Consider the following 288,358-nt stretch of genomic DNA (forward strand, 5'->3'; position numbering starts at 1 on the left):
AAGGAAGACAAACTCTTAACCAACAATTTTTTGTGACTCTGCTGGGGAACTTTTTCAGAATCTTTGGTTTACATCTTTCTCAATATCAAAAGATAAAATATTGTGCCTATTCCTTGCTATCTAAGTTTCTTTAGTAAGTTTGTTTGTGGCTTTATTGGAATAAATTTTGATTTCATCCTTCTTGGAATTCACATTCATCAAATCATGCCTATTAGCCTATGAGAAAAAATGGTATTCCCTCATTAAGGTCAAATTTAGTATTTCAGCCCAACCTTGGCTTCCAAGATGACAAGAAGATATAATAAATCAATTGAATATACTTTCTTGGAGAAATAAAAAGTCCCTTGATGAGTATAGAAGAGTCAACTTTGCATTAGAAAGAGAGGAAGCCAATGTCAAGTATTGGGAAGATGTGTTGCAGCAAAGAAGATTAAGACAAACACACCCATTGTGAATATAATCAGTTCACCATGGATCCTATGTATACCATAAGTGTTCATGGTAAAGGGAAAATTGACCCAGTATTTGAAGAACTAAAAAAAACTAACTTCCCAACATTAGAAGATCCTTTGAGAAGAGGGAGAGCCTACTCGCAAGATCCAGCATTTCAAGGTATCCGTGGAGCTCTTTTTCTACCACCTTGTCCCATCTCCCAAAGATGCAATCATTCCTCTTCCCCTCTTGTATTTCACACTCAAATCCTATCATTGCGTAATTCTCTCACCTTACACTGAGTCATAGCCCCAATTTCCATCACCTTCTAACTAGTACTAGTAATTCTTCCTCCATCAATGGCTATGCCCTGAGGTAATTCTATTGGTCCCTTACAACTTGCTACTAACAATGACTTACCAAGCACTTCTTGAAATAACTTCCCCATATTCAATGACGATGGGAAATTGTCTGTTGATGATTACATCACTGCTTTCTTTGCAGCATGTAGCATTGTTTGTCCTCAACATGAAGATATAGCCATAAGAATGTACATAGAGACTCTAGTTAAAAAGGTAGTTGATTGGTTCCAACATCTTTCAGTGGGATGTATTACAACCTGGGATGACATGTGAAATTGATTTGAGGAACTTTATAAGAATACAAAAGATGAACATACTTTGCTATCTCAACTCACTCAAATTAAGAAGGAACCTAGTTTCCCTATGAGAGATTTCATTGCGAGGTTCGACAAGTTGGTCAACCAAATTACTATTGCAAGTTGGCCAACTATAGATAATAAGAAGACGCTCTTCATTAGTTTGGTGCCTCCAAATATTAGCTTTCAAATCAAAAGAGAACATGTGGCTAATCTCCAAGCTTCTTAGACTTTGGCGATAGAATTAGAAGATGATTTGATAGTAGTCATAAAAATGGAAGAGAGAGCTTCAAAGTGGAACTTCAACAAATTCTACTACTACTAGAACCAATAATACAAAAACAATGCTGCAAAAGTTATCAAATGAGATGATTTTTCATGAAAAGGAAAATGGGTAAGGCAATTCCTTCATTCCAACAACCTTTCCAAGACGTATCCAGAGGGCAACATGAAGGGAAACCCCTACACTTAACACCTTCTCAATAAAATATTTCCATAGAGGCAACTCCTATGAAGAAAAACATGTGCATATTCCACTTAAGAGAAGATCGCAATGGTGACTCTTGCCTAAAAATGAACTGATACAAGAAGCTCAACACAAGTAATGAGTTAACAATGAAATATCCTAAAAGTGAAGATGATTCTACTCCACCTGGTGAGTCTAGAACCATTTTTTGGAGTATGAATCAGATTTAGAGATAGGAGGTGATTATTTCAACACCTTGGATGGTGTGAAAATGATTGTAGTGATAAGAAGTCAAAGGGATGAAAATCTGACAAGCTTAGTTCCTGTCCAGAACAATGCTCCTATTGCTTCACCAGCCATGGCCAACACATCTACCCCCTCTACTTGGAGGAGAGTACAATAAAAAATGGAACAAAGGGGTAAGTCTCACCCCTCATTTGATATCATCCAATATTGCAAAGATACTTGTATTGAAGTTTCTCCCCTAACTTGAAACTCACCCTGTTGAATTGCAAAAACTAGTAAGTTATTGCAAAGGTGAAACAAGTGCTAAAACTCATCTTAATGTCAATATTATCATTAGCAATGAGAAACCTCATTTCAGTGATTGTCCCCCTACTGATGTAGATCCATTTATACCCATGCTATTTAAAGAAGAAGAGTCTTTAGTCCTAGCTACCTCTCTTGGCCAGAAACCTAATCCATTCTATCTATCCTTATATGTAAATGGTCAAACTTTGAGTAATTGTATAATTGACTCAAGAGCCTCAGGTAATGTCATGCCTTCTATTGTTACTCATGCCTTAGGCTTACCTTTAACTAAGACTTTGGGCATTGTTACTCCATGGATGAAAAAGAAGTTCCCCTATTAGGTCAAGTGAAGGATACCCAAGTGGCCCTAGTCACATAGCCAACAAAGAGAATGAAATTAATCATCCTTGTGGATGACATCCCTTATAGTTATGGTATGCTATTAAGTAGGAGCTTTTGATAGGATATGGGAGGGGAAATTAAACTAGATTGGTATCATGCTATTATCCCTGTTGGTAATAAAAAGATCAAGCTAGAACCTAAGGAGAAAGATAAATTTATTGTGATGAAATATAATAATCCCAAAGCCCAAATCTTGTATCAATAAATGGAGTTTGGGAACTACATGATATTTTCTGACTTCAAAATTTTAGAGGAAGAATCAAAACTTCTTGATGATCAAAGGGTTTGGACCTTAGATTTTGATGGTAGTTGTGCAACTGTCAGATCTAGCGTAGGTGTGATGCTCATTGCCCGTGAGGGAGATTTAACACAACTTGTCTATAAGTTATAGTACAAAAACACAAATAATACTCTTATTAATGCTTCTGGTAAGATTGTTTATACATTTATTAGCATCAACATTTTGGATCATCCTCATGATATGTTTTTTCTTAGCTCTCTCATCCTAATGATGGATCATGCAGTATGATCCACAATGTTGATGCTAATAAACGTATGCACAATCTTACCAAAAGCATTAATAAGAATATCATGGATTGTGGAAATCTGTTACAATTAAAAAATAATACTACAAAGTATGAAGCATTACTACTAGGCATTACTGCTGCAAAAAAAGAGGTGTGAAAATCCTAAAAGCCCTAGGGGATGCATAACTCATAGTGAAGCAAGTCCAAGGTTAGTATACTATGAAGAACACAAGACTTAAAAACTATAGGAAAATTTTTTGGGATGAAATTGAAGACCTAGATGCCCTTTCCATACAAGATGTTCCAAGGAAGCAAAATGCAAGGCCATATATGTTAGCTACCTCCTCTACTCTTCTATTGCCACATCCAAAATTCAAAGATAATCAATATAAGATAGAAGTCCTCTTTATACATATCTGATAATACTAAATCATGGAAAGATTTCACCAATGATAGGAAGATCTAATGTTTCTTAGAAGGAGTTGAGCCTTTCACTAACCAATTCTTTGAAGGAAGTGAAAGCGCCTACCAAGAGTTCTCCCCAGATAGCAAGAAAGATCTAGAGCTTGGTGCTGAATAAATCAAAAGTAACAAAATTCTTAGACACCTAATCTCTCTAAAAAAAAATTTTAATATACATGATGCATATATTAGAAGAGAAAGAGGTGGGAAAGGTGGAAAATATGGAGATTTTGAGGAAATGAACATAGGTACTGAATTTAAGCCCAAAATAATTAATATTGGTAGTAATTGCTCAGATGAAGAAAGGACTAGGGCTAAAGGTTTTCTTTCTAAATACCAATACATCTCTACTTGAGATATGAGGATCTGAAAACCTTCAAAAATGATGAATTTAAACATAAGATTTCTCTTAAGCTTGAAGAAGACCTTTTCAAACAAAAGAAATACAACTACAACCCAATGATATCAAACACCATCTTCAAAGAAATCCATAAGATGTTAGAAGCAAGGATCATCTCTCCTATACACCATTCAATGTGGATAGCTATCATTGTCCCTATCCAAAAAAAGAGTGGGGTGATCAAACTTTGTGTTGATTTTAGAAACTTGAATAGGGCTTCTCTTAAGGACAATTATGCTCTCCCTAACATGGATCATCTACTATAGATAGTGGCAGGATCTGAGATGATGTCTATGTTGGATGGTTTCTCAAGATTCAATCAATTTGAAGTAGATCCAGATGACCAATTGAAGACAATGTTCACCACCCTTTGGGGAACTTTTTCCTATAATAGAATGCCTTTTGGGACAATCAACATTGGAGCTACCTTTTAGAGAACCATGAATTCATTCTTTGTAGATCTCAAGGATAAGATTATTGTCATATATTTAGATGATTTAATAATCTTCTCCAAGAAAAGAGAAATTTATTTGAAGGACCTGGAGAAAGTGCTAATGAGATGTAGGGAACATGGAATCTCCCTAAACTCTAAGAAATCTATCTATTTGTACAAAGGGAAAATTGCTCAGTCATATAGTGTCTCAAGAAGGAATCAAAATTAATCCTGAGAATGTCAAAGCTATTCGACAGTTAAATTTACCAACAAATAAATCTAGAATTAAATCCTTCTTTGGACAAGTACATTTCTTGAGATGTTTTGCTCTTGATTTCCCTGAAATTACCAAGTGCATAATCGACAAGATGAAGGGAAATCAAATATTGAAGTGGAATGACTTTAGTAGGAAGGATTTTTATGAAGTAAAAATTTCCATAGCCAAGGATCTTTTCCTAGTTCATCTAGATTATACCAAAGATTTTATTCTATAATATTATGTATCAACCCATACATTATCAGCCATACCCATACAAGAAAATAGGGAGGGTATTCAAGCACCTATTGCTTTTGTGAGCACCCCTCTCAAGGAGCATGAACTAAGGATCTCTTAGATGGAAAAACATGCATATGTTGTAGTAAGAGCACTCAAGAATTTTAGGTTCTATGTTTTATATTTGCATTCTGTTTTGCATGTTCTTGACCCAACAATCAAAAGCATCTTGACTCAGCAAGAGATAGGTTGCAATACTAGAGGAGCCTCGATAGCCAAGGTCCAAGAATATGACATTGAATTAAAACCAACAAACCTAATATGAGGAAATCGCTTGTGCTAAATAATTGTAGAAAATTAGGAGCCAAGTAAAGAAGAAGAAATCCAAAGGGTATTAATAGTAAGTCTCCAAGACCCTTGGTTTTCAAACATTGCTTACTTCCTTACTTATGTAGATGTCCAAATGGATTGACATACAAGAAGAAAAGAGATCTTAGGAATAAGTCAAGAAATTATGTCATTTACAATGATCAATTGTATAAGAGGGTGATTGATGGATCCTTTCTGAGGTGTGTGGATAAGCCTCACCAAGAAAGGTTGCTCCAAGCATTTCATAGTGAAGCTTGTGGTGGGAATTTTTCTTCTATAGTAACAACTTATAAAATTTTGAGGTAGTGCTATTATTGGCATGGTATGTTCAAAGATGCTTATAAGTGGGTAGCCTAGTGTGACAAAAGTAAGATGTTTTCTAGAAAACCTTAGCTGGTTGCCTTACCACTAAAGCCAGTAGTAATAGAAGGCCCCTTTTAGCAGTGGGTAATTGACTTCATTGGTCTAATTAATCCCTCCTCCTCTGCTAGTCATCTATACATTATAACTACTACAGACTACTTCACTAAGTGGGTGGAAGCAAAGCCTACCAAGAGAACCCCCTCTAAAGTCATCTTTGAATTTATCAAGGAAAGAATTCTTGTGAGATTTGGTATCCATTAAATATTTTCATGGATAACATTATGTAATTTTCTTCAATAGAGATTGTGGAATTCTATTATGATAACAACATCCATCTGAGTCATTCTTTAGACTACTTTCCCCAAGGGAATGGTTAGGTAGAGTCAAACAATAAAAAACTTAAACAACACTATGAAAAAATTGGTCTTTGAGAATCAAAAGGATTGGTACAAGAAGTTACATGAACCTCTTTGGGAAGATAGGGTGACACCTAAAAAAGCTATCAACATCTCCCCATTTGAGCCAGTATATGGAGTTGAAGCTAGTATTTCCCTACCATTAGAGCTATCCATTTGCAAGTTGTAACAAGTAATTAAGAACCCAATATTTTAGGATAGTTTGGAAAAGTGAATTTCCATGAGAAATTAGTTGATCATATTGTAGAACATCAAAAGTGTGTGAAGAGATCCTTTGACAAGAAAGAAAGGCTGAGAAAATTCATGAAAGATGATCTGGTCCTACTATGGGATAAGAGACATGAACCCAAAGGTGTGCATCATAAATTTGATGCTCTTTGGAAATGTCCCTTCAAATTTGTGTAGGTGAATCAGAATAACTCTTTCATCCTGGCCTATCCTACTGAAGAGATTATGCCATTGTCCTACAATGGCCAGGACTTGAAGCTATATTAGATCCACAATTGAGAGTAGGAAACACCTGTTGTTAGAGCTTAGTCTAGGTAGGTTTTCCTTTCTGTTGTGTACCTTGTCTTATTTCCCACTTCCTTAGCCTAGTTTTCCTTTCTGTCATGTGCTTAGCTTAGTGATTGTCAATTTAAGTTTTTCATTCTAACTGTGTGAAACTAGATATACTAGGTCCCTTCTTAGGAATTTGCAATGCCTAAGTCCCCAATCAAAGCCAATTATTACTAGAATTTTAGTATATCCCTTTTGAGCTTCTAGTTTGATGGTACTCATTGCAATTATATTCAATGGTTTATCTAGACAACCTCTAGATGGTTCTCTTCTCATCAAGATTCCTAAGGCTCTCACTTCATATCTTTTTTGGGTTTCCCTTTCTCCACATCCCCTTATACCTCCATTCGGGATTCTTGTCTTCCCACTACATTAAGGTCTTCAATGATCTATTTATGGATGGGATTTTTCTTTAGCATCTTCTGTTAGGATTAAACCATGGATAGAAAATAATAATTACATGCAAATATAACCAGTAACAAAAAATAATAGATCACATAGAAAAGAACACAAGGCACCAAGATTTAACATGGTTCACCAAATCCCCTGGGCTACGTCCACCAAACAGCAAGTCTGATCTTATTACAATCTAGTGATTACAACCTGATTACAATCTATAATCCCTTACAGCTCAATACCGCTACAAGAACCAATTTTGCATCACAACTTAATGAAAATACCTAACCCTAAACCATTTTATACAAGTCTTTTATGTCATTTTAGGGTTACAACATGTCAACCATATGTTGGCTATAATTTTAGCCATGGCCCAAATTTTTTTTTACAGTATTTTCTTGATCAGTCACCACAATCTAACATCATCCCGATGAGAAGAGAGCTTTACTTGTTTTTGTGATTCTATTCCTACCTCAGAAGTCATGTTTCTTTCAAATCCTAAACCATCTAACTAGCTAACCACCTTTGGTGAACTTCATCGAGTAGAATTCCAAAGAAAAAAATTATGATAGCATCTATAGATATACACCCATTTTTTTTATAGTGAAAAGACCAAGAGGAGCAAAGTCATAGAGCTTAGAAACTTTAAAATCAAAATTTTGAAGCTAGAATTCATTTCTGTGTAGAGAGACAGAGCTTTATATTTTTAGCTAACTGTCCATTGGAAACAAACTTGTTCTATTATGTTCCTAAAGCTAAGAAAATCTATGTTCCATTCAAGAAATTTCATGTATTAAGTAGACCCAAGTGTGGTGTTGTAGGGAAGTTCATCTAGGCCCTTTATGTGATCATTGAGATGATGAATCCACAATCAACATTTCATTTCAAGGATATATAAGGCAAGCGAGAAAATTAAGGGAAAATGCTTCCAAATGTTTCTCTCTTTGGAAAATTAAGGTCTCAATGGTCCCTTTCCATTTTTTGGAAATGTCCAAGGCTTCTTTTTCAAAAAATGGGAAAAGTAAGAATTATGCAAAAACAACATAAAATCATTCTATGTAAATGCCAAAAATATGCTTTCAAAGAAGTCAATCATAAAGGTGCATACCTGATGTAAAAGAAATCAAGTGCTCAAATGATCAATGCAAAGAATCCATTTGGTGACTTCCCCAAGTTAGGTTGTGAAATTAAGAAAAGAAGCCTTGTGTAGAAAACAAAGAAACAAAGTTCCCAAGGTACCGAAGGAGTATTGTTAGTGTTGCAATCTTGAATCAAAGAAGAAGCCAAGCTTGTAGAAAGGTAGGATTTTGCTTTCTCCTCTGCATATGAAGAATTTTCATGTGAAGTCATGATCTAGATTCTAAAGTAAATAGGGGAGTTCACATTAAACTCAAAATTAGTTGAATTAGTAAAGTGGATAATCTTGCTTATATATGAGCTTTAAGTAAAGTTGGAAATGATTGAAAAGATCATGAATGAAGAATGATGGAACTAGTAAAGAATGTTTTCAATCATTGTTTTGTCATTGATGTCAAACTTGCTACTTGCAGGAATGAAAATTGCTTAAGTGATCCAAATACTATCAATTTGTTGATTGACAAGGAGGAGGCAATCAATAAGGTGTAACTAGGGCACCTAGAGAAAGGTTGAAGTTATGATGTTGTAATGAAGTATAAGGATCAGCCAAGTCATTGATGAAATAGTGTATTGGTGACATATTCTAAGAGGATGGACACACTGAGACACATCAAAGATGTAAGGTTTAACTAAGTCATTTGTAAAGCCTAACTAACTTCATTTGAGAGAGCCAAGCAAGCTAGTTAGAGCCTAGCAAATTCTTAGTTGAAGCTGAGCAAGTTCAACTTCAGTGTGTGTTGAGCAATCCTTCAGGTGCCAAGTAAAACGATAATTGTTCAAGTTCCAAGTAACTCAGGAAAAGACTTTAGGTGTTGAGCATTAGAGAAAGGTAATGGATGCTGAGAAAATTTCTTCAGGTGTTGAGGATTTGTAAACCAATGATACCGAGTTGCTGCATTATTTGTTAAGTCAAAAGATTCCCCAGATTAGTAACGATAAGTTTGTTACATTGAATTTTGTGAATTAGTTGAATGATAAGGATGATGAGTAGATGTCACAAAAAATTATGGAAACCATGCAAACCAATTCAAAGTGAATGTTGATGGATTTATCATGAAGTTTCTAGAAGAAACAATTTGGAGGGAAAACAATATCATTTTCTCAAGATTAAATCAAATTGATGAGCGGGAATATTTGAGTAGGAAATGAAGAACATAAATTATTTATAAGGAGTTACAAGTCAAAGATCAAGTGTATGTGTGAGAAGGAGTTGGTCATAAGAGTGGTCATGTGAAGAAGCCAAGAGAAGGCTAGTGTGAAGTGTCAAGAAGAGGACACAGTGAGGAGTAAGCATAAAGCATCAAGACTCTGAGTTGATCAAGTGACCATAGAGTGCATTAGCATAATGAGTGGAAGAACTCAAGGAGATAGATCTTGAAGGGTGAACAAGCTATCAGCACTACAAGGGAGAAAAGCCAAGCAAAGAAAAGAATTGAAGAGTGATCTGAAATCTGCAAGGTTAAAGTTGCAATCTTTATTAGGTCAAAACCTTTCTAATACTCTCTTACCATTCTATTAGACATTGAAATCCTACATTGCTAGGTTAGCTTAACAGCTAGGTGGATAAGCCTCAGGAAAAGGATAGAAGATCCCCAGGAGAAGGAGAAGAGATCCTCAAGAGAAGGATAAGAGATCCTCAGGAGAAGGATAAGAGATCTTTAGAGAGGGATAAAAGATTCTTTTGAGAAGGTGATTGTAAATCCCATGGACTTGGGTGATCCTAACAACTCTATGTAAATCCCTTAATAGGGTGGCATTCTAAGTTGAATGTTCTTAAGTCCTCTAACAGGGCACACTCCTAAGAAGGTGTAGAAATCCTTTAACAGGGTCACATTTAACAGTGTGTAAAGCCTCTAATAGGGAAAACCATCAGAAGTGGTTGAAATCAATTGTGCAATTATTTTTTGGGTGTCATCCCCACCCCAGTTTTACCTTCTTATTCCTGGAGGGTTTCTATGTCACCAAAATCCTTTGTGTTATGGTGTGATGCATGTTTACTTTTCATAATTTTTTAATGTTTAATTGCATACATGATAAGAAAGTAAAAAGGATAGTACTTCTGATTCACTCTCATTTTATTAGAAAATTTGGATTGGACATTATTGGACCTTGAATAACTAATTCACCCCCCCCCCCCCCTCTCAATTATTCTAAAGAATTCTAATAATGACTTCAAGTGAATAATGTGATTATTGGATTTATGAATCCTCATATGAGTCAAAGTGGAAACTTTTAAATAGTTGTTAACTATCAAATTTATTACAAATCCTACCATTACATTTTTTGGTTGCAATTACATCATTCGTGTGGCACCAACATTTGTATTTTTGCATCTATATGGTTGGGTTTTGTCTAAGCATAATTCTCCATTGTCTTAATGCCTATTTATTGAGAATTTTATCCCCTTTATGAAATTGTAAGTTAATGGAAATTAGAGAAATAGAGTATGATCATCTAATTGGTTCGAAAATAAATCTGGGAGCTTCTCAAATACCTCATTCAAGTTTTACAATTTAGGCAATTTGCATAGAAGGCTCAACTCTCATCCAATTCACCCAATAAACCAAAAGTTGAAGGAAAATGGATTAGTTGAAGTTGTTAGATTCCCCATGATCGTGCAAGCACCAGAACTAGTAAAGGAATATCTTAAAAGGTACAATTTGGAGACAAAAAATATTGCTACCTAATTAGTCCATTTTGCTACCTAATATTGACTTCTTATCCTCTATGTTGATGTTCAACAAAAAGAAGTATCTAAGAAGAGAAGACATGCAAAGAACTTGGTTCTAGACACCTCATTCCAAAAAGATTAAAATGTCAAAGACTCTTTTTGGAACCAATTTTTAAAAAGAGATTGTGGACAAATTGACATTATTGCTGAGATTAAAAGGAAGGGAGGAAATCTTAGATTTCATTGAACACCACTTCTTCTTGGTGCATGCCACATGTGCCGATGGACTACAGATATATTGGGTTGAGATATATGTAAAGAGCTCACCTCTTGGATACATTGGACCAAGGCATTCAAACAATTGTATAGGTCTTCATACCTAATATATGCCTTAGCCACACATCACCTCTGGTCAAGTCTTCCCAGTGTCAAAGACTATGATGAAAATATGAAGTTGTATGAGTTTTATCCCTGAGCAAAGGTTTTCACCTAAAACTATTTTGACAATAGGTTAGTTTAGATGCACTCTTATCCAATTTTTTACCTTCTCCTACCTGACAATTGGCGCATTTGATCATTTTCCCAAAAGGCTTCCTAGGTATCCTGAGGACAAGGTTTTTCTTATTGACTTATGTTGACAAATATTGGAAGTGAACACCTTGTATTCCAATGTCAAGAAGATAGCCAAGATTTCCTTCCCAATAGTGGTTGGACCTTAGTCATGTGCTTCTAGATTTGATGCCCAAAATCTAGTCATGTTTGAGAGAAAGATTAAACTAGTTGATAATGAGGTGATAAGGCCTCTATATGACCCAATGAACTTTGTGAGAGATCATCTAAAGCTTGGGTATGCTCATAAACATGTTCCAGATATTACAAACTACTGGGCCAGATGCTATGATGAATACCAAACCAGGGAGACATATTGATCCAGCCTAACAATTGATGAAATTAAAATGTATAATGACATTGTTAATGTTTATGATCTTTAATATGATGGCTCCTACATGTATCACTTTTCCTATGAGAAAATGAAGAAGGCTCCAATTGTGTCAACTCTACCTAAAAGTCATGTTGTCGATAAAATGGAGGTCTTAATGCATGAGATCATCAAAAGTATAGATAACTTGGTGGAATGGACCAAAGCAAGAAAAAAAAGAATGGGAAGTACAGGCTCTGCCAGAGGAGTAGCTTCTAGAACTACCCAATTAACTATAGCTACATCCATGACTGTTGCTAGCTCAAAATCAACAAGTACAAAGAAAAGAATTAGGACAAGTTAGTGGCCAAGCCTTCCTCCCCTGTGTAATTCATCAACCTCGATGGTGACAAAAATCCCCTTGACGGTCAAAAACAAGATGCATCTTAGCAGGGTGACACTCTAGCCCTCTTAGCTACTAAGGTAACTACTTTCCCCACTACTACTCAAAGAAAGGCCACACCCTTAGTGGAAAGGAAGCTCTTTGATCCTACAACCCTGGAGTTCGCAATCAATTTCCTTTCAACTGAGTTATGGTTAGAAGAGACCATTGATCGAAAGAAGAGGTGTAAGGAAGTTGCCCCTTCAAAGTACCTCACCATGCAAGAAAATTTGTCTCAGCCACAATCAAGGAAGAAAAAATAGTAGAAGACTATAGCAGCATTGGCCACTAATTCTTCTACTGGTCATATAAAAAGAGGGTAAGTTTCATGAGCTGACTACTGATGATTTCCATATTAGAACTATTGACCTTGGTATTCTTGTACACGATTCCATGGTCAACATATGCAAATTAACAAATGAGAAGATTGAAGATAGACTAGAAGAGTTAAGGGAAAAGAAAGAGGTACTGAAGGCCTCAAATAAGGAACAGATGGATTATATTAGAGCTATAGTTGGAAGTACCTCTACAAGTACATTTGACCCCAATGTAGAGGAGAATAAAAATCTACTAGTGAAGCTACAACATAAGAGGCAATTTGGTCAAGTTGGCCATGTATGGATTGATCAAATGAAGGTCCAAGGTCCCCCTCTCATTGAGAACCTTGGAAACCTATTGTTAGACACTAACAAATTGAGAGAAGTAGTATCTAGTCATCAAACTATAATACACAAGGAATTAGAGAATTTGACAAAGCAATTGGCCTTGTTGCAAGAGGTAATTGATATGAAAACTAATGTCAACATAACCCATGGGATTCTCAAAATAAAACAAGAACCATTGCTTCATTGGAAGAAATTATTGGAATTCATGATTGAGAGCCTATTAATATTTTCAAATAAGCTAAAGGATTTAAATGAGTTAGTGCCAAAATTCATGGGAAAGATATTTGAATATATAAAGGTGTTACATATTGAATCATATGTCACTAGTAATGGTAATTAGTTCACATTGAGTAGATGAAAGCCAAATTCCTAGCATTTTTGGGGGAAGCCACCAATCCATTCAACTTCCAGATGTTGAAGATCTAGGAGCTTTCAGCAGTAGAGTCCATTCTAAAGCATACATCAGAAAAGCTCTAATCAAAGATCACCATAGTTGAGGAGTTGATAGAGATGCATGATTTTTGGATGATTTGAGATGATAACATTATCATCCCAAGCATTGAAAAATTGAATGGTGTAGTTAAAGAAGCAAGAGCATATAGAGCCAAGTCTATGAATCCAAAGAAAAAGTGATGCTCCAACACTCTCTTCGACAAGTGTCACCTCTTCTCTTTCATAAAATCTAATATTGTAGCCATTTTTGGCATTCTCCTCATAGGGTAAACTTTGTAACAGATTATGACTTAGTCAAATCCTAATTTTAGTTTCCATCTATTTAGAGATTCTTTCTGATAAAATCATCAGATGTAACTAGCCATCTCGAAGAGGCCTATAAAGGTGACTTTTTGAGAAGTTAACAAGATCAGAAAAAAAAATTTGTGGGAAAACCCTTGTAGCTGGGACAACTGTGTGAGACTCTAAGTCTATATTGTATTTTTTGTGTTCATTAGTTTATGTATGGTACTTGGGATGAAATACATTGTAAATGAAAACTCAAAGATTGTAATAAACTTGGTTTTGTTTCTTTCATTTTAGTAGATTGTAAGATTTACTTTATTCACTACAATGTTATCTTTTTCCCCTATTCTATACACGTTAGGTCATATGCATTTCTATATGAGAATTTTAGGATATTATTAATGAAAGAAACTAAGTAGGAAGGAATTTGGTTATTATTAAATCTTAGTTACTTGAGCGATCTAGGCATTGTCAAGTTAATCATTCTTTCTCCTCTCATGCAGTGGTAGATGGTCTTGCATTGTTACAATCTCATATTCAAAGGTAGAATAGATTGCATTTTAGGTGTTAGATTGGATCAACTGTGACTCATATTCATTCATAGCTATGGAAGTTGAGAGTCAAAGGCTAAAAACACCTAGATTGTTTGAAGTGTTAGGAAATCTAGTCATACCTCTTATGCTCTCTGGTTAAGAGTATACCCCAAAATCTAAATCAAATTCATTACAAATATTTTCATTATAAGGGAGTTGTACCTTTCAATTCAAGGGTCCTTGATAGATCACTACACTAACCCATTATATCATTAACTTCTTTTTTTTCCATCAATATTGGGCACATTAAGAGTCAAGGTACAAACCATGAATCTAAAGAAGATAAATTGTTAACCAATTAAAATGAAAGATCATAGCCACTTAGGGTCTTTCTATCAAATCAAAATTTCATTCCACACTCCCTATATTTTTGCTATAATTCATATCAAAACAATTTCATCCTTTCTAATGGTAGTAGCTATAGTGATTCTTGACATTGGACTCGCAACTTGGAGCCTCAAATCAAGATTTATATTGCATCATAGTTCTTTTAGGTTGTATATGGAATGTTCATGATATCCATATTGAATACTATCTCTATCTATTATTGTTCCAATTATATGAGCCCTGCAATTGTTAATGTGATTTATATGTATGCTTTCTTGAAATCCTCTACCAGTCGATGAAAAATAATCATGATTAAGCATTTCAATTTCATGATTTGATCGGCCTTGGATTGAGCCATAACTTTTTTTAAGCATTAGTTTAACATAGGAAAAATAAAATGAGTTCTAGGTACTAGAATAAAGAGGATAATCTCTACAATTTGTATTCCCTCATATAGAGAAATTTAAATTCATATGTGTCTAAGACTGGGAGAGGTATTCAAATAAAGTGGAGAATCTCTACAATTTCTACACCCTCATATAGAGACATTTAAATTCATATGCAGTTATGACTAGGAGATGTACCTCCCAATAGTGTAACATTGAATAAGCTTGAAAAAAATGAATCACTCTAACATTCACATGTAAAATCCCTCTTAAGGGTGAGGGACTTCTCAATAAATAACCTGCAAGCACCATGAAGGATGGATGATTATAGAAATGATCATCAAGGACAACCAAGCAAGGCTTAGATGAAGGGTGTCATCCATGAGATATAGATTGTGGGAACACCTTGAAAATTAGTGGATTGTGTCAGTAATAAAATTAAACAAAATAAAAGTAAATTAAAGTATAAAACTATAAACCAAGTCATCTCATGGTGGGTAGTTTGAGTAATGGCTTGTTTGTTAAGTCAAGAAATGGGTGATCAAGTAAAAAATTTCCATGTAAAATCAATGGCAAGGGTAGGTGTAGTGGAAAATGATGTTTTGGTGATCACTGGAGGTTAGGATAACTACCAATTAGATGGATAGACTGACAAGAGAAATTCCATAGTCTAACTAATTATGCAGTTGACACTCTAACATCAGGATGCTCAAGTGGTAGGATAAGATGGTATTCCCATGTCTTATCCTATGTCTACATTCTTAGCCTTATATGATTTGGTCTTAATGAGTATTTGCATTTACTTTCTTGTTTCATTTCAAGATTAGCTAGATATGTACACACACACACACACACATATACATACATACAATTAAATTTACTCATTTCAATTATATGAAGTGATAGTTAAATGTTTTAGTTAGTTAATGATCTCTCTCTTTCATAAATTTGATTTGATTATTGTAATTAAACAAAGGAAGTAAATCTTCATCTTAAGGAATTTCACAAAAATCACTTAATTTGTTATAAATATTAATTCCATGCATGTGAATAGGTAGATAGCTTATTTTTGAATATTAAAATATAGGGAAACTAAGGGGTAGAAACAATGGTTGCTACAGTGTTAAAACTTTAAATTTACCAATTCCTAATTTGAATTGGTTGAGTATTTATGCATCTTGAATGGCAAGGGAGGGAGTGTAAGTTTCCCCTTGAGAGAGCTTATGATAGAGGTCAAAAATTCTTTATAGGGATGAGCATGTGCAAGATGCTCTTGTAGCTCATGTTTTCTCCTCTTCAATTCCTAGGCTTTCTCAATCCTTACTTCATCATTGAAATTGACATGATAAGCTTCACTATCCACATTAGTAGGCCCCTTATCAACATGTTAAATATTATAATTGGCCTATGTGATAGCATTTTTACTTGTGCTTCCAATGAGATCTACTATCTCTAGGATATGGTGCCCTGTGTTAGTGTTTGCAATAATGCTAGACATTCTTTTCTCCCTTTATGGCTTCTTTGAGCTTTGAAAAAGAAAGACAATGATGTCCAATTCATCATTACTCATGGTGGCTTTCTTTCTTTTCTTTTCTACTTCTTGAGTTAACCAAATAGGGAAAAAAATATTGGCTTTGGTACAACCAACCCCTGATGAAGATGGAAGGGTTACAAGAGTAATAGGCACAAGAGAGGAAGGGATCTCCATTATAGATGCAATGGTGGTATCTTTGTATACTCCATTAGGGTCATCGTCACCTTTTTTCTATTTTGAAGGGTTCACTTCTTCATCCAGTTTATAACCACTCTTAATATCATCCATGGTTTGATCGAGTTTCTTTCAATCTTCCCCACTTTGGGTATTCTCTTTAGTGTGTTCAATAGTTCTATTTTTATTAATCATCTTAGGGTATCAGGGGTCTCACCTTAGGTAGAGGGACCATTAGATATTTCTTCACCAACATGTGCAATTTTTTTCCTTCATTTTCCTTCTAGCCAATCTATGGTTCTTTTAATTAGAGGGGTTGTTCGTACTTATAGATCAAAGGCCTCTAGTATTTTCCAATATATTTGGGAATGCCCTTATCCTTTAGATTATAAAATTTAGGATCAATAAAATTATATTCTTCCTATGCTCTAACACAATTTAGATTGACCCCAAAGGACTGAATTTGATTAAGAGTGATCCAAGTAAAATTCCTTTAAACATTTCCACTTCATCAATGCAATCTACCCAAAAGTCCTCCAATGTAGGTTTGCGGATACAACTTTTGGCACTATACAAGTTCATCCTAGAAAAACCCTTACCAATGATAGCTTTCCAAAATTTTCTCAATGCCTTTAGTAGCCACAACATGTTCTACAGAAATAAAATGATATAAGAATAGGGAAGGTGAAACCTATTGATTGATGTAAGTGTAAACATGATAACAAGATACTAAAGGGGGGGGGGGGGGTGAATCAAAATATTAAGCACTTCTACTTTTCAACAATTCATTCAATCATTCACTAGTTGTCTTATGCATGCAAAACTTGTGAGACTAAACTTGTTGTAACATATTAATCTAATCTATCAGATGCATGAAATAAACACATAACACAATATTTGTTACCCAGAAACCCTCCAAAGTGAAGGTAAAATTGGGGTGGGGATGACACCCAAAAATCTCCATTACTGCAGTAATAAAGTTAACCTATTAGGGTTACAATGTTTGATCATAATATATGATCTACCCTATGAGGGGTATTCCCTATTAAAAGTGTTTGAGACTTCTAGGTCTCACCTTGTTAGAGGATTTAACACTTACAATAAAGTAAGGACCTTGTGAGGAACACTTTGTTAAGAGATTTACCCTAATTCATGTTGATTAAAACTAATTCAGTACCTGACTCTTGGTATATTATGTAAGCTAATTTTGAGTCTTCTCTTTGTAAACTGATCCTCTCTTCTAATGTGATAAAACTTTTCTTCCCCTTCACTATATTGATTAGGTCACTTTCTCTTCTAAGAGACAACATAACACTTTTGTTTAACTTTTGATCTAATGTTGGTCCTTCACTTCACCATTCACATATTACTCCTTGTCTATTACACTATTTGCATCACTTTTCATCACCACACACAATCTAGATTAAAATCTTCTCTATTTAAAGAGTTTTGTAAATATTTTTCTAGATACTTCTATATTTTTCCTCTTCATCTAAATCATTGATCACAAAATAGAGGGATCTATGACCCATGTCATAAACACGCAAAAATATTTGTAACAACCTCTACAAATATTAAATGTTCCTTCCATGCTAGCTTGAAAATGATTTACCTCAAAGTGTGTATCATTCATGACTTTTATGTAAACTCTACATTGCTTGACATACACTATTTTTTGATACTTGACATTGCTGATGCTCAGTCTATATTGTGCTTGAAACTTACTATGTAACTTGACACTTATATCCTTGAATTGATTGGTAGGTGTTGAGCTTGGTTTATATAGAATATACTTGGTGACCACACACTTACTCGACTCCTATAGAGGTCAGTACATATATACTTATGTACATGACTAGACCTATATAGAGTAGCTCAGTCACAATGATGACCATCTAACTCTGCCTGATAAATGACTAAGTGTTTAACACTAATAGACAACAATAGTTAGAGATACCAACAATCTCCCCCTTTGACATTAGTGGTAAAATACACTTTGTCATAATTACATCATTACAAATACAATATGATATGAGTAGTCCCCCTAAGTCTTATGACTTCAAAACTATGACTCATATCGAATGAATAATGAATAAACAATGTATAAATGAATATATATCCACACACTCTAAATAGTCTAATATCACAATGTCATATCCTATTTGTCTTCTGAAAAAAAAAAATTTATTTCCCATTTCTTTGTCAATTCCTACTTAATTTATTTATGAAAACAAATTCCCCCTTGTTTTTTAACACTTATGTCATGACTGTTGGGGTTGAATGGGTGGAAGAAAACCATATTTATCAATGAATGTCTAATGAACTTGGATGATCATGGAAAATGCATCATCCCATGTGGTTCTTTCTACCTTGAAAATGTGATTTTGCAACTGTAATCATGTAGCTAAGTCAATTAAGCTATCAACAACTGAAAGATTGTGATATTCTTTGATAAGATCCTGGGATGATTGCATCTCCCTTTGCATCACCTCCAAATAAGGCATCAACATTTCTTGAATAGAGATCAATTTAGATCTCACATTGCCAACAACTATTTGAAGCTTGGCCAACGTGCCTTGAGAATTCAATAAGTTATTGTAGTGGTCAATATTGGATGTTGCTGACTACAAAATAATATTGCTAGATTTCTTCATCTCAGCTTGAATCTATTGCATTTCTGCCTAAATATAATTTGTAAATCTTGGCACATCTGACAAAATTTTGTACAAATGATGTACTCATTGTATAAGTTATGTCATAATATATACACACTCTTATAACTAAACTTTTTGCTCTGCAATTGTTATGGAAACTTTATCGACAACCCTATTCTCAAATATTCTTGTTGACCAATCCATTAATTTCTCATTAGATTACATATTACCATCATTTACTTTTTCACCAATTTTTACAAGCTAGGTATTATTTGGGGCTCCATCATCAAAATTTTGAATATCAAAAGCATCAACACAAATATTTTTAACATCATATATTACCTACTTTTGTTTGTGCTCTCTTCTTAGCTCTTCTTGCCTTTTCTCTTTTGCCAAAATTTCTTGTAACAAAATTGTTTGCTCCAATGTAAGATTTTCCAAATCTAATTGTAACATTTCAATTACTTCATCCATACTAACTTCAATATCCAGTGAGGTGTCTTTTATTGCTTTACCTCTACTCGATGAAGGAGTGTTGCTACTCCACACTTCTTTGAAAATTGGTGAGGGGGTTTCACCACTCAGTCATGTCGGTGCATTAGTGCTTGAGACAAAAATGGTTGCACTCAATTCAAGTCTACTCACCTCTTTATTTACCTCAATGTGAGGTGTTGATATAATTTGACTATCTACATTTTTTTCCTTCATCTTTTTTTTTGCCTCTTTAACTATGAGCCTTGATTTTTTGGCCACTAAAGTGTCAGGGGTGTCGACATATACTAGTGACATGTTGCCTTGCCAACTCAGCACACCTAAACTTCTCTATTGTTGTGATCATCTTTGATGGTCATAGTCTTAGTTTCTTCTTTGTATCTACTCCCTTGGTGGATAAATCAAAAATTATTTTCCAAAGAAAGTCATCTTGTTGTGCTACAACTTCCATTTTATTCTATAAAATGAAAAACATTCTATAATTAGGAATGAATCAGTTCTTATACTTCACCAAAAATGTTTCTTGTTGATCATTGCATAGATCAGACATAATTCTAACTATAGTGTTAGTTCTTATATTTTTCTCTTCTTCTTCGTCCTACTACCATCTTCTTTCAAGTCTAGCATATAATTTTTTGGGTATTTTCTTCTCAATTTAACTTGGAGCTAACTTATGATTTGCAATCATATCTACCATAGCCTCCTCAATTTTGGTTTTGTTAGTATTATCCAATGTATCATATTTAACAAATCTAAAACTAGAATATCTTGAAGATCTTCTAAGATATGCACATACCTCATCAATAGACTTTTTTTTCCCTTTAAGTGGTCCTTTGACTGATCTTCTTCTATTTGGTTTAGATGCAATGGGCTCAGTAGTCTCTACTACTCTTTGTTTTGTGATATGCTTAGTACTAGTAGCTACCTTGGTCCTTGGCTTAGTCGGTGGTGAAGGAGAGAGGGGTGTCATCACTGGCTTCTTTTTAGTTTTTTTAGCCTTCTTTCTAGGTGGAGTGACAAAAATTAGGGCTTTACCCTTGTCTCCTCCTTCTTCCTCTTCCTCATCATCACTGTCCTTTTCTTCATCCTCTCCAAGACCTTCTGTAACTTGCAATGGTTCCTTGCCCTTGCCTAAGGTGCCTAGTTTTTCTTGTAGGCCTTCAATCATTATTTTCCTTTTCTTCTCCTTAGAAACTATCTTAATATTCATAGTTATTATGGCCTTAGCTTCCTCATATTTTCCAAAGGATTCATCCTTAGTGTCTATTTCTTCTTTCAATAGTGTAACAACATTTGCATCCACTAAGTAACTATCAATTTCATAATCAAAACCTTATAACCAAGCCTTCCTCAGCTTTACTACCTATTAAAATGTGCTATCTATATCTATAATAAAATATATATCATTGTAATACCTTGTTACTAATTCTTCATGTGTTCTCATCCTCATCTTCATTCTTTGCTTGAATTCCTCAAAGTAAGTATCCATGACATTCTCAAAATTTTCTCCTAATTGAGTAATTTATTCTCTTATTCATCTTGTCACTGGCTTTTTTTTTCCCAAAAAATATCACCAATACCAAGAAAATATTTTTGGATATAAAAGAAAATACATATAATTAGGTATCCAAACTTACACATTGAGTTCTTTACTTTTTTGATAGATGACAGATTTTTTGCTAATTGTAGTTTTTGAAGCTCAGCAAGGTTATATTCATGATCATTCATTACTATCTTCATGCATGATCCACTTCCATACACAACACATTGTTCCATCTACTTGACTAGTAAAATTTGTGAGTTATAACCCTCATAGAAAATTTGATTAGTGGATTAGAAATGTTTGTAATGGACAACCTCCTCCATTCCACTCAACACCTATGTTTGCCTCAATTTCCTTTCCACTTAGGCATCACATGGTTTCCTTCTTATCTATGATTGGATAGCATGTAACTTTGTGAATAATTTTCTTCATATCTCTATAGGTCCATTCTATAACCAAAACTTCATGTCATGAAACTTGCTTAAAATAATTTTGATCCATTCAATCTTGAAATCCCTTAGAAACTCTATGGCACGAGTTGTTGGAATATATAGTCCACCAATATAATTTGGGGGGCGGGGGGGTGGGTTGAATCAGTTATCAAACTAATATCACAATTATCAACCTTATTAAACTTTGACCATATGAGCAATATAATTAGAAACCCCAACAAGATACTCATACACAATAACACCAAATATGTTACCTATGGAAACCCTTGATTAGAGAGAAAACCTTGGTGGGTATGGTACCCACAAGATGATGTACTAATATCAATATTCTTTGCTAGAGGATGGACCCTATTAGGAGTATATGAATACATTTAGTACATATGAGTCCCTATTAGGAGACTTTGAATCCCTATTAGGAGATTCCAACCCTGTTAGGAGTTGTGAAAGACAACTAAACCCACTATCCAAATAACTTCAAGGGAAAGACCAATGAACCCATTGTCCAAATGGTCTCTATATTATTCCTTGTAGAATAATAGAAATGAAATGTACTTCCTTCCTCTTCCTTTTTCCTTTCAATCAAACCTTTTCTCCTTCTACTCTTGTAACAAAATCACAAATCTCACATCCAATAATCTCTTGGATTGCTTACATGCATTCTTCAAACACTCTACTCCTTTTCATACTCTATACTTGATACAACAACCACAAAACACTACAAACATGGAAAAAATCTTTTCTTTATACCATATCTTCCAAATTATTCCTTGAGTTAGCCTTGTGGCTTTTCCAATTAATTATAATAAGATAATTAATTAATTACAATTATAATAGCACTATTAGCTCATAGTCTATAAAAAAACTTCACACGTGCCATACTAGGGCTTGTATAGTCACTAATGTCACCAACAAACTATCCCCACTGCCTAATTGGACATCTTCTCACTGCATCTAAGATGTAAGATAGCGAACAAACATCAGGAACTGCTTTCTTAATACTTTGTCTCTGAACTGCTCTCTATAAATTAGGTATAAGATTTGTGTGTCTTTGACTTAGATTCTACGCACTAAACCACATCATTAGGACACTATGCCAAGCATGTCCATAATAACTACGCATCACCAAACAATGAAACCATTTTCTAAATGACTAATATCTCTATCTGCTACTCAACTAGTCTTTACAGAAACCATACTATGTTGACATCAATGACAAACACTATCATGAAATAAGATGAGAGGAGAACCTTGACTCAATGGGCTAAAGAAGTGGCACAATGAAGAAGGAAGTTTTGGCACGATAAACATCTAAAGAAGACAAAATTTCAATAGGGACAATTGGTGCTCAAATATAATGGAAAAAAATAAGATAAGGCTACGAAAATTTAGGGTGCATTGATTTGGACCCTACAAAGTCATGGAAGTAAAGGAGATTGGGGCATTAAGGTTTTCCACTTTAGATAATAAACCTCTAAAGGATCTTGTTAATGGATCAAAGTTGAAGCCTTATAAGAATAGAAGGGAGTCCTTGCCTATAAACTTCTTAGAAATGCAAGATGGGAAAGGTAAAGAAAAAGAAATAAGAAAAGAAAATCAAGCAATATAGAAGAAAAAGATGAAAAAGAAATAGGAAGGAAAAATAAATCCAATATTCTCCCTAATAATCCCTCTTTATATGGGTAAAAGAGGAAGTTGAAAACTCATAAGTGTATAAATAGGCACGAGGAAAGGACCAACATATGAGTTTGTGTCATACAAACTATTCATCCACCAATGTACCAAAAATTTCTTATTGAGCTTACCATCTATGCCTATATAAAAGCCCCCTTTGTCATTGTACAAGCCACCTCTAATTCTATATAGGCATATACATGGGTATGAGCTCCTTCATTGTTGTCATCTAAGTAGATCATTGTACAAATGATTCTAGTCATAATTGTTGTACGAATCACTCTTTCCATACAAAAAGTTTCACTCTCTTCCATATGAGCACCAACAATTCCCTTGTGTAAGAACTCTCCTCTATACAAGAACCAAATTAATGAATCCTTCATACAAGCACTCTCCTCTGTACACATTTCTATCATATGATAAATTGTAGGTCCTTTCATACTAGTAGTATGCAAATCTAGAAGTTGGGTACGAAGTGGTAAAGGGGAGATTAGACATATACGTACCAAGGAAAAGGAGGTATATGTACAAGAATATATGTTTGAGGTATTCAAGAAGTGATACATTGGATAGGTGGGATTCAGAAACTGTCTAGGAAATAGTTGGAGCATGCAACCACTTCAAGTAGCTTGGGTATTGGTGCATTATCACAAAATAGTAAATATAAGCAATGGGAATCTGAGCAAAGGAAAAATTATCAATTCAAAGAGGAAAGACTCAATTTTGTAGGCAAATAAGGTGGTGGGGAAGATGACAAGTAATAAAGGAAAAAATGCAGACAAGATTAATGAGGCTAATACCACCTTAAAAGTGTAATGGAAATCCAATGCTATGCTTTGTGGGAGAACACAAAAGACAATCACCCTCTGAAATAGGTACTTCATAAGAGGTGGATAAAATAATTTTAATGCCCATTTTTTATTTAAAAAATTTTGAGCTCATTTTGCAAGACATGGTGGCTAGCTATGATAAAAGAGCCCATAAATCTATAGTTCAATATTTCTAGAAAATAGTAACAATTTACTACTTGGCTAAGGAGATAAACAAGGTTTGTAGAATCCTCAACCTAGGATAGGAGTCGATAAAAACCATAATGATAATGGAAGAGAAGAAAAAGTGGCTAAGATTAATATGCAAGAATAGTCTTATGAAGAAGGAGTGGGAAGGAATTTTGAAGAATAGTAGAGGCTTCAAGAAATTTTTCATAGTCAACAAAGAGTGGCAATGCATTGTGGACTTGGTTAAGAGTAAGATTATAGTCAGGAGTCACACCTTAGATATTTCCCTATGGATGTTATATGTGGTTGATGGATTTAATAGGTGACAGGTGTATAACTAGGCATAGTTTCTCTCAAATTGGCTGCAAGAATTTATGGAATTGAAACACAAGGCATTCTACATGCTACACCATGCAATAGCATTTTTTTGGAAGCATCTCATAGTTAGGTGGATGCTAAGAATATAGGGGCATTGGTCCTAGAAAATAGGGTAGAACTCTACAAGCTAGAAATGACATAGTGGGTTCATATGAATACCTTCAGAGTTAGGTCAGGTGGAAGAGAAACATGATAGAAGAAACTAAAATAGGCAGCCACATAAGTACTATAGGAAGCATATATTGATTCTATTGAGAGTTCAATTTAGGAGAATATTGGAGAAGGCAATTCTAAAGAGGATGAGAGCAACATAGAGACATCCTCCTTAGACTCTCAAGGGGAAAAAATCTATCTAAGTCACCTAAAGGGAACACTACGGGATGCCACTTTCCCACCACCAACAAGAGGACCATTACCACATGGAGCACCAGAGTACATACAGATTCATCAAACAGAAATAGAAAGTATGACAGGAGAAGCTAGAGTACAATGTATGGTTGGAAATGTTAACACAATACCTAGTACATTGAAGGGATGCAACATGAGTATGGACAATGTCCATACTAGGCCTAGTACAAAGGAAGGAGGGAATATAGGTACCATGGAGGAAAATGAAGAGACTTAGAATATAGAGGGGAAAGAAGGTCACCAACAACAGAGCACCCAATGGGGGTGAAATAACTTTCTCCACGAAAAATGGAAAATTTGGTGCCTACAACTCAACAACCTTGTATTAAGGTTATAGATCTTAGGTGTGAGAAAAATTGTGGGGACAAGATTAGATTGCATACAACATAGGGTATAGAAGTAGCACACCCTATCACTTTGGTGGTATAGCCTACAAAAAAATTGGACACTTAGAAGGTGAAGCAGGTGGAAGAAACTAGGGTTGGGGAGGACATGTCGATCGAGGACATAGTACTAGAAGAGGAAAATAAATTTCTTGAGAATTAAGGGATGATATCTACACCTTCACCTAATATTCTAGAGGAAGGGGATGTAGACCCAATAGAAATACAAAGTAAGAGAGTGAGACCATCCAAGACATTCTCCTTTGCAAAAAAAGATGAAAATTTTCTAAGGGAGTTACAAGCTATGGAACAGTCGACCAAGGAGGCAATGAAGAAAGCTAGAAATCATAATATGTAGGTTATAGTTAGCATAGCTAAATCCTTGGTAACATTTATGCACAAAGGTTTCTATAAATATTGGGAGTTGCTTTAGCTAAGCGGGTGTAAGTAGGAGAAAATAGTTGCAGAGTGGACAAAATGATACACTATAACTCTAGTTTAGGAGAAACCACCTCTCATACAGACACCTGTAGACATGGAAGTGGCATTTAGAAGGATATATTTATAACAATAGAACAAGAAATTAGCATGCAAAGAACATTAACCAAACTAAAAAAATTCACAAACCAAGAACATGCTCACATATAAGATTAGACAAAAGAAGGTGTAAGAGAGTGCAAACCAAGAGGAAGATCACTCCAAAAGCCTCCCCGATCGTGTAGATGCATCCTTGGATAGAGATGTGTGCTCAATGATGTTTCTCAAGCTTCAATGGATGAGAGATATATGAGTGTAAGTGTGGATGGATTTTTCCATTATAATGATATTTTGGTAGTTTTTAAGCTCTCAAAATAAAATGATAACTTTAGCATGGAAGTGGATGATATTTGTGAAGGGAGATAGTTTCATTTATAGGCTAAGGGGTAGAGGGATGGAGGGTCAAGATTTTTTGATGGGAAAAAGGTGAGGGAGGGTTAGAATGCATTGAAAGGGGAGCACGTGGATTATGCTTGTTTAGAGCCAATAGGGGAATGACACTTGTCACAAGGAGGATGAGTGTGAGGGGATGGGATAATGGTTGGTCAAAGGGAGTAATGAGGGAGGAAGAGTATGGAAGAGGGATGTAAGAGGCATTTAATGGCATGTAAGAGGCATTAATGGCATGTAAGAGCCATAAATTCTCTTGGATAGGGATGGAAGAGGGTAAGGGAGACTTGATGACTTTGGCTTGGATTAGCAAGTCTTAACCATTGCTTAAAGTTGTGCACATGTTTAGGAGGGGGATTAGACTTAGTTTAGAAAGGGGGTTAGGGGGCAAGTGGCTTAGCTTTGATGGGATGCGTTAGTTAGGTGGCTAAGTGAAGTTAGTATGGGTGAATGGGTTGGATTAGGGGTAAAGGTAGGGTTCAGGGATGTTTTATGGGTTAGGAATGAATTATTAAATGATTTATTTAATAAAATAGGGGATGTGGGATTAAATTAAATAGGTTTGAGGATTTATTTACTTTAATAGAGGAATAGGGTTTTAATCAATACATTGATTTTGGGTTATCATTTGATTTTATCAATTGGGCTATAGGCAATTAAATAAATAAATAAACTAAGAGATGATGATTAATTAATTAAATAATAAATATTTAATTAGTGATGTCCTAGGAGATGACTAAATGTGATTACCTATTTGTGTAATCATATTTAGGTGCCTACATTTTGCCCCTCTTTGACATAGTGTTGGAACAACACTATTTCAAAGAAGTTAAAATATAAACGATGTGAAGAAGACTTTTTAAAGCAACATGGTTTCCCTAGTTTGAGTAGAAGAGGAGAGAATGGATTGTGTGATGCCCTCTCAAGAAGGTGGCAGGGAGAGAAGGCGAGGCTTGACAGCTTCTTGAAAAGTACAAGAATTTAAAGCGAGAAGGAGGTCTAAGAGTGGCTAAGAGAGGTGGTTTAAGGAAGCTCATACTCTCACTATAGGAGAATGATATAAAGGAAAACCTTGTGCACAAGGATAATCAATGGTTAAGAACACTAGTTATAGGGGGAGGGGGGTGATTGGCTTTGTACATTGGACCCAGGGAAGTAATTTGGAAGATGGGAGGTTTTAGAGATTATAATTCCAGGTTTTATGATTGGTGATGACTAAGATTATGATTGATGCAGGAGCCATGATTATGATTGATACTAGATTGGATACTATGGGATTGATGCAGGAGATATGATTATGATATAGATAAAACTGTTGGATCATGATTGTAGGACTGATTGGATAGGATGCTTGGATAGGTTGGGATGTTTTGATAGGATGGGATCCTTGGATAGTATGGGATGCTTTGATAGGATGGAATTCTTGGATAGGATGGGATGTTTTGATAGAATGGGAGTTTGAAGTAATCCATTGAAGCTTGAGTATGGGAGTGTTCCAAAGGGTAGCACAACCATGTAGTTGAGTAGTTATTTTGATATAGGAATATTGGGGATATGCCAAGGTTACTAAGAACATCAAGGCCTTTGTACCAATATTACATAGGACTGACTTAAAACAAACACATAAGGATTTCTCAAGCATCACACATGAATCCCAGAGGAATTAGAGTGGAAATGATACTGGGTAACCCACAAGAAAATGATATTTCCCAACTACATCATGTGGTCATGAATGAAAACATGTTCGTAATATGCAGGGGTGATATCCAACTCACTCACAAGTAGAAAAAGATCTTGGTCAAAAACCATGCTTTCAAGTTGCCCCACTCAAGGCACACGATGATATAAAAGACATGGCAATCATGACAAGGGAACAACTAAATTACTTGTAAATGACCTACATAAATAAAAATACATAAAAAGAACCAATATTAGAAGAAAGAATAAATCCATGATAAAGTAACCTTTTCCAAAGAGATCAAGATAACTGGATAGTGACAAGCCAATGTTAAGGACGAAAAAGGATGTAACCTGTAAGGACCTAGTGAGAGTATGTTTGGCATGAGGACAAAATTGGAAATTGTACCTATCTATAGACAATGGACTAGTGACATTGGGTTTCACTATAAGGCTCAAAAAAATACAAGAATGACTATACATTGAATGGATGACTCAAGAACTTATGATAGACTACAATTCTGAGTGTGTGTATGATGGGGAAAAGCTCAAGATATGAAGCTAGTATCAATGCATTATGTTTATTGTTACATGGGTATGATACAAAAAGTTTGTTATTGTTACAAAGGTATGGTATATAGAATATTATTATTGTTACAAGGATATGATACATAGAATATTGTTGTTGTTACAAGGATGTGATAGGACCTAGTACAGAGGATAAAATACACCTGATATGATACATGTAGTAGTATACAAGAATGGAATACACCTGATATGATACATGTGGTAGGGTACAAGGATGGGATAGATATGATAACCATGGTAGAATATATGATCTAGGTAGGCTTTCCAAGCTAATGGATGTTGAAAAGAAATGTTTGGAGTGCGAGGATGGAACCCTTGGAACACCTTGAAAAATGGGAAGATGGGTGATGAGGTGTGAAGGGGGGATGGGGGAGATGTAGGTCATTGATATATAATGAAAAGGATAAGCACACCTACACCTGATTGCTATGTTTTCACTAGGGTACCTATCCAAGGCACTTGAATTGCCATGTTTTCACCATTGGATGCTTCTTTTTCTTTACTATTTTTTTTCATTTATTTTCTCTTCCATTTTCTTGTTTTGAGGGAGCAGGATATATACTAGGTATTTTTAGGCATAGAATTTCTTGAGGTGAATGATGTTGGTAGGATCATTTAGGACCTCACCTTCAAGTGTGGATAGCTGATATGCCCCTAAACCAAAAGATGTTGTGACATGTAAGGACCAAGCCATGTGGGCTCGAACTTGCCTTTCTTTTATTGATTATCTTGGACCTTCATTTTTTCTTTGAGGACCATGTCTCCTTCTTGAAATTGGCAATGATGGACCTTCCTGTTGAAGTTGCGCTTGAGGTGATTCTGGTAGACCATGAGGTGGTCATAGGCCTTTTTCCTTTTCTCATCAAGTAAATCTAGTTGGGTAAGTCTAGCCACTCAATAATCCTCGTCTGATATTTGGCCTTGCAAAGAAATGTACAAGGATGGGAGTTCAACCTCAATAGGCAATAGTGCTTCAACATCATAAACCAGGGAGTTTGGGGTTGTGCTTATGGATGTATGGGAATGAGGTGCAGTAGGCCCATAGGGTGGGATTGATTTTCAAATGCCAATCATAGTCAAAATCATTGACAACTTTCTTTAGGATTTTGAGTAGGGTTTTATTAGTTGCCTCTACCTGACCGTTACCTTATGGGAAGTATGGGCTAGAAAAATGGTGATGGATATTAAGGGAAGTGCACAATTCCTCCATAGTGAAATTTTCAAAATTGCCTCCATGGTCAGTAAAAATGGTAGTCAGGATACCAAAGTGGCATATGATATGATAGAGAATAAACTTGGATACTTGAACTCCTGTGGTAGTGACAAGGGAGACTGGTTCTACTCATTTTTTGAAATAATTGGTGGTGATGATTATCCACTTTTGTCCTTCTAAAGAGAAAGGTTTTATAACACCATCAAGGTCAAACCCCCAACATGAAAATGGCCATGGAGGCACGATAGGTTGTAGATCTTGTGTTGGGGCTCAGATTAGGTTAGCATGTTGTTGATAGGTTAGACACCTTTTTACAAAGTTGCATGCATCATGCTCTAGAGTAGGCCAATACTATCCATCTCAAAGGATTTTCTTAGGTAAAACTATTATGCTTGTGTGAGCACCACAAAGTCTAGAGTGTACCTCTTTGAGGGCCACTACAGCCTCATTTTGGTCTAAACATTAAGAGAGAGTATCATGATAGCCATGACGATATAGGGTTTGAGCTATGATAGTATAATGAGATACTCTACAAATAAGATTCTGGTTTTGGGTTCATGTGAGATGGGAAGATATGATCTCATTTTGTAGGTAAGCATGAATTTTATGGTACCATGGGGATTGGGAACCAACCAAGATGCATAACCGTGTTGATTCATCATTCTTGTCTACAACCTTGTGTAGTTTCTCAACTAAGAAATCATACTATGCAACCTCCCGAGGGATCTCCAAAAGTGAACCAATAGTGGTCATGGCATTTATTGCCTTGTTTTGCAATCGAGGTATCTATATGAATTGAATCTGATTAAAATGTTTCCTCAATTGGTCAACCAACTCCTTATAAGGTTGCATCTTATCATCTTTGGTCTGATATTCACCCAAAACCTTCTTGATAATAAGTTGTGAATCTCCAAAGACTTGTAGCTTGGTGATGTTCCACTCAACTATTATTTTGAGTCTTGTAATAAGGGCCTCATTCTTTGAGATGTTGTTGGTACACTAGAACTATAGTTTAAAAAATTTAGGAATGTAATTTCCCTGAGGTGTGACCAAGAGTATGTCAGCACTGGAGCTATGGGATGTGTAAGATCCATCAAAGTATTATTTCTAGGATGGTTGTTCTTCCATTAAGTAGAGTTGTTCATTTGGGAATTCCATAATAAGAGGGTGATCTGCAACCAAAGGTACATTTGCCAAGTAATTTGCTATAACTTGGTCTTTGATAGGCTTTCTGTCAACATATTGGATGTCAAATTTTTTGAGAAGCATGACCCATTTAGCCAGATGCCCTATTAGCACTATATGTGACAACATATACTTTAAAGGATTAATTTTGGATATTAGTTGAATAGTGTGGCTTAACATATAATGATGCAACTACTAAGTGGAAAATACCAAAATTAAGCAAGCCTTTTCCATAGGTGCACAATTAAGCTTATATCCAACTAGAGTATGACTGATGTAGTAAATAGCCCTTTCCTTTCCTATATCATCAAGTTGTGCAAGAAGAGCACCTAGTGTTGTTGGGGTAGTTGTGATGTATAATATGAGTGAGCGTCCTGCAACCAAAGGAACCAATATAGGTGGGTTAGCCAAGTACTGCTTGATTAGTTCAAAGTTGCATTGGACAATGGGATCACACCTAAAATTTTGATCCTTTTTGAGTAAATGTGTGACCAGTTGGCACTTATTAGCGAGCTGGGAGATGAATCATTTGATTGATTGTAGTTTCCCCTAAAGAGATTGAAGCTATTTGAGTGTTCTAGGAGAAGCCATATCCATGATGGCCTTAACCTTTTTAGGATCAATATTAATACCATGTTGTAATACAATGAATCCCAAGAGCTTTCCCGAGGTAACACTGAGTAAATACTTCTTAGGGTTGAGCATGAGACAATATTTAGCTAATCAATCAAACACTTCCTTGAGATGAGATAAATGATCAAGGGAACTAAGAGATTTGACTAGAATATCATCTACATAATCCTCTAGAGTCTTATGGATTAGGTCATCGAAGATGACTGTAATGGCATGCTGATATGTTGCCTCGACATTCTTTAGCCTGAATGGCATCATGTTATAACAAAATGTCCCCCAAGGGGTGGAAAATATTATTTTATGCTAGTCTACCTTTGCTATCTGAATCTAATTGTATATAGATAAATAATCCATGAGTGATAAGAGCTCATGGCCCACAGTGAGATCAACAATCATATCTATGTTTGGTAATGGGAAATCATCCTTCGAGCAAGCCTTGTTGAGATCTCTAAAGTCTTTGCAAATCCTAATATCACTAGAAGGCTTTGTGATAGGTACCATGTTGGAGTGCCATTTGGAATAGTCTATCAATTGAATGATCTTTTCCTCTAGTAATTTTTTTAATTCTGCTTTCACTAGTAAAGAAAATTTGGGGTGCATCTTTCATAGCTTTTGCTTGAAAGGCTTAGCTTTTGGATCTAGGGCTAAATGATGTACTACTAGCTTGGGGTCCAACCCCAACATGTCTTGATAGGACCATGCAAAGTGACCAACATTTTCATGGAGGAATTTTATGAGAAGTTTTTCCTATTTAGGTGGTAGAGATGCCACAATGTATATGATCTTTGGTACTTTGTCAGATCGATATTGACTGTCGAGTCTCCTCTGTCAATATGGATGAAATGGAAAGCCTATGATCCTATGGGGGGAGGATGAAATATCCATCCTTGGGTTCCTCCAAGAGGTTTTCACCATCGGATGCATCCTTTATTTTCTTTTCATTTTTTGTGTCATCTAATGGTGCTCGAGAGGAGTTTTCACCAGAGGATGGTTTTCCTTTCCTTTTTTGCTTTTTTGTTCTATTTTCTAGTTCAATTTTGTGACTGGATATTTCCTCCTCCCCAAAGTAACCTATTGGATCTAGTTTGTAGACATATGCTGATGGTGGTGGCAACCATTTATGTGGTGTTTTTCCCCCTTGAATTAAAGGAGTGTGTGCTCTATAGAGAATTCGTCAACATGGACAACACTCGCTTGGTCCCAATCAATGAGTTCAGGGTGAGCGAGTGGTAGTTGTAGACACCTAAATTTGGTTACACAATTAGGTAATCATATTTAGTCATATCCTAGGGAATTATTGATTAAATATTTATTATTTAATCAATTAATCATCATCCCCTGGTTAATTAATTAATTTAATTAACTATAGTCCAATTGATAAAATCAAATGATAACCCAGAATCAATTTATCAATTAAATCCCTATTCCTCTACTAAATTAAATAAATCCTCAAATCTATTTTATTTAATCCCACATCCCCCTCTTTATTAAATAAACTATGTTAACCCTTGAAACATTCCTAAAACCCTACCTTTATCTCTAATCCAACTCATTCACCCATACTAACCTCACTTAGCCACCTAACTAACCCATCCTATCAAAGCTAAGCCACTTGCCCCCTAACCCGCCTTTCTAAACTAAGTCTAATCCCCTTCCTAAACATGTACATAACTTTAAGCAAGGGTTATGAATTGATAACCCAAACCAAAGTTAACAAGTCTCCCTTATCCTCTTCCATCCCTATCCAAGAGCATTAATGGCTCTTACATGCCATTAATTCCTCTTACATCCCTCTTTATGCCTCTTACATCCCTCTTACACACTCATCCTCCCTCATTACTCCCTTTGACCAACCATTATCCCATCCTTTCACACTTATCCTCCTTGTGACAAGTGTCACTCCCCTATTGGCTCTAAACAAGCACAATCCATGTGCTTCCCTTTCAAAGCATCTTAGCCCTCCCCCACCATTCTTTCATCTTTGCATCTTGACCCCCCATCTCTCTACCCCTTAGCCTATTAATAAAGCCCTTCCCTCTCATAATCAATTAATCCACTTTTATGAAAACTTATAATGCTATTCTGAGAGCCTAAAAACTACCAAAATACCATCATAATGTTGAAATCCATCCATACCTCCATTGTTGAAACCCTCACCCATATAAACACTTGATAGAAACCCCCCACCTATTGGAAGCTTGAGCACACCATGAGCATACATCCACTATCCAATAGGGACATAGCTTTTTCATTATAGGTTATGCTCAAGGAGCTTACCATTCTTGGTTTGCCTTCCTTTTGGTGATAATCTTGTCCTATCATAAGTGTTAATCTTTTTAGTATTATGAATTATTTTGTTAGTATTAGCATTCAATATGAAACTACTAGATTAGGTGATATAGTAGGTCTATGAGATTTAGGGATCATTGCTAGAGCATAGAATCTTTGAGGATAATTTCATCAAGGAAGATATTATCGTAGGCTTTACTGTCTACTTCCTTAGGGATGTTTTCAACCTCAACAAGACTATTTTGGATGTTTGTGAAGGCATGGCCTTCATTCGTGGTACCCCCAATTATAGGGATCCCATAGCCTAAGCCTTCCTTTTTCTTTTCTTTGTATGCTTCCATAGGTTGCTTAATGCCCAACTCTAGATGACCTAGACCACCTCCTTGATAATCCCATTTCTTAGTAGCAAGGTGATCTGACCATGGGTATTTTTTTTCAAGGTGGTTAGGAAGCTCTTTACTCTTCAAAGGTGGCTCTTTGTATATCCATGTATGAATGTGTAGAGTGGTTTCCTCACCATCGAGGATCCCCTTGGTAATAAATGTGGTTGAGCCCAATTGTCTAAGCTGAGGGTTTGTAGCTAGTTTTGGTCTCTAATATTTTGGGCACCCTTTAGTATGTGGATCAAGTGCTAAAGCACTGACATCAAAAGCATGTGTGAGACTGTACTCCCCACAACCTTGGTAGTTGATCTTAACCATGGAAAGTGTGGAAGCTAAAATAGTATCCAGATCATGGTAGGTGCCAGAGGAACTAACCATGGTGTGGCCAATCTTGATTCTAGGATAATGGTTGGTATATGAAGCTTCAACCATATTGCAATAAGCAAAGGGTTCAAGATCTACGTGGATGGTTACCTCAATACCATTATGTGAAAACTTGATGCACTGATGATATGTAGATGGAACGGCTTTCATGGCATGAATCCATGGTCGGCCAAGGAAGATTTTGTATTGAAGGTTAAGATCAACTACGTGACAAATTGTTTCTTGAGTGGCTAAGCTGACTCTAAGATCTAGCAAGATGGTTCCTTTAGTGGTGTGCTCCAAATTGTCATATGCTTTTATGGTAACGACCTCATTAAGAGTATCTACCTCATTGTATCGTACTTGTTTGATGAACTTTAAAGTGCATAGATTTAGGGCTGATCCATTATTTATCATGACTCATTTGACTACGAAGTCAGAAACCATGAGAGCAATGCGAAGTGGAAGTCTATGATCAAGTTCAACTGTTGGGATGTCAGAGGCTTTGAACAACAGAGCACATGATATGGAAAGGTGGCTAACCAAGTTGCAGAACTTAATGGCATTTATGTCAGTGGGGATGCATGACTCATGGAGAGTACTATCAAGGATCTCTTGATAAAGTGGGTTTGTTTGTAAGAGATCTAGAATAGAAATCTGCGTTGGTGTATTTCCAAGGTATTCCAAGATATTATATTGTGGTCCTAATGGAGATGATTTTGATGAAGGTGATCTTAATAGGGGTGGTCTTGATTGTGTAGATATAGATGGGCTAGCTATATTGAGTCAAGTTTGTCGAGTAGTAACTGCAAATTGGGCATCTGGGCCTTTGATATTTATAACATTGATAGAGGGCTCAACTTGTGAGATGCATCCAATAAGGTTTCCATAGTATAAGTATGTTGAGGTGTAGTTCTAAGACTTATCTCAATTATCTCCTTGTTTACTTTGAGAATTATTGGGTTTGTTGACAGGAGTGTTTGTAGGTGCTTTACTTGTGTTTGTGTTATGGGGAGGAAAAGCATTTTGGTATATCAATAATCCTACATTTGGTGAGGCTATTTCCCCCACTATGATATCTTTCTAATCAATAAGGTATTGGACATAGTCCTTGAGTTGCATGCATTTGAGGATGGTATTTCCTTTGACATGACAGAATTTGCAAAACTCATTATCCTTATACCAGGATGCCCTAGACTGATTTGGTTCCAAGGGTTGTATTTGTGAATGTCGAATAAAATTATCCTTTGCTAGTTTTTCACATATTCCATCAAGGGGCTCCCCCAACAGGGTGTATAAACGAGGTTGTCTTTGAACACATGGTTTAGGTCTAGCCAAAAGAGTGATAGCATTAATTTGATTTTGATGGCTAGGTATTTGGACACTGTGTTGATTATTCTGCATAGGAGGTTGCTAATAGATTGGTGGTTGTTGCTAGTAAGGTTGTTGTTGACAAAACATGGTGGGAATGTTAGTTGTTGTCCCAATGACATGAACATGTTGAGTGTCGGTGATGCCATGAGTAACTATGCTCTTATTTTTATTCTAATACTATGGTTTTTCATTGCTTAGACCTTAGTCCTAAGTACTTACCTTGTAAATTTTGATGACACCATCCTTAATAAGCCCTTGCTCAAGTCCCATCCATTTTTCTTTAATGTCTTTATATGTTTGTACATAGTTCATAACCATGTGATGGACAAGACTAGGATGTGCATTGCTAATGAAAATTTTGACAAGGTAACATTTGGGGATGGTATGAGATCCTAGTTGTGAGGGTTTTCTGATGTTGTAAGTATTCTACAAGGCTTTCTCCTCCCTTTTTCTTGGTATGCACTAGGTCCACTACAGATAAATCGATCTCAACTAGATGAGCATATTGAGCCACAAAGGCCTCAAAAATATTAGTAAAGGTCTTAATGGTACCTTAGGGTATACGAAAGAACCATTCAAGGGAAAGGCCCCCTAAGCTTTTTAGAAAATGTCACATAAGGAACACATCATTATAGGCCACTTCTTAGTAGTGCATATAGAATTCCTTCACATGTGTAACTAGGTCATTTTTCACTCTAAATTTATAAAACTTGGGGATCTCAAAATGTTTAGGAAAAGGTGTCATTATGATGGTTTTGTCAAAGGGATATGGACAATCATTCGTGAATTAGAAATTTTTTGTGTCTATCCCATCCTTGAGGGATTTGAGAGCACTTTTCATCTCTTCCCATTTAGAGTTTACAAGTAGGGAAATGGGTGTACCCAGTCCAAGTGCCCTTGGTGTAGGATATGTAGTAGATGTTGAAGGTTGATATGGGAAACCTTGACTACCATATGGTGGTGCCTGAAAAATAGGTTGCACTACTATTGGGATGGATGTTATGGATTGTTGGAATGTAATTTGGGCATATTGTTGCATCTGTTGGGTAGATTGTTGTTGGGGAACATAGGTATAAGGTTGTTTCCCTACTAGATAATTATGTGGGGATGCCTAAGCATAATATTGGTGTGATGATTATGGCTGAAAATATGGTAGTGTAGGAAATACCTGGACCATGCCTTGCCTAATATATGTGGGTTGTGCTCCTACTTGAGAAAGCAACTGAGAATTAACAAGTGCTAGGTAATTGATGTAAGGAAGAGTGTTCATAACTGGGTATTGCAATGGAGGAGTGGATTGGCTATTTCCTAAGGGTGGCATAGAAAAATAGTTGGTAATGGGTGGCAATGAATAGACTTGGGGAGGAAGGGATGAATGTGACTAAGGTATGGGCATGAATGCAGTGCTAAAGGGGAGACTAGTTGTAGGTCCTTGTGATGTACCAAAACTTCAAGGTCTTAAAGGAAATGAGGTCAAAGTACTCTGGCTAGTCAAAAATGGATTGATAGTGATGTTGGGGGGAATGGAAGATGAAGTATTTGACCCTAATGGAGGAATTCTTGTAGTGTACTGGGATGTAGGTTGGATGTTTATGGTACTAGTAAATGGATTGGATGTGTTTTGAGATGGAAGGGAAAATGTAGTGTTACCAAGTGAAAAAAAAGTGTATTGCGAAGCAAGGATATGGGTGGTGGAAGTAGATGTAATGATACATTTGTGGTTGGTTTGGATGTGGTATGAACTAGGGGTTGAGTGAGGATGGCTTGAGTATTTTGTGGAATGAAGGTAGTGACCTAGGTTGAGGGGATAATCAGGTCTGTTGGTTCTACTTGTGTTGGTTGGTACCTGTTGCTTGGTGAAAAGAAAGGACTATAAGGAATAGATGACCCCATGGATGGTGGTTTCCATCCAAATAGAGGACGTGTAGGATCTATAATGTCAGGACGAAATGGTCATCCACAATCAAAGGTGCCAACATTATCCCTTAAGAAGTTTACCATGATGGTCTCCCTATTTCTATCTATGATGGCATTAACAATGGTTGCGTGTCTAGGTTGGTTCATGAAAGCATCAATATCTATTGAAGAATTTGTTTGTTTGGGATTTTGTGGTGGTGGATCTGGTGGTGTCATGGAAACTATGGGGTATGGCTGAGCCCGAGCTGTGTTACTACTAAGACTAGGATCCATGTCCTTCTCTTTACATTTATTCTTATCGAAACATGTGGTAGGTGGCATGAAAAGATGATTTTCCTAAGGATGGAATGCACAAGGATGATGATAAGTGTATGTGAAGAGATGATTCATCTAGGTGTGACTAGAGTGGAGGGATATCCTAAGATGCAATGGAGGATGTGTGAAATTTTTTTTAGTGATATCTAGGAAGCCTAAATGATATGGTACTAAGTGAAGGATATTGTGTTTCCCTTAAGTGTGAGCTTGAGAATGTGATGGTGATATCAAACCCTAAGGTAGCCTTGTGATCTTTTGGAAGATAAATGGTGATCAAATGTGTAGCCCAACCTTTTTCTTAAGGTGATGTGGGAAATAAATGATAATTTATCCCAAAAAATGCTTAGTTTAAGGACAAATATGATGGTGAGATGGATGGAGGTTTCTTTTGGGAAATAAAGCTTAATGGTGTGATGCTAAATGTTTCTAAATGTGGACTAACTAATGAAGGATAATAGGGCTTAATGATACTTAATTTGGAGGATTCTTGAAAACTTAAGGTTGATGACAAAAGGGGAGGAGATGATTTTATTAAATGCTTAAATGGAATGATGGAACTATGTGAAATACTAAGCCTATGAGGAGATAAGTGCATAAGTGTGTGTCAAAAAAGGATCTAATTAGAGTAAGTAACACTAGAGTTATCAATAAGGCTATGGTTGACACCTCATCAGAGAGTTAGGTTTTGAATCTTGTAATCCCACTCAGTTTGTAGTGCAATGTTCACATCATCTATCTCAACTTGGTCTAGCTTGGTGATCCTTGGGTTGGGGGTATACTTCTTGTGTTCTGCTTCTATTTCCTTGTAAATTGGTATTTGTGGAACTTTAGCCTTTTTTTAATTTGGTCTTGGTTTGGCCTAACATGAGATAACTCTAGGAGATTTGCTCAAAATTGTGGGATTTTATAGGTAGTGACTATGCTAAGTATACCTTTTAACCTTGGGTTGAAAACATAAAATAGCTGAGGAGTAATTAGTTTTCAAGACAATAGTGTGTTTATGAAAAAGGGGCAAAGTGGTTTGGGTGTTTTCTTTAGGATGTAAGTAGCAAAGTGGGGCCAAACTAGGTTCAGGATTGTTGAAAATAAACTTGTTAACAATCCTTTTGAACAAGGGTAAGGATGACTTGTTTTTTATGGCAAAGGTTTTGTTCACATGGAAAGTTCTTGGTCAAGAAAGATAGATAACAAGGGTATTTTGAAAAAGAAAAATTTGGACCAAGGAGAAGAAAGTTTGGTTGCAACTAGATTTGGCTAATAGTTGTATTTGAGATAATAAGGATAGTTTTAAACAAGGTAAAGTTGAACCAACATGACTAAAGTTTTTGCAAATGGACTTGCTAACAACTATTTTTGAAGCAACAAGGATAGGATCTTTCCAATGCGATGGATTATGAGCAAGAAATTTCTCAGAGGACAAAGCAAATTTGAGAAAGACAAATAAATGATCTCTTTAGCAAAAGGATTTGATAGTAACCATAAAAAATTTGTACGTTTTTGCAAATATTTTTCACGAGCCTTTTGCACAATTAAGAAAATTCAAATACACTTTTTATCCCTAAGGTAAAATTTTGGTTGCAATATGCTATTCAATGATCCACAACTTGATGTCTCTTGATTCTAGTGAAATATGTCCCTCTAATCAAAAAGGTGATTTGATACAAGTGTCGATTGACAAATAATACACGTCAAAGAATCTTCAAGGAATGGAAAATAGAAGTTCCCCTTCTATAGGAACAATGGCCCTTGGAGATGAAACCCAAGTAGCCTTATGCCTCTACCAAAGGAGCACAATGGTGAGTAATCTTGGGGGATGTTGTTTCCCTTGCACTGCAAATAACATACCAAGGATAAAAAGGTAGCTATTAATTTGGTTTGTAATTAGGTCCATGGAGTCTCGCCAAATGGTTGTTACGTATGTGATCCACTTAAGGATCTATTCTAGACATGCTGAAATTATGAGAAAGTTTTCCCACCTTAAGCTACCCTCAGAAGCACATCGACCAAATTTGGGTGATAGAGCAAGAAAGTTTACCTTTCCCCTCATTTATATACTAACCAGATTATTTACCAATTTGAGTTTCTCACCAAAGGGGACATGCTTCCCAGAGGTGGATGAACTTGCTAGAAGCACTCCTAGGTTGTTGTGGATGATCTTGCTAATAACTTTTGGTACATGCGTTGTGTATTTAAATTGTTCTACTTTCTAAGAAATAGAAAAGTCAAAGATGTGCTAAAAGGTACAATCTTAATACACACAAGGCACTTTATTCATTCTATTTCTAAAGCTTTTAGATTCACTATTTTATCACTTGAAGACACATGTGATTAGCATTCAAAGGTTCTTTCCAACTTGACAACATCATCAGCAAAAGTAAATCAAGTCAACAAAAGTAAATCATGCATGAAAGTTTTAAAAAGGAGGGAATAAGAACATTTTCACTTTAGAGCATTCAAGATTGAATGAAGTTCATTTTAAGCACCAAAGTTAAAGTGTTTTGATTTGCAGTTTTCTTTAATATCCAAAATCAAATATTTATTGCATTCATTCTTTGTAACCTTTAACATTAAAGATTGTGTTGATCATGCATTCTAATGAAATATTTCAAATACCTTAAGGCATTCAAGGTTGTGTTAATCATGCATTCCAATGAAAGCATTATATTTTAGTCCATGGCATACAAGATTAATTTTAGCAACATGCATTCAAAGCCAAATTTTTAAACATTCAAGTTCGTTCTAAGAAAAACCTACCAAAAAAAATGGTTAGTTAGGTTTTCAAGATGCTCCAATCTGCAATGCTACAAGAAAAATCAAGTTGATTAATCATGCAAAAATCTCCAAAATGAAAGCTTAACTATGGGGGAAAAAATTGACTTTTTTATAGGCATAAAAATGCTTAGAAAAATCCCTATCCTACACAAATGAAAACTAACAGGTGTGGATGACAGAATAAGCAAATAAATGCATAATACTAAAATCACAAGCCACAAGTGTAGATGACAGAATGTCACAGATGAAAGAATGACATTTTAGAGATGATGGTTGAATAGCCCACAATGGAAACGATAGTTGACAAGTGCAAATGCCAAAACAATGAATATGATAGTTGAACAGGTGAAAATGCTAGAAATTGGGGACAACAAAACTCATAGACAAGATGCTAAAATTTGGAGATGACAATGAGGAGATGCCAAAATGTGGAGATGATAGTTTGTCTGTGTAGATGACACTACGAAAACAGAATGGATTGTCCATGGGTTTTTCTAGAATTTTTTTTTTTTCAATATTTGAGGATATGTTTTCTTCCCAAATGCATCCTTCAACCTACATAAACAACCAAAACACCTTGCAACACACTCAAACAAAAATGAGCATTAGATCATTAGTATGTAAGAAAAATGGATTGAAATAGATTGGAATGTATGAATGAATGACCCATAGTGGGGTCCCACCAGGCATGCCAAAATGAGAACAAAAAATTAGCATGCAAAGAACACTAACTAAACTAAAAATATTCACAAACCAAGAACATGCTCACATATAAGATTAGACAAAAGAAGGTGTAAGAGAGTGCAAACCAAGAGGAAGATCACTCCAAAAGCCTCCCTGATCATGTAGATGTGTCCTTGGATGGAGATGTGTGCTCAATCATGTTGCTCAAGCTTCAATGAATGAGATATATATGAGTGCAAGTGTGGATGGATTTTTTCATTATAATGATATTTTGGTAGTTTTTAGGCTCTCAAAATAACATGATAACTTTAGCATGGAAGTGGATGATATTTGTGAAGGGAGAGGGTTCCATTTATAGGCTAAGGGGTAGAGAGATGGAGGGTCAGGATGCTTTGATGAAAAAAAGGTGAGGGAGGGTTAGGATGCATTGAAAGGGGAGCAAATGTATTGTGCTTTTTTGGAGCAAATAGGGAGTGACACTTGTCACAAGGAGGATGAGTGTGAGGCGACGGGATAACAGTTGGTCCAAGGGAGTAATGAGGGATGAAGAGTGTGGAAGAGGGATGTAAGAGGCATTTAATGGCATGTAAGAGGCATTAATGGCATGTAAGAGCCATAAATGCTCTTGGATATGGATGGAAGAGGATATGGGAGACTTGTTGACTTTGGCTTGGGTTAGCAAGTCTTAACCATTTCTTAAAGTTGTGCACATGTTTAGGAGGGGGATTAGATTTAATTTAGAAAGGGGGTTAGGGGTCAAGTGGCTTAGCTATGATGGGATGGGTTAGTTAGGTGGCTAAGTGAGCTTAGTATGGGTGGATGAGTTGGATTAGGCGTAAAGGTAGGGTTTAGGGATGTTTTAGGGGTTGGGAATGATTTATTAAATGATTTATTTAATAAAATGGGGAATGTGGGATTAAAATTAAATAGGTTTGAGGATTTATTTAATTTAATAGAGGCATAGGGTTTTAATTGATAAGTTTATTTTGGGTTATCATTTGATTTTATCAATTGGATTATAGTTAATTAGATAGATTAATTAACTAGGGGATAACGATTCATTAATTAAATAATAAATATTTAATCTATGATGTCTTAGGAGATGACTAAATGCAATTACCTATTTGTGTAATCAAATTTAGGTGTCTACAAGAACTCCAACAAAGAAAAAACTTGGCAAGACGATTGGCTAAGGAGTGGGAGATTGAAAGAGTTTCTCTAGATGACAAGTTGAAGGTGGAAAAAGCTACCCTAGAGGAAGACTAGAAAATGGAAAACAATTCCTTGGAAGACAAAATCACAATAGAGGAGGCAAAAAATATGGATGCTTTGTGTGATCTATAGGGAGTTTGTGCCAAATAGAAGGTGGTTGAATGAGATCTTCAGTGACTTCATGGAGCCCTGAGTATAAGGATGTCTTCCCAACCCTCTTCTTGAAATATGGTCTCTCTCTTTTTTGTTGGGTAGTCATTTCAAAGAGTTTTTTTTTTGTTTTTTTGGGGGGGGTGGGGAAGTGTAGTACATAATAAAGTAAGTTTACTTATCATTAGTTAAGCTTTGTTGGGTTAGGTAGTTACGAAGCAAGGGGATGAATCTATTGGTTTTCCCAACCAACCGACCATTATATAAGAACTTTGAATTATGAATTATGTGCTCATGTTTTTGGTAATAATAAGAATAATATTCTCTCACCATTCTAGTATTTTGGTATAATTAATGAATTCTTTATTGATACAAGTATGTCTCTAGTTTATTATGTGAATCTATGTTATATTGTTCTATATTTTTGACTTGGCAACCATTCTACAAATGCTTGAGTACAAGTATGACCCTGTGTACCAACAAGATCTTATGGACACATAGCTTTGTCAAAACCCCCCACAAGTCTTTGTAGGTCCAAGTGAATACATCCTTGTAATCCACAATGATTTTAAATGTTGTCACCTTCAAATAGGGTTTCGTTCATCAGCTACAAGGATGTTGTTTGAGTTGGCTTCAAGTTTCAAAGTTCATAACCTTCATTGAAGGTTTCTCATACTTGATTGGTTTTTCTTTATCGAATTGAAATGTAGGATTTTCCATTATGCAAACCTCCCCTTCTCTATATTCTATGTACTCCATAGGGAATGAATTATTTCCCTCCCCTTCATTCACCTACACCATATTGTAGCGGAAAAATTCATAATTTTTATTTTCCCAATAGAAGAGTCATTTAATGAGTCCAAATCATCTTATAAAATTCCTTCTTTGTTTGGTTATTTGTCACCTACCTTAATCAACTTCTTCCTCGGCCTCAAAATCAAAGGAAGATGCAAGGTCCTCACTAACCATTATAAGCAAGTAGCTCTAGATCAAGTAGCAACATGAAAAGGAATGTGCAAGTTGTGCCCCCTGGAGTGCGAGTTGTAGGACAGATTGACACTAGGAAGATAAAGAAGATAGAATCGATGAAGATACAAATAACACCTACAATTTCATCAAAATATTATATCACATTTTAGGCCATACCTTTTGAGGGTTTGAATGGACAAGAGGGATGCAACTAGTGGTAGGAGAGGCCTAACAATGATATTTTCAAGGATAATTTGCAAAGGGCACAAGTGCATTGGACACTCCAAATGCTTATTTTTTGCATCAAATTTTTTGAATGTACTCTTGTAAGCCATGATTAAGGCCCTTTGAAAGACATTCCAAGACCATTATAGTTACCTACCTTAGGCATGATTTGGAGATTTCAATTACCACAAACAAATTTGCATGAGTATTTGTTATACTAGATAAGGGAAAGAAGATTGAGTTGAAGGATAAGAAAATGAAATGAGAAGTAAAGGAATTATGGATGAAAATCATGTGCAGGGTCCTCATACCGATAGAAATAGATTCTCTAGAAAAATCCTCCAAGGAAAGGGGTGTAAGAAATATTTCATTCAAGAGGGACATTGGTACATAGTGAAAATAACGCTTACTAGATTGAATCATGCCTTAGATGTAATTTTTCCATAGAGTGTTTTCATGAATGTATTGATGAAAGGTACAATTATTTATTAGGCCACTTTACTCTCAAATCAGATATTAATGATTTTGTAGCATAGGATATTTTACATGTTACACTATAGTATTAGATTATTTTGAGATGCCACAAGGAAACAAATTCTAGTAGACGGACTTGAGGTTACACCAAAACCCTTCACGCATGAATAACCTAGTGGAGGTAATCACCTTGACACCTACACCTATCTTATTTGTACCACCTCTCTTACTCATAATGGCACATGTGATACTTAGTAAAATGTTTATCCCTACTTTTGGTCATATTAGGGCACCAATAGACATGTCTCCATCAATAATTATGGCAAAGAGACATTTTGAAGTAGTTCAAAAAGTAATAACTCCTAAGGCAGTGATAGTGCTTCCTAAGGGAGAAAAAGTGGCAGAGTCTAAGACATCACCACACAAAGTCATCTCTAAGGAAGTAATGGTGATACTAGATTAGACACCAGAGATACATGGCAACAAGACACCATTTTGAGCCTCATATTCAGTTGAAGGTGGTGGGATTTGATGCAGTAGTGATGGTAGATGATACATTGTTAGTGGAGCCTGAAACAAAGGATCTCATGGTTGAAGTGATACCCAACTAAACACACTCATTTGATAGTATGAGTGTCTATTTAACCCAATTGTTTGACCTCACACTAGTCACAACTAGATCTACTATACTTTCACCTATAAGAGATGCACCTCCTGAGGTTGTGGAGTTAAATGACATAGGATGAGGAGATCCTATAGTAGTCATTGTACCTATTGTAATAGCTAATGGAGGAGAGTGTCATCTAGTTGAGATGGATAAGAGACTTCCTACCCTAGAGTCTTTTTTGGCCATGGTGGAGACCATCCAACCTTTAGTACTTAGTCCATAAGATCAATTGAGGATAGCCATAGAGCCATCAAGAGAATACTTGGCGAGGATGTGGAGGCGTACCTAGCTGATATGGTAGCCTAAGGCTTCCAAGTGGTGGTCTCTCACAAGCTTGGATTTTTTAGTACATCATTCAAGTGTCAGAGTATGTGTTGACATTTATACAAGTGGGGTATCCTATTGCATTCACCACTTGCTTTGAGGTGCGAAGGTAGCTAGCCATAGAGACTCCAAAGATATTATAGGATTGGATTATTGAGGATCTGCTAGTGGAGATCCACATAAAGACTCTTAGTCACAAGATAGTGCAAGTCTACAAAGACACCTACTATACTTTGATGTGGAGTGAGGAAGATTGGGTAGCAATTGAGCAAACTCAGGAGGAGATGGATACTTGATTAGTTGTTGTGGAGGGGGACTTGGATAGCAATCCACATGGGAGATAGAGAGAGAAGAGTTAATGGCTCAATTGAGGGTGGCTAAGAGGGAAAAGTGTCTATTACTAATCCAGTTGGTTTAAATGACAACAAAATCTAAGCTGAAGGAGACCAAGCTAGTATAGGTTTCCATGATGTTAAGACAATGTTGGAGACACAAATGTAGGGAAAATGAGACTTAAAGATGAGGACCTTCCAAGTCTAATTCTTGTAGGGGCATCACAATGAGCATCTTCAGGGATGCTTGCCCATCCCCCTTCTTAGTTTTTCTTCTCTAATGTATATATGGTAGAGAATTGTCTCCAAAAAAATTTAAGTCATCAGAAATGACTTTCATTTTTTAGGGCAATGATGTTGTATGTAGAGTTATATTATCCATCAAGACTAGTTAAACATATTATTAGGAAAGAATTACATATGTTGATAATAATCAAAGGACAACCCATTATGATGCAACAGTTGAGTCATAACCATTCAAGTAGTATATGTAAACTTTTCCATAAATGAGTAGATCATCTTTAGCATTGTATTTCCTTGGGATATCAATATAATTGAAGAGAATTAATGGATTATATACTTTTGGTTTCATGAAACATTATCAATTTATTTCTATGTTATACTTTCTTATTACTGTAGCATGTATCAAACTAGTTTAGTATAACCAGTAAACATTTGGTGTTGTTTCCTTAAAGATTCAGGTTTTTTTTGTAAAGATTCGGGTAGCATGTATCAAAAAAATATTGGTTTTTTTCCTAGCCTCATCTTTAACTCTATTTTTGAATATTCAGATTCTTGGTTCCATTCCTCTTTGCCTTCTTTCTTCTTTTCCCATTCTTCTCCACTATTTGAATTGTACTCCTTAGCTTTCATCTTTTACGTCATCTTTTTCAACCTCTCTTCCCACTTGTAGTCAATCCTCTTCTCAATTTATTCTATTACCCCTTCAAGGTTTTTAACCCCTTTAAGATTCATATTTCCCTATCAATCTAAAAACAAAACACTTTGGTATGGCTCTCAAACAAATTTGATGCAAGTAAAGGTGAACTAGGACAAGAAAAAATTCAAATTAATAAAGGTGAGTTCCCCAAGGCAATAGTCGATCCACAATATGGGTAAGGCCACAAGGAAAATATCTAATGCCCTTTGTCTCCAACCTACCTAACACCATAAACCCCTTTTTCCTACTCCCAGCTTCACAAATTCACCTAACTCCAACTTAACTCTTTACCTTCCCTTCAACCTTCATAAGCACCCACTAGGATCTTTCAACACCCATGGCTACAAGGTATCCAAGGAGAATTGAAAAGAAATTATACAATTCTACTAACATTTTTTCAACTATTCCCATGGTTGCAAGCGTAAACTCTAATACCCAAAACATGAACTACCACTTATGCCTAAAATAGACCTAATATAATTAAGCCTCAATTTATGGTTTTTGGATAGTAGCTCCAAATTTATCCTAAATAACATTGAACCTAATTTTATATTTGATCACCTATTTGGAAGGTCTTCCAAATTCCAAAATTTTAAGTTCACAAGTTTCTTCTAAGGCACAAAGCCCCAAATTTCTCAATAAATAAGGGTTTGAAGCTTAAACATCTAGGGCTTCCTCAAATTCAATATTATAATGAAAATAAAATTGAAATTAATGTGCATACACTTAGAGGACACTTAAAACAAACCTCCAAACATCAACCATACCATTCTATACTTCTTCAACCTCTAGCTGCTATGAGTTGTTATGTTTACCCACTTAGTCACATGCTTAGCCTAACATCAAAATGTCTACATTTTTCTAAGGTCTAGTGAGAGGCAAGGAAAATGGAAAATAAATTGTATAATATAATTTCCTAACCCTCTTTCTACAAAAAATCTTGAATTTTCAATAGTGGAATTAAGAGGAATAGGCCCTTCTTTATCAAACCCTAGTAGCACTAGGACAAGGCCAATAAACAAGATAATTTGATTAACTCTTTAATTTCAATCACCATCCTTAATAAACAAATGAAAAATAAGTGAACAATCATATGACACATTCTTGACACATTATAAAGATAAAACTTGAAGCAAGAATACTAAATGACAACAAAAACACACTTATTGGTTATCCCAGTCCACAAATTCCTCACCAAAACCAAGAATCAATTATTACAACTTTACAAAATGTCTTACATTTGACTTAAATCAATGTGGGAGATGACTCTCCAAATCCCCAAATTCCTCCACACAACCAAAATCCAATTTGACCCTTCAATAAAAAATACAAAAGTTATTGGATAAGAAATTCAACAAATGGAACAACAGAAACTTGTCCCTGGAAGAGAGAGTTCAAATATACCAGAAGATTCTTTCTTCCTACATAATATAATATTCCTCTGCATGGATGTTTAATCATAGTTGAATTAATTATTTTAAAATTTTGATAAGGTGTAAGGAAACTTGCAACAAAAATATAATTGTCTCCGCATAACCCATAATATATCTGAAATAAATATGTAATTGAAATCCATGTGCAAGATAATAAAAAACATACCCACAAAAATGTGACACAAGATATATCCTAGGAAACCCTCATTGAGGCAAAAACCTAGCCTCCAAAAGCATCCATCATCATGTATTATTAATAAAAAACACCATTGTAATACAACCATAGAAGCCTTCAAAGCCATAGCCACAACCAAGAAATCCATGTGAACAAGCATAAATCCACACATCCCATGTCGTGTTTTCAACCTTCACAAATGCTCCCTTGACTAACATATCAAGCCTTGTCTTGTTTGACTTTCTCTTTTGCATTTTTCTCTTCTCATACAACAACTACCCTTGTGGTTTCTTACATAGAAGCAAGTCCAACAAAACTACCAAGTGGTTTTTCATAAGCCATGTGCTAAAACCATGTGCTACCTAACCCATTGACCCCACATTTAATATTGGACATGTAATTATTTTCCCCAACATTAAATAATTACATCAAATATTATCACAATGTTACCATACAACTCATCAAGAATATCTTGTAAGAATCTCTTCATGTTGCATGTACATCTAGGTTCTCCTAGGTGCAACATTACATAATAAAATAAACTAATACAACATTATACAATGTGTGCAACACCCATAATCTCAACAATCTCCCACTTGTTGTATACATGGCATAGGGTCAATTCATAGACACATAAGCAAACAAGGAAATAATCCCTCCTACAACATCCACCATCATGGATCAAAGTACACCATGTGCTCCATCCTAGTACCCACAAAAATATCAAAGTACCTAGCATGTCAAATATGAATGATCCCACCGTCTATTATGCCACTACCACCAAACATACAAAGAAGTCATCCAATGAGAAAGAAACCCAACATGTCACATAAGAATCATAAAATATTGTACCAACTAAAATTTTCAAGCATAAATACCTGATCCAAAGGTAATCACATGTATATATAGTTTTCAAAATCCATAGGTGAATTAACACCCATAGCAAGTGACCCATCCAACTATCCATCCCTCAAAAGTTATACCAAGTGAATCTCACATAATCAACATATCCATTATGTAACTTGCAATTACAAGCCTCAAGAGAAATGCCTACCACATATATACCAAAAATCCCCCACTACAAAAGATAATGTCAAAACTATAACCAATCCACTCACAATATTTCATAGAAGTCAATCTATATAGTGTCAAGGACATCCACAATAATGTGCAAAATATGAACCAATAATATGCAATAAAAATTCGCATAACAACTCTCCAATGCTCTCCCAAGTTCTCCACAACCAACAAAGGAAAGAGATAAAGAAATAACCATACAATCTCTCACATGAAAGACATGAACACAAACTAGTGATCACAATATCTAACTAATCTCAAATCTAATGTAAGTGAAATTGAACATCCATGAAGATAACCAAGATGAAAGAGAAACCATGTAACTCATAACATGTATCATGTCCTTAATCAAAAAAAAATATTGATGTGTAAAGGGTTTTAGGCACCCTTCAAAATCCATTTTCCTTGATCAAAAACATGTATCATGTCCTTCTACACACATTTGGATGTAAATTGTGACAGCTAAGATATCCTCTATAAAACCCCAACCAAGAAGCCACAATAATGCCTAAACCATATCATGTTACCAATCGTGGATGTAAACCTCTCACAAGAAGATAAAACAAATAAACCATTCCTAATCCAAGGAATATGCCCAACATAAAGAATCTCCTAAACTCAACCAACATAAAAACATATGCACAAGGAGGTAACCAACGCTAAACCATCTCTCAAATGAAGCCTCCAAAATTAATTCATACACCATAGATCAAGATCCATATCCATGAAAGATAAGCATAAACATAATATACTTTAGAGAAACAATGGGCTATAGCTCTCAAGTAGTAAATCACCGAGTAGACCAAGAGTGGGGAATGAAAATTCTCATCAAGATATCAAAGTCTCCAACCAAGACTCATCTAAGAACAATCTCCTCTCATGTCCATATCAAGTGAATGCCTCTCGGATTTCCTTCTAAAACCATCAACTATCCCAACAAATACTTCTCTAATCCAAGAGAAATTAGCATCACCATTGTCTCTAAGTATCCATGCACACCTATAACTAATCAATCCATGAAAACTCCAAACACAACATAGAAATATCATGAAGTATCCAACAAATGATCAATGTGCTCAATACAAAGAAACTAAATCAAGATCTATGTCAAAGTTCCAACCATGGCCTCAAGAACATAAACATGACAAACATGATTTAAACCATCTCAACCAAAGAGACACTATTCTCCATATGATCATACCATAACAAATCAAAAATCTAAACATGCATCAAGAGTATACCATGACATAATAATGAAACCATCTTAATACCAAGGATAACATGTCAAATTAAAGCATAAACCACACCTTTACCAAGAACCCCATGAGTCCTCAAGATGCAACCATATCCATACACCATAAAGAACCATCTCCACACACCATGAAGAACCAAGTGCACCATGCAAATGTCAAAGATACTTCAAATGTAATAGGATCTAAGACAAACCTCCAACATTTGTAAACACTCAATAAATATATCAATGCCAACAAATCCCACTCAATTATAGTACCAAGTCACCCATGGAATCAAAAAATCCATGTCCTACATAAAAATCCTCTAGGTCTACACACACAACCAAAGTGGCAGTACCAAGTTAAACCAAGATCTCAAAACCAAGAAGATTCAAACCAAACCAGGAACCAATCTTGCACTACCACCTCATCACTATTACAAGCTCCCACTAAATCATGAATCCAAGATATCCATGAAAATATGATGAAAAACCATCATTTAACCATGAGAATCAATCAAGGCATCCAACCATCAAAGAACTCAAAGTGCACATCATGAGCTTCTTAATAGGGATAATTTTAAGAAACCCCCGTTTAGAAAAAAGTATAAAATTTTGGCAAATCGAACAATAGTTCACAGGAAAATAATCAATTTCTATTGCCAAATTTTTATTTTTAAGTATAATTTTTTTAAATTTTATTAGCGATTGTTTTTTAATCATATGAAAATTCTATAAAATCTTTGTGAATCTTTCATTATTGACAAAAATCATGGAAAAAAGTACACACACCTAGAAATAATGATTTTATCATTATTATTAGTATTATTATTTTATGACGCCTAATTAATTATCAAAATTTAAGCTTAAAGTTAGCCCACTTTTATCATTACAATTTCCTTCCAAATTATTGAATGGTGGTTTGGGGAAGCACCCCTATTATTTTAAACCATTGGATAATCCTAAATCAATGGCCAAAATCCTATTTCAAGCCAAACTTTTAAAATGATACCAAATTTTAAATAAAGTTTCCAAAGTGAAGGCACATGTCCCTAATCAAATCTATTTTGTGGCAAAGTGAGAAAAGATAAAATGTTTCATGAAATTTCTTCAGAATAGAGACATGTGTCAAATCTACATACTTAATTTATATTGTAACTTAAATTTTTACTAAATATTGGCGAATATGACCATCAATTAAGACAAATCTTGAAAATTGTATGCGAAAATATTTAATTTACTATGTAGAAAAATTAGATTCCATTAGTGAAGTCATCACTAAAATATAAATACTTATATATTATTATTGGCAATTAGCCTAAGCATGGGACCTAATGTTGGTAAAGTGTAGGCGGCATGGACACCCCAAAAGTACAAAAAGAAAAGCCAAATTTGGGGTCCCTAATGAGTGAGATTAGCCAATTGGTGAATATTAGCCACTAAAGTTATCCTTGCTTCTTAAAAAAAAACAAATAACCATGAACCTCAACCAAGAAGATATACCACCATAAATGAATCAGGATTCTAAACCAATGAGCACCAATGAAGTACTTGTATATCCAATAATGTCATGCCAAAATCTATGGCACCATGATCACATCCATGAACTAAGCATCTAAGTCTTAAAGTGTCCAACTTGCTTGTTAGGATTAAACCATGGACAAAAATAATAATTACATGCAAATATAAACAATATTAGAAAATAATAGATCACACTGAAAATAAACACAAGACACTAAGACTTAACCTAGTTCACCCAATCCCTGGGCTACGTCCACCAAACAACAAGTTCGATATTATTACAATTCAGTGATTACAATCTATAATCCTTTACAGTCAGTATTGCCACAAGAACCAATTTTAGCATCACAACAATGAAACAGTCCCTAACCCTAAGCCCTTTTATACAAGTATTTTTACCATTTTAGGGTTATAATTAATAATTACATATCGGTCTAAAATCTTGATAAAATAGGGCCCCAAAAAAAATTGATGTATAGTACTTTCCTAATTAGTCACCACAAACTAACAATCTCCCACTTGGGGACTAATCAGACTCCACACTAGACAACAATATCCCACTTGGAGACTGGTCTTGTAGCAATACCACTACCACATTGGAATCCCACTAGATCAAACCACCATGGACTTTGTTATTCTTTTATTCCTACTTGGTCTAGAAGACCAACCAAACCTGAAGAGGAATTCAACTTCTCCCTTGTCACTACCTTGGTAAACATATCTGTTGGATTATCATCTATATGTATCCTATCCAACTTTAATTGTTCATCATCCAAAACTGACCAAATGAAATGGTACCACAACTGTATGTTTTTGGTCTTTGAATGCAGAGTTGAATTATTCACAAGATGAATGGCACTCTAACTATCTATAAACAAATAATTATCATTTTGAAGGTATCCCAATTCTTTCAAGAAGAACTGAATCCATATTATCTCTTTTGTTGCCTCTATAGTAGCAACATAATCTACCTCTATAGTGGATAAAGCATTGACCTTCTGTAACCTAGAAACCCATCTCACGGTTGCCCCACCAATAGTAAAGACATAACCTATAGTACTCCTCTTGGTATCAATTCACCCTACCAAATCTAAGTTAACACAACCCTGTAAATCATTATAGAGCCCCCAAATTGTAAACACTTATTGGATGTTTCTCTCAAATATCTAAGAATCCAATTGACGACATTCCAATGCTTAATTCCTAAATGACTCATATACCTGCTAACGACTCCCACTGCATGTGCAATATCTGGCCTTGTACATACCATAGCATACATCAAGCTTCCTATAGCTGAAGCATAGGGTACCTTTGACATCTTCTCCTCCTCTTCATGTTTCTTGGGACACATCTCCTTAGTCAACTTCAAATGACTAGGTAAAGGTGTGCTGACAGCTTTAGCATTCTCCATAGAGAAACGTTGCAACACCTTCTCAACATGATTAGCCTAAGATAGCATCAATTTCCTATTCTCCCTATCTCTACAAATCTTCATACCAAGGATTTGTTTTTCTGCCCCCAAATCCTTCACAGTAAATGCATGTGCTAACTGGCATTTCATCCCCTTAATTTGATCCATGTTAGACACAACTACAAACATATCATCGACATATAAACACAAAATAATGTAGCTATCATCATCCAACCTCTTAAAGTAAACACAATGGTTGAAATGAAACCTACTATATCCATGCTCATGCATAAAACTGTCAAATTTTAGATACCATTACCGAGGTGCTTACTCCAAGCCATATAAACTTTTCTTCAATTTGCACACTAAGTTCTTAGTTTTGACCTCAAATTCCTATGGCTGAGCCATATATATCTCTTCATCCAAATCACCATGAAGGAAGGTTGTTTTAACATCAAGCTTCTCTAAATGCAAATCTTCAGTAGCCACAATACTTAAAACGGTACGGATAGAAGTCATCTTCACAATAGGAGAAAACATCTCATCAAAATCAATGCCCTTTTTCTATGCAAATCCTTTTACAACTAACTTGGCTGTAAATCTTTTCTTACTTGCATCTTCTTCTTTTAACCTATAAACCCACTTATTATGTAAAGCCCTTTTACCTTTAGGCAACTTGCATAAATCCCATGTCTTATTTTTTAGCAATGAGTCCATTTCATCTTTCATTACAAACTCCAACTGAATCTTAGTATCCACCTACACAATTTCATCATAACATTCAGGTTCACTAGCATCTATTAGTAAAATAGAATACAAAGAGGGAGAAAATATTTCTGGAAGCCTAATTTTTCTTGTTGATCATCTAACATTCACTGGTGTGTGTGGTAAATTTTGTTTTATTTGTTACCCATCATGAGGAATGGCTATAACATCATCTTTTGGAGTATCATCTAGCACTACATAATCATCTTCTTTTTTCCCATGTTGTTGCAACAGATCTTTGTACAACACTTTCTCACTGAATATGACATCCCTACTTCTAACAATTTTATGATTTTCAAAATCTCAAAGTCTATAACCAAATTCATTAATCTCATATCCAAAAAATGCACATTTCTTTGACTTAGCTTCCAGCTTGGTTCTATTTTCAGAATCTATGTGAGTAAATGCTTCACAACTGAAGGTTTTGAGAAAAGAATAACTTACCTTCTTACCAATTCATGCTTTCTTTGGAATACCACATCCCAAAGAAGTAGAGGGACCTCTATTAATAAAAAAATATAGCAGTATTGACAGCCTCTACCCACATGTGTAAGGGCAACCCAACATGCAACCTCATGCTCCTAGCACGCTCCATTATAGTCCTATTCATGTGTTCAACCACTCCATTTTCCTGTGGAGTCTGTGGAACAATTTTCTATTTATGAATACCATTAGTGGGTCAATAATATTCAAATTCATCACTGCAATACTCACCACCATTATCAGATTTGAGACATTTAAATATCCTATCAGTCTCATTTTCAACCAAGCATTTCCATTTCTTAAAAGTTTGAAATATATCAGATTTTTGTCTAAGGAAATAAACCCATATTTTTCTAGTTGCATCATCAATGAATGTAACATAATAATGAGAGCTACCAAGGAAAGATACTAAAGCCAGTCCAAATACATAGATATGCACAAGCTCTAATTTCTCCTTTTTATTTTCCTTTCTAGCCTTTACAAACCTCACTATCTTTTGTTTTCCATACACTCAACTTTCATAGAAATCCATATTAACACATTTCACACCTGGTAAAACTTTCTTTGAATGAATTATTTTCATATCTTTCTCACTTGTGTGCCCAAGTCTGTAGTGCCACAACACTGTATCAGAATCTATAGCAGTTATTTGTTCTCCCTGCTCAACTACAGTAACTATTGCTAAACATCCATTTTTCTTTGAAACAATTAAAATAGAAGGAACCAAATGACTTGTACAAAGATATAAGGTGCCTACTTTCACACCTTTTGCTACTACAAGGGAACCTTTTGAAACCTTCCAATTTTTATCATTAAAAGTAACTACACAACCCTCATCACCAAGTTGCCCTACTGAAATTAAATTCCTACTCAACCTTGGAACATGTCTTACCTCATGTAGTAGCCAATGATTCTCATTCTACAACTTAATCTTAACTTTTCCCTTTCCAACAATCTGACAAGGTTCATTATCGCACAAATAAATAAGTCCAAAATCTCCTTAGACATAATCAATGAAATAACCTCTATGAGGTGTAGTAAGAAATGAAGCACCAGAATCTAAAACCCCATGAATCATCAAAACTTTCTAAAGACAAAAGCAAAGCATCCTCTTCATATTTGTTACTTACCCATTTGCCTCCTTGTCTCCATCTGGTTTATCTCTTTCATTTTCCTTTCGAGTCCAACAATCTTTCTTTTTATGCTCTAATTTCCCACAGTAGTAGCAGTCGTTCGGTCCTCTCGATTGAGACCTCCTCCCCTTTGGCTTTCCCATGATTTTTGAAATTACTTCCTCTCTCAGTTGCTCTACCTCAACTTTGTGCATTCAAAGCACTTTCTGATGTAGATCCACTTGAAGTTTTTCTACGAGTTTCTTCACTCAAAATAACACCAATCACATCATCATATTTTAGGGTACTAGATCCAAGAATAGAATTACTCACAACCATTACCAAGCTATTCCATCTTTCAAGCAAAGAACACAAAATCAAGAGAGCCCAAATTTCTTCATCAAAATTGATACCCACAAAAGATAACTGACTAGTAATAGTATTAAACTCATTTAAATGATTTGCAATAGATCCACCTTCTGTCATTTTCATATTAAATAAACACTTCATGAGAAATTACCTTGTTTGAAGCAGAGGGCTTTTCATATAATTTTTTTAGGGTTTGCATCAACCCTTTTGTTGTCTTTGCTTTTGTAATATAAAATGCCACCGATGGTGCTAGGCATAATTGAATGCTTCCAAGTGCCTTTTTATCCAAAAGATCCCACTCATCATTTGACATAGATCCCTGATTCCTAGTTTTTCCTTCCAACAGCTTCCATAAATCCTTCTAATAAACATAGTCTTCCATTTGCATCTTCCATAACTGAAAGTTCTACCCATTAAACCTGTCAACCCTCAACTTACCCTCACTCGCCATCGCTTCCACTCAATTGTGAGACTCCCACTCAATCATGAAACTTTCCTGCCAAGGATAATTGAAAAATAACCTCGCTTTGATACCACTTGTTATGATTAAACCATAGATAGAAATAAAAATTACATGCAAATATAAAAAATATCAGAAAATAATAGATCACACTGAAAAAAATGCAAGACACCAAGATTTAGCGTGGTTCACCCAATCCCTGGGCTACGTCCACCAAACAGCAAGTCTAATATTATTATGATTTGGTGATTACAACCTGATTACAATCTATAATCCCTTACAACTCAATAGTATCACAAGAACCAATTTTTGCATCACAACAATAAAACAATCCCTAACCTTAAGCCCTTTTATACAAGTATTTTTACCATTTTAGGGTTATAATTAATAATTACATGTTGGCCCAAAATCTCGATAAAATAGGGCCCAAAAAAAATTTCATCCCCAAAGAATTTATGAAGTATGTACAGTACTTTCCTAATCAATCACCACAAACTAACAATCTCCCACTTGGGGACTAGTTAGACTCCACACTAGACAACACTACTAGCATAAAATAGTCAACCACAATCCTTCACCATGATTGTACCTAGTAACAACATCGCATCTCCTCTATATGAAGACCAATTAGAAAATAATGTAAGGGCATAGACAACCTGAATCCAAGCCACAAATCTGAATATGCGTCAATTATGAAAGATCAATGGGAAAAGATAACCCATATACAAGCCATAAATGGAACTTGTAAGTATAGACTGCTTATAATAGTGCACAACTTGTAGACCCAACAAGTCATCATACATATCCAAACCAAACACTAATAACAACATCGTCATGAGACCAATTTCAAATATAATATGAGTATATGATGACATCAAATCTCAGATCTCTAAAATATACAATTTCATAAACTCACAATGTTATTAGAGTCAATATACATCATTAACCATTCAGATCAATATATCACCAAGTAAACCATACCAAACCTGTACCAAATCTAAACCAATGTATAGAGCTCTTCAAGAGATTTATGTTGATTACTCAAAGTCAAAAATTTGACTCGGTATGCCCAAGTTATTCTCAAAACTATGCTTAAAATAAATAACATCTAAATTTCAAGCTCTTAAAACCTAACAAAATGTCAAAATGACATTATTAAACCTACACCAATTTGTAATGCTCTAAATTACCTTTCGAACAAATGTAAGAAGTCTAAAATCCAATTTCATGAGAGAAAGTTCGTTGTTTTACCAAAACTAACTTTTTACCATTTTCACTACAAAGTTTTTTTTGGGACAAGAATTTCAATGGGATTATATTTGATGACTGTCATGGGCTAAAACTAAAAAACTTGAATTTTCTCTTCACATGGCCAAACCAAAGCATATTATATATATAAATTTATGAAAAGGCCAACCTAGATCTAATGGTGAGGTATATTTTTGTCTAGGATGTCATTTCTGCAAGCTCCCCATAAAACCCTCATTTAATTAAAATACCTAAAAACCCTTTGATCAGCATCTTCACATGCCCAGAATCTACCAACATCTCATCATAACAGTAAACCCAAAACCCTCATATCTACAATAAATGACTTATGAAACCCATATATGTTGCCCCTTCTTTCCTCCTCTCATGCATTCCCATGGATTCAATCTAGGGTTTTAACAACAAAACCATAGCCCTGATACCATTTGTAAGAAATATTGCAACAAAAATATAACCATTTTCACATAATCTATGTAATAGATCTAAAATAAATATGCAATTGAAATCCACATGCAAGAGAATATACAACATACCCACAAAAATGTGACACTAGATATACTCTAGAAAACCCTCATTGAGGGAACAATCTAGCCTCCAAAATCATCCATCATCATGTATTGTTCAACAAAAAAATCATTGCAATGCAACCATGGAAGCCTTCAAGTCCATAGCCACTACCAAGAAATCCATGTGAAGAAGCATGAATCTACACATCTCATCCCATGCTTCCAACCTTCACAAATGTCTCCTTGGCTAACATGTCAAGCCTTGTCTTTCTTGACGTTCTTTTTTTCCTTTTTCTCTTCTCATACAAAAACTACCCTTGTTCTTTCATAGTAGCAAGTCCCATAAAACCACCAAGTGGTTTTACATAAATCATGTACTACCTAACCCATTGACCCCATGTTTAATATTGGACATTTAATAAATTTTCCCTGATATTAAATAATTACATCAAATATTATCACAATGTTCTTGGGTTCAGATTCTTGATTATGAGGGTATTCCTTTCAGATGTAAGAAATTTCATAAAACTAGCCATCTCAGTGCGCAATGCTCCTCTGACAAGGTTAGATCGAATAAATCACTTTCTTGGTTGTTTGGGGTTTCGGATGATCACTATAGAGTTCAGAAAGTATCCACGATGTTAGATGGTTTGGATAGCTCTTCTCATATTGATCTCACTTTGGCTAAAGATTTTGTTTCTTTTTTCAATGATTCAAATGCTATCCCTATGATGAATTTGAATCAGAATTTTGTCTTTGAATCGCTACCTACTGATGTCTCTAATGATAGGACTATTGTCCCTTTGATGGTTTTGGGTCATAATATTGATGTTAGTGGGGTTAGTGGGGATTGGTAGAAGGCTACTAGGAAAGTGGAGGATGTTTGGACATCAGTTAAAAGAAAAAAGAAAAATTTTCCAAACCTTCATTTGATATGTCTTTATGTTCTCAAAAGACTGGACCAAAATATAAATCTTGATGGTCTATGGCTTCTTGGGTTGTTTGCCCTCTTGTTGGGAACTTTGGTGTGTCCCTTTTTTTTGTCAGGTGGTTTTCCACAGTTGTCTTAAGATCCTCATTGATATATCTTTCTTTTCCTTTGTAAAAGGTTTTGAGTTCTTTCAAAACCTATTTTTACTTAATCAAAACTCGTCAAGTATATCCCATGGGAATCTCTCCATGTTGCATGTCTATCTAGGTGCTCCTATATGCAACCCTACATAATAAAATAAAATAATACAATATTATACAATGTGTGCAACACACATAATCTCAATATAAGGGACTTTCTATGGTCTAATGGAAAAGGTAACAAGAAGGCCCATGTTGTCAAATGGAAGTGGTGCACTTCTTATAGATTTTTGGGAGGCCTAGGAGTTGAAGACCTCATATTGCAAGTCATTTCCTTGGCAAATAGATGGATTTCAAAAGCCACAAAGGGTAACAAACCACGAAAAGTCTTAATAAAAAAAACATTGCTAGGGGGATCTTGATTAAGGCATCATTTTGAAAAGGTTTACAAATCATTGATCTCTTATCTGGTAAGTTTGTAGTTAAAGTAAGGAGATCTAGTATTTTAGAATAATCTAGAAGAGTTGGAAAATGGTCAAAATGCATGTTACCAATTATGACCCAATTGGCAAGGAGAACATGATTTGTGGGGAGAAATTGATATGGTGGAATCTTAGGTATGGGGAGAATCCCTTTGCTCTCATCCAAGGATGCTTAGCTAAAATATGTGTCAAAAAATATTTGAGAACATTCAAGGACATTTTGGAGAATGGTTGACCTATTGATTGGGAGGATATTTCTATTAGGTTTGATCTCCCTCTATCCTATGGTATGACTTATGTCATCCTTAAAGTTGCATGTGTACCCCTCCTTTTATCAAGGATGTATTCAATGGATGAGCATAGAATATCTTCCCTAGCTTGAAGTGATGTCACCATTTTTCTCAACACCAAAGCCAAGCTGATTTATAACTTGATTACTAATAACCATGATATCTATGAGTATTTTACTCTACTTGAAACCTCAATCTAAGCCATAAGGATTAATAAAGAATTATTGAGTACCTTGGGCATTGCCCTATTGAACCCAAAAAGCTCTATTTTGATCTGAAACTTCTTGCTACACAAGTTTCTCGTTGTCAAACTAAATGGGGATGTTAATATTTGTTCATGTTTTAGGAAACCCAAGACCATTGTCCACATATTTTTTGTCTATAATTTTTCCCAAGATGTCTGGAAAATATTTGGATTCCAATTAGATCATAATTTTAAAAACATTAATGTTATATTTGGAAAAATCTTGAGCACTAAGGGTAGTTGTAATTTCTTTTGGTCTACTTTATTAGCTGAAAGTTTATGACTTGTTTGGAAAAAATGGGAATGATAACTTATTTTCTAGTGTACCTCTAAAACTTACTGAGTCTGTAAGGAGACTTATATATCATAACATCTCATTGTAGGTCACTTTGGTGTTGAATATTGATGAAAAGAAATTTGTGAATTTCTTGAATGATAGGGTTTCTTAGATGTTGTAGAAAGAAGTAACATCTAGATACATCACAAAGAAAAATTCAGCAAAGCCACCTTCCTTTTAATAGCTTTGGGGAGAAGCAGAGAGAAGCTCCAAGAGATCCTAATGAGAGAAACCATGAACAGTGGACCTCTAGTGGTTGTAGTTCTAGTGGCACTTCTTCCTCCTAAGATGCTAGTTGTGTTTCATGTCAGTGCACAAGGTTGGGTAACTAGGATTTCTAGTGATAGATTCATTGTATAGATTTAATTTTATTTATAGATCAACATATATGTCTAAACTACTCATAATGATGCATCTTGTCATATTATAAAAACTAGTTAGGGGGAGTTGAAACAACTCTTGTTTTGGGTGTGATTTTTGAACTCTAAAAAGTTGCATAAGGATGTATAGTTTTGATATATTAAACTCAATAGAAAAATAAAGTATTATGAATCAACTATAGAAGAATCATTCTTAAAGTGAAATGAGCCAAGATCACTCTCCTACAATTATCGCTTCAATCTATCCCCGTGTCTAATTAGAATTTTCTTGTTCATGGAATCTATGCATACAAACACTTTTCATTTAAAGGTTGAAAAGGAGAATTCACCATTTTACCTTTTTAATCTTCATTTACACTTTTTTCAAAGAATTTTTAATCCTCAACTTTGTAATAAACTATTAATGTTTGAGTGCAAGTTAGTAATAAAAATTTAACTTTACATTTGATAATATTTTACTCATACAAAATATTTCATGAGTTATAGATTTTGGTTTAAGATAAAAAGTATAACAATGGTAAATAAACTTGGTAGTAGTTTTGCATTTTGGAAGAGGAACTATCTACACTCTAGGTCACGATTTTGGAAGAAGAAATTCCTAGAAGTGATTATTGAAGCCATGTGAATGGTTTTGGTACTATATAATGAATATCTCCATAACAAAAATATTTATATGTAGATACTTATGTGAATACTCACTCCAAATGAGATATAAAAATGTAGAATTGATAAAATACTTAGATGACCAAAGTTAAGGAAACTTCTTCAGGGACATGACATTTCATAAGCACCACCTTTATGGCATCACATATAAGTAAAAGCCTTAATAACTCATGGTTTTCCATATAAATGAAGCATTCATTCAAACATGTACATATGTACTCTACAACATAATCTTATTAAAATGAAAAATGAAAAATACTTGACAAAAGCCTTCAGTAAAAGGATTCATTATACCAATTGGAGTCGATTGATTTATTAATGTTAGCCAATTAAATAATGAACTAATCTTAGAGATATGTGAAACTAAGTTGAAAAAGTTTCATATTGTTACCTACATTTTGTGGTGACAAAATGCAGGACAACAAAATGGATTGTCAAAGCCACAAAGGATAAAGAGTCGTGGAAAGTTGTAATCAGGCACAAAATTTCTAGGGGTTGCCTAATTATGGCATCATTTTGGAAAGGCCTACACAGAAGTGATTTCTTATTTGGTAACTTTTTTGTTAGAGTAGGAGGATCTAGTGTTTTTATAGCAATCTGGAAAAGCTTGGAAATGGTTAGAATCCATGTTACCAATAATGACCCAATTGAAAAGGACAACATGATTTGTGGAGAGAGAGAGAGAGAGAGAGAGAGAGAGAGAGAGAGAGAGAGAGAGAGAGAGAGAGAGAGAGAGAGAGAGAGAGAGAGGAATCTTAGGCATTGGGAGAAGCCCCTTGCTCTCATCCAAGGATTCTCAACAAAAAAATGGGCTAGAAAAAGTTTATGAACATTCAAGGACATTTTGGAAATGGTTAACTTATCAGTTGGCAAGATCTTTTCAACAGGTTTGATCTCCCTCCATCCATAGGACTTATATCATCCTCAAAGTTTCTTGTGTACACCTCCTTTTACCAAGGATATATTAAGTGGATGAGCATAGAATATCTTCCATAGCTTGGAGTGATGGCATCCTCTCTCCCAACACCAAAGTGAAGTTGATTTATAACTTACTTATAAGCATCTTAACTCTATCTAGAACTTCAATCAAAGCCATGAGGATTGGAGGAGCATTCTTGAGGACCTTTCACATCACCCTATTGAACCCAAAAATCTCTCTTTTTTTTGGCACTTCTTGCTGCACAAGTCACCTATTGTCAAACTTGATGGGGATCTTAATATATGTTCCTTCTATAGAAAACTCGAGAACATTGTCCACATAATTTTTTATTGTACGTTTTTTCAAGAGGTCTAGGCCATGTTTGGATTCCAACCATATCATAATTTTAAAATCATTAATGGCATCTCTGACAAAATCTTGAGCACTAAGGGTAGTTGCAATTTCTTTTGGTCGGTTCTATCAATTGAAATTTTATGGCTTATTTTGGAGGGGAAAAATGAGTGATAACATATTTGTTGGCATACCTAGAAATTTTACTAAATATATAAGGACACTCATATATCATAAAATCTCATTGTAGCTCACTTTGGTGTTGAAGATTGATGAAAAGAAATTGTGGATATGTTGAATGATAGGGTTTCTTAGATGGTGAAGAAAGAAGTAACATTTAGATACATCAAAGAAAAAACTATGGCAGAGCCACCTTCCTTTAAATAGGCTTTGAGGACAACCAAAGAACAACTCCAAGAGATCCTAAGAAGAGAAACCATGAACAAAGGGCCTCCACTGGCAATCCTTCATCTTAAGATGGTCACTATATTTCATGTTAGCCCATACTAGGGTTTCTAATGATAGATTCATTGTATAGTTTTGATTATGTTTATTGATCAATATATGTATAAACTACTCGTGATATTGTAAAAACTATTTGGGGGGTTGTTGAAGCAACTCTTTTTTTGGGTGGATGATTTTTGGACTCTAAACAATTGCAGAAGGATGTACATTTTTTATATTATACTCAATAGAAAAATAAAATATTATGACCCAACCATAGATGAAATATTCTTAAAGTGATACTAGCCAAGAAAACCCTCCTACAATTATTGCTTCAATCCATCCTCATTTGTAATTAGAATTTTTGAGTTTATGGAATCTATGCATACAAACACACTTCATTTAATTGTTGAAATGGAGAATTTACCACTTTACCTTTTTAATTTTCATTTACAATTTTTCAATGAATGTTTTATGCTCAATTTTGTAATTAATTATTAATGGTTTAGTGCAAGTTAGTAATATACTTTTGACTTTACATTTAATAATATTTTATTCATATACAATTTTCCATGAGTTGTAGATCTTGGTTTAGGATAAAAAGAACATCAATGGTAAATAAACTTGGTAGCAAGTTTGATGTAGAGGAAAGGGTGATGAACCTTTTATGCAATATAGGTTATTCAATTTTGCTTGGAAACCCACACTTTTCTAAAATACTCAAATGGCTTTAATAGGCTTAATTCATCCAAGGTTACTCAAAGTGCAAACCTATGATAGTTTTGATGTATTTGGGATGTATAAAGATGGATCAAAGTGGTTTCAAGGTTTCTTGACCTATCTCCTTCTCAAAATGGCAAAAAGCCTCCAAACTAGCTTAATGAGGCTTAAAAATCTGCATTTTGCCCTTTTTGCCCCCTAACGCAAAACTTTTCCAAAGGATGGAACAAATAAATGGTATATTTGGATACCCGTTTGGCCCTAATACAACATACTACAAGATTATTATGGACTCTTTTGGACCATCTATGACTTTCCTCACTACGTGACCCCAAAATGCACTAAAATATAGTGATTTTAACAAAGCAACTACCACCTAAAAATATCTCCAAGTTCTTAAACCTTGGAGAGTATCAAAAAATGTTCCAAAACCTCTAAATATAAAAGGAATTAGACCCAAAACATGTAGAACACCAAAAGCCCCAATTTGGTTGTTTCAAACACTTATTTTGAGGGTTTCTCCAATCTCACTCTTCCAAACCTTTCCAAGATCAATTGGTGATTGATTCACCATTAAATCCACCATATAAAAATACTCCAATCATAAAAAGACCATGCTATTCAGCCCAAACTCCTATTGCTACACTTGTGCCATCATTTTCAATGGGAAAATACCCAACTACAGCCCTCTTATCACACTCTCAATCAATTTGCTACATGTATCAAGTTAGATTCATATGATACAAGGTTAGTATACATCATTCCATGGATTCTAGGCCTTTCAATCCATGGGATGGTTATTTGATCACCAAATAAGCTTCAAAACAAAGAAAGAAACTTAGAAAAGCCATACTAATATGCTGAACATGAAAGTACAATCATGTAAAATGACTCTCAAATGCTCTCAAACGTGTAACAAAGCCTAAAAATAACCTATTGACACCTTCCAAGATCGTTCTACATAAGATCTCCAATCAAAACAAGAAGTAACAATGCAAAACAATAGAATTGTTGATCCAAAACATGAATTTTGTTAACTATTTGGGCTATTCGTACGCTCTAGGCTTTCTTGTGTTGTTCTGCTCTCTTTGGTATTCAATAAAATCATTACCCCTCTTTTAGTATTAAAAAAACTTCCTCAACCTCTTCCAATCAGTTTTAGGGAGTAGTTAAGTGTTTAAACTATAAAAACTTTATTTCCCTCATAAATGATTATGAATCGTTATGCATTGAGAATTTAAACATTTTAACTATGAAAATGAATTAAAACTCATTAAATCTTCTCACTAAGGTGTTTCCAACACTTAGGAGACTTATTAAAACTTATTTAAAAACAACCTATCTCCTAAAACCTCCTAGACACATTGGGACACTAATGGTCCAAATTGCATTTATTTAATCCTTTCAAGGATATTAATTCATTCAAAGTCATTTCATGGTATTTAAACCATTATAGGAGCCAATACATCATATTTGATATGATTTGCATCATTTAGGATTCCTTTGATCTCCTTGAACCTATGATTGTCATTAAGCATCTTCCATTCCTTCATAGTCTTCATAGTTTGCTTGTTGTCCCCATGTGCTTGCTTGTCATTCCTAAGTGCCCTTGCACCAAAGTTTTGAGTTTCGAAAGAGGAACTATACACTTTCAATCATGATTCTGGAAGAAGAAATCCTAGAAGTGATTACTGAAAGCATGTGTCTTAGTACTATATAATGAATATCTCCATAACAACAACATTTCTATCTAGATACTTATGTGAATACTATCTAAATGAGATCTAAAAATGTAGAATTGATAAATACTCAAATGGACAAAGTTTAGGAAACTTCTTTGGGAACATGACATTTCGTAAGCACTACATTTATGGCATCACATATAAGTCAAAATCTTGATAACTTGTGTGGATTTCCATATAAATGAAGCATTCATTCAAACATGTACAATGTACTCTATAACATATATGTCATACTTTTGTGTCTCTTTATGGAATCATTTTAATACAAAGCTTGATAGTTAACCCTTTAAGTAATACAGGAAACAGAAAAACACACTTGATTTGACAATACAATGCTTACCCATTGTGATAATTATTAAAATAATCACAAGAAGCTTTCAAATGATTGACATATTTAGAATTATTTCTATAAGTATTCCTTAGTTGCTAAGTAATGTATATATGAGCATTGCAACCCCTATTGACTAGTTAGTATACTCACTTGAGACCAACTAAATGTCTAAACCAATGTCTTCTTTCTTCTTGGTGTATAGTTGTGGGAAAAATATACAACGAAGTAGAAAAATATTATAAGGGTTTCTATGTCAAATACACAGAAAGTAATATGTAGCCCATTACAAATGAAAAACTCTTAGATAGAGGAACATATTTTTCTTAATAGATAGATGTTTCGTTCATATCAAAAAAAAATTGAGCTCTATCTTTATTCATTTGTTCCTCTATTTCCTCAATCTCACTATTGAGAACTTATGTCTCTTACAATGGAATGCAATTTAACAAGTATCAATTTATTGTGATTAGATTTTATTGTGATTAAATACATTTTATATTATGTGGTACTTGATAAACACTTGCGACTCTATTAGAAAATAATCACTTTTTGTGAATCCATATAAAGCCCAAACTTTTAACCATAAAAGTAAAAGAAATAACCACTTATTATCCATTTGATTTGTAGTGATAGATTATAGACATGCTCCACTAAGAACCCTTCCTAATAGTTATTCAAATATAGTTAATTCATTTTGAAATGATATCTCAAATTAGCATGTTGATACACATTTTTTAAGATCTCTTTATAAAATTCTTGACTTCTCTATTGACCCAATGCTACTTTGAAGTCAAATGACCCAATGCTACTTTCAAAATTATAAGGCATTCTATATAATTATTATTGGCATAACCATTGCTTGTCTACCAAAACAAATATATCACTAAAGAAAGAAGCAAAACTGAGCTGAGGAAGGTATACATAGCTTGAAGATACACATCAGCCTGAACTTGAAATTGTATAAAAACATATTGTTCTGTTCATAATATATTGTGAATTTAATCAATATTGACTTCCAATATTTATCATTCAATCATGCAATCCGAGTGTTCTTTTAATTGAGAAAAGATATACTGAAATAACCCTCACTATAAAGGTCACTAAAAACCCAATACTGTACTGTGGCAATTAGTCAAATAGTTTGCAAACAAGCTCTGATACCACTGAAATAACCCTTATAGGTTATTACTTCCTCCAACACCAAAAATCTTTATACTTAGTGATTTGACATTTCGTCAAGCCAATGGTTTAAATTTAATAGTAATTGATATGGTAATTCTGACGGTAATTACTTGTTCCCTGTTACAATCTTTGTAATAAATGCATAACAATGTACTAGTTTACAAATAAGGGTAACAAGAACCTATGCAATACAAGCTGCATTTCTTATGACCCTTCAAGTTTTAAGAAAATGCAGGAAGTTCAACTTTTATGATAAATCAAGCCAAAATGATATATAAAACATGGTAACATATTGGATAACAGACCAGCCTTCGAGAAGAATGGTTCTAAATCAGTCACCTTGGTGTAGCAAGAAAATAACCCATACCTCCAAGTGCAGGGGCAACATAGAACCAGACAATTAAGGAATGCTGATGCCCCCGATTGATCGCAATAATTGTTTGGGTCCGTGCACAACCTCTCTAACTATGTGACAGAATTGGCCGGATCTGGTTTGAATTCTAAGTTGTCCCAGCTCGATGGCTATGCAATTGTCTTTTGCAAACAATGTCTGGTTATAAGATGTCAAATTTGCGGGATAGAACAATGAATCTCAGACCCCGTGTCTACCATATAGTTCCAGAGATTTAACATAATGCGTAGCTCACTGTTGAGAAAGAAACCAAACCTGCAACAATGCCCTGGATCGCCCGCCGGAATTGATGTCGTCTGTCTAGCCACTGAATTAATACAAATCACTATTATTTGCAATCCGCAGGATGGCACCCGCCTGAGGTCTGGGTCGAATATAGTGTAATCAAATTGTGCGGCTGTTTAATTCCCCCGACCTGATCGAAATCTTGTTTCTTATCCTGTGCAAAATAGAAGCCGCCAACAAGGTGTGAAACCCGCAGTCGAAGACCATGGACTTTGTATCGCTGAGACAGTGGTACAATTACTGACGGATTCCCTACTGCTGGAGCGGTAGCCTGGAGTCGCACAAGTCTTAGAGCCGATGTTGGAGGTTATTATACTCCCATCCTAAACTCACCTTCGATACATACACCCGCAACATCCAAATTCTTGCGATATTTACTGATCTTCAAACAATGACGGAAATGCATGAAAGAAAGATGCCTGGCTCGGGAGACGCAGATTTGCTTATTTGGGATTAGTTCGTTGTTTTGCAGTCACCTCTAGATTAAACCCGCTGACCGTCGAATTGAATGATATAGACCCTGCTTGGATTGGCTTGTAAAATATATAGAATGCTGAAGAAATCGCCTTACTCCTCTTGCCAACTGATCCTGTAAAATAATGACTCCAACTTTGCAAATAGCTCAATCTTCGAATCTTAATTCTCAGAATAATCCTCCAAAATTTTGGCCTTAAGCCACAGATTCTGCCCCTGATGAAATGACTGTAACGTCACCTCCAATCTGCAATAATTCAGATGATATTTCACACCCTCAAAATTGCATACCAATTGAGAGTTTTCGTTCTCAATGGCCGGTTGTGACAATTGTAGAAACCCTAGGTTCCACAATGCATCTGTGATTGAATCACAATCTGAAATCAAAAGAGAGATAAACAACTGCCTGATTCGAATGGAGCCCCAGGGTGCCTATTTATTCTTTTCTCTCCATCTTCTCCAGAGACTTCTAGAACATTTTTGATTTTATCTATTAAGTGACTTTATAAAATATTTAATAATTCAAGTCACTTTATTAAATTAATTAAATATAAAGTTATCTTTTAATATTTGTTTATTTGATAACTTTATAAATAATTAACTTAATATCACTTATATATTTAATTAAAATAATTAATTAGTCGTCCTCATAAAATATTCATTATTTTGGACAACCAAATTAATTTAATTAATTAAATCAGACTGCCTCCGAAAATGGGGACATGACAGCCCGCCCTTCCTGAAATTGCTTGTCCCCAAGCAATGGCTGAACCATAAACCAATCAGTCTGCCTAGATCCCAAATGTAAATCTGTGTATCATCCCAATCCTCACCATACTCCCATGGAGAAATCATCAATATCAACAGCTGAGAAACTGTACTCAATACCCAAACAATTGACAACTCTGATGAAATCATTTGAAGACCAACTGTAGATGTCGAAAGAAGAAACCATTCTGCGGAACTTAAGCCAACTGAAACATCAACTCTATCAAAACTCAAGTTTCTGTCTAATTGACACCTGCACCCAACTGCACTATGGATATGACAACAGCCATAGGTACCTGAGTTACTGCCAACAAATCCAATCTCTGATAAACTGTTTCGAGTGTGTCGATGTTGTAGGTTGTGTAACTTGCAACTACCAATTCTATTTTCAAAAGATGGTGCCAATCCATCCCATAATGGATGGTAAGGAACTGGAGCTGATCTACACCTGCGTGAAATCAAATCTTCTATCTTTAGGTCAAAAGAACAATGATGAGTGTGCCTCACCGTATAATGCTGGTAAGAATCCCCAAACTCTGCTACTGGCTCTCCATCACTGAACTAAGAATCAACAGATGGCTCCAATCTTTGACTCTGAGTAGCTATAGGCTGGATAGGACCCTGTGCACTCCGCTCAACAAGCCCCACCTCAAAATCCCTGTGAGGTAGCATAGTAGAAAGGATCACTATAATCTTCTCAACCAATCTGCAAATAACACTAGTATCTTGGATGAGAACACCTTCTGTCACTTCATGCGAATCCAGATGAACACGTGCACTATCCAGCAAATACTCCATGAATGGTTCAATGCAGTAAAAATTATACGAGGAAGCATCAACATACTCCCCTACACACCACAACTGATCCTCCTGTAAGGGTGGCATTCTCAACTGAACCACACTGGCATCTATCTGAGAAGAATCAATCTGGAGACTTGTCTCTACTGGTATCCCAAACTCATTAGGACCAGCTACTTCCAAATCCTGAACATGTGTATCAGTCCCAACAACCTGCTCCTCAGTAGCAACTGCAGGAGTGTACTCACCACCAACCACCCCAATAGACAAATGAATTGGGTCTAGGGCTGGTTTTGACCGCAAATGCTCCAACTCCACGGTCACCTCCTTTAACTGAAACTGTGACTTTCGTAGATCCCGCTGTGTGTCCTCTAAAGCCTCAGTAGTCGCTATGAGCTCCTGGGAAAGCTCACTCACCTCCTCTTCACGATCCAAGAGTGCCTCATAGGTTGTACTTCCCCACTCAACCAGGTGATCACGATCAGCTACCAATCGTAAGTAATCCTGCTTCAAAATTCGGACAGCTTCATGCAAGGCATGAATCTCTGCCAAAGAAAAGTAACCACCGTTGGACTCATCTGTCATAGAAGTACCCCAACTAGTAACGGCCAACAACTGATGAGCAGTATCAAAATGCTCACAAGCGATAGCAATGTCTCGCTCACTAACTTTCAACTGGCTAGACACATGATGGCACTGGCTAGACTGTCTTCTATAAACCCTCTCTGGCGCATTGTCTAAAGGAATATCTTCAAAGTTACTGGTCTATGGATTATTACCATCCATATTCTGCAAATCCACTCCAAAACTCATATCAACATCCAGAGTGTCAAAATTTGTAGTACTACTGTCTAACGCCTCTATACCCAAAGAAATTGTCAAGGAAGCTAAATCTTCAAAACTGTCCACTTCATCCTCTTGGATGTCATCATGGCCAATATGATCCTGGGACTCATTTGTACACACTGGCAAATATGAAAAATCTTCAACACCTTCTAGCAAGAATGGTCGTCTGGATATATAAACCAAGCCCAACATCGGTGTATAAAAACTAATACCAACATCGGGTAAGCTGCTGGCACAAGGAAAGACAACACCGTGCATTCTACTAATCAAGTCCGTGATAGCACTCAAACAATCACTGCTACCATAAAGTGCTAAAGATCTCCAGTCAATTGAATCCCAAATGTTGTTGAAACATTCTCGAGACCATATCCGTAAACAAGAAACAGCTGGTAACTCAAGCAAACTCCTTACCTGAGTAATGTGACCAATACCAACTATCTCCACATATCTGTCTAACATTGTCCTTGTACCCTGGTTGTGAATGCCAGATGAACTCGCAACGTTATCAGCGACCACATAAGTTCCGCCTACTGTAGAAAGTTGAGTGTCAGCCGAGCAAGATGAAACTAAGCCCAGCTCCATGCCATGCTCATTCGCATGTCTCTCCCAGTCCTGTAATGCCAATGGAGCATCCACCAAAGTTGCTTGAGTGTCCTCAAGCTCGCGAGTGAGCCTGTCAACTTCCTCCTTCCTCCTCAAGGCATCTGAATAATCTCTGACAAGTCTAAGAAGATGGTCATGATCTGATAGAAGATGTAAAAAACTCAACTTCATCGTTCCCATTCCTTCCCTAATCGCCTATAAGTCAACACAAGAGGACTTGGCCTGAACTCCCTTAAGTCTATCCTGTAACTGAATTATCCAAATGTGATCTTCTAACGTGTCCCGCATCTTGTCATGATGAGATAGTGAAGTCACAATACTCTCTTTGCTCACCTTCAGTTGGCTGGACAAATAATGTGAAGTACTGCCAGTCTCAACCTCATGTGATGAAGCATCTAACTAAGCCTGGTACTCTCTCTTAGCAAAATCATGAATACTCAATGTCTGCTCAACTCTACTAGGTATCTCACCATCAACATCTTTATCATCATCTGAACTCACTTCACTGTAATCATTGCCTGTCGGAACCAAACCACTCTGAGTACCTGAGACATCACCCTTGGGAAACCTGTATACAACTGTCTCAACTTGAGTATCAAGTTGACAGTTACTATCCAATGGTGCAATATCTTTTACCACTTGTGGCTGAACTGAAACCTCTGACTGGTTGTACACTTGTTTCTCGAACTCCTCCTTAAGGCTCTTAGTAACATCTCCCCTCAGTGTTTTGCGAGAAGATTTGCCAAATTGAAATCCAGTTGACTTAACCACCTTAGCTAGGTCGGACAGCCTATCATTTATACGGTGGTGCTTAACCAGCAGTTCAGACATGTTATGCCTTATTTTCCTGAGTTCATCCTGAATGTCTGAATAGCCCTCCTTTCCACAATTTTGACTCTGGATACTGTGTCTATCAAATGTCCAGGCTTGTGTCCTTGAAGATTTTGTGCTGTACCTATCCATCTTGGTTGAAATAGAGTGTTGATCACTCATGTAATTCGGTTCTCTCCCCACAGGATGGTAAGAAAACCGCTCTGATACCACTGAAATAACCCTCACTATAAAGGTCACTAAAAACCCAAATACTGTACTGTGGCAATTAGTCAAATAGTTTGCAAACAAGCTCTGATACCACTGAAATAACCCTCACTATAAAGGTCACTAAAAACCCAATACTGTACTGTGGCAATTAGTCAAATAGTTTGCAAACAAGCTCTGATACCACTGAAATAACCCTTATAGGTTATTACTTCCTCCAACACCAAAAATCTTTATACTTAGTGATTTGACATTTCGTCAAGCCAATGGTTTAAATTCAATAGTAATTGATATGGTAATTCTGACGGTAATTACTTGTTCCCTGTTACAATCTTTGTAATAAATGCATAACAATGTACAAGTTTACAAATAAGGGTAACAAGAACCTATGCAATACAAGCTGCATTTCTTATGACCCTTCAAGTTTTAAGAAAATGCAGGAAGTTCAGCTTTTATGATAAATCAAGCCAAAATGATATATAAAACATGGTAACATATTGGATAACAGACCAGCCTTCGAGAAGAATGGTTCTAAATCAGTCACCTTGGTGCAGCAAGAAAATAACCCATACCTCCAAGTGCAGGGGCAACGTAGAACCAGACAATTAAGGAATGTTGATGCCCCTGATTGATCGCAATAACTGTTTGGGTCCGTGCACAACCTCTCTATGTGACAGAACTGGCCGGATCTGGTTTGAATTCTAAGTTGTCCCAACTCAATGGCTATGCGATTGTCTTTTGTAAACAATGTCTGGTTATAAGATGTCAAATTTGCGAGAGAGAACAATGAATCTCAGACCCCGTGTCTACCATATAGTTCAAGAGATTTAACATAATGCGTAGCTCACTGTTGAGAAAGAAACCAAACCCGCAACAATGCCCTGGATCGCCCGCCGGAATTGATGTCGTCTGTCTAGCCACTGAATTAATACAAATCACTATTATTTGCAATCCGCAGGATGGCACCCGCCTGACGTCTGGGTCGAATATAGTGTAATCAAATTGTGCAGCTGTTTAATTCCCCCGACCTGATCGAAATCTTGTTTCTTATCCTGTGCAAACTAGAAGCCGCCAACAAGGTGTGAAACCCGCAGTCGAAGACCATGGACTTTGTATCGCTGAGACAGTGGTACAATTACTGACGGATTCCCTACTGCTGGAGCGATAGCCTGGAGTCGCACAAGTCTTAGAGCCGATGTTGGAGGTTATTATACTCCAGTCCTAAACTCACCTTCGATACATACACCCGCAACTTCCCAATTCCTGCGATATTTACTGATCTTCAAACAATGACGAAAATGCATGAAAGAAAGATGCCTGGCTCGGGAGACGCAAATTTGCTTATTTGGGATTAGTTTGTTGTTTTGCAGTCACCTCTAGATTAAACCCACTGACCGTCGAATTGAATGATATAGACCCTGCTTGGATTGGCTTGTAAAATATATAGAATGCTGAAGAAATCGCCTTACTCCTCTTGCCAACTGATCCTGTAAAATAATGACTCCAACTTTGCAAATAGCTCAATCTTCGAATCTTAATTCTCAGAATAATCCTCCAAAATTTTGGCCTTAAGCCACAGATTCTGCCCCTGATGAAATGACTGTAACGTCACCTCCAATCTGCAATAATTCAGATGATATTTCACACCCTCAAAATTGCGTACCAATTGAGAGTTTTCGTTCTCAATGGCCGGTTGTGACAATTGTAGAAACCCTAAGTTCCACAATGCATCTGTGATTGAATCACAATCTGAAATCAAAAGAGAGATAAACAACTGCTTGATTCGAATGGAGCCCCGGGGTGCCTATTTATTCTTTTCTCTCCATCTTCTCAAGAGACTTCTAGAACATTTTTGATTTTATCTATTAAGTGACTTTATAAAATATTTAATAATTCAAGTCACTTTATTAAATTAATTAAATATAAAGTTATCTTTTAATATTTGTTTATTTGATAACTTTATAAATAATTAACTTAATATCACTTATATATTTAATTAAAATAATTAATTAGCCGTCCTCATAAAATATTCATTATTTTGGACAACCAAATTAATTAAATTAATCAAATCAGACTGCCTTTGAAAATGGGGACATGACATATACATAATGTTATTTCCATTTTCTAACAATCAACATGTTGCAATTTTTTATGTAAATTTTTGTCACAAGCTCAATTTATTGTATTTGCTGTAAAAAATTAAAAAGAATGAACCACACAAAATTATTGAAATTTTTTTATTACAAATAATCAAAACATAAAAACCAGTAGCAAAATATCACTTATTTTATTATATAAAAGTCGTGTTAACATACTTATATATAAACTCTTATCAGCATAACACTCGAGTGCTGGTTGGCAACATCTATTATATCCAAAATCACATTGATCTCAGAATTGAAAACTTATAGCAGTCTCACATTGTCAATGAATGATTAACGGATGCTCAAGTTTTCTTCTCTCTGGTCACTATTTTATTGATCAATTGGCAATCATTATAACACCTGAATACTTTATTTCTAGTTTTCAGTTCAACAATTCATCCTCACATTCAGTTTCCTTCAGAATCTCTACCCTGCAAATCCACATTTTTAGTATTTCCACTTTTGAAAAGTGCAGTATTACAAGAAATTGTGTCTAAGACGTATTACACAATGAATAAACATTATAAAGCGTACACTGCCAATCCTGTCCATCACCATTCACATACATTACTGCCGATTTACAACATAGGAGTACAATAATATATACCTGGCATTAACATTTTTCTAACCCTTGCAAACCCAAAACATAATAGGTCACTCTCTATTCTAAATTAAAAAATGTGGGGGCAAGATTTCAGTACAAAATTGAGTTTCTAAAATGCTCATATTACAAAGTTTATTCTTCATTAATCTCTAAAATCCTCTGTTTTTCACAATGAAAAATGCCAATATGGCAAGAATGATACTGATAAGTAGGAAAAGAAGATTTCCATCTGCACAGAAAAAATGCAAATAATCAAATTCGTATTAAGAAAAAAGTCATGTCTTGCTTTATAGAAGGATTAATAATGTAAGCACGGCTGCTCCCAAATTATTGAATCAGTAAATACAAGGAAATTAATCTTTAAAAACAGAGGAAAAAACATCACCTTTTTTATTTTGTTCTATTCTAGTCACCCGTGCACTCGCACTCGCCGAGGCAGAAAGCAACAATCTAATATTCATTCCATCTAAGAACAGTTAATTGGACTCCAATAGATAAACTATTTGATGTGAGAAAATCGGTTGGACACCAATAAGTACAATTGTAAAAATGCTTTTCTAAAGAAATATAATAACAACTAGAGCAGAAAAAATCAGCTATAAACCTACGACATTCAATGATATAAGCTTTTAATGTTTTCTTTATGCATAATTTGCAATGTTATATCAAACTCATATTCATTCATTGGAAAGAAAAAGATTGAGAAATAACACACTTAAATGTGAAAGCTGTGCCTCTAAAATGTACCTTGAATCTTGTGAAAAATCAAATGATGTAAGAAAGCCTAAATGGGGTCTTTTAATTCTCTGATATATTCGCATTTTGCTCACTTCAATCACAGAAATGTCACCCTCGCAAGTTCCACTGTGAATTCAACAACCAATTGGAGTGAACCCTTGATTAAGATCCCAACCAGGAACCATAAAACAATAGAAATCCATATGCAATGTTATTGTCATTCATCTTAAATTACTATTTTCCTATGATCCTTCTACAGAATGCTCATAATGTCCACATTTAAGTTAAAAGGATTAAATAAATGATTTATTCTTAATATCTCCTAATTGCTAGAATAGCAATGCTGGCATTATTTTTGCACTTCCCGCCTTTTTATTGTTGCGAAGAATCAAAACTCAAGATGCATAGTGGCATAGGCAAACAGAAGGACCCCAATAACCAAAAATTGTATTGCACAACATAAATATTCGTTACCATACCAAAAGTTCATTAGAAATGACATGACCATATAATATAACATGAATATGCTTGAAGAGTAGCATTAACATCCAAAACAAGTTGTAGACGCAGAAATGCTAAGGCTACATCTCTGTGAAACTTAATCCCAAGGACTACTTGGGACAAAATAAGGCAGAAGCCCCTCCAACGAACCACTCGATGTTGTATAGCCAATTACATCAATAAATATGGTCCCCATGATGGATAGATGACCACGGAAGAACAAATTATGGTATCGAAATGTTGAAGGAGGTTGGAAAATTATATACTTGTGGCCATGGTTTTATGACATGCATGTCGTCATGTAGTACTACACTTGACAGCATAACTCAAGTTTAGATAGGACCAGCCTAATGAATATATTTTGTAATGGCTATATTTACTACAGATATTGATGAGATTGGTGTGAAGGTAAAAGTGGAGTCCTCCCACTATTACAAAGCATCTGAGCTGGGCACAGATTAGGAAGGTGGGAAGGTAAAGGTGGATAGGCCTTTCAAACAGCATTTTGGCTAGACCACATGGGTAGAGTGAATAGTCACAAATTGGAAGTAATGCTGGACCCAGCACTAGTAAATATGGAAGCAGAACCGTTTTTGACTCAGCCTGTGGTAGAGTTGGCTGCTGCTAAGTGAAGAACAAAAGAGAAGATGTGAGATTGGATAATGCAGGAAATGGAAGTAGAGGAAAATACACTTCCTAAAGGTCCTTTTATAGTTTTACCCATAGTTGGCATAATCGCCGAATAATCAGCAATTTGCCACTAATTGCCAAGGTTTTTACTCGGGTGAGTTTTTGGCAGATTTAATCGCAAAGTAAAAACTCGCCGTTTTTTTGCATTTAATTGTTGTTTAATCAGCGAGTTCTTGAAAATGACTCAGCCGCATTAGAAGACAGCAGGATAAAGGGAAAATATGACATCGTTTTGTTTGCCAGTTTATTTTATGCGTTGGGAGGCATTTATATATATCTAAACTCTGCTTGTTTCTTTTCTGTTCTCTTTAATTAACTCATTAAATGCATTTTCTCATTGAAATTTGCAAAAAAATGTATTTTTAATTAAATTTTAATGGTTATTTTAGGTTCCCAAGTTTTTTATAAAAATTGGCCAATTTTTTCTTGAATAAACGTTTAGGGCTTGCCGAGTTGTTGCCGAGTAAGAGTTTTCCAACTATGGTTTTACCCCTTCAATGGATTCAAAACTTCAGATCTTAGAAAAACAGATTTAGCTGTATACTGTCTTGGAGATCAACTTTTCTGCATCCAAGGTTAGTTTTTCTAGCTTGTCTAAATTTTCATCAATTGAATTTTTTTGGATTAGATTTTATGGGCTTCCTTTGGAATTGTGGATTGCATCCTCTTTCAAGAAAATGGCAATAGGAATTTTACAAGTAAACGGATATTGTCACACTAGATAAACTCAAATTGTTTTTGCAAGGATCAAGGTGGGAAAAGTCTTGGACTTGGACTCTTCCAAACAACTTTTAAATTAAAGTGAGTGATAGCAAGAGTTAGATCATGAAGCGGTGTCACTTAGATGCTCCAAATGTCACAAAGTAGGTCATAATTCTAAGTTCTGTGGTTGATGGAATAAAGATACTATGTGCAAGAACAATACAATATGTCAATCAAGGAACTTTCAAAACTTTCATCTTTTTGATAAATTAATTTGGGCAAAGGAAGCATTCTTGGTTCTTTCCTGAGGCTGCCTCTCCCATTAATTGGAAAAGCTTTCAGAATTCCCATAGAAAAGAAAGATTGATTAATTCAAGAGTGCCTCAAAGCCTTCAAAGGAAATGGAAGGTATGCAAGCTCATGGTAACTGTGTAACAAATGGAATTTCATACTGAAAACAAAGACAGTTTAATAAAGAATTCCCTATATTCATAGATAGACAACTAAAGTCCTTTTCATATGACATTAACTGTTTTTAACAATTAAGTGAAATAACCATAACCATATCAATGTTTATTTAGAAATAATCTAGTTTAACGATTAATTGAAGATAATTGTATCCATGATCATCTGAAATAACTAGATCAACAATTAACTGAACTCATAATCAATTGAAATAACTAATTTAACAATCAATTGAAAATAACTATATTATGATCAACTGCATTACCTAAATTAACGATCTACTGAAAATAACTATACTATCCTTTCTACATACAAGTAAAGTAAATGCTTATCAAGAAAAGAAGGAATGAAACATACAAGTATCATCTGGAGGATCTTTAGTTGGTTGTGCAAGCCTCGGCTTTGGTGAGAGGAGAAGCATTGACATAGGCTTAACCTCCCAACCTCGGACCATACTTATCCCTACACAATCTATTAAATTAAAAAGGCCCTCCCTACCTCAGGATCAAACTTGGGATGTTCTTAGTCTAGCCACCTAAACATCCTGGTGTTTAGAATATCCGCACAATTATGAAACGGACATGCTTGCATAATTGGTGCCTCTGATATCAAGTGATCATTAGATGGCAAACAGGCCTATAAACTACCTTGGTCAAGGATTTCTGATGGACTCAATGACCCGATCACCACCACTCGACTTGACAACAGGTTCATTACAGCGATGAGCATGAGCTATTAAGTATATTTCATTTAAGTTATTCATGTCTGATTTCTCTTCTGCTTTCTTGCAGATTTATTCCACCTCTTCACCATTCATGGCTACACAACTAGTGATTCCCAAGTCTTTTGGAAGATTATGAGCATTCTGCCCTTTACACCTCTTCACCATTTCATGGCTATACTATCGGTGAATCCCACGTGTTTGGAGAGTTATGAGCATTCTACTCTTGATCATTGATTATATCTTTTATAATGAATTGTGACAAAGATAAAACATGTTCTTAAGATCAGTTTGGGATGTAACAAACTGATTGATAATTTTCTCTATCAATAAAACTCTGATGGTGTCCTTCAAAAAAAATTATCAGAACAAATTAAGTCAAGTGGATAAATAATAGGCTAAGCAGCAACTCAAATAGGCAAGGCTTCACACCCCCAAGTGGAAGAGAAGAAAAGAGGTTAGGAAATCAGAAACTACTATATTAAGGGAAGAGTTGGAGATACTAGAGTTGGATGTCAATCAACCATGGAATATTTTCTTTCTTGGTGAAGAGATTGCAAGGGCCTCCTTTAGAAATGTGAAGGTTTTCCCATAAAATGTTGAGGGCAGCAATATCCCTAACAAAAGAAGGTGGTCTAGGAAATTTTTCAAAGGTATTCAGATCATTGATCAAGGACTCTACGAGTCTTAGCTGTGCAGAGTTGTTTTGGTTCTCCAAGTCTAAAGAGCCTAGGACCCAGACTCTCCGGGTCTGGCTAGACTTGCAGAGTCCAGGCCCCATGACTCTGCCACTGCCAGCATAAAAGAAAGAAAAAAATATTAATTGTTTTCAGTTGTCCAAAAGGTGCTTTTATTTGCCTCCCAACCCTAAAAGCTCATTTCTATTGTTTGCAAACACAAGGAGAGAAAAAGAGGCATTTGGGCAAAAAAAAATTGAGGCATTGAAGAGCAGACCAGACAATTGATTGAAGAGGAGATAGTGATTGCAGATTGTTTATCCAAGTTAGTCGCTCGTGTTCATGCATTTTGTGCAAGTTAACAGCTTGCACTCACACATTTGAACTTCTAATGCCGTGGATTTCATATTCCATGAATTTTGTAGACATTTGTGACAATTATATTTCTAATGTGTCATTTAATTTATTTCCTTCAGCCAAAGCCTAAAATTTGCATTTATAGTTATGTGATCAATGTAAACTTGTGTTCAAAGTAGCTTCTATTTGATGAACTTAGTGTGTCTTTAAGGTTAATTATTAAAGGAAGCATGAAACAAGTTTTAAATCTTTGAAAATCTTTGAATTTCTTGGATTTTTTAATTTTCCCTGTTTTGGCTGGGTCCGAGTTCAAGTCAAAAATCAGCTTGCTGAATCTAAGCTAAATCCAAGTCTTGTCACACTGATTTAGATATTATTACCATTCAATACAGTAAATGTGTGGAGGAGTATTTTTTAAGTTTATCAAGGAAGTATTGAAATAAATGGCAAGAGAGGCAATTGAAGCTAGAGATGCATCTGGAGGTCTATGGGTATTGTGAATCCCTAGTAGATCAGTAATTAAATTGCTCAATTCAGGGGAAATCAGACCTGTTTCTCTTGCCATGGCTATTTGGGAAAATAGCTGGGTTCTTTTCTTATGTTTATGGGTCAAATCGAATGATGAGTATGTAGTCGATATTTGCAACTGATAGTTTGTGCAAATTCAATCGCAAAATAGGATGATCAGCCATAGCATATGAGAAAGAATCTCTCCAACATTTAAGGGAAGGCTCCCCCTTCTAACTGTTTCTTGGATCAACTCAAAATACACAAGAAGTTGAGAGATTTTTGTAACAGGTGTTACCAAAATTGTTTCCTCGTAGCTTTTAGGAATGCATCCACTTACCCACAAAGTGAGTAATGGGCAAGACTAAATCTCTAAACTACACTTCTATCTAATAGTTGGAAATAGCAATACCGATAATCCAACACCAACTCAAAGGCTGATTGAAAGCATACCGGTTTGGCTCTAAGTCCTGTGTCTAATTTATAATAAAAACCACTACCATCGGGGCGCAAAGACTTTTAGATATAGATGATTTCCATTCTATAACTTATTTTTAGTTTTAATCAATTCTATAAGAAAAATCTGCACCATTGGGGCGGAAAGACTTTCAGAAGTAGGGAACTTCTTAACTATTTTTCGTGAAGTTGAGATGGTAATACAAGCTACAATCAAAGCTTCTAGTCCATGTATCACCACAATCGCTCTCAGTCAAAGCATCGGCTCTGATTGTTTCTTAACTCACTATGCTCTATGTTAGTGAACAAATTGTCCTCCAAAGAAATACATACAGACTAACCCCATAAAGCCCAAATAGGAAGACGAAATATGCACTAACAGTTGGGTCACTTCGCTATTAAAAAGCATAAGCGCCCTTTGAATTTATCTGGGTACAGCTCCCTGTGTATAATTTACAATGAATTCATAGAAATACAAATACGAATACTTTTAACTAGGAAGCACAAAAGGTAGACAAACATCCACTCGTAAACACAACGTAGATGTGAGGAAATTGATTAACTAAAAGAAAACAATAAGCAAATGATACAAAGCTCATTTACCCAATCATTATATTAAAGAAGAAATGCAAAAAGAAAGACGAATTGTTCTCTCCAAACACATGAATAACAAAGCCCAAAGTCTAAATAATAATTGTGGCAATAACTGTATGCATCAAAATTGCATTTAGAGACAATTAAGCTAACTCAAAGATTAACATTAACCAGAAAGCTAATACACAGACCCAAAGTTCTGGTATGCCAAAACTCTCTTCCTCTAAAAGCAATAGAACAAAAAAAATCTGCCCCTTGACACACACTAATCATTCATTCAAAAAATTATATATCCTCCTGTAGCACAAAATCCATAGAGAAATACAATCCCCCTCCTTTGCATTATAAATAGAACAAAATAGAGTAGAAAACTCCCCCTCTCGGAAGCCCAAAGTTTGCAGAAAAAGGCAATCTCTCCCCTGGCCAAAAAAATTGGAACCATCCATACACTTCTTGTTGTCTCCTTATACTTCTCTCCCATTCGTAACTTTCCATTCCCAGAAGATAATTGATTCTTCCTGTAACCAATTCTTGAAAATAACTCCTTCAATGCATAATTACCTCCCTCGAGTTCAACATTGGGGGCCTTATTATATTTGCAACAATATTTAGCCTTGATACCTTTGGGAATCTTTGATTTTGCAAACAACATACCTTGATCCCTTAGTTATCTCCATTCATCACGTCCCACCTACGATCATCATGGAAAAGCTAAATCTTTTCTAAATTAACGGTATTTGATGTCTATTTCACCCAATGGTAACTTTGGGCATGTTTTTGATTTTATAGGATTAAGCCATAATGGATTGCAAATTTGATAACACTTGTAGCCACATGTTACCTTATTAACAATTAGTCTAATCCTTGCAAAGGTAAATGACTGGAATGATCTCTCTCTGGATGATGTGGCTTCCATTTTCCTTTACATAATGATTAAGCTTCTTTGTGTTAATGGTCGATGGGAGTGTCTACTATGAGCAAGTACGAATCAGTTCAGCGTGATCCTGGGAGCACGACTTTCTCTATGATCCATCATATGCTTTACCTCTCTGTGTATCTTTTGAGTTCAGACATTTGGACGAGAAAATAACACAAAGTATGTTGTTGACATCCATGACAACTCCAGTGACCATGTCATCGTACCTGACTTTTCACTGCCACACATTCATTTAAATTTTAAGAGTTCTATCAAATACCCAGCATGACTTCAAATGAATCGATGTCATGGCCCCGTGGTTTGTTGACTTTGACAAAATCAAAACAGTGAGCTTGCCGCTCAATTGGCTTCCAAGGATACACAATCACCCTGAGACCTTGTTTGGTCTACCACCTCCAATTACCTCTTGATGTGCATGTTTATCATTCTTCTGTACCATATTCGGTACTTGGCATCTATTTCAATAAGCTGTGACCATATTGACATTTAGTAAAATGGTTCAAGAGCTTCCTTGATTCCTCCACAACAAGCATGGTGTGTCGTGCTACACTGAGATGGTTCCCTCAAATTGCTACGGGGCCACATAAGCTTGAATCTCCAAGCATAATTGCTTTCCCATTGAGTTTTGTTTTGAGCAAAGTCTTTATACTTGGCATTTAATAGATGGCTCATTCTTGTTAAGGGTTTTGCATCTTGCCTTCGCTCCTGTATGTCGGGTTTGATCAACAATTGTGCATCATAATAAAATGTGGCTTAAAACTCCCAAAACCACAATCCAGCGTGTAATGAATCACAAGCATTTTGTCAAACAGTCCACATTAATTCCATATGTTTCGACAAGAGTGGGCTATTGTTTTCGAACTAGCTCCTCAATATTATCAAGATGACCACAACACGGTTTTATAATGGATTCATAATTATGACTCCCATTACCTTGGTGTAGATGTGACCCTCCTATCGAACAACTAGCATACACGTCGAGAACATCATTGTTACCCACTACTCAAGCTAACATGTAGAAATATTATTAAACATGTTGCATGGATTCTCAATGACCTTGTTTGACAAATCATCACTTGGGACCAAACTACACCCACACTCCATCATGAAACATAACCGACGCAATCCATTGTGGTTGTCCTGGCATGATTACTGCATTTCCACGAAGGTTTATGCTTTACATCTCGGTATCAAGAATGAGCTTATTGCGGTCTAAGTCAATTTAGCTACATATCATTAATAGGATACCACCTGTGGTATCTCTTTGACAAAAATTCATGTTCTTCTCTGAAATAGTAACCATTGGAGTTTTAATTGTGACTCAAACAACAATATGAAACCGACCTTTGTTCAAACATTTAGATTGGGCCCATTTGTTAAACTATACTTGTTATGGTGATTATCCCAAATATAGTTGTCGAAAGCATCTCTGTATCTTACAAATTGTTATTTCAAGTATGTGTAAAGAATCATGAAGTCTTGTCCATTTAAAAGTGTTTGCCTATATTGTGTCGAGCCTTTTAAAATTTCTTTGAAATCATTTCTTGATCTCTTGAGGCTGAGCCTATAGATTGTTGAACTCTAAAGACCTTGTACATGTCTGATTGAGCTTGCGGCTTCAAATTGTAATCTCCATAATCTTGTGGTATGAAACTGAATTGGTGCCTCTAAATTCTAAATTTTGAACCATTGAACTTGAACTCAAACGGGAAACTAGAAGCTGAACTTCAATATTGACAACCAATGAACTTGCCAGATGAACCATTTCGAAATAAAGAAACAATTAACCTATTCCAATCATATCGAACCACTTTGAACTGTTTTGAACCTTAGTTCAAAGAGGTTCAAGACTCCACACTGAAAGTTTAATGACTGGGCCTATTGGGTACCAACACTATTATTTAAACATACAATAAAACATGAATAAAAGACAATAGACAAAAATTGCAGTCAAAGCTTCCAATTTGTGCTATCACAATTGCTTCCAGTCAAAACTTTGAATCCAATTGCTTCTTTTTTATTCACTTTTCTTCCAAATTGGCACTACACAATCAAAATTATGCTTGCACAGGTTTACCAGAGCTTCTTGCATACAATAAAAGATGATTTTTACCACTTTGACCTGGTAAAACGAGGTGAGTATAATTATTACATGTCATGAGAACATGCAATTACATCTTCTACAACTACAACAATATGAAGAAAAAGTTGGAATTGTTGAATCAATCATGTAGTTTGTCAACAAAAGCATTTGTACTTGGTAAGTGATACGTGGATGACTCTCAGATTGGAAGTCCCTGTATTTTGCGCTACTGCAGTCTCTCTGATGCATTGCCATTTATTCTTTGAAACCTCAATGTAATCAAGTTAAACCACATTCCCTAGTTGTGAATTCTTCTTTATCAAATTCGTACATTCAGGAGTTTCTGACACTTTAAAAAACCGTCTCAATGATGTCTAGATGTAATCCCTAAAAACCTTTCCCATCAACATCTTCAAATGATTCTAGTTCTTCCTTTTTTAACAAATCAAAGTGCTTTGGTGCATTCCCACACAAACTTGGGTTTTAGGCCAGCCGTTGGGGAAGTGGAGACCAAATGAATGCCAATTCTTTCAATTTGATGCATATCTTGTTGACTGGATGTCTTTGTTCTTTGAGGATTTTCTGACATATCTTGAAGAGTGTGCCACAACATGAAGATGAGAGCATCTTCCAATGAGATTGAATCCTTGTTAACTTTGGGATTTGAGGTACAATTACGGATCCATGAGAGGTGGGTGTTCGAAGTATGGATCATCTTTGATGGCTGGAAATGAACGGAACATGAATTTTTGGCAAAAATGGCCAAAATCAGGTTTAAGATGGTGGATTGCATGTGAGCAAAATGAGGCTTTTGCTTTGGCTGACCAAGAATGCAAGTTGGAAGCATATGGATATGTGAAAAATGAGAGTTTTGGCATTTTAAAATGTGAGTTTTCACCTATATTGGGTTCTCTAGATGTCATTGCATGTGGTAAAAACTCCTCATTTTACATAATGTAAAACATGCAATCAGGTTTGGACAATGAAATTACATGCATGGGAAAGTGGAAAATGGATGAAGAATGGGAGATGGAAACAAGGAAATGCACTTGCATTCTTGGATGTAAATCTTCAACTTTTCTCCAAAAACAAATTAAAAACAAGCACCAAACAAGAAAGAAAAACTTTTTAAAAAAACAACATACCTCTTTCTATTGACTCAAACATGACAAACTTCAAGATATCCCTTTTTACATGTAATTTCCATTTTTGGAGTTTGGAGGAGTTTTAACATTTTCAAATGAGAAGATTTCGCACTTATTTAAAGACATGGGCTGCATTTGATCGAATGAACAAAAGCGAGCCAAAAAATGCAATAATGTAGCAAAAAAAGTAAGAAAAACAAGCGAAGTTGATATCTTCTACTAACTTGGAGCTCAATAAGCCAAAATGGAGGAAAGAGAAGTTTAAATGAACAAGTCTTCTCCAAAATCAGACTCCTTAAGTGCAAATGCATGCAACAACTAAGAGCCTCTGAAAAGTTTAAACTTTCAATGCAAGACCAAGATGTTTGTTGCAATCTTCTTTCTTCCCACGTTTTTGGTGCAAATCGGATTTAGGAAGCCCAATAACATGGGAGTTTTGGCTTGCAATCTTCAAAATGTGGTCTCCAAACTCTCTCACATGCAAAATGTTTTTGCTTTTGCAAAATATGTGTATTTGGCCATTTTGATGCAAAAACGTCCCTTAGAAAATCATAAACTTGAGGCGATTTTGCTTGTTTTGCTAAAAAGTGTGGACTCCAAATGCATTTATATGCATTCCATAGTCAAAATGCCTCCTAGAAATGCAAACACATGGGCTGGTAATGATTATTTATGGGCGTTATTATGCAAAAACAGACTCTTACAGCCCAAAAACATGTAGCATTTTGCATACATTTGGGCACAAATGTGCTTGCTTGCTTTTGTGAGGCAAATGGCACTCTAGGACTGCAAAAGCATGTTATTTTTCTCTTAAACTTCGATGTTTTTTGTTGAAAGGCATAATTGCACCCTCATAGATGCAAACGCATGTGTTATTTTGCTTGCATTTGTGAGTATAAGTGAAAATCGCACTCTAGAGATGCTATTACATGTAATGCCTGGGCTGCATTTGGGAGAATATGCCATTAAAATGGCTTTTACATGTAAGTAATCGTCTGCAAGAGGCAAATCGCACTCTTGGATAGCATTTGCATGTAATGTTTTTGGCTGGAAATGCTCATTTACATGCAATCGAACTCTAGCAAAGGCAATGCATGTTTAAAATAACTTAGCAATAACATGTTTGGAGTCTTTTGGTGCAAATTGTGGTGCAATTGCATGTGACATTTTACATGTAAAAGGCACTTTTCATGTAAATCAGACTCTTGGAAGCCTTTTGCATATTTAAAATGACTTGCTTTTTCATTTGCTTGAGTCAAAACTTTCCCTTAATCGCACTCTTGGAGTGCATTTACATATGTTATTTTTGGCTTCAAGTGCACATCACACTCTCGAAGTGCATTTGCATGTGTTGAAAATAGACTTTGACTTTACATGCATTTGGGTCTGCAAGGCAAAATCACACTCTATGGATGCAATTGCATGAAACATATTTGACAAAAAAAAATATGTTATTGAGTTGAACAACTTAAAATTCCTATTTATCACGTCTAATTGATTATTGTGTAAAAATCACTTTAAACGGGTCAAAATAGAATATTTACACTAATAGTTTACATATTGTGTAAACATTTATTTAAAAGCAACTTTTTACTTAGATGTTTTAAATAAAACATTAAATTAGACTATATAATAAATCTCAACATTAAATTAGACTATATAGTACACTATAGTCACTTAAGTGAAAAATTAAAAAGCAACTCAATATGAAAATATAACATAAACTGCACTATAGTCACTTAAATCACTTAAGTGGTAAATCAAAAGTGATAAAGTAAATTTAAAACATAACATAAAGTCATTTCAAGTTATGCTTTTCAAAAAGTGAAACTCAACATTAGAATATAACATCCATATTTTAAATATGCGATTGTGCCTGGAATGTCTACTTTTTGGGCACTTAAATGGTCATATCTTTTGACTAATAAGTCTGATTAAGCCCTAAGATATAATGAATTGAAGGGAAAACCGAAAGCAAGAGATTGAATGAAACAAAAAATTTAAAGCAAACTAAACAAACAATCGAAAATGCATATAAGGACTTTGAAGGCTTCAAAAATCAAGCATATGCTGATAAAATGAAAAACGAAAAGGACTTGACGAAAGCCTTCAATAAAAAGATTCACTACACGATTTGGGAATAATTGGTTGATCAATGTTGGCCAATTAAATAGTGAATTATCTCAGAAAATTGTGAAACTTAGTTTAAAAAGTTTCATACTGTTACCTACATTTTGTGGTGACAAAATGCAAGACAACAATGAGGAAGTTTTAAGTATAAAAGGAAGTCAAACAATGAATCTATTCTATTGGTGATCAACCAGTTATCCTAGGAGGAGATTTTGGTACAATCCTATCCTCAAAAGATAAGTTGGGAGATATGAAGTGTATCTAAATCTCAAAGACTTTATTGATCTGATTCAAGAATCCAATTTATTTGATCTTAAACCCTAGCAAGTTGTATTTACTTGAAATAATACAAGGAAAGTCTTTCATAATATTGTAGAAAGGTTTGATGGCTCTTGATTTTGTTCTTCTTGGAATGAGTGGGATTCTTAATGTAGCTAGCTCAAATCATTATCGTATTTGGTTGGAGGTAGAGAAGTCTGGTGCAATAGTGAGTGCCTATTTTGGTTCCAACTTCATTGGTTAGAGCATCCTAAGTTGCATCAAATGATGTAGTGGTGGGAAGCTATTAGTGTTTCTCAAAAGTTAGCTATATTTAGCCTACATCAAAGTTAAAAGTCAAAAAGAAAATTGAGCATTTGAAATATTGAGATTTTAGCCTTTAAGAAATATTAATGAAGTGTTAAAGGTTAATGCTTATAAAATGCAATAGGAGGGATTGACAAGTGGGCTATTAGATTTGCAAAAGATGCTATTACATAGAAGCTTGTTGGCATCAAAAAGCTAGACACAAATGTATGTAGTTAGGTGATACAAATTCGAAGTATTTTCATGTGGTTTCTTATGCTCATAAACAAGGCAAAAAACTATTTCTCTAATTGAGGATGGTAATGGGGGCACTGCTATAGTACAAGGCTAATAAGGCAGAAAGTAGTGGAATAATATGAATATGTGAAAGGTAAATGGCTCCTTTCAATAATTTTACATCCCAATTTTTTACCTAGCTTGAAATATAGCCGTTGAGGTTCACATGAGGTCAGTTGGCAGTTTAATTTGATATAATCCCGCAAAATGGTATGATAGTTAGTCGTTATGATTTCAAGTGAAGATGACATGTTAGTTGATCGTTAATCACGAACTCATGGAATTGAGATGAAAGGTTAACTGTTATAATTATTTATGATTAAATAAATTATAGTTTAATTACGGAGAAATTCCTTGCAAGGAGCATGTCGAGGGGTTGAAAGCATTGTCAAAAAAGAATTAGGCAAGGCATCACCATCACTGGGCAGACGGGTAAAAGACCTAGCCAGAATACATCTACAGGACTTGCATGAGTTATTTAATAATTTAATTAAATAATTGGGTTAAAATTTATAAACATATCTCTAAGGATTTTAATATATCTTTCATCATAATATTTTAACTAATATTTATAAACGTTTGTATATGTATAAATGATTTGACACCATTATAATTTAATTAATAGAGTAATGTTGTTTGTACATATAAGATTTTAATAATGTTCGAATTTTAATAACATTTGAATTATTATTTTCGAGTTATATTCTTTTATGCTTTCCTTGTTTTTAATCGATTAAATAATTGGAAATTAGAATCCATTATAATCTTTTAACTTTATGTTATTGCTTTACGTCGAATTTATGATTGGAATTCGTATAGTTTCTTGTAACGGATGGAAGCCATAGAGTTGGGCTCTTATTATTTCTTAATTAAGTGGTGTTTCTTATTAGATTCTAATAATTAAAATAACTTTTTAAAAAAAAAAACCTTTTATCGTCTTTCCTTCTTTTTTTCCTTTAGCCGATTGATTAAAGATTGGAGTGATCTTTGTAACCGAAGGTAGCCGTAAGGTCTGGCCCAATCTATATTATGGACTTCCTTGGCTATCGGCATCCATCCTTCTTCTTCCTCTATCAAAATTCATTTCTCTTGGCAATCGAACCCTTGTTAGATATTCTCATAAATTGCACAGTGAACCCAAGTTCATTATTATCGATTTCCTCTTCCTTCTTTTCTGCAGGTCAAAGCCGGACAAAGTTACCCTCAGTCTTTAGGTGGTGGAGTCACGTAAGACTTCTGGTTTATTTATTTGCAATTCGAAATTGTTTTGTTTTTACATCGGTTCAGGTCGTATCCTTAAGGCGTGTGATGAAATGATACAGTTTATGCATAAGACAGTTGTTGTTTTCTATTTAAGTTGGACGTTTTCTCAGACAACAATTAATGTGTTAAGCATGTTGTCATCTTGTAAAGTCTATCATATTCCTTCTTAAGTTTTTCGTTTTCTCCCTGAAAGGTCTGCCGACTGTTATTATGTTGTTTAATGCACTGATTTACATTCAGGTTGAGTTCTTTTTATATCGAAATGTGTTAAAATATCTCAGAAATATTTAAGAAAGTTATCATCTTAGATTAAAACAAAAAAAAACAATTTCATCCTGATATGAATATATATATAGCTGAGAGAGAAATACTGAACCCAAAAACACCAAGGAAATGCTATGAAGTTTAGATTCTAAATTATTCCATTTTTACTCAATCTGGTGATGAATATGAAATCATGAAAAATCCAACGTAATGGAACTAGTTTAAACACAAACTGTAATATAGTGGATAGTAATAGATTTATAGTTATTGGAAATTGTTCTTATATTATAGATGAATCTTAATTCATTAGAGTGTATCAATTATGCATATAAGAGATTGAAGTGCAATGAAAGTTGTGGGCAACTATATTTAACTTAGGAAGTTATATATTCATTCATACCATAGTTTAAAAACTTGGTATCGGCAATATCTTGGCCAGCCCAAAATTTTGGAAAAACACGGAATCGGCAAAAACTCGATGAAAAAATTGGCAATAAATCGGCACTTTTATCAAACATTTGAAAATATACAAATTCTTAAAATATTCTTAGCAATTATTATAAATCTACTAAAGTCTAAAAGCTATTATCAATCTATTATAAATCTATTTAATTCTAATTATATATTATAATATAAATCTATTATTTAATAATTATCTATAAAATATATTGCTATTAGCCTACTACAAATTATCAGTTCTTAAAAATGAAAATAAAACAATATTAATGTAGATTTTAAATTTAAAATACAATAAACTTAAATTACTTTTGTCTTTAAAATTGTAAATACTTTAAATTTACTGTATTACTACTTACTATTTTAAATTTAAATAAATACATTAAATTTACTATATTTAAAATTAAATTTAAAAGTTTTAATATTACTATATTGTAAATTTTTATCTTTTATCAAAACAAATAAATAAAAATTTTAACAAAATTTATTGATGAAATTATATCCTGATTTACATAAAGTTATAATAAAATTTACATAAGATTTTACAAAAAACAATGAACATCAACATAGTCTGGAAAAAACGAGTCGTAACTAGAAGGCGAAGTGCAAAGATTCATCATTCGAGCACATTAAAAAGAATCAGTGACCAGAAACTTCACACGCTCACCAAAGGGGTTAGGGTTTTGACAACTCTGCACACTTATCAGGCGTTCTTTAAGGGAAAGGGTTTTCGTCTTGCCAATCTCACGCACTTTAGGGTTCATGGAACCGCTCTCCTCCAAAGCACAAATGACGCCTGCAATGGCAACATTGTAGGCCTGCTCTTCCATCGAATGAACACCACGAACAGACACCCTATATTCGCCGCCCTCTATCTCCATCCCTAAAGCGCGAATGGAAATTTTGAATGTAGATTTAACCCAAAAAAATCAACACTATTCAACGTTTTTTCACCCCAAAATCCATGGGTAATGGCAATTTTTTGACTAAAAATCGCTACGTTTTTTTGCAGATTTCGAGGCCGGTATTTATGGCGTTTATATCACCCACCTTGCTGTTTCGCGAAATATCACATTTTTTTGCGATTAATCGCCGGTATTTTAAACTATGATTCATACCATACAAAGATGAAAATATTATCATAAATCCAACACCATGGAATTCACCGGGCATTATGGTGAAGGGGTGGAATTAATTAAATAGACATTTAACTTGAGATCTTAATGAACACAATTATGTAATTACAGTTAGTGAAATGCCGGATGCATGTAAAACTAAGAGAATTGGTTATTCAGAGAATTTCGGATACTTGGGACTCACCCGGCTATGTAGCCAAGAAGATGGGTGATAAGGTGTAATATGAACCAGTATCAATTATGACTCTTCAATATTTATCATTTAATGTGAATTAATTAATAGCTCATGCATATTCTTGTTATGGTGATCTCCTGCTACCAAGTCGTATGGCGTGTTATATATCATGATGCCCAGTGGATGGAATAATGTCCCCTGTCAATTCCAGGTAAGGAGGGCCTTCCTCGTTAGAGATCGTGTGGGGATATATTGTGGTCCGAGGTTGGGTGGTAAAGCCCTTGACAATGTTTCACCTCTCTCAAGAGGTTGGATATGTGTCAGTCAGAGATAAGCCATGCATTCAATTGTTTATCGGAAATAGGTATTATCATTTTTTTTTATGAGGTAAGATTAAATTGAAGTATTTCATTGTTATCATCATTTTACTTTCATGTATATGAATATTGAATATAATTATTTCTCTAATCTTGAAAAACTATCACAGATAAGTAATCAGAAGGAAAAGAAATATGAAGCCCTAATTGATTGGGTGACAGCTGGAACCTTAAATGATAGAATGGTATTGAAAGCCCTACTTGAATCCGTTGTCGCGGAAGCCCTAATTTGAATCCGTAGTTGCAAAAGCCCTAAAATTAATCTGTGGTATTGGAATCCCTAAGTGAGATAGCGGTATCAGAAGCCCTAAATGAACCAAAGGTAAACAATGCCCTAATTGATACAGTGGTATGTGATGCCCTAATTTAGAATAATAGCAATATTTAATTTGATTTTAAGATAGCGGTTTTTTTAGATGATAGTTGTCATATGAAATTGTTGTAGTGTATTTGTGGACTAAGCCGGGTGGTTGCAGAAGCATCCCTAGTTTGATTCGAACTTAGTTTTCTGAGGTATGTGGTTTTCAATTTCTGTAGTAATTTCATTTGATGGTAATTCAAGTTTTAGTTAAGAAATTTTTGTATAACTATTTTTAACAGTAAATCTTATCTACCTTCCTATGAAATCGAAGTTATAACTGTATTCTATGCTTATGTTGAATGATAAATTAGACACGGATAACCGGATGTTACAAATAAGGGCAAGGTGTACAATGTGGTTTTCCGAATAAAGACAAGGTGCATTGTGTGATTTTTTGTTTGAAGTGGGTTAAAGTGTAGTGTGATTTTTGGTTTGAAGTGGGTTAAGGTGCATAGTGTGATTTTTGGTTTGAAGTGGGTTAGTACGCTTGGTCAAGATCGTCTCTTTGCTAGATTTGCTCAAGAATTCGGGGACTTATTGGGTCAAGATGTTATGGAACCTTTAAACAAATCCATCAAAATTGAAATGATTTAGAGAATTGATAACAAAGTAAAGGACTGAAACACTCCTAAAATAATAGATTACAAAAAACCTTTCCATAATGGAAATGATTGACAACTCAAACATAAAGAAACAAATAAAGTTTCTAAATACTGACATAACTGACCATTATACTAAATATAACTATAATTTTAATCTACCACACAAATGTAATAAGCCCTGTTGGCTCTCAAACAATTTGTGCTAAAGAATTGATTTCTTTTTTGTTTTTTGAGGTTTTGCAACTTTTGATAACAATATAGCAGCAAAATAGAAGATTTTGCAATAATAATTTCAACTCAAATATTTGGATATTACATAGAGAATATACAACTGAAATTTCCAGATTTTAATGTCAACTTAGATACTAAGTATTTTCACAAAATACCAACAACACAATTGATAAAATACCCCCTATTATCTAAACCAACAATACGTAGAAAAATTAGAAGCTACAATCCATGAACTTACAAGTAAAACATTCCTTGAAACCATTTGAAATGAAGACTATTGGCAGCAAAAGAACTCTTCAACAAAAAAATGCAGTTGCACATATGGAAGATGCTACTCCCAAAGTGTAGATAGAAAATAACACCCAATGACAAATATAAATGGGTGCTCAACCACTCCAAATAAACAAGCACACAATTTGATATAACAATTCTGGCGAATCCCTTCACAAATTCTAGAACAACCTCCGATAGTAAGAAAAATTAAACTTATCCTTAGCAACAGTTAATGCAGTAGGAGAAATGACAAATCATATACCTCGGCACAATTTGCCATGCAATCTCAGAATAATTCTTAGAATTGAATCTACAATATGTTAGTAGTAGATTCCAAACCCTTATACTTCACCAAGGGCACAAAGTTTTAGAACTTCAAAAGTGTCACAAAGACAACAAGAGAAAAATAAATATTCAATCAGATGCCTTTCCCATCAAATGGCCTCATATTTATAATCTCCAAATGGCACAAGTTTCCCAAATGGACTTCACTTAAGAAGCTTCCTCATCACAACATTAGAATATAATAAAGTGTCATTTTAATATAATTTAATAATTGCTTTTGGCTCTCAAAAATGACCTTTTCCACCATAACATAATATTTTGACATATTGTTTCTTGTACACATGATTTAAAAAATTTCGACCCAGTTCTGACAAGCTATCATACGGAGGTGATCAACATACAACAGCAACAAAAATAGAAACCTCAACATATTTAAATGAATAATAATAATAATTCACCCGTCTTGCAAAACCAATTGAAGAAGCATCAAAATCGAAATCTGACAACACCAGAGTGATCCAAGTGAAAAAGGGCGATGAATGAACCTGACGGGATAACTTACTATAAATAGATGCTCCCTTGAAGATTCTTAAAGCTCAAACTAAAAGCCCAAAATAAAAACTGAGAGCATCACTCAACTCCTCTAACTCAACTAAGGTCATCAAAACCAATAGGTTGACATACTATAAAGAGTAAGTCCCTCAAACGGAGCCAAAACACACCATAGGTTGTTGGAAAGCCTAGAACTCCACAACTAAGACCCTCAAATCCCACTATCAACTCACAAGGGTCGCAATTGTGAATTGACCAAGCCAACTACAAGAATCCACTAAAAATGGGAACATTACAGTCCTCCCTCCCTAAGATTGCTTGTCCCCAGGAGAAAAATGAACATCACAGTCCACCTGGATCCCAAGGGTAGAACTACATACTGTCCCTATTGTGTACAAGCAACTCCTATAGCATTAGCGCCCAAATAATTGATATCAATGACAGAATCACCTGGAAATTAACTGAAGGCATTGATGGCAGTAACAACTCATCAGAACTCAATCCAGCTGAAAAACCAACTCTGTCAACATTTAAGTCCCTATCAAACTGACACTCACACCCAACTACACTGTGAAGATGATAATGACCATAAGTACCTGAATCACTATCACCAATTCCAACCTCTAATAAATTATCCTGGGTGTGGAGATACCACAAGTGGTCTAACATGCAGCTATCGATCCCATCTGCCAAAGATGGTGCTAAATTGGAGCCAACCCACACTAACATGAAACCAAATCCTCTACCTATGGGTCAAAAGAGAGGTGATGAGCACTACGTCTAATGCTGATAAAAACTCCCAATCTTTGTCAAGGGCTCATCAATATCAAACTAGGAATCAAGACACAACTCCAATCTCTGACTCTGAACTACTGGTCAGGCAAGATCCTGGGTAACTCTCTCACCAAAGCCGACCACAAGATCCATGTGGGGAAGTATCAAAGACAAAGTTTCTACAATCTTTTCCACAAACCTCTGAATAGCAGGAGAGCTACGGATGCAAGTACCCTTAGACCCTCTGTATGAATCCTCCCACACGTTCGAGTTCTCCAAAAGATACTCCATGAAACACTTTGTGCAGCAGAAATTATATGTGGAAGCATCAACCTGCTACCCCACAACCAGCAGTTGATCCCTCTAAAAATGTGGCCCAACCAGAACCACACTGCAATCCTCAACTGATGCTCTCACCTCCTTCGTACCTACTGCACCCATATACTGGACGAATGTGTCGACCACATCATATCGTCCATCATCCACAATTGTAGAAGCAAACCCACTACCAACCACAATATGCAGTTGAACAAGATCTGGGGTTGGTGTCAGTTATACTTGCTCTAACTCCATGGTAACCTCATCCAACTGTGATTGTGACTCCAAAAAAGCCAACTAAGTACACTAAAGAGAGTCCAAAATCACCTCAAGCTCTTGGGTGAGCTCAGCCACCTCCTCCTCTTTCCCTAACAATGTTTCATTACAAGTGCTAGCTCACTCCAGTAGGTAATCTTTGTCAGTAACTAACCGAGTAACTATGCTTCAAGATCCTGACAGCCTCTTGAAGTGCATCAACATCTACTAGGGAAAGATTACTATCATCGTGCTCTTTTGACATAAGAGGACCCCAACCAGATGTAGCTAGCATCTAACAGATAGCATTATAATGCTCACGAGCAAAAGAAATGTCACTCTCACTCACCTTTAGCTGACTGGTCACATGATACCTTTGTAACCCCCGCCTCTTATGCAAGCCTCTTGTCTCACTAATTGCACTGTGATAGGAAATCAAATTAGGACTACTCACCACAAGATTGCTCACTACTTGTGTGCTACTGTCCTCGCACACATCTGCAATTGAGGTACAACTACTTGATACCTCAACTGACACCTCCTTTAAAGAAGCAGAAGTCCTCGTTGTATCACTCCTAGCTTGACTCTATTTCCTCAACGGAAAGTCCCTGAAAATCCTTATCCTAGGACCCATTCAAAACCTCCTCGAAATCATCATACCATAACTGGCAAAGGGTATCATGCCCAATGCAGCTCATAGCATCATCAAATGGATCATCAGATGTATCCATGCTATCTACATCCATATCTCCTAATAAAGTCTCAGCTGCCAACACCTAACTTTGCACACATGACTCAACACCAAGTTGTAAATCAATAATGCTAGAGCATAAGCCAACACCCATTGACTCCACTATAACACCCAAATCACCAACATCGCAGTTGGGTGACTCCATACATGCATCAATCCCATCTAAGGAAGCAGCTCCCTTTTGTATTGGAGCAACACTACAACAACTGACATATAAATCTCCAATAATAATCTCCTCACTGAGAGAACCTGAACTATTAGTGGTAACAAATGTATCAATTGTCTCTACACTAACTACAGCAACAACTCTAGGAGCCTCAACCTACTGAAGCTCAATGCCACTTCCTCCGATGCCACTGACACAACCACCTATCCCGGTGAGATAAGTCCATCATCAACACTACAGATAAGACTAGCATATTTTGTCCTAATATAGGTCCAACCACATCATGGATACCTGTCGAGAAAAACTCAAGCCTCCTTCATGCCTACTTTCTAAAGGCCAAGACCATATACCTCGCTGCCCTCTCAACCGTCTCTGGATTCAACAAGCCCTCAAGGCATTTATCTTCCTACTATCTTCTCACTACTCTGCTAGCTCCTTGAACTATTAGGCCTCCTGAATCTATTCATAGCTGGAAAAAGATAGTGTTGGTCACTCCCAAAACAACAACTGATTCAAAATAAAAATAACTTTCCTACAACACATGATGGCAGGAAACCGCTCTGATACCACTGTAATAGCCCAATCAATTATAGCTTAGACAGACTCCAATTTTCCTTACTAAAGAATGTTTGGCATTTCATTGAACACTTGGCAAGCAGCTCTGACTATTCTAGTTATGCAACAATGAATTGAAACTATAATGGAATTTGTAGCATATAATTCATATACCACTATGAAACAGATCTGAACTTGCACATTGTGATTTTTCACTTCACAATAATACCATAATTCTAGAATTGAATTTCAAACATCATGTAATTTTATTTACTTATATGCATTGAAATAAAGACAGATTATATTTGACTATTTTAGAACTTGTAGCTTGATTTGATAGCTCAAGGCTCCAGGCTGAAGATCGATTTCTCCCAAAAAGCCTAGAATGGTTGCTGCTGAACTTCTTTGACAGTCACAGTAGGCAAAATAGGGCATGTGTTGCCTTTAATTCTGATCGCACCTTCCAGAACATTAACGCAAGCCTCATGCAATGAAGTGCAGGTCCTCTATTTGCAATCGCAGCCCAACCGAAAATGAACACAGGTCTCCTAATCCAATTTGTAGACTTGTTTACTTGAACGCAGGACCCTGTTAGATTGTTGCAGCCTCCTTATGGTCTGATGCCACACTGAAATTCCAATCGCTAGACTTCAAACTAATAATGCAGGCCAGTATTATTAAATGCGGGCCCTGAAAACTCTAACACTGGCAGATATGACTGATCACAGAAATGTAAACTGCCCCAAATGCTAGTACTCCAGGTGTTTGCTGCCTTACACAAGCCAATTGATCTCTTCCAAGAGATTGTTTAATTGATTCCTCTTCAGTCAACTTCTTCAGAATCAATTGTAGACAACTCCAGCCTATGCAGTTTCTCAAGAATTCTCAGTACAGAACCCCTAATAGATAGCAAGAATATGATTTCAACTCCCCTCAATCTCTCAGCACAATTATATTCTCCAAAGCAACAGTGGTACAAAAATGGAGATAATACATCTAGAATAATTCTCAGTCTTAACCCTTATACTTCAGCAAGGGCAAAATTCAGAACCTCAGAAAAAGCCACAAAGGCAACAAAGCAAATAAATATTCAAGGGTATGTCTTTCCCATCAAATGGCCTCATATTTATAATCCCCAAATGGCACAAGTTTCCCAGATGAACTTCGCTTAAGAAGCTTCCTCATCACAACATTAGAATATAATAAAGTACCATTATAATATAAATTATTAATTGCTTTTGACTCCAAAAAATGAACTTTTCTGCCATAACATAATATTTTGACATAAAAGGCCACTGTTTCTTGTACCCACGTTTAAAACTTTTCGATCTGGTTTCAATGAGCTATGATGCTGAAGTTATCAACATACAACAACAAAAATAGCAACTTCAACATATTTAGATGAATAATAATAATTCACCCATCTTGCGAAAACAATTGAAGAAGCATCAAAATCGAAATCTAACACTAGAGTGATCCTAATGAAGAAAGACGATGAATGAGCCTAACGGGGGGGGGGGGGGGGTGACTTACTATAAATAGGCACTACCTCGAAGATTCTTGTAGCCCAAACCAGAAGCCCAAAATAAAAACTGAGAGCACCACTCAACTCCTCTAATTCAACTTAGCTCATCGGAACCAACACTTTGACTTACTATAAATAATAAGTCCCTCAAACAAAGCCAAAGTACACCACAGGCTGCTTGAAAGCCTAGAACCCCACAACTAAGACCCTCAAAATCCACTATTAGCTCACGAGGGTCGCAATGGTGAACCGACCAAGCCAACTGCAGAAACCTGCTAAAAATGGGGAGATTACAACAAAATATCAATGACGCCTCGTCAAGATTGTCTGTTTGCTAGCTTTGTTCAAGAACTTTGGAACTTATTAGGGAAGGATGTTATGAAACCTTTACATGAATTTGTCAAACATGAAATGATTTAGATAATCACTGTACAGTGAATGAGCAAAAGACTCTTTAATAAAAGATTACAAAAGAACTTCCCATAAAAGAAACGATTGACAATTCGAAAAGAAAACTATTTAGAAAGAAACAAAGAAAGTTTCTAAATACTGACTTAGAGACATTAATGATCATTAAATTAAATTATTGAATATTATTTTAATACCCTCCCTTAAATATTACTGCCACTTAAATAATATAATTCAGTAATCAAACTGTAAAGTTTTGTTCTGTGATGATATTTCAATTTTCAACATTTTCATTTCCTATCATCCACTTTCAGTTTTTCCCTTCTTATTCATATGCACTCTAATTACATTCTAAGCATCCTCCTAAATACACCAATGATGTTCTCTACAAATAAATAATAAATCAATACATAATTGTAGACTAAGCACTCACATATAGAATGTCAGCGCTAAATTTACTAGATTGTTCTCGGGTTGTTTGAGTACTTACATTGCAAGAAATTTTCCATCCAATGAAACACTGAAGGTGTTAATGGCATCCTTCTCAAATGTCCGAGCCCCAACCTTCCTCCAGGTATTCATTTCCCAATATGCAATAAGGCCTTTGCCACCTATAAAACAGATCTTTGGTATGAATATAAACAGCAGTAGGACAGATGCCTAAAAACAATATTTAGATAATATATAATATCTCCTAGGTCCCACCTTGGTTTACCGCAGTGAATAGCAATGGTTTTGCATCATCACGTGAAAACCTACTGAATGCAATCCTTTCACCCTGAGTAAACAAAGTGGGCAAGGCATTGAATTATGATAAACACAAGAAAATATTATGCCACAGTAATTCAGAGGAAAAAAGTCAAAATATCTGAACCATGTCCACTGGTAATGAGGCTGCTAGAGTCGAAGTTTTAAGGTTCCAAATTCTACAAGGCCCGCCATCTTCTGTGGATGCAAGAAAAGTGCCATCTGAGCTGTGGTGAAGCAAGAAATTTCACCAATCATTTCTAGGTGCATTATTTATATGTACGTAGACAAGGAAATCAAATCTGAAATCCCAATTGAAAATATATAATGTCCTTGTTTACAATAATTGCATAATGTCCTTGTTTACAATAATTGCATAATCTTTGAGAGGTCCTTTATACCTGAAGTCCAGATCCCTGATAGATCTATGAACCTCAGGTTGATCAAGCACAATATTTAAACTTGGCCACTCAAAAACCCTCAAGTGCCCATCATCCTGCAACACAAAATAAGTTTGTTATCACTCCAGGTACACTAAAAAATAGAGAAAAAATAATCATTCATCATTTAGAGAAATAGTTCAACAAACTTGGTGATTTACCTGCTGACTTGCAATAAGTTGTGAAACAGACCATAATGAGTTGCAGGCAAGTTTTCACCAAGTGATCTTTACAAATTACAAGTGCTTGCGGACCAATTCAACAAAATTAATAACCAGATTTTGACAGGTAAGTAATTCTTTGTTTTTATTTTCTGATTTCTGTTTCCATTTTTTTACTTCCACTCTAAGATCTTACTATTTCAATCTCTTTTTCATCAGTTCCTTTTTAAGAACTATTATTTACATCATACAGAGATAGGAATGGTGGTGTGAAATCTTCATGGCTTGTGGATAAAAGGCACCACATGCTTCAAATTTCACCTTGCATGGATCCCTGGGCAAGATAAGTGTGCAGAATTAACAGTAACATCAAATCTAATATTTATTTTAAAATACTTATTATTCCTCAGGTTCTAGCAAAATATGCACAAGCAAACAATGAAAAATGGTGGGATATATCTTGCCCACAATAGAGAGTGATATTAAAAGCAACGATAAACAATAGATACAGCATTAGGGATGGTCCACTGACCGCTTATTTTGAGCTAGGAAAAGATAACAAAATAGTGACAACTTGACAAATCAGCAATGACCAGTGGTGTACAAAGAAGAGCTAACTGTGGAAACACAAGGGAAGTCATAGAATTGATCTTTTGATGTGTAAATGCTCAATGACCTAATCAAGTTCTAATGATGTACAACTGCTTTGATCTCAAATCCAATGTCTGCAAGGCCATTTTTCTGAAACTGGGGATATGTGTAGACCACAGGGTTATCCTCCACAGGTCTGTAATTGTGAAAAGGGGAATGGACATGAGTGACTAGAAGAATCTAAACCTGACAGTTTTCAATGAAATGATTGAGAAGGAGTTGAACACTCACCATTACTCTATAAGTACAATATCAATGATTTCAAATGGATTTGTCAGGCATGCCTCAACAGTTGTAAGGCAAGTGCAGTGGCAAGCAAGACAAAAGCATTGAAGAAATTCTTTCAAGTACAAAGAAGAGAAACATCTCTATGAGACATCTAAAGAATTGTTATCTGTGAAGGGAATAAAGCAGCAATCTTTTCCCAGGGTATTTTTTCTGCCCACTGAAGAATCTAACATGTAACAGTGAGGATGTTGAAAATTCTTGCACTTTATTTTTATTCTTTTCCCATTATTTTCACTTCACATTCAGCACTTCTCCATTTAAAAACTCAATTATCAGTACTCCTCAACAAGATATCCCCCACCTTTTTAGCTTTGTCCCCTGTAGGAGACGTCTCCAGGACACGTAGATGCCTAGGAAACATCTCCTTCCTGTACCCTTGCTGTGCCAAATTTAGGAAAGTAGATTAGGGGATGACCAAGGATAGCCAGCTGTCCCCTAAAATATATAAGAAAGATTTCAGTGACATTTAAAAGAAAACTTTTAATCTTTCAATGCTTGTTTGGTTTGTGACAAGTCTACTGTGATTTATTTAAAAATATAAAAATAATGTTTTCCGTGAAGGAACTATGTGGATACAAGGTGTTGATTCGGACTTGGTAGCACAGAGTCCGGACTTTGTCCATCCACCCTACCCTATATTGCCACGGGGAACGTGCTCGGAGTGCTACCCCTAATCCCCACAATGAGTATTGCCCCTCAACCCCTTGGGGGTACTGAACTCCCATCATTTTGAAGATTGTAGCTGCGATAGAGATCTTTATCTCTGATTTTATGAAATAGAAATATGACCATTATAATTGTTATGGTCATCTTCAGCTAAAGAAGACATTTGCGATAATATTTGAGATGATATTATATAAAGAGACATGCCATGCATCATGCGTAGAGGCATACGCATGGAAATATAAAGAGTTTTATGTTTAAAATTATAGAGACATTCAATTGTGTAATGATGAGTCTCTATTCTTTATATCTATTGTGTCAAGTTAAAAAATTGTACTTGAACATTTCATGATCAATAAACTGATATTTTTCGTTGTCTAGCTGGGTTTTTCCCCTTCAAGTGGAAGGGTTTTACTAGGATAAATGTTTTGCATCTATTGTTCTTATTTCTGTTCTTGTTTATTGTTGTTTATTAATTATTGGGCAAAACAATAGCACATCAAACTCTTAAGTATAAACAAGTAATACTCTTATGATGATTCATGATCACAAAATCTACAAACATACATCCCCTATTGCAGATTCCTAAATCGTCACAATCAAAACCACAAATAAGGATTATCTTCTTTCATACATTGGACAACATTTTTTTTAAAGCATACATTAGGCACATGTGCATATGTTGCATACACGCTCAAGAATATTCTCATGCATATTCATATGCATAAGTAAGCACATGTTTGCACATACATGCCTAGTTTAAGTTTGTTAGAGTAATGAAGTATTTTCTTATTAATTAAATCATATTGATTTAATTATTAAGTCACTTATTATCTCTAGTTTACTTAAGCTAAACTTTGGGCATATAAAAATTAATTCTTTTATTAATTATTATCATGCAACCTAGGTTTTACCTATTAGGGTTTTGATCTCCTTTTATAAGGATTGATCTCTTTGTAATTTATTCATTCACTTTTGATTATAGAAATTTATTTTTGCTCATCGATAATGTCTCATCTGTGGATCTAGGAATTCCAACCTCCGTAGCTTTTGCTTCTCTCTTTCTGTGATAGGTGTTTGCATGCAGGTGATTCTTGGGAGCTATGGGGTTGAGCTTTCATCAACTTCAACATGGTATTAGAGCTCCAGATCTTCATGCCCCTGTTCTGTTTATGAGAGGTTTGGCTTGGCTTTCAGATTTGTGCCTTTTTTTCAAAGGGTTTCATTTTTCAAGGATTTTTGTATTGGATTTGGGGGGGTCACTGATTTTTTATGCACTTTGAGCCCAAATGGACATCACCATTGAGCTCCCAAAAACCCCTATTTTCATATAAAATTTGTCCAATTTGGACACAATTGGAGTTTGAGGGGAAAAAAATTGCTCCAAGATTGGGCACATTTTCCATCTTTTTTTTAGCACGCAAATCAAGATTTTTTTACTAAACATTTAGATCTTTAGACAAGCAAATTGAGATTTTAGTTTGCAAATCAAGTTTTGGAATGCAAATTGAGACACTTTGGCATGAAAACCGAGGCGTTTGGCACGTATCCCACTGCAGTAATTTTTATATTTTGCTTTTCCAGCTCTTTTTTGACCTACATGTTTTTTGGCTATAACTTGCTCATTCGGATTCTGTCTTTCACAAATGAGATATCGTTGGAAAGTTGATTCCAAGCATGTCATGATGGTGCAGTTTATTTGGACTTTTGATGTTATTTGGTTGCCAGTTTATTTAGTAAAATTCAGAGATTCTATCTTGCACTCTGAGAGACATATCTTGAACATCCAATCTTTGATCTGGGAAATTTTTATATCGTTGGAAAGGTCTTTCTGTACTCTTTCCATTGATGCTAGTTGTTTTTCCAGATTTTGCTCCAAGCATATTTTATTCAGTTTTTTGTTTTTTTGCATTTTGGTGGATATCTTGCTTGTTTCAGGTTCAGGGATCAATTTTGTTACTTCAAATGATTCATCATGGGTTGTACTATCCATTGTACCAACCTTATGTCTCTTTTGGTCTATTTAGACATCATTTGTATGCATTTTTTGCAAATGCACTGAGATAAAGTGTCACTCTATTGCATTTTGGGATCTTGCACATCTTTGTGTTTTGTTGTACTCGCACTACATTATAAAGTGCCTTGCGGGGTTTCATGTTGGCCATATTCACCATCTTCCTTTGTCAAGTGAGTGTTCCTTCCACGACATTAGCCTCATGATGTGTCAATGACAAGTGCCATTATAAGTGCTTGTACTTATTTTGCACCCTTGATGTTGCTAGTTCTTCTTTCTGCAGGAGATATTGCATTCAGTTTCAATGTTCATGTCTTACCTCTTAGCATTATAGGGGTGTTGTGTTGCTTTCTTGGTTCAATGGAGTGAGCTATGTATTTAGTAATTGATCCTATGTAATAGGCGATTGCAGTGGCTAGATACCTATGCATTTCGGTGAGATGGATCATTTACCATATAGGCATTTTTTCATTCCTATTTTTGGAGGCCATGAAGATACCTTTCATCTTCGATTGATCAACTCTTCAGACTTGCTCTTCTCTACCTAGTCATGTTCTATAGAGTGGAGGTTATTCAGATGAACAGCTTGGCAATGTTTGCAGCTTCATGCTTTAGTGGTGTTCTTCATGATCATCTTTTGTTCCTATCTTCTAAGACATTCCCTAGTTTGGAGGCTTCTCCAATCCTTCACTAGTTCTTTTTAGCATTATTTCCATCTCTTTTTGGAGTAGGTTTTTTCCCATGTGGTTTACTCTATTTCTCTTTTCAGAGATTTGGATGTGCTTGGGTACCTCATCAGGCCTTGTTGTCGGGACCCAAATTTACTTTCAGTATTAGTTTCTAGGTTTTTAGCTACTTCCTAAATTTATCTTAAGGGGAGGTGTTAAAGTAATAAAGTATTTTCTTATTAATTAAATCAATATGATTTAATTATTTACTTATTATCTCTAGTTTACTAAAGCTAAACTTTGGGCATAGAATAATTAATTCTTTTATTAATTATTATCATGCAACCTAGGTTTTACTTGTTAGGGTTTTGGTCTCCTTTTATAAGGATTGATCTCTTTCTAATTTATTCATTCACTTATGATTATAGAAATTTCTCTTTTTGCTCATCAAGAATGTCTCATCTGTGGATCTCGGAGTACTAGCCTCTATAGCTTTTGCTTCTCTCTTTCTGTGGCAGATGTTTGCATGCAGGGGATTCTTGGGAGTTGTGGGGTTGAGCTTTCATCAACCTCAACAAAGTTTACTTAGTTCAGATTAGTTCAGATTAGTTTGCCTCTAACTTCCATATAACTCTAATTTGTCTTTTTAGTTTGAACTAGCTTTTTTTCTGTTTATAGGGGTATTGCTTTCTATAAAAGCAATTAATTTATGCACTATATTGTACCTCTAATTCATTGTTGTGCAATCAATAAACAATTTCAAGGTTGTTGAAGAGTATATTATTTTTGCTTGATCTCTTTTGTGTGATAGTTGTACTTGAAGATGATGCTGGGCTCTTGTGGTTGTTTCATTAACTCATACATGGTATCAAAGCCTGATTCATTAAGCTCTTTCTTTTGTCCTTGAGAGATCCAACCTTAGGTGATTTTTTTGTGCACAATAAGTTGAATTGGACATCACCATCATGTTCATAATGGCCAAAAACATAAAGAGTGCTTAGCAATTTTTCAAATTATGAGAAGTTAAGGAAAAGAATCTTTTTAGTACTCGGGTTGTCTTGAGATCTGTGCCATATTTTCTAAAAAACTCAATCTAAATGTAGGTACAATGATTTTTATTACTGGTTTCTTTAAAAGTCCACAAAATCAATTTAAAAAATATTGTTTCTAGCCTTCATTTTTCCCCAAATTTTTTTAAAAAGGGACCCTATTAAGGTTGAAAATGTTAAATTTAAACCAGGAATATAAGCAGACAAAAAAAACAAAAAAAATTCAAAACACAAGAAACACAGATTTTTATCCTAGGAAAAACCTGTCTGAGGGTGAAAATCCAAGCCCACAATACGATAATGCCTTTGATTATATGATCAAAACAATGCTTCACAAGCTAAGTCAGATGAATGACTTCTTCACATAGTCTGTGATCAGAGAACAAGCATTTACAGAATAAGAATTGCTTCTAAAATATAATGATGACACTTGTGTGAATCATTCAGATCACATACAAAATCTACTACACGGTTATTACAGAAAAAGATATGAGAATCTCCAATTCACCAAGACTACATTGTATTCTCTGCCAAAAAATTCCTAAAGAATTACATAAAACATATATAAAACTACTCCCATAATAATGGCACTCCAAAATATCATCAACTACTAACATGCAAAGGTCACTGAAACTCACAGTACCAAGAACAGAATAGACTATATTATGAAACACCTCCACCTCTGAAAATCCAAAGTCCGCCTGAAATGATTGAAACGTCACCTCATTTAGAAGAAGATCATGCAGAAAGGCTAGAGTCAACATTTACAAACAAAAGCACACAACACCCACAATAGCATACACAAAACCATCACATGAACAGTTACTAATCTTTGTTAAGATAACTCCTTCGAATATCAAGTACGGCGGAAGAAAGCACATGAACACATAATGAAAGAGGCAACTTGAACCCAAGAAGTAATATATCATACCGACATGTAAATGCCAAGTCACCATGAGGAATAGCCAAGTCATCACACATTTGAGCGCTGACCAAATGGATAGGACATGAATAATCTTCAATAAAGGCAAAAGCCAACCACCATGCCCTTTATAGGAACCTGTCCCACTCGCACCTCATCTGCTACTCTGAATACCATAAAACAACAAATGGTAACATAATGATCTTTTACTTCTATGACAAATGAAACAAGCAAGCAACTCTCGATACAACACAAGCAGACACCTCCCCATATGAATCCGCAGATCGATAGCACACGCTTTAACCATGATTAGGAGGGAAGATAGAAAATGTTGCTTTTCGAGCTAGAGAGATAATATAAGACAACAATCTGTGAACTTCGAAACCAGATATAAAGAGGAGTCGTTACTCGGAGAGTATTGGTTATAGGATAAGAATGTCCCTACAACTACATAGAAAATAGAGGACAATAGAAACAACACCATACAAATTTATAAGAAGCTCAATTAGATCTATCTTGCAGCTATTAACTTCAACACTCCCGCTTAGCAAGAGAAAGATCTTCAATTTGCCATCTCGTGACAAGTGCACAAGGATGCAACCAAAATAATATCAACAAAAAATCTCATAATACATTTTCTCAATAAACAATGTTATCTCAGCATAACAACATTCCCCATAGCTACTCCTAGAGGGTGAATCATAAGAGCATAAAAAGAAAGTCATCGACCACACACAAGACTTCCACTATGGATACCCCCAAAGCATGGACCTACCATAGCTACTCCTAGAGGGTGAAACAAAGGACTTCACCTTGAACTTCTCTAGTAAGGAAGAACTCACTAACAAGATATTGCACTTGAACATCTCTCTCAGAGAAGAACTCACTAACGAGGGATTGCACCTCAAACTTCTATCGCAAAGAAGAAATCATTAACAAGGAATTGCACCTCGAACTTCTCGCACAAAGAACTTGTCAACAAGGGATTGAACCTCGAGCTTCTCTTGCAAAGAACTCCTTAACAAGGATTTGCATCTCGAGCACAAAGAACTCATTCGCAAGGGATTGCGCCTCGAACTTCTCTTGCAGAGAAGAACTTATTAATAAAGGATTTCACCTCAGACTTCTCTCGTAGAGAATAACTCATTAACAAGTCTTCATGATGATGTGGCTCTATCAACCTTTTAACCTCCTCGTCCAAGTCTGACTTCCTCTGAATTTTTATGTGCACAATAAGTTGAATTGGGCATCACCATCATGTTCAATGCGGCCAAAAACATAAAGATTGATTATCAATTTGCCAAATTACGAGAAGTTAAGAAAAAGAATCTTTTCAGTACTAGGGCTGTCCTCAGATTTGTGCCATGTTTTCTAAAAAAAATCAATCTACATGTAGGTATAATGATTTTTATTACTGGTTTCAAAAGAAACAAAAAAAACCAAAATCAATTAAAAATTTATTGTTTCTAGCCTTCATTTTTCCCAAAAAAACATTTAAAAAGGACCCTATTAAGGTTGAATATGTTAAATCTAAACTAGAAATATAAGCAAATAAAAAAAGACAAAATTCAAAACACAAGAAACACATTTTTATCCTAGGAAAAATCTCTATCTGAGGGTGAAAACCCAGCCCACAAAATGATAGTGCCTTTTATTATATGATCAAAACAATGCTTCACAAGCTGAATTAGAGGAATGACATCTTCTCATAGTCTATGATCACATAACAAACATTTACAAAATAAGAACTTCTAGAATGTAATGATGACACTAGCGTGAATCATTCATATCACATACAAAATCTACTACATGATGATTACAGAAAAAGATATGAGAATCTCCAATTCACCAAGACTAGATTGTATTCTCTACGCACGGTATTCTTTACCCAATTTTTTTTGAAGAATTACATAACACATTTAAAACTTTTCCCACAATAATGGCAACCTAAAATATCATCACCTACTCACATGCAATTGTCACTGAAACTCACAATACCAAGTGTTAAGTTTTATAAGATCATTTTCTGCAAATGTAATAACACTGCCATTGTGATCAATATATTCCAAATGTAGATTTGAAGTCTTATAAATATGAGAGAATACATATCTCATGAAGAGACATGCCTCTACAGTTAATCATCATTAGACAATAATAATATATTAACAATTTTATACATATATATTTGTCTAAATGATGATTTAGCATCAACAATGTATCTCATGATTGAATCAATCCGACTAAAGCTACAAACTCAACACTCCCTCTTAGCTAGGGTAGATTGTTATAGAACACATTATGCTCTCGAGCTGATGGAGATATATCAGATCAATACAATATTCTTGGAATGGCATATCAACATATATCCATCAACTTAGATGTTATCTTTCAATATAATCCGAAGTATGATTCAACAAAAATTATCAATCATATGATATTCATCATACTTATATTCTTTTGGTATATGCAGTGGCATCAAGTCCTTGATGCCTACCAAAAGAATATGTTATATCTTAAAAAGATGTGCGTTATCTGATCTCGAGCACTTCGGGACAACAACTAAATGTAGACTATCAAATAACATAACAACAAATATAGCACCATTAATGTCATGAATCGATGTTTGATACATGAGAGGAACTACCACAGTATATATTTTAATATATACAGCCCGACCAAGGCATGATTATAAAGTATCAAATAGCATGAGATATCAGTATGTGAAGTAAATCAAATATATGCATATATGTATGTATATATATTTACATATACATGTATATACATATACATACGCATATGTATGTTCCATATATTGATATCAGATCCAACCGAAGCTATTACTTTAACACTCTCTCTTAGCGAGGGAAGATATGATCAATTTCTTAATCTCAATAATCTCATATTTGAGTTTGCATCAAAAATGCATATGCCTTTAAAAATATATAGTATCTGAATTTTGACACATTTCGGTACACAAACCATAGTTGATCAAATAATCAGTCTTGATCTCATGATCTCCAGCTTATCATGATTTACTTATTGTCATGACTTCCAACAGAGTCTGGGACATCAAGTTAATGTTGTCTATCATGACAATAGATCAAGAATACAACACAACAGCCACAGTATCATAATTTTTGGCTCATTCTGGGACAGCAGTTTAATGTTGTTAATCATGATGCATTTTCTTAACATGATTACCGACACATTCCAAGACAACAACTTAATAAAGTCTATCATGATAATATGGTCAAGCTATTGCTAAAATTGTCACCTTATAATAGCGACTTCACACATATATCAAATGAAAGATTGTCACCTCCCATGACATAAATCACAACAGCATCATGTAGTAACTCACATGAGATCCACCATGAACCAAGTCAAGGGGTGGACCAACCATAGCTGCTCCTAAAGTGTGGAACAAGGGTTTTCTTCTAAAACTTCTCTTTCAAGGAATTTCACTTGAAACTTTTCTTGAGGCTCTCTTCGTCAAAGCATGCTTGTCAGACTCCCTCATAATCTGATATTAATCTTTCAATTTTCAAGTGACAATCACTACTTCCTCATGATGTATATAGGTGGAGGCCCATCAAAATCATATAGTCACACGCTTGTGTTTTCTAGATGCCCTCTTAATATCAATCTTGTGAGCTCCTACATTACCTTTGAAGAAGTTTTAGACTCCCTCTTAATGGAAGAACACTCACAATCTCAATCATCAAGAATATTCGCTTCTAGATGACTAATGAAGTCTAGATCACAACTTCTGTAGAGCTGCTGCCATAAGATTGAGTCTGCACAATATTGGATAAAGTACCAACCTTCTTTTTTTGCAAGAACATCCTCACAAATAAAGGAAACGATCAGGGCAAATAATTGTTATGGTAGGATTACAAATAGGAGAGAGACTATAACGAGTACATAAATGTAAAACATAAGAATACTTATTTGCACATGAGGATCCATAGACATTTGAGAAGGGAACATCTCCTTTCTAAACATGGTTCAAGTGGGAACGGAACATTGACTATTATTCCCCCCAACAATGTAAAGTTCCCACTCTTATATCCTCCTCTTTGAAAGAACATTGTTCACAAGAGACTAACTCAAAAAGGTCCACTTCCTCTGAATTAATATGATTAAAATCCTTTAAAGTTAGCTGAAGCTAATCCTCTAGTTGCTTCTTCTGACATGGAAGCATGCATGGTTCCAATCATGGAAGATGTCTTTCTTATTAGTTGAGTTTAGAATATAAATCCCTTCTCAGTGTGCTCCCTCTCATTGGTTGAGCCCTATTGTCTTGACGATTCTTTTTAATCCATGATGCTTCATCCCTTACATATTTTTAATTAAGTTCCTCTAATATTTTTAATTAAGTTCCTCTATGTGCACAAGGATCAATATCAACTTCAATGATTGCAATTGTATAAAATAACAAAAAAATCTCATATTTACAAGCTTGCAATTGTATATATTATTGTAACAATCATCAAGGCTCCTTCACAGTTTCCTCCAACAGTCATTTGGATATGGATTCAGATTTAATATTTGACATAAAACCCCATTTCTAATTCTCCATGGTCACATCAAAGGCTTATGTGCAGAGTGTAATCACTTCGCCCAATGCTTCTTACTCCAATTTCCATTGCATTTGAGATGTGGTAGACAAAGTGTGAGTCAGTGTCTTTAAAATTTTCAACACAAAGTGCAGTCCTAGTATCGCCATTTTTATACGAAAATTTCCAGTTCCATGTGGTTACTTTCCCATGAGCTAATCTAACTGCAATTTCATTCATGATGTGACAATCTGTTGTTGTGATGATTATTTTTCAAGATCCCAACAAACTCTCAACTTTGTATGCTTCATCAAATATAACGAACTCACAGTTATCAGCATACTTTGTTTTCATTCTTATCGAACATACTAAAACAACTGATTCTAGTATTGGTTTTTGTTTTCATTCTTATTGAACATACTAAAACAACTGATTCTCGTATTGGTTCAAGGCACCACAGATTGCAAATATTTGACTCATCATTATCCTTGGCTTGTGGCTTCACTCAAGCTTCCTGATTCTCTACACTATCGACATTCACATTGTCTTACAAATCTCTCCAACATTAACAAAGAAATGAACCACAGTCAACTAGTACCTCCAGTCATGGTGTGCAGCTCCTTATAGCTCCAAACACATTATACGATGTGTGCCCAATTTCTATTCTCTTCTGACTCTCAAACATACTATTCATGAACCGCACTTGGTCTACTATTGTCTCAGATTCGCGACCCCAACCCAACATTCTACCATGTTGGCATCTTCAATATCCTCCATCTTCGATGATAGTTAACTTCACAATCCCAATTCATGGCCTCCATCTACAAATTTTGAATGGCAAAGCCCCACCCCAATTTGCATTCTCTATCTTTGCACTCCACCACAAGGATCGTTTACAGCCCACTGTAGAGTTCCTTCACAGCCCAAGTTCTCCTCTCATAGTGCGGGCTCAACTTGGTAAGTTGGTTTGTAATCCCATCGATGGAGTATATGTACATACTGGAGTATATGTACATACTGAGCCCCTACTATCGAATTTTGGGATGTATTTAATATTGGCAAATAAACATATTACATTATGAATGATCTACCCAATGCCCACACCGAGAATGGGCTTATCCAAGACACAGAATATTCTGCAACTTAAGAAATCGACCCCAATCTTCTAGTTTAGGATTATTATCACCAATTCCATTTTAAAGCTTAAGGAAATAAATCAGTTATTAAGAATTGCTGTTTCATATACGAACTTCATCATCTTTTGATTCTTATGAGCTATCAAACCAATCAAGATATCACCTGGATACAGATCGAGATACTGGAAAACATAAACTTTCACTATTAATATTCTTCTCAAAAATACTTTTTGCAGTTACAGTTACACACGATCACTCTCTCTTCATACCCGATTGATACCCATCTATCAAGCTTCTTACATCCCACTTTTCTGGTTTAGTTTCACGGTGATTGTCTTGAGAGAGTTATTTCTTGCTTGGAGCGCTTCAAATCAATTTACAGCAATTGAGGGTAGTGTCTTGTTCACTGAATATGTTGCATAGTTTTGTATGGTTATCGTCACCAATATTGAAGGAAGTCTACATTTCTTCAAAGTTAAGTATTTCGTAACAATATCACCATTTCAATCCATGCGAGTACACATGATCAATCACATTTCCTCCATCCATATTGTTGAACACATCATTTCAGTAATTTGATAAGTCTGCAGATTATAATGTTTGTTGGATGTAATTTCCTTCTTTTCCTCTGCTCTATGTTATTCAGTTACTGTGACTCCCTAATCTATATCCACAGTCTTCCTTCTTGTCTTTTTCGATTCTCTAGATGTAACAAGTCTCAACCTTTGATTTTCTCTTATATATTTATTTCATTACATATGCAGTCTAGCTCTAATAGCATGTTGAGTTTTATAAGATCATTTTCTACAAATGCAATAACATTGCCATTGTATCAATATGTTCCAAATGCAGATTTGAAGACTTATAAATATGAGAGACATGTCTCTACACTTAATCATCATCAGACAATAATAATATATTAACAATAATATAAATATATATAATATAATATAATACATATATAATATAATATATATAGTAAATTATATATATAAGAATATTTGTCTAAATGATGATTTGCCATCAATAATGTATCTCATGATTGAATCAATCCGACTAAAGCTACAAACTCAATACCAAGAACATAATAGACTATCTTATGAAACAATTGCACCTCTAATAATCCAAAGTCCGCCTACGGTGATTAAAGCATTGCCTCATTTAGAAGAAGCTCATGCAGAAAGGCTAGAGTCAACAGTTACAAACAAAAAAACACAACACCCACAATAGCATACACAAAACCATCACATGAACGATCAATAATCTTCTTTAAAATAACTCCTACGAATATAAAAGATGGCGGAAGAGAGCATTCGAACACGTAATGAACGAGGTGACTTGAACCCACAAAGCAACATATCATACCGACGTGTAAATGCGAAGTAACTATGAGGAATAGCCAAGTCATCACAAGTTCGAGTGCTGACCAAATGGATAAGACATTTATAATCTTCAATAAAGACAAAAGGCGACAACCATACCCTTTATAGGAACATGTCCCACTCGCACCTCATCTGCTACTCCAAATACCATAAAACAACAAATGGTAACATAATGATCATTTAGTTTTATTAAGAATGAAACAGGCAAGCCACTCTCAATACAACACAAGAAGACAACTCCCCATATGAATTCGGGAACCAATAACCACAGGCTTTAAGCATGATTATGAGGGAAGATAGAAGATGTTGCTTTTCAAGCTAGAGAGATAATATAAGACATTACAAACTGTGAACTTCCAAACCAAATATAAAGAGGAGCCTTTACTTAGAGGGTATTGGTGACAGGATAGGAATGTCTCTACAACTCCATAGAAAATAGAGGACAATAGAAACAACACCAAACAAAAATCTGAGAAGCTCGATTAGACAAATTATTATATTAAGATCTATCTTGCAGCTATTAACTTCAACACTCCTTAGCAAGAAAAAGATCTTAATTTGCCATCTCACAATAGATTTTCGCAATAAACATTGTTATCTCAACATAACAACATTCACCATAGCTACTCCTAGAGGGTGAATCATAAGAGCATAATGAGAAAGTCATGGATCACACACATGACCCCTATTGTGGTTGCTCCTTGAGGGTGGAACAAGGGACTTCACATTGAACTTCTCTAGCAAGGAAGAGCTCATTAACAAGAGATTGCACCTCGAACATCTCTCATAGAGAAGAACTCATTAACAATGTTGTGCACCTTGAATTTCTATCGCAAAGAACTCATTGACATGGGATTGCACCTCGAACTTCTCATGTAGAGAAGAACTCATTAACAAGGGATTGAACATCGAACTACTCTCGTAGAGAATAACTCATTAACAAGGGATTGCACCTCGAATGCAAAGAACTCATTCACAAGGGATTGCGCCTCAAACTTCTCTTGCGAAGAACTCATTAAGAAGATATTTCACCTCAAACTTCTCTCATTAACAAGTCTTCATGATGATGTGGCTCTATCACCCTTCTAACCTCATTGTCCAAGTTAGATTCCCTTTGAATTTGATATCAACCTTCTAACCTCCCCATCCAAGGTCAAACGCCCTTTGAATCTGATATCAACCTTCTTATCTTGTTGTCTAGGGTTTCCTATGATGGATAGTTAAACTCTCTCAACAAGGGCAGCGTTTTCATTGCTTTGAAAGTCATATAAAAATAGAGTTGATTCCAATGAATGACCAAACAAGGAGCTTTAGCACTTACACTGCTACACAAACTTATTGATCTTTTGCAAAGGATTTGGCACCTTCCATATACCACTCAAGCTCCCTATGAATCTTGAAGTCCTTGCATCAACCTCCTGACCTCTATGATCAAAGATTGTTTGCAATGCTTGCTTTGGAGGAACTATATTCAACACACACCTCCAAAACTTCTGACATGCTAAAACCTAGGACTGTCCTCCTCAACCTCATCCTAGATCACTCTCACAGATCACTCTACGCTGAAAGTTTGCGGAGCTACCAAATCCAAATTGACTTTGCAATTCTCTTCATTGTTGTTGAAGAGGTTTACCATGGAATTTAGCAACTGGCCTTGCAATATAGCAACCCTCTTAGTTGACATAAAGACTTCTTCACAAAGCTCTCTTTTGATCCCTGCTGCCTAAGAGATTACAAAGAAGCTCCCTCAGAGTGTCATCTCCTCCTCTTAGAAGAAATTGTTCAAAAGACAGTCTGAGTCTTCATTCTTCAGCCTGCATAACTTCCATATAGGTCGCATCAGGTTCTACCTACCTTGAATGCAATCTCTCAATCTCTAATCATCCTTAAGCACATTTAATCTCAGATTGACAGCTAAATAAGCTCAGTGCACCTTGTTACAGGCTCAATAATCAAGAATAACCTTTAGAAGCAATGACTTGTGTCCTCTTTTGATACAAAACAAACTTCCAACCATGAAGGCTAAGAAGACACTTCTGGAAAATGAATGTTTAAATTACTGAGTTCAAATAATTCAGTCTCTAACTAATATCAGTCAGTCAAAATCTGAAATATCATTAATATGTCTGCTGCAGCAACCTGCAAAGATTCCAATCTTCTCATCACCATCCCATGGTAAGATTGATCATTCAGAAAAGTACACAGAGTGGATCTTTTATCATTTTAGTTACATGGCTGCCAGTTAAACCCAAATTAAGGAGCTGGCTTTGGTAAATCCCACACCTTCAACTTTTATGGTAATAAATGACAAGATCAAAACATACAACAATCTGGAATGCTTGTTCATTGCTATGTATTGATAGAAAATGCACATAAATATCACAGAGATGATACAACCAGAGGTATAAATTACCACATACACACTCCACTCGCTTTTGTTCTGTCCAGACTTCGTCCCAAGTGCATACAGATAGTGCTAGAGTTTTTCACAGACATGATAGGTGCGTACAGATCACTTCAGCTCAATCATGCTGCATGTTACGAATAAATTCCACCGAGAAGTGTTTCAGACAATTCCTAACCTTAGAAAGGACTCCCATTTCATTATATAAGTTCTATGCAGTCGAACTCATATTCACACTTGCATGTCATGTGATTGCAGCCACATGTCAATCAAATCATGCCCTTGCATTTCCCATAGTTTTGCCATTTGTGGTCCTGGGCAAGCTTGAAAAGCTATAAATCTTCTTCACTACATTCTTTTCAGACTCATGAATTCAAGCATCCACGATCACAGCAGCCCACTGATCAAAGATTTCTGATGGCAGGAAAAAAAATGACATTCTTGAGGTTTAAGGGCTCTTCCACAAGAGTCATAGGGGCAGTAAATGTTTTTCCCCCTCTAATGAAGCCTTGAATGCATATAACGGGTCATGCAGGAATGGCAAAAGCAATGCAAACAGTGCATGCCCTCAAACATTTCTGGGAAAGAATCCTCAAAGCTGATCCCACACAACTTCATTGGCACTGACTCTTGCCTTCTGTATGAACATTGTCAAGAGGCCACTTCTTTTTCTACTCTTCCCAATCAAAAAAATGTCATACTTGTCCAATTCAATAACTATTCACAGTTATGGATGCATTCTAGTTCTTGATCTTGCCTTAACTGGCTCTGATACCATGTTAAGTTTGAACCAGAAATATAAGTAGAGGACAAAAGACAAAAAATAAAAAATAAATAAAAAAGCACAAGAAACATAGATTTTTATCCAGGGAAAAACCTTTGCCTAAGGGTGAAAAAACCCAGCCCACAAAATAATAATGCCTTTGATCATATGATCAAAACAACGCTACACAAGCTAAGTCAGATGAATGACTTCTTCACATGCTGTGATCACATAATAGACATTTGCAGAATAAGAACTGCTTCTAGAATATAATAATGACACTTATGTGAATCATTCGAATAACATACAAAAACCACTACACGATGATTACAAAGACAGATATGACAATCTCTTAATCAATTCACCAAGACTAACATCGTATTCTCTCCACACTGTATTCTCTTCCCAGAAACTTCTCAAGAATTACATAACACTTATATAAAACTACTCCCACAATAATGGAACTCCAAGATATTATCAACTTCTCACATGCAGAGGTCACCAAAACTCACAGTATCAAGAACGTAATAGACTATCTTGTAAAACATTCCACCTTTAATAGTCCAAAGTCTGCCTGCGATGACTGGAATGTTACTTCCTTCAGAGGAAGCTAATGTAGAAAGGCTAGACTCAACAGTTACAGACAAACAAAAAAAGCAACCCTCACGATAGCATACATGGAACCATCACATGAATGGTTACCAATCTTTGTTAAAATAACTCCCGTGAATATCAAGGATGACAGAAGAGAGCACACAAACACATTATGAAAGAGGTGACTTGAACCAATAAAGTAGCATATCACACTGACATGTAAATGCCAAGTCACCATGAGGAATAGCCAAGTCAGTTACATGTTGCAGCGCTGACCAAATGAATAGGATATGAATAATCTTCAAAAAAGACAAAAGACAACACCCGTGCCCTTTATAGGAACATGTCCCACTCACATCTCATCTGCTACTCCAAATACCATAAAACAAGAAATGGTATCATAATGATATTTTACTTGTATGAAGAATGAAACAGGAAAGCAGCTCTCAATAGAACACAAGCAGGTAGCTCCCCATATGAATCCGCAAACTGATAACCACACCCTTAAACCATGATGATAAGGGAAGATAGAACTGCTCCTGCTCGAGCTAGAGACATAATATAAGACACTGCAAACTATGAACTTCTGAACTAGGTATAAAGAGGAGCCTTTACTCAGAGAGTATTGGTTTCAGGATAAGAATGTATCTGCAACTCCATAGAAAATAGATTCTGAGAGGCTCAATCAGAAAAACCCTGGTATTAAGCTCTATTGCAGCTATTAACTTCAACAGAAAAAGCAAAAAAAAAAATCCCTCTAATTTTAATTACAATAATTCCTTTTCTCCAAATATAGCTTTTTCCAAAAAGCCCAAATGCAAAAGTTTGAAAAATCCAAAACTAAAAATAAAAGCAATTAAAAATCCCGAAATTCAAATAATTGGAAGAGGACACTTTTTTTATTATCAAAAAAATAAATTTAAAACCACTTTAAAAGTGGGTAGCCGACCTCCCAATCACATGTTTGATGTATGTAACTTGCAAGCTTGGGGAAGTTTGTGTTTGCACTTATTTTGTTTTTTTGAGGGAATTCCCTTAAATTTAGGAGGGTTAACTTTATGGAAAACAAAATTGCATGCCTTTAACGCATCTCATGCCAAATACCAAAGTAACGAGAATCGGAATCGGATCGAAATCAGCAAGGCCGAATCGAATCGCGAATCGGTCATGAATCGAATTGCAAATCAGCCATGAATCGGCAAATCTTTTTTAATCCTTGAAATTTAGTGAGTAAATTTTTAATCGATAAACCCTTTATCGTTGATTCGATTCACTGCTTCATAAAAAATCATTTGGCTTGAATCGAATCACCAAATCACGTGAACCGCCGCAATTCTTGTTACTATGCCAAATACACATGCCCAGCACCTCTCCCATAATCTAGACCATAGTTCAAAAAATACAGAAATCACGATAGCTCATGAAACATTGGTGGCACCAAATATATCGCTGTAAAACTCGGGGCTGAGTTTAAGTAAAATAATGCAGCACTAAATACACGGATATAATGCATTAAAATGAAAATATCGCCAAAAAAATTGTTGAAAAGTTCAACATGCATTGGATCGATGCAAACATTTTAGGGTTTTTTCACTTTATTATCACCGCCACTTCTATCGCCAACCCCATTCTCATCTCCCAAGGACATTGTTTTGAATTCTCAGTTATGTTTGTAGCGACTAAAAGACGGATAAATTGATCACTTGTTCACTCGGTAATCTTCCTCCCCTGTTGCCCAACGATTAGCATTCTATGATTTGCATTCCTTGTATCTGGATTCAAAGACATTGCCGACATTGTAGATCGAAGACGTTGGGTTGGGGGCATTGACGGCTTCTGGAGTGAAAGACATTGTCAACACTACAGACTGGACAAAATCGACATTGAAGCCGAAGGTGAAGGTAAATGTACATTGTAAATATTAATATATATATATATATATAGTATTTTTGCATTTTTTCAAGTGTTGATAATATAAGTTATAGATTTGGTTTTTTAGGTTAAAATCTAATTAAAATTTTATTATTATTAATTATAAATACTAAATATTAAATATTAAAAACTGTAGTGTAAAATTGTAAACTGCTAAATTTAAAAAATTTAAACAGATGCAAGATAAAATATAAAATCTAAATTTAAATAATGATATTTATAAATATGTGGAAAAACAGTAAAATCACTAATCTGTCATTTATTAAAATTTAATACTGATATAGAATTATTAATAATTTAATACCTATTATATATCATTATTTTCATTTTTAAGAACTATAAAATTATAAATATATAACACCATTTGCCATTTTATTGTGTTTTAATTTTTGAGTTATTAAGAGATTTATAAAATAATAAAATTATATAAATTAATGCTTAATATATTTTAATAGATCTGTGATTTATCCCTACTAAATAGCCCTCATTCCCATTTTTTTTTTTAACCTCTGCATTTTGGGAATCGCATCTGATTTGTGCTTTCTAGTTTCATTATTTATGTGTGATTTATGCTTTCTAGATTCATACTATTTTAGAAATTGTTACAAATTATGTTTGATCTCAAACTTATCTAATATCTGATTTTTCATTCTTATACTTTTACAATGGACTTGTGAGTGTCACTGAAATAGGATGATTGGTGGTGGCAAATCAAAGGACCCTTTATGGAAACATGGTATCCCAAGAGCAAACAAAGGAAGTGTCCAATGTATCCATTGCCTTAAATGCATGACTTCAAGCATAAGCCGACTGAAATATCATCTTGCAAAGATTTCATGCAATGATATTACACCGTGTGTCAAGTGTCCAGAAGAGGCTATGAGAGAGGCGTTGACAAGTCTTCAAAAATATGCACAAAGTAAGGCAGCAAAAAAGAGGATATTCGAGGCCATGGCAGCACCAATGGGGACTTTTAGTTCTATAGGATCACAAACAAGTGGAAAAAAGTTCCTCTTCTATTGGCCCTCGGATACGAGGATCGGGAAGTGTGAGTGGGTCTTAAGCAAACTTTTGGGTTCCACGTAACACTCCTAGTGCTCAACTCGGCTTACTAGGTACTGAATGGAACAAACAGATGCATGAAAAGATAAAGGTGGTAATTACGAGATTTTGGAGTCACAATGATATTCCTTTCAATGCTTTGTGCGGTCCATATTGGGATCAAGTGGTAACTTCCATTTCTTTGTCTGGTAAGGGGTTCAAGCCCCCAACTCCCTATGAGGTGTGTGGGTCATTGTTAGATGGTGAGGTAAGAAACATTCATCAACTTGTCGAAGAGCAAAGAAAAGTTTGGGAATAGAAAGGTTGCACTATTATATCTGATGGGTGGACAGATGGCAAGAATTGGACACTCGTCAACTTTATAGTTGCCCCAGGGAGGTAGTTGGTATTTTTAAAATCAAGTGATGCCTCTGATCAAGTAAAAAATGCAAAAAAATTGTGTAACATGCTGGATGAGGTAGTAATAGAAGTGGGAGTGGCTAATGTCATCCAAATTGTGACTGATAGTACAGCTGCATATGTGGCATCCGGTAGACTTCTGATGGAGAGACTATTACAATAATAGATAAGTCATCTATTATAAGTTAATGGTTATCTATTGTAAATATTTAATTAGCTTTAGTTTGCTTTCATTTTTTGCTTTCTCTAGAATAGAATGTTTCTATTCTTTACAATTGTTTCCTAAGGAAACACCGTCTCATTCTTTTGTATAAATTGATCGTCTGGTCTCTATTAATAACAAGTAAGTATTTACCATTCACTTCCGTAATATGGTATTAGAGCTAATACTTAAAATCCGTAATAGAGACATCCCACATTGTTTTGGAGCCCTTGTGCTGCCCATTGTCTCCACTTGTTTCTTGAGGATCTAGGGAAACTGAGCTAGATGGAGAAGGTGGTTGAAAATGGAAAGAATATTGCGAAGTACATCTGCAATCATACATAGGTATTGAGTCTTATGAGAGAGCTCACTAGTGGTAAGGATCTTGTACAAACAAGGGTCACACGCTTTGCTACTCATTTTCTAAACTTGCAAAGCATATCTAAGACATTGGTAGACCTCAAGTGCATGTTTCTTGATAAGAAATGGTTAGAGAGTCCTTATGCCAAGAAGCCTGAAGCAGAGAAGATTGTGAGGATTGTGTTTGATGCTAGCTTTGAAAAGCTAATGGAGGAGACCCTCAAAGTAAGTTTTCAAATCTTAATTGATGATTTAGTATTTAATTTTGAAATATTTTCATTGGTTGATTTTGTATGTTTTATTATGTCCAGGTGTCAGAACCATTGGTGAAGGTTCTACAAATTGCGGATGGGAATAAAAACCCTGTGGGGTTTCTATATGAGGCCATGGATAGTGCAAAAGAGGCCATTCAGCACTTGTATAGGTCAAATGAGACCAAATATAGAACCATATAGAACATCATTGATTGTAGGTGGAACCGACAACACCACCAACACATGCATGCAACTGCCTACTTCTTGAACATCAAGTACTATTTCTCCAACACTTTTAAAACAGATGCAGAGGTTCAAATTGGCTTGGACACATGTATTTGAAGATTGGTTGTTGATACGGACCTCCGAGACCTCATACTTGATGAGTTGCAAAGCTACAAGAGGGAAGAGGGGTCATTGTTTTCTTCTCCTGATTGCAAACGTAGGAGATACACCTTTTAGACAAGTAAAAAAGAACATGTGTTTAGTTTTATCATACCATTTATTATGCTTGTGAAGTTTATTGGAAGTTTTACCACATTATAAATGGTTTTTTTAATCCTTGCAAATCTGTGGTGGGAAGATTATGTTGCCACAACACCTAATCTTCAACAGCTTGGCATCCGAATTTTATCACAACCTTGTAGTGCTTCTGGCTATGAGAGAAATTGGAGTACTTTTCAGAACATACACACAAGGAAATGTAATAGGTTGACTTAAAAGCGCTTGACTGACTTGGTTTATGTGAAGTACAACCTTCTCTTGCACGAGAAGAAAGTGAAAGGGCAAGCTTCATATGAAGCACTAGACTTGGATGACATTGATCCATATTCAGCTAATTGGATTGCTCCTCCTGATGGTGAGGATGTAGATGTAGATGTGGGTGAACCTTTACTAACAGATGAGCAGGTAGCTGAGTTTGAGATAGAGGTAGATAGCTAGGATGCGAATGTGGTAACACGTGAGGAGGAACATGAGCTTGGTCATCCATCAGAGGCTTCTGTGGAGCGTGAAGCACATACTAAGGCACCTGTTGAGGATGTTGTCACGGCAATACTTCAATGCCACTCACCCAACAGCAGCAATCTCTTTTGAGTTTTACTCTTAGACGCACTTTATGATTGCTACTTTTAGTTTTCATTGATATTGAAACTTGAACTTAATATGTATTCTAAAGTTGTAGTTTCATAGAGTTTGATTGCTATATGTATTGAACTTATTTATATTTTGATATTATACTTGTTTTTTGGTATATGATTCTAGTACTATGTTAATCTATTAAGTTTTAGTTGCTATGAATTACTATTTAACTCAAAACTTTGCTTGATATATGGTAGATATCTCAAATCGTTATATGTTCTACAAATTTGGTGTGTATGTATGCCATTTTAAAAATATTTTAAGAAATTGTATATTTTTAAATGTTCGATAAAAGTGTCGATTTATTGCCAAATTTTTCGCCGATTTTTTGTCAATTCCGATGTTTTCAAAAAATTGGGTCGACCGAGATATTGCCGATACCGAATTTTTTAACTATGATCCAAACCCATGCAGCTCTTATCTACTAAGTGTGCCTTGTCCTTGGCCAGCCCCAACATAATTTGAACTTGGTTTAACTTCAAAGAATATTTCCTTTCTAATGCTCGTCACAAACCATCTTTAATTTTAAGAGAAATTTTTAGGTGCGGGAAAGGTATTTTTTGGAGACGTGTATTCAGTAGCAGAGACAAAATTCCACTAGGAGTTGATTATCCCAGCTACCAAAATATTTTGGAAATATTCTCCTCACATCAAAATTTGATTAGTTCGCCCTCCAAGCCCATGCAATTGGTTTATTGCTCATAACTTTGTCTTACGGAATTGAAATCAGGCAAAAATATATATCATTGGAAAGTTGATTCTAATCTCTTTCAAATTTTGGTACTCGTCAAAATCTACACCAATTTCCTATACTAGGTTTGTTGGTGTAATTATATATTCACTAATTACACTTTACTTAAGCTTACTTAAGATAATGCATTACATGGTAGTTTGCATTGTAGAGATCTAGGAGTTTGCATCCTATTTTGAAATATGTTGGAGAATTTCACTTTAGGTGGTGATAGTTGTTATCTCTTTCCACTTTATGTGTGAGCTCCACCTTTAATGCTCTTATCAGATTATCATCCCCTCATTGTTGCACATGTTTGTACATACTCATTGTACAAAGGAGGATGATCCACCTTTAGTGAACACATGTTGCCACCTAGTGTGGGTGATAGGTTATCTCTTGCATATCTCATTATAGTTATCATGCATTGCCTATACATTCAAGCACATCTACATAGTACTCAATCCAATCAAATTATCATTTGACTATTGATCATTATTCAATCCAGTGAACTAAGGATTATATCATTTTGTGTCCCTTATTTGAGTTATTCATTGAGCTTCTAGATCTTGCCATATTCTTTCATTGCCTTGGGCAAATTCTTACAGGGTATGAGAGTCATAGGAGTGTTAATTGCATAGCCATTGGAAAGTTTTTTGCAGCAAAAGTTAGAGGCCTACAATTCAAATCTGGGCTACCAGCAACTTGTGTGAGCATCTAGAGCAAGATCTGACCTCACATTGCGTCCGGGGGGCCATTCTGACAAATTTGACTATAGATTTTCCTATATTAGGCAAAATTAAAATTTGAGGCAAACATTATTTGCAAATCAGGCTTGTAAAACAAGATCTACAACTTAGTAGTAGAATCTGAAATTTTTGAAAAATATATTTTTTATGGATCTATTAATTTTCTATAAGTTATTATTCTTAGTATTTTTTGTCAAATATTATTTTGGGGTCAAGCCCTTGTATATGTTTTGCTCTATCAAAGATTATAGGTTGTTAATTAAGTTGCTGATTCGGGTTCGGGGACAGATTCGGGTTCAAGGTTTGGGTTCCTGGATTCAACCAAAAAGAAATTTACCTATTTGGGTTCATGGGTGGGTTTGTGAGTGCGTGTCTGTGTGTGTGTGTCTGTATATATATGCATTATATATACAAAAGAAATATGCATAGTTGCAAAATAAAGTCATTTGAGAGTATAACTAATTGATGCTTGATCACTGATCAATGCCAAATGTCAACAATAAACATTAAATACTTGCTCATCAATCCATCTTCATGATTGTAAAAAAATCGTACATTGAATTACTAAATTTGTAAAATGAAATTGCAAAACATAGACTAGTTCATCAAATAATAAAGTTTGAAACATAATGATAGATGACAAGTTCTTAGTAGTTTATCAATGATCATACTATCAAATGCCCTTCAAGGGTCAAATGGATCATCAAAAATGAGGGATCAATGGCTTCATTGCCGGCTGCAACTATATCTAGATCCTCATCATTGGAACCCAAATTGGTTACACTAGTCCCAAATGTTGCTATATCATCATCCTCCTCAACATGAGAGATTAGATGAGTGAAATGTTTTTTATTAGGTTCCTTTTAGAGTTACGTCAAAAAAGCATCAACAAAAAAAACTCTTTAAAGTTGTTTTATTTCACATTTTGGACCCTACCGCCCTGGGTTCTCTAGGGTACGTCATGGGTTCGCTGTGGATTTGCTCCAGCAAGGACCCAAACGAAACCATAGTCCAAAATAAGGACCCTACCCAAACCTGCAGCAAACACAGACACAAATCTGGACCCGTGCGGACCTAGATCCGACTCCGAGCAGCAAGGGGCCAATCCGGCTTCTTAGGTTGTTAATGTTATTGAAGCTATGGTTGGACTCCTCTAGGTCGACATAGATATCATAGAGGTTGTGATAATAGAGTTATTGTGATATAGTAATTATATTGATAATTATCAATAATATATTAATTATATTTATTGTGATAATATAATTACATTATATTTATTCTTATAATATAATTATATTATATTTATTCTCATAATATAATTATGAGTTATATACTATGTTACCAAATTCTTCCTTGGCAAGCCCAACTTCTAGCCCCATTCTTGCAAAAGTCTGGTCCTTATCATATTCTTGCAATAGTCTATCAAAATTATGTTAAACGAACCTAACACAAATTTTGCAGTTTCTATGGAAAATTGCCAAATATGCAGCAGAACCCAATTTGAATTTACCAAAAATAGAAAGTTTTTACCTTGTTAAAGTTTTTTTTGGTCCATCTTAGTCAGTCCAATCCTCCAACCCTAAAATAGACCACAAACAAAGCTACAAAGAGAAAACATATGCTATTTGGACTAAAACACACACAGACAGATATGTGTGTGTGTGTGTGGTGGTGTAATTGGACGAATATCGAAATGCTATTTGCTTTACTATTAGCATAATGTGTTGATTTTCTCATACCGCTACAAATGTACTAGCTACTAAGCACTACCATAATGTTTTGGGTATGTGTGTTCCAAGTGTAGCATCCCCTTCTATTTATATGACAAATAAACCAAGAGGAGACAATGAAGGGACATGTATGTTCATTAATATAATTAATACAATAATAATCTAAATTATACTTTTATATATACATGAATCATAATTATTATACTGATTAATCTTACAAGTTTTTGCCCCACTTTTCGTCCTCTAACCGATTAGCAAAAGTGAATACTTGTGTTTAAATGAGAGGAGTGAATTCTTGGTTTTGTTTGAGTCTAGGTCTAAACCCTCTTAGGTTGGACGAGTCTCCATCAAATTTTCCCTTTTCTCCCTCTCCTCATTCCTAGCCAGGTGGTTTTTTTTTTCATTTTGTCAAGTGATCTTACGAGTAGGTTAGTGCCTAGTCCGATGAAGATTCATGTTACTCATTCAATGATCAATTACAAGTTATATCCATTTACGGCCTATCACTATTTGAAAAACTGATACTTGTAGAAATTTGGAAATCATCTTCTCCTCGACAAGTTTTCTACCCATGAGGACGATTTCCCACGAAAAGCACTAAATGATGCACATAGAAATCAAAATATGAAAATAACAAGGCATCCTGCGGTGAATCAATGTTTCATTTGCAATTATGACTTTGGAAAATGGTTCAAATTCGTCGTGGCTCTCATATTCATGCCCGACGGAAAACTCAGAACTGACTTCTCCTCGGCGGGTTTTCAACCCATGAAGTTGGTTTTCCGAAAAGCCAGTTTAAAATGAAAAGGAATGATAAGTGGCCCTCAAGAAGGTCTTCGCACCTCATTTAGACATTTCCAATTTCAAGAGGGGTGACTGTCTAAAGTTTGACTAAGAAAGGAAACATTGGCAGAGAAACAGAAACTGTCTTCTCCTCGGTGGGTTTTCAGCCCATGAGGATAGTTTCCTGAATTCCAAAGAAAATCAAGTTAACAATCAAATTAGGTTTGCAAGTCATGTTTAGAATATCTCAGAATGATAATAAAGCAAACCTAACCATTCGGGAAGAGACATAATGATCAGGATCTAACTTGGCGGACATTCTCCCACGGAGTACCCTAATGGTAACTTCCCAAAACTTAAAGGAAAACAGGAAAGTAAGTTATAGAGATATGGAAAGTTACCATTGAGCCCAACAGAATAGTGAAAAGACCCCCAGATGCTTGTTAAACCCTCGCATTTACTATTCAACGGGTATCTCCTTCAATTCATTCCTGTGTCACGAATTCTGAAGATCAACGGATGAATCGAGGCTCCCATATATATGGAAGCATAAACAATTGAACAAACTACCGCTCTTTCTTTGAACTACTATTCTGTTAATGTGCATAACTTTTGAAAAAGCCAATAATTGTTGCATTAGCCATTCCTTTCACTTTCTCAATTCAAATCTTGTTCTCAAAGTCATGGCAACCAGGTTCGCGGGTTTTGACGGATTGACTGGGATCAAATCCCAATTGCAAAATTTCACCGACACTTCTCTTCGCTTCTACGACATGGAAGATTTTCAAAAGACAGTGAAGTCTAAGCGAATTCACCCCATTACTGAGAAACTCCGATGATGTGGGTCGGTCGAGGCAGCTGGTTTTTCGATTGTAGGTCAGGCCCCAGAGTTAATCTACGAATGTATACATCATTACAACCCAGAGACAAGGCAAATTGTGCTACCTAATGACACAGTGTTGATTTCAATTGGCAGGCAAACTGTGGTGAATTGCCTTCGAGTCAAAACAGGAAGAATTCTCAAACTTGACCTTCGGAGGAGCCGTTTCCAAGTTCTCCACAAAGAAGATGATCTGGAAGAAAGAAACCATGCAGACACGGTTCCAGAAACCACGGAGTGCTAAGAGTAAGGTTCCTAAGACCTTCTTTGGGACTAACCTCAAACCATAGATTATTGATATTTTGGTTCTCCTACATAGTTTGAAAGGTGAGGTAGAAGCTTTGAATTTCGTTGAGCAATATTTCTTTTTAGTAAAAGTCATTTGCTCTAATACTCAATACATTGATTGGGCTCACAAGGTAAGCAAAATTCTGTCCAATGCTCTCCATGCAGCAAAATTTTATAATACATTCTATAAGTCCTCTTTCCTCATCTATATGTTGGACTCATTACAACCATGGCCAGGCCTCCCAAGAGTGGAGAATTTTCCTGATGATGTGAAATCTTATGAATTTAATCCATGCTTACAGTTGCAGAATAGCTATGCAGAGTATGTGAAAGTAAATGATGCATTCACTATGAGGATTTGCAGGGAACTACAGGGATGTCCAGAAAAGAGATTTAGTCCTAAAGCCATGGCAGCCATCAGCTAGTTTGGGAGTTATTTCATTCAATTCTCATCCTTTTCTTATTTGCGTCTTGCAGCCTTCGATGGTTTCCTCTTGAAGCTACCAAGATATCCCAGTGACATGCTCATACTGATCAAAATTGTGCGGCAGGCCATTCAAGTGAACATGTTGAGTGGGAGCTTGAAGAAGAAAGGGTACGAATTCCCCATGAAGGTGGGGGCTTTCAACTATGACACCCGCTCTAATGCCAAGAACATGTTGAAGGTGTTTGAGATGAAGTATAAGTTGGACATGTATGAAGTCCTGAGACCCATGTTCAATCCGAATGGGTATGTCAGAGATGTTCTACAAATAGGAAGTATAATTAAGCATATCACCATCATTGAGGATTACTAGGCCGACTGCAAGGATGAGTTTGAGAGTCGAGATTGAGCCTTCACCAAATTAATAGTTGATTAGGTTAAAATGTGCAAAGTCAACATTGATGTAGGAGTAGAGGATGATGGCCAAAACATGTATAGAAACACTTACTTGACCAAGCTCAGAGGCACTCCAATAAGCTCGGAACCTTATGACGACACCGGGGAAGAGCTAGATATAATGATGGCTCGAATCTACAAGAGGACCGAAAAATGAGTTGCATGGACCAAGCTCGAAGGAGTCGAAGCAAAGGCACATCTGCTCAAGCTTCCCCAAAAGTTGCAATAGCTTCCTCTTCCCAAGGTGGTACATCAGGTGCATCCTTATCTATTACCCAAGGGCCAACATAACCATCAGGTGGAGGTGATCAACCTCCCAACAAGAACATTCCTCTTGCCAGAACTTGTCAGGACAATTCTCTACCAGTAATCGGAACTCCAACAAAAGTCGAGAAGAAGGTGGAGGAATCAAAAGATGGTGCAGTCACAGTTGCTCTCTCACCCCATAGCAGTTCAATCCCATCTGTGAGTATTGCACTACTCCTACCAAGTAGTCCCCAAGTACAAGTGGTGGATCTTGGAGATGGTGGAAGCAGTGAGAGTGAGTCTACTAAGTCTGATGAAGCAACAAAGAAGACTACATAAGTAGAGAAAGGCCCTAAATCTTCAAAGCTTATTTCATAGGTCCCGAAGAATCCTTTCTCTTTAGCCATGAAAACACTAACCCTGGTCAAGAGAAAGATGTTTAGTATAAACACACTTGGGACTGCATCCAAGGTGATTGGCACATAATCATGGTTGTAGGACACCTTGGGTAGAAAAAGGAAGAGGAAAGAGGAGGGAGTTCCTAATAAAAAGACTTTATCTCTGGCTATCCGCTCTAGATCAACACTGAGTAAAGTCAAAAAGCAGTAAGACCTTGTCAATTCTTGGACAAGATCCTAACATAGGGCATCTAACGATGGAAATTGCCAAGCCCACTAAAGTGGGGAGAATCGAAGACATGTCTGCTGATGATTTTGCCCTACATTCTGTGGATCTCAAAGAAGTTAGACATGACACTAAGGTTGGCCTATGGAAGTCAACAAATGATGTGATAGAGGGACAACTTGAAAGCCTTAAGTTATCAAAAATCAAAATGAAGGCAGAGATTCATGAACTTACTGGCTTTATCAGGCGGTTAGTCACCCCATTGGCAAGCATCTCGAGAATGTCAATCACCAATGATCCTACTGCTATTGATGTTCAAGCTCTCATCTCCCAGCTACAAGAAGACAAGCATTTTAGGTAGATTGGCAAAGAGTGGAGCTCGAAACTCAAGTCAGAAGGACTTGCAATTATAGAGCAAATAGGCAATTGAGTACTAAGGCTTAAAACGGAGAAGGACAATATCTCAGCCAATCGAACCACCCTAGCAGCGGAGAAAGTTAAGAGTGAAGACTGTATTTCTTTACTGAAAATGATTATCCATATGAAGGCTAAGGAAGTTGCAGAAGTAAAGATTCTGCCTAGGGGAGATGAGCCTCTATTTGAATAGCTACAGAGCATGCAATTCAAATCCGAAATGATCTTGGCAGCAAAGGAAGGACTCAAGGAAACGGAAGCTAAAGTGAAAAAGGATCAAGACAGAGACTATGAACTCTTAAGAGGTCTGCATACGGATTCCCAAGCTAGTGGACATGGAAAGGGGATCATCGGAGTGGCCATCACGCAAAAAAACTTCTCCAATTATCTAGATGGCTTGATGGGGATATCTTCTGACCCCCGGAACAAAGTTTTCAAGCTCCAGAAACTTGGCGGGTGTGTACACGTAGCTATGGAGGAAATACAGGAGCGGTTGAATGTCATCAAAGATTTAGCTAGAGTGCATTCCAAGTGGCTCTTGAGATACACTAATGTCCATGTTTATAGACATGAGGAATTGATTCCAATCATTATCGCTGCCAAGGCCTATAAGGCAAAGTCAAAAAAAGGAAAGAAGGCGAAGTGATTCATATCCCGCCCTTTCGCATTTGATGTAATGATTAACTGACAAATTGGCTCCTTGTCATTTGTCAATTTGGAGGAGATGAACCGATTTGAGTCTCATTTTGTAACGGTCATCTCGAAATCCTATATGTACTAAATCAAAAGATTAATAAATGGTCGGCTAATTTTTTGTGTGAACTACTTGATGTTGCAAAGACAATTGAATGGTATTTTGTGTCAATCATTTTTTGTTTCATTCTTTCTATGTTAGTTTTATTTTTTCTCTTTTCGTCTGAATTGAATCAAGGAATGAACAAAGTTTTATTCCCCTGTTTCGAAATGGTAAACAAAAGATAATAGCATTGTTATTGTAAGTTCAAGAGAAACCCCTTTCCATGCTTTCTTTCAAGTGAGTCTTTTCCATCTCTAGAGTTATTTCTTGCTGATATCAGTTTAGTTGTAGATAGCATACATTGCTGAGTTGTTAAACTTTGTGGGTTCATAAGATGTGTAAATCCATAAACTTGACTAATACTAAAATTCAAACTCTTGCCTAAGTTAGTTCCTGTTTAGGCCTAACTTGGTTCGCCTTTCCTGTTCTCGGGTTAAGAACATACCCCATTTTAGAATTAGAAATAAACATGATTCATTGCAAATCACAAATACAATAGGAAGTTGTACCTAACAATTCAAAAGGAAGTTAGTCATTTAGTAACAACTTTCCATCTGTTGTAATCAAATGATGTTCACAAATTTGGGCATTTAAGAGTTAAATCGAAAGAACAATTTGTTTACCAGCACAAGTTTATCCTACTAAATCTACCAAAGATCAAGACCCCCACTTAGCTAGGGAGGATAAATACATGACCATATATTAACTCAATCTAATATAAGAATCTCTTTGATCAAAAGATGTTCAACATTTAATATCACAAGTATTGCTCTTCCAGAATATTGACATTCGATATTCACCAATTACTCAAATAAGGTTTGATATTACATCCGATATCATGACTATTGGTCTGCCAAAATATCAATGATATTCACCAAATACTCAAAAGAGGTTTGATATCACATCTGATATCAAGAGTATTGGCCTCCCAAAATATCAATGATATTCACCCAATATTTGAGTAATGGCCTTCCAGAATGTTGAGATGCAAGACATTCACCATATACTCAATTTGTTTGATCTCATAATACAAGTTATTGTAAGATCGTCACCTTACAATAACTTCTGCAAATGCAAGTGACATGATTTGAAAGTTGTCACTTCCTCATGATGTACACAAGGGGTAGGCCCATTAAATTCACAGTCATGAGGTATATTCATGAATCGCAGTCCTCTTGTCTGCTACAATTTATTGATCACTGAAGAATCCATCTCAACATGGTTTACTCCTGAATCAATATGATCAAGATTACCAAAGGTGGACTGAATCATATCTTCTATCTACTCCCTCTCTTTCAAGGTTAAAGAAAGAGTAAATCTTCCTTTTCTGATAAAGGAATGAAAAATCACACACAATATTATAGTAGATCAAATTATTTGTAGTGCTTGGGGGAGACAATCAGGTATTGTCTATGTTTGGGAGGGAAAATCATTGTCCATGGCTAAACGAGCATGAAAAACAACATGGTCTCAGAGTGGGTTATTTGCTGGGAATCATATACATACATACAACAAAGCAATGAAACATACAGCAGCAATTTGTATTATATAATTGCAGAGAATATTTAAGTTTCATTGTATATCAGAAATAAGCAGCTATGCAGTGATTAGTAATAGCAAGCAATGCCCGCATGTTTGCTAGAGCAGTGATAAGTTGATAACACATTAAGTTACAATAAAGAATGAATACGGGATTGATACAGCCTACAGATTGAAGACAGAGATTGGTTCCATATAATATGGACAACTGAGCATGAAATTACTATAATGAGCAGGAGTTGATTGACAAAGCAGCATAGAAAGAGACCTCATAAAAGGGCGGATCATATTAATGTCATGCTAATCAAATCAACTACATTTATTGGCATAGAAGTCCTAACATAAAAAGAAAACATATGATTATTTAAAATCTGACAGCATATGAATATATAATTTGGTTGGTTTATCCCTTGAAGACTTCCATTTCTGTTGAAGATTTTTGAAGAGACCATCTGATGGTTTATTCCTTGGAAAGCTACAATATTCTGTCAAAACTATAATATATAATTTGCTTAGTTTATCCCTTGAAGACTTCCACTTTTCTTGAAGATTTTCGCAGAGACTATCTGATGGTTTATTCCTTGGAAAGTTACAATATTCTCTCAAAACTATAGTGTATATATGAAAAATTAGTTTGGATATTGCTTGAGTATTATATTCTGAAGCTTCTCGTGAGTTTGAAGATAACTTGGAGAAAGCTATGGTAAAATAGTAGTGGCACTATAGATATTTGTGGAATTCTTAGGATCAAACATATATATCTTTGGACTTGCATTCCATTATGGAATAACGACAAGCATTCATACCATTATTGCAGTTACTTGAAATCATTGTTGAATATGAGAAAGGAAGTATTGCTGGATATTATTTGTGCCTTTGATATCAAGTGGAAGCTTCTTTCAAGGACAGTAACCATCATTAAAGGCAGTGATATAACAAAACAAACATGTTAAAAAAAAGTGATTAATAATGGAGAAGATAGTGACAGTTTGAAACAAAAGATTATCAAAGCTAATGACTTGCAGTATGACAGCGATGAAATGCCAATGTCTGATGCATTGATGACTATTGTACCTTGTAGCCACATTTGCTGGGAAGATATCTCCAGCTTGCATTGTCAAGATTGGCACCAATGACTGCAGTGGAGGACCACTGATGGAGATTGATCAAGAAGATAACTCTGCCATGAATCTCGTTGTCCTAGCTATAGGTCTGAGTTGTTATTCGCTCTACAAGCATGAAGCATGTGAATGGCATCGTTGTGAAATTGCGGTGTTGTTGATCCGCAAAAGACGATTATTCCAAGCACTGATGGACTGGAAAGGTTATTGTTTGCATAAGGCCTCAATTCTGTATGCATTTTCAATATATAGTGAAACTGATTTTCGTGTGACTAAACTGGCAATATGAGGAATTACAGATTGTGTGGTGTCTCTGGGACTAGGCGGTACAAAATAAAAAGACTCGGTCTTATCAGATAGAATCAGCAACACTGCACAACATTCTAGGGGACACAAGGTGCTACCATAGAAGGAAACTGAAGGCATCTCATATCATGCTACCTTGTTAAAGAGCCTTCTGAGAAAACTGGCCTCATCTGCTTATTTGAAAACAAAGAAGAAGATTACATCAGGAAGGATGTTGATGAGCATTTTTTCCAAAAAAGTGAGATAAGTATTCTAAGGTACAATCATTTTTTTATATTTTGTAGGTAGTCTCTTATCTATATTTATGTATGTACTATAAGAGTCATTTACCTTGTTATACTCTTGTTTGTTTCCTTAGTCATCAGGGCTGTTCTTGCTGGAAAGAAGAATGGTGCATTAGGAATGTTGTTGAGGCATTTATGCAGGTGATGGCGGCATTAGTAAATACAAGGCAAAGTCAAGACAAGAGGGATCTCCCAGCGAGAGGGAGTACACTGCAAGGGGATCTTTATTCTTATCTCAGGATGGTCATATTTTGTCTGGTGTAGGACTTGATCTTATGACATGAGGTTCAAACTAGTCTTGGATCCAACACTTACAGTCATATATGGATTGTGCCAGATGATAAGAGTCTCATGGAGCAAGACATTTTCCATGATTGAAGCCATGTGGGAAAGGTATGCTTCCTTGTCAAAGCAAGCAGCTAGAGGATCTGCTTCAGTTGGCATCCAAGAGTCTTGATCATATTGGTTCAGAGGGACTGGACCATGTCAATATGATTCTCTAGTGATCAGCAGCCAGAAGACTATGATTCATGAGATGGAGTTCCATGTATGTAGCTTGGAAAGCCTTTATGAAGACACCTAGGTCGTGATATTCCTGAATAAATGGATACTTGGTGAGCTTGGGATTCAGGAGTGATGCAGACTCCAACCCTATATTCAATGACAAAAAAAAGAATGTTGAGATCAAATGTCACTATATTAGAGATATGGTGCAAAAGAATGTTATTCAGTTGAAGCACATTGGCACTGATGAACAAAATGACCAATATCCTCACCAAGCCTCTTGCCAAAGTGCACTCTATGCATTTTTGGAACAAGCTTGGAGTGGTGGAGAATAAAGCCCTTGTGAGAGAGTCTCAGCAGCAATAATTCCTTGAGATGTACTCTAATGAATTCTTCTCTGTGAAGGAGAAGTTTGAGGTGCAATCACATGTTAATGCATTCTTTTCTAAGAAAGATCTTTGAGATGCAAGCCCTTGAAGCATTTTTCTCTGAGACGGAGAAATTTAAGGTCTTAGCCCTTCTAGCATTTTTCTTTGAGACAGAAAAATTTGAGGTGCTGGCCCTTGTAATGTGCTATTCTCTGTGAGAGAAGCTTGAGGTTAAATCTCTTTTTCCACCCTCTGGCAGTAGTCATGGTGGATCCACCCTCTAGGAGTAGTCCTCTAGGAGTAGTCATGGTAGATGTCATGAGAGAGAATCCATTACTTTGCACTTGTGTTTATTCACCCTTTGGGAGTCGCTATGGTGAACGCCATGATGTAATGGTGATATCACGTTAAATGATTCTGTGATGCGCACTTGTGCACTTGTTCTTTCCATCCTCTAGGAATAGCTATGGTGGATGTCATTCACCCTCTAGGAGAAGCCATGGTGAGCATCATGATTTGATGAGAGCATAACATTGAGTGATTCTATGAAGGGAATTTGTGCTCATTTGCATTTCTATTCATGGGAGTAGCCATGGTGGAGGCCATGTGAGAGACTTCGTAACTCAGCACTTGTGTTGATTCACCCTCTGGGGGTAACCATTATGAACGTCATGATGACATCACATTGAGTGATCCTATGATGAGCACTTGTCTTAATTTGCATTTTCATTCATGGAAGTAGCCATGGTGGACCGACTCTATAGGAGTAGCCATGGTCGATATTACTAGATAACCCAGATATCAAGGAGGATTCCTCCCTAGCTAAGAAGGGCTATTAATGTTATTATAGTTATGGTCAGATTCCTTCAAGCTAACTAAGATAACCTAAAGGTTGTGATAATAAAATTATTGTGATATAGTTACTATATTAAATAATATAACCATTGGAATAATTGATAATATAGTTATTATAATAATATTTATTGTGGTACTATAATTATATTATATTATTGTGATAATATATTTATATATTAATTATATGAGTTATATATTAATAAAATTATATTGGGTCATCATGGAAGAGTGGCAACCCTTGGTAAAGGGGCACCACAATTAGACATAAAGGAAGAGTAAATCTTCCTTTCCAGGAAATGAAAGGAAAAATAACACAATATTATAGCAGATCAAATCATTTGTACTGCTAGGGGGAGACAATGGGGTATTGTCTATGGTTGGAAGGGCAAACCATTGTCCTTGGTTAAACGAGTACAAAAACCAACATAACCAAACAATGTGTGAAATCTGTATATTGTTAAATCTAGGCACGAAGAGTATAACTACAAGGCATACACAAAGTGCCCATTGCCGACGAAGACACCTATGACCTTCACTATTAAAAACATATATGGTGTTGTTATTTATACAGCAAGGGAAAACTCATGATACCATGAATGGGGGACTAAAGTCCCAACATTCGTTGCCTCCCACCGCCGTGGGCCTTCTTTTCAACAATCTTCAAAACCTGTAGGCAATTTTTTTTCTTAGCGGTTCTTCACATATTCATGGCCCAATACTTGCAAATACAAAGATCCAACAACGACTCCAAAGATCCACTCCACCTAATAGTGAGTCACATATGATCCAAACATCATGAGTATTTTTGCACTGTAGAGCTTATCTGGGAATAATGGATCTTGTTCACCTGAAGCTTGGTAGTAATCGGTCAATGAACATCCAACGCAGGCTCTACAAGGTTTTATTTAGTGGCATGGCCACTATTGCTACCCTCCCATGCAATCCACTCTAGTTACTCGTCACAGATTCCAAACTCCGCAAACTTTTCTAAGAACGCAATCCCTTTCATTTTTCAAACCCATGGGAATTCCACTTTAAGCAGTGATCAAACATAGGAGTTTTGACATTTCTCAACAGTTATAGTGGGTCAAGCCCTTCAAATACTAGCCTACACAACCCATTTAATTAATTAGGTGTTTTTTTTTAATTATGAAGCAATTCAAATAGGTTCCTACCTGAGACCATTATAGTTGAACAATGCAAGTTTTGTCTAAGTCACAACAGCCTTTCTAGATCACTTCTCACTTACCATTGTCGAAAGGAGTGACGAAGCATTGCATATGCATTGTAGACTTCAGCGGTCACAACATCCAATTTACTGCACCATGCCTTGAGCTCTTCCCAACACGCCCTGACTATGGATATCAATACAGCCCTTCTTTATTACAAGCAAGCTCCCCACATGATTTCTATTGAATGTGACGTCATCTTTTGTAGAGCTCAGTGCATCCACTTTGACATGGCAAGGCAGCCTCAACTAATTGTGGAGGTTTTTTTTAAGTGGTAACTTCATTTTGGGAGTTTGGTGACTGGGCTCCAACACTTAACTTGTTGCATGCAGGTCAGAGCTCCCCTTAGCCATAGCAATCTTTGAATGCGGTCTTCACAAAAGACATTCAAACCTCAAGGTCCTTAGTCCTCCTCACAGACTAAACATGGTAGATTTTCTCTAGACAAAATCACATCTTCTTAACGTGTTCCACTATAACTGCAGTATCAAGTTGTAATGTCTCCACTATTAGGGTTAGTTTGGGACAATTAATACCTGCAAAATTATGGTTAGAATCACAACAATAAAAATACTAACTATATTATTCTATCCTCTAATTTAACCCCAATCTTAAGGACGTCTCCAGATCAAGCTTCCTAGCTTGATAACTACCTCACCGTCTTCCCGGGAGCACACCCCTTAAGATTCTTCTTGGACAAGACATCCTCTATCCAAGGCCAATTACATATGCATATGTTGACATCATCAGAATATTCTAGCACATGGAGATTATCCATTGATTCTCGGCCATAGTGGTCAGATGGAGATCTTAACATCTTACATACCTCATGCTTCGAGTCTCATTAATCTCTATGGTGTTAACTCCATGAGCTAACACAATACTATCCACAAGTATGATTCGTTAATATAAATAAATTCATAACATAATTAAACAAATATAATCCATAAGCATGCATTTCTTACCTTCTTTTCTTGGTCCATATGGCTCTATCCTTAGTCAGCCCTTCAATGAATTATTCCTTCTAGGTTATCTCAACTCTATATTTACTTTCTAAAATTCAACCTTTTCTAATTATAAGGAAAGCATAAAATATACTTTTTTTGTTTCTTCTTTTTCAAGAGACAACCTTTCATAATACAAATCCTTTGAAATGTCACAACACTTCATAGTTATAATCCTTTCGAAAAGTCACAACACTTCACAACTAAAATCCTTTGGAAAAGTCCCAATACTTTATAATCACAATATTTTTGAAGAGTCGCAACTATTCATAATTACGACCCTTTCAAAGGTTCACATCCTTTCAATATCATTGATACCTTTTTAGAAAGTCGCTTCCTTATTTTCTTCACATTACTTTCCTCTTCCATTTTTCCTTTTTGAACTCCTATATTCTCTTCTTTTTACCCCTCTCCAAAATAAACTCTCCTCCCTCTTATATCTTAATTTTAAGAAGTCATCTGTATTTGTTAAACATCTCGTAAATTTTCGTTAGATTTAGTTAATTTATATTATTCTATGTTATATTATTTATTTACTTACTTATTTGTGTTTATTATTATTTGTTATTAAATTCTATTTAGGAAGTTAACATACTTTCTACAATATTGTCTCTTGTATTTATTTTTATTTCTTTATTTACTCATTGAAATTTCATATTTTTCAATTATTTAAAATATCAAACTACATATTATTTAATTGATAATATAAATTAAATAATTATTATTTCCTATTTTTATATTTTAGTATTAGTTTTAATATAACTTTATTATCATTATTTATTTAATAACATTGTATAATCTAATTATTATTATTAAAATTCTATCTTTAAATGGGTATATGACAGTCCACCCTTCCTCAAATTGTTTGTCCTCGAGCAATTAGATAATTTCTTCTATTGAGTTGAAATATAAATTTCTTTTAGTCCAAATTCTTAGTTTGCTATCATGGATATGTTTGATTCCTTTCTAATAGTCATTAACTTTCTACATTAATCTTTCATATAAAATTATTTTTCTAGATCCTTTCTAACCCTACAGGATGGCATAATCATGCTCTAATACCACTGTAATGTCTCCACTATTAGGGTTAGTTTGGAAGAAGTAATACCTGTAAAATAATGGTTAGAATCATAGCAATAACAACACTAACTATATTATTCTATCCTCTAATGTAACCCCAATCTTAAGGACGTCTCCTAATCAGGCTTCCTAGCTTAATAGCAACCTCATCATCTTCCCAGGAGCACGCCCCTTAAGATTCTTCCTAGACGGGACATCCTCTATCCAAGGCCAATTACATATGCATATGTTGACATCATTAGAATATTCTGGCACATGGAGATTATCCATTGATTCTCGGCCATGATGATTAGATGGAGATCTTAACATCTCGCATGCCCCATGCTTCAAGTCTCATTAATCTATATGATGTTAACCCCATGAGCTAACACAATATTATCAACAAGTATGATTCATTAATATAAATAAATTCATAAGCATAATTAAACAAATATAATCCATAACCATACATTTCTTACCTTCTTCTTTTCTTGGTCCATGTGGCTCTATCCTTAGTGGGCCCTTCAATGAATTATTCCTTCTAAATTATCTCAACTCTATATTTACTTTCTAAAATTCTCCCTTTTATAATTATAAGGATAAAAAATACTTTTTTTGTTTCTTCTTTTCCAAGAGTCGCAACCTTTCATAATACAAATCCTTTGAAAAGTCACAACACTTCAGAGTTATAATCATTTCGAAAAGTCACAACACTTCATAACTAAAATCCTTTGAAAAACTCTGAATACTTTATAATCACAATATTTTTGAAGAGTCACAACTAGTCATAATTATGACCCTTTCAAAGATTCACATCCTTTCAATATCATTGATACCTTTTTAGAAAGTCACTTCCATATTTTCTTCATATTATCCAGTTTTTTCTTTTTGAACACCTATCTTCTCCTCTTCATTTTCCCCCTCTCTAAAATAAGCCCTCCTCCCTTTTATATCTTAATTTTAAGGAGTCATGAGTCATGTCTACTTGTTAAGCATCTCTTGACTTTTCATTAGATTTAGATAATTTATATTACTCTATGTTATATTATTTATTTACTTGCTTATTTGTGTTTATTATTATTTGTTATTATATTCTATTTAGAAAGTTAACATATTTTCTACAATATTGTCTCTTGTATTTAATTTTCTCTCTTTATTTACTCATTGAAATTTTGTTATTTTTTAATTATTCAAAATATCATACTAAATACTATTTAATTGATAATATAGATTAAATAATTATTATTTCCTCTTTTTATATTTTAATATTAATTTTAATATAACTAAAATACATTTCACCTCACATTTGCTCTCTCATACTTGCAAGTTTGAAGTGAAGTGCTTGGATTTGAAGGAGATCGATTGTGGAGCTGCAAATACCTTGGAAGAAGTGATTAAGGTATGCATTTCAACCACTTACTTTAGTTCTTTCATAGATTATTGATTTATTTCAAGTTTTTAAAAACTTATTAAAAAATTTCAAGTTTTAATATAGAAGCTTCTATTCCCAAGTAAAACTACATTTTTGGGGTCCTAGGGGTCAAGGAATTAACTTGTGTGAGGGTAGTGGGGAAGATAAGAAGGGATTATCAGTTGCACAAACAGAAGCTTTAGCAAAAGAGCAAAAACATGCAAATAGAGCACTTGCAAAAGGAAAACATAGTACTTCCAAACAAAACAATAAACCAACACCACCACCCAATCAAACAAGCACTAGAACACATCCTTTTTTCCCTATGCCATCTATGAATGATGAAGCTACAAACCAAAATTCCTTCACCTGTAAGAGGCCCATTTGATGAGCATTCCAAAATGAATTGAAAGATATTACTGATCATAAAGTTTGACATTGTTTATTTGCAAATGGTGTTCCGTTCAATTTAATGAGATCACCTTATCGGCAAGAGATGGTGCAAGCAATAAATGAAGCACCTTCTAGTTACAAAGCACCTAGTTATGAAAAGGTGTGCACCACCATATTACATGATGAGAGAAAAAATGTAGAGGCCAAACTGCAACCAAAAAGAGATTCTTAGGTTCAAATGGGTGTGTCTATTATTTTGGATGGATGGAAAGATTATAAAAGTCATCCATTGATCAATGTTATTGTTGTATGTGCCAAGGGGGCAATGTTCTTGAAAGCAATTGATTGTGAAGGGCACATCAAAAATACAGAATTTATTTCCCACATTATCATCCATGCCATAGAGTCAATGAGTATTAATAATGTTGTCCAAGTGGTCACAGACAATGCAAAAGTATGCAGGGCTACAAGGTTATTGGTAGAGTCTAAATATGATCATATCTTTTGGACACTGTGCACCGTCCACTCTCTCAATTTGCTGATCAAAGTGAAAATAAAGATGAAATTTGGTTAAAGGGTGTGCAATCATCTCTACCGATGCTATAAAAATAATCACTAAAGGTAGAACAACAATAACTTCGTCGGGGCTATAGACGGTTGGCTGGCAGCGGGGCTATATCAAGGTTTCTTTTGAAGTAAGGATATTATAATAAGCTAAGTTTGATGGATCGGAGAGATTATCAAGTTCTTGTCAAGCAGGGAATAAATCACTTGCACACACGTAAGTAACTTATGGTCGGGATGCTTGAGTTCAACTTGAGAGTTCTTTCCCTTGTTGAGTGCTCGTCCTTAAGTAGGTTTTCAGGTAAGCCATCCCGAGGTTTTGTTTCAAAGTTATTTTATTCTTGAAACGCTCAGGAACATTTCACCAGTGGAGTCACCAAATGTTGTGAAGTTCTCACACCATCGCCCCAAAACTTTGGGGACCCCCCTTTTTTCTTAATCACCTTGGCAAATTTTTGAGTTGTCCAAAAAAATTTGATTTGATTAAGTGATAGGACACCTTTAGAGGCAATGGGGAGAGGGCTAAGATTATTTTCACCCGATTTCAACTTGATTTTCCTGAACCACCAATTTCATCCTTAGGCCGGACAAAATTTCAAAGAGCAACATTTGGCAGGATAAATTTGTAAATTTTGTACTTAGACGATTTCTTTTGAAAATTTGGATATAATTGTGTAAATTTGAATAATTTTCAAAAAATGAAATTTTGTTAGATTTAGGTTTTTTGGAAAATCTTGAATTTCTTTGGGGAGAAAAAATTTTCTTTTGTGAAGATGAAATTAAATTGCAAAATCAATTTTAGGCTCTAGAAATGATTTTATTTTTGTCAAAAATTTAATTTGCTTGGCAAAATCGATTTGAGTTGAATTGCAAAAAATTGGCTTTAAATGGATTTAAAATTGCCTTGAAAATTTTTAAGCCTTTAATGAAATTAGTAATTTAATATTGAAAAAATGGCTTTTGGCTAGCCAGTATCCGATTTTAATGACATTAATTGCTAAATCATCATTAAATGGAAACATTTAGCACCTCCGAGGCATTATTTACTTTCTTTTTGCAATTTTGGTCTAATTGGCAATTTAAAAAAGTAAATTTCATCTTGGCAAAGTTAATTTCGGGCTAAACATTTAATTGGGGGCCAGTTTGGTGTTCTAATTAATTTAATTTTTGCTCCCAAGGTCCCAGTTGACCAGCTAAGGAGAGGCAAGGGGGGTATAAGAGGAAGCTCTTCCCCCTTATTTCTTCATTCCTCACTCCTCTTTGGTGCTTGGGCGATTTTGGCTAAGGGCAGATTTTCTCTTCTTTGAGTGATTTTTTTCAGCTAGGGCAAATTGATTGTTATTCAAGTCTGATTTTGTATTTGTTAGAGGGCTGCGATTTTTTTTCATGCCCTAGCTGATTTTTGAAGTCTGATTTTATATCTTCTAAGGGGCTACGATTTCTGCCCTAATTTGGGCAATTTTATTTGGAGGAAACACGTGATAAAGGTCTGATTTTGGGCAAATGGGGGACAATTCCGAGAGCACTAAATTCTAATTTTTCCAGCTGAGGCCTCAAGATTTGCAAGGGATTTGAAATTCTCAAGTCTAATCTTGAATTCCAAAAAAAGACCCGGCCATTGGTAAAGGTAACTTCAAATCATTTAGAGTTGAAAGGGGTCCTTAAGCTGATTTCTCTATTTCGTTCTTGTCTAGATATTGTTTCCCTTAGTTCTTCTTGCATTCATCATCCACCACTTCATCATCTCATCATAGGTTGAAGTTTGGAGATTGATAAATGTAGAATCCATGATAGGACATTTGAAGAGGCAAAAATAAGCTAGACCACCCTAGGTATTGGAGAAAGAGATATAAGTGTAATCCATCTTAAGGCAAAGGCGAGGTAGAAATAAGTGGTAGTCCCACCCCTAGGTTGAAGATTGGAGATTGATAATTGTAGTGATAGGATTTGGCGAAGCAGAAATAAGTGTAGAATCCATCGATAAAAAGAAGGTTGGAGATCGATAAAGGTAGTCCATATCACTTAGAACAAAGGGGCAGAAATAAGTATTTAGAATGATAGATGTTAGTGCAAATAAGAACCCGAAGGGCACAAACACTAAGAAAGACAAAGAGGATATGATGCCCAAAACAACGTTCTTCTTGAAAATGAGGCGAATAATCGATACCAATGTCGGTACAATAAATATAATACAGATAAAAGACAGACTGAAGGAAGGACAATCCCCCATGGCAAAGAAGATATACAGAAGTGGAATTGTACACGCAGCAGCTTTTCCTCCCATCTTGCCTTGTCCAGAATTGGTTATGGAGTGCGCATCCAAGTTTGATCTGATCAGTAAATCCATCATTTTTTATGAAGGGAAGAGGGTGTTGGCCAATATTGGCGGACAAGCGATCGAAGAAGCATTTAACATTCCCCAGTTCAAGAGCATGACAGTGGTGATGATGGATCAGGCAACCAAATCATTTCAAGATAACCACGAAACTTATTTCACACATCTAGAACAGGATTGGCTACATGAGGGAAAGAAAGGTGTAACTAGGTCATCAAAGCTTACAGTAGTGGACTTCAAATCAGAATATGGAGATCTCATTGTGGTCCTCAGCCGGATCATGGGCCTAGCTTAAGATATGCAATTCAAAAACTGGATGTACTTCTTTATTGATGAAATTGAAAAAGGGAAAAGAAGATTTGATTGGGCTAGGATCATAAGCAAGAACCTAGAGTTGCATCTTAGAATTGTATAAAACCAAAAGCAATTCTACATAGGATCCTATCTGTTTTACCTAATTGCTAGATTGTATAAAAGTGCGGGACTTAAGGCCTTAAAAGAGGTTGGCAATGGGTCGGGGCAATATTTGGTGCATGAATGCTATCCACAGCTTCACTTGTACAACAACAAGGATTACAAAATGTTATGTGACGCCTTTGCCATGAAAATAGTAAGGGTATTACAAGGGACACCTGCCAAGAGACTTTTATTGGAAGCAGAAGCAAAGATAAAGAAGTATGGGAATTGGTTCATCCAATTTGTGCAATTCACCTACATTAGAGTAGCCGGAAGCACAGTTTGTCCCAAGAGGCTTCCAAGATACCCACCTGACAAGGTAGTTTTGATGGAATTGGCTAGGCAATTTGAGCACTATGATAGAATAATGAGACTCGAAGGTAAGACAGGGATTACCTTCTCATTTGGAATTGGCAATGAGAGTTGCCCTAATCAAGTCGCCTTTGCAGTTGCGGAGAAGGAATCTGAATGGTATCACCTAGGATGGTACAGAGCAAGGCAAGGATTCGATCTTAATGGTCTTATCAAGGTATCTCACGGAAACGCATTTAAACATCTTCCCACTATAGAAGACTTTTTGGCCAATGCCAAGGATGACTTTCATGTGAGAAAGCTAGCTTTCTCAAGATTGTTGGTGAACATGATGAGAGATATCAAATGGAGAGGCCTGGATATTCCCGATCAACTGGAAGATGATGGAAATGCATTGAGAGAAAATTACGATACAGTAGAAGGAGCAGAGTTGAATCCAATAGATTGGGATGATCATCAGGATCCTTCCTTAGAAGCAATGACAAGGGCAGTTGATTTGCATACCAAGTCGTGGTACAATGAAAGATTAAGGAAGGTACAAAGTCAATGGTTTCCCCTCACTTATGAGAAGATGAAGCCAAAAAAAGGCCCAACAGAATCAGTCGGACAGAAGGGTGAAGGAAGTAGCCGGCAACAGGAAACAATTAGAAGCAAGAAAAGGGCTTTGTAGGTTGAGAAGAGCAAAGAACGTCTGGAACCTCCAGCCAAGAGACAGCGTACAGCTCCATCAAGAGAGAGCATAATTGAGGCTAGAAGCCAAGAGGTCAATTCAAGTGATAAAGGGGTCGCGATAGAGGTGAGCTCCGCTTCAGAATCAAGTGGTTACAGTGAAAGAAAAGAGTACTCTCCTCTCTCAGAAGACCAACAAGGAGATGACATGGCAATTACTAGTGGAGGAGAAGATGGGGTGATTGACATTGAGGCAATAAGTCAGGCACCCAAGGCCGTTGGTGATGCTTTGTTAGTCGAACCGAATCCAAATTTGGGGAGATGCACTGCACCACTATGGTTAAGGCAAATGCTTATGCCAAGAGGCAAGGTTGTAACTGCCCGAACAGCGGAAGACATCCAAGGATTAATAGAAAAGGGTGATAGCAAGAACCAGAAACAAATGACAAAAATGGTGGCAAAGGTAATTAGGAGCGACAATGATGGTCACCGAAAGGTTTAAATTGCTATAGCAATAGTCAACAAGGCAGTGGATGAGATTGCGGCCTAGGAATATGAGATAATGGAACACAACTTGGGAAGAAACACGGATGATATGGAATGTGAAGAGATCCAGGAGAGTATAGCTTCAATCAGAGAAAGGTTGAGGAAGGCAAATGAAAGGATCATAAAGTTGGAGGCCGAGAACAAATATTGGAGAGATTGCCAGTCTATCCAATAGTTGCACTAGGCAGCCCTTACTCCAGAAAACGGGAGCAACCTAGAAGAGATATCAGCTCCGCTACATAAAGTCAAGATTGGATCCATGATACAATCCAAGATGGGCGAAATTTCTTGCCTTCCTTCATCTCGACATTTCGTTCATTGGTGACTGTTAGAAACAAATTCAAAATATTTGAAGAAGAGTGGAAAGATTTCCTCCTAGTCAAGGATTTGGCTATTCCCAGGCTACAGGTGTTCTTCAAGCTTCCAAAGGCATATTTGGAGAGGGCCAAGTTGGTTGATGAGAGAGGATTGAGTACGGTTGAATCTTGGTTCGCCGCCTTGACTACCAGATTAAGAACACTTAAAGAGATATAGAAGGCAGTTGCACAGCACAGCCCAGACATCGACACTTCCATTTCAACCATGATGAGCGACGTTGGGGTGGCACTTGATTTTGAGGACATCAAAGAAGAGGACATTGATGAGACAAGACTTGGATCCAGATTGGATGAGTTAAGAAAGATTGCTATGAAGACAAAACATTTGGGCACCCTTTCCTCCCTCAATGCCTTTAGCGGATTTGCAAAAGAGTATGAGAAGGACCATGAGAAGACACTACAAGCAGAAAGCAGCGTGATGGAATCGACTGAGCTCAAAATAAAGCATACACCTTGTCCTCCCTATTAAATATAGTGGATCTCTGATAGATAAACAATTACAAAATAATGCTTGCAGATAAGTTTTAATTTGAATTATGCAGAATATAAGTACTTATCTCTAACTATGACTTGCAGCAAAATATTTGATTGTCTTCCTCCTTCAGCAGTAGTCAATGCATTGGATCGCTGTCTAACAAAATAGATGAAGATGATAACAGTAATATTTCACAATACTGATGTTTCTCTGCAGGTAATCGAATGCCTTATATTGATGCTTTTCCCTGCGACAGTGAGTAAATATATAGGCAATGGAAAGACATGTCTCCGAAGAGTCATGTCTCTACGTGGCCCAAGAGCCACGTAGGGACATGCCTCTTCGGAGGCATGTTAGTTAAGATAACTGCCAAAACAAATTCATAAGCCACCACTCGATAATAAATCAAGGCCCTAATAATGATCAACACTTGATATAGGCAAAGCACGAGGGTATGAAACCCGATACAAGCAAGACATTAAAGTCGTTGATAATATGAAGCCCGACCATTATAAGTTGGTCAATAATATGCTCTCTTCACTGTCAATAATTCTAATGCATGACAAAGGTGTAAGTATACGTATATGTATGCATCTGTTAATATGGATATATGTACGTATGCTTATATCTCTGTGGTGCATAGCAGACAGTGGTAACATAATTCTGATGCTTATATCTCTATGATGCATAGCAAACAGTAGTAACATAACTTCGATGCTTATATCTCTATGGTGCATAGCAAATCGTGGTAACATAAGAGATTCATGTTTTGCTTCTTCTGACGCTAAACATTAACACTCCCATGGAAGAAGTCAACGAAAGGCTAGCTAAGTTCATTGCCTTAGCTAAAAGAATGAAAGAAAAAGGGAGAGTTATATTAGAAGATCATTTGATGTAAGCCCAAGTGGCAATTTCTCTTTCTTCTAGGATAGGACAAGTGTCTAATTCTGATTGGCCACCATTATGGTGCCTTCTCATTGGCTACCACTTTTTCACTTTTTTCATTGGTCCATTGACGAGGTGGCATCTTCTCATTGCCTGATGGGGTGGCAACCCTAATTAGAGTTTCTAAGATTCAATCTGGATCGTCGGTTTTGCCTCTTTATCTCTACCGTCAATTGTACATTTTAGCCTCTATATAAGGCCATTTGCTCTCATTTGTAATGGTCGGAGAAAATTGTTGCAAAGATAATGCCAAAATTCACTATTTCTTTCTCATTGTTATTACTTGCATGGTGATTAAGGGCCTTTAGTATTATTGCATGGTTTCTACTTCCACTAGTTAGAATAAGATTTTCATTTTAAAGTTGCAAAAATAGATTTCATTTCAAGTTGCTAAGTAAGATTAAGAGTAGATGGATAGTTGCATGGTAGCATTAGAGGATGTTTCATAGGGATCAATAACTAGGCCACTAGCATTCTAGCGGCTTGTTGGGAAGCCTTATATGGTAAACTAGTTTATTTTCCTTTGAATCATTGCATCTATGGAGGTGGAGCCGCTGGTTAACTTTCATTAGATTCGATCCCCGTCCATTTGCTAATCTTTCCATTCATAGGAGTAGGAGTAGAATAGCGAGTAGTTGATTAGTCGAGGTTTTGAAGAAGAAGGTTAAGAAAGCATAAGCCATAAGAACATTCACCCTCCACCACCATCACTTTCTCCATCAACACCATCTAGCATTCACACCGAATCACCATCTCCATCATTCCACCAAAGTCCAAATTGTCCTCAAACATATAGCGTAAGGCCGCCTACGTGATTACCAACAAATCACATCGATACACTGAGTTAGTATCCACATGTGTAAGTAACATTGGAGTTATTCTCATGTCTTCATGAGTATTAACTTTTCAAGAGAGGAATTGAGGACTTGATATTCCATATCATGTGTTTAATTGCTAATATGTAATGTGGTACAAAAACTAACATCAACAAGTAGTAAAGACATGGTGGTAGCATCCTTGTTGCAGTATGACAGTACCCATGAGTTGATTGAGGAGCTCTACAAGAAGGTCCCGAGGGAAGGGGAAGGTGACTGGCTTGTGGCCGATTTACAAAAGGTCAAAACAGCCCTCGAGACTATGAAATCAAATTACTTATATCTGTTGTCCGACAGGGATCATATTCTTAAGGTTGCTGAGATTTATGCAGCACAGTCAAATAGGGAAAAGGATGAGATTGAGGATCTCAACAGGACACTTTAGTATGTTCGGGAGGCACTAAGTGAAACTCAATTTTCTCTACGGCAAGTAGAAGATCAAAACAAGTTCATGGAACACTCTCGGGAACATAATAATAGAATGAGACAAGAGTTCTTCCAGGAAGTCATTAACAAACTTGAGAGCATTCAGCAGATGTATGACTTGGATAGCTGCCCCAAACAATTAAGTAGCAAAACCTCAGAACATTTTCAGCTTGTTGACAACCCTTTGTTTGAAGTTGTTGCTGATTGGACGTCTGACAATCCCCTTTTTGTGTTAAATGAGGGATCATCCCTTGTTAGTCACAAAGAGGAAGAGTTTGATTTCAAACTTTGAGATCCTAGCTCAGATTCTAGCAGTGAATCAAGATCTCAACATGGGAATGATGAATCAACTTCAGTTGCTTATCATTTGTTCAACCACAACATATTTTTCGATTTCACCCCATTCAGGAGTTGGGTGAATTCTCTTCATCAGCCTCTGAACAATTCTCGATGGAGTATTTATGTGAGCTTTGTGGGTAGATCCTCGACATCCTTCATATTCGTAGCACCTATGTGTTTGGGAATTTCCAAAGTTTATGCCGACACTATGAACTTTGATGTCCAGGGGATGGTGGTTTCAGCTTTTGAGTAGTTCATTTCTTACATCATTCATCTAAGTCAGGTCCTCACTTTCTACTAAATTATACATGGACCCTGGATATATTTTTATATCATCATAGCAGCGAGGCAGCATAACAAAGTTTGGGATCCAAGTGTTGGCATATTGTCTCTATGGTTGGACAAAGATTTTCTTGTATTCCTATTTAGTTTGAGGCTGATTATGGTGATGATCAGTGTTGATCTATTTACAGGCACCCCATTTCTTCGAAGAGTAATATGGGATCCAGGAATTCAATTGACAGGTGTGTTGTAGAGTGGTACTGTGCTTCACAGTTTGGTTGGGTTTGTTGTCAGTTTGGGCTACTAGATTAACTAAAGATTCATATGGGATCCTAGTACATATTGCTTGAGGGCAAGCAATCTCAAGGAGGGGAGATTTGTAATATCCCTTCTTTGGGAACATTAGAATTACTAAGAAGGAACAAATTTACAATATTAAATTTTACTATGTAAGCTGGAGATTCATTATTAAAGGTCAAATTAATATCCCATGTGGTCACAAGAGGACGAGGAGGAATAAGATGATTTTTCAGAGAGAAGTTGAAGAGTCACAAGGAATGGGACGAAGGCCAGAGGGCAGTCGAAAAGTCTCAGTTTGTGTATTAAAAGGGGAAGAGACTCATGGCTAGGTATGCTTGATTTATTATTTTGATTTTCAGTTCTCTTGTGAGAGTCATTCAGAAAGCTTCAACTTTCAGCCCATGTGAGGACGTAGCCCGTCGTGTAGGCAGGCAATGGACGCAAACCCATTGTCTATGGAGATATCATTACAGGTGTCTCGTGCTTATAGGTACTTCTCTTGTTTTCCAATCTGATTATAAAATCTGTGTATAAGATTGGATTGTGGTTGGATGGTTATTGTATTACTGTTGTATAATACAATAGCGTTTTAGAAGTTATCTAGAAGTTGCTGGTTATTATACTGCTGCTATATAAGACAATAACATGCTTTTGGATTGTTGAAAGGTTGCGGGTTTAGTGCTTTTGATTTGTACTGCATTTTCATATGCTTGAGTCTTTAATATCTTTTTGAAAAGACAAATTTATTGGAGAGAGTTTGGGCTTAATTTGTTGTTCGTATTTTCACCTGCATGTGGATGTATTTCTGAATGTGTTATTTAAGTATGAGTTTGAGCAAATATCTATCTAGAATATCATTTGTTATTCATATTGTCAGTTATTTGTTAAGTGGGTTTGTATAAGATTTACATTTAAAGGGGAAATGGAAAAATCGGGTTCAGGACAGTACAGTGCTGGTTGGGTTTGTGACAGTATTGGTACAGGTCATTACATGCTACAACTGGAATTGAAGATGAATCGGAGTTACTGATTTTGTCATTGAATAGTCTTCAATTTTGAGCTCTGTATTTCGAAACTCAAACTTCAAGAGTTGGCTGTTAAAAGTTAAGCAAAGTTCCATATCTTCCGTTGATCAGGTTATGTGATCAGCTTTCCCACATCCTATGTGGTATACATTATGCATTTGATAGTATAGATACAAGAATAGAATCAATGATTTCTAAATATCGATGCTTGACTGTGATATCGAATAGCACATTCAATGAAGCTATCTCACTATGTTAAGTTTGTGTCAATTACACATGTCATGCTAAGATTACCTCTAAGTTTCAATTGGTTTTCCAGATTTAAGTTTTAATTCTCTAAAGTTCCTTAAGTGAAGTTCTCCAGTCTTAAGAAATGTATTGTGACAGTACTGATTTTATATTATTTTTCCCATTAGCTAAGTTTCAGCAAAAAAGTTGATATTCTCTGAGATTAGACACCCAAGACTCACCCGGCTAGTTGGCCAAGAAAGAAGGTGAAGAAGTGAGAGAAAGTTCTGCAAGAACAAGAAAACCAAAATCAGATTTGATTTAATACTTTTATTACTTTTAAAGAACCATTTAATAGCTCATGTTGTCCAATTCATATACTCTGTTGTCAAGTCGAGCGGTGGAATTAAGCACCAGGATGCTCAATGGTTGGACAAGGTGTTTCATGTCTATTTCGAGTAAGGAGGGTCTTTCTAGTTAGAGAAAGTATAGGGATAAGTTTAAGGTCCGTGGTTAGGAGGTTAAGCCCCTAACAATGTTTCCCCTCTCCATAAGATTTCAGGACGTGCACCAGACAGAGATAAATTAAGCATTCAAATATTTATTAGTAACAAGTAATTTACTTTTATGCTGTTTATTCAAGTAGAAGATAAGATGGATTGATTTATATCATTGTTTCAATTATTTCCTTAAATGAAAGCAACTCTTATCGTCAATGTAATTGTCAACCAGTTAGATCGGTTGATCTTCCAACTCGACATGGAATATATCTATATGCAAGAGATAGGTTTATCTGGTGGATTGTTATTTCAGTCTCCATTTATTTAAATAATGAATATGAGCATATTTTCCTAACTGAATGTTATTGCCATAGTTAGCAATGGAAGAAGAGATGATAGAATGGTAATTAATGCCCTAATTGATACAGTGGTATGTGATGCCCTTAATGATACAATGGTAATTAATGCCCTAATTGATACAGTGGTATGTGATGTAAATAATAAAATGGTAATTGATGCCCTAATTGATGCAATGTTATGTGATGCCCTAATGATAAAGTGGTATAGGTAATTGTTCCTAAGCATCTAGACCTATGGAACCCAAAATCACTTGTTTTTTGTGGCGGCTTTTGCTATATAGACTCCCTTTTGCTAAGCCTAGTGGAGAGCCCAACAGATGTTCTATTTGTGCCCAGTCGGAATCTATTGTTCATGTCTTCTTTAACTACCCTTTTGCCCTTAATATTTGGCACATGTTTGGTTTTGTTCTTGAGAGTAACTTTCTATTGAAAATGTCATATTTGGCAAAATCTATTATAACAACAGCAAGTTAAATGTGTTTCGGTCTATTTTCTCTTCTTCTATTCTCTGGTATCTTTGGAAATTAAGGAATAATAGCATTTTTCAGGGAGTAGATAGAATCCTTACTAAGTCTCTCAAGAGACTCATTCGAGTGGAAATGTATGTGCAGGTTACTGATATCTTCAAGCTCAAAGAGGAACAATTCCAAAGGTTTATTAAAGATGGACAAGGGATGCTCTCAAAGAAGGACCTACACTATGGCTCTACTATGATGTCTGGGAAAGGAGGTAATCAGCAGGAGGATGACTTCAATATTCCCCTCTCTTAGCTGGTTGAGAAGATCTGGAGGCAAGGCAAGTGGCTCCCTCAAAATGAAGGGCGTAACTTTGATTCTATGCCTTCCCCTGTGAGGTTTACTACCTTAGATTCTAGCGAGGATAAAGATAATTAAGTTGCTGGATTATATTAGTTGTTGAAATTCTTTTGTATAACTGTATGCTCTCTTGGTTCGTTATACTGTACTTTTAAAAAAAACCGTGGCAGCCTTAATGGCTGACAGTTTTTTGGTGGCGATCGTCTTGTGCTGATTTCTCAGCACATTATTATGTTCCTTTTTGGCTTCTTAATGTGCAATATATATAAAAAATTGTTCCTAAGCAGTATTTATGGATTAACCTAGGTTTTGTAGAAGCATCCCTAGATAGAATTCGTTGTTGAATCGTACAGTATGTAGATTTTAAATTCCGTGTTAAATTCATTAATGATGCCTTCAATTGTTAGTTAGGAAATTTTCCATTGAATTGATTGTAACCATTAATCTCTTTCACATGAACATAACTGATATAACTGTCTCCCTATGAATATGTAGTAATAATTGTATTTCTTTGATATGCTAGTTGTTAGTTAAGACCCAAGAAAAGTGGATATTACACATGGTATCAGAGCTCTAGGCTCAACACTGAACCTTGGGCCCAACACTATTTTAGAGAAACTGAGAATATAATGTTGAAAAAGATTTCTTTTACGCAACTGGATATTTTACAATCAAGCTAGCAAAATCGCACCAAGGAATCATCCAAAATAGCTGGGAAGGGCTGAGATGATGGTGCGGTCCATTTGGAATGGACAAATGGATAAACTACAAAATCATAAAGATGAATCAGAACTAAGGAAAATAACATGATTGGCAAGTTGGGCGGTGGTGATCGGGTTGTTCATTTGCCCATCTAAATCCTTGGCCAAGATAGATTAAAGGCATTCTTTCCTAAATGGATCACTAAGAGGTTGGTGGTGTCAGTTGACAAAGAAAAGGTTGGTGGAGGTGTATCCTCAACCTTGTCTATTGTTGAGCAAACACTCTTAACACCAGGATGCTCGGATGGCAGGACCAAAATGTTACATGTGTCTTATCCCAAGAGGGAGGGTCATTCTCAGTAGAGAATGAGAAGATTAAACTAGGTCCAAATGTCGAGGCTTGCACAATACAAACTAGTTGCTATAACCTTGATGTGATGTTATCTAAACCTTGATGGTGACGAGATATTTCTTTTCAGTTGCATGTTTCCAGCATTCTACTTTATGCAATTATATTCTTGTTTATAGGAAATGGTAGTAATATTTTGTTATCTATTATAAACTTGAACTGAAGGAAAAATAAAATTGTGAACCATGATTTTGAGAATTCTTTTAATTTAACAATGATAATCCTTTTTGATGTTGATTAAATGACAAGAAAGTCGTTTTGTGCAACAGTATGGAGTAAGCACACTTGCATAACTGAAACTACCAATGCTTATTTATAGATGTAACTTTGTTTGGCTTAAGTTTTTCCTTGAAACATTACACTGATAAGATGGGCATGAAAGCCTAGGTCACACAAATGGAAAAGATAAACTTCCAAATATTTACAGGCGAATGATGAGCATGCTCAAATGAGCTACTCGATAAGAACCCTATGTAAATTTGTTTCAAATGCTTATGATCAATCCATGACCCAAGGATGGGTTCAGCTAAGAAATTTCAGCATTCAAGATAGAGTTTCATGGAAATGTCAGAATTTTGTGGACTCAAAGTCTAAGCCATAATCGGAAAATGGTAGACAAAACATGCAAGCATCAAGTTGCACCCCGTCTCAGGAATTGTATATGGGCATGTAGTCCAAGTGCTAAAAGATTGGGATACATATAGTGTGGTACCATGTTAAACATAACCTCTATATTTTTTATTGGATGTATGATGATCTTTTATGATGTATGCAAGGTTACTAGGATTTGACATGTTACATGGTGGAACTGCATAAGCTATAAAAGAAACATTATAATAAATAATATAAATTAAACATAGTTCTTACTTTTAAAAGAATTATCAAAGAATTTATTATTTAATCATTATTATACACTCTCAAATATGAACACATGTATGTAAAAATAAGGTGACACCAATACATTATAAATTATAATCTAATGATGCCACCTTATCAATACAAACACATGAACATAGATAAGAATACATAATAATATTAAATAATAATAATAACTCTTTAACTTCTTATTTTTCTTTCTTTTCTTTCCCTCCTCCTTTCTTTCTCTTTAATCGATCTGAATGGCTTTCGAAAGGATTCTTGTAACTGAAGGAAGCCATAGAGTCAAGCACTTCTTTTTTTATAGAGTTTCATAATCGTATCACAACCATTCTCTTTATTCTTTCCTCTTGCTATCAGTGACTCTCAAAAAAGTAACTGAGATTCAATTCCAATTGAGGTTACAGTCCTTTCGTTCTTCTCTTTCACATTTCTTGACCACGAAATCAGAACCAATAGTGGAGTCCGTTCTCCCAATCTCAGGGCATACCAAATACAACTTAAGTATCAAGTAAGAATACTGCCGAACCATGTAGTTCCTTTCGTAATTCTTCATTATGCTAAGTTTGTCGAGTTTCATGTAGCATTCAAAAACCAAATTCATATACCACAGGAACTCTGCATTTTCTTTCCATAAAATCGCACCATTCGTATAGTTGTGTCCCTGTTGTACAAAATCCATAACGTAGACCAAGTTCAAGGGAATATTGTTTAGATATTAGTATATGGAATCTGTCAATATTGATGTTATTTAATCATGATAGCATGATAATCATGTGTAAATAAATATCTCAGCTTAGAATTTAATACACCCAGTTATACCACACAGAAATGGAATTGAAATCATGTAATCTGAACACCGAGAAATTCACCGACAATGTTGCCATAATAGGTGAAGAGGTAAAGCACGAGCAATGGATATAAACTCGCGAGCACCTAGGAATCACCAGCATGGTAGCCTGAAATGGTGAGAAGGTGTAAAGAGTCTGCACAATAAGAATGGAATCAAATCAAACAAATAATAAGTTAAAAACTACAAAAGCTCATGCATGTTCCAATTATGTAAAAAGTTGTCAAGTTGAGTGGTGGAGATCGGGTTTGTAAACCCAATTTGAAATCCTTGGCCAAGGTAGACATTAGGCAAATGTGTCGAATATTTGATCTTTGTTGATTGTCCAAACGCTTCAGTTATTTTGGAGAATCACTGTTGGGACTTCAACCCACCTGAGTACTTTGATGGTTGGGCTTATGAACATCCCAAGCCCGAACCCAAGGTAGGGAGGGCCATTCTATTAATTTAGAATGTGTGGGAATAAGAATGGTCTGCGGCTAGGAGGTTAAGCTTATGTCAATGCTTCTCCTCTCACCAATGCTAAGGCTTGGACAACGAGTTAAAGAGATTCTTTGCTATTACTGTATGTTTCTTTCACTTTTTACCTTTGTATAAATAGATAGATAATTTCATTTCAAGATCGATTATGTTGATTAAGCTTTTCAATTGATATAATTAGTTGTTACTTTATTTTCAGTTGAACAATAGAAATAGTTAAATTGTTAAGCAATACATAAATCTCTTTTTGTTACTCGTGAATTCAATTGAATAGATTTTAAAGAGTTTCTTTCAGTTATAATCAATTGGTAGAAATCATTGTCATGTGAAATGAAAACAGTTACTTGTGAAATAAGATTAATTTGAGATCAAGATTTGGTTGTGAAATTTTGTATGTTACATATGGTATCAGAGCACTGGATTCGACACTGAACCTAGGGCACCCTACCTTCTTGAAACCTGAAAAATTTTGGATTGACTACAGATGCAAGTACGTAAAACCCCCCACAAGAAAACTCGGCACCCCATGTTTCCTTATCTCATTAGAAACATGACTAAATATGATTACCCCTGTTGTTCTGTACCCCGAGATAATTAAACCCTGAATCAGGCAATTCAGAAGATGAAGAAGGAAAGAATCAAGTGGACTCCTGCTAACAAAGCAGCATATAGAAACAAGCTGATACAAAGCTAGAATGCTCAACAGAGCAACCCTCTTTTACAATTTCATAGATCATGGATGGTGCGAGAGATGTACCAGTTTGAACCAAGATGTAGTGTTGTAAAGCAAGATTAATTATTATGTGAATGTAAATTTCCTCAATAGAGGAAAATTTTATAAATAAGATTGCTTAGTGAAGCAATGAAGTTGAGTTATTTGAAAACATGTGTTGTAAAAAAATTTCTTTGTCAGATTTTTTCTTTCTACATAATTGACACAATTGCAAATTAACAGGTGGAAATCCTAAACATAAAAATGAACAGCAATAGGAATATTGTAAATCAAGATATAATACGCGAGAATCCTCAATCTTCCAATGAACTGCTACTCCAAATCTTGCAAGAAACACAATTACAGTTAGAAACCATGGAAAGAAGGATGAGTGAAATGGCAGCCCAGATGGGGCAGAACCGTGAGGAAGTGCAAATCACATCCACTTTTAGAGCAAAGAAAGAAATCTCTAAATGTAACAAAACCCCCTCTCCCAAGCAATCAGAAAAACAAAAAAAGAAAGAAATAGTGGCTGATTTATCAACAAACATAAATAAAATAAAACCACCTAAGTTTTTCGGTTCTAAATCCGGAGAAGAAACAGAAGCATGGTTAACCAAGATGGAACAATATTTCGAAATTAGGAATTTCTCTGAGACCTCAAAGGCAGTTTGGGGAATATATCATTTCATCGAAGAAGCTACAACCTGGTGGGGAAACACTAAGGTCGAACAAAACATTAGAACCACTGAAATCACCTAAGAGAAATTTGTGAGTATATTTCGGAGACATTGGTTGCCTCAGACCTTTTGTGATCAAAAGCTTTTAGATTTTCAAAACTTAAAACAAGGAGACATGTCAGTACATAATTACTAGGAGAGGTTCACACGATTACTTAAATACGTGCCACCTTATCAGCAAGACACTAATTTGAAGGTGAGAAAATTTATCATGGGGTTGAACAATAGGATAGGAGGAGCTATTGATGTTCATGCTCCCCAAACCATGGAAGAGGCTCTAAAAAAGGTTGTTCGACAGGAACACAAGATCAGAAAGGATGACTCCATCCAAGACAACAAAAGGAAAACTACCTGGAATTCAAAAGGTGTTGATTTTGGACCACAGAAAAAGCAATTTAAGGATTATAAGAATAATAAACTTGAATTTAAAAATGGGGGGGCAATGGATGTCAAAAGCAATTTTTATGCGAATAAGAACAATAGGAATAATGAGAAGAAGGGACTACTAGGAGGATGTTTTAACTGTAGAGGAGATCATTATATGAAGCAATGCCCTATTAAACCCAACATCAGCCAGTCACAACAACTATCTTTGCAGCAGCAGTAGCAAGTCTTTCAGCAAAGGATTCATGTAGCCCTAGATAATAGACAAGCAGAGTAGCAGATAGACCCCATTGAAACTCCAAGTAAGATTTACGGAAACCATGTGTCCATATTAATTGATACTAGAGCATTTGAATGTTTTATATCACCTAGGCTATTAAGTAGATTTCTAAAAAAATCTAGTTTTATGGCAAAACCTTGGACAATCGAGTATGCAAACCAGTCAAGGGCTAAGGTGGAGCAATGCCTATTTGAAGCTTAGGTTGACTTTCCAAATTTCTCTACGGAATTGAACTTATATGTAGCACCCTTGACGTCATACAACATTATCATAGGAATTAATTAGCTCAATGAACATAAGGCCAAGGTAGATTGTCTTGCCAAAACTGTAAACTATGTGGATGATCAAGGCAGACCAACAAGCATTTCGAGGATTAAACACGAAATTAGATCAAAACAGATTTATGCAATGCAACTTAAGAGATATGGGAAGAAAGGTTGTGAGATCTTCACAGTTAAAATCTAAAACAACCACATATTGGGGATGACTACATTTATGAAGATGGGGAAATTAGGCAAAAGTCAAAAGAATCCTTTGAAGAAAAGTGCCCCTATTTGAAGAATTATCAAGATGTGTTTCTTGAAGAACTTCCTGGACTACCCCCTTCCCGAGCATTTGATTTTACCATAGACTTGATACCAGGAGCAGAACCCATATCCAAAGCCCCACATAGAATGACAAACACAGAGTTAATGGAGTTACAAATCCAACTACAGAATATGTTAGATAAGAGGATGGTTTGACCTAGTGTCTCACCATGGGGAGCCCCAATGTTGTTTGTAAGGAAGAAGGATGGAACCATGAGACTATGAATAGATTACAGGATGCTTAACTTAATAAAGTCACCATCAAAAATTAGTACCCATTGCCAAGGATAGATGATCTTTTTGACCAAATGAAGGGTGCAACTATATTTTAAAAAATTGATTTAAGGTTAGGATATCGTCAACTGCGAATTAAAGATGAAGATATACATAAAATTGCATTCAAAACTAGGTATGGACATTATGAGTTTACAGTATTGCCTTTTGGATTAACCAATGCCCCAATAGCTTTCATGAATTTAATAAATAGTATATTTCAAGATTGTCTAGACAAGCTTGTATTAATCTTTATAAATGACATTTTAATATACTCTAAGAATGAAGAAGAACATCAAAGGCACTTAGAAATAGTTCTTTGTCAAACACTAAGAGAACACAAGCTATATGGAAAACTATCTATGTGAGCATTTTACCAAAAGGAAATTTAGTATCTAAGGCACATTATATCAGCTCAAGGTATAGCAGTAGATCCATCTAAGATAAAAGCGATTAACAAATGGCCCATACCTAGAAATGTATCCAAAGTTAGGAGCTTTATGAGGTTAGCTAGGTTCTACAGAAAGTTTGTCAGAGATTTCTTGAGGATAGCCTATCCGATCACTTCACTTTAGAGAAAGGGAAAGAAATTTATTTGGACAGAGAAGTGTCAATCAGCTTTCGAGTTTCTGAAAGAAAAATTGACTACAAAAACAATTCATAGTTATAACCGATGCATCCGGAGAAGGTTTAGGGGGTGTGTTGATGTAGGATGAACAAGTCATTGTTTATGAGTCTAGGAAACTGAAAAATTATGAACAAAATTACACACCCCCTGATCTTGAACTAGCAACAATAGTGCATGCCTTGCAAATGTGGAGACATTACTTAATTGGAAAACCTTTTGCGCTTAGATCTGATCACCAAAGTTTGAAGTATATTTTCACCCAACAGAGCCTTAATGCTAGACAAAGGAGATGGCTGGAATTTTTAGCAGATTATGAGTTCGACATAAGCTACATTAAAGGTAAGGAAAACAAGGTGGCTAATGACCTAAGCCGGAGAAGAAACATCTCGGCAATGACTATGGTAAACTTCAGGTTGAGGGACCAAATTTTACAACATCTGGGGCATGATGAGTTTTATACAGAAATCAGCTTGGCTCTTATCAAAGACCCACAAGATCCTAGTATTCAGAGTTTAGCTTAGAAGAGGACGGATTATTAAGATACCACCACAGAATCTATGTGCCTAACAACCCTGAACTCCGAAGACTGATTTTAGGTGAATATCACTCAGCTCCAAACTCAGGACATCCAGGAGTAACGAAAATGTTATCCGATATAAAACCTTTATATTTCTGGAAGGGGATGAAAAGGGAAATAATCGAGTTTGTAGCAGGATGCTAAGAATGTCAGAGAGTAAAGGCAGAACACCGGTGCCCAGTAGGTCTGTTGCACCCAAATGAAGTACCCGAGTGGAAGTGGTAGATAATATCCATGGATTTTGTACAAGGGTTACCTATAACCCAGAATCGACACAACACTATATTGGTCGTGGTTGACAGATTGACTAAGGCTACTCATTTCATACCAGGGAATTCATCTGATGGAGCACCTGAAATTGCTCATAAGTTCATAAAAGAGATTTTCAAGTTGTACAGAATTCCAGAGAAAATTATTTCAGATAGGCTACTCATTTCATACCAAGGAATTCATCTGATGGAGCACCTGAAATTGCTCATAAGTTCATAAAAGAGATTTTCAAGTTGTACAGAATTCCAGAGAAAATTATTTCAGATAGGGATGCTAGGATAACTTCTAGATTCTAGCAAACATTATTTACAGCTTTGGTACCAAATTGAATATTAGTTCAGCCTATCATCTGGAGACAGATGGTCAGACCGAACGAGTAAATCAAGTGTTAGAAGATCTCCTAAGAGTATACTATATGGACCGACAGTACTAATGGGAAGCATACTTACCCTTAGTAGAATTTGCCTATAATAACTCTTATCAGTCCACCATTAGAATGGCTCCTTTTGAGGCTTTGTATGGTCGTAAGTGCAGAACTCCAGTAAGTTGGAATCGATTGGAAGATAGAATCATTGTCGGGCCTAAAATGCTTCAGGAGATGGAAGAGCAAGTACTTCAGATTCGTCAGAGGTTAAAAGAGGCAAACGACAGGCAAAAGAGTTATGTTGATGCCAAAAGAACACTCAGAGAATTCTCAGTAGGGGACAAGGTGTTACTAAGGGTTAAACCTTAGAAAAGTACTATCAAGTTTGGCAAGAATGCTAAGCTAGCCCCGAGATATGCAAGAATCTTTGAAGTTTTGGAGGTTGTTAACCCAGTGGCTTATAGGATTGCTTTACCACCAGCCCTTGCCAAATGCATGACGTCTTCCATGTGTCTTATCTTAAAAAGTATATTACCCACCATGAACATATGATTGATTGAAAATTACTGCAGGTGCGAGCGCCAGGAGTGGTAGAGGTAAGACCGCTCAGGTACGTAAACTACGCTTATGAAATCGAGAAGTAATGCAGTGCAAGGTCCAATTGGACCAATATACGGATGATAATGCCACCTAGGAGGATTATCATGATATTTTTCAAAGATATCCCTATCTTTTCTCTGAGATTGAAAACTGAATATTTCTTTTTTTTCATATAACTGACTAAGTACTACTTAAATTTGCTATTAATTTCATGGAGGACAATGAAAAATCTAAGGGGGTGGGTATGTTACATCCCAAATTTTTGCCCTAAATTTTAAATTGAACATAGCCGTTGGTTTAACGAATTATTATCATGTGAAGTGAGTTAGTTAATTATAGCCATTGTATTAATTTATTTCTTCCTTATCATGTGAAGTGAGTTAGTTAATTATAGCCGTTGTATTAATTTATTTCTTCCTGATTATGTGAAGCATATATGTGGTATTAAGTGATGATGAGATATTTTCATGATCATGTGAAATGAGTTAGTTATTTAGACGTTGAAGAAATATCCAAATGTCACTAGATGAACGACAACGGTTTTGAATTAACAATTAATATATCTTGAATTAATGTCTTGGCAAGAATGTTTGTTTGAGTGGTTACACGAAGACTGAAGAGAGGGAAAGCATTGCTAAATGGGACCATCAGAAGGGGATGGTCGAATGGTCCAGTCATCAGAATCGATAGATTTGACCTAAGACTACCCTGACAAGGTTAATAAGATTTGACAACATGTTACATGGTGGAACCCCATGAGCTATAAAAGGAACATTATAATAAATAATATAAATTAAACATAATTCTTATCTTTAAAAGAATTATCAAAGAATTTATTATTTAATCATTATTATACACTCTCAAATACAAACATATGTATATAAAAATAAGGTGACACCAATACATTATAAATTATAATCTAATGATGCCACCTTATCAATACGAACACATGAACGTAGATAAGAATACATAATAATAATAACTCTTTAACTTCTTATTTTTATTTCTTTTCTTTCCCTCCTTTCTTTCTCTTTAATCGATTTGAATGGCTTTCAAATGGATTCTTGTAACTGAAGGAAGCCGTAGAGTCAAGCTCTTCTTTTTTTATATAGTTTCATAATCATATCACAACCATTCTCTTTATTCTTTCCTCTTGCTATTGGTAACTCTCAAAAAAGTGACTAAGATTCAATTATAACTGAGATTATAATCCTTTCATTCTTCTCTTTCACATTTCTTGATCGCGGAATCAAAACCAGTAGTGGAGTCCGTTCTCCCGATCTCAGGGCATACCAAATACAACTGAAGTGTCAAGTAAGAATATTGTCGAACCACGTAGTTCCTTTCGTAATTCTTCATTATGCTAAGTTTGTCGAGTTTCATGTAGTATTCAAAAACCAAATTCATATACCACAGGAACTTGTCTGCATTTTCTTTCCATAAAACCGCACCAGTCGTATACTTGTGTGCCTGTTGCATAGAATCCATAACGTTGATGTCTATTTATTTTCAAACCGAGTTCAAGCGAATATTGTTTAGATATTAGAATATGGAATCTGTCAATATTGATGTTATTTAATCATGATAGCATGACAATCATGTGTAAATAAATATCTCAGCTCAGAATTTAATACACCCAGTTATACCACATAGAGATGGAATTGAAATCATGTAATATGAACACCGAGGAATTCACTAGCAATCTTGTCATTATAGGCGAAGAGGTGTAAAGCACAAGCAATGGATATAAACTCGCCAACACCTAGGAATCACCAGCATGGTAGCCTGAAATGGTGAGGTGTAGAGAGTCTGCACGATAAGAATGGAATCAGATCAAACAAATAATAAGTTAAATACTACAATAGCTCATGAATGTTCCAATTATGTAAAAAGTTGTCAAGTCGTGGAGATTGGGTTTGTAGATCCAATTTGAAATCCTTGACCAAGGTAGAAATTAGGCAGATGTGTCGAACATGTGATCTTTGTTGATTGTCCAGACACTTCAGTTATTTTGGAGAATAATTGTTGGGACTTCAACCCACCTGATTACTTTGATGGCTGGGCTTATGAACATCTCAAGCCCAATCCCGAAGTAGGGAGGGCCGTTCTATTAATTTAGAATGTGTGGGAACAAGTAATGGTCCGCAGTTGGGAGGTTAAGACTATGTCAATGCTTCTCCTCTCACCAATGCCGAGGCTTGGACAACGAGTTAAAGAGATTCTTTGCTATTACTGTATGTTCCTTTCACTTTTTTACCTTTGTATAAATAGATAGATAATTTCATTTCAAGATGGAGAAAACATTTACTTTTATGTTGAAAAAGCTTTTCAATTGATATAATTAGTCGTTACTTTATTTTCAGTTGAACAATAGAAATAGTTAAATTGTTAAGCAATACATAAATATCTCTTTTTGTTACTCGTGAATTCAGTTGAAAATATTTTAAAGAGTTTCTTTCAGTTACGATCAATTGGTAGAAATCATTGTCTTGTGAAATGAAAACAGTTACTTGTGGAATTAGATTAATTTGAGATCAAGATTTGGTTATGAAATTTCGTATGTTACATATAGGAAAAATAAAGTCTGAGTAAGGGTGGCAAAGGTGCTATTGATTTGCCTGCAGTTTTACAAGTGAAAAGCAGTTCCTAGAAATTAATGCATTCCAGTGAAGCTATCTCTGCTAACAATTTAGCACGCAGCCTAAACTTTAAAGTCAAATCGCATTGATGATACAAAGCTGATACTCACCATGCCTCCTGTAGCAAGCAAAGTGCCATCTGCACTAAAGACTAAGCAACCTTGCTGTCCCACATTATCTAATTGACCCAGTGTTTCGTTTGAGAGATTAATCTGAGCATGTCCTGCTGCAGGTTCATCCTCCTCCAACTTAAAATGCCTGTGATCAATTATAATAATAGGAAAAAAATTGAAGTCACCAAATGAATATAGAAATTGCAAAAAAAACATCTCCTACGAATTATAAGGATGAGTGACAATATTTTTAAATGGATTTTGAAATTGCAAACTAAAAGTTTAAGTTGGTAAATAAAACATGACATTCTGATTTTTATAATATAGCAGTTTGAAAGTTGATAGTTCACACTGCTAGAAAAGCTTCAAAAGGAATATTAAATATAGTAGAATGTAGAGCACAGATCTAACAATCAGGCATATCCAAAACAAGGAAGCGTTTATAACATTTGAATTATAAGTTTATGCCCAAAGCTAATATATTAAAAACATAAGGTGTGAAAGAGCACTTTTAGGGGTTTTAAAAATGAGCCCTCGTAGTCTGAATGACAGTTGCAGATAAAGTGAGAGAGAAACTATTTTAGGCAACTTTCCAAAATAAGTGCACAAAGAAAAGTTACATGGTTAGGACTACTTAAGCATTGAAAAAATCACAAACATGGGCACGGTCAGAATCAATAGGTTTGTTGGAGTCATATATGATTATGGAGCTTTGAGTTTTTGAGAAGCTGAGACATTGTAATTGGTTCTTTCTTTTAAGACTCGTAATAAAAGAATTGGTTTTGGGGGGTAGGGTTGTTTTCCTCGTTGAGGAGGATTTTTCCTAGGATAATTGCATTGTGTTGTGTGATTGTCTTGTTGTGTTGGAGTAATATATGATTATGGAGCTTTGAGTTTTTGAGAAGCTGAGACATTGTAATTGGTTCTTTCTTTTAAGACTCGTAATAAAAGAATTAGTTTTGGTGGGTAGGGTTATTTTCCTCGTTGAGGATTTTTCCTAGGATAACTGCATTGTGTTGAAAAATTTAGCACGGTTTCAAGCATTTCGATATTTAACCAGAAGTTCTAGCATCTTGTTCATTCTTCTTCATTGTTTTTTCCTTCATTAACAGTGTGTGAAGATGGTGAATGGTTTCGAAGTTGAGGACAGGTTAGAGGGATCTTCAAACTTTGCTTCTTGGAAGCCAAGAGTTTTGACTACTCTTGAAAACGATCTTTTAGACTATATAAATTCTGAAATTGCAGAGCCATCTAACGATGCTGATAAAGCTCAATGGAAGAAGAATAAAGTGATGGTCAAAAAGATCATGATTGACTCCATCAAAGATCTTTTGATTCCAAGGATTTCAAAATTAAAATCTGCTAGGGAAATGTTCAACATTATAAAGGATCTATATGAATTTAATAAAACCAGTAGAGCTCTAGCTCTAAGGTGTCAATAGTTGCACATTAAAATGTCAAGAGGAGAATTTGTGGTCTCTTATTTCATGAAAATCCAAAACTCAAAGATCAACTTCTTGTTATTGGTGAAACTTTTTGTGACAGATGTAGAAACCCACGACAACTCTGATACACCTTGTGAAAGGCGAATGGACAAAATAAACTAAATTGGAAAAATATTCAATCTGCTGCGGCAGTAATATATTCCAATAACCATTTTGTCCATATCAATTACATTACATAATGACTCTATTTATAGAGGTCTTAGATCATTTCTGGAAACATATAAATTAGCCAAACACAAATAGACTTTTCTAGAATTATCTATGACTTCCAGAACTTTACCTAACCCTGTTTGTCCATCCAGTAATTTCTAGAATCCTCTCTATTATGCTTTTATAATCCATTTGAGGGGGAAATTACTCATTCCAACACTCCCCCCTGATTTCAACCTCAAATGTTGTTGCATATGAAGCAGCAATGGTGACATGATTTTCATAATGACATGATTATGAAATTTGAACCTAATTTCAACCTCAAATGTTGTTGCATATCAAAATCAAATGTTGGTGCATATGAAGCAGCAAAACAAATTCCTTCCTTCTTCAGCTATCCAATGACTAGCTGCTTCTGTCAAAAAATAATGACACGATGCTCCCAATTAACTTGACTCTAATTCATGCGTCAAAAATGGTGACATGATTTTCTTGCCCTAGCTCTGATACCAATTGTAGAAACCCATGACAACTCTGATACACCTTGTGAAAGGTGAATGGACAAAATAAACTAAATTGGAAAAATACTCAATCTGTTGCGGCAATAATATATTTCAATAACCATTTTGTCCATATCAATTACATTACATGATGACTCTATTTATAGAGGTCTTAAATCATTTCTGGAAACATCTGAATTAGCCAAACACAAATAGACTTTTCTAGAATTATCTATGACTTCTAGAACTTTACCTAACCCTATTTGTCCATCCAGGAATTTCTAGAATCTTCTCTATTATGCTTTTACAATTAATTTGAGGGGGAAATTACTCATTCCAACAACAGAGATCTTTTTATGCAGGCAAGGAATGGTCTTCCTCACTCCTAGGAGTAATTCATTCAAGGCACTAGTGAAAGAGATGATCTTCCAAACTTTGATCAATTAAGGGCAGATTGCATTTAAGAAGAATGTAGGTTGGCAGCAAGAGGTAGCAGTCGAAGAAGTCTTCATTAAGATGATCACATTCTTGCAGCTTATATTTCGAATGAAAAAAGAAGAAAGAAAGCTTCAAAAGATTCAAAAATAAGAGTTTTGAATCAAGCCCTGAATTCAAGAAAAAGAAAAAAAGAACTCTCTTGAGTTCAATGTTTTAGGTGTGCTAAATTTAGTCATTTTGCAAGAAAGATTATGAGACCAAACCCTCCCCTTGGAGTAGTTGTTGAAGATGTGGAGAATTTTTCTCCTCAAAGGAGTCTAGCATTAATTTTAGAGTCTTTCTTTTAATTTCTGCACTTTCCAATAATATTCCTACAAACAGCAACAGATGGTTAATTGATAGTGGTGCATCTCGTCACATTACTAGATTAAAAGGACACCTTTCTGATTTGAAGGAAAAGGGCGCTTGCTTACAAGTCATCATTGGTGATTATTCAGTAAAAGGGGTCAGCTCTACATCTTTTAAATTGGATATTGGTATTCCTCTTCATTTATATGATGTGTTCTTTGTTTTGGGTATAAAAAGAAATTTGATTTCTATGTCAGCCTTAGAGGATAAAGGATATCATGTAACTTTCGCTGATGGTAAAGATAAGATAATAATATTCATAGTTTGCACACTCGCAAATTACTCCGCGAGTAGCAGGTAATCACCGAGTTTTCTCAGCCGGCGTGTAAATCGCGGGAACACTCGGCACCTCCAAAAAACTCGTAGACTAATCAGCGAGTTTTTAAGGAGAACTCGGCCGCGCGTTAGCAAGAGCAATATAGACTAGAAAAGTTCAGTTTTGCAACACCAGTTTTATGTTGTGCTATCAGAAGCTTGAGGAGGGGAGAGAAGAAGGGTTCCAAGGTATTCTTAGGTGATTGTAAGCGATTCAAAGTGGATTTCAGTGGATTTGAAGAGCATTCCAACTGGTTTTAGAAGACAAGTCTCTTTCCTAGGTAGGTTTGTTGACATTGTTTTTATAGTTTTAAAAATAGTTCTATTGTTTTCTTGTCTGTTGTAAATGAATTCAAATCATTTAAAGCATTTCAACTCTATGTTTGAATCATTTGAAAGTCATTCAGCTCTATGTTTGACATTTTTTTTGAAGGATATGTAAGATTTTTTAAATACAAACCCTAGTTGTTTAGTAACTTTAGTTCATACTCATAGATCTAAGTTCTAAGTTCTAACTTTGTTTATTCATTTTTCTATAAATTTATGTGTAGGGCAGTGGCTGAGCACTTAAAAAGCATGACAAGTTCACAGGAAGAGTGGCCACAAACTCCATGCCCATCTGGATATATAGGCACTTAGCCTAGAAACGCAAGAGATCAAGCACGGTGGTATGCCTATGAAGCTCCAAATGATGTTGGGAAGGTTATATGCATTCCATGTGAGAAACTTATTTCTGGAGGCATAAACTGCTTCAAATACCACCTTGCAAGCATAAAGAACCATGATTCAAATCCTTGTCTCAAGGTAACTAAAGAAGAAAAAAGATTCATCAATGCCCTACTTGCAGCTGCTGAAGAGAAAAAATTGAATAAGGAAAAGGCAAAATTAGCTATGAGGGCAGCCATAGCTGAATCTCAAGGAGCTCTTTTTGATATGCAAGAAGAAGAAGAAGCACTTGAGAACATACCGGGATCTCTTCGTGGCCCACGAATTTACAAACAAAGTGCCTCTTTGGCAGTCCCACTTCTTCTACATTTCCTAGTTCTTCATCACCATCAGCATTAGGGAAAGGGAGTTATTTTGTGTCCAAGAATACACTTGGATCACAACCATCATTAGAGGGCACTGGATGGAAAAAACAGGTGCATGAACAAACTGATATTGCAGCAGCTGATTTTTGGTTTTTCAACAATCTCTCAATGTATGCGGCTGATAGTCCCTACTAGTTGAACTTGGTGAATGCAATTTCAATATTGGGCAAAGGGTACAAGCCACCTTCTTGCAAGGATTTGAGTGGAAGGTTAGTATTTTAATATTTAGTAATTGTAAATAATTGTGATTCACTTCAGTTCATTGTTATATTTTAAATCTTAATTGCTATTTCTTATTTTTACTAACACTTTAATACACTTAAACTTTGTAGGTTGCTTGACAATGTGGTTGATAGGGCAAGAGTATTGATAGAAGACCAAAAGAAAGAGTGGAAGAAATATGGTTGCACCATTTTATCTGATGGGTGGACAGAGGGAAGAAGTAGAACCATTATTAATTTCTTGGTTGCTTGCAAAGATGATGCGGTGTGTTGGAAATCTATTGATGCCTCAAACAAAGTGAAAAATGTGCACACATTGGCTTTAATGTTGAAGAATGTTGTCATGGAGCTGGGAGTAGAGAATGTGGTGCAAATCATCACAAATAATGCAGTAGCATATGTGGTAGCAGGTAAATTTAATTTTTTACGTTCAATATGAATCATGAATGTAATGCTATGGAATTATTTAATTTAAATTTGATGTAAATATTAAAAGTTTGTAACTAAGCATTGATTTTTTACCTATCTTTTAAATAGAATCCTCCAAGAGAGGCATCCCACACTTTTTTGGTCACCTTGTGTAGCAAATGTCCCTGACCTCCTTTTGAAGGAAATAGAAAAACTTGGTTGGGTGAGTCGAATTGTGGAAGATGCTAGGCGAGTCACCAAATATATCTATAATCACCCATGGGTTCTCAATTTGATGAGAAAGACCACTAAAGGCAAAGATTTGGTGAGACCCGCTGTGACAAGGTTTGCAACGGTGTTGTTGGCGTTGCAAAGTATTCTCAACCACATATTGGCTCTGAAACAAATGTTTGTCTGTGTTGATTGGATTGCTTCACCTTATTCAAAGAAGCCCGAAGAAAAGGCTATGGCACAGATAGTCTTTGATGATAGTTTTTTTGCAAAGGCTAAGGAGATTGTGCAGGTAAGTTCAAGAATCAAATCATTATTTTTTTAATTGATTCAAGTTTCATTATTAATTCGTAACTTACTACATTATTAACTAATTTGTATTTTCCAAATTTCAAATGTAGATGTCTATGCCCCTGGTTAGAGTCTTGCGCGTATGGGAGGTCTTTATGAGGCCATGGATAAGGCCAAAGAGATTATTAGAAATTACTGTATTGCAAACAGACTCAAATTTGACCCATTTGCGAAATAATTGATAGGAGGTCGAACAATATGCTCCACCAACCCATTCAAACAGCAGGCTAATTCCTCAACCCCAAATTGAGGTACTATGATTGTCCTTGAGATTTTACGAAGACTTCATTTTACTTTACTTTTTAAGGTTGTGTAGTAAGACTTGATATCATTTTCTATTTGTTTTAGGGTTGATGATTCCCACTCAGATCCTAACGAAGAGGTCATGGAAGGTCTCTCTAAATGCATTGAGAGAATGATATCCAGTGAAGCGGAGAGAGACCTTGTTGTGACCAAACAACAAGTCTATGTGGAATCCAGCGGTAATTTGTTCTCTTCTATGCTAGCAAAGAGAGCAAGAGCTACTCAAGCACCAGGTAAAGCGTCAAACGTTAAAAATTTTGCAAATTGATATGTTGTGTTTTCTGATTATCTGTTTTCATTGTTTTATAACTTTTTATATTTTGTTTTGCAAATGGTTGGTGGGTAAGTTGGGGTGGCAATATCCCCAATTTAAAGACTTTTGCTCTCAGAGTCCTATGCCAACCTTGTAGCACATCCCATTGTAAGCACAATTGGAGCTTATTTGAGTCCATCCACACAAAGAAAAGACACAAAATGACTCAAAGATGGCTTAATGACTTATGTGCACTATAATCTTAAGTTGCACGTAAAAAGGACAAAGAGTTCAGCACTACCTAGTCCACTTGATTTGGAAGAGATAAATCCTTATTCTGATTGGACAGCACAAGAGCCACGTCCATTGTTTTCAATGGATGAGGATCGCTGATTTGGAGAGGCAGGCCATGGACGAGGGTGCTAAAACAAATTTTCATTTCACAATGGATGACATTGAGGACGAGGATGATGATGATTCAAGCTCAGAGGAGGCATTACTATTCCCACATATAGGAGGAGATACATCCTCTTCAAGGACGTCAAGCCAGTTAGTAGGGATGTCAAGCGAGGAGGCACATCCACAAACTTCACAGTCATGTAACTCACACCCAATCATAGTGCGGAGCACTTCTTCGAGGACTAAACCCACTCGCCTTCTTGCTAGTACAGCTAGAAAGAAGATGTGATTGTATTGATGTATTTGTTATTTATTTCTAGTTTGACAAATTGAAACTATTTACTATTTTGCTTCCCACCATCAGCATTCCGCATGAGAAAGTGATTTTGTACCCACTATGCATTTATATATATCTAAACTCTGCATGTTTCTTTTGTGTTCTCTTTAATTAACTTATTAGATGCATCTTCTCATTAAATTTTGCAAAATTAAATGTATTTTTTATTAAACTTCAGCAGTTTTTTAGGTTCCCAAGTTTTCCCGAGTTTTTTTCTTAAATGGCCGAGTTTTTCCCAATTAAACTTTTGGGAGGCTTGGCGAGCTATTGCCGAGTCCGAGTTTTCCAACAATGATAATATTAATGTCCAATAAAAAACTGCGATGGGTCGGACTGAGCATACAAACAAGAGAACCAACAAGAGCAGGAGCAACAAACGGTGTCCGAGAAGAAATAAAATAAAAAGCAAGAGCAGAAAAGCCAAGGCAAGAACTATGGGTCCTTCCTTGGCAAAAAGAAATCGATCACAGAAGGGTATAACTGCAGATGATCAAGAGTCCTAGAGTGTTGCCGCCTGAAAAGATTGGTGCAATGTCACACCAATCTGGAGTGATACTGGATGACCTTTTTACACCCCGTGGTGGAGATAGGAGAGAGAAAAAGGCAGTGATGAGCTGATTGGAGGTATGACACTGAGGTAGTAGTGATTGCAAGGTACGATTGCGCAACTAGGTGGCCTCTCGGAGGTAAAGTGCAAGCCGTCACTAGTCAATGTAACTGAAGAATGTTGAAAGAGAGAAGCAATCTTTGAATAGGCAATGGAATCTCCCTCTAATCTCACAATAGATAGGACAACGAAAAAATAAAGTGAATCTCAGTGTCAACCTCCACCAAAGTACACAGTCGGTAGATCCAGTCATCTCTATTCATATGGTGGTCGGTCTGGACCCGAAGACGGTGTGAGCCAACTCTAAAAGAGCCCAAAGAGAAACGCAAGGCATGATTCCAACACCAAAGTTGTTAGCCGACTGGATGGCTCCGGCAGTGTTTTTGTAGCCGACAGTCCGGAGGTGTTTCTGTAGCCGACGGTCTGACGATAAATAGTTTGTAGCGGATAGAATAATGGTGGCCGACGGACTCCTTCGGGAAAGTTTGGCGGTAGTATTTATATCCCGTCCGGGATCATTGTAAAGCATCATTCATCTACTATTGCAAATATTATTCTACTATTCTGCTATTATTGTCTGTATGTGTTGACTTCTTTACCTGTACGGTAAACATTTGGCGTCGTTGCCTTATGAATCTGGAAGGTGGGAGGAATGAAGATTAATGCCAAATCAGCTTAACAAGGATCGGAATAAGGCGAAGGGAAAAGATGGAATCCGTATTGCGCAAGAGAATTTAATTCTAGCACAGCAAGCCGAACGCCGACGAAGATTTCAGAGGATTGCCGATGGAAACCGAAGTGCGGAGGAATTGTTGGAGGAGACTCGGCAGCGGGTGGAATTGGTGGAAGAAGCACGGGAGGAGTTCTTGAATTTGTGTTCGCCAAAGGAAGAAACTTCCGACGGGAGAGCATCAACTCGCACAGCTCGCAGTGCCGACGGAGCACGAGCGTGGAGTGACCTCTTCGTCCAGGATAGACTTCCGCGGGAAACAATTTCGGAGGATCCTTCGTCTTCACCAAGGTTTACAGCTGTCAACACCTCTGGTGTGGGAGACCAGTCCACCGGTGTGGGCGTACAGACTGTTGATGTGGGAGTTCAGACTGCCGGTTTGGGAGTGCCGACTGTCGGTGTCGGAGTGCCGACCACTGTAGGAGTGCAGACCTCTAGAGTTATGGCGGGACCCAAAGAAAAATTACCAAAATTTGAAGGCGATGGTACAGCCGACCCCCTCCGACATTTTAAGACATGTGAGATGATCTGGCAGGCAAATGGAATCACAGATGCCGACGAATGGGCCAGGCAATTTTCGGCAACCCTACGGGGTGTCGCGATTGATTGGTTTTCGGATATGGATCTGCAGAAGCTGGATACATGGGATAACATTAAAAAGGAGTTCTTGGCGGAATTTAAACTCTTGCGGGATGATAATGAAATTGTAGTGGAAATTTTCAATACCAAGCAAGGGAAGCACGAAACTGTTCGTGTCTACGCCAGGAGATTGAAAGACTTAATAAACAAAATGGAAAGCAAGCCAGCGGACGGATTGCAGAAAAGGTGGTTTGTGGATGGCCTACGCTCGAAGTTGCGGAGGAAAATGAAAATTGTGCCACCGTCATCATATGCCGATGCTTACAACAGAGCACTCGACCTTGAAAGTGCGCAGAAGACAAAGAAGAAGAAAACCAGCTCCTCTGATGATGATGATGATGAATCCACTAAGGATGATAGCAGCGACGACGAAGGTAGTAACAAAAAGGTTCGTGCCTTACAGAAGGATATGGTTCGAATGATGAAGGAGTTTAAAAATATGCAAAAAGAGCCAAAAGGTAATGAATTGTGGTGCACGGAATATAAGACCGACGGTCATACTAAAGGATCGTGTCCGAAGAACCAATTATGTGACATCTGTCAGATCATGGGACATTCGACAAAGGACTGCCCCTTTAACATGAAAACAAGAGGATCTCCACAGGTGCTTCTCACACAGGAGGCCTCCCCGTCAGGTAGTAACGGAAACACGAATGCCGTCGGCGCTACATCTGGAGGCTACAGGAATAATCGGCGTGGACAAAATAACAACAATAATAATACCAATACAAGCAGAAGCCGGATTCAGTATGATGCAAACGGACGACCAATTATTCAGTGCAGAGCATGTAACTTGTGGGGACATTTTGCGCGGGAATGTCCAACAACAAATACACCTCAACTATTTTGCCAATGGTGCGGACCCGACGACCACGACGACTCAAAATGTCCAAAATCCAAAGTGAACTTGATCACGGTTGGAACCAGTAAGGAGGAAGTTCTGGCCATTACGCGGCAACAAGCAAAAGGATACCTGGACCCCGCCGAAGAAAAGAAGAAGTTTGCGGTAGCACGGGCGGAGGTTGGCAAAGTATCTCAAGCAATAACTCCTCCGGACACCGCCGCCACTTTAGCAAGAAATTCCGCAGAACAAAACATAGTACAACAAATTTTGCAAACGGAGTTGCAAGTAAAGGTAAGTGATTTACTTCTCACCATGCCCCAACTTCGTTCTGCTCTCTCAAATATGGCAGGGGAATCGAGCCTGCAGAAGGGAAAGTTACCGGGAGAATCCAGTCGACGGAAAGAAAAGGAAATTGTTGCCGGAGATCAGATGTTGTTGGCGCTAACATCCGGAGGGCACCCTGCGGTTGTTGAGATGGGGATACTTGGACATGTTCTCATAGACACCATAGTGGACGGAGGGTCCAGCGCAAATGTATTGCCAGAAGAAACTTGGAGGAAACTTGGACAGCCGACACTATGGCCTCCAAGGATTCAGCTACTAACCGCCGATCAACATGGAATTAAACCACTAGGTATCCTCATGGCACAGCCGGTAACCATTGGCACCCAGCCGTTCCTCATGGATTTTGTGGTGATTCCATTGAAAAGGAAAGGATATGATGCCATCCTGGGCTGCGGGTGGCTTATCGAAGCAAGAGCTCAACACGACTGGAAGAAGAACACTTTATCCCTGGAAAGTAAAGGCCGCCGATTCGTCATTGATCTGCATACCCAAATGGTAGGGGAAGAGGCTCTGTCATCAGATTCTAACGGAGAGGACGATGAAGGTAGACGACAGATGGAACCGGATCAGGAGGGTGTCCTCCGATTGGACGGAGGAACAACGGATGACGACTTGGATTCCGTCAACGGTCTCTATCACTGGAAAATGGGGGACTATGAATTATTTCACAGCTGTAATGTTCTGTCAATTGAGAACGAATATCCAAAAGAGTTTACTGAAGTAAAGGAGGGGGAGGCATCGTTGGATGTTACACCCACCCATGCATTCAGTAAAGGTCAGACAATTAAGTACAACGAAGCTCCACTGCAAACAATGAATTTGGGGGACGAGGCAGAGCCGAAGAACATACTAGTCGGAGATAACTGGGATCCAGTACTGAAGGCTACGGCATTCAAGATATTTAAGGACTACAAGGATGTGTTTGCATGGACATACAAGGACCTCAAAGGAGTACCGCCGGAATTGTGTGTGCACCGCATTCCGCTGGTGGACGGAGCTGTACCTGTACGGAAGCGACCCTACAGGATGAATAAGAACTATGCCGCACGCGTTACGGAGGAAATCAACCGGATGCTAGACGCTGGCATTATCTTCAAAGTACAGACCAGCGAATGGGTGTCACCAATAGTCATTTCCTTAAAGAAGGATACTATTCAAATCCGAATATGCATTGATTTCAGATGCCTGAATGCAGTAACAATCAAAGATCCTTTTCCGATTCCATCCACAAATAGCATTCTGGAGGAGGTAGCGGGACATGAAATCTACTCTTTTATGGACGGGTTCTCCGGATATAATCAGATCTCTATAGCGGAGGAAGATAAGTTGAAGACGACATTTGTTGTTGAAGATGGGGTCTACGCGTACAATCGGATGCCTTTTGGGTTGTGTAATGCACCGGCCACATTCCAGCGGATTATACTGCATATCTTCGACAAGATGTCTGTGGAAAATTTCAAGGCCTTCTTGGATGATTGGTCAATATTTAGCACAGAGGACGGACACCTGGCAGCACTTGGTGAGTGTATAGAGAGATGTCGCAGGGCCCGGCTAGCATTGAACCCCAAGAAGTGCTGATTCATGGTTCCACACGGCAGATTGCTCGGACACATTGTCTGTAAGGAAGGATTAAAGACGGATCCCGACAAGGTGAGAGTCATTCTAGAAATGCAACCATCTACTAATGTCACGGAGGTAAAATCTTTTCGCGGACACACAAGTTATTATCGGAGATTTATTAAAAATTTTGCCAAGGTGTCCCAGCCGTTAGATAAGCTAATGTGCAAGGAAGAAGCATTTAGATGGGAGAAAGAGCAGGATGAGGCATTTGAAGGGCTAAAGGTACGACTGGCTACGGCACCCATCCTGGCATATCCGGATTGGAATAAAGAATTTCATGTTCATGTGGATGCCTCCAATTATGCGATCGGCGCAACCCTGGCACAGACTGGTAATCACGAATTGGATCATCCAATATACTTTGCCAGTCGATTGCTATCAAAGGCCGAGCAGAACTACAGCACGACTGAAAGAGAAGCTTTGGGAATGGTTTATGCTGTGCAAAAATTCCGCCATTATTTGCTTGCTACACCGTTTGTGTTTTATGTTGATCACCAAGCCCTGTTGTACATGATTAACAAACCCGTCATCCAAGGGAGGATCAGCTGATGGTTGCTACTGTTGCAGGAATTTACTTTCAAAATCATTGTTCGGCCAGGAAAGAAACACGTCAGTGCCAACCACTTGTCACGGATCAAAACAGGGGAACCAGCGGATGGTGTAAATGACGACTTCCCTAACGCACAGCTGTTTCAGATTGGGGTGCTGCCGGAGTGGTACAGGAATATTGGTGAATACCTGTCAACAGGACAGTTTCCCACGGGGATGTCACCAAATGATAGGCGCAAGTTGATAATCAGGCGTCGTACATTTCAATTAATCAATGGGTTGCTCTACAAAATGGGGCCGGATCATATTCTTCGACGGTGTGTGTTGGAAGAAGAGATACCGCAGGTTTTAAAAGAAGCACATGAGGGTCCCGCAAGAGGACACATGGCGTCGGACACCACTGCGCGGAAGATATTGCTCGCAGGACTCTGGTGGCCGATGGTGTACAATGATGCACGGGAATGGGTCGTCGAATGTGACACTTGCCAACGGACTGGGAAGCCGCTGAAGAGAGATTTCATGCCACTTCAACCCTCTCATGCGCAGGAACTTTTTGAGCGATGGGGACTAGATTTCATTGGACCACTGAGGCTGAGCAAGACTCGACGGTGTCGCTACATCATTATTGCAACAGAGTACCTGACCAATTGGGTGGAGGCTCGTGCGCTACCAGATAACTCGGCCGTCAGTACCGCGAAATTTATTTATGAACAGATCATCACAAGGTATGGAATCCCATTACAATTAACAAGTGATAGGGGAGGTCATTTTGTTAATCATGTTATTCGACTGCTCACCACTCAGTTCAAGATTTATCATTCACTATCAAGTCCGTACTATCCACGAGCAAACGGGCAGGCAGAGGCCACCAATAAAATTTTGGTATCCATCATTTACAAATCCTGCGCGGTGGAAGGTGCGGATTGGGAAGAGAACTTACCTGCTGCCCTCTGGGCGTACCGCACGGCATACAAAGTGACGATCGGGCACACACCATTCCAATTAATGTTTGGACAGGAAGCAGTGGTCCCCGCAGAATTCGTGATTCCAAGTCTCCGAATAGCGTTGGAAAACAAACTGGATGATGACGGAAGCCTCCAAGAGCGATTGAATAATTTGAATAAACTGGAGGAGAAACGGTTGCTGGCACAGTGGGCAATTGAAGTGGCGCAAAACAGACGCAAACTCTGGCATGATAAGCATCTGAAACGTAGCAGATTTCAACCGGGACAGTTAGTACTGAAGTATGACGGCCGTAATGAAATCAAGCCGGGCAAATTCAAAGTGCGATGGGTTGGACCGTATCAGATCCGAGAAATTGGCGACACTGGGGCAATGAAATTGGCAACCTTGGACGAACAGGAGATAGCTCAGCCAGTTAACGGGTCCAAGTTGAAACCATATCGTGTAAGGAAGTTCTCGCCGTCGTTGAATCCTTCCTTGTCGTCAGCACAGCACTCTCTGGCGGCGGCGGCGTCCAAAGATGCCCCAGGTACCCCTGTTATTTGAGAAATTGAAAAAAAAAATTTGAAAAAACCAAAAAAAAAAAAAAAAAAAAAGAGCCGCGGAAAGGCCCCGCGTGCAGCACCTGTCGGAGGCCCCGCGGGCAAGTCAGACCCCGCGAGCAACACCTGCCGGAGGTCCCGCGAACAACACCAAACGGAGGCCCCGCGGGCAACAGCTTCTGCAAAGAAAATAAAGCCCCGCGGGTGTCAAAGAAGACTAAAAAGCTTCCGCGGGCAACAGCTTCCGATGAAGAAACACAGCAAACAAGCCAATGGTACATTCAGAGCTATGAAACAGGGTATGGAAATTCATTGACGCGCAGTTGGCGTCTTCATTCAACTCTCTCGGGACCATGGCAACCATGAGGATGGTCTGAATTCCCTGACGACAGACAAGAAGAAAAACTTAGTCGTGCTCCGTCGCGTTTTCAAGAGCCGTCGCATTTTCAGGAGAAAACTTATTTTGCAGAATGGTGGGAATAATTTGCTTTGCAGTCCAAATGCAGATGGTCAGAAATCCGATGAAGCCCGTTGTTTGAAAGCAATCGTCCATTTCTTACTTAACGATGAAATCTCATATGAGACGATGAATACTGAAACTGTTGTTTCGAGGAATGATCGAAAAAATCATTACATGGGAGTGAGGTTTTTTAGGGCTCGTGGAAAATCTACTATAGAGATACGAAACCCTTCAGTTCTTCTTACAAAAGTGCACAGAAGTTTATGAGTGTGTAGTGGCGGTCAGCGCAAAAGAAATTGAAGCTAATGGTCCGCGAGAGAAGATAAAGTCCCGCAGGCCCTCAAGCCATTACGTCTCCACCATAGGGGCCACGGGTAGAAAAGAGAATAGCCACGGGTTAAGACACTTCAACCTCCTCCATCTCAGACTTTCTCCGTGGGAAATTTAAATAGCCGGTGTGTGGTGTGAAGCTCTTCCGCGGCTCGTTTTTTCCCTTCCACGGATGGTACTGCGAGGATGGTTATCTAGCTAGCACTTCTTTGGTTCGGCTTGCATGCAATAGGAGGAATAAACCATTTTTCTGCATGGAGTCAGCAGGCAAGCGGAAGCCGTGGAAGAGTCAGTTGGTAGCAAATATGGAGAAGAATTCAAGAGTTTTGGAGTCGGGAATTCGAGTTGCAGGCCCCTCCGGTTCCAGTAGCAAGAAACAGAAGACCAAGGAGGAACTCACTTACATCACTGTCCAGTTTGAGAGTCTTAGTGGAAGCGAATGCCGGAAGTGGTGGCAGGAGACCCCGGAAGCAGACCAGATTAAACAAATTTTGATACGGGCACAGGTACATTGGGCTATTCAACTTCCCATCTTTTCCATTCGGATGTTCGAATCAGTATTGCGCACCATGATAGAGACATATAGTGTCCAGAGCAGAACAAGTACATTCTTGTACAAAAAGCAGCGGATGACGGTGTCCTTTAAACCAAGAGATTTCACTAGGGTCTTCGGCATTCCTGGCCCTGGCGGGAAGAAAGTGGAAATAAAGAATCACAAACTGTCACAGGAACGGAAGGAGCATTGGATAGCTCTAGTATGCAGGGACCTTACACCCATGGAGAGGGAGGCAGCAGTCCAGGGGACAAGGTGCAGAGGGCTTCGCAAGGACTTTATTCGAGAGGGTCATTGGCGTTGTATCATGGACGTCATCAAGAGCAGGTTGACAGGTGCCACCCGAGCTTCAGATATTGCATTGCCACAGATTGTGTTTATGAATGGTATCATGCAAGGAGTGGTATATGATTGGGCCTCAGTGCTTGCCGACAGGATAGAAGAATTCATGACGCTCCAGCACCGCACATTTTTCATGCCGCACCATGCCATCAGATTGTTTTTAGAGGCAGCAGCTCAACAGATCCCAATGGATGGCTTTGAGGCTCCTCCACGAGGCAAGTTGGCAGACGGGGAGCCTCCCATACTCTACTGGCGACACCTAGATACAGGAGGGTCAGCAGCTGGCCACAAGAAAGTACTCCACGAATTGGCCCCTCCCGGAGAGACAGATAGCGGACGGGAGGGCACTTCGATGAGTGAAGGGGCTGAATCTGTGGAAGAAGAGGAGAGCACATCGGCTGAAGTTGACGGTGAGACAGCAGGTAGTGGGCCCACATTCTTTACCCCGCCTCAGCTATCAACTTCAGCGCACTTGACTATCTCTTCGACAGTCATTCCGGCCTTTGGTCAGCGCCATGCCCCGGTTCTTATGACTCCTCCAGCGGAGGCAGATGTCCCACGGACAGTGACGGAGGTGGTTCCACAGACAGTGATGGATGCCGTCCCACAGATAGTTGTCGAGCCATTGCCGACGGCTGTAGCGGAGGTGATTCCAGTTGCACCAGCGGATGCCACTATCGCACAGTCACCACTACCACAGTCTGAGCTGCAGGTTCAGTTGGAGGTCATTGATTGTGATGCAGTGGTCACCGTTTCATCATCTTTTTTAGCAGAGGCCGAGTCAGCCCAGCCCGTACCGGAGATGAACACGGAGGTTGCGCAGGTCGACCAACCGGAGGTGATGGATAGAGCTAGTGAGTTTCTGAGGCAGCAGTTTCGACTCTCTCCGACGAAGCGGGGTCCCTCCATTCAGTCTCCTAAGCGTTCAGAAACATGGCTAGCAGAACCCCAACCTCAGCTTCAGAAGGAGGGAATGCCACATGCCGTGGTTGCGCCAACAACACAGACGGCGGCACCGAATGTGGGCATGGCTCCCACTGACGAGGAGGGAAACAGTGATGCAGAATTGTCATTGGAGGCCTTCGCCAAGGAGGACTATGGGTCAGATGAGGACAGGTGCCGAGATTACCTCAGGACTATGAAATCTGCATTGAAGAAGGGCCACGATGTGGCAATTCAGGCCCTGACTCGGCAGAGGGAGTGGCACTTGATCAGAGCATATATCCGTGGGATTTGTCCTCGGCGATTCGAGACTTGCTTTATAGACAGGGGCTGGCCGGCAACGGAGACAGCTGAGATGCTGGCAGATTGGGCCACGGAGCCGGAATTGGGACCCATTGACACTCCTATGATGAAGCTGGCACATGAGGTTGTGGGACTGTACAAAGATGTTTACTACGGTCGTCAGCGTGCGGAGGCGAACAGGGTTGCAGCAGAGCGATCATTGGCAGCTGAGACTGAGGCTAGACAGAAGCTAGCCGCCGACTTGGCCGACCAGTAGGCAGTATGGGCCACAGAGCGGGCAGCACTACTAGCAGATTTGGCAGCCGCGGTGCAGGAGAAGGACTTGGCTAAGCAAAGTACAGAGGCAGCGGTTCGCGATAAGGATGCGGCTGAGCACGAGATGCAGGTAGCCAGGACGCAGGCCATGGACGCGGCACTTCTTCTAAAGGAGGCCATCGAAGTCAACTCTCAGATCCAGACAGATCTCTGCATCAGGACAGAACAGGTGTATGAGTTACGTCGCCAGCACCACACTTCTGGGACGCCCCCTTCTCTCTAGTTTTTCTGTAGTCTGTAAGTTGTCTCCTAATTTTGTGAGTCGTCAAGAGACGACTGTTTTTTTGGGGGGGATGGTGTTAGCAGACTGGATGGCTCCGGCAGTGTTTTTGTAGCCGACGGTCCGGCGGTGTTTCTGTAGCCGACGGTCCGGCGGTAAATAGTTTGTAGCAGATAGAATAATGGTGGCCGACGGACTCCTTCAGGAAAGTTCGGCGGCAGTATTTATATCCCGTCCGGGATCATTGTAAAGCATCATTCATCTACTATTGCGACTATTATTCTGCTATTCTGCTATTATTGTCTGTATGTGTTGACTTCTTTACCTGTACGGTAAACAAAGGTAAATAGGCAGGGCGAACAATAACCCCATCATGGGTCTCAAGAAAATGCTCAGCATAGAAGGCCATCCTCAGACGTAATCACCCGGGAGGATTATGCCAAGTAGTGGTAATGTATTGTCTGTAAATATCCAATCTGACATGTTGATTCAACTCCTGACACGAGGGAAGGATGTGAGCCAAAGCATCCAATGAGAAGTAATAAGGAGGAAGGCGATCAATCTCAATCCCAATTGAACTCAAAAGAGAGGTAGCCTGGGCGTACCAATAGTGAGATTTGGTGCTAGTATCGGATCTCATAACTGTAACAGAGGAACAGTAGGCCAACTATGAATATTTGTGTCTATCGGCAGTCAAATCTGCAAAACCATGAAGGCCTCAAGTTTGAAGGGGTGAGCACTAAACTCGGCAAAGATAATGCTATGGGGAGTGAGTCTGTGGCATTTGATGATACTTCGTAGAAGCAAGGTCTGAACACACTCGATAGATGCCCAATCCGAGACAAGAGAAGATCCCCAAACCACAGCCATAAAGCATGGTCCGTCGAACCAAGAAGTCCATGAGGGACAGCTTGAACAAAATGTCCTGGAAATGATGTTTAAAGCATTGTCTCTCAAGCATGGCAAGGGAGCCCATACCCTTACTAACTTTAGACTAGATAGTCAATCTCAAACTAAAGCGAGGCCCCGAGAACTTCACCCCGAGGTACATGTAAGAAGAAGTAATCCGAATCTCCCTTCCCTAAAAAAAGAAATGAAGATGAGAGATCTTTAAACAGTTAAAGATCATAACCTGAGTCTTACTCAGATTGACTACGAGCTAACGCTGATCACAAAAAGAAACCAAACCATATAGGAGTCTCTATAAACTGTCAAGGAAAGAGGCTAGTAGGACCACATCATCTGCAAAAAGGAGAATGGAGATGAAAACCTGATGTAAATAGCACCCATCACCAAGGTGTGAGAAGTTCATGAGGAAGTCCTCAAGCTTGTCAATATGCAAACCAAATAGAGTGAGCGAGAGGGGGCAGCCATGTTTCACCCTGATGGTGCTCTAGATCAGAATAGAGAAGCCCTCAAGAGTCTTGAATCTACCAACCATAGACTCGTAAAGTCTCATAATAACAATCAACAGTATATCTAAAATCCCTATTTCACTAAGCCTTTGGAATAGGGCCATCCTAGGAACGGAATCAAAGGGTTTCCAAAAGTCTACAAAACAACAGTAGACTTTCTCAGAACGGTGCCTAGCCTCCTCAATAATAGCCCGCACCATCAAGATGTGATCCATAGTCTGGTAGTTAGCACGAAAATCAACCTGGCCTCTTGCTCTACAGCCTCTCCTGTCAAGCTCACTGGATAACATAGTGTTCAAAGTTGTGGCATAAAGTTTGGCAAATGTATGCCCGATCATGATGGTCCTGTAGTTGTCGGGGTCAAAGACAGGCCCGAACTTATGAATAGGATAAATCACATGCCTCAACCAAGAATCAAGAAAACCAGTACAGACCACTCTATTAAAGAGTGTAGGGAGGTAGGAGCCAAGGACCGAGGCACCAAGCTTGAAAAGTTCAGCTTGGAAACCTTCCCCGACAGCCGCTCTGCTGCATCTCATGCATCTAATGGCCTCGTAAACACTATAGGGGGTGAATAGATGGCAGTAAGGAGACAAAATGGGATGGAGAGATGGCTGGTTAGGAATGTCATAAAGCATAATGGTGTGAGAGGTCAAAGAGTCAAAGTCAAGGATGGAGGGCAGGGGGAACTCCGAGGGAATAAGGTGCGCTAGAAGATCTGGGGACTATGAATAAGTGTGGAGCGAAGGGATCTTCACTGAGAAGAGACAAAAGAACGTTTCTTGCAGCGAAGAAAACGGAGGTAAGAAGAACGCAAATGGGTGAAAGCAGGAGAATGAGTCTCAAAAGCGGAGCGAACGGAGCGATAAAAAGATTTGTAGTCAGCGTCAAACTATTGGTTCATAGGGCATGTATTCCGACACTTAGATACATGAGAGAGGGGAGAGCGGTGGGGGATAGGAAAAAAGAATTTTGATTTTAAATCAGCACATGAAATCTGAGTTTGTCATGACAGCCTTTAGAAACTTTCAGCTCGTCCACTTCATACACTTGTTCTAAATTCTTCTAAATCAAGTGAATTGTGGCAAGAGGTTTGGGCATTTAAATTTCAAGACTTTAGCCTCTATGGAAAAAGTTGTCGATCTTCCTAAACTAAATCACAATCATGAAGGAGTTTGCAAGGGATGCACCCTAGGTAAGAATATTAAGAGTGTTTTACATAATAGTGAATCCAGAACTTAAAAAATCTAGAACTTACACATTTAGATTTATGTGGTCCAATGTCTATTGCATTTTCGTAAGTCTAAGAAATCTAATGAAGTGGTGCCTTGTTTCAAAGAATTCAAAGCTTTAGTTGAACATATGTCTAACAAAAGAATCAACAATCTAAGATTTGATATGGGGGATAGTATGTATCCAAAAAAATCATAATTTTTGTATTGAAGCTAGGATGAAGAGGGAATTCTTCGTTCCCTATAATCCTCAACAAAATGGTGTGGCTAAAAGAAAGAATAGGACAGTTGCTGAAGCAGCAAAGGCAATGATTTGTGATCAAAGTCTTCCTACTTTTCTATGAGTTGAAGCTTGCAGGACAGCAGTACACATTCAAAATCGTTGTCCACGTCAGATTCTTGACAATGTGACTCCTGAAGAAGCTTTCTCAGGTATCAAACCAGATGTTAATTATTTCAAAATTCTTGTTGTCTAATATATATTCACATTCTTGAACATAAAAGAACGACATTGGAACCTTTAGAAAAGAAAGGAGTTTTTTATGGATATAGTGATTCTTCAAAAGCATATAGAATTTGTGTTCTAAGAGAAAAACAATTTGAAATCAGCAGTGATGTCACATTTGTTGAAATCATGGTCTGAAATCAGCAGTGATGTGACGTTTGAGAATCTGAAAGAGATTGCAGATTCCGATGTTCAAGCTGGTCCATCTTATTCACCTGATCTCACTAGTTTTTAAGCAGATCTTAGTACTACTCCAGCCAATAAGAAAAGGCCTTTATGGGCAAGAAACATTGTGGAAGATGCTGAAAACATTGAAGCTCCTTGTGGTACTTTTAGAGAAAGTAAAAGACCTCAAAATTTTGTTGGTTATGTTCCATTAATGAGTCACAAAACTGCTTCAGAACCTTCTGGTGTTGAGGAAGCTTCTAATCAGAAAGTATAGAAGGATGCAATGAAGAGTATCAATCTGTTCTTAAAACTGATGTTTGGGATGTTGTTCCAAGACCAAAAGGTAAATTTGTGGTTTCTTCTAAATAGTTATATAAAATTAAACATGTTGTCAATGGTAGTATAGAGAAACAGTAAGGCTAGATTTGTTGCTAGAGGTTTTTCTCAAAAGGAAGGCATACACTATGAGAAAACATATGTGCCTGTAGCTCACTATTCTTCTATCATAACAACAATAGCTACTGCAGTAGTGAAGGGCTGGAAACTTCATCAAATGGATGTTAAAACAGTATTTTTAAATGGAGTCATTGAAGAGGAAATCTACATTGAACGGTCCGAAGGATTTGTAATACATGATATAGAATCGCATGTATGCTAGCTGAAAAAGGCCTTGTATAGCTCCTTGAGCTTTGTATGAGAGAATTGATAACTATCTCCTATGTTTGGGTTTTGAAAAGAATGATACAAATCCAAATTTGTACTTTCAAATAAATGGTAACAATGTGTTGATCCTTGTGCTCTATGTTGATGATTTATTTCCAACTAGTGATGATGATCTTCTCATTAAGTTTAAGAGTGAACTTACTTCAGAATTTGAAATGAAAGATCTTGGACTATTGCATTATTTCCTTGGGCTTGAGGTATGGCAAAATCCAAATGGCATTATATTAAGTCAAGATAAATATGTTGTAGATATATTGAGAAGATTTAGAATGCTGGATTGTAAATCCATAGTCACTCCTATGGAAGCAAATCTGGAAAAAATACATGAGGATGCAGCTATTTCAGATTTGGTTGAACCTACTATGTATGGGCAGATTATTGATTCCCTAATGTATTTAGTTAACACAAGGTTTGATATTTATGATGCAATAGATACATTGAGTCAATTTATGTGTAAACCAAGGCAGATTCATCTTGTTGCAGCCAACCATATTCTGAAATATTCGTGGCATAGTGGAATATCAATTAAAATTTTCATTTGATGTTGACCTAACTTTAAAATACTTCTTTGATTCAGATTGTGCAGGGTGTGTGCCTTACAAAAAGAGTACTTAAAGTTGTTATTTCAGTTTGGTTTCAGCTTTGGTTTCTTGGAGCAGCAGGAAGCAAACTTGTGTAGCTCAAGTCACTGTTTAAGTAGAGTATGTTGCAGCATGTATGGCTGCAAAAGAAGTTGAGAGGCTTAATAAATTACTTGTCGGTTCATTTGTTTAATTTACTGAACCTACTATGATTATGTGTGATAATAAAAGTTGTGTAAATCTTTTAGTCAATCCAGATTTTTCATGAGGACATAACATCTAGATAAGATAAGATGATAAATTCATTAATGTCCATTAAGAGACCACAAACGAGTCTAAGGGACTGAAATGAGTACATCAAGGCCACAGCTAGCAATGAGAACCCCAAATGATGTTTTGCGAGAGAACAAAACAAAAAAGCCAAAAGACGAAAAAACAAGAGAGCCTAGGAACTCCCCATCAGCAAGAAGTAGTTCAGAACCGAAGGATACGATCCAGGGAGAAGGTGTGTGGGGGCCCCGGACTATCTCAAGAAGCCGCTAGAGGTAGGATGATGCTACCGAGTGAACACTCTGCAAGGTCTCACAAATCTAGTGTGGTCCAAGAAAAGGCCAAGCAACCTAATTAAATATCATTATTTGAGGGATATGGTTCAAAAAATGGCTATTGAGCTTAAGTATATTTCTACTGAAGAGTAGATTGTGGACATTCTCACCAAGCCTCTTCCTAGAATGAAGTTATGCTACTTCTGGGATAAGCTTGGTATTGTGGAGAACGATGTTCCTGCTAAAAGAGTCTCAGCTCTAGTGATTCATCTCCTAATTAGTCTTCTCTGCGAGAGAATGTAATGTCCCCTTTTCTGGGACATTATAATTATGTGTGTTGGCTCGCTTTGCCTAGGTTTCAGGGGCGGAAAGGTTCTTTACAAGGTTCAGTTCGAGGTTTGGCCTAGGCATTTCCAGTTTCAGACCCATCGAAGCAGTTTTGGCAAATTGTCCGGATACTTACTATTTTTAGTAGTAAACAGAGTATAGTATTTTCGGTACCTCAGTGTTGGTTTGGAAGTGTCTTGCCGAGAGCTTTCCAATGAGCTATTGCATGTGATTATCTGAGTTCATTTGGTCAGCTATTTTAATGCCTGATGATTATATGGTTTTCTGACTAAGTGACTATTAAAGTCATTTAATTTGTCATTTTATTTTAAAAAGTTACTATGTTCACTTAAGTGACTAAAGGACAAAAAAGGTGCTTTATCCCACATTGCTTAAAAGAACGTGCATCACATTGGGAAAAGTGATAAAGGTACAACAATGCTCCACATGAAAGGATATAAAGAATATAACATTCAAAACAAATATTAATCTGGGTGCTAGAAACAGTTGCTGGTTATTTCTTCTAGGACGCAAACCCTTGAAGAATCTTTGAAGGTTGGACGCAAACCTAGCCTTCTTACAGGTTTATTTATATTTCCAATCTGACTATTATTTATGTGTATAAGATTGGATTACTTGGATTGTTGCACGTTATTGTATTGATGTTGTGTAATACAATAACATTACTTGGCAACTATTTGTGTTAATTCCTAATTTATGTATGTATTTTTGAATATTGAAGGAAATAAACGAACTTTTCTGAATTTTCTTGTATTCGAATCTGCTGGTTATAAATCTATTAAAGTTCTGGAAATTGCATCAAGTATTGGTTTTTTGCTCGCTTTTAAAAACTGCACATTTTTATCAAGGGTTATTGGAAAATATCTGAAAGGGATATTATAGAGAAGTTCGAGGTGAGATCCCTTGTTCCATCCTCTGTGAGTAGACATGATGAAAGAGCATTCTTCTCTATGAGGAGTTTGAGGTTTAAGCCCTTGTTCCACCTGTTGCGAGTAGGCATGGTGGATCCATGCTCTACGAGTAGGCATGGTAGAAGTGCAGTCTTCCCTGGGAAAGATTGAGGTGCAAGCCCTCATTTTCACCCTCTATGTGTAGGCATGGCGAATCCACCCTCTAGAAGTAGGCATGGTGGAAGTCATGTGTGTGACTCCTTGTCTTATCCTTATCTCTCACTCTCTAGAAGTAGCTATGATGAATTTTTTTTATGAGATAAAATTTGTTTATTGTTCTAAAGAGATAAACAATTTGTTTATTGTTATGATGGTATAACAATTGTTCATTATTATGCTGAGATAACAATTCTACTAAAGCTATGTTGAGATTTGCACTGACATTATTGTTTGTTGCAATCATGTGCACTTGTCATGAGAAGTTACTTGAAGATCTCTCTCTTGCTAAGAGAGTGTTGAAATCTAGTGTAGCTGTGAGAAGGATCTTATCATGTTTCTGTTATGCAATTTTTTGTGTTCTCTTGTATCAGCTGTTCATTATTTCTAATTTATTCTTCACAATCAATCTTTCATGCTGTTGTTCGAACTTATCTGCTAAGTTCTGTGTAATGCAAGAAATATGGTTTTGTGTCACTCTAATGCAATCTATCCTGGTCGTAATTCACCTGTAAGTAGAGTTGGGCTTCTTTATCAGAGCCCACATGGACTCGTTGGCATTATTATCTATCATTGTGGCAATTTCGTCTATGTTCATATTTTATCTTGTTGGTGGTGGCTTTAATATTATTACAATAATAGATAAGACGTCTATTATTAGTTAATGGTTATCTTGTAAATATCTTTAGCTTTAGTTTGCTTTCGTTTTTTTGCTTTCTCTGGAATAGAATGTTTCTATTCTTTACGATCGTTTCCTAAGGAAACATCGTCTCATTCTTTTGTATAAATTGACCTTTCGGTCTCTGTTATTAACAAGCAAGTATTTACCAATTACCTCGTAATATGGTATCAGAGCCAATACTTGAATTTTTTTGAAAAAAATTATAATTTCATTCGAAATTATTTGCTAAATTTTTTTGAAATAATTCCTAAGGTTTTTCTCAAACAAGCCCGTCTAGGGTTTCTGATTTTTGAGAAATTCATCCGTGCAGCTAGGTTTCTTTTTTGGAGTTTTTTTCCTTGCAAAGCCTGCAAATCGTGGGAAGAATTTCATATGCAACTCCCGTTTTTTTCAAAGAGACCCGTCTGCTACAAAACATCTGAAAATCTGTGGCCTGTACTTGCGACTGGTTGACATTTAACTATGCAACCCGTGAGATTTTTTTTTTTATTGACTGCAAACTCGAACTCACGGCTTTGCGTTTTTAAAAAAAAAAATGCCTGCTCCTGCCACATCTGCCACCGTTTGGAGGTCACACTCTGTGTCTAGCGTCGTCTCAGCCTGAAGTCGCGATCTGGGAAACAGATCTGTCTTTTTTTTTCACAAAAATCAACATTTTTTTCTGCAAATCTGACCTCCCTGGCTGCCGACCGTTTTTTTTTCGAAACCCTAATTTTCGGGGTCGAAAAAAAATTTTGTTTGCTGATTCTTGGTGGGTTTTTCGAGAGCTCAACTGGGTTGTCGTCCGTTTTTTTTGGGTGCCTTGATTTTTGTGCCTCGTTTTTCGAAAAAATATAATGTTTGTTTGCATGTTATATTATCTATTCACCTTCAGCTCGTCCATATTATACCGTGGTAGCCAGAATATGTAATGGCAGCTCAAATGTTTAGTCGGGGGTTTGTATTCCTTTTGATGCTAGTCAGTAATAATAATTCAATACTGTGTTTTGGGTGTGGGAGAGTAAGTCTTCTTCATGAGTTAATCTCCGGCAATAATTATCCAATCTGAGAGTTTTTCTTGGGTCTTCTTTGTGAGTTCACCTCCAGCAATAATTATTGTCTGAAAGTTTTTCTTGGGTGGATTGAAAGCTTTCTAATGTTCATTGATTAACATATACATTTATGTTACTTCTGGTGATGGTGTAATGTTAATGATTATTGTTTGAAGGCTACAGTTTTGGTGTTCATTCATGCAGCGGTATTAATCGGTATCCTTCTGTAATATGTTTCAAGTGCAATAGAGTATTGGTTATTGAGGTCACATTACTGTATATGTATAGTAGTGTTATTTATCTTATAATAAGTTCATTGGAGTCATATGTGCTTGTGGAACTCTGAGATTTTGAGAAGCTGAGACATTGTAATTGGTTTTTTTCTTTTAAGACTGATAATAGAAGGATTGATTTTGGTGGGCTAGGTTGTTTCCCTCACTGAGGAGGGTTTTTCCCAGGATATTTACATTGTGTTGTGTGATTGTCTTGCCTTTATTTGCTCTATGTATTTCACCTTATTTCTGGTTCAAAAATTTTAACACCTACATCATTTATGTTGATAATGATGATTTAGGGAATGCATCTGATGATTAAAACTTTAGTGTTGGAGGTTCCAATTGATTTAATGAACTTGATATTATTATTTTCATATGGAACTTGAAGTTTGAATGAAAAATATTTATCTTTTATGCTTTAAAATTTAAATGGCATTCATGTTTATGGTGGTTTTGTTGTTTATATGATAATACTAAATAGTAAATACGTGATATCCTAATCTTAATATACTCCCAGGGGAGCATGCAATATATATATATATATATATGAATGGTTTTTACATGGTTCTTGTATTAACAATTCAAAACCTCAAAAAAAGGCAAAACAGTGAACTCGATACTGAAATTCAAACTGATACCAGAAACTTAGCAAAATATGATTCCTGATCCAGGTAACATGAATTACCAAGGACATCTTTGCATGCACACTCTACAAATTAAATTTACTTATTGCCATATATGGCATTTGTTGTAAAACACTACAAGGATACATAGAATATGTACAAAAATACCATATCATATAAAAACTAAATATTCAAAACTTTAAAGTGTATCCTAATTAATCATTGTGAGTATTTATTCACTGGGATTGAATGTTTCAGAAAGTAACACTTCAAAAAGGAACTAAGCAAAACAAAAGACTATCAACCTTAACAGATAGAAAAAATGTCTAAGAAGCAATGCCTAGATGTTCGCTATTTCTTTCATCTTCAAAATAAGTATCCCTTTGACTGATCATCCATATAAAATAACATTATCGAAAATGTCAATTGTATTTCATTAAAAAATTCTATTATACACAGGAACAAGTTAGGAAACTACCTGCAACCGTTTGGTAAAGAGCAAATAATGCTATTTCTGAGAGGGTGCACAGCCATTCTATACGCAAGACAATCATCTGTGTAATAATTTTGTATCTGTAAAAACATGTGCTGATTGTCACTGCATGATCTGCGATATATATTTTACAACAAGGTCTGAACCTAGACATACTGGAAACAAGACCTGAATATGTTAGTAACTTCTCTCAAGTCTAAAACCTATCCACCCTAAAGAATCAGGAACAGAGAGGAACATGGCAACTTAGTAATAAATTTTTCATCACTAGCTTAATTGCAATGCTGCTTTGACTAACTTATCTTAGTCTTACTGATCAAGCCAATACAATGCTCTCAATAAAGTTCCATTTGATTAATTGGGTAAATTTTAACTCGTCTAAAAATGCATCCATAATAACAGTATTAGATTAAAACTAGCTGCACAATTCAAGACCACAGAGATCAACTAGACCCACAAGGCACTCAAATGTTGTCCATAAAAAGCATATAGAAGATTTTAGAAGTCAACTCAAGGATCACACCATGTGCATTGTCTATAAGATCATGATGTGAAGGTGAGGTACAATGATTGCAACAACAAAGTTTGAAGTTCACATCTTTCTAGATATGATATCTATGATAAGATCGTAGTTTCACAAAGTCCTCGAAATGGGAGACATATAGATAGAGGGCTAAGTTTTGAGGATAGGGGATGGAGTGATATGTTTTGGGAATAAGGGGAACAAGAGTCTAGGTTTAGCAATGGCTGGAGAGCAGCAGCACAAATATTTATGGTACCTAAAACATTAGTAATGTAAAATGTATAAGGAATGTCATTGAAACTCTGAAATACTAGTTACTAAATAGATAGAATTAAACAATGAAAATGCCAATGCTGGACATCTATATTAAATATATAACATCCCAAATTTCAAAATATGATTCGCCTTTGCTTGTCCTTAGGAGTTTCTGCCATGTACCCATACTAGGCATGTTCCAAGATGTTAGAATGACTTCAAGATGTGGTCATTTCATAGGGACAATCAAAAGTCACCCAACCATATTGGAGACAATCAGCTATCCCTGCACAAAAACGCTTGGCCCATAATCAATTAAAAAAATTATTTCATCACATTTCAGCAGATTCAGTCATTCAAATAAACGATATCAACCATTATAGCAACAGTCATATCAGTGAGTTTGAAGATGTATTTTTCTGTTATTACTGAAATTTCAAATGTTGGACAGATGCAATCCCTACATCACTTTTCTGATAAATATAAAGAGGTTTGCTAAAAAAATTGATTGTTTCAAATACAAAACATACAATTTCATTTCCAAAATATGGATACTCCAATTGTTTTGGTGACAGAATACTCTAAAGTTGAAGACAAGTGGGCCTCCTAGAGCTGTGGAGCTATCCTTGCAGAGCCTTTGTCACTTTCATTCTGTACTTGCTTGGTTTTATTGTTTTATTTTCTGCTTTGGTTGCCTTTCGTCGTCTAGGGTTTTTCTTGCATTTTCTTGTTTCTCTTTCTTCAGATTAGCCTGGCTTTTGGCATGGGCCTTGTCAATCATTTTTATTGTGCCTTTATTGATCTTCCTTGTGAGGCCTTTCGTGAGTTTATTGAATGACTGGAGGTAATTGTGGAAAGGACAGTTATGGCAATGGTGCTATTAGTACCAAACCTAAGGAATGTGAAGTAATTGAAGGCTGTGTGGAGAAGGGCTCTCTGGTGAGTAAACCTTCTTACAAATCTGTGGTGGAAGATAAAACTGAAGTGGATTACCCTTCTACTACGACCTTCAATGGAGAATTCAGCAGAAGAACACATTTGGAACCTAGCCAACCATTGGAATTCAGAACCGATGGATGTAGAATGGAAGATGGAGGCAGTGTCCAAGTTGCAGACCCCAGAGAAGGAGAAGAGAGTAGGACACCCCATTAGCTCGAAAAAACTCTCTTTCTCCTAATGAAGATATGGTGAGATTTATCAAATCTGATCAAACCCACCTTAAAATGTTGCTATCATTTTTGTTTGTCTAGATATTAAATTTTTTCCTCCTAGAAAATTTCTTAATGATTGGTTTAATCGTGTGTGGGAAAAGAATTTGGGTATCATTGTGAAATTTCGCAGGATGATATAGAAAAGACCTAAGTCACAAGGTTCAAGTTCGAGTTTGGGTTCGGCAACTATAAAATTTGGTTAAAATTCGACACGACAAGTTTTTTGAAAAAATTTGACATTAAATTCGCCTATATAAATTAGTTTTTAAAAAATATAAATAATAAATTGAAAAATAAATAAATATTATATATATACATATATATTATCGAGCAATATTGTAATTTAAATATGTTATATATCTTATTTTATATGTTAATATATAATTTTTTTCATTGATATTATTAGTATTAATTGATAAATGAATTATAATTTTATATTTAGCATTTTAAAATTTGAATTTTTAAAATTAAAAAAATCCCATCGTTTCTAAACCACAATTTAAGATGTTTAATATCATTTAAATAAAAACCTTAAGACGAGGTTAATCAGAAACATTTTTTATGTTTTCCGTCGAAATATTGAGTATCACTTACGCGAAATGCAATCGCAAGAGGGAAGTCTGGGCATCTAGCCAAAGTTGAGACTGCAGAGTTGAGCACTGTGAGCACAGGATTGGAATGTGTTTGCATGTGTATTGTGTTTGAAACAACATGACAACAACGCCAGTTTCATGTCTGAAACGACATCGCAATGATAACCAAACTTGCGTGAATCACATCTTCTTTGCTGCGATATACACATTGGCCATGTTAGCGACACGTAATTTTTTTTAACCTAAAATTGAAAGCTTCCGAATTTATTGACGAATAACAACGATTTTTAAGATTTTTTTTGTAAGTTCATCAATTTTCGAATCTCATGGCCAAAATTTGGCAAACCCTGTGACACAAGAAAAGACTGTTATTTTTCTTAAAAATCACAATATGTAGGATAGAGTGTTAAAAAATGTTTCTAGAATGTTGGTCAATCATTGTTTAGAGCCTTCCCCTAGTCACCTAACCCAACTAGGTTGAGTTGCAAAACCTTCAACGAGAGATTTGGTCGTTTATTCTGCGGATGTTCAATACGTTGGGCTCTGTAATGCAAGTTGAAGACTCTGATGCAACCCTACCCCATTTGAATACCAAAGTTTTGATTGCTTTAGAACCCGAGATTGAAATTCCTAAAATTATTTCTTTGAATGTAAAAGGGAACTAATACTCCTAAAGCTTTAATCTACTTGATAATCCTGGGGATTGTTTCCACAACAAGATTAAAGGGCACATCCACAAAAATTGCCCAGCCTCGAAAAATATCCAAAGAAATTTTACTATTGACCCTATTGTGAGGCTTGAGAATTATAATGCTAATAATTTGAACTCTAACCCTAAAAATTCCATTCTACAAGAACCTAGTTTCTCTAACACAGCTAATGTGCCAAGTCCTAATAGGAGTAATAAGTCATCACAAAATACTTCAAGTGGTGCAGAGAGTTCTTTGAAGAATAACAAATTTGTTACTATGGCCAATCCTCTCTTTGAAGAAGAATGTGAAGTTGTTGCTGCTAATAACAAACAAGTGATTGATCCTTGTCCTATTGTTTGTCAATCAAATTATCATCCCCTCCACACCATTAATGATATGGATAAAGCCCCACTAAAAAGGACACTCAGCAAATTGCCCTAGAATCTATCAAATAGAGCTGAACGGATTAGGAGTCATAAACAGCCCTTTTTGGAACACAATGATTTGTCTTCTAATCCCCTGCTTCCCAGAAGAGACATTGTTGATAACACCTAGTCTAATTCACAAGTGAAGCCTACGGTTGTTATGACAATTGACTCTAAAGGATTTACTGATGTCCATAGCAAGTCGGTTGATGAAGAAAAGGAAATTGTTGGAAAGACAAAACAGCCCCAAAATTGTTAGAGAGAGTGAAAAGAAAAAGAATACAGATTTGCCTAAATGTTTCAACAAGCTTTGCAAGAACCCTAAACCCTCCCAATTGTAATTATGATGACCAGTCTGCATAGTTGAAATGTTAGAGGGCTTGAAATGCCTAACAGAAAATGCAGTGTTAGAAAATGGTGTAATAGTCTCTTTAATAAAGATATTGTGTGTGTCCAGGAAAATGAAGTGATCAGATTTAATGCCTTTAACACCCTGAAGTTTATCCAAAATAAGGCTAAATGCATTGATGACTTGTTTCTCACTTGTCTTAATCTTAGTACTTTATATTGATGACTTGTTTCTCAATGGTGGTGATGATCTCATTATTGAGTGTGAGGAATTAACTTCTGAATTTGTAATGAAAGATCTTGGACTCTTGCACTACTTCTTTGGACTTGAGGTATTGCAAGGACCAAATGAAATTATCTTGAGTCAAAGGAAGTCCACTATTGATATTTTGAAATGAGTTGGTATGTTAGAGTGCAAATCCATGATGACTCCTATGGAAGCTAATCTGAAAAAGTACATGAGGTTGCAACCACTTCAGATTTAATTGATTCTACTATATACAGGCAATGATTGGTTCTTTAATTTATCTAGTTAATACTAGGCTTGCTATATGTTATCTCGTTAACACTCTAAGTCAGTTCATGTGTGAATCTGATGCAGAGGAAAAGGTTTACACAAAACTTGGAACCAATCTAATGCCAAATGGGCATACTTCCCCACAATTAGATACAAACCTAAACTTGATTTGGGTATTCAACTTAGTTACCGGATTCGCCTGGAAATGGCCGGATCCGGACTCGGGTCCGATTCGGATCCGGATCCACGTATGGATCCGAGCGGATCCGGGCAGGATTCGTAATCCTGCCTGTGGATCCGTAAGGATCCACAGGCAGGATTACGAATCCTGCCCGGATCCGTGTGAATCCGCTGCAATAACATAGTAAGGAAGCAAAAACGTGGGCCCAATTTCAATTTTTTTATGTTTTTTTTTTCCCTAAAGGCCCTAAACCCTAAAAACGACCCTCTAAATCACAATACAAGTTCATTTGCTCTCTATTTTGCTCTCTCATACTTGCTAGTTTGAAGTAAAGTGCTTAGATTCGAAGGAGATCGGTTGTGGAGCTTCAAATACCTTGCAAGAAGTGTTTAAGGTATGCATTTCAACCATATTCTTGAGTTCTTTCATAGATTATTGATTTATTTTTAGTTTTCCAAATTTTCAAGTTTTTGTGCAAGTGTGAAGCATGATTTTCTTTCACTTTTTTTTTCTAGATTGCAAGAATAGAACAATGAGTAGTCAAGGCTCAGTGGGTAGGGGTGGGGCTGCATCACCAAGCTTCAAAATTGATAAGGGGTCTCCTTTATGGAGACACACAACAAGAGTTGCACAATGTCCTGGGGGTGGGGCATACATATGGAAATGTAATTTTTGCAACATACAACATAGAAGCTCCTATTCCCGAGTGAAACTACATTTTTTGAGCCCTGCGGGTGAAGGAATTCACATGTGTCCAGGTAGTGATAAGAAGGGATTACTAGCTGCACAAATAGCAGCGTTAGCAAAAGAGCAAGAGGATGCTGATAGAGCAGTTGCAAAAGCAAAACATGGTGCTTCAAAAAAAACAAATATACCAACACCATCATCCAATCAAACAAACACAAGAACACATCCTTTTTTGCCTATGCCAACTACAAATGATGAAGATGAAGACCCATCTCCACTCACCCGCAAGAGAGGCCCACTAGATAGGGCATTCCAAATTGAAAAGAGAGACATTGCTGATCACAAAGTTGGACGTTGTTTAATTGCAAATGGTGTTTCATTTAATTTTGCTAGATCACCTTATTTTAGGGAGATGGTGGAAGCAATAAATGATGCACCCCATGGTTACAAACCACCTGGTTATGAGAAGTTGCGCACTACCATATTACATGATGAGAGGAAAAATGTAGAGGCTAAACTTCAACCAATAAGAGATTTTTGGGTTCAATCGGGTGTGTCTATTATTTCGGATGGGTGGAAAGATTGTAGAAACCATCCATTGATCAATGTTATTGTTGTATGCCCTAAGGGGGCAATGTTCTTGAAGGCAGTTGATTGTGAAGGGCAAGTGAAAGATGCAGAATTTATTTCACGCATTCTCATTGATGCCATAGAGTCAGTGGGTCCTGATAATGTTGTCCAAGTAGTCACGGACAATGCAAAAGTTTGCAGGGCTGCAAGGATAATTGTAGAGTCTAGATATGATCATATCTTTTGGACACCATGCACCGTCCACTCTCTCAATTTAGTGATGAAAGCAATTGGCACCGAAATAGATTGGGTGAAAAGGATATATGAGGAAGCTGAAGAGATTCAAATGTTTGTGACAAATCACCACATGTCACAAGCAATTTTTAGGAGTTTCTTGGACTTGGAGTTATTGAAGGTAAATTTTTATATTTAATATATAATTGAATATTATTATTATTATTGGATTCCACAATTATTAATTTTTGTTGTTGTTTACATTAACATGTTTTAATTTTTAAATGTTTTACTAACTTGAGTTTAACATGCTCTTAGGTTGCTGAAACCCGCTTTGCCTCTCACACAATCGTCTTGAGACGACTTGTGAAGGTAAAAGAAGCATTGAAGCATATGGTTATTAGCCCCCAATGGGGCGTTTGGAAGAATTCCAATACAGCAAGGGCTTTAAATGTGAGAAGAATGATACTAGATGAGGATTGGTGGGGTCTTGTGAGTTATGTGTTGGAAATCACCGATCCAATAATGGCAATGCTTCGCTTCGCAGATAGTGATGAGCCATGCCTTGAGGATATTTATGATTCCATGGATAGTATGCTGGAAAAAATTAAAATGGTAAGTTTTACGCTCTATTACAACAATTTTTTATTTGAGAGATATCTAGATTCTAAAGTTTAAATTGACATATTCACTAATTATAATTATTATTCATATTTCATATCTTAGGTCATACAGAGGAGGGAGAATGATCCTGAGGACACCCTTTACAAGGTGGAAAAAATTGTTCATCATTGATGGAACAAGATGACCACACCTTTGCACCTCCTTGCATATGCTCTATCCCTGAGGTACTATAGTTCTTATCAAATGTTTGTGCTTATTTTATCCAATGTTTGTGCTATTGATATTTGATAGTGTTCAATTGTCTTTTGTTATCCCCAAGTACTATAGTGCAGATGTACTTCGCATTCCAAGTAGAGTGCCACCATTTAGAGATGCAGAGGTTGCAGATGGGTATAAGAGAGCACTAGCTAAGATATTCCAAGATCCAGAGATTGGGGCAATTGTGAGGAGTGAATTTGTTGCTTTCAACTCAGGTGAGGATTTCCACCCTATTGCCATAGCAGACCAAAGCAGGATGGGTGCCATCAAATGGTGGTACCTTCATGGGCAAGCCTTCACGTACCTCCAACCTCTTGCCATAAAGGTCCTATCCCAAGTAATTTTGTAAAATTAAGCTTAACATTCTCAATTCCTTGAATTTATTATTTAATTTATTTATCTTGATTGTTGTATTGATAATTTTTAATTTCTCTTTAGGTTGCCAGCTCTTCTGCAGCTGAGCGGAATTGGAGTACTTACTCCTTTATCCACTCAGTCAAACGCAATCGGTTGGCTCCAAAAAAATCAAAAGACCTTGTGTTCATTCACAACAATTTGCGCTTGTTGTCATGGAAGGATCCTAAGTACAAGAAGGGGCCCGAAAAGCTTTGGGACGTAGCACCCGAGACTCCTGATTTAGATATGACCATCCAGGATCTTGCTAGATCCACTTTAATTGATGTGGATGATGAGGAGGAGGATTATGAGTTAACAATCCCCTCTACTACTAGTGGTTTGGGTTCCTCTACTGATACAGATGCAGCTCTTGCAGCTCACCAATACCCCTCTGATGCGGATTTTCTTGAAAATCCATTTGATGATTAAATAAAAACTTTAGTGTTGACTCTTGACTCTTTTATGAGTAAATCATGTTATAAACTTTAAGTTTAATGATCTATATTTTGAATGTTACAAACTTTCACTTTCAGTAATTCAATGCGAATGTGTTGATTTTCTTTATAATCGTGAAAATAGATTAATTATCAATGTCATTGATCAAGTATACTAGATTCATAGATGCATACTAGAATCATAGATTCATACTATGAAATGATTTAGTTTTAGAATTATGTATATTTCTCTTTTTTTTAGTGTGTGTGTATATGTGTGTGTGTGTGTGTGTGTGTGTGTGTGTGTGTGTGCACGAATCCTCCACGAATCATAATTGGGAAAAAAAAAAAATCCCGAATCCACGGATCCGATTCACGTGCCCGAATCGGATTCATGTCACGAATCGGCAACTAAGGTATTCAACCTACACAATATGACACCTTAAGGGACATTTTTAATGATAAATGAGACATTCCCAAACCATACATGGTCTCAAAGCTCACAAATACATATATGACAAAGTTCTACCACCTTCCTATAGCCATAGTGACAGGAAACCATGTAAACAGGACAGTTTTTGGAAATGGGTTTGTTTGACCTCTCAAATCACAAGATAATTTTTTCTGGAAAGAATGGAAGTTGTTCAAAAAATAATAACTATCCATTCACCAATTGTTAGGTCCTTATTCGACCATACATGGCTGTTACAAAATATTTTTTAGACTGCAAATCTGGGAAGCTAAAATCTGAACAGAGCAGTTTTACAAAAGTGCATAACTTGCTCATTGCTTAATGAAAATGAGTAAAACTAGAAGCAAATGAAAATATATTCAATACTCTTTCCAAAAATATTGCATGCATACCCAAAACCTTCGATATTTATCCACCACACACATTCAAACTGAAAATCTTCACTATTTTGACTGATACATATGAAATATCAGTCCTCTTTCATCTCAAAACCCATTGCAAATGAACTCCTCATGACCTGCACCTTCGGGACAATTAAAAACATATAAAAAATAGACTAATACACAAGATTTGGGCATTTTTCCTTGAGCCAAATGAATTTTTTACATTTTACTAGCTCACAGGTTACCCTAGATAGGGTTTTTAACTCTTCAACACCAAAATTGTCATATCTTACTAAAAACTAAATGAAATAAATTGAAACCAATGCCAAAATAAAGTAGATTCAGAGTGCTATCAACTCCAATCACTTTGAAATCATAGGGATGAAGAAAAACAAATCGAAATGAGCAATCTTTGGGCTGTTTGCACTCAGAAAAAGCAGAAAACTAGAGATATTTCATTGCACAACTCACTTCAGTTCTTATTTAAGTCTATAATCATTTTATGTAACTGATGCACATTCATGAAGTGACTTTTCCACTTCTTTTCCATGTTTTCTCCCGCTTTCTGCAAAAATATTGATTTTTTACGACTTGCCAATTTGAGCATTTTTTGCATTTTAAAGCCTCAAGACTTGAAACTTTGTAAAATGATTTGAAATGGTCATAAAAGATTTTAAATATCTAAAATGACCTTACAAAATATTATTTAACTAAAACTAACCAAAATTCCTCAAAAATCACATTTTTCCTATATGAGGCTTGTTGATGTTTGCTAGCTTCAGTCGGATAAGCCTATGAATATATATAATTATATATGAGATATAATTTATATATATTTATTATATTTGAGATATAAGTTTATTATGATGAGAAAAAATAATATAATACAAGTATATATATATATACAATTATAATTATATTAATTACATTATAATGAGAAGACATGTCCCATAAAGGGACGTAATATAATTCATGATTATATATATATATATTATAATGAGAAAACATGTCCCATGAAGGGACATGTCTATTCTTGGCTCATTTTTTAAATATAAATAAAAGAGGTCGCTGCCATTTGGAACACATATACCTTATAGGCAATGAAATTACATCTGCAAGCAATCCTCGAAAACTCAACATGGTATCAAAGACAAGTTGTTTGCTGAGAATAATCAGAATACAAAGTTGTCATGCAAAAGATGCTTGCAGATCTATATATGGACGTGATGATTGCAAAGTAAAGGTCTCAAACTTCAAGATAGTAATTGATTATCTGCCTCTTATCATCTCAAGGAGGGTGATCAAGAAATCAAAGAGGTGGACTCTTGAAAAATGATGATACTCTCAAGAGAATCGACTAGAGGTTTATGCCAAAATTGGGAGAGGGCAATAAGCATTAAATAAAGAAGAGACCCAATGGTGAAGATAAGAGGTTACAATATTAGAGGTGTAATTTTTCAAGCAGATTACATTAGGTGAGACCAATAAATTCACTAGTCATTCTTCATCATATTGTGAGTAGTCCTCACAAGTTTCCACCTGGAATAAAGAACAATGATTCAAATTGTTAGCCTCCAACAAAGACTTTGATATATCATTCTGATATACACTATCAAAGCTATCAATAGTTCTTTAAATATCGAGAGCTATTAAGAAGCAAAGTTATATCGCCGATTCACTAATTCGTGGAGATCTACAACCATATTGCGGCTTCTTTGAATTTGACATTCGACACAAGGGAGAAACTAAGTATTGTGAAAAAATGGACTTCACCACATCAAAGCAATTGCTTGAGCATGTTGGCAACTAATGTTCTGAAACATTCCATGTTCATAACTATGTCAGAGCAAAGCACTCAATATCTCTATAAACACAAAAGGTCGTGAATTTCATGAAGACGTTGACGTTTTCCCAACAAAATTAACAAGCTTTTTTTAATCGTTTCATCTGCAGAGGACATTAAGATAATGAACCAAATCATATCGCTTATGTATGATCAATGATAAACATCAAAATGAAGATCAATAAATACAACCTTTGGCTTCAAGATCAAATTGAATATAAGTACACACCAATATTGTTTCATCCACGGTCCAATAATAGGCAATATTTTTGTGCTCACCAAAACTTAAAAGAATAGATTGGGCCCTATAGAGTATATCCACATGGATACCTTTAAGCAGCAACTAGATTATCAATTACATCATCCTTAATAAAAAGGGAGGACACTTCAAATGCCATGAGGAGAAGTTTGAAGCCACCAACATGGAAGGAGGAGAAATAAAGTATCGTTTCATGTGCCAACATGGAGTGCATAAGTCACATATCTGCACACCACCACTGATCGGATGAAACAAGAAAAAGATGAACCATTACATAGCGAAAGCAAAGTATTTAAATGGAACACATTCCAATTAATACCACTTTGCCACCTCAGTATAGTAAAGGAGACATATCTACTACCCATCATATCGAGAATATAAAATAAGAAATGGGCATCTTCATCGAATATGACAGATCTATATTATTAAATTAAGTTTACTACTGACAAGCCCATGTGATTATCATCTAATAGAAGGGAGGAAACATAATAACTACCAAATATGGATGAAGTAGACTACACCCGTGGCATAAATGGGCCATGTTGGAATGACCCCAGCAAATGCAATTCAATGGAAGGCAAGATAAAGGATGAAACATTAAGGGCAAGGATGAATGATAGCATATTGACCCTGTTAAAGGTATGTATCGTATTGGGGTAAATGAATTGACTGGATACTACATTCTTTTATGTTAGATTGCTAGTATAATTCTTATGAGAGGTGGGCTCCACAATAAGATAAGTATCTCTGAATATAGTATAATAATGTTTATTTTCTAATAAATGTTTTGATTAGGATAAGATCATTAATAATGAGATTATAATAGGGAAAAATGATAAATTATATTAGAATAATGGGGATTTATCTTTATGTTATTGGAAAAGATCTTATATAGAGTATTAGATTAGTCTCTCTCTTATTTATTTCAATATGTACTACAAGAGTTGTGTTCCTTGATCTTTTCCCCTGAGAATGTTATTAAGGGAAAAAGAGGGAGATTGAGAGGGAGCCTGACATTTTATTAGAGGTAACCTTGAAAGAGAAGGAGCAAGAAGAGGATGTGATTCAATCAACCTTCGGTGATCTCGGTCTTATTTCAGAAGGAGTAAACCATGTTGTGATGGATTCTCCAGTAATCAATAAATTGTTGCAGTCAAGAGGACTGTGATTGATGAATAGACCTCATAACTATGTGATTCTAATGGACCTACCCCCTGTGTACATCATGAGAAAGTGACGGCTTCCAAATGATGTCACTTGTATTTACAGAAGTTGTTGAAATGTGACGATCTTACAATAAATTAATTGTTTATTATGATGGATATCTTACGATTTCTATACATATCATAATAGATTATACTTTGCATGGTGGATGTTTATATGGTAAGCATTATGAGAATGCGTGTGCACTTACCTTATAAACATTTTTTAGTACATGGTGAATGTTATGCAAATTGATATTCTAGAGGCCATTACACAAAGTACGTGATGAATATCATACGACTTGATATTCTGGAGGTCATTACTCACAGTACTTGGTGAACATCTTGAATCTCATTTTGGAGACCATTACTCAATGAGTATTTGGTGAATATTACATGTTGATATTCTGTAGACTAATACTCAAATGTGATATCAAAATGGTGGATATCTTTTGATCAAAGATATCTTTAAAATTTGTCATGCTTAATATTACCAATGGTGTAATATACGTCTTGTGTTTATCCTCCCAAGCTAAGAGGGAGTGTTAATGTTTAGTAGCTCCAGTTGGATAGGCCTATGAATATATATAATTATATATGAAGATATAAATTATATATATTTATTATATTTGAGATATAAGTTTATTATGATATGAGATAAATTAATATAATACATACATACATACATACATATATATATATATATATATATATATATATTACATTATAATAAAAAGACATGTGCCATGAAGGGACTTGTCTATTCTTGGCTCATTTTTCAACTATAAATAAAAGAGGTCGCTGCCATTTGGAACACATATACCTAACAAGCAATGCAATTAAATTTGCAAGCAATCCTCGGAAACTCAACAAGGCTAATCAACATGTACAATGCCCTACACCAGAATGAAGACAAATTCACCTTGTTGCAACCAAACACATTTCAAGATATGTAAGTGGTACAGTGGGATATGGTCTAAGATATTCTTCTTGTGAAGAGATGAACTTGCACGATTTCTCTGATTTAATTGGTGTCTAACAAGAAGAGTAATTCAGGATGTTGTTTCGACCTAGGTTCAGCTACAATTTCTTCTTGCAACAAGAAATAATAATCATGTGTTGCTCAGAGTATAGCTGAAGGAGAATATGTTGCAAGTTGTGGGGTTGCAAGAGAAGTGGCTTCACAAACTGCTTGCGAGATTGTTTAGGCAACCTTTGGAACCGACAATGATTCTTTGTGATAACTAAATGTAATGTCCCCATTTTTAGCAGGTTCCTACAGTTGGCTAGGTCAATTCACCATCACGACCCTCGTGAGCTGATAGTGAGATTTGAGGGTCTCAGTTGTGTGGTTATAGGCTTTCCAGCACCCTATGGTGTGTTTGGCTCCGTTTGAGGAACTTGCTATTTATAGTAAGTCAATATGTTGGTTCCAATGAGCTCAGTTGAATTAGAGGAGTTGGAGGATGCTCTCACTTTTTATTTCGGGCTTCCAGTTTGAGCTCCAAGAATCTTGGAGGGAGCATCTATTTATAGTAAGTCACCCTGTCAGGTTCATTCGGCATCTCTCATCATCAAGATCACTTTGGTGTTGTCAATTTTCGACTTTGATGCTTCTTTAGTTGTTTTCGCATGACGGGTGAATTATTATTAATTATTATTATTCATCTAAATATGTTGAGGTTGTTATTTTTAATGGTGATTTTTGTTGGTTGCCTCAGTATCATACTTCGTTGGAACCAGGACGAAAAATTTTAAATCATGAGAACAAGAAACAATGGCCTCACATGTCAGAATTTTAAGTTATGGTGGAAAAGGTCATTTTCAGAGCCAAAAGCAATTAATAAATTAGTTTATAATGGCACTTTATTATATTTGAATGTTGTATGTGAAAAGCTTCCTAAGTGAAGTTCATTTGGGAAACTTTGTACCATTCAGAGATTATAAATATGAGCCCATTTGATGAGTAAAGCATCTGATTGAATATTATTTTTCACTTGTCTTTGTGACACTTCTAAAGTTCTAAAATTTTGTGCCCTTGCTAAAGTATAAGAGTTTGGGATCTACAGCTGAAGTATTGTAGATTCAATTCTGAGTTTTCATTCTAAGGATTGCATTTGCAATTGTGTTGAGGTATACAATTGCCTTTTTCTCCTACGATATTAACTGTTACTAAGGAGAAGTTTAATTTTTCTTGCTATTGGAGATTGTTTTGGAATTTGTGAAGGCATCTGCTGGAATTGTTAAATCAAATTGTGTGCTGATTAATTTGGAGTTGGTTGGGCACCATTTATATCTGTTGTCAGGCATTATTTTCTATCTGCACTTTGGGAGCAACATATCTACAGTTGCATTTGTTTGTTGGAGAATTCTTTTGCTGCTGCTAGTCTTCATTTCAGAGGGTTTTCAAAGCATGTCTACATGTAAGTTCATGGACTATAACTTCTAATTTTTTTGGGTATTGTTGATTTAGATAATAGGGGATATTTTATCAACTGGGTTGTTGATATTTTGTGAAAATACTCAGTATCTAAATTGGTATTAAAATCTGAAATTTTCAATTGTATATTCCCTATGTAATTTCGAGTCTTCGACATATTCTAGTTCAAATTATTATTGCCATATCTTCTATTTTGCTGCTATATTGTTGTATAAAAAATTGCAAAACATCAAAAACAAAAAGAGGAATCAATTCTTCATTACAAATTGTTTGAGAGCCAACAAGGCTCATTACAGTGGTATCAAAACTTGCTTGCAAAGTTTTTGATGAAATGTCAAACAACTGAATTATAAAAGAATTTGGTGTTTGTTGAAGTTATAACCGGTTGGGGTTATTACACTAAAGCTGCGTGAAGCTTTCAGTTAATTATATTTTTCACAATAGAACAAAACATGGGGAAATAAAATATCATTATTTGACAAATGTAGTTCAAAGGAAAGCAGTTGAACTCAAGTACATTTGCACAAAAGAGTAGACAGCAAAAAAATCTCACCAAGCCACTTCCTAAAGGGAAGTTTTGTTATTTTTTAGATAAATTTGGCATTGTGGAGAATGATGCCCTTGCTGAGAGAGGTCTCAACTTGAGTGATTCTTTTAAATGTTGTTAATGAGTTGCTCTTAGTGAGAGAAGTTCGAGGTGCAATCTCTGGTTAATGAGTTTTTCTCTATAAGAGAAGTTCGAGGTGCATTCCCTCTGGGAGTAGCTATGGTCAATCCACTCGTTGGGAGTAGCCATGGTGGAAGTCATGTATAAGACTCCATGACTTAGTTTTTGTTGGAATGTGAAGTCATCATATTCATCATACTTTTTTGATTGAGTCATCAAAAGGGGTGGAGTCATTAGAAAGTTTGTGAGAGTGAACTTACTATAAATAGAAAGTCATTTTGGTGACTTCTTTAAAATAATTTTGATGTGTATTACATGTAGTTGAACGAGTCAATAAATTTAGTAAGTGGTCTATATTTCAAACTTTCCAACTCGGTTGTTATATGCAACTTGAAGTCATGATTGTTCATACGTTTTGAGCATTGTTGTATATGTGAAAATTCCTAAGAAATAAAGTTGAGAGACATTGGCCCGTGGTTTTTTACTGGTATAACTTTACTAGGTTTTTCCATGTAAAATTTTGTGTTATGTGTGATTGCTTCTCTACAATTTGCTACACTTGTTAATTTTTCATTTTAGTTTTATGTTCTCTCTTTTCACCCTTTCAAAGTAGCCATGGTGAATGTTAGACTGATATAATAGTTTTTATATTGTAAAAAATCTGTGATGAGATTTTTATTGACATTTTGTATTGCAGCTCCTTATGCTAGTCATGCAATGAATAATCTTTCTATTGCTAAGGACTGTTGAGGTCAATGTAGCTGCAAGAGACTTATATCTCTGATGATTTTCATGAGCTTCTTTGAAAGATATTTGTAATGATGAACTACATCTTTGGTCTTTGTTCATTTTTGGACCTGCTTCAATAGCTTCATATCCATTGTGATAATTTCGTCTAAGTCTCAATTGGGCTCAAACTATGCAAATCTTCTAACTACCGTTCTTTGTATCTTCAAGTTGAGCAATGATTTACTTTATTCTCCACTTGTCCCCTTGCATTTGAAGGAGTCCATACATGCGATGAAATGGCACTGCAAGCATCATGCATTGTTGGCAGTAATATTGTCGTGTAATGACTTTCAAGTATTGGCAGTTTATAATTTAAAGACAACGGTTCCCCTTTCAATGACAAGGGACCTCATATTAAAGGTGTTGATTCATATTGAAGTTGTCGTGCATTTCTTTTGTAACTTCTTGTGTTTTGTCTTTGCGCGCCTTTTCATGTAGCATGTTGATTCTCTTCTTTGTAATTTTTTATTATCTTATGCTTGTTCGTTCTATGAGTGTGGGAGACTTACGGCATTTAGTGTGTATTCATTTACTACAAAAAAATATATGTATTGTGTCGAATTTTGCTATAGTGGAGAAAATACGATCTGTGTATCATTTTGGTTTTATGTATGATTCATTTTTGTAACCAAATTGACATATCAGAGATTGTGAGGAGATATTTTCTATGGTCGGGCTCATTGATTGGAAATTGTGAAGACTCCACTCCTAAGCACCAATTTGTAGTGTTTTTTGAGATCTGAATAAAGGCATCATCATTTTTGCAGGCTGGATTGTTTACCTCAAGAGGAGAATCTTTCCCATGATAACTCTTGAGTATTATTTATTGTTTTCTTTTGTTTTTTTGCATTCCATTCGTTACAAATTCTTTATTCTGGTTCAAAAATTTAACATTAATCAGTACATGGAAGAACTTTAGGCCAAATTTCCCTAATCTTGTCACACTAAAAAATCTCTTCCCTTGTGAGCAAATCCTTGAGAGCCCTTTCTCTATCATAATCCTCTGTAAACATACCAAAGCAAAAGACATTCTCATTTCACTTTGTCATCTCTTGCTCTATTCTGTTTTTTTCCTGCAAATATGTTCTTGAATTCCTTTTTATTACAATCTCTTAATTTGCCCTTGATATATTGGAGCTCCTTGGAAAATTTGAAGCTACAAGTGCCACCCATTGTGCATTCTTCCACCAAACCTTAAAATGTTGCAAAAGCGAATTATAAAACCACCACATATCCTCAAACTTATAACATGTTTTTCGATTTACAAAATTACCTTGAATGTCAAGCTCAACCAGGAAATGGTGAGATATTGAGATTGTGATGGTTTTGGCTCCAAACAAAAATTAGTTGTCCATCCAATCTGCTAAAATCAAAAATCTATCAAGAGGCTCAACAATATCGAGAAAATCCCTTCTTCGATTGTTTCAAGTGTATATCCTATTTGGGGTCCAGATATCCATGAGGCCTGAGTTGTTTACAAAATTCATAAATCTATAGATGGCTGGCTTATTTGGAAATGTTGCCCCTTCTCAAGTGTCTTGATAGGCCTATAGGCACAACTCACCAAAAAAGTATTGTTCAAAGTAAGGCTATATGCAAAAGCAGAAATCCAATTTGGAATGGATTCAATTATCTTGATTCTTAACTGAAAGCTCTCTCTCTACACATCAATCCTAAACCTTCTAAGGTGCCAACTGATTCTTTGAAGAAACCCTTCCTCCATCTACAGTAAGCCAAAAACCTGTTAGCTTCCTCCAAAAATAGTTTTGTCTCTTGCAACAAATAGATAATGCCAGATAGGACTTGCAATTGACACTAATGAAGCGTCTTTTGTCAAGGGCCCCTAGACCCCTCACATTCCAAGTAACAATAGGGCACTGATTGAAAGCTTTCACTGGTCCGGATTCACCTCACGCACATGAAGCACTACTTATTGGTTGGCTGTAGGAGCTCGGAGCCGGATGAAGCTCATATATTGATGTATTAACCACTCACTTCAATCTGGGTAGGATGCCAATTCAGTTCTTAAAGCGAGTGTCCGGCCCCTACCATTCGGCTAGGCGGGGTGGGCGGATATAGTTGGTCAGAAGCACGCAAATGAAGCCCTCATGACAGACCTTAGAATATACGGGTCCGCTGCATTCTTTCTGAATCACAACACAATCGATCGGTGACAGCTACTATTCCAGCGTCCCATAAAATTGTAGGGGCCCATAAAATTCTAGGTGGGAATGGAGAATGGGCAGCCACATCTCCTACATTGCATAGGTAGTGCCCACCCTCGGCATCAGACTGGACAAGCGGCATTAATGAAACCCCCTACGGGCATTATTCGCCATAGAATAGTAGGGGCCCTAAAATTTGATGGGTGCCATTTACTTACTCTAGTAGGCGCCATTAATCCAAGGAGGCCCCTCAACAAGCTACCTCCCTTGGTACATTTCCAGAACTTAATGCTAGCAAAATTCTTTTCCAATGCTTCCTCCTCCCTAAACTCCTGGAATAGTTTCCAACCTCTAACTTTCTTTTTCCAACCAGGTTTGCAAAACCTATGGCTTTGACCACAATTATGTCCAATTCATCCTCAAGGCCCTCATCCCCTAAGTTCTTTTTGATTGCATTGTCCCCTTCTTCAGATCTACCTTCATTACAATCCACACCTTTTGTAGGACTAACAACCGCAGGGATTGAAGGGGAAATATTCACAGGCACTTCTACTGGCTCCTCCAAAACCAGCTCCTTACCATCGATTTCCTCGTTTATGACAACATCCAAAGAAGACTTTGCTTTCCATACCAAGTTATGTTTGGATTTCCAAGGACATTCAGTCTCCCTATGAATAGTAAATAGTTCAAGAAAAAGTTCTTCACCTCTTCAAACTCAACTGGTTGAATCCAACTCAGAGCCATTAACCAGCAATTCAATGTCCTCAGGAATCTTCTTAAAAGCTATGATTTGAAGGCAGACATTCTTCCTAAACTCATTTTCTAGCAACTCGTGTCTATTTCCAATAAAGTGCCCAGTGAACACCCATTTTTTTCCAAGCATTCCCCTACCCAATACTCCAAGGGAAGGTTGTAAAGCCTAAACCAGATTGGCTTCTCATATGGATGTACACTTACAGGATCAAAGTTAGGGTGTCATATCTGAATATATAGCAGCATTTCATCCAATTTCCAAATTCCCCCTTTCAAAAATCTGCTTCTCTCCTCTTTATTAGCAAATATTGCAGTGTAAAAAAATTTGCAAGGAATTTAAAAATCACTTCTGGCTTCCATTCTGATTAGATTTAGGATTTTATCTCCCATCGGTCAGGTCTATCACTTACAAACTTGCAAATAATGGCCAAATTCCTCATAATGTTGATGTCTTCATCTACGTTCTTTGACATATCAATTACAAAGCTAGGGTTAGACTCTACATTCTGTCTACAAAAATTTGGCATCCCATATTTGCTTCTCACAAGTGATATTTGAGAAATCAGAAGGAATTTTTGAACACCCAATTTGCTGATGACACAGTTCTGTTTGTGGAATTACCTGATAATGTAATTAAAAAATTACACTTCTTCTGTCTAGCCTCTGGAGCCAAAATTGCTCCTCATAAGTCTCATATCCTAGGCTGGCATGAGTTGCCCCCAGTCAATTCATGACAAAGGATGGTTATGGGCAGGCCCCTCAACTATTGTCAAATATCTGGCCATGCCTTTGCTGTATCCCCCTCTCCCAAGGAAATGTGGACTTGGATTTTCCCCAAAGTGGAGAAAACACATCATAAATGGCAGACTCACTTTCTTTTTCTTGCTGGCAGAATTCAGATAGTGCAAAAAGTTTTGACTTCACAATCTATTTATTTCTCTTCTGCCTGGTTATTTTCCAAATATCAAATTGAGAAGATTAACAGAATAATGAGAGACTTTGTATAGTATGATGGAAAAGGTGAAAAATAGACGCTCTGTTTAGTGGGACTGGTGTCGTATGCCCAGGAAATTGGGTAGCGTGGGCTTGAAAGATTTTAAAACTGACAGCATAGCTTTGGCTTCAAAATGGATATTCAAGGCTCTTCAAGGTAATGAACCTTGGACAGTACTCATCAGAAATAATATTTCAGATCTTTAGCAAAGAAAGGCAAGTACTGGAAAGAATTATCTATCTGTGATGTTATTATGGGAGATTTTGATACAAAAGTATTTGGCTCCAATGTGTTTAACTCTTTATCGAGGGTGTGGACTCTCGGTGTGAACTCCAGAAGCGCAGTTGGAGGTTCTCCATGATTTTCAGTTACAGCTAGATCCATATGGTGGGGCATAAAACTCAATATCAAATCTTTGGCTATTACACAAAGTTGCTCGGCTAAACAGTGGCATAAAAAGGTATTTCCCTCATTAGTGATATTCTGATTGGCAATAGTATAGGGACGCATGAGGAAATCATGAGAAAATATGGCATACCATCATCCCAAAAATAAAACCTACAGTTTGATTGTTAAAGCTGTTGGAATGTACTTCCCAGGTAAGCTGATGAACAGTGATGAATTTCTTAGACAGTTGCAATGGAAAGATCGCACACCTCTCATGGAAGCATCAACTAAACAGATTTACATTATGTTAAAAGATCACTCATTAATTCTTAAATGTTTAAATAAGCCTCGGGGCCTTGCATGGCCATACTCCAAATGGCACTTTATTCTTGATTTCCTTTGGCACCAGCCAACTAGACCAAAAAGATGCTTCTTTAGATGGCATGTTCTGTTTAAAAGAATTGCTGTTAGCCCTATTCTCTCCTCTGTGGGTGTGACCCCTCATTGTTGTCTATTGAGTCTTGTGCCTGAGACTGTTGACCACATTTTCTTCTCTTGTAAATTTGATTGCCTTGTCTGGTCCATTTTCTTTGGCTCTTCCATTAGCTGGAATTTTAGACCATGCCTTTCTTGGATTGAAGTCCTTGCTGGATTTGTTGATGAGTTTGATGCTAATCTTAACAAGTTCTGGTCTATCTTTACAACTGAGATGCTATGGTTCCTATGGAAAAGGAGGAATGATGAAGTATTTCAAAGTAAGAACAGGGTACTTTCTGAGATTCCTCATGCTGTGGATCCACCCCTTGGAACCTCTGAGCTGATCAAGCAGACTGTGGCAATAGTATCATTGGGGTTTGGGACCCTGAGCTATTTCAAATTAGCTATATTTCTTGTTTTGTTATATATCGTATTGAAGTTAAACAGTCATTGTAATATAATGTACATGATCGGTAACAGAGTCTATTACTAGTCAAGTCCAGTCCTCAGTCATAGACAGATCATTATATTTTTTATGTTCCAGCTTTTCTAAACTATCTTTAATATATAAAAAAGTATATGCCAATAAAGATAAAAAATTAAAATTACCACTCATTTAGAATGCTAAACAAACTTAGTTTTATTGGTCACATGACCACCAATAATCCCCCTTCTAAAAATAAATAATGAACTATTTGTAGCTCATCGTAATTGTAGATGTTGGTGTTTTTCCCCAAGCTAGGAACTCAATCTGCTGGCACACCTTCACATACTAAAGAAGCAACACAAAGGAGAGATGCAAATGTACAAAGCTCCAAAATATATAAAGGCGGTGTGGTGAGGTACGACATAACAACCGACTAGGTAGGTACATCATCAAAAATAAAATGCACATAACATTATTTAAATAACTAATATCTAATAACAGAAATGTTGGTTACCTAAGTCAAACTTTAGTAAGCGGGATTAAACTGGTTTACATACACCAACACCCCACCAAGTTAAGGAGCACATATTTGCAATATAAGATGTGAAATGGGTTCTGAAAATAACACTGCATTAGGTACCCCATGCACAACTACAATGCAATGAAAACAAATCTCTCACAATCAGAGAGAAGGAGAAAAGCCTAATGAGAGAAAACTTATCTCCAAAAGAGTGAAAATGAAGGACTAATTAACCTCCAAAAGCATTGATGCAAGAGCATCGAGCTAAGATTTTGTGAGTGTTATGTTTCGTGCGGTTAGGTTTATGTTCGAGACATATTGGTGGACTTTGTCATATGTGCGCATAAGGATAGAAGTGATCGTATTGGAGTTAGAAACTTTTTGGTGGTTGTTGGTAATGTGTTCGTATTTCCTAGGTGGACTTTGAAGATTGTTTACGCAAGCTTCGATCCGAGTAAGTTGGCTTGTGTGCTCTTAAATGTCAATTGTTGGATGGCGTGTGGTCCTATGTTTAAGGCTGCATAATGTTATTTTACCTTATGACTTTAGTTATGCATTGTAAACTTGGGGATTGTCCTAAGTGTATATTTAATTTAGTCTGTCAAGCCAACTTATGGCTTGAGTGTTTATTTAATATGAGGTTTTATTAAATGTAACTTGCTAGGCTGACCTGTGGCTTGGTTTAGTATATGTAGAGGGTCGTGTGATGTCTAGAGTCATGGAGTTTTAGCATGGAGAAGATGGAGTAGCTGAGAGGAGCAAAGTTTAGCAGAGCTAGTAGCTAAGTGTGGGCTTGGGAAACAAGAAGATTGCTTGGTGGCGTGTGCGCACAAGTTTAGATTCTTCTTGGAGTTTTCTACCAAATTGTGGGTTTGAGCTAGCTAAAGCTTGGATCTTGCGAGGTCTTGCAGAATTGTTCCTATAATTGCTTTGTATTTGGCCATAACTCGGAAGGCCTTACAGCCAAGCGTGTTGAATGTTGATCTATTGATTCTATTATGAGAATGTGTTGCAATTGATCTAAATCTTTGAGTTATGCTTATTCTTTCTTCGTGTCATTATTTGTTGGGGGTTGGGTTATCTCCTTTAGGGATACACCTGACCTTATACTGCATCAAGTGGTATTAGAGCTGGTTGCAATCTAATTGGTTGATCTGGTTGATCTTATGAGAGTGTAGGTTTGATCTAGTTGGTGATTGTTAGAGCATGGTTGCCGAGATTTCATGCAATTTGAAATGCAGATCCATGTTCCTAAACTTATGAAACTCTTGCCTGGTTGTTGTGCGAGGTGGCAGGTTGCGACCGGACTTGCAAGCAACTTGGAGGTTGTCACAAAATGTTGGGATGGGATTTGCTGCAGAGGGTTTCCGAAAATCTTGAAGGATGCTTTCGAGAAGATTGGACCCTGGGGAGATCGCTAAGAGGAATCCGTCTTGGATTAAAATTGTTGAGAGGATACTGAAGCCTAGTTTGAGTTGGAATCTATCGATCATGAAGAAAGTTGTTTGACCAGTTCAGAAGATTGTGCAAAGAAGAAAAATCGTGGAAGTAAATGATGATTACATTGAAGATGAAGAGGTATGTGTGGTTGGTTTTGTTGATTAGTTTGTAGAGTTTGATATGAAACCTACAGAGCAACTTGTGGTTGTTGGTGAGATACTTGAGCTTAGCGAAGAGGTTCCTAAAATTGTTGAGACTGGAAAGGAGATTTGTTTTCATGAGCAGATGGATGGATCTGACATGGAAATTGTGGAGAATCTTGTTGTGAGCAATGAGATTGTTGATTATGAGGATTTACATATGGATGAGGATTTGCATATGGTTGTTAATATGGTTTTGGATTCACATGTTGTTGCTTCTATGGTTGGAGGTTCTATTGTTGATGTAGGTGTTGCTACTGATATGGAGTTGGATTTACATATTGTTAATGTGGATTCACTTGTTGTTGGTGTGGTTGAGGGTCTACATGATACTGCTGATTTGAGGACTTGCTTGTGGTTGACATGATTGAGGATTTACATACTGCTCTTATTGTGGATTTGGGTTTACATGTTGCTGATTTGGTTTTGGAGTTACCTAATGTTGCTGACATGGTTTTCATGTTTGAGGATGTTATTATGGCTGGTTGTGATCAGCTGCAGGAATTTTTGGTAAAGCATTATGTTCAGTGTGTTTCTGGGAGTGAGAATGTTGATTGGGTTGTTGAGATTCATTTGATTCCAATGTTTGAATGGATGAAGCAGAGATGGTTGATGTACAGATATGTTCTCTTGTACTTCATGGAGTGGAAGCCTTTGGTGAAGATGAAGTTGAGTGCAAATGTTTCTTTTGACATTAAAACTGTGAGGCACACTTTTTCTATTTACCTAGGGAGTACGATGCAAGTGCATCGAGCTTAGATTTTGTAAGCCTTATGTTTCGCACAGTTAGGGTTATGTTTGAGGCATATTGGTGAACCTTGTCCCATGTGCACATAAGGATTGGAGTGATTGTATTGCAGTTGGAGCCTTTTTGGTCATTGCTGGTAACATGTTCCTATTTCCTAGGCGGACTTTGGAGATTGTTTCGGCGAGCTTCGTTCCAAGGGAGTTTGCTTGTGCAATCTTAGATGTGGATTGTTGGATGGCTTGTGGTCCTATCTTTAACGCCGCATAATATTATTTTATCTTATGAGTTAGTTATGCATTTGTAAACTTGGGGCTTGTCCTAAGTGTGTATTTAATTTAGTCTTTCAGGCTGACTTGTGGCTTGAGTGTTTATTAAATGTAACTTGCTAGGCTGACCTATGGCTTGGTTTAGCATAAGTAGAGGGTCATGTGATGTCTATAGTCATGGAGTTTTAGCATGGAGAAGATGGAGTAGTTAAGAGGAGCGAAGTTTAGCAAAGCTAGTAGCTAAGTGTAGGCTTGGGAAACAAGAAGGTTGCTTGATGTCTTGCGAGCACAAGTTTAGATTCTTCTTGGGGTTTTCTACCAGATTGTGGGTCAAGGCTAGATGAAGGTTGGATCTTGTGAGGTCTTTCAGAACTGTTACTGTAATTGCTCTATATTTAGCGATAACTCGGAAGGCCTTATAGTCGAGCATGTCGGATGTTAATCTATTGATTATATTATGAGAATATGTGTTGCAATTGATCTTGATCTGAGTTATTGTTATTCTTCCAATGTGTGGTTATTTGTTGGGGGCTAGGTCATCTCCTTTGGGGATACACCCGGCCTTGTACTATATCAAGCATGAACATGGAGAACATCACGAAAGTACGGAGTAGCCATAGATAATTGTCAATAGATAACTAATATGGCACTATAACAAAAGAAGCTCCTCTACAATGAGATGATGATCAGGATCAAGAAGACAGTAATTTGCATTAGTGCCCCAAACAACACCACTTAAACAATGATCAAAAGGCGTCAATGACAAAACATTTGTCAATTGAAAATACAGGTGGTAAATGAATCTACACAAATTATCTCATCATCACTAAACCAATGAGAAAATACAGGTGCAATACTCTAAGAACCATGATTAACTGAGGATAGAAGATTTGCCTCCACAAAATAGGAATGAAAGTGTCTTTACTCCAAGTAAAACGAAGGAATCATTAGCACAAACAATAAAATACCCCCCATAAAGTTGTCTAGGGAGAGCCATGACAAATCCACTGAGACTGTGTCATCAACCAATGAAGGAAGGAGAAGATAAAAATTTTGAAGTGACCAGATGGCAATACCTACTACTGAGCAAAGGGTGTGCACCAAACTACACACACACATGAAGCGAGAATATTGGAGATCCTTCTATTGTGAATGGCAAACAACAAGGCACCACATAACCCCCAATAGCACTTTATATAACAGTGAGTAAATAATATGGCACGAAATTTTATGCAAAATCCCCAAAATGCATGAATAGGATGTGGCATTATGTCTCAATATGTGTACAAAGGAAAGTGCTTACAAGATGCTCAACCTAATACATAAGCACAAATAGGATGGAGCAAAAGCCTGCACAAATGAAAAGTGCACAGAATAACATTTTCGATAAGTCCTCATTTGCAAAAAATAGTGGAAAAAATGCCCAAGTTGTGGTCCTTTGAACTAAAAGAAAAAAACATTGATTGAAAGCCCAAAGGAGGAAAATGGCCCACCCTTTATTAATACCCATGGGTCAAGGTGTAGTCACATGTGTGACCTCAACTCTACAAATTAAGGAAAAACCTACCTCGTGGTGGAGGGATATATATAGCGCCAATAGGGTGGTGGGGTTTAGTGGCAACTCCACCTGCCACCCCCTCATAGGCAAAACGACGAGCCATCAATAATATAAACCATAAGCTTTTTCTATGTTAATTAAAGTGGGCCCTAAGCATGTTTGTCAGCAAGCCTTTACCTACCAAAAAGAATGTCTAGCCAAAGGAGAATAAAATCCATGCCATCCAACTTACAAGGAAGAGAGCTATTCAAAATATTGCAAGTCAAACTTCACTTATGGAAGGTATTGTCAGAAAAGAGTGCTCTTTACAACAAAAGAGCCCCTTGTAGAAATAAAGATGCCAACAAGAGTAATGTCTGAAAAAGGTCTGCAACATAGGTCAATAAACCACACCACCACCAAGGAAAATTTTTCATTGACCTACCAAAAACAAAATAAACGTCTCAGCAAATGGGTGTGAACTCTGATCAAGGTAAGGAGTTCTAGCAATCAAAGAAAAACAAAAATGGCACAAGAGGTTCAAAATTCATTACATGGAGTCACCAAAGTTAAAAAGCGCCTGGAAATAATTATACGCCTATCTCAATCAAAAGATAACCGTGAGACAATAAAATTGACTCAAATCTAATGCATGCCCCAAGGCATCAATCACCACACAAATGCAACATTCCAATGGTCAATATTGAAAATAACCAAAGAATATCATAAAACTGTCCAGCAAAATACATATCCACAAGTGAAGGAAGCCACCCATGCACCATATGTCGATCTAGAGAAAAACTAAAACAGCCAACAATGAACTATAAGCCACCACAAATAAAGACCAATCAATGCACCAAATTCTAACATACTATAAACCACCACAAATAAAGCCCAATCAAGAGGTTCCAAATGTGAGGAGTATGTCCATCAAATGAGGAGCTCACCATGTAAAATATGAATCCACATTCAATATCGTGCTATGCAAAGAACGTGCAGAGCAAAAATATGAAAGGACCTTCCATAGATTGGAAACAATCCGATTGATATAACTAAAGTCCAGTAAAGTTTCCACAATCAATAAGCAAATCAGAGCCAAAAGATACAATAAGAGGAAGATGTAGGTTACATAAAACAAAGGGTCAGGTGAGCATAAAAAATGCCTGCAACTGGAATGAAACACAATCAATAAACTCTTACACCTTAGAAGAGCCAACAAGAATTAGAAGAGATTGGACAATAAACGAGATGCAACTCGATCTTATCAAACCCAATGCAGCCATTGTAAAAGTTGATCTACACTGCCAAGGAAAAATATTGAGTGTTTGAAGAGAGCCAACAAATGCAAATGAATGCACCTATTAATAAAGGCCGATACCAACATAACCTTGCCAATTAGAAGAACATGTCAATAATTGCAGCAAAACCACCGTAAGGGGTAAATAAGCTCAGCCAACCAAAAAAGAAGGTTGCCGAGATACTAGCAGCTACCCAAGTCGCCAATAAGCATTTAATCTCACTTTATATGAATCACCAAGCACATGGGCCTACAAGTAGAAAGTATATGTCGCCTTCAACCAAACAGATCGACCACATAATATTAATGCCTCACAAGGAATCTAATCCAAATCAAAGCAATTTGATTCTAAAAACAGTTGATAAGATTGTCGATCCATTGTTCCCAAACAAAATGCTACATTAGAAAATCTTAACAATCATCATGGTGAAAATTTGTAATCTGGTAGGAGGGCAGAATGGAAAGCTTCAATATCAAGTAGATGGTGGTGTTTCCACCCAACCCAAAAACTCAATCTGCAAGCATACCTTCACATGTAAAAGAAACAACACAAACAAAAATCTATGTCACCAAATAAGAAAATGCATTGAGGTAAAAAGTACAAATGTACAGAGCCCCCAATATATAATGAAGGAGTGGTGAGGTACAAGATAGCAACTGATTAACTACCTCAACCAAAATAAAATGCACCTAACATTATGAAATAACTAATATCCAATAACATAAATGTTGGTAACCTAACTGGAACTTACTTAAACGTAAGTGGGATTAAACCACATACACTAACAATAACTATCAAGCCTAGTCAATAAGTCAACACCCAGGATATGTCATATTTTAGTATTCAATCAAAATACACACAAGACATGCACTTCATATTTGATGCACCTTTAGACCATAGAAATTAGGACTATTAAAAATCAATCGACAAGGAAAACAAAAAATAAAATCAATCAAGGAACCTACCTCTCCTAGTGACAAGATTTATGCAAAATGCTAAGGATTTCTTTTTGTTTCAGGGTTTTTCTTTGATATTTTAGGGTTCAAAGAATATATCTAGTTTTATTGTACGTATATCCATATTAAGTTTGCGAGTACACCTACCACAAGAGTACATATCACCCTGGGACTAAAGCAACAAACTTCTCCACCCTCTTAAAGACAAGCTTGTTCCTCCTAATAGAGTGGATGAACATACAAGTATATTGATTCCCTCAATATAAAACAAACTTTAGACTTGGGATAGTAGACAAATAACTAGAGTGTTTGTCAAAGAAGGCTCAAAGATTACCTCAAAGGCCTGATGAATGCATTAACCAATTGCTCAATGAAGACTTGTTTTGTGTACTTGAAGATATATCTTACTCTTGCCCATAGTTCTCTCCTACTCAATGCAATGAAATTTCGATATTGATTGGGATTGAGAGATGAACACTTTTCTATAGGGTTTTTGAGCATATAGGGTGGAGCTAGCTGCACTTTTAAGGTTAAGGATAGTGGTGCACTTTTTCAAAAACTACACTTTGGAAAAAAGAATCCTACGTTTTTTATTGGTCAAGCGGAGGGACAAGCTCAACTTTCTGAAACTTTTAAGAGATGTAGACATGTTCATCAACATCTCAGGGACATCCTATCGTACTCTCAATGTCCTCATCAAGGGAATTACCCAAAAAAATGTCCCAAGGATACATCCTTATTGGTGGTTGTGAGAGTGGGAGTAGCTGTAGGACATTTCTCTAAAATCTTCAAGTCTCAAGGATGTCCCCATCTCAAAACAATGACAACTTATAGGGTGTTCATGGTTCAAATCTTGCTAAAATAAATTATTCTCTAAGCTATTGTCTAGTGAAGTAGGGGAACCCCCTTGTTGTTTATCAATGCAAAAACAGGTTTTGGAAGGACCCAAAACCTTGTACAAGAGGAAAGTAAAGGTATACCATGAAAACCCATCAAAACAAGAAAGAAGAGATCCATGACCTCAAAATGGGTTTTAACAATAGGCTCCCAAAACCTGAAGCAAAAGATATACAAAAAAGCCAATTAGCAGCCCAAAACCAAAGGCAGGATCAAAGAAACTCTAGCCCAGTCACCCACAGCAAGGAACCATTAGGATTTGCATTTAGCACCTCCTTTGTGGGAATGAAGGGTCATGTAAAAAGAGGTCGCAAATGCCTTAGATTTACTTCCTTTCATAGTAATCCAGCCCTTGTCCACCTTTGTAGCAGCATCCTTCCTAGCAAGTGAACTCAAAGTTGGAACAACACAAACCTGAGAAATAGAGGCAACAAGGCAATCAAGCAACTAGCGGAGCACATGCACTAGAAATGGAAGCACTACTACAAGCAGCAATAGCCAGAGGCTCCATCCCATGCACATCAAGAAAGACAATAGGGGCACAACCAATCTATCCTCAACAACCCCTCATCCAAAACCAGAGCAAATCCAAAACCAGAGCAAACAGCGAAGAATAAACAAGATGCTGAGAATCCATCACAATTACATGTGAGAAACTTCTTTGAGTTTCAGCTTGCTTCAAAACAGTATAATGTTGCACAAAAGCAACTTTCTACCACGAGGTAGACAATTTCTTTTTCTCTAAATCACATTATATAGCTACATGACCTATTTTGAAACATCTTCTACACCTAAAAGGAATCTATTTGTAGTCCAAACGTTGAACCCAACTACCCTTCGAAGATCATATTAAGATTCCAGTAGCCAAACCTTAGACACATCCATATCAATCAAGATATGGCCAAAAGTAGAATGATAAATATCTAATGATTTAAAATCAACCATCATTAAATCCTCAAGAGCTTCTAAAACTTCCAAAAGAGAATCCACCCATAGATGAAGGGGGGGATAAGGATGTTAAATCCAGATCGAAATCTTATTGAATGTTTCAAAGGATGGATTAAAATTAGTATGCCAAGATATAATCATTAGCAAGAATCACTCCTCCCAACTAGAAAAATGACCACACAAAAAATTTTGTTTTTCCTCATCATTGTTGAATTTGGCAATAAAAAGATCCTCGCCATAGGAAAAATAAGTATCATACCAAAGACGAGAGGCTCCCAACGTTGAGAGATCCAAGCATGCAATTGAGGGAAGCCAGGCCAAAAACCCCTAAACCAACAAATCACGCCATAATTGGAGAAAATCAAAACAATATGGCCTATTTCATCCTCTATCTCTACATCCAAATCAATGGTCCATGCCATTGGTAACAAGCATAACCCCTGGATCAGAAATACATCTTTTCAACCCCTATAATTTCCTAGTGCTTAAAACAGCACCATTACAAGTTGTCACAATCCCAACCCCAAATGAAACATTGACAAATGGAGTCACTCTGAGTACAGCACTAGGAGTGCAACCATCCTTGTCAAGCACAATTGTCATGGGGAAAGCAAAAGAAACACCTTGAGGCACACAAGCCTCAAGAGAAGAAACCTTACTAACCCAAGCACCAACTACAGTTGAAGACTTGCCACCAATGATCCCAAAAAGAAAACCCAACAAAGAAGGCCCAGGTTGGAGAGCATTGGGAACAAATAGAGCCTCCCACAACATTGCTTGCCAAAGACCACAAAACCTTGAGAACATTTGGAGCAATGGTGTAGGAGCACAATGTAGACTAGGGGTCTAGTTAGTGAAATCATCAATTTTGTTGTGTAATAAACTCTAAGGGCAACAAATCTGGATAGGTTGAGCCTAGAGATCTTAGTGGTAATGTTTGATGGGTTGGTGAGCTCATTTGGAGGTCAAAAGATCACCTAGTGTTTGTTTGTCTAGGTTGTTCTAGGTTGGTCAAACATAGTCAACATTTAGTCAAAGGTTTACCCAAGGATGGATTTGATCATTTTTTATCATATTTAGTCCTTAGACATGATTTGGGATCATCTCATACAAAGTTGGAGTCAAACTGCACAATAGTCGTAAGTTGCTAAAAAGCTGCAAAGTTTTTTGCAATTTTTGCAATTTCTCGAAAAAGTTGTCAAGAATGCATAACCAAGTGAAAAGTGGTTGGGCAACAACCAAATTACCTGGAGGAGTGTATATATGTTGGAGATCACCATATTTTTGGGTTGGAATCAAGGAGACAAGTTTTGGAGCAAATTTTTGTGTCTTTTAGAGTGCTGATTCGTAATTTTTCAAGCAAGTTTTTGTTTTGTATGATAAACTAATTGAGTTCAGTTTCTAGATTGCTCTCACATGTTCAAGGCATTGATTTAAATCAGTATAGTAGATTAAATTAATAGTTTGCACTCATTTTCTTCATTTTGTGCTTTCTTAGCAATTAGGGATGTGAAGCTTTCAATGAATTCCTAGCAATCCATGGCCTCTAACTAGTTATGGCTTTGTGGATGGCTAGGGGTGAGTGTAAAATGACTGTAAATAAGTGCTCCAACCTTTCCTCCTTGGTTGTGATGCCACAATGGTGAGTTTATGACGGAACAAGTCTAGTGTTGAGACATTTGAAGAAGGGAAAATGTGCATAAGGTAACCTTGTCAATTGGTATGCAAGGTTTGAAACCTTAAATGAACAATACAAACTAGTATGGAAGATTTGAGCCTGGTTTGGAAGTTTTATGAAGAGTTTTTACCGTGAAACAAAGTGGACCAAGTTTAAACCCTAGATTTAAGCCTAAAAAGAATGGTTTTGTGATTAGGGCACCTTTGTACCGGACTCAGATAGGATTCTTTGGAATTTGATAGTTCTTCCAAAAGGGTATCCAAATGTCAAGTTTGTTTGGGGCCTTGTTCAGATCAAATTTGTGGAATATGCAGAAATCCCTGACTAGTAGGGCTAATCCTTCTAGGTCTGTTTTGGATAAAGCATAGAACTGCTGAACAAGAATTGGACTAAGAGTGAAACCCAATTTGGAGAATGGACAAACAAGTTCATTGATGTTTGTGGAAGGTGTTGGGCACCTTGAATTGCAAAGATCCTGTAGCAGGGGTGTGGGGGTGTTGGTGAGACACCAAGGTATCTTGGAGAGCCCTATAGACTAGATTGAGTTGAGGGTTAATTTGATGAGTTCTTGCCTCTAGGAGTGAAAGGACCCAGGTAGGAGTCTTTGGAAGATCCTAACCAACTAATCCTTGGAGGGTTGAGATAACCCTAACAAATCCATTGTTGGAGTTATGAAGGACACCAAAGCCTTACTGCATCAAGCAGTTACCGAGAGCAAAGTTGACATAGAAGCAAGAATGATGCAAGAGTTCACAACAATAGTTAGAGAGACACTAGTTGTAGGAGTTGTAGGAGATGCAAGCATCGAAGTTGACAAAGGAGAAGAAACACGCTTCCCCAAGGAAGTGGCTACAAACACAAACACACGACAAGTAGAGCCAAAAGAACCTCTCCATCATCCAACAACCTACACTTACTCCATCTTGAAGATTTGTTCAAAATCTAAGCTGTCGACTCGAACATTCTAATCAGTTTGCACCAGAATATGAGACTTGGACCTCATCTACTGACAATTAAAGCTTAAAATAGAAAAACCCAAGTAAATCACTCTAGCATGTGGAGATCAATTTAAAAACTAGGTTTCTATACCACATCATAGATATACCCATTGGTTTAATTAATAAAGCCTGAAATTTGATATGCTCAATTATCTTGCATATGGTTGAAATATCTAATAATTCAAGAAAAATTAAAGAAAAGGAAAATAAATTACAAAACTCAAAGTAATAGCAATAAATTTATGTGCTTACCATACTAACATACTAAGTGTAATGTCTTGTTTTTTTTACATTTGAGTTTTAAAAAATGATTCAAATTCTAGTTGCAAATAAATAAATTTAATGGCAACTTAATTTTATTTATCAAATAAGGAAATGATTTATTGTATATCAATTAAGAATCAACTGAGGGTTGCTTCATTATCTCCCTTTGGCTTAAGTTTAAAATTACAAAGAAAGGTAAGTTGAAATTTTTTCTAGAAGCCTCTTGAGAGGGTTATTAAGAAGCGCAATGCGAGTCATTTCAGACATGACCAGTTTAAGAAATCAAAGTATAGAAACCCTTGGTATTGCTCAATGAATTGGATGAAAACCAAATTCTGTTTATAAGGACTCACTAGGATTTACATTTTAGCTTCACTGTTGGTAAATTTAGTGAAGTCTTCTATTAAGGCAATTTTTTGACGTATGTGGTAATTTTCGAAGATTAATATTTTATTGAGAAATTAAAGGATTTTAGTGGAAAAGAAATATTGAAAGCCTACAAAGTTTTAAGGAATAATTGGCTCAGACCTTGTAGTGAGCATTTGAAGTCTCAAATAGCGATCAAACACCCATGAGAATGGTGTGTTGGGTATTTTACAAGGTGTATGGAATATTTCATTGAAGTTTCTGGGTGTCACCAAGGTATAAAAAAGGAAAAATAATGAAGCATTTTAAAGTTATTATTTGCAATTAGGAGATTGGTTCAATGTGTGAGGAGATGATCTTTGTGTTGTGCACTTCACCCTCCTGATTTGCTTGAGTTCATTTGTATGAATGATGGCTCTATTTAGAAGTTTTCTAAGAGCTCAATTTTAAAACCAACTGTTGGGCACATGATGAGGGAAGTTGGTGCTACATAAGAAGTGTTGATGAATGAAAACAATGTTGGCCTCTAAATCTTTGTGCTGTGCTATTTCTTGTTCTACCAAGACCCGCTATCTTGGTGTAATTCTTGTCCAAGGGCCTAAGATTGTTGTTAAAGTGTCTTGGTTCCTAAAAATGAATAGATAACGGGGCAAGACACCTCAACTCGGAGACATGATGTCTTATTGGGTAGCTATCAAAATTCCACCTATAGACATCTAATACTGGTCATTGCCCTTAGGTCCCCTTTTCAGTCATCATTTGCATCCTAGGTCGATTTGGGTCAATTTCGAGTCATTTTGGTCACTTTTTTATTATTTTGAGCTATCTGTCATCTAGTCATTTATCTTGGCCATCTTGTCACTTTTTGGTCGTTTAGTTAAATAACATAAAAATTATTAATAAATGCCTAATGAATTTCTAGAGAATTAATAAATTAATTTCCCTATATCCCCTAAGACATGAGTAAGATCATTTATTTGTGCTTTTTTTGTCTTTTATTTTACGTTTGAATATTTTAAATATGCAAATAGCTTTTTGATTTCTCCTTTTATTTTCAAGATTAAATTTGATTTTATATTAAGTAGCTTTTGGGCTTTTGGAGGAAATTTGATAATTTGACTTATTATGTGGTTTTTATTATTGCATGTTAGCTCTTCCTTTCCCTCTAGATACTCATTTCATCTTTGTGACTGTTCAGTTTTTGAATTGTTTTCAATTTAATGAGCTTTCTTTCTCATTTTGAGGCTAGCCACAATTAGCGTATCCTCGTGCTATTGTTCTATTTATGCTTGCCTTTTTTAATATATATTAGTGCACTTGTCATAAAGAGCAACATCAGATTTGGATGAGAAAAAAGAACAATGAAGCATAAAGGGAAGTTTGCATAATTTGGTTTACATTTTTTACATTACTTTGATGCAATAGGTTTTAAACACTTCATTGAATAGTTAGAGATAATTTGAATATGATTTATTACTTTTTGTGGTTGAGCTTTCATATTCCAATACTAACTTTTTCCCTATCTATAGATGCTGAACCAAACGTGAAATTGCAGAAATTTTATTTTATTCATTCGCCTTTTGGAGGATATGGTATATGTTTCATAGGAAAGATTGTTTTTGAATTTTCTGGCTATATGTTAGTTGAAATTGGAAATTTGTGCTCATAACAACAGCATGGCAAGCGGAATATATTGATGGTGTTTGTCTGACTAGAAAAATTGCAGGAGAAGCAACGGTTCACATTATCTTGCTCATTAGTGGACTGAAGATCTTCTATCATGCAGAGTTATATAAGTCACAGCCATATCATAGTTTAATGCATTCAACAAATGCCAAATATGCATAGTTTCTTTGCAGTTTGAAAACACGAGCTCCAAAGTGTGTGGCTTGCATGTGACTAAAACAGAGAATACATTTTATTCTTCCGCAGGTATCTCACTCTTAAACAAGTTCCTGCATTTGACAACTTTGATTTGATTATATTCCATAATATTTGAAGGTCATTTTGGGTACCAAAAGTATATTAGAAAGGTGCAGAAACCCATGGATTTGGGTATTAGTGTTTGATAAGGATATTCGAACAATGCTTATACAATTCATTTTGGATTAACTAACTCAATCTCTATGAGTAATACTGCCATCAATTATTACAATGCTTATAAAATTCATTTTGGATTAGGTAACTCAATCTCTATGAGTAATACTGCCATCAATTATTCATGGTTGGTAATAGATCAATAAACTTCTTTACAAGCAGCTGTTTAAATATTACTTCTGGCTGGGGTAGTACTTGTCGCCTTGAACCAGTGCTATTTGATTGAATAAGCTATGTGTTAATCGCCAAACTATATTTTATGTGTGCTGTTTTTTCTTATGTGCGACTGGTTTGGAAATATGGACAGAGAATCAGTATATCTTTATGTTATCATTGATGCCTTTTAGAGGCTATATATAACTAAGCTAGTTAGCTTTGTTTTGATGTATATCTTTTAATATAGTTTAGCTTTGTTTTATCTAGTTAGATTTACATTCATTTAATTAGATTTGGTTATATATAATTTAGTTTTTTAACTAGAAGAGTTTAGTTTAGAGATTTGAGATTTAGTCTAGATTTAGATTTTGGATTATTAGTTGAAAGTTTGCTAGATTTTTTATGACTTTCGTTAGTTAGGTTTAGAATTGAATTAGTTTTTATTTTTAGTTTCTAATTAATTTTTGTTTTAGAATTAGTTTTTGGTTTTTCAGTGAGAGTAGTTTTCTAATTTAGATTACCTTCTAATTTTGATTAGTTTGTTATTTAAGATTAGATTGGTTTTTGTTACTAATTTAGATTTATTTTTGTCTGTTAATTTAGATTAAGTTTTGTTGTTTAGATTAGTTTTCTGTTTTCAAATTCGATTACTAATTTAGATTAGTAGATTAGTTTTAGTTTTTAGATTAGATTAATTTTTCATTGATTAGATTAACTTTTCATCAGATTAGATTTTTTATTTTATTAAAGTACCGGAGAGTGCAATTTCGAAAGTGGGTGTACCTTACATATATTAGACCCCTAGTAGATTGGTTTGAGCTTTACGTAGCTCGTTGGATGCTCGTAACATGCTGGTTCCTCAAATTTTGACTAAAAAGCAATTGTTTAAGAGGCCAAAATTCCTATATTTGTTGACTCAAGGATTGCGAGATGTGCAAGCCACTATTAGTCTTTAATTTGAGATAGGAAATTTCTCAATATCTTTGTGTTTTTAGAAATTTGAAGCTTGGCATTCCCAAGAAGTGAATGTTGTGTAAGGGAGAGTTAGGGTCTCCAAGCTTCTATTAGTTCAATTAAAAGTCGTATTTTATTGGAAGGAGATTCAACAAGTATTGTCCTATCCTAAACTATAGGTTGTGCTTGTCTTCATTTCCTAAACGACCACTTTATTTGGTGTGTGTATTCAAAACATATTCCTAATCAAACATTAGTTGTTCAAAGCTTCAAACATTTACACAAATACATTTATCAAACCTTAGTCAAAAACATTGTCCAATTTCAAAGTAAGGAAACTCAAAACCTTGCAACTTTGTTCCAACCCTTCATTTGTAGGTGTTCCTTAGGTTGCCTCACTTCCATCGTTCATCTTAGGGTCTAGTGGTGGTCCAGGAGCACCTACTCATTAGCGTGCTCATGAAAACTTTTCTAATGGGTTTTGTTTTGGTGTTTTGTTGAAGTCTAATAAGGTTCCTAGGACAATTTGTAATCATTTCAAATCAATTTGCAAGGCAATTCATCCCAAATAAGTCATATTGACCTGTAAGGTCTTTATTGGGTCAAAGTTAGCCAAATCACTAAAAATGTATCCAAAGTGAGTGGAATTGATGTAATTGGTCAAAATTGGTCCATTTCGACATGTATTGGGGATTGACACCAAGATTTGAGTGAGTTTATTTAGTAGGGCAAATGGTTGTAAAAGTTGCAAAAGTTGCATTGACAGCTTTTACGATTTTCTAGTGCAGAAAGTTCATTTTTCAAATCCTAACAGTCACCCTTCCAAAACCCAGTCAGCAACCGTTAAGAATGGATAAAATGATGTTTATAAAGCCTCTTTGGGTCGAGGCCATGGTGGTTGTTCAGATTTGGAAGGTCTACAATTTTGCTCGGTTTTCCTTCTTTATAACTGTGTTTCCCATGTTGCAGAAGATTGTACATATATGTACTATGGTTTTATGCTTTGTAACCTACCATAATGGAAACAGGGGCGAGTCTACTTTAATTTGCATCTGGTTTGAACGTTTCTCATCAAGGTTTGAGGGAGATATTGTTTTTTTTCTCAGAGTGGGTCTGAAACCCTCATTCCTAGAGTTTGCATGTGAAAAAGCATTTAACTCCACATTCCATTGTTGGAAAAATCGAATTCTTAGTGGAATGTTAGTCTGCCAGCGGATATTATTCCCAAATTTCAATACAGAAATTTAAACAAAATACCAGCAGAATATTCCAAAATACCCAGCAAAATATTCCAAAATACCAAAATAATCAAATTAGTCCAGCAAAATACCAAAATACCCATCTGATAATATAACTTCAGAAATGAATATTGCATTTAATCTCACCAGAACAATAAGAAAATCCAATCATAGTTACAGAAATTACAGCAAGAACTAGAAATGAACCTGAAACACTATGTGAACTCCATCACGAATCCACCTCTAAAGATCAACTAGGTTTCCACCCAATCCACCAAGAAAGCCTAAAGGTTTCCATCCTCAGCTCTCATTATCGACAGCTAGAAGCTTCCCGAATTTCTCATAGGGAATCAGTAATCAAAACCTGTATCCAAGGGTGATTCAAATGAGCTCACTTTCTTCTTTTAAGCACAACCTGGGAACTCCTCACATTCCTTTCTCTGTTTTTCTGTTTCGCCTTTAAATATCCTTTTTCCCACATAAATGAATAAAGTGCTCTTATAATAATAAAGTGACATAATAATATGAACTTGAGTTTAATAGTCACTTTATTAATAAACCATTTAAGCTTCAAGCCCTAAAACTAATGATTGGATGGGACTCGGATGATCATGTGTGATAGCTCATTGGAAAGTTCTCAACGAGATGCTCCCATTCCAACATTGAAATGCCAAGAATACCGAGCCATGCTGACTTACTATAAATAGTAAGTACCTAGAAACCCCACTAAAACAACCTTGATTGGCCAGAAATTGGAATTACCTAGGCCAAAACTCACTCTAATCCCTAGGGGCTAACTAGGATTTCAAATCAAAAAAATTATTCACTTTTAGAGTCCCATCCCATTTCCTTGATCACATTTGACTTGCATTATTGAAAACATCTTAGAGTTATAGGGTACACATTATCTCTTTTAGGTTACATTTGTCTTCAACCCTTTAGAATCGTATTAGGCATTCATCATATAGGTCCATATTCATAGCTGAAACAAGGTCCCAAGCAGCTAGAAGACAAGCAAATTCCTCAAGAACATCCATGGACAATTTCAACTCAAGTGCATTTTAATTTGATCCCACAGAACTCCTGTATTATGATGCCAATAGAGAATCACCTATAGAGTTGTACACAGATCTATTTGGAGCCCACAAGAACCTGAATTTTGGAAATCATTCACAGTGTCCTAGAACATTGACATTAAACTTTGAGAAATGGAACGGAGAGCTTATTGCACATCCCAAACCTAGTCATGGTAACACTCAACAGGAATCACTTCCCAAGCGTGAAAAGGAGTTCCAAAAGCTTCTTGAGAAGTGTTGAAAAGTTGAAGGGGTTGACGTTTAAAACATATTCGAACCTAATTTTGACATAGAGGCCAACTCCCTTTCAATGAAGACCAGGGGCAGCTATATAAGAAGTAAGGTGTGATCAGCTAAGGGGATCGTAAAAATACAAATGATAGGCTGTGAGTCCAGAAAGCTAGGAAACGGACTCATTATTTAAGAAGCAGCAATCTCACTTTGCAGCAATTCTATTACTAAAAATAGCAGCAATAATTAGTTGGAAGGCATATACTCCAATCTTGTATTAAACAGCAATTAATACCATTAATATACAACAGCAATAAGGATATAGGCATCTTAAGCAGCAATTAAGGAATAAACCAAGGCAGTGATTGGGCAAAGAGGCATTATTAAGGGCTATGACCATTTCTTTAAGAACAGCAACCTCCAACTGTTTTCTCTCTTCATAATAGACAAAAAGATATAAAAAGCAGGAGGAAGGCAATGAACAGAACATCATTAAGCATCGGCAATTGTATAACAGCAATCAGGATTACATCAGAATCTGTCATTGATCAGCAGCCACTGACATTCTTCTTCATTGTGGTATGCATAGATATATATTTAAATGTGTATGCCTGATATATGCAGCAATATAATGCACAAAGCTTTAATATTAATATAGGATATTATACATTTGGCACATAACATGTGTGTGTGTGTGTGTATATATATATATATATATATAGGACACAAGTTTTATCATGAATTTCTAAATAGAAACAATCAATCATAGCAAGTTGAGAAAGGGAATAAAAGGAGGGAGAATGGCTATAGGACACCCCACTAGGTACACCACCTCATATGAGATGGCAGAGCCACATGAGGCCAAGAGGGATGGTATAACCGCATCTGGCCCTAGCTAGGGTAGAGGATCACTCAGGGAACCCTATTGAAGTTCCTCCTCCAACCTCTACATTAAGCAATTGTTGGGATGGATTCAATGGAGACTCAATCATAAGAGGGTTAAGGGTGGCATGATGAGGAAGGAGGCTATAGAATTCCTCACTAGGTACAGCACCTCATATGAGATGGTGGAAGGCCACATGAGACCAAGAGGGGTAGCATATCTGCTCTTGGCAATGGGGTAAAGGATCTCTGCAGACGCCCTATCATGTTCCTTGACCAAGCTCCCGTATGCTTGAACCCATATAATATATTAGATAAGCTATATGGTTAAGATGATTATGAAAATATGTTCTCTAACCCTAGTAATGGTTGATCTTCTGAATTGTTCTTCAATAATTGTCTAACATGATTGGAGGGTCTCAACAGGGATCTATCTTGCTTTTACATTCTTTGGGTAAACCGTAAACTTAGATCTCTAACTATGTTATGTTCCCTGTTTTTAATTGAATTTGTGATTCTAGGGCAACCCTAGAGCAATAACGAAAAAGGTGATAATAAAGTTTCTTTGAGAGAGCACTGAAAGCTTCTGGCTTTCGGTTCAAGAAACCTGAAGACAGAAACCATTGGGATTTCTCAGTTTATTAGATTCAAACACAATTCGATTTCTTGAGATGGATTCACCATTGAGCTTTATTATTGGTGACATAGGTGAAATTTTCAACAAAGATAAATTTTAGGGGTATGTAGTAATCTTCGCAGATTTATTTCTTTATCCAGAAATTACAGAATTTAAGTGGTTAAGAAAAACTAAAAACCTGCAGAGGTAGAGGAAATGATTGGTTTGGTACTTGCAATAAGCATTTATAGCTTTTCTTGAATTTTAATATTCCTAACATTTATCAAACACCTATGAAAATTACATGGAGGATATTTTACGAGGACAATGGAATATTTCATTGAAGTTTGTGGGTCTTACAAAGGCACAGGAGCGAAAAAATAGTGAAGCATTCTAAAAATATTATTTGACATGAGTAGGAGATTGGTTCAATGAGTGAGAAGAAATGATCTTTCTGTTGTGTGATTCTCCCTTCCACTTGAGTTCATTTGTCTGAGGCATGACTCTTTATAGTGGTTATCTAAGAGGTTGATTGTAGGAGAGCCATCTGTTGGGCACCTTATGAGAGGAGTTGGTTCTGCACAAGTAGTGTTGATGAAAGAAAATAGTGCTGGCCGCTACATCTTTGTGCCATGATATTTCTTGTTCTAGCAAGAGCCGCTATCTTGGTGAGATTCTTGTCTGAGGGTGTGAGCTTGCTGCTGATGTGTGGTTGAGTTTCATCATAGCAAATTGTATGGTCTTCATTCTCAATATATGAAGTTCATTTCTAATCTATTTGGTGAAGGGATAGTTTATACTGATCTTGGAATTTGTTATTGCCATTCCTAGCACGAATTCTCTCTCGGTCGTGAAACACCTTGGCATGACTCCCTGTATCCGCAGCATTCACAAGTACATAGTTGGCATATTTCCTGGCATGGGTTTGCTGATCATTTAATTCATATTGCAAGGCTCTAGTTTCTCTAGCATGAGCCTCAACCTGGACACAATTTCCTTCAAATGGGTATCACACACAGTCGCAGCCCCTTAAAGCAGCAGAGCTGGCTTACAAGTTGATGAATTTCATACTGGGGATCACATTTCGGTCATGGGAACTATTCTGATACTCAAACGTCCCTGTGTCCCCCTCTACCACAGTGGATTAAAAATTGGCAAGAGCTTTATTCACCTCTGCTGGTTCTTATTTCATCTGCAAGGAATGTGATATTGCTGCCAGTGACCTCCGTTAGTTTATCACCAAACAACGTAAGGGTATCATGTGAGGCATGAGGACAGAAGAAGCTGGTTGATGAGCTTAGTGGAAAAAATTGTTGCTGACCATTGACACATTAATAGCATTCTGAATGTGAGAAAAGGTGCATCCCTTGTCTTTCTGATTGTTACATCCCAATTTTTGCCAAATTTTAAATTGCTTATATAACCATTGAGTTTTCATGTGAAATCAGTTGACTGTTAAAATTAGTTAAGATCATGTGAAATGGTAAGATGGTTAATCATTAGGATTTCATGTGAAGATGACATGTTATTCGTTATGATGTTATTATATTATTATTTAGAAATATTGGAAAGATGGTTACACATTCATGAGAAAAGAAATGGTAGTTAGCCATTATGATGTCTTATGATCAATATTTTGTTATAGTACTTATGATTATTTGAGGAATATGATATTATCATGGAGAATTTCTTCTTGCAGGAGCACGTCAAAAGGGGGTAGCATTGCCAATAAAGGAATTGGGCAAGAGACGCCACTTCACCTATGAGTTGACAAGTATGAATTCTAACTACCAATGCTAAGGGGTAAAATGGCTAGGCAAGCAAAAGCATACTAAGGACTACCATGACCTACCCAGTCAATAGATATGCATTATTAAAGATCACTGAACATTTAATTAAAATAGGTTACCTTACGAATTTGATGATCTCGTAACTTCATGTGATATTGCCATGCCTTAGTACAATAATATCATGTTATCTACATATGCTTGCATACATACATACATACATACATACATACATACATACATACATACATATATATATATATATATATATATATATATATATATATATATATGCATGTGTGAGTAAATTAGACATATGTATACATCCACTTAATATAAGACACATACATTAATACATTGTTAAAATATCACGCATATGTGTCTGTGCGTGCGCGTGCGTGCGTGTGTACATACATACACAAGTATAAGTAGGTGGTGTATGATATTATTATACTAAGGTAAATAGCATGGGTTAATATTATTCCTTGGCAATAGTTTATCTTTCATCTTGAGCGGGTATATTTCTATAATGTTTCCCATCGGCCTTATAGTATTTTGTTTGGGTGGCCACATTAATATTTATTTTATTTGCCATATTGAACTGATGGTTGTGTGCCTTGTAACTCCTTTGTAATCTTGCTTGTAACTGAGCATGCTGCCAAGAAGGCTAAGTTATGATACAAAAGCTCATTTTAATATAACATTCGTGCCTCTAGTGAAAACCACAACTGCGTGCAGAGTTATTTCTATCTTTTTGCTCTCATTCTTGCTTGGCAATCATTCTTGCAAGTTATACGCGCCTTCTACAGGCAATAGAATTCAGCTTAATCAATATTGCAATGCCTAATCAGAGTGGCAGTAGCCGATTGTGCATCCTTGCTTCCATAGCTTTTGGTGTTTGGAAAACCGAGTATTAATCAAAATGTCTAGACCGTGCAAGAACTGATCACCAAATGAGGTCATGATATCATCATTGCTAGCTTATGTTCATAATTTCAAATGATATATTGAGGCATGTTTCAATCCGTTCATGAAATATTGATTAGAATCGATCATGATATGAACCGATGTTCTCTCTTTATGCACATATAGTAAGAATGATTAGAATTGTAGCATTATCTCATTTAAGAAACTCTCTCTCCAAGATTATGAATATTGTAGTATAACTTATATAGGGGAAATTGAATATATATCTCTTAAAATAAGAAATAGCACCTTGCAAATGAGAATAGTATTGTTTTAAATTCAATTACGTTTGTATAATGCCAGCGCCAGCATGGCTGATGCATTGGCTCTGCGTAAAATGCTTCAACATTCATCTATCTTTTATTATGTCAGTGCCAGAAAGGCAAATGCTTTGCCTATGCAAATAAATACTTTAGCACTCGGCTATCTTTTATTATGTCAAACACCAAAGTGGCAAATGTATTGTCTATGCATATAAATGTTTAAACATTCAAACTGCTTTTATAAATGTCAAGGCCAGTTCAGTAGAAACATTGGCTGTGATTACAAATGTTCATACATCCACCCAGTGAATCATCCAGAAAGACCAACATGGTCAAGATGAGGAGTGTGGATTGGCAATCATTGAACTATGATTTTATTCCTGCATTATAAAAAAAAAAAGAATCATTAGTAAATCAAGCAAGTAATTATGATTCGTTTAAAACCCGTGTCAGCTCATGATAGTCCTTAGTGTAGTCTTGTTGTCAAGTAGAGCGGTGGGTGATTAGGTACATAGTGCCCTCACAAATCCTTGACCAAGGTAGGTTAGTGGCATGCTTGTTTCTATGATCACTAGAGGTCAGGGTGCTAACAGTTGGCAAATAGGTGTATGGAAGTTATCCTAAGTCTAGCTGGTTGTTTAGTCGGTGCTCTAACACCAAAATGCTCAGTGGCTGGACAGTGGTGCCCCAAGCCTAATTCCCATGGTAGGTAGGGTCTTTCTCGGTAGAGATTGTGTGGAGATACTTAAGGGTCCGTGGTTGGGAGGTTAAGCCCATTGGCAGTGCTTCTCCTCTCCTCCGGTTGCCAAGGATTGTACAACTGAAGGTCAAAGTCTTTATGTAAACATCTGAAATCCAGGTACTTCACTTTATATGTATGTTTTGCGGTTTTAGTTAAGTATCATAGTTAGATGAAATGGTTAGCTTCTCTTTATTTGGATTAAGACAGTTAATTCAGTTAATCATTTACTTGTTTATGTATAAATTGAAAGGAAAATAATATCCATGCATAGATAGTTATAACTGTCTTTCATGTTACATTGAAAAGAAATGTTATTTTTAGATATTTCCAATTCATTAATTTAGTATGAATTTTTAGCATGTTACATTGAGTATCGAATGTTATATCAGTACTCCATTTTTTTCAATTCGTGTCTCCTGCACTTGAATTTGAGTTTGAATGTTTACATTACCTGTAAATAAGATTTTGATATCATTTTCTACAGAAACTGTCACTGTTTTATGTGCCTGCATACTCATTCATTTGTGAGCACTGAGCAATGAAGTCTGTTTAAGCTCATCTTTCAAACATGTGCTATTTTTGCTTCAATACTGAGAAAATACATTAGCTCTATCAAGCAAACTATTTGGCAAATTAAGTAGGTGGAAAGGAAACTTCAAAGTTTTGTGCTAAAAAACAGTAGCTGTTCATACACCAGGATTTATACCCCCATTGCTGCATTTGCTCTTTATAACAGAAACGGTCAAATGCAACAACAAAAATTTACATTATTAATATCTAATCCTAACAAGTACCAAACCTGAATAACGGAAATGGCAAAGCTTATCAGCAGCTGGCGAAAAGCAATGATATCAGCCTAAGGTATTATGTCGATGGGATTTCCAAAACAAAATCCTAAGCTTGAGTTCCTATGACATGTAAAAATTAAGAAACCTGAATAACAGAAAAATGGCAAAGCTTATTAGTAGCTGGCGAAAAGCAATGATATCAACATCAGGTATACATCGATGGGATACCTGAAGCGAAACCCTAAGCTTGAGTTCCTGTAACATGTAAAAATCAAGTGTTTAGCACATCAACTTATGTTTTAGCATGCCTTAGCAGGCGAGGATTATGTGATTTCTGAGAGAATTTATTCTCATTCCCCTGATGATCAAGGGGGTTGGCTGTGCTTACTGTTCAACTGCAAAGGAAAGAAGGCCAAGGAGTGAGTGTCAAACTCGACCATCTTGCGGGGACTCAACCAAGGAGAGGAAATTAAGAAAGCCTACATAATTCAATGTAGAGCATTTAACATGAGCTATGGAAAGAAGCGCACCGATTGAGATCTCAAAGCTGGAACAAAGATACTCCGTGATTGTGACATCTAAGTCGAAGTTATAGAGTGACCAAAATTTTCCATTATAAGTTTTCATCTCATGGTGAGTGCCGTCTGGTAATCTAAAACATCGAAGTGAAAAGCCGTATTCTAAGATTTCCTAGAGGCATTTATTCATATCCTAGTGAACTATGTGAATGTGAAATCTAAAATATCGAAGTGAAAAATACTATAAGGAAGCACAATGGCGTAACAAATAGAAAACAAAATCCCGTGACACAATCCCAATTGTACCATTTTGAACAATGTCCCTAAAATTTCCAGATCGCGAGCATAAATTAAATAGAAATTTTCTCACCGATTCAGACAGTTCATTGTTTTCCAGATCGTAGCGAGCCAAGATGAGGCCATTCTCAACGCCAGTTCGACCTTCGCCGCCCCCGCCCGACATAATTATGTACTTAAATCGGTTTTCCGTCTTCTCATTCTTTGGGTTTTCCGTCTTCTCATTCTTATTTTCTTGGTCCTCTTTTTTGCTCTGTGGAAATTCAAATTTTAACCAGTAGGCAGCGAAGAGCGGGAACCTGTATCTCTTGAAAGTTCTGTCATCGCCCATGCTGTATTTGAGCACTGATTTCTCTCGTCTGTAACTTTCACAGAGCTCTCAGGGTTTTGAAAGACGCCAACGTGGAGGAAAATCGCCCAGCTGGAAGGCCGAAGAAGTTTATTCAGATTGAGGCGTGTGTTTCTCTGGAAGGAATTTCCGATAAATTCAGGTTATCAGCAGCTAGCGTAATTTTTAGTCGAGCCTAATGATTCAGATTTGTAAAAGTATTGACAAGTATGCATGAATAAATGGTGTTAAGAACGTACTTGAGCTTCGCCCAAATCAATGGGCAGTATGCTAGACTTCCAGTTTCCGTTAACGAGTGCATGAATTTATTTTCCCAATTTTTCCCTAATTAATTCCAAAAATATATATATATAATGGATATTTAAATTTTAAATGTGTGAAAATAGATGGTCTAAAATGGTGTGCAAACTTTAAAAGATATGGATATACACTCCTCCTCCCACCACCATCCTAGCCAAAACTTTGGCATTCTTAAGACCCTTACATTGAGAGCCCATAGAATTTGTGATAATTATTACTTAAGTCTTGAATTCGACCATCTCCACCAAGTCTTTAGGCTCAATGGATATTCTCCCAAACAAATATCTAGGGCTCTCAACCAAGCCAAGTCCTTCCACCATTCCCTCTCTGATCCCAAACCTTCTCTACCTCCTCGTGTGTTGAATACATCTCTCCCCTTTGTGGAAGGCCTTTCCCGAAAAATCTATTAGATCTTGACCGAGAAAGGTTTGTGGGTAACCTTCAAACCCCCCTCCAAGCTTAGAGACCATGTTCTGCACATCAAAGACTCTAGAGACATTTATTCTAACTCAAGGGTCTACAAACTAGTTTTCTCTTGTGGCACACCTTATATTGGTGAAATAGGTCGCTCCTTCCATACTCGGATCAAAAAGCACGTTCATGATATTATACATGATAGAGTGCGCAAATCGGCCTTAGTTGAGCACTCCTTCTCGACCAAACATCACCTTTTCTTGGAAGACACACAAGTCCTTTCCAATGAGGACAACTACTTCAAAAGGAAACTAAAAGTTATCGAGATTTACAACCACCCTATCAACCTTAATCGTGATAATGGTTGGACCCTTAACCCCTCTTGGCAGCCAATGTTGGCCTCATGAGATAGAGATCATCATCAAGGAGGGTGACCTTTCTTGTTCTCCCCCTCTCCTTCCTACTTGGTTGATACCCATCCTCGATCGAGTTTCTTGTTCTCTTGTTGTTCTTCTCCTTGTGTGCCTCAGGTGGCTCGCACCTCCCCTTTTGCCTTGATGGTGGTTTTTGTTCCTTTACAATTCTCCTTTTCTTGTTGGCTCTCACTTGTGTTATGGCACTTCTTGATTGTATTGGAGTGGTCTTTCTAGGTGTTGAGGTTCATTTTGACGCTTAATCATTCCTTTAGCTCCTAAGAGCGCACTTTTCACATGCCACCTTTTAGATGGCTTAAGCTTGGGTGGTCTTTTTGTGTTTAGGTTTTTCTATTTGGTTTGATTTATATTCCATATCAGTCATTTCCTTTCCACCTTGTTTCTTTGTCATTGTCTTGCTTCTCTTAATTGTATCCACAAAACATATTATACATAGACATGTATTGTATGTTTAGTTATATTTAGAGTAATATACATATAAATGTGTGTGTGTGTGTGTGTGTGTGTCTACACACATATACACACACACACACACATATTCCCCCCCTCTCTCTCTCTCAGACACACGCGCACACACATACATATACATATATATGTCTATATACACATGTATGTATGTATGTATGTATGTATGTATGTATATATATGTATATACATGTGTGTGTGTGTGTATATATATATATATATACATGTATACATGTATATGTATATATATATACACATGTATATATACATATATATAGGCATATGTGTGTATATATATATATATATATATATATATATATATATATATATATATATACATACATGTGTGTGTGTGTGTGTGTGTGTGTTTGTGTGTAGACACACACAGATATACATACATAAAACTCTCACACACAATAAAAAATCACACACTTACACTTAATATTAAAACACACACATTTATTAAATATTTAGATCTTTTTGCATACATACATTGTGTGTGTGTGTGTGTGTGTGTGTATTTGATTGGTAAGAGGCCGAAGACAAGATTAATAAATAATAATACTTAACCACAACACATCAGTAAACTACACCATGATCAAAGATAAAGCATAATAGAGATTTGAGTGGATGATTTTTTATGTGATCAACAAACATTGTATCCAAAAAACACATGTAAAGGTTGATGTTGCCTCCAAAAAATATTGTATTAGAGATTTAGAGATTAAATAGAGATACAAGAGAAATTTAGCATAGTATAGTATTAAAAAACTAGGGTATGCCCCTTTTAATATTTGTACTTTGTATAGGACGAAGGTCCCTAAGTTAAATTAAAATAATTAATAATATTATTCAAAATATAATATTAAAAAATGAATAAACTAATATTTAAAAAACAATAATAACTAATAATTAAGTTATCATTAGAGATTTGGTAATAATAATCAAATATTAAGAGCAATCGAATTTTTAAAAAAACTCAAAAGACAAAAAGACTTTATTAAACTAGTTTCTTTTTTTTATGGTCAGTAATAAGTTTATATTTTATTAATAGAAATAGATTTACATCACAAACAAAAAGGTCCATTTTCTATCATAGAGGACCATCATATACATTATGCCTTATTTTCCACTTGCATACATTACAAAAATGCCTCTTTAAAAGGCTACTGTGGATTAATTTGCATATCCTACAATTATATCTTTTTCATCTTCTTCTATGGTCATGATGACCTCAACATTTCAAAAAACCTTCAATATGGTGTAAATCAAAAACATTTTATATTGATTACTTTCGACTTCTCAATTTTTTTTGCCATTTGTAGAGTTGTTTAAGCCTCCCTTTGCTTTGCCTGCTACTCCATAGGTCCTTCACTCCTAACGCGTAGCTTTATTTTTGTAGCTGCCTTCTATCACTGCCATAAAAAAACCTCCCTCACATTTTGCCATCTTGCAAAAAGGTTTTAAACTTTCTTCATCGAAAATGGTTGCCCACCTTAGCTTTAAAATCTTCAAAAATTCCTGGCCAACCTCTTTCCCTTTGGAAGAACAGTGGGGAACATGGCCTTCCTCTCTTTGTCTTGATAAGACTGAATAGCAATTTTTAAGCTCTTCCACACTTGGCAATGTTCATTAGTATAAGTGTCTCTATCAATTTGTCCCCATGGCTAATTAACAAAAGGGAAAACCCCTTTCTCCCTCCCTTCATCATCATCCTCGTAACCTTTGCTGAAGTTGAAGGCCCACCTGGGATGTGCGCACTCCAAAAGTGTCTCCAATTCTAGAATTAAAGCCTTTTCAAAGAGAGCCTTCATTACCTAGGCCACATTTTGCTCATGGTCTCCCACTTGCAAACCCCAAGCCATCAACATCGTCGCGATATCCACCTGAATCTTCCAACGATGGTCTACTTCATGAAAGAGAGGGCCCAGGGTTTCTTGCATTGCTTAGATGACTTCTTTTGATGGGCATTTCACCATTTTCTTTAGATGTCGATATGCCACCTACCTGAATAGAGCTTTCTGTTGCTTCTCTATCTTAAAGGTGAATGTTGGCTCCATTGGACCTGCATAATTTTCCTTTCTTAATCTAGAATTATGCTTTGAAAGGATACCCCCCTTTCTTATTTTAAGAGCCTCTCGCACGATTTGCTAATGTGACTCTATCAAGTTTTAATGCATCGACATTTTTTTTTTTTTTAATTCCTCCGCTATCACACATTTTCATTTCCACATGATCCACAAGGACTAATCACTCCTTAAAAATCTTTCTAAATCCTCCCTTTTTGAATTACCTATCCTTTGAGAGCTTTCAACTAAATTTACCTACATTCCATAATCATTAGTTGTGTGATTCAAATATACTCCATCATTTAAATGTTCAACCCAAACTATTTCATCATTTAAAGATATTTCCCATTTTGACTTTGTCCACCTCCATATTACCTTCATGTTTGATGTGAGTAATCATAAAATCTTCAAAATGACATAATTCTTGCACAATTGAGTCAATTACCGTTTGAAGATGCCATGCATTGATTTGCATTTTTGAGATAACCTGCACCACTATGAAAGAATCCCCTTATAATGTAGCTTCTTAATCCCTATCTTTCTTGCTAACCTTACTGCTAGTAGGGCTGCTTGACACTCTACTGTGTTATTAGTGCCTATGGGTAATTTTTTTGCTCCTTTCAGTAAAATGAGTCCTGCATTATCTCTCAAAAAAACCCCAACACCTGAGATCCCTAGGTTGCCACTAGCTGCTCCATCAAAAAAAAAATTTACCCATCCTTTCATTGGAACATTCCATTCTATCTTTTCCAGCTTTACCTTTTTCTTATTGGTTATTAGTGCCCCCGAGGGGGATTTAAATCTTATCCCTGGCCATGATGACTGTAACACACTATCTTCTTTCGTGTAAGGTATCTCCATAACTTGTCTTTTTGCGGCCAAGACACTTACTATCTCCTCTATTGCATTAATAATCCTATTTAAACGTCTTCTCAGATTTTCTTTTTCTCCTTGAAAGATCCTTCTATTTTGTTCCTTCCATAATTCCCAAATAATCAATGATGGGGCTACTAACCAAATACTTGAGAGAGTTGTTTTTCTTTGCTCCCTTGGTCATCCATCAAAAACCTCCTTGAGATTTTGGGCTCTCAGGCCTTGCCATCTCAATTTGAATTGGTGATTTAAAGTTTCCTCATTCTTCTCACATAAAGTACATCTTGAAGGTCCTATTATGCCTATTCTCCTTAGCCTTTCCGCAGTTAAAATTCTACCATTATAAGCTAGCCATGCAAAGGCACCTGCCTTGGGTAATATATCCTTATTCCAATAAAGATCTTTTGAGGTAAAAACATCATTCTTAGTTTCAGCCAAAATATTGTAGCCTAATTTGACTGAGTAATTACTTGACAAAGATCCACACCAAATAATTTTATCCTTCTTTTTGCTCACAAGTAAATTCCTTTCATTTAAGATGCTCTCCATTTGCTGCTTCTACTCATCAGTCAACTCCTCTCTTGAAACATCTTTCCAGCACCATTCCTTCACTGCCAAACATTTCTTTTCTACCATATAGTCAGACACAAAAACCCCCCATCTTTCTTTAATGTATGTTTTTAGCTCATTACAACTTTCACCCTTCCCCAAAAATTTACGTCCATTCCAAGAGTCTTCCCAAAATTTAGCTTGTTTCTCGTCCCCAATACGCCATGAGATATGCTTCACAATAATATGTCTGTAGGAGAGCATGAAATTCCATATTGTTGATCCTTTTGGTGGATCTCTCACCGTCAAAATCCTTCAATCTTCATCAGAGTCTAAATATTTATCTTTCAAAATTCTCACCCAATAAAGCTATGGATTTTCATACATTGCCCATATTAGTTTAGCTCCCAATTCTTTATTCATAAGTTACCAATTTCTAATCCCCGCTCCTCCCTCATCCTTGGGTCTGCAAATCTTTTCCCATGTGAGTAAGGGTATTTTATCACCTTCATTAGATCCATTCAAAAAGAACTTTCTCATCTTCTGCTCTAGAATGCAGACAACTTTTTTGGGTATATCTAAACACATCATTGCAAAGACTAGCACAATTGAGATTACTATTTGAAGCATAAGGATTCTACCTGTTGAAGATAACCATTTTCTTTCCAACCCTCCATCTTCTTCTGGCGTTTATCTATCAAATTATTTCATAGATCTCCTTTATTTCTGCCTGCAAAAAAGGTATCCCTAGATACTTGGCATCAGACCAATTTTTATATTCGTTATCCTGCAGATTCTAATTTTACTACATTGTGGGGTCTTGAAAAAGAGTATCTCTGATTTATTCCAATTAATGAACTACCCTAAAATCCTTCCATAGAGTTCTAGAGTGTGCTTCATAACCTTTACTTCTTCAACACTTGCTATACCTACTAAAAAGGTATCATCTACAAATTGTAAGTGAGTAAGGGCTTCTACAATCTCTATTATTTTGATCCCTTTCCATAGTCCTTGTTTCTGTTGTCTATGGATTAGCCTTCCCAAAACCTCTGCCATAATAATAAAGAGAAAAGAGGATAAGGAGTCACCTTGTCTGATACCTTTCTCTTGTTCAAAAAAACCTTGAGGGCTCCCATTTATCAATACTAAGAAGTGAGGTGTATATAGGCAACTTTCAACCCATTGCACCCATTCCTATCCAAACCCAAACCTCCTTAATACGTTTAGCAAAAAACCTCTGTCAACCTCATCATAGGCACATTTTATGTATAATTTAACCTTCATATTTTGCATTTTTTAAGCTCGAATAGTGTGAACTGCTTCATGTGCAATAACAACCCCCTCAAATATAGATCTTCTTGGTAGGAAACCGCTCTGTTCTATTGAAATGATTGAGCTTAAAATTTGTTTGAGTCTATTAGCCTTGACTTTAGAAATAATCTTGTAAACTGTATTACATAAAGATATTGGTCTGAAATCTTCAAATGTCAATTATGTAGCTTTTTTTGGTACAAGAGCTATTGTTGGTGTAAATAAGTATTTACTTATTACACTTACTTAAGTTTACTTAAGTTAATGCATTATTTAATTATTTTTGCATTATTTTATTATTATTTTAGGTGAGACACTTAGGAGTTTGTGTACTCTCATTGAGTTACGCAACTCTAATTATGCACATGGTGTCTACAACATAGGAGTATGCATCATTCACTGAGTTATCATGTTGACAACACAATTATCCGCACTCCTCATTTAGCACATGTTGTCTACACCACTGATTTGTGTGCTACACCATTGTAGGCTTATCCTCACATCATTGCACTTAATCTCGTGCTCAATGGAGGATAACCCATATTTGGTGGACATGTGCCTGGTTGTATGACTTATCATGTTGCTGATTTCTATGCATTCTAGAAGCTCTCCTGAGGCCTTTTTATATAGGCACTCCTAATGTACTCTCATGCAGAATATTGAATGAATATTGTCATTCTGATCATACCCTGTCTATTTTGGTCTATTGCGTGCTTGTTTTGAGTTCTTTAGTTCTTGGGTGAATTTTGGCCTAATCCAAATTCTTACAGCTATAAAGGTGTTGTTGAAATCTTTAGGGATGAAGCCCCATTGCCTTGACTCCTCAACCACTTCCCACAATTCTTTTTGAAAGATAAATCCCAATCTCCGAAAGAACATTGATGGAATTCCATCTAGGCCTGGAGCTTTATCCCCACCTAAACCTTTTAAGGCTTCATTAACTTCACTCTCCATGATTAGAGCCATTTGTGCTTTATTCTAAGATTATGAATTCACAGTTGGAATGACATTCAAAACATCTTCCACCTCGTTCTGGTTTTGTTCCTCCTACTGTCTCCTATGAGAAAAAAATTCACTACTTCTAAATTGATCTCCTCACTATCTTGGATGAGAACCCCTTCCGAGTTTTGAATCTCAAAAATTTTATTTGTCACCATTCTATTTTTCACCGAATTATGAAAAAAAAAAGTATTCCTATCTCCCTCTCTTAACCATACTTCTCTTGATTTCTACCTCCAAAAAGTTTCTTCTCTGATAAGACACTCATCTAATTCCTTTCTCAACTCTTTCTCTTCCTTAAAATCCTCTTCAAACATGCCATTTTCAATGACTCTTAGGCTTAAATTTTTTAATTTCTCCTCTATGTCCTATTTCTGTTAAAAAATGTTCCCAAAGTGTTCTTGATTCCAAATCTTTAGTTGTTCCTCAATATATTGTAATTTTTTGAAGAAGATGAAAGCTTTGTTACCTTTTCTTATTAGAGCATTATTCCACCATTCCACAATCAAATCAGAAAAGCCTTCAGTTTAAAGCCACATAGCTTCAAATTTGAAAGGGCATCTATTTGGAGTTTTTTCATCTTGAATTCTAAAAAAAATGGGGAAATGATCAGAGCCTTGAAAAGGGAGAATTTCTGTAGAACATGACCAATTTGCCTCTGCCCAGTTGTCCACCACAAAAACTCTGTCCAACTTTTCAGCTATATTCACAAAACCTTCTCTTATATTAGTCCATGTGAATTCCCCTTTTTTGAAAAAGATTTCCAATAATCCACTATCATTAACAAAATTACCAAAATCTCCTTGGCTTTCCAAACTCCAACCTTTCCCACCTTTTTTGTCTTCCAAGTTTAGAATAACATTAAATTCACCACCTAAAATTGCCACTTCATTGCCTAAATCTTGCAATTTAGTTGATATGATTTGCCATAAAATCCTTTTTTGAGCATTACCATTTGGACCATATACATTTATCACTAAAAAAGAACAGTGTAATTGTTTTACATATACTTTGATCCATAGCCAGTTTGTGTCCAATTGGGTAACAGTTACCTCTAGAATATTTGATCTCTATAAGACATCCATGCCTCCTGAAGAACCCTGAGCCCCTGTCAACAAACATTCCCATTTTCTAAATTTATTCTTGAAATTGGTGAAATCTTGTAGCATCACCAGATCTGGTTTCGATTGATCAAGACATCTTTTGATCAATCGAATATTGTTAGGGGCATTGCAGCCGCTGACATTACATGATAGTGTTTTCATGGCTTCCAGGAAAAGGCTAAACCTTTTCCTGATCTTAAGATTTTGGATTGGCTTGTTGCATTGCCTGCCAATTCCAGTTTTAACTTGATAGATTTGGGGCCCCTTTTTTTTTGCTTCCTACATTTGGTTTTTGTTTCTTAGAGCTTGTTTGCTCTATAGATTCTTCATCCAAGATACCTAGGCACTCCAATAAACCTAAATCATTTAGGTTATCCTCTCTCTCTAGATCAGCCTGAGATGATTCTCCTACTTCCTTTGAGCTACTAATTTCCATTGTTTCCTCAAAGGAGTCACATTGGTTTTGGCTTGGGGAGACCTCTATATCCTTAAAGACATAAATTTCCTCTCTTGGTATTATCATTTCTCTTTTATCTTGCATTATCAAGGGTGTCCCCAATATTATTCCTAAAATTCCTTTAGGAGATGCATCTAGGTTTTTAGGTGGGCTTTTATCTATTTGATTACCAAACATCAAAATTTTATAGGGAGTTTCACTAACCTTTTCTTGCATAGCTGTTGTCTCCTTTGTGTTGTCCTTTTGCATCACCTCTCCCTTATTGCCTTGCCAGTGATCCATAGGAGTTTCTATAACCACTTGGGTTGAGATCTCTTTTTCTTCATGAACCCTAGCTTTTGTTTCCATAGAAGCTTTCTCCGCATTTGCAATCTTTATAGTGTTTAAGTTCCCCTATTGCTTGCCAAGCTCGTTAAGATGAACTTGATCATTTAAAATTTTCACCTCTAATTCTGGCCTTCCCTTAGTTCCAACTCCTCCAAAAGTTTATTAGCAGCTAATCCTTTCCCCTTTAAAGATCTGCTACTCTAGAAAGCCTCTTCTGGGAGTGGATTTTCCTCCCCATCTCATACCTCAATAGGTTGTTTCCATACTCCATTTTCCTGCTTAGAGTGATGGAGTCTGGGATAGGATCAAGGACAACTTTAAGAAAGCCCTCCCAAGAAAAATATGTAAAATGCTGGCGAATTCAACATTAAATATGCAGGAAAAATTTCAAACCACGAGCAATTTTTCCATTCGAGTCAAGGGAGAAAATTATTTTCTATTGGCAAAATTTTCATTTTTCGTATCAAAATTTAATAATAATTGTGGCGAATTAAATTTTTTTTTGGTACGCAAATAAATATAGGCAATTTTTTATGTTGGTCATAAACATTTTTGTAATGTAAGAGGAGAATTAATTATTTTATATAACACAAAATATTAATATAGTTGGATAATATGTCAATTTCCAAAGAGAGGTTATTTAATTTTTTGGTGAATTTATAGAGTCAAAAGTGGTCCATGGCCCACATGCCAAGTGTACACTATACAGTGTACTTGTAGTATGCCAATCCATTAAGATTCAATTAATAATGTACCCTTTTTTATCGCCAACTTGGTCATCATCACTTTTAATGTTTTTTTTTTTTTTTTTGATAAGCTCTACCTAGGGGTAGTACCCATTTACATCAACCAAAAAAATACCCTCATAAATTTGACCAGATTATTCTCCTCTACAACATGCTTCTTGAAGATCTTCCAGGCTTTCTTCATGAATTTCTTCTCTTTTACTTCAGAAGGATAAAAAAGTGCCTTTAATAACCTCCTGGGAGACTAGGGTCAGTGACATCTAAAGTCGTAGTCATTTGCAATTAGATCTTTTAGATCTGTTGGAATAGATTTGCCCTTATCCAAACTCATTAAAGAATCACTGTCAATGCCTACATTTGCCAGTTTGTCAGCTACTCGATTACCTTCTCTGTAAATGTGTTGAAACTTGTACTCCGTCAAACATAATAGTTGTGCTTTGATCTTGGGCATCCACTAAACCAGTTTCCAATTTTGCAATGAGTTGTTCGCAATTCCATTTATGATTACTTGTGAGTCGCCTTCTATTACAACTTTTAAATGGTTGTTTGACACACACCGATTTAATCCAGCCTCCAGCACTGCTATTTCCGCAAAGTTATTAGATGTTATGCCCAAGCGCTTGGCGATGCCTCCCAGAACAACACCCTGTTCATTTCTAATTACAACTTCGATCCCACTTGCCCCAGGGTTGTCGCGACTTGCTCCATTGAAGTCTAATTTCACCCAACCCGGTGGGGGAGGCATCCACTTCATGATTGATCTCTCAGCCTTTTTAGCTTTCAAGCAATGCTCAACCCCAATCTTGATATTCCACACCTTTTCCATATCTAAGTCCCAATTGACTAGATATTTGTATTTCAGTCCAACTGTTCTAATGTTAATCACTTCTTCAATTGCAAATTGGACTTTACTCAAGAACTGATCAACCTGCATCGATTTGTCCTTGAATAATCGTCAGTTTCTTTCTTTCCAGATGTGCCACGACAATATCACAGGGCAAACATGCCAGAAAATACTCCATTTGGATTTTAATCCATTTATTGGCCATGAAAATAGAAAATCCCTAAATCTCTAATTCCTGACTCCCTGCCATTGCAATTTGTCTAATAGCCAATCCCAACAAGCCTTAGCAAAAGGGCACCACAACAGCAAATGGTCCACCGATTCCATTTCAGCTTTACACATAATGCACCAGTATGGCCCACAAAAGCTGATGGCTTGCAGTCTCTCCCCTATTAAAATGCGTCCATGTAATGCTATCCACAAGAAGGCCCCTGCTTTGGGCAAAGTCCACTTGCTCCAGCAAAGCTTTGATGGCCAGTGCGAACCAATTTGTCTGGCTTTGAGTAACTCATATCTAAGATTAACTTTATATGCTCCCGACTTAGCTGCACACCAGATCAGGAGATCCTCTTCACCAATTGTCATTACCATTCTATTTAACAATAACTCTTGCAAATAAGAATTATTGGTTGAGCTTGAATCTCCCAAGGATCTCCATCTAACAAACGTGTAGGAGACATCTGTAACTATATAATCAGCCACTTTTCGGCCATATACAACTTCCATATTATCAACCCAGTCCTTGTCCTGAATCAGATGATCCAAAGGGGCTTCCCCTTGCCAAGAGTCCCTCCAAAAAAGAGCTTTCCTACCATTGCCAATCTGCCAAGTGAGATGCTCCGTTAAGAGGAATCTGCAGTCCCAAAGAAAATTCCAAAATGCTGAACCAACATTAGAATTTGTAACTATCAAGATTCTTTCTGGCTCTCTAGAATCCAAATATTTTGCACACATTACTTTACACCAAGGTTTTTCTGGGCATTGATACATCCTCCACACCAACTTCGCCCCTAGGGCAATATTTTGTTTGGTGATGCTTCGAAGACCGGCTCCTCCATCTGTCTTGGGTAAGCAAGTCGTATCCCACTTTATAAGATGAATCTTTTTCTCCTTGTTAGCTCCTTCCCATAAGAATTTTTTGAACAAACTTTCAAAAGCTATTGCACATTTCTTAGTAATTTTATACACTGACAGATAATAAATGGGAATAGCAGATAAAATAGACTTAATCATGGTGATTCGTCCTACTTGAGACAACCATCGATTTTTCTAGGAGGAAATTTTATTACTAATTTTGTCACCAATCCCTATCCACATTCTATTGATCCTACTTCCTGCAAATAGTGGTACACCCAGGTAATGAATTGGAAAGGACCCCTCCTCAAAGCCCATAATCTTGATGAGTAAAGAAAATCTGTGACTTCTGGACATTCATGACCTGTCCAGAATCTCTTTCATATCTAGATAGCACTAACTTAATGCATTTGGCTTCCCAAATGGTAGCTTCTCCAAATAATATTGCATCATCCGCAAATTGTGAATGAGTAACAAGATCTAAATCATTAGATATAGACACACCTCTCCAATTCCCAAGACTAGAGCAAAGCTTTATAAAGTGGCCTAATGATTTCGCCATTAAAACAAATAGAAAAGGAGATAGGGGATCTCCTTGTCTAAGGCCATTGTTGCTTGGAAAAATAAAAAATGGAACCATTGACAAAAATTGAAAAATGAAATGTAGATAAACAAAATTGTATGCATCTAATCCATTCAAGGCAGAAGCCAAACCTTTTTAGAAGATCCACCAAAAAAGACCAGCATACTCTGTCATAAGCTTTACTCACATCCAATTTGATAATCATGCCCGACATCCTTTTGCAATTCATGCTATGTATAGTTTCTCCTGCTAATATGATAATGTTTGATATTTCTCTACCCGTAACAAATCCATGTTGTTCCTCTAAGATAATTGTGCCAAGCAAGGGTTTAAGACAGTTGACCATTGCCTTTGCAATAATTTTATACAGGGTGCTACAAAGAGCAATTGGTCTGAAATCATCCATTGAAGTCGGATCACTCTTCTTCGAAATCAGAGCAATAACTGTACTGTTTAATTCTTTTACAAATTGGCCCTTATTTCGAAAGGATTCCACCACCCTTAAAATATCTTCTCCCATGAACGTCCAACACCTTTGGAAAAAATCAGCCGGGAATCCATCCAAACCTGCCGCTTTGAATGCGGGGTTATCAAAGATTGCCTTCTTGATTTCTTGCAGAGAGAAAGGCTTCATAAGCATCGCATTATCTTCGACCGTAATAATATTAGGAATGACATCAAGTAATGAAACATGAGCTAAATGTTGGGAATCAACATAAGACCCCAATATCTGTTGAAAATGGGAAATTGCTGCAGCTTCAATAGATTCTCTTTTCTTGTGCCACCCTCCCATACCATCTTGAATTCAATTGATACTATTTTGAGCTCTTTTAGCTTTAATAGAGGCATGAAAGAATTTTGTATTGTTGTCTCCATCTTGTATCCAAATTTCTCTAGATTTATCTCTCCAATAAATTTCTTCTCTTAGAAGTAGCTCCGCAAGTTCTTCCTTTAATGCTTTTTCTTTTTCAAATTCTACATTAGTCATCCTCGAGGCTAACACCAAATTGTTTAGATCTTCCAATTCTTGTTCTACTCTTAGCTTCTCAAAAAAGATGTTTTTGAAAGGGAACTTATTCCATACCTTAATTCATTTTTTGATCTCCTTTAGATGATTAACCATAACGAAGCTAGGGGTGCCCTTAAAATGATTACTTGATTTCCACCAATTCTCCAAATTATGTAGAAAGGAATCATCTCTCCACCACATGTTTTGAAATTTGAAACTGCTTTTATTCTTCACAACAGAGGATGAAATAACAAGCTGAATAGGAAAGTGATCAGATAAGGACAGAGGTAAGATGAATGATTCTACCTTGAAATTAGAAGCAAACCATTCTGAGTTAATTAAAAATCTGTCTAATCTTTTAGAAATCCTAGTGAAATTTGCTCTTCGATTCGACCAAGTGAAGAAACCGTTTGAAGTTACAACATCAAACAACTTGTTGCCATTTACGAATGCTCCAAAATCCTCCATAACTTTTGACACTTTCTTACTGCCTTTGACTTTCTCCTCTAATGCCAATGTGGCGTTGAAATCCCTAGCCAAAATGAATTTGCTTGTGCCTAATCCAACAATATACATAGAAAGATCTTTCCATATCACACATTTGTCTTCGGTGCAGATAGGGCCATAAATATTAAAGATTAGAAAGGATATATCTTCCTGAATGTTGTCCACCTTACCTACTATCCAGTTTTCATGCTTTTCCAAAAGAGACATTTTAATTGAGGAAGGTTTCCATATGAAATCAATTCCTCCTGAAGCCCCTCTTGCTTCTTGAAAATATCCTTCCCATAGTTTTCTTGAATGGATGAGGTTGAGAGCTTTGTCCAAATTAAGTTTTGTTTCCTGAATAAGAATTACATCACAATCCAATTCTTGAAGCGCTCTTAGGAACAAGCGCTTTTTGTAAGGGGATGCCAATCCCCTGACATTCCAAGATGAAATTTTCATTTCTCACCAAGGGAGTGCATTCCTCCCTTGGCTTTGTTCATAAAATCCCTGACACTGACAATGCCTTTTTCATTTGCTTTCTCCTCTCTTACTTGCTTGTTCGACCTTCTTCCTCTGCCCACTTTTGCTTTGCCCAGAAGAATGTTTGTCGATTGACTGACACATCTTGGTTCAATGTTATCAAGTTCATCATTCAAGAAATCCTCTATTGAACACCTATCATACTCGATATCCGAGTCTGATTTGCATTGAATCTTTGGGGATTTCGCCCTGATGCTCGAATTGCCCCTGGCCAAATCTTGCCTAACATACGAACATTCCCCCTCTTTCTCATTAGTCGTCATCACTTTTAATGTTATCATTTTATGGTGAAAAGAATTAATTTGGACCGTTGATTTAATATAGATCAATGGCTTTAGTTCTATTTCGGGCCTAATTTTAAAAGACATACAATAAAGTCTCAATCTTCTCGAAATTAGGACACATGTCCCAAAGAAACATAAAATAGTTGGTTAAACGAGGATAGTTAGAGACACATGTTAGTAAAATGGTGGGCGATGCACAACCCGAGGGAAAATATTATTTTATTTTAAGGGCAAAATAACATTGTCTAATAAGAAAACATTAGGGAAACGTAGGCGAAAATTTTAAAATAATTGTGTTTTAAATGTAGATTACATTGGTGATTGGACCGAGATTTGTGACCAATTATATGTAAACTAATAAGCGATTAGCCTTGGATTTTGACCAAATTATTTAATATCTTGGCGACATGGTTGACCCCATATGTAGGTTTTATTCGCCAAATTGCGATTTCCCAAAGAGATGGAATAGCCCATTGGTGAAGATTCACCACTAAAAAAATCACTAGATAGGATTTACTTCCTTCATATTTATAAGGACCCTTGGGTGAGAGGATCAATCTTTTAAGTTTAGAACTTCCTCTGCTCTAATAAAGGATCAAATCGTATTTCCAATCTGTGCTAAAACCTCCTCTCCCCAATATTTCACTAGTAAGTTGTACAGATTTATCCATATAGGAAATATCTGTAATTTTTCTTTGTAAGAATATGCGTTAGAGTAGAATTTCCACAAGACCAAGGAACTCAAAACACAAGCACAAATAGACTAGAATATGATTAGAATAATTGTATAGTATTCAACTCTGTGTACAAGTACACTAGGAGTGCCTCAATATAAAGGCCTCTGAGATGCATCTAGAATGCCTCGAAATCAATACCATGATAAGTCCAACAACTAGGCACATGTCCACTAGATATGTGTTATCCTCCATTATGCACGAAAGTAAGTGCAATGATGTGAGGATAAGCCTACAAAGGTGAAACATGCACATCAATGTTGTAGACAACATGTGCTAAATTAGGAGTGCGAAAAATTGTGTTGTCTACATGACAACTCAGGGAATGATGCAAAATCCTGTGGTGTAGACACCATGTGCATAAATAAAGTGGCGTACTTCTATGTTGTCTACATGACAACTGTAGAAGATGCACAAACTCCTAAGTGTCTCATAAAGAGAAATAATAAAATAATGAACTAACCTAAGTAAACTTAAGTAAAGTGTAAATAGTAAATATCTATTTACACCAAAATTCTTTACTTGGGTCAAAATTTGGCTCCCAATCCTTCATAAAGATTCCTTGACCTTCTAGAAGGTAAGCGCCATTATTTAGGATGGTCGACTTATCTTCTTTGTTGGGTGCAATCCCCATGTAAAAGCCATTTTTTAGGGTTTTCAACCTACATTCCTTACCTTATATTGCTTTACATCCCAATGTTATCATTTTAACACAGGGCCATGGACCTAACCATTTAAAAAAGAAAGATTTCTCCTAAAGCTCACCCATAGTTTCTTTCCATATTGCATTATCTATGTGAATAGTAGACATTATGTCATAAGTGATATGCTCATCTAGTTTTTGGGGAGGATCTTTGTCTGCTGCTGCTACTATTGTCTCTGCCTGCTACTGCTGCTTTGGTCGATAGAATTTTTGTGCAATTTTTCTGAAGTCAAATTGATCGAACTTCCTATAGATCGACTTTTTACCATGCAAATGTTTTCCCCATTTCCTCATTTTTTTCTCTAAATCCTTTGTGGTGGGATGAAATGCTCATGTTCTGCAAATAGGGTTTGGGTCTCTAATTTCCTGATCTTTCATATCTATTCCATGGCTAGCGATTTCTACTTTCCTGTTCATAAGACCATCCTTCATGCTGTCAAAATTCTAAGCATGCATTTGCCTACCATCCAAATTTTCCTCCTCCATTTGCAAGTAGGCATTATTGTCCTCTCTTGGACCGTTCCCACTTCCACTCCGTTGCTTGGTTTTATTGCATGTGACTTTATTAAACTACAATAATCACAAGATCAGTAATTTAAAAGGAAACTCCTTTTGTACACTCTATTTGATAAAAATCTGGATTACAATTGTAATATATCATAATTTAGCAAGCATTTTAGAACTAACGAGTATTGCTAATTAGTCCTGACCTCTTGTTACTTAAGTATTTTAGAATAGATTAAACTTTATGGTTATATAATTAGTCTTGTAGTTATATAATCATCAAAATCTCTTATGATCAATACTAAAATTCATAACAAGTTTGAAGTGGTTTTTGTCGACAAAACATTAGTAAACTACACCATGATCAAAGATAAAGCATAATAGAGATTTGAGTGGATGATTTTGGATGTGATCAACAAACATTGTATCCAAAAAACAAATGCAAAGGTTGATGTTGCCTCCAAAAAACATTGTATTAGAGATTTAAAGATTAAATAGAGATACATGAGAAATTTAGCATAGTATAGTATTAAAAAACTAGGGTATGCCCCTTTTAATATTTGTACTTTGTATAGAACTAAGGTCCCTAAGTTAAATTAAAATAATTAATAATATCATACAAAATATAATTAAAAAAAATGAATAAACTAATATTTCTAAAATAATAATAACTAATAATTAAGTTATCATTAGAGATTTGGTAATAATAATCAAATATTAAGAGCAATCCAATTTTTAAAAAAACTCAAAAGACAAAAAGACTATTAAACTTTAATAAGCACAAAATTAGTAATTTAAAAGGAAACTTCTTTATACACTCTATTTGATAGAAATCTAGTTTACAACTGTAATATATCATAATTTAGCAAGCATTTTAGAACTAACGAGTATTGCTAATCATTCCTTACCTCTTGCTACTTAAGTATTTTAGAATAGATTAGACTTTATGGTTATATAATTAGTCTTGTAGTTATATAATCATCAAAATTTCTTATAATCAATAGTAAAATTCAAAACGAGTTTGAAGTGGTTTTTGTCTACAAAGCTTTAGTAAACTACACCATGATCAAAGATAAAGCATAACAGAGATTTGAGTGGATGATTTTGGATGTGATCAACAAACATTGTATCCAAAAAAACAAATGTAAAGGCTGATATTATCTCCAAAAAACATTGTATTGAAGATTTAGAGATTAAATAGAGATACAAGAGAAATTTAGCATAGTATAGTATTAAAAAACTAGGGTATGCCCCTTTTAATATTTGTACCTTGTATAGGACTAAGGTCCCAAGCAAGACTGGAGGTTTTCTTCTCCGTTCTTTCCTACCAATGCCCATTTGAATGGAGATACTCAACATCTATAATTTGTTTGAATCTATTTATATAATCCAAAGGCTACAGTTGTTTACAGATCAAAAAAATAAAATAAAATAAAGTTATCATTATAAACAATAATAAACATTTTAAATATTATTAAATTGAACATAATGTATTTTTTTTTTAAAAATAAAAATAAAAATATTATGATGTTGCTATCAAATAAGTGTGCAGTTTTTACTTCTTTTATAAGTCTAAAGCAACCCATAATAGATATTAATGTTAAAATAATATGTGTGTGTGTGTGTGTGTGTGTGCGCGCGCGTGCGCGTGTGTGTGTGTACACACACACACACAAACTCAAAAAAAAATGTTATGATATTATTTTTGCAATAGGTGTGTAGTTTTTTTAAAACAATCCATAAAGCTACTAAAGAAATAGTATAAACCATAGTTAAAAAGAGTTTGACATAAAATTTGGTTCCAAAAATAAAATCAAATAAGGGGGTAACAATTTTCTAGCTTAAATATTAATTTTATGGGAACAAAGTTTTCACACATAACCTATCAACTAAATTAAAATAATTATAAAAATTTAAAATTAAATTAATTTTAAAAACTAAAAGCTAAATTAATTTAAAGTGTATGAGCTTAAATATATAAACATAATAATCATTTTAAAAAAAATCTCCACCAAAAATCTATTAAGAAAAAATAATATAAGAAATATTTTATATATATATATATATATATATATATATATATATATATATATATATAACTCCTCCCACAAATATCGTATCTACTAAACTAAAAATCAATGTTTAAAGTAAAAAAATAAATTAAAATAATTTAAAACTGAAACTTAAATCAAAAGTTAAATAAATAGGAAAAAAACACAAGTTAAAAATGGAGATAACAATTAAGTGTGCAATTTTTTACTTCTTCTTCTCATAAGTTTAAAGCAACCCACAACTACTAAAGTTAAATAAAACAAGGTAAAAAAAGGGAAAACCATCAAAAATAAATAAAAACTAGCAGTTGTCTATTTTTGTACTTGCAACAATAAGCCGATACGAGTGATATCTATAAGAGTGATATGTGTCATAGTAAAGAAAATCAAAACTAATTAATAATGAAGTTTTGATCAAAGAATACATATTCACTCTTCAAAGAAGACTAACAAATTTATTTCATGATCAAAAGCTTCATTTCATAAAAGAAAAGTGTACCTCACAATATTGTAATATAGTTGCATATTATTGAAATAAATACACAAATATTCATACACCAACTCTAGTATAGTGATTAAGTACATATTTTATTAAATGGGATTCTATGTTAATATTTATGATATCTATTTCAATTTTATCATGCAAGGATCTAATTTTTGAAAATTTGATGTTATCTTGCCCATAAATTGGGGCAAAAACACACAAACATTCTTTAAAAAAAAAGTCAAATAACACCATGTTTAACACATACTAAATTGAATATGTAAGGGAAAGTTTAAATGGGATAGAAGTGAGTCGACATCTCAACCTTGTTGCACCATGATGAAACCTTAGGATTTGTTACTACAGCTACACCTATTTGGGTTAAATAGTTTGGTTTGTTAAAACTCTAGCTAAAGTGTGACATCATATTTGAAAAAGGATTCAAGTTCCATGGTTCCTTAAAGTTGAATTAATATGTTTGACTAATTACATAAGGTACATTAGGTTTGACATGATTTCGTAAATTCATTTCATTATGACGAACATTTCCCCAGGTGAACTAATTTTGCATCTCTTAAGAAATGATCTGGAACCTTAGTACTGGTTCCCAATACATCAAAGTCTAATGATAAAACTTAATTAGTACATTCAAATATTCATCAGCCTGTTACGTACAATATACATTTCATCCCTACGACACCTTTCTATTTCACTATTGGGTCACCTACCTAAGACATCTTCATTGCCTTTGATTTCTATGATCTTAGAAATTTGAGTTTAAGAAACCATAATAAAACATTGTAACATATTAAATACAATAATATGCTAAAATTATTTACCTAATTAACATAATATATCTTCCTTGATAAAATGACTTACCTAATAATCTAACATAAGAAAATAAATCTAACACCTAAAAAAACCCTTTTAAGATATTACTTTTATTAACATATTTTAACTAACTACTGATTTAATACTAACATTATTAATTAAATCCTACACCTTAACATCTAGCCTAACTTTATTAATACTAAATAAACAACATTACCAACTACTAACCTAAACCTAACCAACCTACTAACTAATTATCCTTACAAGGCCACATGGCCACTAGGCTACCCCTCTTTCCAAAGCCCTAAGCGCTCTCCAAGGTAATTAGATCATTGCCCAAGGGCTTGGTACGCTGACCAAGGTCTAAAATTCCTTCCCTTGGTAGTACACCTAAAAAGACATGAGTTAATAAACAAGGGTGGGTGATGAGATAAAAAAGGTAACCTCATTAAACTTGTTTGAATTTATGCAAGACAATTATCTATTCCACATAGAAAAATGACCACCCCACTTGATGTGTCAGGACTAACATGGGGAATGTGACAATACTTAGCTTAGTCCTATGGTGGCCCCAAAGTCCATGCATGGTAGAGGTGGAGTGTGCTGGGGAAGACAAGGGAGGTGAGAAGTAAGTTAAGAAATTTTCTTTCTTTGTTTGTATTAAAAGTAGGATTGTTTCCAACATGGGTGAGGAGGAAGGTGAGGTGGAGTAAGTGGGTGGAGGTGAGGTCATCTTGGGTGTACGCATGGAAATGAGGAGGGTGTTTGATTGGCTTAAACTAGAGGTAGGAGTTATGTTTTAAAGTTTTATAGGTGAAGGATTTTGTGAGGGGGGAAGAGTTGATTTTATTATTTATTATATTTATTTATCTTTTGTTGTTATTAATAATTGACAGTGACTCTATATTAAAACCTATATAATACTTACTGTCATAGAATGTTGAATTTATTATTTTATTTTTCCTCATGTATTTGGCAACATCTTGTAGGTGGTCATTTTGATGTTTCAAGTGCATTTTTGGTAAGAACTTGCAAATGTTCTCAGATAGTTTTTTTTTGTTTGTTTGTCTATTTCTTTTTTTTCTAAGCAATATTATTGGAATTTTTTAAGGTCTTTTAATATGAATTTACTAGGAATTTAGATGTGATCCAATTATGTGTTTTACACCATGATTTTCATTAAATTTTCTATGATGAGCTAAGGTGCAACTAAAGAGATAATGCATATTCTCGAGTATCAAATTTAACTAACATTATCATTGCATTCTCCATTCAATTCCTTAATCATTTACTACCATATTACAATGTTTCTACTTCTCCATTATCTATGATCAAATTCAAATATTTACATAAGAATGGACTACTCATAGAATTATCATTTGATAGTTTTCTATTTATATGCTTTTCAAAACCATAATTGAATTTAAAAAATGCATTTGCCACAGTCCATTGCAACTAATTCATATAAAAAATCTCTTTCTCTCATTAACTAAAGTAAGGTATACAATATTGAACATTTTCAAGGACACAATAAGATACATTTCCTTACTTCAAAATAATATTACAAGATATACCAAGAGGATGATACAAGGGAAAATTCTCCAACAACAAGGTGACTCATGAAAAACTGCACCAAGGATCCATCCAAGTTTTCTCCCTAACTGAATCCATCTATGAATTTGCAAATACATACAAGGTACCAGGGAGAGCTCACCTCCCATTTCATAATGAACCTATGTTAGGGAGAAGGTGGATTTTTTTAGGTACGAGATATCAATCAAGAACACAAATCATATGCCTCTTCCAAGGCTACCAAATTACATAAAATTTCATTTTGTTCTCTTCTTATTTCCCCAAAACAAACTCAATTTTGCATTGACAAGAAAGGGCCCATAACACCTTGCTTTCTCCCTCTCCTCAACATGAGAAGAGACTCTGCACTAACTTGGGATCCAACTAAGCCCTTCCCCCGTACATGGCCACTTCTTCCCTATTTGAGGGTGAGTAATGCCAACACACCCTTCATATTTTCCCCAACAAAACAAAGAGAAGAAACATGAAACAAAACAAGTAAAATCCCATAATACTCATCTGTCATGCCCAAAATATCGAGGCATAAACACACAATTTTTTTTAAATAAAAAAAGTTAATCACACTACTAAGTTCGATATGTTTATGTGAACATGTTATAGCATAGGACAAAAAGAGACACTAGTATGTGATCTCCTAACGATGTCCTATCTATTCCATTTAAGTTTATAATCAATGAGAAGAGAAGATCGCTAAATCTGGGCATTTGTTATTACATTGATTTCGACATTTGTTTTGTTATCACCCAAAATTTTAAAGTAATCTATTATAATTAAAATGAATGAATCAAATTATTCTAAACTCACAATACTACACAACTATCTAGAAATATCTTCAACACTTAAAATTTTCTCTAATAATCTAGCTTAGTTTTACAACCTTTACTAATCCAAAACAATTTAGGATAAATTAACACTGACCTTTGGTTTAAGAATGATATCATCACTTAATCACAATAAATCTAAACGATTTTCCAGATGGATATAATATACTGATTGACTTTCTAAAATAACTTATTAACCAATAGTGGTACTAACTTCCTTAAAACATAAAGCTTTACTAAATAATAGAATCATCTAACATTAATATTCTAACATAACTCTTAACCTTTAAACCTTAAACCATACTATCATATCCCAATTTATTCAATTTATCCTACTTAAGTAATTTGTCTTTCAAACAAATCCTAACATCTAGTCATTAATTATAATAGTTTAAAAATTAGTAAAATAAAATAATACTAAATAATAAAACATATTATCTTTATCCTATAAACTAACATTTACTATCAACTTCTAACTTCTAACCTTTATTTATCTAAGCATATGTCAAATAAAATAATACAAATCACTGATTTGGGTATAATCATATATAAATGTTAACATTTTAAAAGAAATATTAACCAAATCTACTTTTCTTAAAAAATATTCACATTAAAATTAATTAACATTAAACTTAATTAAAAGAGAACAAACTAACCTAAACCCATAATCCTACCTACATCCCTTTTCCCCTCACCCATCCTAGTCAACCCCATTACTACCCTCTTCCCTCTTTCCTTGACAAGACCCCTATCTGCCACGTTGACCAAGACATAAAGAAATGTAGCCCCATGATGATCTCCTAGGAAAAAGGCACGTTGCTCCAAATAAGGGTGGTTTAAATGATAATTTTCTTTTACCACTTTGTCAACATCACACAAAACTCTACCTAAAGCCCTCAAACAATGTCTTGTCATTGAGATGGCTGATTTTTGACCCCCACGCAACCCAAGATGAGGATAGCATAGCCCAAGGAGAGAAGCATGTAAGGAGGAACAAGGAGAGATAAGGAATTAAAGTGGAAGCACAAAAGTAATTTTTACATTACACACAAACTTGCAATTTGCTCCACAAACCTCTTTTCCAAATCCCAATATTCTGACTTGACTATCATGACCATCAAAAAGACCTGCGCCTAGGATCATGCAAGGGTGGGGTAATAACTGGTAAAGTTTAGTGGTTGAGTCATGGGTAGAGTGGTAATAGCGTCAATCATATTTATAATAATTTTGTCCCCCTTTTGAATCTATATATAATTTTTTTTCTTTCCTTTTTTTTTTGCAATTAATATATTCTTTAAAGGTAAAACAAGGATAATAAGAGTATCCAATAGAAATATGCTCTATCACAATATAAGGATAAAATTCTTTTACCATATAATATCCAGAGAGCTTTTTAGCTCTTGGTGAAGTATATTTCTTTTTCTAAGTGTGTAATTTTTTTTTCTAACTTGCATAATTCTTCAAGTGGCATACTCTTGTGCCTCATAGGTTTTCATGACAAGGATTTTTATAACATCTTCTTTTCAAATTGAATTCACCAGTCACCTAATTAGGCAAGAAGGTTAAAAAAAAATTGTTTTGTCAACAATGTGAGATTATTGTTTTCCTAATAACACAATATGGATTGCAGTTCTAACATAACATACTTTCTCCCACGACATATTTGGATTGAAAATTACATAATTGATCATCACCAATTTTATCCACTCATCCACGCACATGTGCAAAAATTGAAACAACATAAGATACAATGCAAGAAGGTTTCTTAATCTTTTCTCTTCTATTAATCAACCTGGTTCAAGACTCCATTGGGAAAAAACCAGTAAGAAAACCCGATATCCTTGCCAATACATCAAAGAATCAAATACATTTTTACAAAATGTTACAACTCAATGAAATCTCTTCAAAGGCTTTCACAAGAGATCTTTTCCAATGTCTTCAATGCACCAAGGGAACCATGGAGAGACAAGAACCAACATGGAGGTAAAACAACATAAAATGATGAACAATTCAAGCATGCATTTCCAACCTGATTTTGCACAATAGATTCAACATTGAACCAAAATAGAGGGGGAGGTGGATTTTCTCAATAGGAGATGTTAATAACCATACCATAACATAGCCCTTTCGGGGCTAAAATTTAAGAACTTTCGTTCTTCTACAAATGCCCTTTTGGGGCCAATATAACAAGGGTATTCATTCCTTCCCTTCTTCAAGAATTTAGATTTTCATACAAGGTATGGGATGACAAGTAGGGGTCCATACACCCTACCCTCTTTCCCTCCTCTCACCATGAGAGGAGACTCTACACTATTGAGGTCCAACTAAGGCCCTTCCCCCATACATGGCCACTTCTTCCCTATCCAAGGGTGAGTGATGCCAAAACAATTCCCATGAAATGCCCTCAAAACAAAACATCAAGGCAAGCATAAGTATAACAACAAGAAACAAGTTAAGATCCCTCCAAATCAATCCCCAACACACAAGCAAGCAATACAAGAAACAACACAATGCCTTATGCATGATTCAAGCATGAACAACATGAAGAAACAATTCAAAAGAGTGAAGAACTCCCACCTTCACAAAAAGTTATGGCAAAATGGTAAGTTGAGAAGAGCTTTTCCTTTTTCTTCCTTCAATCTTCAAACTTTCTCCAAAACTAGAGATTGGGTAACAACCCCAAAACTACTGTAAAATGTCTCTAAGTATGATCCTTAACTCAACTAGACTTCAAGTAACCTCAAGATGGAGTTTGAGTCACCTACTCATGAAGGAGATCATCAATTTTCGCAATCAACCAAAAGTGGGGTTTTTGAGTGACCTTAAAGGTCAACCAAAGAGGCTAAGAGGGTGGAAAGTACTCCCAACCCATACCCTTACCCCTAGGGTACTTAAATTTAATATTTTTAAGCCTTAAAGACTTAATAGGAACCAAACAAAAGCTAGGAGAATAGTAAGACCAATTAACAACCTTCAGAAAAAGACAATGCAAAGTAGTACAAATTAACAAGGGGTACAACTCCGTCTCTCCATTAGGTTTCCCAACTAACTATCCTGTACACTCATTGCACACATCAATAGTTCAAGAGAACACATGCATATATGTAAATTACATATCGGAACAATCATGTATATTAAAACATCCATTTTTCTAATAATCAATTGTTTATCTCATTCTACTCATTTTTTTGACCATTAAAATTAATCAAAGTGTTAGTTGTGCATTCATTTTCTTCATCATCATACATGTTCATAAAGCATTAATTGATGAAATCAAATATCTGAAAGTAAAGCATCACACATTATGAAATAGCATGATAATGTTCAATGCATCAAATAGTGTCCTGACATATCAAGTCATGAGTATCAAAATAATAATGTATCACCTATGCTACGATGGGTTGGGGCGAGGCCTCACAAATCAAAACATGAATCTTCATTTTAGCAACCCTTTCTTATTTCTCCACACCTTTAATCATTTTAAATTACATAATCAATGTAACTTTATTCATCAATTCAGATTAAAATACTAGAATAATCATCGTAAGGCATGCACACAATTAAACATCATAAGCATCATTAATAACACAAAATGAACTATCTGAAAGCATACAACTTAATCATTGAGGTACGAAAATCGACAACCTCATTGTCAGGTGAAAATACCTTGCATCATTATTAGTAACAATTAATGTTTTAAACAGTTGAGGTAGTGAATGGTTCTTGAATCACTAAGTATTAAAACATGGATATATCAACTACTCTAAATTTCATTAGGACATTCGCAATATGAACATTACTTCATATCTATTTCCAATATCCTATAGCAGTTTTAACAAAGCATTCGTATTGATAATCACATACAAGGAGGGACCTTACATCATCCCTCACATGATACAAACACACACATACTACAATATATAAGAACTTTATACATACAAGAAATGAACAAAAGAGCATAACCATGGCAATGGAGAACCTACCTTCACAAAGGTTATGGCAATGAATTTTAAGATGAGATAAATCCTCTCATTCTTCCAATTCCAAGCTTGACTTCGCTAAATGTAGAGAATGGGTGAACAACCTTTAACTCTTCAAGGGGATTCTAAATAACCTCTAAACTTATCTACCTAAAATAATAATAACTCAAAACTTGACTTTAAGCCTCCTATGGTCTTCCCACTTGCCCCTATCATAAAGGCAACCTCGTAGATGGAGTGTAACCTTTTGGAGATGATCCATTTTTGCAACAAAGGGAAATTGGGATATTTTAGAGGTTATAAATGTTGCTAGGAAGTTCTAGAAGGGTGAAAAAGGTTTCTGACCCATAGACATACCACTTGGGCACTTGAATTACATTAATTTTAGCTTCTAGGATCAATTTATGACCTATACAGTAGCTTGAAATATTTGATCTTCAAAAACCCTAATTATGTAACCTTTCCAATAAACCCTAATTAAGGGGAACTAATTAAGGTTTTTGATAAGAAAAATAGGTTTTATAGGGATCCTAAAACTCAAGAGTTAAAACACATCATAAGGTTGATAATAAGCAGTTAAAGCCTAGCCAGTAAAAGAAGGCCAACCAAAGGGCCAGTTCAACAAACAGACAAAAAGCCAAAGGCTGATAATAAGTAGGTAAAGCCCAAATAGAAAATGAAGGCCAACCTAAAGGCTAGTACAAGAGACTAACAAATCAACTAGACAAAAAACTACAACAATCTTATAGTCCAAAAGACAGGAAAATAAAAACCATTGTTATTCCTTTGTCTTTCTCTCCAGTTCTTGCATCGTTTTCGTTGCTTCATAGGCTTTGTTAATCTCCTTAGCCACCTATTCCTGCTTCTTTTGACTATCCTACTCCATGCTATTGAAGGTAATGTTAGTAGTCACTTCCTCTTCCATCTTGGCTCTTTCTCTATCCTTTTCCTCATTTTCATCTAGAAGAACCCTTGCTTTCAACATTCCAGTAAGGGGCAAGATATTATCATTGATAGAAGTCAGAATGGTAATCATCTGATTTGCTAGATCATGGATGTAATTTTCCAAATTGTGGATTCTCTTCTCAGCAAAACTAAGTTGATCCTCCTGATCATTGAAATTCCCACAATTTGGCATCTTCCTTTTGTGTTCCAGCTGGCCTATTTTTCTCTAAACTCCTCCAACTCATGGTAAAGCCATTTGATCGACCTGAAATTGTCAATCATGTTGTTCTTAGTATTATTAAGCAAATTCATGCCAGTCTCCCTTGCATTATCTATTATGGTCACCATTGCTGGATTAATGAGATCCTCTAATTGGGGCTGACCCTATTTTTCTTCTAAAATTTGTGGGTTCATTGCCTCTCTTACTATACCCATTTTTGAAGTTCTTACATTAAAGTTTCTCCAAGCCATGCACCTATCCTGAATAACCACCTCTCCTCCCTCACCATTTTTCTTCTCCTTGTCCTGTTCCTGAGGATGAATAGGGGAAAGAGGAATGGTAGAAAGCTCTGGTCCAGAATCCAGAATCCCCTCTACATCCTTCTCTTTTGACCTCCTCTATTTCTTAGCCACTGGATCTGCTAACTTAGTTTCCACCTCTGCTTTAACCTTTTCATCAATTTTCATATCACCCCCTTCCTCATTATACTCTTCATCTACCTAGCTTGATGATTTAGACCCATGTCCTCTAGGGCTCTTCTTGCTCAGGGTTTTTATTGACGAAGGTGACTTCTTGTTTGAATCCTTGTCCTTTTTCATAGGTGTAATGTTCTCTTCACCCTCCAAACTAATACTTTTGACATCCTCTGAATTAGATGAGAAACTAGAGCTTCCTATATCCATAGAAGCATCTTTTCCCTACAGGGGGGTTTTGCTTATGGTTTGAGCCTTGAAATGCTCATAAGTTAGAAGCAATAACCCCTCGTGTAGGGCCAAATTCACTGAGGGTTTCTTCTTATGCCCATAAATACTCTTACATATTGAAGTATATAAATAGAAAGGAAATAAAATCTTGAAACCATAGCAAAAGTGATTGAGTAAAACAAAGTGATGTGCTCTTACTCTATCAAATCTATTGTCTAAAGAAATATACTCTATAATGGCCTGTAAAACATACCTCCATAGCTTCTTGATAGAATCCATTTCATAGTAAGTTAAGGTTACTAACTAATTAGTCTTAGATTAATGGGTTACTCTGCTAACCCCATATTGACATGTTGATAGACATACACATATAATGAGTGTGAAGTAACACCATAAGATTTACTTTTACATAACATTTGACACGTCACAAAATACATAATTTTACACATACATTCAAATTATGATACAAATTAAACACTAGACAACGAGGTTCAAATCACTTCATTGGATTCAACCTCAGTCTTATAGTTTTCACATAGGGTCAATTACCAATTCTCTAATTAATTTCATGGTTAATTATCCTGCACACTCAATTTGAATATCAATAGTCCGATAGTATCACATTCATATATTCTAACCAAATTTGCATAATCACACTAATCAAAACATTAAAATTTCATTTATATAACCTTTTCTCATTTTTGCACACATATTTAATCATCACTAATTGCATAATCAAAGTATTAACATATTCATAATTCTGAATCATTTACTAAAATACACCATCATAATGCATGCCTACACATTAAACATTAAATAATATGATTAAGAATTTCTAAGGTAAAGCATCACATGACATAAATAATATAAATAATTTCTAGTCCAATAGATAATGTCTTGACATATTGAAATACAATGTGTCAAAATAAAATGCATCTGATATGTTATGATGGACTAGGGCAAGGCCTCACATCCTCCTCCACTAGGCATGAACTTCTTCTTGGAGTTCATAAAAAAAATTATGGGTACTGAGATCTCATCTATGCTACATCCTCCCATGAAGTCATGACCTCATCATAACAATCCGTTTGGACCCTAACCTCATGCATCTCTCAGCCTCAAAGAGCTAGGGTCCGTCAGGCAATAATACAAATAGGCTCCAGTGCTAGTTGCTTGTCTGATTGCACTTGCAAGACATCCCAATCTATAATGTGAGACTCATCATATATATTTATATATATACCCTCCAAGTACAAAAACATGGAACACATCATGGATGTGTGGTAGGCTAGGTGGAAAAGCTAAACAATAGGCAACTGGCCCTATTCTCTCCAAGATATTAAAAGGACCAATGAATCGAGGTGCCAACATAGAGCCCTTTTTGAATCAAATCAGACTCTTGTGGGGTTACACTCTCAAGAATACTCTATTTCCAACTTTATAATCTTTATCGATCCTCTTTGCATCTACATATTTCTTTTGTCTATCATGTGTCTCTCTAAGGCATTGTCGAATCAAAGTCACTTACTGCTCCATCTCTTTGACTATTTGAGGACCAATAGATACTCTATCCTCAATCTTGTCCCAACTCAAGGGTGTTTTGCAAGGTCTTCCATACAAGACCCAATAAGGTGGCATACCTATAGAGGAATGGTGCCCATTGTTATAAGAAAACACAACAATATGCAAGTATTCCTCCTATTTAACCTAATGATCCATCATATACATGCACAACATATACTCCAATACTTGATTCACTTTCTCAGTCTGTTAACAGTAACAGATTTCCACAATCCATTTGTAAAGTACTAAGTTTTCTGGATTAGATTGTGTTTGTTTATTTCATCAACGTTTCGGATCACACTACATGATCCATCATCAGGATAAGAAAGTGCAGGGTAGTAAGATATGCAGACTGGACCTTTCTCAAGAATTATAAGAAGAGAAGGGGGAAGCTCGTCTGACCGTTGGTCTGAGGATGGTATGCAATACTAAAATTGAGTCTAGTGCCCAATGTTGCCTGTAGCTATTTCCAAAATGATGATGTATATAGTGAGTCTCTATTAGAGATGATCTTACGAGGAATGCCATGAAGTCTAACAATATCCCATAAAAACACCTAAGCTATGTCATGTGCTCTGAACATAGTACACACGGGTGAGGAGTGGGCAACTTTGGTCAACATGTCGACTGTCACCAAAATGGCATCATAGTGATGAGAAGACATGGGAAGACCAACAATAAAATCCATAGAAGTAGTATCCCACTTTCACTCTAGAATCTTATGAGGCTAAAGAAGCCCACCATGATGATGGTGTTCTGCCTTCACTCTCTGATACTAGAGCCATCTCACAACAATGCTAGCAATCTATACTCTCATGCTTGGTCAATGATATAACTATCTCAAATCTGCATGTAGCTTCTTAACATTGGGTTGCACTGCATAAGGTGCTCTATGAGCCTCAAGTACAATGAGCTCACGGAAGCCCCTAATAGAAGGTACATAGATATGTCCTCTATGACTCAAAATTCCATCAAAATTGAATGAATACTCTGAGTACTTCCCTTCTAAGGATCTATGAGAACACATCAATTGTCTAACCTTTGCATATAGTTCATCTTCTAGAAAATGATGTAGGATACACTCTCTCAAATCAGTGCAAATAGTCATAGAAGAAAGCTCATGGTGCCTTTTACTTAAGGCATTTTCAACCACATTCTCCTTTTCCTTGATGTGATGAATATCAAAATCATACTCACAAAGGAACTCCATCCACCTTCTTTGCCTAGCATTAAGGTTTGACTATGTAAATATGTACTGTAAGCTCTGATGGCCGAAATGAAGCTCGAATCTATGACTTAGAAGGAAGTGTTGCCACCTCACTAGAGCATGTACCATGACCACAAGCTTTAGGTTGTGAGTAGGGTAATTAATTTCATGAGTCTTCAACTTCCTAGAATCATAGGAAATAGGTCATCCATCCTGCATAAGGACTACCCTTATACAATCCAAAGATGCATCCGTGCACACCACAAAATCTATAGAAGGATCTGACATTACAAGGATCAGTGCACTTGTGAGGTTTCTCTTGAGCTCTTGGAAAGCTCTCACACTTTTTTATCCACTCATCCTTCTTCCTCTTTCTTTGAAGAGATGCCATTGGGTGTGCCAATGTAGAGAATCCTACAATAAAGTGTCGGTAATATCCTACTAGTCCCATAAAAATCCTCACCTTAGTGACACTGGTGGGTGTTGGCCAATCCATGATGACCCTAATCTTTGATAGGTCTACTGAGACCCCATTGCCTGATATAATATGATCCAAATAATGTATTTTAGGTCTATAGAATGTACACTTCGACAAGCTGTCATACAACTATTTTGCTCTCAACTTTTGCAACACTTGTCTTAGGTGCTCCTCATGCTCCTTCTCATCATGAGAATATATCAAAATATCATCCAGGAATATGACTACAAACTTATCCAAAAAGGTACAAAATACTCCATTCATGAGGCTCATGAATATAGCTGGAGCATTCGTGAGGCCAAATGGTTCCACAGTGAATTCATAGTGACCATACCTTGTACAGAAAATAGTCTTGTGGATATCACTCTCGACAATCCTCAACTAATGATAACCTAACTTAAGATGTATCTTTGAGGATACTTGGGCACCTTGTAACTGATCAAAGAGATCATTAATCTTAGAAAGTGGGTATTGATTCTTAATGGCTACTTTGTTCAACTGTCGATAATCAATGCACAACCTAAGTGATCCATCCTTCTTCTTTACGAAGATTATTGGTGCACCCCAAGTTGACACATTAGGTCCAATATGCCCTTTCTCTAAGAGTTCCTCTAGCTGGGTCTTTAGCTCACCAAGCTCATCAGTAGTCATCCTATATGTTGCTCTTAATACTTGCTTAGCTCTTGGCACAAGATCTATGTGAAAATCTGCTGCTCTAAGTGGAGTCATAACAGGGAGCTCTAAAGGAAATACATTTGCACACTCTTGTAGGATATGAAAATCATCGAGGGATGCCCCCCCTGAATCCTCCTTTTTGTCACTAATGGTGATAATAAACAACTAGCATCCCTTTCACATGCACCATCTAAGTTGCATAGTGGAAATCATACAAAGAGATACTAGTCTCTTCACTCTGAAGATCACCCTAGAAATCTCATGCTCATCTAAACACATACTACCCTTTTCTGTCAATAATCTATCTTGGCATTGTGGGCATAAAACTAATCCACATTGAGGACAACATCATAAGAATCTAGAGGGGTAATGTGTAGATCAGACATCATGGACATGTCTCCAATCTAAATATGACAATTTTGTACCATGGAGCTAACTGACACCCTAGATCCTAAGGCTAACTCTACCTCCCAATTGACATCCTATCTAACTACCACTAGCCCATAACACTCCACTATAAATAGAGATATAAAGGAGTCCATAGCTCTAAAGTTAAATAAAATAGAAGCCATACTACCTCATGTCATACTTGTGGCCTCAATAATTGTGGCATGATGCTCGGCCTGGTGGTTATCAACTACTGCAAACACTCTATGCGATCTATCTATATCATCAACTATAGGCTTTGAGGTAGCCCCTCTCTAACTACTAGCTAATTTTCCCCATGAAGACTCTCAAGCTAGGTGACCCATGCCACCACAAGTGTAGCATAGTCCCCGGGTATAAGCCTATACATCATGTGATCTGGGCTATTGTGGACCTCTAGTCTTACTAGATCCATTGTAACCACCCCTAGAGGGTTGTTGAGTCCTCACTAGTTGTAACTATGGGGCCTATGTCCTTTGGTCCTATTTAGGACCTTGTGACTGCCACTGCTTGGGCTTAGAGCTCTGATATCCCTATGATGGTTTATCCCTAGAGTCTTGATGTGGTTTCTACTACTAGAACTATTGGCCCTTAGAGGACCCTGCTAAGTTGTTCTAATTCCCTTTCCAAGAGAGTCTCTGTTGTCCTGATTTTTGGGTAAAGTTTTAGTTCTGAGACTGATCCCGAGACTCCCGTCTACCCTGAGTATCCTCAATAGCTAGTGTTATCTCAACTTCCCATTTGAAAGTAGTAGGAAATGCCAAATAGACAATACCCTAAAGTGAGAAATTAAGGTCCATAATGAAATGATGGATCCACAATTTTTCATCTTTCATGTATTCAACATAAGTAAGGAGCTCAAGAAATCAACTCTCATACTGGGCTACTGTGAGACCGCTTCACTGTAGAGAATGTAACTCCTCTATATGCTTTTGTTTAAAGTTCTCAAAAAGATACCTCTCAAGGAATTTGGACAAAAATGTGTCCCATGTGAGGGTGTCAATCCTCACTCCTCCTATGGACTCTTCCTATTGCCACTAGTTGGAGGAATTCTCACGTAGTAGATGGACTGTGAGTCATGCCTTCAGATTACTCCCATAAGGACATAATCTAAATCACCGTTTCAAACTCCATAACCAAGCCTCCACTATTGCCCCATCTGTGGATCCTAAAAATAATGGTGGTCAGAGTTGTATCAACTCCCTGATCTCATCTCCTACATATCTAAGAGGCCTATTAGGTGGTGGATCCAACTAATGCACCGAATCACCCTCGTGATTGCCCTATCCCTCAAATTGCCTCGATGGGGGACTCATACTCCTCTCACTATCATCTACCCTACCTCCCCTGGGTACCTGCTTCCCCTTCATAAATCTCCTACTTGGGCTATACTATGGGTGGTAGCCTTTTCTCGACTACTCTAATAAGAGTTTGGAGGACATCCAAAATATCCTGATTAGGGTTCTATGGTAGAGGTGGTGGTCCATCCCCCTATTCTATCCCAACCACAACAACTCTACAACCTTTGCCTCATTGGGCATTTCGTGTGATGGGAGGCATCCTTCACAAAAGTGAAAGTTTAAATAAGTTGAAACATAATGGATTTAGGTTCCTAGTATTGAAACTGATGCTCTGATACCAAAATGTCATGCCCGTAAATTGGGGCAAAAACACATGAACAATTTTTTTAAAGTTAAATAATACCATGTTTAACACATACTAAATTGAATATGTTATGAAAAGTTCAAATGGGATAGAAGTGAGTTTTCAATTGTAATTCATAATGATGTAGAGTCAACATCTCAACCCTACTGCACCATGACAGAACCTTAGGATCTATAGCTACAGGTACACCTAGTTTGGGTTACATAATTTGGTTTGATAAAACTCTAGTTAAAGTGTGACATCATATTCAAGAAAGCATTAGGGATTCATGGTTCCTTAAATTTGAACTGATATGTTTGACTAATTACATAAGACACATTAGGTTTGACATGATTCCATAAATTTATTTTGTTATGATAGATGTTTCCCTAGGTGAACTAATTCTATATCTCTTAAGAAATGATTTGGAACCTTAGTACTGGTTCCCAATACATAAAAATCTAATGATAAAACTTAATTAATACATTCAAATATTCATCATGCAGTTACCTATGATATACATTTCATCCCTATGACACCTTCCTATTTCACTATCAGGTCACCTACCAAAGACCTCTTCATTGCCTTTACTTCCTATGATCTTAACATTTCGAGTTTAAGAAACCATAATAAAGCATTGTAAAATATTAAATACAATAATATGCTAAAATTATTTACCTAATTAACATAATATATATTCCTTGATAAAATGACTTACCTAATAATCTAACATAAGAAAATAAATCTAACACCTAAAAAAACCCTTTTAAGATATTACTTTTATTAACATATTTTAACTAACTACTGATTTAATACTAACATTATTAATTAAATCCTACACCTTAACATCTATCCTAACTTTATTAATACTAAATAAACAACATTACCAACTACTAACCTAAACCTAACCAACCTACTAACTAACTATCCTTACAAGGCCACATGGCCACTCGGCTACCCCTCTTTCCAAAGCCCTGAGCGCTCCCCAAGGTAATTAGATCATTGCCCAAGGGCTTGGTACGTTGACCAAGCTTTGAAATTCCTTCCTTTGGTAGTATGCCTAAAAAGGAAAGAGTTAAGAAACAAGGGTGCATGATGAGATAAAAAGGTAACCTCATTAAACTTGTTTGACTTTATGCAAGACAATTATCCATTCCACATAGAAAAATGTCCACCCCACTTGATATGTCAGAACTAACATGGGGGATATGACAATACTTAGCTCAGTCCTATAGTGGCCCCAAAGTCCACGCATGACAGAGGTGGAGTGTGGTGGGGAAGACAAGGGAAGTGAGAGGTAAGTTGAGAAATTGTCTTTCTTTGTTTGTATCAAAAGTAGGCCTGCGTCCAATTTGGGTGAGGAGGAAGGTGAGGTGGAGTAAGTGGGTGAAGGTGTCATCAGCCTGGGTGTACACATGGAAATAAGGAGGGGTGTTTGATTGGTTTAAACTAGAGGTAGGAGTTATGTTTTAAAGTTTTATAGTTGAAGGTTTTTGTGAGTGGGGAAGAGTTGATTATATTATTTATTATATTTGTTTATCTTTTTTTATTATTAATAATTTACGAGGACTTTATATTAAAACCTATAAAATACTTACTATAATAGAATGTTGAATTTATTATTTTGTTTTCCCTCATGTATTTGACAGCATCCTGTAGGTTGCCATTTTGACTTTTCAAGTGCATTTTTGGTAAGAACTTGCAAATGTTCTCAAATTTTTATTTTTTGTTTGTCTAGTTTCTTTTAATTTTTTTTCTAAGCAATATTATTGGAATGTTTTAAGGTCTTTTAATGGTGAATTTACTAGGAATTTAGATGTGATTCAATTATGAGTTTTACACCATGATTTTCCATTAAATTTTCTATGATGAGCTAAGGTGCAACTAAAGAGATAATGCATATTCTTGAGTATCAAATTTAACTAATAGTATCATTGCATTCTCCATTCAATTCCTTAATGATTTACTACCATATTACAATGTTTCTACTTCTCCATTATGTATGATCGAATTAAAAAATTTACATAAGAATGGACTACTCATTGAATTATCATTGGTATTTTTCTATTTATATGCTTTTCAAAACCATAATTGAATGAAAATAAATTTGCATTTTTCCATAGTCCATTGCAACTAATTCGTATAGTAATTCTCTTTCTCTCATTAACTAAAGTAAGGTATACAATATTGAACATTTTCAAGGATCACAATAAGATACATTTCCTTACTTCAAAACAATATTACAAGATATACTAAGAAGGTGATACAAGGGATAATTCTCCAACAACAAGGTGACTCATGAAAAAATGCATCAAGGATCCATCCAAGTTTTCTTCCTAACTGAATCCATCTATGAATCTATAAATACATATAAGGTACCATGGAGAACTCACCTCCCATCCTAGGCCTCAAAAGGCCACCTACCAAGCTAGAAGAACCAATAATTGACTGTGTGACATTAAGAAATTAAAAACAAAGTACATAACTCAACATATAATTCCCATCCAAGGTATGCACAATAGGTTTCATAATGAATCTATGGCTAGGGAGAAGGTAGATTTTTCAAGTTAGGAGATATCAATCAAGAACACAAATCATACACCTCTTCCAAGGCTACCAAATCACGCAAACTTTCATTTCTTTCTCTCCTTATTTCCCCAAAACAAATTTAGTTTTGCATTGACAAGCAAGGGCCCATAACACCTTGATTTCTCCCTCTCCTCAACATGAGAAGAGACTCTACACTGACTTGGAATCCAACTAAGCCCTTCCCCCATACATGGCAATTTCTACCCTGTTTGAAGGTGAGTAATGTCAACACACCCTTCACAATTTCCCCAATGAAACAAAGGGAAGAGACATGAAACAAAGCAAGTAAAATCCCACAATACTCATCCTGCACATGATACAAACACACGCATACTATAATATGCAAGAATTTTGTACATACAGGCAATGAACAAAAGGGCATTACCTTGGCAATGGAGAACCTACCTTCACAAAGGTTATGACAATGAATTTTGAGATGAGCTAAATCCTCTCCTTCTTCCAATTCCAAACTTGACTTCTCTAAATGTAGAGAATGGGTGAACAACCTTCAAATCTTCAAGGGCACTCAAAATAACTTGTAAACTTATCTACCCAAAATAGTAATAACTCAAAACTTGACTTTAAGCCTCCTATGGTCTTCCCACTTGCCCCTACCATAAAGACAACCTCTTAGAAGGAATGTAACCTAGGGTAACCTTTTGGAGATGATCCATTTTTGCAATAAAGTGAGTTGGGATATTTTTGGGGTCAAAAATGTTGCTAGGAAGTTCTAGAAGGGTGGAAAAGGTTCCTAACTAATACAAATACCACTTGGGCACTTGAACTACATTAATTTCAGCTTCTAGGATCAATTTATGACCTATACAAGTAGCTTGAACTATTTGATCTTCAAAAATCCTAAGGATGTAACCTTTCCACTAAACCATAATTAAGGGGAACTAATTAAGGCTACTAACTAATCAGTCTTAGATCAATGGGCTACTTTGCTAATGCTAAATTGACATGTTAGCACACATATGGATATAGCAAGTGACAAGTGACACCATAAGATTTGCTTTTACATAACATTCAACATGTCACAAAATATAGAATGATACACATACATTCAAATTATGATACAAATTAAACACTAGACAATGAGGTTCAAATCACTTTATCGGATTCAACCTTAGTCTTATAGTTTGCACATAGGGTCAATTACTAATTCTTTGAATTAATTCCATGGTTAATTATCCTACAAACTCAATTCGAATATCAATAGTTTGATAGCATCACATTCATATATTGAAACCAAATTTACATAATCACACTGATCAAAACATTAAACTTTCATTGAAATAACCTTTTCTCATTTCTGCACACATATTTAATCATCACTAATTGCATAATTAAAGTATTAACATATTCATAATTCTAAATCATTTATTGAATACACAATCATAATGCATGCCTACACATTAAACATTAAATAACACGATTAAGCATTTCTAAGGTAAAGCATCACACGACATAAATAATATAGATAATGTCTTGTTCAATAGATAATGTCTTGACATATCAAGTCACAATGTGTCAAAATAAAATGTATTAGATGTGCTATGATGGATTAGGGCGAGGCTTCACAAATGTCAAATAAGATATAAATTAAAAGTAAATTTTAAAATATTTGATAAATAGGAAAATTATATTTATAATATATAAATAATTAACTTTTTAAATTTTAACAAACACTAACAATATTTTATTCATAGAACTAAATACATATATTTAATTCTATAGATTTATTTCTCTCCTACACTTTAGTGACAAGTAATAAGAGTCCATTGCATGTGGACATGTAATTGATAAAAGACAAATTTTACTCTATTAAAACATATAAACATCTTCTAGAATATCAATTTTGTAAAACATTACAATCTCTTTTGTAGCAAAATAGAAGGAAATTTATTTTTATTGTTATCTTCTTTAAAGATTTTTTTTTTCTCATGAAATATTCACAATGCTTTGTTCTAGTAAAGAAGCCTCTCATAAAGATAATATTTCTTCACATATACATCTTCCTTGGATATTTTTTCATTTTATTTATTTGTACTTTTACTTGTGCTCTCCCTCAAATATTTCATATATTTTTTTCTTTAAAAGTAGTTTAAACATTTTCAAGCTCAAAATAGAGAATATTTACAATATTTTTCATCAATCTAAGATATACTTATTCTAGACTATGGGAAAAGTAAGTAATAAATATTTATCCTAAAAATATGCTCACAAATTTCACAATTTTATTCCAAATAACATAAATCAAATGTAAAATGATTACATTAAAAATATTCAAGATTGATGAACTTTATATGAAAGTTTGACATTCCTCTTTTCTTGATATTGCAAGCATTTTCCATGACATTCTTTTACAACTTTTTCAGCAAAGTAGCAAATTCTAAATAAAAGTATAGTTTATATTGGAAAGTTACAAAGGCAAATTCACTATTCTATTTCAACCCCAAGTCACCATTTGATTATGATTACTACTACAATTTTATCCTTTACATATTTTATACACACTATGATCTAGAATGCATTTTAAACCCCTGGGTAGCTGAGTTTTTATTTTTCTTAAAATATTTTAACATTGATTACAAATGTTGAAATTATTACTCTTGCTATACTTTATTATATTTTGGTTAAAATGTAGTTGTTTTATTTTTCTTAAAATATTTTAACATTGATTACAATGTTTAAATCATTACTCTTGCTATACTTTATTATATTTTGGTTAAAATGTAGTTGTGCCCTAGAAAACCTCTATTAGTTGGTACACAAGGTAAGTTTGTTTGATTCCCTCTCCTTTTCTTCAACCACCACTTCATTGCAAATCCTTCACTCATCCCATATTTTTGCTCATTTCGTATGTGTATATAATTTCATGATAAAAAATTGATTATATGGAGAATATTTTAACGACAAGAAAGGAGACATACATATCAAGAAATGTCTGCATAGAGAAATACAAACACAAATGAAAATGCAAAAACAAATAGAATATTCATTACCTCAACTGATGTATTTCAAAGATAACAATGAAAAATTATGGTTCTTCAAGTTGTTTCAGAAAAAATACCTTCACTAAAGATTCTACTATTAGATTTTATTTGATAGACAAAGTCCTAAAGAGAATTAGAAACTAAATGCCATAATTAGAAACATGTAAATTCTAAAATTAAATTAGAATCATAGAAAGTGGCTGCCACAATTACAAACTTACCAATTTTAAGATTAAAAAGAAAAATGAAATGAAATTTGTAAGAATTTTCCTTAGGGAAAAATTCACCCAGGAACTAAGAACTCAAACACAAGTACAACTGTAGACTAGAAAGGAGTATGATTATAGTAACAATGTATTCAATTCAATATGCCTTAAGAGTACACTAGGAGTGCCTATATATAAAGGCCTCTGAGATGCATCTAGAATGCCTAAGAATCAGCTACATGATAAGTCATACAACTAGGCACATGTCCACTAGATATGGGTTATGCTCCATTAAGCACAAAAGTAAGTGCGGTGATGAGAGGATAAGCCTACAAGGGTGTAACACGCAAATCTATGTTGTATACAACATGTGCTAAAATAGAGTTGCATACTTCTATGTTGTCAACATGACAACTCAAAAAGGTACACAAACTCCTAAGTGTCTCACAAAATAAAATAATAAAATAATGTACAATAATAAAATAATGCATTAACCTAAGTAAACTTAAGTAAGCGTAAATAGTAAATATGTATTTACACCAACACCCCCCTCGCTCCCCCCCCCCACCTTAAGTGCAACTTAGGGGAATTCCCTTAAGCTTATGAAAACGAGGATGAAATGCAAGATGGGTCTCGGCTACTAGGCCATGTTAGGTACCCATGTACATAATGAAAATGCAATCTCTCATAAAGTAGAGAAAGAGGGAAAACCTCATGGGAAAAAACCTCCCCCAAAAAAGAGATAAATAGGGATGCATGGATGGATGAAGTAATCAAGACCCCCCCATTAGGACATACATCTAGTATATACAATAGTGAAATAGGAGAAGAACAAGACCTCATAAGAGGAAAAAGTCCCCCCCATAAGAAAGAAGAGGAAGAGAGACAAGGTAGTCCCCCCCCAAATAAAGAATGTCGACTAGTGATTGTTGCTCCAAGGAAGAAGCTGGTCCACAAGTGCAAAATGGAATTCCTCCCCTTTGGAAGAAACAATGGCAAAGGTGCAATCCTGAAGATGTATGGTGGCCTTGAAACCTGCTCAAGTATCCCTATGCTGATACTGATGGTCACCCCTTCCAACTGTGCTGAAAAGAACGAATGTAAATCTAGCAAGGATGTCAGTTGAACCTGTTCCAATGAACCATTTGTCTCCTCAACTAATAAAGAGACTTCCAACAACTGCTATTCATAAGGATCCACAATCACGTCAACCTGCAAAGATTGATCATGTAGCAAATGGACATGAGGGTCAGAGTGAGCCCTCACAACAACTGTAGAAGGATCACCTTCATCAAAGAGAAGATGCAAATTATCGAGGCTATCTCCCAAGTCTACAATATTTGACTCCATGAAAAAACCTATAATGTCTGCCATTTAGTCATCTTCTATTGTTGGAGCTAGAAAACAACATGTACCATGCTTTATTGGACCTTTCATTGTGGCAATATAAGCATGTGGACTATATTGATGATGTGACCTCTCACTGCAGCTGTCAATACAACCCCAGCACTATCGCTGGTGTCACTATTAGTTTCCACTATGTATGAAGAGCGGAGAGGATTAGAGGATAAGCTGGGTGAACTTTCCTCAAAGTGAACATCCTTCTCCACAAAGATCTCACGAGTCTTTGGATCCATAAGTCTATATGCCTTAGCTCTGTCTTGATATCTTGTGAAAGTTCAAGGCCTAGGTGCAAGTGCCTTACATCCCCTGGAAGATAGGTTTGCCCATGGTGGACAATCAAAGACTCTGAAGTGACTCATAACTGGTTTTCTACTACACCATGCCTCAAAAGGAGTCTTACCATCTAAGGCATTATGAGGAGACCTGTTAAGTATGTGAGTAGCACTACTAATGGCTTCAACTTCTAATGTAGGATCAAGAGACTTGGATTTTATCATGCAACTTGCCATGGTCTTGAGAGTTCTAATCCTCATAGCTACAACATCTGTCTTGTGTGGACTGAATGCTGGTGGATTCTAAAGATCAATTCCCTCATGTCTACAAAAGTCTCTAAGTCTTCTATCCACATATCTGTTCTCATTGTCCATCTATTGAACCTTGATGGCTTTCCTTGATTTGTGTTCAACATGAGTCTTAAAGGCTTGAAGCTTATGAACCACTTCATTCTTGTGATGAAGGAAGTAGACCCATGTGAAGCGTGAAAAGTCATCAACAAAAGTAAGGATGTAGCAGCCTTGGCTGACTGAAGTCACTGCAAAAGGTCCTGCTAAAACCATGTGAACCAATTGGAGAACAACCGATGCTTGTAAAGATGTGCTTTTATCATACTTCTCTTCGAGATGCATATCCACTAAACATGACGAACACTCTCCCTTAGAAAAGTTGATGTTAGGTAAACCTTTGAGCATGTGTTTGAAGCAAAGTTGTTGAAGATGGCGGAAGGCAAGGTGACCAAACCACTCATGCCATAAGTTGATTTGTGAAGTAGAGTGAGTTAACAAGGCTTGAGAAGGATACTTAAGCACAAAGTGGGAGAAGGAATAAAGCCTCTTGTAATCATTGATTTTCCCCACTGCAACCAATGAATCATCTTTGAGACGTCACACCATCACTGAATCTAGAAGGAATTCAACTTTATGACCATCTCCAAGGCGAGTTATTTGGTAAAATGAGAGGATATTGGAGCTAAGGTTTGGAACATAGAGAAAACCTTTGAATTCCCCATTGTCCATTTCCACATGTCCTTTCCCTTCAACTTCTATTTTAGTATCATCTCCCACAAATATGTGCGGTAACTTTGACTACTTCAATAAACAAAAATCTCCCTTTAAAGAACCCATATGATAGGAGGCACTTGACTCAAGTATCCATTCTGAATAGGAACTTGTGTTTTCCATAAGTGCTTGCCCTTTTTCCTTTGAAGAGGTTGGAGTTGAAGCCTTGGAAGTACCTGGCACTTGAATCTTGTTCTTCCTAAGTAGATTTTCTAACTCATTAATTATTTAGGTCTTGCAATGATGCTAGTCATGATTATTCTTTTTGCAATATGCACAAAAAAGCTTGTCCATCTTTTCATTACTTCCCTTCTTGTTGGAAGAAAAATTGCCTTGCTGCAAGGAAGACTATTATGTCTTAGATTGTGATTTCTGCTTCCACTACTTCTTCTTGTTGTTGCTAGAACTTTTCCCTCCTTGACTTGATTGGTGCTCATCACTAGACACCAAGGCTTTCGTCTTTGATGTCATGAGAAGTCCCAAATCTATCAAGTAACATTGTTCAACAATCAGCATCTCTGCAAATGCATCAAATGTAGGCTTCTGGTAAGTAGATCCCATGGTCAACTGTTGAGTAGTAAAACTTGAAACAAAGGAAGCATACTCTGAAGGTAGCATCTTCATGATGTGATGGATCAACTTGTCATCCTTTATGGGATTTCTATTGGCATTAAGTTATTATTGCCATTAGTGACAACACTTATCTATATCAGTATAGCTACCGAGCTCAGCACTTAGTTTCCTACACTCACCGAGCATTCTAGTGTTAACCAAGCTTGGAAGTGTTCAACAATTTACACCAAGCAGAATAGTGGCTACCAAGTGAATACAAGTAATGTGAAGACCAACAATGTCTATCAAACTTCGCAGTGTCTACCAAACTTCGTAGTGTCTACTGAGCAATAAGTTTGTGTCATGAAAATTTAGTGTAAACTGAGCATTGGAAGAAGTAGTGTTTATTGAGTGAAGCAAGATAAACCCAGCATGTAGTATCTACCAAGTGACACTACATCTATCAAGTCACTAGTGGTCACCGAGTTTAAAACTACATCGAGTGATTAGTATGGACCAAGCCTTCACTTCTACTGAGTGCATGATGATGTCATGTAATGTAGTGGATGCCAAGTATCAAAAGGTCATCGAGTCAGTTCAGTGAACCCAAGTTATTTACTATTGGGTTGACTTTGTAATGTGTTGTTCACTTGTATTTTGGCTAACCTTGCAGTTTTGTAAATTGGAAAGGTATATATGTAAGATGCATTATAAGATATCATTGTATTGAAGTTCTATGAAGTATTTTTTAAGAAGTGCATGTGAAAGATTATCAAAAGCAGTTTAAGGAATGTAACAAGCTCAATATAGGAGCAGAAAAGTCATATCTATCACATAAGGTGATCAGTGCATAAAGGATCTTATCCGCAATCAATTGTAAGTACATCCATTGCTTCATCCTAATAGGTGAATTAGTTTCTAAATCCTTTAACAAGGTAGACTTAACAGTCTTTTTATAAATCTCTTAACTAAGTGCATACTTCATTGTATATTTGTAAATCCTCTAACAAGGTGGACCTAGCAATCCTTTATGCTCCTAACAGGTCAGATCACTAGAAGTGGTCAATGTAAGCCTTAACAGACCAACTTTGTGCTACAGTAGTGAAGTTTTGTGGCTACCATCCTCACCCTAGTTTTACTTTCTATTTGGAAGGTTTCTGGGTCATCAAAACATTGTGTTCTTTTATGTGATGAATGTTTTATCTTTCAGTACTAATGAATCTAGTAGTATAGATGGATTTGTGGTGAATTTAAAGAAAGGTTTTGAAGTTACTGATTCACCCCTCCCCTCTCAGTAACTTATCTAGTCTTGAATATTTCCAACAGTTGGTATCAGCGCATTGTGGTTCTCAAGATAAAGTTTAACAACTTGAGCAAAGATCTAAGGACAAATGGAGATATTCAAACTTGACAAGGCAATTGAAAATGAAAAGCTAGATCTGGAGATGGCCATAGTTCAACTCAAGGAAGCGAAGGAACATCTTTCCTAATCCCAAAAAAGAAGAAAGGAACTTGCAAATTAGAGGAATGACCTCAATTATGTTGAAGAAAAGATTGAAGATTTTTTTTCCTTCAAGCAGCTCAGATGAAGCAAACAATGCAATCAAAGAACTCCTAGAAAAGAATGGATCTCTACAGGAAGAAGTAAGGAAACTCAAAAGAGAACAAGAAATTCAATCAGTCAAGCTATGTGAGATTTTGGAACAAAGGAATGAGGCAAAAGAAGACTTGGAGGCAAGAAATAATGAAGAACAAAATCAATCCAATCAGCATGAAGACCTTATTGATCAAATCACTGAAGCAAATGAAGAAATCAAGATTCTCAAAGCACAGAATGAAAGAATAAGAAATGATCTGAATTATGAAAGAGAAATTAATGAAAAAACAATGAGAGAACTAAGATCTGAAAAGAAAATCATTGAAAAATTGAAGAATGACCTAAATGCTCAAAAAAAAATCAATGAGAGAATGATGGAATCTCAAGAAGACATGAATCAATTGAATCAACAAAATAAGCCGAATCTTCATAGGCAAAAAGGTAAAGCAAGACTTGGATATAATGAAGAAGAAGGTGAATCTTCTCGGCAAGGTGCAAAAAGGAATAAAAAACTCTCATGCAATCATTGTGGGAAAATTGGTCATACATCAAACAAATGTTGGAGCAATGGAAATGCCAAATTCAATGGAAAGTGCTACAACTACAATTAGCATGGTCAGAAATCTAATGAATGCAAGGAGAAACCAAAGTTTGAAGGTAAATGTCACAAATGCAAAAATCATGGCCATAAGGCATCTCAATGCTTATCCAAATCATTCAATCCGACTGAACAACTTGTAAAGGCAATATTTGGATGGGACTACAAAACTTGGTGTAGATGTCATTATTGTGGAGAATATGGACACACTAACATAAATTGTGCAAGGCATCACCTAAGAAAGAAGGATACTACTATAAGGTGTTACACATGCACTGAACTCGGTCATATAGCTAAAAACTACATGAATATAAGCAAAGTTGAAGATGAAAAGAAAGCAAGGGCAAACAACATAAGGAAACAAATGAAGCAACAATGGATTCCTAAATCTACTAAGGATACAAGCTCAAATCATGGAAATGAAGTCACTCAAGAGGTGGGTGACTCCATCCTCTCAAACTAAATTCCTAAGAATGTGTTGGAGTTGTACTCAACAAGAAAATCATAAGCAGTGCCAACAAAATATGAAGAATGCAAATGATCCAATCAGTATTCTAGATACACAAGGATCATAGAAAGGTTATCTTTTGCCAAGGTGCATCAAACTCCACTGAGGAAAGTTGGTTGAAGACCTTACCGAGTGAGGTCGGGAGTAAAGGGAATTTGGTTTGTTTGTCGAGTTGATACTCTTGCCGAGTTAGGTCAATGGATGATAGTATGTCACGTACTGTGTCATTATGGTGATGAGAATTTATGAAAATTTCTCAACCAAAGGGGCAATTTTGATTTCATTTTTCACCGCATTCACATCATTCAAAGAGCAGAGCGATTTGAAAGAGCATTATAGTGTTTTTGAGCAATTTAGCAGCGAGATCTTCATGAATTCTATCATCTACCGAGTAGCGATGGCATCTACCAGTGGAAGAAACACTAAATTGAAGAAGGGTTCCAAAATGCTGGTTAAGGGCATCAAATGGAAAGCACCAAACTTCAAGCTCGTTTCGGCCGTTACTGAATCACTTGATCCTTACGGTGCTCAGTCGCAAATCCTGTCAAAGGTACTCCTGATTAACAACATAAGAACTCATTTTAAATTTATTGTTCAAGAATTAGGGACATTAGAAATGGATAATACCCTAGCTGAAATGTGTGTTGATAGAGTTTTGAAACCTGAGCATAAGCATTTGGAAACAAAAAGATTAACTCATATCCCTCACTTGCCACAAAATTTCCAAGTAAAGTGGATAAGGTACATATTGAGTTAGTTCCACAATGGACAATTATGGTTGGAGCAACCCATTCTAATTACAAAGAAGATGATACACAAGGTTACAGGTCTACCAATGCTAAGCAAAGCTAGGACAACCAAAACGCTAGGCTGGGAGGAACTGCAAAAGAAAACCCTAGCCGAGTGGGATGGTAGAGGTTTGAAAATAAACAATGTCACTAACATAGAGCTTAGGTTTGGCATCCACATCATTGCACACAAGATCTATAACTCAAGTCGGTCAAACAGTGTTCCTTGTGAGGCAGTTGACCTAGCATACAAAGTTGTAAAGAAGAACCTCGAATATGATTTGGTAGATGCGTTACTGAAGCAATTGAACAAAAACATTGATAGTGTGAAGACTTTCAAGAACAATCCCTTCAAGTTCGGTTCATTGCTTACTTGCTTATTCTTTTATGTTCAAAAATTCTTTCCATCGAAGGGCATAGTTGTGTGGAGGAAAGACATCCCTATTCTTTATCAGATAAATGAATTTATTGAATAAATGGGTGAAAATTTTGAAAGGGTGTTGGATAATTATTTTGAGGTGTTTAAGGAGGAAATGAACAACAGATTCCAGATCCCACCCAAGCTTGTAGAAGACTACAAGGATGATATATGTTTCATGGTGGACTGTGACAGAGTGTACATTCAAGTAGTCATACCAAGACTGGCATGGGTAAAACCATCGCCTTATGAAATTAACATTGATGAAGCTAGAGACATCATTGAGGCATTAGTAAATGAGCTAGCCAATCCTAATCTTCCTATATTTGACACATATGAGGTAGCCAAGAAGAGGATAGAGCTTAGTATTAAGATTACTCAAGCTCTCAGAAGAGGCAAGAAGAGAATTTCTAAATTAAAGATAGCTGAAGGTCCTCTAATGCTTACCGAGGGCAAGAGTGAGGATGAAGAGGAGGAATCTAAAAAAGAAGAGGAAGAATTAGAGAAAGAGGAACCAACAAGGAAGAAAGGTAGAGTGTTTATCACCAAACCTTAGAAGCAACCAACTATAGTGTTCACCAGGAGAACCAGGAGAGATAAAAGTGAACTAGTATTTATCCGCTCTGCACCTACATTTGAGGAAAGAATGTAACAGCTAAGAGTTGGAGCAAAAATTTGCAACTTCAAAGTTCTCAAATATGAGACTCGAACTCTAGCTAAGAAAAAAGAGATTGAGGACTTAGTTATGGAAAAGATGGGTATTTGGAAATACTCCCCTGCACAAATGCAACCTCAAATCCATGTAGATCTTTTTGATAAAATCAAATTCAGATGGGAGAACACAGTGCAAACTATAAAGAACATCTTTGAACAATAGCTAAGACAGTTGGTACCAAATCTGACTGATGTAGAAGTGAAGAAGGCAATAAAAGAGCATGAAGATAGAATGATTCTAAAGCTTAACGCATGCTTCATATTAATGAAGAATATAGAATCAATGGTTAATCATGCCTTAGACATTTGGAGAGATATATCATCTCAACAAGTCATCGGAAGAAACTATTGAAATTAAAGATGATGACATTAGTGACAACAATGATGATGACGACAATACTCCTTCAATCACAATCACAGTAGCAGAATTGCATGCTCTAATGGAGGAGAAGGAAGAAGAAGAAAAGGAGGAAGAAGCAGAAGAGGAAGAAAAGGATGAAGATGATCTAGTCAGAATAGTAGCTAAGCAATTGCATCTCTTCCTCACACTCCACCAAATACTGTCACATCTATGGAGACAACTTCTACTAGTGAGATTGTGAGCACAATAGTAACATCAATTGCTCAATCTTCACCAGCCACCTCCTAGCTCCAGGTATCTGCAATGGAAGTGTCAAGCACTTCATCTACCAAGTTGACTGTTACTTCTTTAGCTATCGAGTTAGCTCCCTCTGCTCCTACATCATCATTAAGTGCAACAGTGAGTTCTACAATTTTGTCTTCATCAATTCTAGTTAGCTCTATAGTTTTTTTTTCATCAACATTATCTACATCCACTTCGATTCTAGTTAGTTCAGATATTTCTATGGGTATTCTATCGAGTGTGGCACCATTTTTGGGAAGTGTTTCAATTTTTGATTTGGTTAGTACTCCTATTGGTATTCAATCCTTAAGTCCTATCCCATTTTTCACTGCTAGCCCTTCTATCTCCACTATTGTGTCTATTCCAAAGGTCAAACCAGTAATCAAAAAAGTAGAACAAAGGCAACCATTGAAACTTCTGATCACTAGAAAGGAAATTGAAGAAGACTTTGACTTAGACACAGAGATAGAAATACCTAAGATTGACTTTGACACTGCTACTGTTGAAAAGATGAGGTTAGCAAGTCAACTCATAGAGAAGAAAGCTACGCAGAAGCAGTTAAGGTCTAAAAGGGATAAGGAGTATAGAATAATTGAGAATTCCAAGAATATAATTACAGAAGCTATAGGTGTTGAAGTGGATTCCACTCAACACATTTTGATTCAGTTAGAAGAGGCTATACAAAAATATAATGAGGACTCTTCTGGACAAGAGAAACTAATTGAAAAGGTTAAAAGGAAGTT

General features: G+C 36.1%; 1 protein-coding gene across 2 annotated transcripts; it reads right to left on the reverse strand.

Annotated features, from left to right (window-relative positions):
- Positions 1-75,847: 75,847 nt before the first annotated feature.
- Positions 75,848-239,133, reverse strand: LOC149555799 (SEC12-like protein 2). Of its 2 annotated transcripts, XM_089829955.1 has the most exons (10): positions 238,557-239,133; positions 192,536-192,630; positions 165,607-165,754; positions 101,464-101,558; positions 101,190-101,289; positions 101,021-101,093; positions 100,806-100,926; positions 76,772-76,888; positions 76,410-76,474; positions 75,848-76,253 (listed from the first exon to the last, which is right to left on the reverse strand). In XM_089829955.1, exons 1-10 carry the CDS (start codon positions 238,812-238,814, stop codon positions 76,174-76,176), a joined length of 1,152 nt encoding a protein of 383 aa, XP_089686081.1. In that variant the 5' UTR covers positions 238,815-239,133; the 3' UTR covers positions 75,848-76,173. The 2 variants fall into 2 exon arrangements, with proteins under 2 accessions (XP_089686081.1, XP_089686082.1); XM_089829956.1 differs by lacking the exon at positions 76,772-76,888 and having other exon boundaries at positions 238,557-239,043.
- Positions 239,134-288,358: the final 49,225 nt, after the last annotated feature.

Source organism: Cupressus sempervirens, chromosome 5, assembly GCF_028749045.1.
Source record: "Cupressus sempervirens isolate cs-2001-9-10 chromosome 5, ASM2874904v1, whole genome shotgun sequence".
Classification (NCBI taxonomy): Eukaryota; Viridiplantae; Streptophyta; class Pinopsida; order Cupressales; family Cupressaceae; genus Cupressus; species Cupressus sempervirens.

Bases quoted from the DNA above. Each gene is read 5' to 3' on its own strand.
- LOC149555799 (XM_089829955.1), bottom strand. From the start codon at position 238,814: ATGGGCGATGACAGAACTTTCAAGAGATACAGGTTCCCGCTCTTCGCT. The intron at 76,889-100,805 runs GTAAGTACTCAA...TTGAATTCACAG, and splicing joins GATGGAAAATTTCTTGCAAT to TGGAACTTGCGAGGGTGACA. The intron at 76,475-76,771 runs GTACATTTTAGA...AATGAATATTAG, and splicing joins GATTTTTCACAAGATTCAAG to ATTGTTGCTTTCTGCCTCGG.